The following is a 288,358-nucleotide window of genomic DNA, read 5'->3' as shown; positions in this document are numbered from 1 at the left end:
GCTTAACTTGGAGTTCCTACGGAACCCGAAGCCAGTAAGCTCCCAAAAGGCCTGGTGCTAGGTAGAGATGAGAATATACATATAAGGCTTACAAGATCCTTTCTCCTGGGTAATGTGGGATGTTACATTAAGAATAATCAAGTTTAAAATAAAGCAGATGAGCATTTGATAAATTATATTTTAAAAGTGTTGTGAGTATGAAAAAACAAGGTAATGTGTTTGGTAAAAATTTAATATAAAAGTGAGATAATTGTATATAATGAAAAAAAAAATAGATATGATAGTTGAGGGAGTGGCGATGACTGCAGTGGTGATGGTGGTGGTGCTAGCAGTGGGGGTGATGCTAGCGACAATGGTAAGGGTATATTGATAGTGCCAGTAATGGTGGTGGTGGAGGTAACAATGGTGGCTATGGCAACGGCTGTTGTGGTGGTATTGTTGGTGATGGTGGCAACAATGGTGGTGGTAATGGTGGTGGTGGTGAAAGGTTAGTGATTGTAGTTGTTGGTGGTCGTGGTCACTTTTGTTCTACAAGGATAAAATTTGTGTAGAAGGTTGAATAATGTCATTTTTAACAAAACTAATGAGGGCATTACAAGAATTGAAAATATTCTTTAGGGGTTCGAGTTAGTTTTTTATGAAAACAACTTTTAAAGGCAATCTATAGGCAGTTTTAATACAATGTTGTTAATAGGCCATTGCTTTTAAAATAAATAAGATATTTTAGTTTTGCCAATATTTTTTATTGCTCAACTCTAAAGCAAAATAACTTTTGGTGAAAAAAAAAAAAAAAAAAACCAATACCAAACAGAATTTGAACTATACCGACTTGACTTGAATGAGTTTCACAGGGAAAAATATGAAAACGTCAATTATTTGGAAGGAATTTAAGTCGCACCCAACAATTATATTCCACAAAAGGATATGAAATGAAGATTGTTTTAATGATTTGAGAAGCTTTCGATGTGGGACTTTGTATTCTACGTTACATGTGAAAACGAAAGGCAGAGTAGAAATTTAAAACAACCAATGCATGGTTGTGTAATGTCCATACAAGGACGGGGCTTGTTAATTTAGGGAAAGTGAGATTGTTTGCTTCGGCTTCTACGAAGTGCTACATCTATGTAAAACGGTTATAATGGTGAATGGTTGGGTTTTGTCTTGATATATTAAGGTATGAGTTGGATAGGTCTGATAGTTTTACAGAGAAGTTTTGATGGGAAGTGGCAGTGGTGCACATGGGGTTTCAGATGTCGTTTTTCTCTTCTCTATTTAAGGGCGGGGGGTGGGGGGGGGGGGGGTGGTATTATATAGAATTGAGTGAGAGAATGACATATTATTCTGGTCAAAGAATTTTGAAGAACAAATTCTGGGGTTATTAGGTAGGTGTGTTGGGACTTGGGAGTAATTGTTTATATATTGTTCGACAACTAAGGGTATATTTGTATGGGAAGGAGTCCCAGCTCTCACGAGCTCGCTAAGTATCCATGCTAGCTATTTGTATATTAAATCACAAAAGAAAACTTAAACACTGGTCTTTGAATTTCGATGCATTTAAGAGTTCACTAAATATTTGTGAGTATTAGTCTCTTTTGGAGTAATATTGTTAGAATTTTTTACTCTTATTTGCCTCTCCAAACAAAAGTTCTGACAATGAAACAAGGATCACTGCTTCCCATTGTTAAACTTAATGGTTTTGGGGCTGACGTTTTAGTTTTAAGAGTGTGGTTTAATCATTGTTTTAAAAATTCTCATCTAGCGTTGCCTAGGTCCCGTCTAGGCGCTAGGCTGCTAGTCACCGCCCCGATTAATACTTAAGCGTTAGAAAATTAAAAAAGGGGGCCTAGACTTGCTGAGGAACCTGCCTAGCCTATTTAGATTCGCCTACTTTGTGACTCACTTAGACAGAAAATAGATAACTTTCATTTTGCGTTTTTTTTTTCAATAAATTGTAAGAGACTTGTTGAATACTTAAATGAACACACATTATGTGCTTGTTCTCCATGTTTTCATTATGTTCCAATACTTCATAATACATATGTCATTCTATTTTGTAGTTTATGATGAAATTATATATATAGTTACGTATAAACACACTTATTTACATGAAATATAATAAATTTATTTAAATTCGCCTAATCCGCCTAGGCGCTAGGCTCCAACCAACCACCCAACTAGCGCCTATAGTCTTTTAGAACCTTGGGTTTAATATAAGGGAAAAAAAAAGAAAAGAATGTAGGTGTCTAATTCTCATTGGTTAGTCCACATTTCACTGCTGAGGTGAGGTTCCGGAACCTGAAAATTTTCTCCTAGAGTGCTTGGCGAAATTTAGGCCTTGGTGCCTATAGATGGGGGCTTTTGTCATTCAGTGTGCGGGTATGCTTACAAATTAGGGTTGACGTTGTAATATGCTCACATCATCAGGGGTATTTTTGTCACATTGAGCTCATAATTTACATGGCACAATTTAATTTGTGTAGTTAATTTACGTCTCCACATTTGAGTTGAGGTTGATTTCTATGCGTGGGAATTAAGCACCTTGACTTGAATCTTATAACGATATTGCTGGTGCGAAATGGATGAATATGGATTCTATACATTGATGGTTGGATTCTTTAGTTTGTTGTGCACTGAATCCATGAGTATATTGTATTATTACAAATTAATTCATAATTAATATCTATAATTTGTAGAATCTATATGGGCCTGAATATGTACATACAAAGCTTAAGGTATGCTAGCCGATACAAGATTAATACACACCACGATCCAAGGCCCAAAATCCTCCTTAGCTGAAAACATTTATCAAGTTGAAAACTTCCATTTTTAAGAGAAATTATTATTGTTAAGGAAAAGGGGAAGGATTCTAGGATTTGAAACTATTACATAAACTTAGAGAAGAGAAATTTTTGAACTTGAGACGCATAGATAGAAACTTAACACTTTACCCACTAAAAAAAATTTAACTTCCAACCCAAGTAAATTAACATATGGCATCCTTTTAGTAGCTATCTAATATCACAACTAGGAGCGGAGCCACTTGAGGACTAGGAGAGGTTTGGGCCTACCCTGAAGTTTTTCATTTTGTAGCTTCTGTTTGTGTGCTTTTGGTTGAATACTCTGCATTATTCGACTTATGTGCTTTTACTCCCAGCTAGCTTTATTGTGTTTCTAATTGACAAAAAAAATATTGTGTTTAACAGTTGAGTTATAGTGTTATGAAACTAAAGCCTTATATCAGTTAGCCTCCCTTAATTAGTTCACTATTTTGGATGATAGAGTGTTGTTTTATAGTGAAACCATGCATATATGGAATAGAGGAAGAATTTATCTTGAAAGACAATTTTCTTTACTGCATTTTGAGCCATGATTATTAATTTTTGTTCAACTTCATTGTAGGAACTTATAAAGAAGTCTGGTGCTTATGATATAATTATCTCAATTTTTTTTCGTGACTTCATTGCTCTCTTTTGATTAAAATTTTTCATTCCTCTATAAAAAATGAATCTTTTTCTTCCATTAGTTATATTACATTTTGTTCAATTTCTTTCATATGGCTACTGTGGAGCCAAAAATAATCACAAGGCGACACATGGATTTTTGGATAAAGGATGACAAAAATACCCTTGAGGCATACTGGGATTGCTACGCGCGAGCAGCGGACAATCATCTCTCAACCAAGTCAAAAGTGCCCAAAGAAGGTAACAAATTCAAAATTATTTCATCCTTCCTCATTCCATATTCTCTACAAAGCAATCATTCCATAACCTTCAAAACATTCCATAAAAATTAGGTTAATTGGTTAATTAATGGATTTATTTCCTAATTAATCCATTAATTACCAATTAAATCACACATTATACCAATTAATCACCCATTACACACCAAAAATACCCCAAAGGGCCGGCCACCTTTTCTCCAAAGGGGACCGGCCATGCTCTATATATTGAACCCCATTTTTCTTTAAAAGCTAGGTCTTCACTCTTGCTAAAATTCTCCAAAACTCTCAAATACTTTTCTCTCTAAATTCTAACTTTGGCATCGGAAGTTCTTTGGCCAATGGCCCTCCCCCCCCCCCCCCCAAATTTATCGTGGGTGCGTAAGGCTCTTGGCCTTGATCTAAGGTGTTATTTGTTTTGTAGGTGCAATTTTGTCCAAGATCAAGGAGGAAGAAATTTGCATCCACAACTACGTTCCTATACCATGCATCACAAGCACACACACACACATACTTTAACTGCTCTTTATATCTTGAAAAAAAATATGCAGACTCTAAGAATATCTCCAAAGCAAAATGCCAAATTATAAGATTCAATTGATGGCTGATATGACAATTTGAAGTCTTATGTCAAATTTTGTACTTCTCCAATTGAATTGTCAAATGTTATTTTATTATTTAAATAGAGCTTTAAATGGTTGTAATTATTCAAAAAATGTTGAAACAAAATTTTTATTGGTTGGAATGTTAGTGGAATAAGAGACCCACTATTAAAATAAATTAAAAATAAATTTGACATTGATATCAAATTTGACCCCAAATCACAAAGCCTTCAAATCCAGTCAACAAATAACACTTTGGTTGGAGAGACTTTTGATGTCAAATATACACAGTGGCATTTCACCTAGGATTTTGACATCTTCTTTAGAGATGCTCTAACTACTTTCTGATGGCTCATCTTTAATGGGGATTAACTATTACTTGTTACAAGCCATTTATAGAAGAACGCCCAACTTCAACATGGTGTTTTTTTCAATGTGGATAAATCTTGCGGAAAAGTGGCGGTTTTTAAAGAGCAAATCTAATGGGAGAGGCATGGCCTAAGAGGCCAAACTAGCCCTTCAAAATAACACATGATATGCGGGCTTGGGGCTAAGAGGCAAGAGGCCAATCCAATGGAAGGGGCATGGTTTTCTAAATTGGTGAAAAAATTGTAGTACTCATGACTTTTTGAAAGGAAAAGAAGTTTGTGGATAATAAAATAAAATAAAATAAAATAAAACTAAGGATATAAAGTTTATCGTTAATTTCGTCAAAAAAAAGTTATTTTGTACGTATGTTTTTATGACACCAGTTTCTGCTACTAAAAGAAGCACACAAAAAAGAAAAGAGATCCGGAGAGATCTCTTACACCAAGATTATTGGATTAAGTAAGCTGGTTATTTGAAATTTCATCAAACGGCAAATAATGATTATAGTTTTTAAGGAGTAAAAAACAGGTGGACCGTTGGATGAATTTTCAGAAACTCGGATCACTTGATCTGGTGATCTTAGTAGAAGAGATCCGGAGAAGATCTCTTCTTTATAAAAAAAAAAAACCTTTGTAAGCAACAATCCCTTTACACGAGATGCCCTCATGTGCGGACATGCGTCGGCTTGTTTTTCTTCTTTCTCGCTGCTTGGGCTTAGGGAAAGACTATTGTGGCCCACCTTCTTGCCTTCGGCTCCTTCTGTACTAGGTTGGAATGTCTCCACTTGAAGGTCAGAATTTCCATTTTGAGATAGAATCCAATTTGACCTGGGCTAAATTACTACCATTAGACCTGCTCTAATATCCTATCCATGAGCATTGAGCACAAAGATTCTTAGGATTGGGAATTTCTGTGCAGCCCAAATCCATTGGTGGTTGAGCTCGTCAAAATCTTACACAGGTGCATTAATGGCAATGATCAATTTTAGAACCAGATATAAGGTTCCAAGCTTACTTAGGTGAGATCGGGGTGCTGCTAACAAAAGAATCCGGGTTCCACCAATTCGATAGTCACGACAGCCCGTATGGTTCGTTAGGCCATCTCCAATCGGGCTAGGCATAAGGTCATAGGCCAAAGGATAGAATTGTTTTTACACAAAACTCATCTCCAATGGAGGTCTGGGCCAAAATACTTTGGGAACCCACCAGGCCAAAATCTAGCCATATGTCCAGCGAGCTGACCATTCTTAGCCAGCCAGCCTGCTCGCTTACCCAGCCACCTCCCTCTCCGACATATTCCCAGCTCTGACGTATATACCTAACAATGCTTCATCTAGAACAAAGAACGTCTGCCATTCGGAATAGCGATCGCTCGGGATCTAGAATGATGCCGCATCGACTAACATGATCTGGAACAATGAAAGTTGAAATCGCCATTTATTGTGATTTGCAGAACCAAACAGGATAGAATGAAAAAACTTCTTATCACTTTCACTCTGTGCAAATTAGATTTTTTTTGTTGATGGGGTGGGTCATGGCCTCATTAGATGGTGGGATGTGGATATTGTGTGCTGAGGCAACCTCTGGTGGACGAGAGTTTGTTGTTGAAATTTGTTGGGCATTTTGGTCAAGGAGCTATAGAGAAAGATGGGGAAGAGAGGGAGAAAGAGAGAAAAAGAAGTACAATTTTATTTTAGTTCTACTTGGCTTAGGGGGATTTGATGTTAAATTTGAACTAATTTTGTCTTCTACTTGAGTCTAAAGTCTTCTCTAACAGCAAGAATAAGATTTGGCTTTTTATATTAGCACCCCACAAAATGTTGAATACACCCCACATTAAAATTTAATATTAAATGACTTATTTATCCCACTATGCAATGACAATTTTGACCTTATTAGGTTTAAAAAAGAAAAATTCTAAATACACCCCAAATTACTTTTAGCGTATTATTTTTCTTTTCAACTATCAAAACCCTCACACCCTCCATTGTTGAACAAAACCCTAACCAATGAAACTACAAACATGTTGATTGAGAAATATTGTTTTTGCGCACTATCATCTCTAACTCTTTGTACAGAAACATCTTCTCTTATATCTGCTATTTGGTCAGGAACATATCCTGCAAGTTTCAAGTAGCCGAAGTGCAAAACGAGAGATACCTGTTGCTTTTCAGAAGAATACTCTTCCCTTGTTTCATATCAGAGCTTGTGAAGGCAAATCAGCAACTTCTAGCCGAACTCGTCGTCACGAAACTTATGCACACAAATGCATCGCTCGGTCTTGTTAATGTTGTGGAGGTGAGTCTCAGTTGGTTTTTGGAGGTGGCGCTCCGTGTGCTACATGACCAGCTTGATGAGACGCATTCACCGAAAGCATTGAACAATATTGTTTACAGTTTGAGAGGCAAGTTGGAAAATGTGGGGTGTATGTATAAAATATAAGGTGTATATTAAGAATGTGGGGTGTGGAGGTATTATAGGAAAGTATGTGGGGTGAATTAAGATAATTTTTAAGTGAAAAAGCAAATGTGGGGTGTATTAAGTATGTAGGGTTTATTCAACAATTTGTGGGGTGTTAATATAATAAGCCTAAGATTTTTATAAAATAAAATTATCTCTGGTTTATAAAAAGGGAGTTTTAACGAAGCACTCTGGTATTGTTCACTTTTAACAAAAAACCACATTTTTACCTTTCCCTGATACTATTCACTACACTTTCATTTGTCATTTTTCATTAAAACTAAAAAAAATTTAGACTTTTCGTTAGTTTTTCTTAAAAAAAAAAAATCAAGAATAAAAGTTTAGTTAAAATAATTAGTTAAAATAAGGGTAATAATTAACATATAAAATAATTAGTTAAAATAAAGATACTTTAGTAATCACATTAGTTTTCATTCCAATTCATATGAATTAGTAAACAATTTATATAGATAAATGTCATTCATTCTCTGATTCCAGACAGCCTTAGTAAACATCTTCAACAGGAATTTAACTATTTTTTCCCCTTTTTTTTAATTTTTATTTTGTAAGAGTAAAATATATGTTTAGTCCAACTGTTAATAAATTGTGCAGATGTCAGATTTTGAGGGGAAGTATCATGGATGACGTGGTAATACAATACCATGCATAATTTCTCCACATCTTCAAGTGGCACTCAAAATATGTCCGGAAATCTTATTTTAATATAATAGTTTAATTCAATTAACCAATAAAATTAAAGAACAAACTTAAAATAATAAATTATTGAGGGGGTTATTCGATTGGAGATGATATATAAATATGGTATGACCCTGTTCATTAAAAAAATAATTTTTTGCAGGGCTATAATTTGGACGAAAGCTAAACATAGCATCTTCGGTTGGAAATGGCCTCTGGCTAAAGGGCTATAGGCCAAAATATGGCCATTTTTGACACAAAACCGATCTTCAATAGAGGGTTAGGCCAATACATTTGGGACCCATAGGGCCAAAATCCAGCCATATGGCCAGCGAGCAAGGCATCCTTAGCCAGTCAGCCAGCCTAAAAAGCTTGTATCAATTGTTAGTAACCCACATGCTAGTTGACGTCAGCTAGTCGTTGGATTTGAATATATATATATATATTTTTTTTTGTTAGAAGACGAAATTTGAAAAAAAATTTTAAAAATTCTAATTTTTTTTCCTATAAATATCTAAGTCATTTCTCACATCATTTTCACCTTTCCATACTATCTTACCTCATTTTATTTCAATTCTTCACATTCTTTAAACTTCTATCCGATTTTTTTTTTTTTTTTTTGAAGCAAAACAAACATAACATTCCGAAAAATGATTAAGAATACATAAAGATAAGAAATATGGAGAATTACTCATTTATAAATATGGTAGTTTAATTCAATTAACCAATAAAGTTAAAGAACAAACTTAAAAATAATAAATTATTGAGGGAGCTAAAAAATAGACCCCTTCGGTTGGAGATGATATATAAATATGGTTTGACACTATTCATTAAAAAAATAATTTCTTGCAGGGCTGCAATCTGGACAGGGGCTAAGCATAGCCCCATCTCCAACTGAAGGGGTTACGTTTAGTTCCCCATCCATATTATAGCCCTGCAAGAAATTATTTTTGAATGAACAATGCTAGTCCATGTTTATATACCATCCATAACCGAATGGGGCTATTTTTTAGCTCCCTCAATAATTTATTATTTTAAGTTTGGTCTTTAATTTTATTGGTTAATTGAATTAAACTATCATATTAAAATAAGGTTTCCAAACATATTTTGAGTGCCACTTGTCACAAAATGAATAAGCCTCCGGATTTCTTTTCCTTTGGTTGAAGATGTGGCCATTTTAAAAAATATTGAAAAATTTAAATTTAGATTATTGGAAGAGGTAAGGGATGGGTGTATATGAAAAGAATGTGAGAAATGACTTAGGTATTTATAGGAAAAAAATAGATTTTTTTTTTTAATTTAAATGTTGGCGTGGAAAAAAAAAATGGGCCTCTCAAATGGGCTACCCGGGTGGCTAAGAATGCCTAGCTCAATGGCCAAAGGGCTGAAGCTTGGCCTGGTGGATCCTCTCTTTTTTTTTGGCCCAGGCTTCTGTTGAAGTTCGGTTTTGGAGCATCTTAGGTTGAATTTTGGCCTATAGCCCTATAGCCATCTCCATTGGAGATGGCCTTAGTGGCGCACCCGCTGGCCCACTTGGTATTCTAAACCAAACCCGGGTTGTCAAGAAGCTAATTAGGGTTTCTAAAATAGACCTGGGTTGGACCTTGCAACATAGTTTTGGTATGACTTAAGGTACATGAGCCACAAAATTTATTAGGGAAAATTAGAATGCCCTACATCTTTTATATAGTTGATAGATTAAACATTCATCCCTTTTAAAGATTTGATTAAGGTGCTTTGAACAATTGCCACCTCAATAATTTTCTATTTATTTAATTTCCATGTCATTAATTTAAATGCATTTATATAGAGGCATAAGGTAGGTTAGCAACTAATTGCCTATAATATAGGAATTTAATTTCGCCAATCCCCTTCTGTGCATTAAATGACATTTTTTAATAAAAAATTAATTAACTAATTCTTCATTACCTTTTTATCAGTATTTAAAAAAAAAAATTTCTCCTTCTATCAAAAATGTCTTAATAAAAGTCTTCAATACATATTTTTTTCATGTATAGATATGTAAAAAATATACTTAAAACTTATGGTACATTTGAGAACAAAAGTATCGACTTTCGGTACATTTAGATTTTAAATGTACCGAGAAACCAAATGTACCAAAAATTTAAATGTACCATAAAACCAAGTGTACCCATTGTTATGTAACCCTTTTGGTACATTTAGATTTCAAATGTACAAAGAAACCAAATGTACCAAAATTTCAAATGTACCATAAAACCAAATGTGCCCATAGTTAGGTAACCCTTTTGGTACGTTTAGATTCCGAATGTACCAAAAGACCAAATGAACAAAAAATCACAAATGTACCACAAAACCAAATGTCTCTATCAGATAACCTTTTTGGTACATTTACATTCCAAATTTACCAAGAAATACAAAAAATCAAATCCATTATAAAACTAAATGTGTCCATATTATAGGAAACTAGACGTAGCTATATAATCAAACAAATCTTTATTATGTGTTGGGTCTTCTAAATAATAAAATTTGACATTTTTTTTAATAAATATTCTACTATATTCACACAAAAAAAAAGTAAAATTATAACAAACAATAAAAAAAAGCATAGAGATGGATAACAAATGCATAAATATAGGGATAAGAGGGAAAAAAAAAAACGAAATGTCTAGGAAAAGTCGTGAAAAACTAAATTCTAAACAAATTGAACTTATGTGAAAAACTGAAATTAATAACCAAAATTTTAGGAAAATGTTTGATCAAATTTTCAAAATGAGTGTATGTTTAGTCCAAAAAATTTAAAAACGAGGCGCCTATATCAAAACGCCCCAATTTATTAGTTTAGATTCAAAAGCTTAAAATATTTGACAACTGAATAAAGTAAAACCAAGTTAAAATCCATGAACCATGAGAAAACTCATTTTCTTCTTTTGCTTTATTAAGTTGTCAAATATTTTAAGCCTTTAGATCTAAACTAATATAATTTTGTGACTAATATGCATTTAATTCTCACAGATCCTCAACATGAGGACCTTAGCAGAGCAGGACTATATGACTTAAGGCATAATTGGTCCATTTCGATCTCATTGGGCAACACAGTACAGTTATATCCAAAGTTGGTGGCGGCTAAGAAGCTAGAAACGATGTTTCAGACGTTTCAGGCGTGGGGTTTGAACATAGGTCCTTTCACTTTTGATACCCGATCAATTATTTTGCAGCCATGTGAGAGACCGATAATATATTTGTTGAATTGGGTTGAGCAGAACGTGACAACTTATAAGAGACTCACGAGCGGAGTGGAGATAAATTATCACAAATGTGACGGCAAGCCTGCCTTGGAAGCTGAATTTTTGAAGGTCCCAGCTCCAAAGTTGAACCCTACATTGTGGGACAATGTGAGGAATTTAAAATTTTTAGCATGAATTATCTTGGATGCTATTGATGTTAGGTATACTCAACAACTAAGAATATGGCCTAATATAACCTTTGTTTCATTGGTAACATTTTCATAGCTTTCTGACTTGATCTTGACATGCAATACTAGAAGCATTGGCAATAGGTAAAGCAAAAATTCTAGTATGTTGTATTTCGGCTGTTAGATATTGGTGGTTTTGAATGCTTGATTAAAGATTTAATGGTAAAAGAAATTTGATACATATACAGGACCAAAGGTTACTTAAAAAACTATAAATTGTAGCACCTAAATCTTCTGTGCAATTACTGCTATATATATATATATATATGTTTACGAAATTATTTTTGGTAGCGCCTAACATGTTTGGCAAATGTTTTAATGAGCGAGCACCACGTAGACGATGTGTTGAGGTCATCAACGGCACAGAAGGAGTTGATAATGTCATACAAATCCAGATAAGTGGCTGCAATCGCTTTGAGAGTCTTGACTCCTCCATGGAAGGTAAAAGATGGACATTTGACTTAAGAATTAAAGTAGAATGTAGCCTGTTAGCGTGAGTCAATATTAGGAAAAATAGGGAACGTAAATAATAGGAGTCCTTTATTAAGTAGGTTTGTGTATATGTTTTTTGTTTCCTTGTAAAGCTATGATAGCACATGTATATATTTCAAAACAAGTAATAGAAGAAAGATTCCCGTAAAAGTTCTATTTGGTATCAAGAGCCAAAACCCTAGTTTTTTTCTTTTCCGCTGTGCTTGGTTGACCTTATTTCTGCAAATCTTCTGCAGAAAACAGGTTGCCGTGTGGGTGTGGTGCTGCGGTGTGTATTGTTGCCGTGTGGGTGTGTGCTGCTGCTGTGTGTGCAGACTGTGTGTGTGCAGTCTGCTGCTGTATACTGCTGTGCAGCACAATACCTTGCTGCTGCCGTGCGAGTTGTGGACAGATTGCTGGGGTTTCTGCAAATTGCTGGGTTTTCTGCAACTTGGGGCTGCTGCCGTGCAGGTTGTGTATGAATCAAAATTGGTTATCCGTTTGTACTACTTCAGTTTTTTGTCTGTGTGGTGTGGCTGCGTGTCCGTAGTATCGTGTTGGACTTCTCTGCACAGTTTTTTGTCTGTGTGGTGTGGTTGCGTGTACGTAGTATCGTGTTGTTTTTTGGGTTGATTTGGTGAGCAACACCGAATGGATTCAGGAGGCAGTGGCATGATGCGGTTAGAAGGCAGTAACTCAACCAATAATCAAGTCGTGAATCCTATCGTTATTCAGAGTGATGCGTCTGCTGTACCCAATACCGTGAAGTTAAATGGATCAAACTATCCTCTTTGGTCCAAGGTTTTGGAGATGCACATCGCTGGACGCGGTAGGAAGGGCTTTGTGACTGGGAGTACCAAGGAGCCGGCTGAGGCTAGTGCTGAGTATGAGACGTGGGAGACAGGGAATGCAATAGTAAAAGGGTGGTTGATCAACTCCATGGAACCTACTATTATGGGTTTTTCCATTCACCTACGTACTGCTAAAGAAGTGTGGGAAGAGGTAGCTCGGACCTACTATGATGGGTCAGATATTTCTCAGATTTATGAATTAAAGGTGAAATCATTCAGACTCCGTCAAGAGGGTCGGCCAGTTGGTGTGTATTATGCTGATCTCAAGTCCGTTTGGCAGGAGTTAGATCAGCGGAGACCAATCCAGATGGTATGTGTTGTGGATCTCAAGACGCTTCGAGAAGAAATTCAGATTGATCGTGTGTACGCTTTTTTGGCGGGATTGGATGATGTGTTTGATAAAGTGCGTAGTGATATTTTACGTACTCAACCTTTACCTTCTGTTGATGAGGTGTTTTCTGTTGTTCGACGTGAAGCTCAACGACATGCTACCATGATGGGTGGAAGTAACAATCAAGGAGGGTTGCCGTCCATGGCAATGATATCTCGGCCGGCTGGTACAAATCGTTCTAGTAATTATTCTAATCAATCTTTAAATTCTCGTCCCTTCAACCGCGAAAATAAAGATGATTTGAAGTGTAATTTCTGTGGACAAACCCGTCATACTGAGGATACATGCTTTACTAAGCATGGAGTGCCTGATTGGTTCCCAGAGTTAAAGAAAAAATTGCGTGCCAAGGAGCGTGGAGCAGCCGGGTTCAGTGGAGGCCGTGCCTCCCTTGCTGCGGCTACACCCACTGTTCAGGAAGCCGTGCCTAGCCCCAGTGTCTCTGGTCAGAATTTGTTGACTCGTACTCAGGGTGCCTCGTCGTCCGACACAGGTACCATGGGACATGTTCTCTTAGCCTCCGAGAAACAGCACCATACAGGTTGGATTCTGGACTCTGGGGCAACGGATCATATGACATATGATAAAAATATGTTTCAATACATGACTACATCTCACAGGAAAAATATATCTACTGCCAATGGTACTTTGGCACCCGTGTGTGGTGCCGGCACTGTGCATCTCACCCCATCACTTCCCTTACATCATTGCTTGCTTGTTCCGTCTTTATCCCATCACCTATTATCCATACCACAGGTTACTGAACAATTGGATTGTGTTGTTCTAATGTATTCGTCTTTTTGTCTACTCCAGGATATTCAGACCAAGGAGATAATTGGGCGTGGCACTAAGAGAGAGGGGTTGTACTACGTGGACGACGTCGTTTCTGGAAGAGCAAATGCAGTTCGCGCGTCCCGGTCTAGTAATTTACAAGCAGTGTGGTTGTTGCATCGTCGGTTAGGCCATGCATCTTTTGGGTATTTAAGGCATATGTTACCTAGTTTATTTAGTGGAATAAATGAATCAGACTTACATTGTGAAGTATGTATTCTTGCTAAAAGCCATCGTGCTTCTTTTCCGCCTAGTATGAATAAAAGAACTTTACCGTTTGAACTTGTGCACTCTGATGTTTGGGGGCCATCTCCGGTTGTTACTTCTTCTGGGATTAAGTGGTTTGTTACGTTTGTTGATGATTGCACTCGTATGACGTGGCTATATGTGTTACAAAATAAGAGTGATGTTGGTATGGTATTTCGGAATTTTTCTCAAATGCTTCGGACCCAATACTTCTCTGTGATTAAAGTTCTTCGTTCTGATAATGGTGGTGAATATATTAATCGTGAGTTGTCAGAGTTTCTTGGTGATCAAGGCATTCTCCATGAAACAACTTGCCCCTATACTCCACAGCAAAATGGGGTGGCTGAAAGGAAAAATCGCCATATCTTAGAAACGGCACGTGCACTACTTCTGGGTGCTTATGTTCCTAAGGTTTTTTGGCCTGAAGCTGTTACTTATGCCGTCTACATGATTAATCGTATGCCCTCTCGGGTGGTTCAGTTTCAAACTCCGTTTCAAGTCCTCACTCAACATGTTCCTGTGGTGTCTTCTCATACTCTCCAACCCCGGGTCTTTGGGTGTGTGGCGTACGTGCATATTCAGAAAATTCATCGCACTAAGTTGGATCCATGTGCACTTCGCTGTGTGTTTGTTGGTTTCTCCTCTCACCAAAAAGGATATAAATGTTATCACCCTGCGACTCGTCATATGTATGTTACCATGGATGTGACCTTCTCTGAATCCGAGTATTTTTATGCGCCCGTATCTTCATCTTCAGATCCCCAAGGGGAGAGCTCTAGTGATGATCTGAAATGGTTGGACTTGGAAGGAATCCCTGTGGTTGATGCCGTGCATAATGGGGCAGTGATTATACATGCCGAGAATGATAAATCTGCAATTGTTGCCGATAGCAGCATGCAGTCAGGACCGGTTCCAGATGAGAGTGATCCCGAGAGTGATAAATCTCTAACAGTCACCGAGAGCAGCATGCAGTCAGGACAGGTTGTTGACGAACCTACTAATGTACCCCCTTCTCTCTCTAGCTCTACAGTGCTGCCTAATGAATCTTCTCGGGATATACCTGAGGTAAGTATTGTGGATGATTATGTAACTAATACAAGTAATGATGTAAATACATATAAGCTGCCACCGAGACAAAATCGGGGTGTGCCTCCTAACAGGTTTTCTCCGGAAGGCAAAGTGAAGTATCCAATAGCCAACTATGTCTCATGCAATGGTCTTTCACCAGAGCGCAAGACTTTGGTGGACAATATAGAGGCTACTCGAGTACCAACCCGTGTGGAGGAGGCTCTAAAGGATCAAAAATGGGCAAACGCAATGGATGAAGAAATGTTGGCGCTACAGAAGAATAATACCTGGGAGGTGACGTCTTTACTAGAGGGAAAAAAAACAGTTGGCTGTCGTTGGGTGTTCACTGTCAAATACAAAGCCAATGGATCAATCGACAGGTACAAAGCAAGGTTGGTAGCTAAAGGATACACCCAAACATATGGTGTAGATTATCAAGAAACGTTCTCTCTGGTTGCCAAGATGAATACGGTACGAGTTCTGATATCTTTAGCTGCTAATATGAACTGGCCATTAAAACAGTTTGATGTGAAAAATGCCTTTCTTCATGGGAACTTGGACGAAGAAGTATATATGGATTTTCCTCCTGGGTACAGTGCTGGTAGAAGTACCGGAGTATGTCGGTTGCGTAAGTCTCTTTATGGGCTTAAGCAATCGCCTCGTGCGTGGTTTGATAGGTTTACTCAAGTCATGAAAAAGATTGGGTATTACCAAAGTCATTCTGATCATACATTGTTTGTTAAACGGAGACAGGAAAAAGTGACGGCCCTAATCATCTATGTAGATGACATGATTATTACTGGGGATGATTGTGATGAGATTTCAAGGCTGCAGAGAAATCTTGCGGCTGAGTTTGAAATGAAGAACCTAGGGGATTTGAAGTATTTTCTTGGAGTTGAAGTTGCTCGATCGTCGAAAGGTATTTTCTTGTCACAACGTAAGTATGTTTTGGATTTGTTAAAAGAAACTGGTATGCTGGGATGTAAGCCAGTTGATACTCCTATTGTTGAAAAACATCATCTATGTTTGGATCCGAATCAAAAATCAGTTGATAAGGGGAGATATCAGAGACTTGTAGGGAGACTAATTTATTTGGCTCATACACGTCCAGATATTGCCTATGCAGTAAGTGTAGTAAGTCAATTTATGCATTCACCGAGTGAAGATCATATGGCTGCTGTTATGCGTATCTTAGCTTATTTAAAGTCTGCACCTGGAAAAGGAGTTCTCTATCGGAAGCATGGACATTTAAGGATTGAGGGGTTCACGGATGCTGATTGGGCAGGAAGTGTAGGTGACAGACGGTCTACTTCGGGATACTTTACTTTTGTAGGAGGAAATTTGGTTACATGGAGAAGTAAAAAACAGAAGGTAGTATCAAGATCCTCGGCTGAAGCCGACTATCGAGGAATGGCTCACGGCATTTGTGAGATTCTCTGGCTTCGAAAGCTTCTTGAGGGGCTTGGGTTCAAGCCAAAGGAAACCATGAGACTATACTGTGATAATAAGTCAGCAAGAGATATAGCTGATAATCCGGTACAGCATGATAGGACAAAACATGTGGAAGTTGATCGACATTTTATTAAAGAGAAGCTTGAAAGGAAGATTGTGTCAATACCTTTTGTGAAGTCAGAGGAGCAACTTGCAGACGTTCTAACTCATGCAGTATGTAGTTGAAGGTTTGATGACTCACTTGTCAAGTTGGGCATGTGTGATATCTATGCACCAACTTGAGGGGGAGTGTTAGCGTGAGTCAATATTAGGAAAAATAGGGAATGTAAATAATAGGAGTCCTTTATTAAGTAGGTTTGTGTATATGTTTTTTGTTTCCTTGTAAAGCTATGATAGCACATGTATATATTTCAAAACAAGTAATAGAAGAAAGATTCCCGTAAAAGTTCTATTTAGCCAACTTTTTTTCCCCAAGTAGCAGGGTTTGATTGATACTGTACAAATATGAGAGGGATCCAGCAGAAAGGGAAAATATGCTACAAATTTCTCAGTTCAGTTCACATACTCTCCAGCAAGAGCAAAACCAGGAGTTGTACAATGGATAGGCTAGCAAAAGTTATTATTATTTTCAATTTGTATTATAATACGGAGAACTGATGACAAAGATCAAAGGGGACATTCTGGATTAGATCCAATATGTCCCCAATCAAGAGACTTCCAACAAAACATAAAAGCCAACATGGCAAATGAACGCATCCAAGTCTTGAAATCATCCATATTGAAATTTGGAAGAATAAGGTGGCACTCCAAAGTCAAAGGAACACCATTCATGATGCAAAGGTCAAACACTTCTCAATTCGTCACTTGAGAATTTATCCGCACAAAAATTGCAATATAACAAAGAAGAGGTGGCTCCTTCACAACGAGACGTGCCAACATTGACGAGAAATTGAGAAGGAACCAACTAGTGTCCATATCACCATGAATTTTATGCAAAATAATCAGTACTGAAGCTACAAAAAAATGTAATAAAAATAAAAATTGATGGAATCACAAATAACCTCACCAATGAGACAATTATGGACCACAAAACTAAAACGAAACATAAATTTGCAACAATTCATGAGAAAAGGAAGGAGGAAGACTAGGAGAAGGGAGATAGGGCCACCAGCCCCAAGCCGGAATAAGGGACCAGCTACCATGAATTTTTTAAATCTAAAATTTTGGTAGAGAACTAAAATTAGAATTTCATTTTCAATATATATATATATATAATTCTCTCTGGAAGACAAATCTAATGGTCATGTTTTGGAATTTTTTTCTGGTTGTTTCCTTTTTTTTCTTCAGTTTTCGTTGAGCGAAAATTAGTTGATTACATGTATTGTCTATTTTGAGGGATTTTATAATTGTGCTCTTGGTTAAATTAGTGTTGCCCAAGTGATATGTGATTGTATAATGATTCAAAAACTGCTATAAATGTTTTCTTTATGCTGTTAAATGCAGTGGGTTGTATAAAAATGCTATAAAAGCTATCATAGCATTTGAAAATTGCTATGGAAAGTTGATTACAGCATTTTGGAATTGCTATGGTAAAGTTTTCATAGCAATTTTTAAATGCTATAAACGATGATTATAGATTTTTTTTTTTTAAAGCAATAGAAAAATGCTATAAAAAGTATGAAACTTTCTATAGTAGCATTTCTGGGCTGCTATAGAAACCGATTTGTGGTGTAGTGTAGAGATACTCCGAATCACAAAGAATTGGACTTTTTTACAAGCTAGGCTATACTCGAAAGGGATCTCTGGATCCCTTCCACCAAATCCACCCAATCTATCAATCAATCCAGACTCTTGAAATTTGATTCAACGGCTACAAACAGGGGACCCCTTTAAAAGTTATATTAACTTTAGCCGTTGGATTAAATTTCAAGAGTCCGGATTAGATGATTGGGTGGATTTGGTGGAAGAGATCTAGAGATGATCTCTTTCCCTTGAGATAAGTTATGCCATCTGCAATTGAAAGGAAGCAAAGCCTCGTAAGAAATTATTTTTAAATGAACATTGTTAGGCCATATGTTCATATACCATCTCTAACTGAATTGGCTAAACATAGCCCCTCAAGAATTCACTAGTTTTAAGTTTATACTTTAATTTATTGGTTAATTTAAGTAACTACTGTGGTATATTTTCAAACATAGTTGTTGAATTTGAATCAAATTATTGCAATAGAGAACCTGGACCCCGAAAAAGGAACTAAAAGGTGGCTACACTTGACCAACCTGATGGCCCTTTGGCCAAATAATAGTTTGATGGACTCTATATAATTATAACCTAGCAAGCTATGGAAGATGATTTTCTGGACAAATTAAATCATTTTTTGACTTTTAAACCTTTGGCCGTTAGAGTGAGATACATAGGGCTAAAATCCAAAGCGAGATGACCTTAGAGCAGTTCCATTAGGGACTCTTTAGGTCAAGACCCAGCCAATCCACTCCAGCCCAGCAGATAGGCTGGCAGCTAGCCCAAGTTGGTCTCCAGGTCAGCCCAGAATTGACAGAGTCATGGACTAGCCTATCTGACATCATGCTGAAGCCAGCGTGACGTAAGCCACCTTCTTTTTTTTTTTTTTTTTTTTTTTTTGAGCCAGAGAGGGAGTTGTTGTGGAGGCTGAGGAGCGGAGCTAGTTGAGGTGAGAGAGGGTGTCAGGAAGGAAGGAGCCACAAAGGGAGAAGGATGGGAGGACAAAGTGGACGATGAAGAGGTGTGGAGATAAGTGGTGGCGGGGATGAAAGTAGCGGCGGCGTTAAGGTGAGTTAGGGCTTGAAGGCGCCGACGAGCAACCCATTAGAATTTTCGACTGCCTCCCGCGATTCAACCACCTCAAGTGCACCAATCCCTACCCCTGAACAAATACATACCACTGTAACACCTCCCAGACTGCCAATACCCATCACCAACCCACCCCAAAAATTCTACCCAATAGACGCAGTTCCAAATCCGAATGGGGAAAGAGAGAGAGAGAGAGGGAGAGGGAGAGAGAGGAAGAGAGAGATGCAGAGGTAGGTTGATGTGTCAGGAGTGGCAAGAGTTGGCGTTTGGGGATGATCGGAGAAACAAATTGAGGAGGATGTAGAGGGAGAGTATACAGGGTTTTAATGGAACCGTGGAGGTTCCACACTTACCTTTTTTTTTTAATAAAATTATTTTTTTATTATTTTATAATAAAAAATAATAATATTTTAATAAAATTGACTAGGCTATTTTTTGTTAGGGATGGAGATGCATTTGGTCTATTACTATTCATTGGGGTCTAACACTATTTACTGAGTGGATTAAATAAGCTGGATGCTGACGTATTTTTTTAGGGGTGGACTTGCTCTTATATAGAGCGCTAAAATCCAAGTCCCCTTCGAGATTTAATTTTCCTATATCAATTAATAGTTTACCAAACTAACAAAAGAGTCAACCATTAACCATAAACAAAAGGAAGACAAAAAGAAGAGATTTTTCGGCGTAACCGGTATACGGAGTGGTACACCACGTGTCACTATACAAATTGTGTGACATGTGTGCTAAAAAGTTAATAACTTAAAAAGTAAAGTTTTTCACCACTTCTATTAAAACACGTGATATACTACTTGTATTCCCGTCACAATTAAAAATTTCTCAGACAAAAAAGAGTTAAGAGTGACTACATTAAAAGCATGTACCGGCCAATACGTCAATTAAGAAAGGAGACGTTTTGTGCTCGCCTGCATCTGCGTGTTCCCTCCCTTCCCAAACCTTCAGATAAATTTCAAATCTTCAACAAATCCCTTGGGATAGATTGAGTTCCTTACAATTTCCATTTTCCTGGAAAATTATTTTCTAATTAATATGTCTTGTGCAAGATCAAAAACCCTTCACGACCACCCTTTAAATTTCGGGAAATTCCTAACCAGAGCCATTGATGTCTTCCCTTTCGCCATGAAAACAACCCTAGCTCTTTGCTCCGTGGCTTCCATCTCTCTCATCTTCTACTTCGCCTTCTCAAACCGCTCCCATAATTTCCCTCCACACCCCAATGTAGTCACTGACTTCAATCAAAACGGCATCTCCGTCGACGGTCACGAAAAGACAAATATTTCACACATTCTGTTTGGCATCGGAGGCTCCGTGGAGTCGTGGGACAAACGCCGAAGCTACGCGGAGTTGTGGTGGAAACCTAACGTCACCCGCGGGTTCGTTTGGCTGGACGAGAAACCATCCCCAAGCATGCCGTGGCTGGAGACCCTTCCACAGTACAGAGTCTCCGAGGACACGTCACGGTTTAAGTACTCGTGTCCGTATGGTTCACGGTCGGCGGTTCGGATGGCGAGAATCGTGAAAGAGAGCTTCCAGCTAGGTTTAGAAAATGTGAGGTGGTTTGTTATGGGGGACGATGATACGGTGTATTTCCCCGATAACTTACTTTCAGTGTTAGCGAAATACGATCACAATCAGATGTACTATATTGGCGGGAACTCGGAGAGTGTGGAGCAAGATGTGATCCACTCATACACTATGGCTTACGGCGGTGGCGGGTTTGCCATTAGTTACCCGTTGGCTGCTGAGCTTGTTAAAATTTTGGACGGCTGCATTGATCGGTATGATAAACTCTACGGCTCGGATCAAAAGATCCAGGGTTGCTTGAGCGAGATTGGAGTGCCACTAACAAAAGAGCTCGGCTTTCACCAACTTGATATACGGGGCAACCCGTATGGTTTGCTAGCGGCGCACCCTGTGACCCCGTTGGTGTCACTCCACCATTTGGACTATGTGGAGTCGATATTTCCCAACCTGAACCCGATTGACTCGGTCAAGAAGTTGGTTAGCGGGTACAAAGTGGATCCGGGCCGGACCGTACAACATAGTTTTTGTTACGACTTGAGGCGTAATTGGTCTGTTTCGGTGTCTTGGGGCTACACGGTGCAGTTGTATCCCTTTTTTGTGACGGCTAAGAAGCTGGAAACCGCGTTGCAGACGTTTTGGACGTGGAAGAACTGGGACGCGCGCCTATTCACGTTTAATACCCAACCCGTCAGTTCGGACCCGTGTGAGAGATCGGTTGTGTATATGTTAGATCGGGTTGAAAGTGTTGGTGGGCGTGAGACCCTGACTACTTACAAGAGGTACAATATTGACAAAGGGGAAAACGATTGCATCCGAAGTGACTACACTCATGCTTTGAAAGTTGAGGCTTTCAGTGTCTCAGCTCCCAAATTCAACCCAGACTTGTGGAATAAGGTGAGGAAAAATTTCTCCTTCATTAGGAAAATTCTCTTAGAAAAGGTACTGAAATATAGGTGGCACATTTTATAGTCGTTTTTTAATACGTGGCAAATGATGCGGGATGTGAAGAGTTAGTCAAGGAAAGGGATCATCAGGATTCCTTCTACCATATTCACCTAATCATTCAATTCGGGCTCTTGAAATTTGATTCAACAGTTAAAAACAGGGAGCTTCTTTAAAAGTTATAATAACTTTACCTGTTGCATCAAATTTCAAAGGTTCGGATTGGGTGGATTTGGTTGAAGAGATCCGGAGAGGATCCCTTTCCGTTAGTCAATCAACTATATTCCTTTAATAAACTGATTACTCACATTCTGCAATTATCTCTAATCAAAGAAACCCCCCATACTTTGATTTTTATAGTTGATTTCTTCTTTCCAAAGCGGGTCATAAACTTATAAGAACATGGACTGTTTGTTGGTTAATTTTGTCACAATTTTACTGGTGACAAAATCGTGACAAAATTGACGTGCATTAAACTTTAGAGGCATTGGCCCATAATCTAATGCATTGACCGTATAGGGAAAATGTCATGCACCTCAATCTTCTGCAGGATTTTCTGTCTAAATTCTGAGCGCCATTTGTGCCATAATATGTGCTCAAATTGCTTGTGTGGATACAATTAAGTTGATTAGTGCTAGCTTAACATATTTTGGGTAATGATTGAATGGGCAGGCGCCACGTAGACAATGTTGCGAGATCATCAATGGCACAAAAGGAGCTGACAGAGTTGTACAAGTCCAAATTAGAAGCTGCAATGGCTTTGAGAGTGTGACTCCTCCGTAACAGGTGGAAAAAATGGCTTATCATTCTCTCATTGGACTTGGTGCGCCAATTTGAGACCAGATTCTAACCAGAGATATAGACAAGCAAGCATGCATCAGACTATGCTAACAAGTTTGGGAAAGGAAAAAATAAAATTGGGCATGAATTCTAGTTCATTTTAGATTCGTTTTCTTCACATATTGGTGTCTATGTAGTACTATTATTACACCAATTTTTAAGATACCAAATGATGTAGTAGTGTATTATTTGTTTCATATTTAGATTTATTATGTAATTTTTTATTTACATAAAATAAGTAATTTTAACATCAATAACTAAAAGTTGGCGGCGTGGATGATGCCTATCAAATTTTCTTTGATCACTTGAAGATGATGAATGCATATAGACTGAAAATAATGAAATAAAAGAGACAGAAAGTAAAGAAAAAAAATTGGAAAATTGGGTTGCCTCCCAATAAGCGCTTTATTTAACGTCTGTAGCTAGACTGAACAGAAGCCCGGTGATTAAGTTGCTGGATCCTTCAGAGTCATTGACTCGCATGCAATATCATAGGGTGATTCCAAGTATGGTTTTAGCCTGTGACCATTAGCTTTGAATGTGCTACCACTTTGCTCATGAGTAATGTCAACTGCCCCATTACGATATATTTTTGCAACTCGGTATGGCCCGTACCAGCGAGATTTAAGCTTCCCTGGAAATAACCTCAATTTGGAACCATCTTCTACAGATCTCTTGTCGTGTGAAATCTTGTCCTTGTATTTAACTATTGCTATCTACGTATTTTGTATCTATGGAATTCTAATTTAAAAAATTTCTGTTAATTTAGATATTTAATGGACTAGTTACAAAGTTTGAATCTTTGTCGCTAGCCATTTAAAATTCATAAACCTTTTGAGGTTGTACTTAGTACTTTGGATAGAACTCCATTCCACGAACGCGAATGCAAAAACCGAGCGCCAATCGGAGTTACAATGATGAAGTTAGAGGAGTCTTAAGTTTAGGGGCACTTTGGTAATTTTGTCCCAACCCCTTTTTAAAAAACCTGCAACTGCAGGTGCAACCAAGTAGGGATCCAAACCCAAATTGGGTCATCTTGACCCGTTTTAAGGACGATTGGGTCGTTCAACCTGGTTTCTTGACTAGGTTGTATCTCTTCCGTTCGATGTCCATTTGAGGTGATCTTGGTGTCTATGGAAAGCTCTCAACGAGACCAACGTCCCTGTGGTATTATATTTTCAATTTCTTACCTAATTTTACAAATAAAAGCCACAAAATCCGTAGTTTTCCCAACGGTTTTCTCTCTTTTCCGTGGATTTCAGCAACCATTTCCGTCGAGTGAGGTAGGAAACTTCATCTACTCTTCATGATCTTGAAGTTGGTATGATTAAATCGTGCATAGGTAGTTGTTTGAGAGATGGGTGTTTCGAACCCTAGAAATCTGGTTCTCACTAGCGGTTTCGACCGGTTCCGGCTGGAATTGGTCATTGTCCTAGTTATGAAAAGTGTTTCTCTTATTCAGCTCTACATGCCTATAAAATTTGGTACAATTTAGAGTTAGTTGAAAATTTCAGTTTTCGTTCACTGAACCACCGTATATGGCGGGGCCTTTTGGCAGCATGTGACCAAGAACCACTTGATTCTTCAAGGCTAAATTTGATATTCTGAATCCAATTTTGACAGTTGTTTGATGTGATTTCATTGTTTGAGCCTATGCCCCTTGCCCTTTGTTGTCAATGGTGGACCAACTGTTGCATCGTCACCAAATTTTAGTATGGATTTGTACGTATTATTTGAGGACCTTAGAAACTTACGGATTGAAAATACGATGTACGGATCTTCTAGATTGAAGAATCTTAGATTATTGACATTTGTAGATGACGTTACTCTAACCGTTATATAGCTACAAAATTATAATATGTCGACTCCAACAACAGACACAGAAGTACATCCAACAACGTTAAGTCTAGAATGTTTGCAATTGCCTCATTCAACAGTACCACACGGTTAATCAGCCCTTGAGCACAATCAACAGGCAACTGATCAATCTAATTCTATTTCTGATGAGATTATACTTAAGTCAAGTCAAATTAAGTCCACTAAATATCAACTTCCCCCTTGAAAATATCGAGGGATTCCTAAACAGTTATATGATCCTGATCCTAGAGCCAAGGTTAAATACCCAATTGCTAACCATGTGTCCTTCCATAGGCTATCTTCATCATGTGAGGCATTTGTGAATCAATTATCCACTGTATCTATTCCTGGTAGTGTTGAGGATGCTATGAATGATCCCAGGTGGACTCATTCAATGAATGAAGAGATGGAGGCACTCCAGGAAAAAAAAATTCCACTTGGGAGTTAATTAACCTACCTAAGGGGAAGATAGCAGTTGGTTACCCGTGGATATACACAATAAAATTCTGTGCAGATGGTACTATTGAGTGATATAAAGCAAGATTAGTGGCAAAAGGCTACATGCAGACATATGGCATTGACTACGGAGAGACTTTTGCCCCTGTAGCTAAAATGAGCACTATTCGTGTACTCTTATCCTTAGTAGCAAACCTTGACTGGCCTTTGCAATAGTTTGATGTCAAAAATGCTTTCATGCATGAAGATTTAAAAGAAGAAGTTTATACGGAGCTTCCCCCAGGATGCAAGTTGGATCCCAGTCAGACTAACAACGTTTGTAAACTAAAAAAGTCGTTGTATGGTTTAAAGCAATCATTGAAAGCCTGGTTTGGGAGATTTACCAAATTGATGAAATTAAGTAAAGCACCTCTAATCATACCCTTTTCTTAAAGCATAAAAAAGGTAAAATCACTGCTCTTATTGTATATGTGAATGACATGGTGGTTATAGGAAAGGATCCAGAAGAGAAGGCAACACTGCAAAAGTATCTAGCAAGTGAATTTGAGATAAAATATCTAGGTGCCTTAAAATATTTCTTAGGCATTGAGGTGGCCCTCTCACAACAAGGAATATTTCTATCACAACAAAAATATGTTCTTAATATTTTGACAGAAACCGGGCTATTATCATGGAAACTAGTAGATACCCTAATTGAGCTGAATCACAAACTTGGTGAATATCCTCATCAGATACCTACCTACAAAGAGAAATATCAGCGACTTGTTGGTAAGCTAATATATCTTGCACATACTAGACCAGATATAGCATATGTAGTTAGCATGGTGAGCCAGTTTATGCATTCATCAAGTAAAACACAAATGGATGCTGTAAACCGTACCTTGAGGTATTTAAAGTTAACTCCTTGGAAAAGATTAATGTTTTCAAAACATAATCATCTAGACGTTAAAGGCTACACTGATGCTGACTGGTCTGGTGAAGTAACTAACAGACGATTAACATCAGGATACTTCGTTATTGTTGGAGGAACTCTAGTCCTTTGGCGTAGTAAGAAACAAAAGGTCATTGCTAGATCAAGTGCTGAAGTAGAATACCAGAGTATGAGACATGGAGTATATGAACTGCTTTGGGTGAAGAACTTACTGAGAGATTTGGGATTTAGGCCCAAGCATGCTAAGTGTCTACATTGTGACAACAAGGCTGTGATTAACATTGTTTACAACCCGGTTCAACATGATCGAACCAAACATATGGAGGTGGATAGAAATTTTATTAAAGAAAAACTTGAGGCAAGACTCATTGAAGTTCCATTCATAAAATCTGAAGATCAATTAGCAAACATGCTCACCAAAGTAGTCACAAGTACAGTATTTCATAGCTCACTAAGCAAGTTAGGCATTCATGACATCTATGCACCAACTTAAGGGAGAGTGTCAACAAGAGCTGTTACCCTTGATTTAAAGGCGTTGGCATGATTAGTTGCTTAACCTAGCGTTTGGGGTAGTTCCTTAAAACAAGGAAAACAAGGATAATGGTTGGTGTTATTTGTTTTAAGGAATGTTTGGTGTTCCTTGTTTTAAGGATTAGAGTAAGTAGACTTTCTCCTCTCTTCTCTTATACATATTTTGTCTCTTGTATATTGACATTCAATGAAATACATTACAATTTAAACCCATTATTTCTAAGATTTTATTGGACAATTGGTGAAATCTTCAGTGTGGCATTATAGATTGGGGCATCCAACAAATGAAGTAATGTCTGTTATGCTAGCTAAGTCTCAAATATCTCATGCTATTGATGATGTGCATAGGATGTGTACTGCTTGTATTCATGGAAAAATAGCTAAGAAACCTTTCTCTGGTGAATCTGTGAGATGTATTCTTTCTTTTGATAGAATTCATATTGATGTTTGGGGGCCAGCATCTGTTAGATCAATTGAAGGATATAGGTTTTATGTTACTTTTGTGGATGATTGTACTCGACATGTGTGGATTTTTCCACTATTTAATAAATCTGAAGTTTTCCCAACTTTTGTTCAGTTTTATAATTTTGTTGAGGTACAATTTGGAATTAGGATAAATGTATGCAATATATGGATGTGGTGAGTTTACCAGTAAAGCTTTTAAGGTTTTGATTGCTTCAAAATGAATGACTAATAGGATTTCTTGTCCTTACACACCTCAACAAAATAGTTTAGTTGAGAGGAAGCATAGATATATAATTGAAACTGTTATAACCTTAATGAATGCTGTTGAATTACCTCAAGAGTTTTGGTATAATGCAGCTATTTGATTAATAGAATGCCAAGTAGAACTTTGTAGATGACTTTTCCTTATTGTGCCTTGTTTGATAAACCACCATAGTTACAAGATTTAAAGATTTTTGGATCAACTGCATATCCATACTTAAGGCATTATAATGATTCCAAACTTCAACCTAGAACATCTATGAGTTTATTTCTAGGTTATGCTTCTAGTTATAAGGGTGTTATCTATTACAATTTGGAATCAAAGAGGTTGATTCTTTCAAGACATGTTCTACATGACGAATGAAGCTTTCCATCTAAGATTGAGAGGTCTAAAATCATAGAAGTTGTGAGAAACGTGCCTATTATTCATAAACCTCCAATTGTAGTGAATATTGCTCCTTCTAGTACACACCAACGCTTGCCAAATGAAACACAATCAATAGGTCATACTTCTATTTTATTACAAGGATCTCAGAGTACTTCAAGTTCTCATTCTAACTTAAGACAGGCTTCACAAGATCAAGTTTACAGTTCTTCTAAGAATATTAGTGTTGCTAAAAACACATCAATCATGATATAATCTTCACAAGGATCTGAAACTTCAAATTCTAAGGTTCATTCTCAAAGTAAAGATCAATTTCAACCTTTGTTGCATGTCCTTGATCTTGCACAGCTACAGGTAATCCTTCTATTTACTCATAATGCATCTCCAACTTCTAATTACATGCAAGAACCAGAATCAAATAATTCATACTCTATGCAAACAAGATTAAAGACAGGAGCTATTGAAAGAAAGAATTATGCTGCATATCTTGCTTCATTTCTAAAGCTTCAATCATTGAACATTGATGATACTTGTGACAATGCTTTTACTGGATATTCATTTATTGTTGATACTCATGATGGTGATGAAGCAAAAACATTTAAAACTGTTGCATCTAATCCTAAATGGCAACAAGCAATGCAAGAAGAGTTTGATGCATTAAAAACTCAAGGGATTTAGAATCTTATTCCCACACCATCCAATAAATCAATAATTGGTAGTAAATGGGTCTATAAAATAAAGAGAAATCTTGATGGAAGTATTGCAAGATACAAGGCAAGGTTGGTAGCTCAGGGATTCTTGATTACTTAGAAACATTTAGTCCAGTGGTTCGATATACCACAGTAAGATTGATTTTGGCTTTGACAACTTGTCATAAGTGGGATCTAAGGCAACTTGACATAAAGAATGCCTTTTTACATGGAGAACTTCAAGAATAGATTTATATGAAATAGCCACAAGGGTTTCTTGATTCAAAGTATCCCGATCATGTGTGCAAGTTGGCTAAGTTCTTGTATGGGCTTAAACAAGCTCCAAGGGCCTGGAATGCAAAGTTCACTAGAGTCTTGCCATCTTTTGGATTTATTATGTCTCAATCTGATATAAGCTTGTTCATCAACCATGATGGTGAGGATATTATCATCTTACTACTTTATGTAGATGATATAATTCTAATTGGTTCAAATAAAGCAAAAGGTGCAATCAATCATTAATCAGCTTGCAGAACTGTTTGATTTGAAAAACATGGGGAGATTGACATATTTTCTGGGGCTGCACATTCAATACAAATCTGATAACAGTTTGTTTATCAATCAATCAAAGTATGCAAGGGAATTGATCAATAAGGCAGGCATGAGTTCATGTAAATCTACCCCAACACCATCAAAGCCTCATACATAGTTACTTGTCTCAAAAGGAACACCCATGGAGGATCCAACATTATACAGAAGTATAGTAGGTGCATTGCAATACTTGACATTCACCAGGCCAGATATAGCACACGCTGTGAATGATGTTTGTCAGTACATGACTCAGCCAACTAAGGCACATTTCTTCTTGGTAAAAAGAATTTCAAGGTATTTGCAAGGCACACTCGATTATGGACTCACTTATATACCATCACAAGACATCAATATCTTAGCATTCTCAGATGCTGACTGGGCTGCAGATATCAACGCAAGGAGATCTATTACAGGATATGTAGTGTATGTTGGCAATAATCCTATCTCATGGCAATCAAAGAAGCAAGCTTCAGTTTCAAGAAGTTTAATTAAAGCTAAGTACAAGGCTTTAGCTCATTGCACTATTGATGTTTATTGAATCATAATACTTCTAAAAGATTTGCTTCAAGTATTGTATTATCCTCCAGCTTTACATTGTGATAATTTGTCTACTTTGACACTCTCCTCTAATCTAGTGTTTCATTCTCGCATAAAACATCTAGACACTGACTATCACTGTGAAATTTCGTTCTTGAATTTCACTGTTATAATCTATGCATTGTTATTATTGAAATTTTATGTTATTTTCGAGAATTTATATTAATTTATTTGAATTTAGATTTTAATTAAACCAGTTGCGAAGTTTAAAGTTTGGAAATTAATTATTTAAAATCCGTAGATCTTTCAAGGTCACAATTTATATTTCTGAATAGAGCTCGATCCCATGAAAGCATAAGCAAAAGCTGTTTGCAAGTTCGGATTATAACGGTATAATTATGAACGTTTGAAGTTGTGATACTATAGATTTTAGGAATTAATTAATTCCCACTTTGTGGGTAAGAGGCCAATCAGATATTTGGGCTAAGGGCCAATTAGTTAAATGAGAGAATGGACCAATAGAGGGAAAAAGAAAGGATGGGAAATGAGAGAAAGAAGGGCACCCAACCAGGACCCCCATTTTCGACCCAATTCCTGACCCGACTTCGGTCCGGGTCCCTTTTCATTTTCTGACGTGATTTTGGCCCTTTTTTTTACGAATTGCGACCATTTACCACCACCATTCATCACCTCGGACCTTCCTTTCCATTTTACACTAAAGATTGCCTGGGTTTTGGCCCCGTATCACGAAGAACGAAACCGTGGGTTCTGGGGACACCATGGTGGCAAATCCACCATTCCTGCTACGATTTCTTTCGATTGCCATCACCAATGTACTTCCCTGTAGCTCAGGAACAATGCCCATTCATTGGTTGGAGCGTCAGAGTCGATTTGAGGACAAGTCAAGAAACCTCCAATTCTAGGGTTCTGGCAGTTTGTGGCCAGTTTGGAGTGTTTTCAGGCCAAATTGGCCTTGGCCATAGGTATAAAGTTTACTCTACTCATTGAGATCTTCATTCCTGTAAATTTTGGTAAATTTTGGAAATAGTTGGATTTTTCTGGCGAGTTGGGGCGGCCAATCGTCACCCGCGGCGGCACGGGCGGTGGCGCTTGGCCAGGGGGTCGTCGATGTCACTCTTAGGCTAAAGTAGATGCCTTGAACTCAGTTTTGGTAATTGTATGACTTAGGTTGATGGTTGGAACCTAAATTCTCTATGATACGTTAATTGGTTAAAGTGTGAATCGACAATCCGACCGTTGGATCGTCACCAAACTTTAACATATGTGATATGGTTATTACCTTGATTTCTTATTATATTGGTATCATATGTGAATATGACTTGGTTTTATAATGTGATTTCTATTGAAATGTGATTATATATATATGTATATATGTATATATTTAGCCATAGACCTATGTTCATTAAACATGATTCGGCTTGTGTACTGATGATGATCATGATATGTGATTTTACGCGCATATTTGAAGGGTGGTTGATTTGCATAGATGGTATGATGTGATGAAATGTGAGTGACTTTAATATAAGTTAATACGAAATGGTTTTATAATTATGTTTCCTATAAATTGTTAATTTTTATATTTAGCCATTGATGTAGTTATATGAAGTGGGATTTGACGTGCATATTGGAAATATGGTTTGTTTTGTTTGATTGGCTTGATTTAATGAAAGGTGAGGGCTAGTAGTGGACCGTTAACCATTGTCATGAGGTTTGTTGCTTCGAAACATGTGTCAACGCTTGTGTCATTATTTCATTCTTGTTTCGTTGAGTCTTTATGACTTGAGTAACTTGATTCACATGTTGTTTCATTGATTGGTTGTTATGCATTGTGCTCCATGATTCTGTTGAGTGATGGTCTGGAATCATGTCCTGGTTTGGATTCCATTGAGTGATGGTCCGGAATCATTCATACTCCACTCCACGATTCCGTTGAGTGATGGTCCGGAATCATTCATACTCCACTCCACGATTCCGTTGAGTGATGGTCCGGAATCGTATTCTGGTTTAGATTCTGTTGAGTGAAGGTCCGGAATCGTATCTTGGTTTGGATTCCGTTAAGTGATGATCCGGAATCGTATTCTGTTTGGATTTCGTTGAGTGATGGTCCGAAATCGTATCTTGGTTTAGATTCCGTTGAGTGATGGTCCGAAATCCCTCTTACTCCGCGATTCCATTGAATGATGGTCTGGGATCGCAACCCCCTTGGATTTCATTGAGTTTGGATTGAAATGGCTTCAAAGATGTAGATTTTGGGCGAACTGTGTCGCTCTGACCCTACTTTTCATTGTGTGTATGAAAATATGGTTATGAGATGTTGTGATTGTTTCGGACGAACCATAGGATGTTTGGGTGACTCCCTCGGAGTTTTCAAAAGTTTGGTATTGATTTCTTATGAATGATTTATATTCAAGGTTTATAAATTGTGATTGATGGCTGGTTTTATTATTGTATCACATGCTTATATTATTGTCACTCACCCGAGGCTCGCAGCTTATCTGAGTGCCTGATTTGCTAGTGCACCAATCCCATAATGTAGGCATTGACTTTACATATGACAGTTCTGGGTAGATTACGAGAAACCGCTTGATATTTTGGTTCTTTTGATTGGTCCGGAACTCGATGTTGTTGGATTTCGTTGAGCGGTCCGGAATCCTTGCTCTTGTTCATTTCCTTAAGGGGATCTTAGAGTCTAAATTCGAGTGGATGAGAATTACCCACAATAGATATTATGAATATAAATTAGAATTACCATGTTTATTACTCATAATCCAAGTGGGGAATTATATAGAGTTCCTTAGTTAAATTCGTGAAATGTTTTGTTTCGTATTGCCTGATTAACGTAATTAAATGCTAAGATTGTACATCTTGATTCACGAATTGATTAATTGACGGGATTGTGGAATGACGTTGGATATGAGTGTTGTTATTATGATTATTTTAGTTGATTAATATTTCTAGAGAATAATATTGTGCTTTGTAATTCTTTAATATGTTACACGCTATGAATTGTGATTTATGTGGGAACGTGATGATTTATGTGATGGATGAGGTGGAAATGTTATTCGTCTTGTGGGATTATTATGTTGGATATCATTGTTATGGTTATGACTAGACTTGTTGATAAATATGGCGAGAGAATATGATTGTGCTTCGTCGATTGTTCTTTGAAGGATTGCATGAAATACATTGTGATATTTTGTTGGGACATAACGACTTATGTGATGAATGTTCGAGTATAGTGAATTGTGAACTACGAATGACTTGATCCCTATTGAGGGTACGTAGGCAATTTAACGAGGAGGTTAGATGCAACCATAAAGTATACAAAAAAATTGCTATGCGATTCGATTCTCGATTTTGATTTGCCATATTCCTGAGGCGGGGTATGTGGGAGATACGAGTAATTGGGTGACGTCACGTGTCGATCCTGGACGTATGTCAGGATCGGGCCGTGACAATCACTTTGTTAGGGAAAGGGTCCAAAAAAGAGATATAACATTGCATTATGTACCAATAGAGTCATGGGTTGCTGATATACTCACCAAGAAATTGCATAGTCCTCTGTTCATCAAGCACTGTCACAATCTCAGGCTAGGAAATCCCAGCTGAGATTGAGGGGGAGTAATAACAGGTGTCAACAGTTTATAGGTTTATATAAAGAGATAAGGTTGTTACAATAGAGTTGGTTGTACTGGATATGCCACATAGGCAAGTTAGTTAGAATTATTGTATATGTATCGTTGGCTTAGCACTGTGTGCTTTAATGAAAATTGGTTCGGTTTTGTTGCTCTCCCTCTCTCTAACTTCTCTCTAGTTTTCTTTCTCCTTAATTTTCTCTTTGCAATCTTCATTGATTCTTCCTTTGTGTTCATCAATCTTTCTTACTTCATTAAGCTTTCCTCAACATAGTTAATAATTATAGCCTAGCATTTATTGAAGATGAATTTCTGTACAAACCAAATCATTTTTTGACTTTTGAACCTTTGACTTTCTTGCCAATAATCTGGTGGGTTCTATATAATTATAGCCTAGCAATCTATTAAAGATGAATTTTCTAAACAAATCAAATCATTTTCTGTCTTTTGAACATTTGGCTCTCTCACCAAGAGTTAGATGGGCTAAAATCCAAAGCGAGATGGCCTTAGATATTATCTATTCTAAAGTTGGAGGGGAATTGGAACTGTTCATGGGTATAGTCAATTGGTTGCCCCCCGATTTCACGCTATTTACAACAAAACCATCAGCTGTGGGCTAGGTTGGGAAGGTAATTCTTAAAAGTTATGGGGTAATTGTGTCCGTAAGTTTGAGCCGAATTTCGCTTTATTTACAAAATTACCACCGCCTTTTCTTTCCCTCTTTCTTTCTCCCGACTCTCTCTCTCTCTCGATAACCATTCATCAAATCCCCCATCCTTCCCTTTTCTCACTCTGTAAGCTCATTTCCTGCAACCCTAGCACCGTTTCTCTCTCATTTTTCTCAAATTCGAGAGACTTCTCTCTCCATTTCTCTCAACGTAGCCCTAGCGCTGCTCACCCCATTCCTCTTCATCATCTCAGTTAAATCCGTCGAACAATCACCGATGCACCTCCACACGAACCCCATATCGAATTTTCCTCCTGCCCACGATGTGTGAGAACGGCCTGTCTTCAAATCGTGGTGAAACAAATTTTATCGAACTCAGGTAGATTTTATAATAGTTGTATTTGAGTTTTTATTTTCGATTTTTGTTACTTTGGACCAAACCCTAACCGTTCGGGGAGAGAGACGGAAAATGGACGGGAGGGTTGACGTGTTGGAGGGAGAGGATCACGGGGAATTTTGGCTCGGGGGCTGGTAGGTGTGGCTGTAGGTGATGCATCCGTCAGAGGGTCGTTGGGGGAGGAGAGGAGGGGGATAGAGGGACTGACAGGTTGGAGAGAGATGGGAGCTAGGGTTTCGACTGGGTGGGAGAGACATTTAGGGATTTTGTTGAATTTTTTAGACAAGGATGGAGAGAGAGAGAGAGAGAAGCATGGTTTCAACTGAGTGGGAGAGATATTTAGAGATTTTTTTTCCCACTTTTTGAGAGACGGATGGACAGGGAGAGAGAGAGAGAGAGCATGCCGTGCATTTTTTGGGGTTAACGGGTTACCCCACGGGGTTGGTGAGGAGAGGATGTCTGAGGGAGGTATGGGAGAGAGTGGGTTTTCATTTTTGTCCTCTGATTCAACAGGTAAAACACTGTTTAGAAATCATTGTTTATTGTTTGGTTTCCCATTTGCTTTGTTAAAACCGTGATTGACATTTTTTTTGTTTCAATAAAATTGTAATGGATGTTTATAGGCTGTTTAGTTGGGCGTTTGGAAGATTGGTCTGTTTAGTGCACTGTTTCGTACACTGTTAGAGTCAGGTTTGTGCCCTTATTACTTAGGGGGTTGCATTGTGCTCATTTATGTGTTTCTTCACGCTTAGCTGCTGTTTTCTTCTCAACAAATCGAATTGAGGTTCCTTTTCTGCTTTACATCCTTTGAATATCCCTCTGTTGCTAGATTGTTTCTCCATGCTTTGTTGCTTCTGTATTTGTGTGATAAGGAAGTTAGAAGGTTGTTTTACTTATTGTTTTGCTCCTCTGTTGATGGATTTTTTTTTTTTTTTTTTTTGCAATTCTTGGTTGCTTATGTATTTCTGTGATAAAGTTTTAAACTTTATTCTTGACATTTATGTAGATCAAACACAAGTCTTGACAATTGGTTGTAGGAAGCCCTCTATGCTCAAGGTAAACAATTTCATTTCCCTTTTTTTTTTAATTTTTGAATTACAAGAAAAGTTTGAATTTGAGGTTCGGATTCGAAGATTACTGCTTCTTATAGTTTTAATTTTATTTTCCAGTCCAAGAAAATGTAGAATTTGGAGATTTTCTGATTTGATTGCATCCCTCTTTTTCTTCAGTTAAAACCCTAGAGACGATTGCAAGCAAGGTGGACAGTGATGTGAGCGACAAAGGTGGGTAATTTCTGCAATTCTTGTTGTAATAAAATTAGGAATTGTTGCTACTGAACTGAGTTGTGCGGATAAAGGAGAAATGGAGAATCCGGAGTTATGCCCAGAATGGATAGCTTTGCTGACTACGGAGAAAGCTTGCTTATCTACTATCTCTCTTGAAGGTCTGAGTCTGTGTTGAAGCTTATGATTTTCTGGTCATGATACATATTTTTATGCATTATTTAGTCAGGATGTCAAGCTTTTGGCCTGTACTTTCAGAAACCACTGGTGCAGTCAAGGAAGTCGGGGGGCAACTTTAAGGAAAAATTACGAGAGCTTGGAGGTCTTGATACTGTATTTGAGGTGACCATGGATTGCCATTCCAATATGGAGGTGTGAACCTGTATGTTTGTTTGATCTCACTGTGTGTTTCATTAAATGTTAAAAGAATACCAAGGGACCGTAATGCTTTAAATAGTTATGAAATATTTACTTCACTATGCTACTTCAACAATAATTTATTGGTTCACTCTGTAAATAATAAATTTCTGTGAAAAAATAATGCATGTGATGGTAAAGAACCAAAATGATGGTGTGCAGCCTTAGTTGTATCTAGATTCACAAGGTTCTTCTGTTCTGTAACCTATATATTTCTTCAGTTTATGAGCAACACTGACTACACTTTGTTTGTTTTATAGTAACAAATGGGCAGTTATCTATTTGCCTTTGGATAGCGTCATCTTCCTTATTGTTCGTTGTAGTTCCTGATTTTCTTCTTGGAGTAACATGAGTGGTTTTGCATGCTAACAATATCACTTTTCAATCATTGATTTGTTTTCTTATTATGTGCACATCATACACATTGAGTGATGATAACCAAAATTTCTTAGACATAATATAACCTTTTCATTTATATACTTACCTTTTTCATTTGAATCCTGGGGTCCATATGGTACTCAATTGTTATTGGGGAAATTGGCTTACTAAGCACCATAAATTAATATGCAGGGTTGGCTAAAAGATAGCTCACATTCTATTTGGGAAAATGAAATTGGCATGGTGCGGAGCCTGGTTCTGCTTTTGAAATGTTTGAAGATCATGGAAAATGCCATATTCCTAAGTAAAGAGAATCAGGTATTTAAATGTGGTTTAGCCCCTCTCTCTCTCTCCCTCCCGCCTCAGTCCGCTGGTCTGCTTTCTCTCTCTCTCACGCTTTTCTTCTCCTTTTTTGACTTTACAATGAAGTGATTGAGCTTAAGGGCAACATCCGAGTTTTCTGCAGATGTAGACCTTTAAATCAAACTGAAATTTCAAGCGGATCTGGTTTCGTTGTTGAATTCGAATCCTCCCTAGATAACGAGCTGCAGGTCATTTGTTATGATTCCTCGAAAAAGTAGTTCAAGTTTGACCATGTCTTTAGACCTGAGGACAACGAAGGTAGTTGAGAACGGATACCGATTTTGTAATTGCACTGTCTAATACTCCACAGTTGATTTTGTTACGGTGGATAACAATGCTCAGTTTTTTTGTTGTTGATATTTTCAGCCTATGGTCTGATTGACGTTGGTGTGAGTGTGCTCGATAGCAACCAATTTTGGGTGAGAACCATCAAACTCTAATCCTAATTTTTTCCTCTTGAATTTAAGAGTGAAATTGGTGCATCTATACCCTTTATGTTGTGAACCATGCAAATTAAGTGTTTTTGGAGGTATTGTTTGTATTTTCTCGGAAGTTCAGAAAGGGTGTTCCGTCGGTCTCAATAAGAGTGGATTGAGGGCAGTTTGCAGAGTGACAGAGGTGGGTGTAGGGTTTCTCTCCCCTTCCTCTTCTTCTTCTCCGTCAAAACCCTAATATTCCCAATCCAATTTATCCTATTTCTCAACACACCCACCTCCCCTCTCAAGTCTCTAGCTTTAGCCGGCCGGAACCCAACCAAACTAACGCAAACTTTAAATCGGCAGCCCACGTGAACCCTTTTTTTCTTAATTCTATTTGTTGCTGCTGGTTCCGATATTTCATTGTCCTAGCTGTGTATAATATCAGTATTGCCACTTTTGTTTTTCTTATCAATAATTACGTCTTCATTGTTTTTTTCAATTTGTTTCTTTTACTTAGCATGGTTTCGACTTCTTGAGATTGTGAGTTTAATTAAGATTTTATCTATGATATCAGAGTTTAAATTTGATAGTTTTTTGAACCGTAAGTAATAAATTCTGTTAACAAGGATTTTGGTCTCTAAATTTTTCGTAGTGTAATTTTTATGGTATAATTTCTGCCATTGTCTTTGTTTTTGTACTTCTTCCATTTGTATGTAAATTCAGTGAATTGGTGAAATTTTCGGGTCTGTGAATTCAAATGAATGGTTAAAATTTACAGTGACGGAAAAAATTTATGAGTTTTAACAAAATTTTAAATTGTTCTTATACATTTTATTGAGGGATATGAGGATCTGATCGATTTCTCTCTGCAGTGGGATTGAAAATCGGGACTTTGTGGTACTCTCTCTCTCTCCCTCCCTCCCTCCCCTATGTGTATGAATTAAGTTCTGCAGTGCGTGTGCAGGTGGGTGCGTTCACTAACTAAGCTTTCAAGGGGAGCCCATCAATGGTTTGCCTGCTGGGGGAATACGGTGACTGCCAGTGTATGATTTGGTTATCTTTTATTTTTTATTTAAATTTATCCATATATAATGTGTGTAAATTTATACTAAACAATTGTGATAAGCCAGCATGCCATACGACTTTGAAAGCATTGATTTTTTGTTTAGTTTGGATTTTTGCATTGTGAATGTTGAATTTTGTGTTTAATTTTATTTTTGATGTTCAGCTGTGTGGCAATGGATACATTCTTCAACAGGAGCGTGTTATTCCGGTTTGTTACTTTGCTAAGGAAGCGAGTTGCTCTATGTTAAGGGAGGATGGTGAGTTGAAATTCTCGGCCATATTTAAGGTTATCAGATGCTATTCATTGTGATTTCCAAGATTTCCCAAAATAACAACATTCAAAACAATGGGCTGGTTTCGCTTTTCACAAATTTACTTTGGTTGTCATCTTTAAATGTTGTACAATGCTGAGTTCCAGACATTATCTCTGGCATGTTAGTGCGTTTTAGATAGGATGCAGTTATGGCTGAATAGCTATGTATTTTTTTATATTTCCTTTCTCTATTATTAGGTGCACAGTACAGGGTAGACAGGCTTAGTGGTTTTCCTAAATGACGAGAAATTTTGGAATTGAAAACATGATGGGATTTTAGGAACTACCCGTGGGCTGTAGTTTTCCCCATTTGTAATTAGCAATTTCTTTGATCTTGTTAGTTTGATAGTGTTTCGGTGCTCAAAAAATTTAAGGATTTAAAATATCATGGGTTAGGGGTTTTAAGAAATACCCAAGTTCTATAGTTTAGCGCTTTTGTTCTTATTAGGATTCTTCAACTTTGATTTGGATCAATTTGTTGTAGATAAGGTTAGAATTCAAAAGGTTTATAAATCTTTGATTAATTGATCAAGTTTATGGTATAGATGATGTAAGAATTTGTCGCCAAGGGTTGAGAGAAGGGTGGTTTCACAGGAATTGAAGCTCTGGCTCTCGGTTGTGAGTTCCATAAATATTTGATTGTGCAAATATACAATGATTTGTATTGTATGTCGATGATCAAAATGTGATCATAATCAATATTTATATATAAATAAAAAACTGACAGTTTTAGTTCCAGAGATGGAATAGGTATGAGTGGTTATTGAAATCTCTTCTGTTGTGTTTTTTCTGCAGGAGAAGCAAGAAACTACAATTGAAAAAGCCATGCGTAATAAGCGGAAATGTATCACCACTGTGAAAGGGCTGCCCCTTTTTGGTGAGCTATCTGTTGTATTATATCCTTTGTCTTTCTATTTGGAGATTCTTATTTTAATCCTACCATAATAGGTAACTGCAATTTACTTTTGGATTTGATTCTTGACTGATGGGATGTTGTGGGGGCGTGTTTTGGGGAGATAGGGGAGGGGGTTGGTTGCACAGAGAGGGTGAGGGCGGGTGCATGATTAGGGGGACAGAAAGAGAGTTGATTGGGTGCACGGTTTGAGGATAGGGTTGAGGGAACGAGTGTGTTGGCGGCAAAGAAAGGTTGGGGTTGAGGGATTGTATCTCTCCCTCTCTGTCACATATCTTCTTCTTGCATTTACCCTTTCCTTCCATTTGGGATTCTGTTGGGGGTTTTGTTTGTAGCCTGTGATTCTATGTGTGTTTGTTTAATGGGTTTTTTGTTTAAATTTTTTGGTTGTGATTTTGGGGATTTTTGTTTGTGGGTTCAGATTCAGCTTTAGGAGGTCGTGGTTTTTCAGATTTGGGACTTTTCTTTGCATTCTACGAAGCCCTCTGTATTTAAGGTGTGCAGTTTCAAAATTCCGGAGTTTTGATATAGAGTTTTGTTTGGTTTTTTTATTATATTTGACTTGAATTTGGTTTTTTGTTGTTTGATTTTATTGAAATCACAGTTTGGGTTTAGACTTTTGTTTGGGTTTGATTATAATTTTCTGTGCTGATTAAATTTGATAACTCCAAAATTGATTATTGGTTTGGTTTGATAGGTGAGGCAGATAGAAGGAGAGAGGGAAATTGTGGTTTCAACACTGTCACTTCTGTTCTTGGAAGGTACTTCTTTATAGAAGTTTCTATGTTGAATTCACTTTATTTCACTTTGAATCGTTTTCAAGGGACTGGTTTTGGGAACTTTGTGGTGCACGAGGAAGTTCTTCGGGTTATTCAAACGTTTGGTGGTTAACTTTCCTTTTGGAGATTCTAGAAAATAAGTTGTAGCCATGAATTCAGTTTCATTTAAAATGGTGTACGACATCCATAATTCTGTGTTAACTTTTTTGTTTATGGCTGGTAGGACGATATGATACGACACAACACGGTGATACAGAAAATTTGTAAAAATTAAGATATGAGATGTTACGGAGACGGCAAATAAAATGTATATAGCAACAAAAATATACATTTTAAAACATAATTCATCATTCAAATTCAAGTACATTTGAGTTGTTAGACAAGAAAAGTTTGAAATCTAATCCTCTTTATACAGTAGAAGTGTGAGAATTGTATTCATGGTTTTAATTAGAGGGAAGCTCTTTGTATTCAACAATTTTCAATTATAGATGTATCCTATTAATTTTCTCCTGCTCATTACCTTTTTTGAAAGTGTAAATGTATCCTAAAAGCCGGATACGTGTATCCAAAATGTAGGATACGCGTATTCATCATGTTAAATTTGTGTCCGTCAACCAGGATACGTGTCGGACGAGTATCCGAGAGTAGCGTATCCGATCAAGTATCATATACGTGATACAGGACCAAACAGAAGTATCCGTGCATCATAGGTTTATGGGTTAGGCACTTATATGGTAATGCCTCTGTTCTCTACCTCCTCCTCTTGACTCTTTTTCTTTTTCTTCTTCTCTTTGTGCAACTTCCAAATATGGTGGAATCGGTGGAGCTTCCCACTCGCCTAGACATCTTTCCTTTCTGAAACAAGGCCCTTCTACCCTGCGCCATCTTCAAATTCACTGCACTTCACCCGATAGGTACCTTTGAGCCTTAAAATTTGTCTTTTGATTAATTGTTTTTTCTGTTTGAATCCTGAGAAAACTTTGTATGTACTTAGCTGTTTTAGCTCAGCACTAACTTTATAGCTCTGCAATTACTCTGCTTGCTCGGAAATTATGTTCCTTTTTATGCTCTTTGTTGCCCAAACTGTGTCGTTTATTTTTTGCTGCAAAAATTTTGCATATTTTGTTCTTCAATTTTGCCAAAGTTAATTTCAAATGCCAACTTTCCTTTTTCCTTTTCCTAGGTAATTGATCGTTATGTGGTTTGTAAGTTGGATTTTTCTAACTGGTGGATTATTGAATTGATAAAATTGGGGAATTTGATTAAGGTAGTGTCAAATTGGTGGTGCATGAGTTATGGCAGCGGGAAGAGAAGGGATTTATTGGTATTCTTCCCGTTCAAGATGCTGCCGAGGCAGCAACAGTGGACTCTGTTGTCTCAAGGTGAGATGCCTATGATTAAGTGAAAGTGAATACTAACAGGTTTTTTGTTGTTATTGTTGGGAATTTGCCTAATTTTAGGAATGGGAAGTGATTCTGGTCAACGAAGCTCTAGAGTTCAAGTTTGTACTCATCTCTCATTTTTTTTTTTAATAGTTAGGTTGAAAATCATATCGATAGATTCTTTATTTAGTTGGTCCAATCTATAACAGATGAGATTGTTTTGTTTGATGTTTCAATCAAAATTTGATATTTTTTTTGTCTGTGCAATTATAATGGAATTGCAAGTCAAGTATATCTTACATTCTTGATTGCATACTCATCTTCCCACAATTATTATATTGTCTCTTGACTGGATTGATTTTTATAATTTCCTGGATATATGGTTACAATGCTTTTTATAATTTCCTAGATCTATCATTTTTGTTCGTTCATGATTATGTTGAATGTTTTTCAGGTTAAATGTGTTTTATTCATGTGGTTAAGGCTGGTGTATTCAAGTCTCGCAGCATCGCGTGGGCATATTACTAGTAGAACGCTAAAATCCAAGTCCTCTTCGAGATTTAATTTTCCTAGGTTAATTAATAGCTTACCAAACTAACAAAAAAGAAGGGGAAGACCAAAAGAGTCAAGAGTGGCCATTATTGACTTTCTAAGCAATCATTGACCATTAACAATAAAGAAAGGGAAGACCAAAAGAGTCAAGAGTGACTAAATTAAAAGCACGTACCGGCCAATACGTCAACTAAGAAAGGGGACGTTTTGCACCCCCGCTGCATCTGCGTGTTCCCTCCCTTCCCAAACCTTCACATAAATTTCAAATCTTCAACAAATCCCTTGCGATGGATTGAGTTCCTTATAATTTCCATTTTCCTGGAAAATTATTTTCTCATTAATAATGTCTTGTGCAAGATCAAAAACCCTTCACGACCACGCCTTAAATTTTTGGAAATTCCTAATCAGAGCCATTGATGTCTTATCCCTTGCCATGAAAACAACCTTAACTCTTTGCTCCGTGGCTTCGATCTCTCTCATCCTCTACTTCGCCGTCTCAAACCGCTCCCATAATTTCCCTCCACACCCCAACGTAGTCACCAACCTCAATCAAAACGGCATCTCCGCCGACGGTCACGAAAAGACAAATATTTCACACGTTCTGTTTGGCATCGGAGGCTCCGTGGAGACGTGGGACAAACGCCGACACTACACCGAGTTGTGGTGGAAGCCTAACGTCACTCGCGGGTTCGTTTGGCTGGACCAGATACCATCCCCATTCATGACGTGGGTGGAGACCCTTCCACAGTACAAAGTCTCCGGGAACACGTCACGGTTCAAGTACTCGTGCCCGTATGGTTCACGGTCGGCGGTTCGGTTGGCGAGAATCGTGAAAGAGAGCTTCGAGCTAGGTTTAGAAAATGTGAGGTGGTTTGTTATGGGGGACGATGATACGGTCTATTTCCCCGATAACTTACTTTCAGTGTTAGCGAAATACGATCACAATCAGATGTACTATATTGGCGGGAACTCTGAGAGTGTGGAGCAAGATGAGATCCACTCATACACTATGGCTTACGGCGGTGGCGGGATTGCCATTAGTTACCCGTTGGCTGCGGAGCTTGTTAAAATTTTGGACGGCTGCATTGATCGGTATGATAAACTCTACGGCTCGGATCAAAAGATCCAGGGTTGCTTGAGCGAGATTGGAGTGCCGCTAACAAAAGAGCTCGGCTTTCACCAACTTGATATACGGGGCAACCCGTATGGTTTGCTAGCGGCACACCCTGTGACCCCGTTGGTGTCACTCCACCATTTGGACTATGTGGAGTCGATATTTCCAAACCTGAACCCGATTGACTCGGTCAAGAATTTGGTTAGCGGGTACAAAGTGGATCCGGGACGGACCGTACAACATAGTTTTTGTTACGACTTGAGGCGTAATTGGTCTGTTTCGGTGTCTTGGGGCTACACGGTGCAGTTGTATCCGTTTTTGGTGACGGCTAAGAAGCTGGAAACGGCGTTGCAGACGTTTTGGACGTGGAAGAATTGGGACACGCGCCTGTTCACGTTTAATACCCAACCCGTCAGTTCGGACCCGTGTGAGAGATCGGTTGTGTATATGTTAGATCGGGTTGAAAATGGTGGTGGGGGTGAGACCCTGACTACTTACAAGAGGTACGGGGAAAATGATTGCATTCGAAGTGACTACACTCATGCTTTGAAAGTTGAGGTTTTCAATGTCTCGGCTCCCAAATTCAACCCAGACTTGTGGAATAAGGTGAGGAAAAATTTCTCCTTCATTGGGAAAATTCTCTTGGAAAAGGCACTGAAATATAGGTGGCACATTTTATAGTTACGTGGCAAATGATGCGGGATGTGAGGAGTTAGTCAATCAACTATATTATTTTAATAAATTGACTACTCACATTCTGCAATTATCTTCTTTCCAAAGTGGGTGATAAAGTTATAAGAACATGGATTATTTGTTGGTTAATTTTGTCACAATTTTATTGGTGACAAAAACGTGACAAAATTGACATGCATTAACCGTATAGGGAAAATATCATGCACCTCAATCTTCTGCAGGATTTTCTGTCTAAATTCTGAGCACCATTTGTGCCATAATATGTGCTGAAATTGTTTGTGTGGATACAATTAAGTTGATTAGTGCTAGCTTAACATATTTTGGGGAATGATTGAATGGGCAGGCACCACGTAGACAATGTTGCGAGATCATCAATGGCACAGAAGCAGCTGACAGAGTTGTACAAGTCCAAATTAGAAGCTGCAATGGCTTTGAGAGTGTGACTCCTCCGTAACAGGTGGAAAAATGGCTTATCATTCTCTCATTGGACTTGCTGTACACCAAGCATGCATCAAACTATGTTAACAAGTTTGGGAAAGGAAAAAAATAAAATTGGGCATGAATTCTAGTTCATTTAATATTTGCTTTCTTCACATATTGGTGTCTACGTAGTACTATTATTACATCAAACTTTTAAGATACCAAATTATGTAGTAGTGTATTATTTGTTTCATGTTTAGATTTATTATGTAATTTGCATTATATAACATAAGAAATTTAAGATAAACTATGGACAAGACACATCAGTACCTACAAATATAGGGACTGTATCCCTGCTAAACTTCATTTCTTTTGCAACTAGTATTACGGTTAGATGTAGTCCTCTTTACTTGTAAGTAGTCTTCAATTCAATTTTCGTAGATGACAAGTTCAATGCCGTAATATATTGACAGGCTTATAGTTTTGCGTGATTCCCCTAGCCTATAATGTAAAATATTGTTTGTAAAAGAAAATGAAAAACTATTTTTATTTTTTGACCTAAGAAATTCTAGGCTTCACCAATTAGTCCCTCATTGTGCCAAACCACCATACTTACATACCTAAACGCTTTTGAAAACCTACCTACAGCTACAAGTACATGACTAAATCATAACAAAAGCTACAAATAGAGGTGGAATCATACGGTAGGCTTGGGAGGCAATCTTCATACTTTGAAAGGGTTTTGTAATAAATCGTCTCTGAAATTGACCCACACTGTTAAGATGGTCTCTAAAATTGAAAATCGACGAATATAGTCCTGAAAAATAGGTGTCGCAAATTAATGTGGTTCTTCCGTCACAATTCTATTAAAAAACTGTGTTATGAGCTGATGTGGCACATAAGTGGGCCCCATAAGTCTTTTTTTTTTTAATCACAAATGATCCTTGAAATTGACTGTAACATCCCACATCGCCTAGGGGAGTGGATCTTGTAAGCCTTATATGTATATTCTCATCTCTACCTAGCATGAAGCCTTTTGTGTAACATCCCACATCGCCCAGGGGAGTGGATCCTGTGATCCTTATATGTATATTCTCATCCCTACTTAGCACGAGGCCTTTTGGGAGCTCACTAACTTCGGGTTCCGTAGGAACTCTGAAGTTAAGCGAGAAAAAGGGCTATAGCATTCCCAAGATGGGTGACTCATTAGGAAGTTCAGCTCGTGTGAGTTCCCAGAAACAAAACCGCGAGGGCGTGGTCGGGGCCTAAAACGGACAATATCGTGCTACGGTGGTGGAGCGGGCCTGGGATATGGTGGACCTCGGGCCGGGATGTGACAATTTGGTATCAGAGCCAATCCCTGGCCGGATATGTGTCGACGAGGATGTCAGGCCCCTAAGGGGGGTGGATTGTAACATCCCACATCGCCCAGGGAAGTGGATCTTGTGATCCTTATATGTATATTCCCATCCCTACCTAGTACGAGGCCTTTTGGGAGCTCACTGGCTTCGGATTCCGTAGGAACTCAGAAGTTAAGCGAGAAATAAGCTAGAGCATTCCCAAGATGGGTGACCCATTAGGAAGTTTAGCTCGTGTGAGTTCCCAGAAACAAAACCGTGAGGGCGTGGTCAGGGCCCAAAGCGGACAATATCGTGCTATGGTGGTGGAGCGGGCCTAGGATATGGTGGACCCTAAGTCGGGATGTGACATTTTGGGAGCTCACTGGCTTTGGAGTTCATCAGAGCTCCGAAGTTAAGTGAGTTTGGGCTAGAGAATCCCAGGATGGGTGACCCACTGGGAAGTTCTCGTGTGAGTTCCCAGAAACAAAACTATGAAGGCGTGGTCGGGGCTCAAAGCAGACAATATTGTGCTATGGTAGAGTTGAGCCCAGAATGTGGTGGAGGCCCAGGCCGGGATGTGACAATTTGTTATTAGAGCCAATCCCTAGTCGAAAGTGTGCCGACGAGGATGTCGGGCCCCTAAAGGGGGGTGGATCATGTAAGCCTTATATGTATATATTCCTATCTCTACCTAGCACGAGGCCTTTTGAGAGCTTACTGGCTTTAGAGTCCATCGAAACTCTGAAGTTAAGCGAGTTTGGGTTAGAGCAATCTCAAGATGGGTGACCCACTGGGAAGTTCTCGTGTGAATTCCCAGAAACAAAACCATGAGGGCGTGGTCGTGGCCCAAAACGAACAATATTGTGCTACAGTGAAGTCGAGTCCAGGATGTGGTCGGGGCCCGGGCCGGGATGTGACGTTGACCCACACCAGCAAGATGGTCCCTGAAATTTAAATTGATAACAGTAGTCCTAAAAATAGGTGTCTCAAATCAATATAGTCATTCCGTTACAATTCTGTCAAAAGTTTTGTTATGTACAAATGTCACACATAAATGGGTCCTACACGTTTAATTAAATTAAAAATAAATTAGAAATAGGTCAAAAAAGTTGTCAACTCAAAAACCCTGTCTCACAATAACCTCCGATTCCAACCGACACTCTTCTACCTCCATCTATGGTAGCCTTAGCTATCTCTTCTCTGGAAATAAAAAAAAAAAAAATCCTCAAGACCACTCATCTTTACACACTTCGACACCTTTCACAGAATTTGACCAAGACCAAGGCCACCTTTGGTGACGTCTTGGATTGGCAACGACTTTTGTGACATCACCATTAACATTTAGGCGATTGACATCCTTACAACTCAATCTTGGAAAGCTTGTTGGGAGCTCCTCCGGTGATCTCAATGATGCGGAGAACGGCGAGCTCTGCCTTGAGATAATCCCATTGTGCAAAAAGGTATTTTGGACAACTTTTTAATTAATTATTAAATTATTAACCTACATCAGCATATAACCAAAATTTGACAAAATTGTGGTAGAAGAACCATATTGATTTGTGACACCTATTTTCAAGAACTACATTGGTCGATTTTCAATTTCATGGATCATCTTGATGATGTGGGTCAATTCAAGGACTATTTGTGATAAAAACCCATAACTCTTATGGGGCCTATTATGTGCCATGTCAGTATATAAAAGAATTTTAGACAGAATTGTGACGGAATAGCCATACTGATTTGAAACATCTCGTTTTAGGGACTACATTGATCGATTTTTAATATCATGGACCATCTTAATAGTGTTGATCAATTTCAGTAACTATTTGTGATAAATCCACCTTGAAATATCTTTATTTATACACTACTTAAGAAGGGCCAGAATAGTTTCACTCCATGAACGCCGAGCCCATACATTTCACTTCAAGAAGTGTGCAGCAATGTTATCCCCAATTAAAGTTAGGATGATGAAAATGAGATGTCTTGAGCTTGATTGTGACAAGTCCAATCCAACAAAATGTGACCAAAAGATTGGCGATCCCGTATAAACCATGATAAGCTTCTACAGATTAACTTGCCTTTCGCATTAGAAGTTTCTCGATTTGTATACATAGTTTCCACAATGGCCTGTGTTGGTGTTTGTGGCTACAGATTTTTTTCATTTTTGTGGCTGGTGATTGGTGTACAAAGTAAAGAAAGTTATGGGCTCTAAAGTTATCTTGCACATATGCAATCACAATTCAAACATTCAAAAATAAAAATAAAAAAATTATGCAAGGCCATGTTTAATGGAAAATGGCATCTAAATGTAGATTTAGTAAAAACACACACAAGATGTAAAATTTGGGCAGATAAACTTAATAAATGTAGTGATAAGTCATGTGAATTGTGACACATACCCTATTAAAAAAAAGAAAAAAAAATACTCATTTGGGCAAAAAAGTTAATAGGTCTTACCTTCTGATGTCTTTTTCTTTTTCTTTTTTTTTTTTTTCCGAAAAAAATTTGAATTTAATTTTCTGATTGAAAATGGTCTAAGAATTCTTGCCTACTATCAATTATCATAAAATTTGAGTAAAATAGCAGTTGAGGCATTCTAACTAATTAAAGTAGTTAAGAGTATTTAGCCATGCACCTGAAGTTATGTGTAGCTTTGAAAAAATGTGAGCAAGAGAAACATCAATCATGCTTATGCAAGTAGTAACTAAATTTTGTCGAGATCAAAGAAGCTTAAACCCTAGCCTCAAACCAACCGAGTTCCCCAGAATCCTCCATTTTGTCTTCATTTAAATAAGCCCAGAAGCCTCCATTTTGTTTCTATTTTTTGTAGCCAACCCATGTAGCCCATAACCACCCACAATTCCAAAACCACCGTCCACCTCAACAGCATACCACGAGCCACGTAATACCGCCAATCCCAATTTGTGTGGCCGTTGGGGATTCGTAAACCAGTTCCCATCCTCTCTCTCTCTCTCTCTCTCTCTCTCTCTCTCTGCGCAATCCAAAACCTCTCCATCACTCCTATAAATTCTTCTCCCCTGCCTTCCCTCTTTCCCAAGATACAAATTTCCCAAACAGTTTCAGTTTAAAGACTTCGTCTTCTTCCTTCAAATTCTCCATTTGATCAGCTCTTTTCTTTGAGTTTTTTCACCTCTGCAAATCAATGGCTGCTTCAATCTCAGCAGCAACCATCATCGCCGTCAACAGAGCACCGGTAACTATGAATTTCCAACCCGTTTTCTAACAAACCCAACTTTTCTTTCTTATTGTTTTCATTTGGTAGAAAAAATCTTTCTTTTAATTTTCTGGTCTCATCTCTGTACAACAAAGTCAATTCCTTTATGAATATCACTGAAAACAGTATTTCAGATTACGAAAATACTTTGCTCCTTGCAACCAATTCTCTTACATATAAATATAAATTTGACATGCGTGCATAAACTTTTATATTTTTCCAAATTTTAGAGCAATGTTATTGTATACATATCAAATTGTGATTTGCAGTTAAAGAAAAAGATGAATGTAAGTAGCTGTGCAATGTCTTTGATAGTTATGGTGTTTGAATTAATGGTTTTAGACTGTAATAGTAACCTTTCCTTTTCTGGGTTTGCTTGACTTTTTCTAAAAACATGGAACTCTGTAATTTCACTTAAATTCTGTTTGGATGCTGAGAAAAAAAGTGTCCTTGGTGGTGCAGTTGAACTTCAATGGCTCTGCTTTCTTAGGCAGTAACAGCTTGAAGAAGGTGAGCTCCAAGATCATCAGCCAGCCAAAGATACATTCACCTGGGAATTTCATGGTTGCTGCAGAATACGATGAGTCGAAGCAGACCTCCAAAGACAGGTGGGGAGGGCTTGCCTTTGACACTTCAGATGACCAGCAGGACATCACCAGAGGAAAGGGCATGGCGGACACGCTTTTCCAAGCTCCTATGGGCAGTGGAACACACTACGCCGTCATGAGCTCCTACGATTACATCAGTACTGGTCTTCGCCAGTAAGTAGATTCCATGTTTTACGTAACAAGGCCACGCTTTATTGAAATGCAAAGTTATAACGTTATGACTAAATATTATTATAACGTTGCATTTAAACAATTTTATTCAGAATGCAAACCCAAAAATCAGATCGTAAGCGTAACTCAAATTTCAATTTTGTTTCAGATTGGACAACATGATGGACGGCTTCTACATTGCTCCAGCTTTCATGGACAAACTTGTTGTTCACATTACTAAGAACTTTCTGAACCTGCCCAACATTAAGGTTTGTCAAACTTTTGATTAATTTTAGTTCCAATTTTGGTGGGTAGTTTATAGATATTAGCTAATTGATTGGGATATATGAAAAATATTGGTACAGGTTCCTCTTATTTTGGGTGTCTGGGGAGGCAAAGGTCAAGGAAAGTCATTCCAATGTGAGCTTGTCTTTGCCAAGATGGGAATCAAGTGAGTTCATATTTTATTTCTTCTTGCTTTTAAAATTGGGGTTTTAGAAGGCTAATAAAAAAGAAAGTGGTTTCTGCATACCTGTTTTCTCCTTCTGCATACCTGTGTTTAGTTTATGGTTTTTCGATTGAATAACTTAAAGGAGAATCGAAAGATAAAAATAAACAATCTGCGCAAAAGGAGAAAATAGTGTGTAACATAATTTCTCTTGAATTTAAATGCTCACTACTAAAACATCTTGTAATTAAAATGAATGATCAGCCCTATTATGATGAGTGCTGGAGAATTGGAAAGTGGAAATGCCGGGGAGCCAGCAAAACTGATCAGGCAAAGGTACCGCGAGGCAGCAGACATCATCAGCAAGGGCAAAATGTGCTGCCTCTTCATCAATGATTTAGATGCTGGAGCTGGAAGACTGGGTGGAACTACTCAATACACTGTCAACAATCAAATGGTGAATGCTACCCTTATGAACATTGCTGACAACCCAACCAATGTCCAACTCCCTGGTATGTATAACAAGCAGGAGAATCCTCGCGTTCCCATCATAGTCACCGGTAATGACTTCTCCACATTGTACGCGCCTCTCATCCGCGATGGGCGAATGGAGAAGTTCTACTGGGCCCCTACTCGTGAAGACTGCATTGGTGTGTGCATGGGAATTTTTCGCGCTGACAATGTTCCTAGAGGTGACATTGTCAAGCTCGTTGACACCTTCCCTGGTCAGTCCATTGGTAAGTTTTGTGCCTTAACATGAATTTGGGACATCATGATACATTACATAGCTAATGAAAGAAAAATAAGGGATTATAAAAGTCAAATTGTGCTTGTGTGCAGATTTCTTTGGTGCCATCAGGGCCAGAGTTTATGATGATGAAGTGAGGAAATGGATTGCAAGTGTTGGGGTAGAAGGCATCGGGAAGAGGCTAGTGAACTCGAAAGAGGCTCCCCCGACTTTTGATCAACCGAAGATGACTCTTGAGAAGCTGCTTGAGTATGGAAACCTGCTGGTGCAAGAGCAGGACAATGTGAAGAGAGTCCAATTGTCCGACAAGTACTTGAAAGAGGCAGCTCTTGGGGATGCCAATGACGATGCCATAAAGAGTGGAAGTTTCTACGGTTAGATCCTTGCTCCTAAAGGCCTTGATGATAGAGTTGCATCTGGCTTTAGGATTGTAAAAGGAAACAACAATTTGAGAAGGCAAATTTATTAAAGGTTTTGATAATTGTTTGGATGCAGGCAAAGCAGCACAACAGGTTGACCTGCCTGTCCCTGAAGGCTGCACTGATCCATCTGCTGCGAACTACGATCCCACGGCGAGGAGCGACGACGGAAGTTGCCTGTACCAATTTTAGAAGTGTACTTATAGGGATTTGAGAATATATATGCATTAGAATGTGGTGGCCTTCATTGTGTCGTTGAAATGTACATGTGCTGCGATTCTCTTGAGTAAAGACAGGTAAATATATACCAGCCCAATTCATTGTACTAGTTTTTCTAAGTATCAATCTAATGAAAATGAATCAAATTCTACGACAATATATACCGTGTGCCAAAACAGCAAATATGAAAAACGATAGACAGGAATTTGTAGATTGTAATTTAAGCCCATTGTTCACATGGTCAAAGCAGCCAAGGTTCAACTAGATGACTCCTCCTGGAATTTGGATCTAATCTTTTATTTGAGTGGTTGCCTGTTAGTCTGATCATTCTATTTATTATTATTTGGACCTTATCTTTTATTTGAGTGGTTGCCTGTTAGTCTGATCATTCTATTTATTATTATTTGGACCTAATCTTTTATTTATTATTATTTTACGTGTTTGATCATTCTATGATTTCACCAAAACATAATGTTGGTGTCCAAACATGGACAGTTTGGACTAGATTCAACACGTATTTCTCCAAATGTTGCTTCTGGTCTCGACGTTAGGGGATGACTCATGAGAAATACGGAATAGGCATGCTATCGTTGGAGGCTGCCAACAGACAGTACTTGTACTCGAGTGTGTGTGAAAGTTGCGTGTAAATATGACCTTTGAACTAAATGATTGTACACCAAGTGAGGCGTTGGTTCGTTTTTCTTTCTATGCCCCAAGCAAACGAGAACTTAAAATTCAGTGTAATTTCGTGTATGCTTGCCTAAAAAGTCAACAAAAGCAAAATAGAATCTAAAGCGAGAAACAAAATGTAATCATCTCATGATGGAGCCAAAATTACAAACGTTCACAAAAGTAACATATTGGCCGATGGGTTGTGCAACATAACTTGAAATGTAAATAGACTGGTAATGTATACAAAAGTAGAAAACCGTAGCAAAATTTAGGCCATGAAGGAGAAGATAATGCTAGAGGAGTCCATCGAGATCACTGGTGTCAAATTGGACTTAGCACAAAACATATGCCTCTAAGAGGAAACTAGGGTAGTTGGAATTGCATGTCAACCGAATCATACCATGGGGTGGTAGAGCTGGAAGAGTTTTAGATTGTAGGTAGTGATTTCTTGGAAGGAAGGCTTTGAGATTATAGTTGAAAAGCTAAGAGAGTTTTCTTGAAGAGCAATTAGGTTGATTGAAGAATCATCCAAGGTTTCGGTTAATCGTTGAGCTTGAATTTGACAAGGGTGTCGAGCTTGAAGGCCTCTAGCTCTATTTATAGGCAATGAAGAAAGAGTAACCTTGATCATAATGTTTAGCTGGAGCAGAGTTAGATTGATCATTTGATGCTGATAGTGACTGTAATTCCTGGTTGGTGTCCCCCCATCCATTGTGTCTTGTGGTGGTTTGCACAATCACAGTGGTGACATCAGCGTGTCATATGACTCATGCATAGGCATTTGAGGAGGTGAAATATTCTCGGGTCTAGTCGTCTGCGTGGCAGAAGCGCTTCAGAGGGATTTCTGTCTGAGGCCTTGGACATATTAGAGTGAAATGAGATAGTCGTCCAAGCCCTGATTTAGATTTAAAAGTTGGTGGGTCAGGATTGTACGTTTGAATTTTTGACTAAATAAAAACAAATAGGCCCGGTGACAAGCCTTATATATTTTTATTTATGAACCAAACACATGACACATATATAACCGGATAAATCCAAACACAACATATTACCACTCTTTGTCCTAACCTACTAAACTTCAACCCATAATTTCATCACATGTCCGGTCAAAAATGGAATCTAAAATAAGGCATGAGTTGCGTGTGGTATAAACTTGTATTCAACCTTAGCATTACAGCCAATAAAGAAAAACAAAACAAAAGTGAAAGCATATATATATATATTTTTTGTCTCACCGGAGATATATTATTTTGTCTCTACAACACTCATCTCGTGATCTCGTTGTAGACAGATTTATCCAAATGATGCGATCATTTTGCTAGATAAGCACATGATTAATTCTAATTCTGTCCCATTTACCCTATAACAGTTAATTCTAATTCTGTCCCGTATAAACTTGGGTCTCAATACAAGCATATGAGCTGTGACCCTGAGCCCACAAAACATAAGCTACAAAAAATGCAGCTTCAGCATTCGTCTTCGTATGTGTGGCTGCATCATATTCGATAATTTGATCAGAGACCAAGTTGATGTTATTTTAATCTCATTTGAAATTCTTCCAATACATGTGCCTTTTGATAAAGGTAGCATAGCATAATTGTGGCTTTTAATTTTTTGACAACATATATATTATATTACTACCTAATATCTGAACAAAATGATTCGAATTTTGGTGCAAATGAACAAACATGTTTGCAAACCGGCCTAACTCGCATTTTTTTAAAGACCATTAGACTTTGCACATTATGAATAAAAGAACCAAAATTTACCTAAAAAAGTTAAAGTTAACTCTTATTTTTGAAATGGATATGAGTTAAAATTCTATACAAGTTCGTCATTATGCCGTGCACATGACATGAAGTGCAGCTAAATCTATTTTAATTCTTCATCATGCGTTCTTCATCATGTCGCAGCGCATGATTTGTTTATTGCCTTCATATGGAGTTTCTTGATTTGGTTCGGTGCCTAAAGAATGAAATATAATCAACTGGCTTTGTGATTAAATTATTAAGCACATTATCGTTTGTGTAATCCTAAGTTTTGTTCCCAATTCAAGTTATATCGAAAAGTCTTCAGTGATACAGATCAATGTATGCTACGAAAATTCAACGGTTTGGATCGATTCTTGTCCAATCGAACGATTGGAAAAAATTTAAAATTTGGGAAAAGGAGAAACCGGCCAACTTCAATTGCAAGTAAAATTGGGCCACTCTCTCTCTCTCTCTCTCTCTCTCCCCCCCCCCCTCCTCTCTGGTTCGATTTGTTGATGTGAGTCTCAACTCAATTTCAATCGCTGTCATGATTATGATGACGGATGGAGGTGAGGAGGAGGCTATGATGTGGTTTGTGAGAGACAGGAATGGGAGGAGGAGGAAGTGGGCCAGAGAGCTCGAGAGAAGAGTGGTGGTGCCACCGTTTGCGCTGTCAAAGTGGTGGTAGGACAGAGCTATTGTAACGAAGAAATAGATTAAGATTAAAATTCCTTCCAACTTGCTACTTAACAATTTTTCTTAAAATTCTTTGACCTCCTAATTTCTATTAATTAATAAAACACTCATTGTGAACTAAAATTCTATAAAATTACTAATTTAACTTTCCGATTAAAACAGAACATAAATAAGAAATATAAGGTAGAAATGTAATTTCACACAACCAAATTTTGCTGTTTTTTTTTAAAGTCTCACCTATATGTAATTCTAACATATCTCTAATTCAAAAAAAAAAACTTCCCACTCTCACATTCTCTATCACTCTCTTATTCTCTCCTTCTATTTGAAAACAAAAATAAAAATTTTCTCACACACTTTGTGTGTGTGCTCATATGCTAGTGTCAAATTAATACAACAGTGCAATGTTTGGATCTCTGAATTTCTAGGACATGCCGGTTTCTTAAAATTCTTTACCCTTAAACATATGATATGCTAGGAGATCAAATTTTTTAAACCAAGTTTACAAACCAAATGATGTGGTTGTTGATGATTGAATTATTAACTAAGTGTTAATTAACATGTTTATTTCTTATTGGTGACACATCATTTAATTTAAAATTTTGATTTCCATAACATTACCCTAATTAAAGTGTCGATGAAAAAGTAATGTCACCTTTGTGTATAAATTCCTACCTCAACGTTGACTGTCTACCAAATTTCATGTAAAAAAACCAAAACCAATCACCCAAGTTTCTGCCTTTTTGTTTTTGTAATAAGAGAACAAGGACCATAACCAAATACAAACGTTACAAACATGTCCAATTCGATCGCTTTACCACATAAAAAGAAGGCTGAGCCTCTTTATTCTCCATTTTTTGAGAGCCTGTCTTCATTAGGCTGTTTACTGATACTAGACAGATTAAATTTAGAGATTAAATGTGTAAATTAAATGATGTGTCACTAATAGAAATGAACACGTTTATCAACGTTTAAGTAATAAATCAATTATTAATTTTCATGTTCTTTAATTTCCAACATTTAATTTACAAATTTAATCTTTTTAATATTATTCTGTCAAGTAATCACCGAGTCCAATGTTCCTTTACTTCTCTTAGAAACCCCCACTCTTTCCTTGTAGTTCAAGTCCAATCTCACCACAAACCGTCAAACCCTCATTTTTTTCGCCTAAAACGTTCTATCAATCCCACGCTTATAGTCTAATCCAATCCAATCCCACCAAGCCGCCAAAACCCTCGTTGACAAAATGGAAAAACTTCTGAAACTGGTCTCTGCTGTTCTTCTTCTCCTCTCAACCCTAGCTTCATCCCAGCCCCAGGTCACTGAGATCTTCTATTCCGGCTTCAAAGACGCGGGTTCCAATCTAACCCTATCCGGCGTTGCGGATATCGAAAAAACCGGCATGTTAAAATTAACCAACCACACCAGCAGGCTAATGGGTCATGCTTTCTACACGTCACCAATTCAGTTCAAGAACTCAACCGTCGGCAAAGCCTTCTCCTTTTCGACCTCATTCGTCTTCACCATCGTCCCCGAGTATCCGAAGCTGGGTGGCCATGGCATGGCCTTCACAATCGCCCCCTCCAAGGATCTCAACTCTCTTCCCAGCCAATACCTCGGTCTTCTCAATGGTACTGACGTCGGTAAATTCTCGACTCACATCTTCGCAGTCGAGTTCGACACGGTTCAAGATTTCGAGTTTGGTGATATCAACGATAACCATGTCGGAATCGACATCAACAGCTTGAAATCAAATGCCTCAGCTGCTGCGGCTTACTACAAAGACTCTGTTTCGAAACAGAGTCTTAACCTCAAATCTGGGAAACCAATTCAAGCATGGATCGACTACGATTCGAGTCGAAATCTCATGAACGTTACAATTTCACCCTCTTCTTCAAAACCCAAAATTCCACTTCTTTCTTTTCAAGTTGATCTCTCTCCGATTCTTCAGGAATTTATGTACGTTGGGTTTTCGGCTTCGACCGGTCTGCTTGCTAGCTCCCATTACATATCAGGTTGGAGCTTCAAGATCGATGGAGAAACCCGAGTTCTTAACATGGATTCTCTTCCTTCTCTTCCGAAACCCAAGAAAAATCACACATCTTTAATGATCGGAGTCTTAGTTTCCACCATTGCTGTTGCTCTGTCTGCAATTTCTGTTTCAGTTTACATTTACACGAAAAAATTCAAGAATTCCGATCCGGTAGAGTCATGGGAGCTGCAGCTGGGCCCACACAGATACTCCTACCAAGAATTGAAGCAAGCCACGAAAGGGTTCCGTGACAAAGAGCTGCTCGGGCAAGGCGGGTTTGGGCAAGTGTTCAAAGGTACGCTCCCAAACACGAAAACACAAGTCGCAGTTAAGCGAATCTCGAACGATTCGAAGCAGGGCCTGCGGGAATTCGTGTCAGAAATCGCCAGCATTGGGCGGCTCCGCCACAGAAACCTGGTTCAGTTGCTGGGTTGGTGCCGGCGGAGAGGTGACCTTCTTCTTGTTTACGATTTCATGGAAAATGGTAGCCTCGACAATGCTCTTTTCGATGAACCCAAAACTGTGCTGAGCTGGGAAGAGAGGTTTAAGATCATCAAAGGGGTTGCTTCTGCGCTGCATTACTTACACGAAGGATACGAGCAAGTTGTGATTCACAGAGATGTGAAAGCGAGCAACGTGCTGCTGGATAGAGAGCTAAATGGAAGGTTAGGAGATTTTGGGCTCGCGAGGCTACACGAGCACGACTTGGTTTCAAGCACTACGACTACAGTTGTGGGGACTTTGGGTTATTTAGCGCCGGAGATGCCCCGGACAGGGAAGGCAAGCACCTGCTCGGATGTGTACGCATTTGGCGCGCTTTTGTTGGAGGTGGCTTGCGGAAGGAGGCCGATTGAGCCGAAAGCCACGGCGGAGGAGCTGGTTTTGGTGGATTGGGTTTGGGAGATGTACGGAGAGGGAAAGCTTCTTGAGGTGGTGGATGAAAGGCTGCATGGGGAATTTTGTGAGGAGGAGGTGGTGATGGTGTTGAAATTAGGGCTGATGTGTTCGAATCATGGACCGTCGGATCGGCCTAATATGAGGATGGTGGTTAGGTATTTGGATGGGGAAGTTGAGATTCCGAAGGAATTGAGGGGCCCACGTAGGAGGAACGGTGGTGATCACGATCACGAGGCTGCGTTTGGTGACATACTCAAGTCTTTTACTTCATCGTCTTCGTTTAAATAGATGAGCTTGTGTTCTAATAGAGATATGGATGCTAGTTTTACTTCGGTTTCTACTTCACCACTCTATCTTCTACAAGGGCAAACCAGATAGCCTTTAGAATCTTATTTCTTATAGGGATGATTTTCGAAAACATTAAGCAAGATTGCTACCAAATGTCTGGTTCAGATCTTTAGGTGTGAATTATGCAACTTTAAAATGTTATACGTTAAGAGCTGTCATGAGTAGATCACTTGTCCCAAAAAAACTGACTTACATGGTGCCTAAGAGCTCTTAAATCATCTCAATGTTTGCTACTTTTCTAATGTTTAATATTGGATCTAAATAACCACTTAGTACTACGGTTTAATGGCATTAGGTTTAATTTTTGTCAAAGGTGAATTTGAACCACATTATTACTAACTCATTGTGAGGTTAAGCCCACCCCATCCTCGTTACCCTTAGTATAGATAATATTGTTTATTAAAAAAAAAAAGATCCTAATATTATGCAATGCAATTTCCACTTATATTACTACGATTTAGTGACATTCTTATTCACTTATAAGTGAAAGGTATTCGGGTTTTGAGTTATGAAAATAATGAATTCGATATCAAATTTATTCTCTCATACATTAGTGTAAATATATATCATTATGTTGGGAAAAAAAAAAAAAGCATTATACAATGTAATGTGATAATTAACCAAAAGAATACAATTAAGAAATAAAAAAAAGAAAAGTTCCAATCTCGAGCTTAATTTATATTCAACTTGTCTGTACGCCGTACGGTGCGAGTGGGAATGGAGTGGGAAGGTGTAAGAGAATGTTGCAAGTAGGCTTGGCAATTTCTGACACGATCCGATAACCCGACACGACACGACACGAAATTAACAGGTATTTGGGTCGACACGATAACGAATCGGGTCGTTATCGGGTAACCCGATAAGCACCTGTTAAGATAACGGGTTGGTTCGGGTATATACGTGGGTAACACGATACACGATAAGCAGAATATTATTTTTATAATTTTATAATCCTAAAAAAATACTATAATAATTATATACATTAATTTTACAATTTTATACCCCTAAAAATTATAATAAATATATATATATATATATATTAAATTAACTATAAAATTTATAATAATTATAATAATTATATATACTATAATAATTATACCCCCAAAATATTAAGTCTATCTATAATAATTATATATATATATATTAAATTTTATAAAAACTATAATAATTATTAATTAATAATTTAATATGCATGATGCATTGCATGATTTTGCATCCATTGAAATTTGATGTGATTTCTTTCCATTCAAATTTCAATAATCAATTTCTTGCCGTTGCCAACTTGCCGCCCTTTTTGAAAAAAAAAATGAAGGGAAAATGAAAATGTTAAGAAAAGTTGAAAATGAAACAAAAAAAATGAGGGAATTAGGGAAAGATGTTGGAGGGAAAAGAGAAAATGATAAGAAAAAGTTGAAAAGGAAACAAAAAAGAGAGGGAAAAATGAAAATTAATAGAAGTGGTGAGAAATTTTTTTTTTTTTTTTTAAGTTATTAACTTTTTATCACACACATGACTGTCATGACATATCTCACTATTTTTATAATGACACACGTGACACATGATGTATGTACTATTCCGTGTACCAGTCAATTATAATTTATACGTACAAAATAAATAGATTTAAATCTACTTAATAAAAATATATATATATACACACACACACACGGAACTTGATTGATGGCATACGAATTCTCCAAAACTAATTTCAACGATCCAAACCGTCAAAATTGTTTGTATATGCTTGGAGATCACATCAGCAAAAAATCACAAAAAAAAAACATTCAGAGATCAAGTAACGGGACAAAGCTTTCAACGGTTATAAACGAAAAATCACGATTTAACGGTTATTTTAACTCCGATTTTGATGATTTTTTATAACTACACTCCTTGACCCTATATGAATACAATGAATGAATTCGATCTTCAATTTAAAATATTTACACAAGTGGATACCACAAAATCTTATGTTATACTTAATAAAAGTATAAATAAACTCTAAGTGTTAGTCAATCTATCGTTTTACGAATTCTCCAAAACTAATTTCAACGATCCAAACTGTCAAAATTGTTTGTATATGCTTGGAGATCACATCAACAAAAAATCACAAAAAAAAACATTCAGAGATCAAGTAACGGGACAAAACTTTTCAACGGTTATAAACGAAAAATCACGATTTAACGGTTATTTTAACTCCGATTTTGATGATTTTTTATAACTACACTCCTTGACCCTATATGAATACAAAGAATGAATTCTATCTTCAATTTAAAATATTTACACAAGTGGATACCACAAAATCTTATGTTATACTTAATAAAAGTATAAATAAACTCTAAGTGTTAGTCAATCTATCGTTTTACGAATTCTCCAAAACTAATTTCAACGATCCAAACCGTCAAAATTGTTTGTATATGCTTGGAGATCACATCAGCAAAAAATCACAAAAAAAAAAACATTCAGAGATCAAGTAACGGGACAAAGCTTTTCAACGGTTATAAACGAAAAATCATGATTTAACGGTTATTGTAACTCCGATTTTGATGATTTTTTATAACTACACTCCTTGACCCTATATGAATACAATGAATGAATTCGATCTTCAATTTAAAATATTTACACAAGTGGATACCACAAAATCTTATGTTATACTTAATAAAAATATAAATAAACTCTAAGTGTTGGTCAATCTATCGTTTTACGAATTCTCCAAAACTAATTTCAATGATCCAAACCGTCAAAATTGTTTGTATATGCTTGGAGATCACATCAGCAAAAAATCACAAAAAAAAAACATTCAGAGATCAAGTAACGGGACAAAACTTTTCAACGGTTATAAACGAAAAATCACGATTTAACGGTTATTTTAACTCTGATTTTGATGATTTTTTATAACTACACTCCTTGACCCTATATGAATACAATGAATGAATTCGATCTTCAATTTAAAATATTTACACAAGTGGATACCACAAAATCTTATGTTATACTTAATGAAAGTATAAATAAACTCTAAGTGTTAGTCAATCTATCGTTTTACGAATTCTCCAAAACTAATTTCAACGATCCAAACCGTCAAAATTGTTTGTATATGCTTGGAGATCACATCAGCAAAAAATGACAAAAAAAAAAAAAACATTCAGAGATCAAGTAACGGGACAAAGCTTTTCAACGGTTATAAACGAAAAATCACGATTTAACGGTTATTTTAACTCCGATTTTGATGATTTTTTATAATTACACTCCTTGACCCTATATGAATACAATGAATGAATTCGATCTTCAATTTAAAATATTTACACAAGTGGATACCACAAAATCTTATGTTATACTTAATAAAAGTATAAATAAACTCTAAGTGTTAGTCAATCTATCGTTTTACGAATTCTCCAAAACTAATTTCAACGATCCAAACCGTCAAAATTGTTTGTATATGCTTGGAGATCACATCAGCAAAAAATCACAAAAAAAAAAAACATTCAGAGATCAAGTAACAGGACAAAGCTTTTCGACGGTTATAAATGAAAAATCAAGATTTAACGGTTATTTTAACTCTGATTTTGATGAATTTTTACAGCTACACTCCTTGACCCTATATGAATACAAAGAATGAATTTGATCTTCAATTTAAAATATTTACACTAGTGGATGTGGATATCACAAAATCTTATGTTATAATTTATATACTTAACAAAAGTATGAATCAACTATAATATTAATAATTATATACATTAATTTAATAATTTTATATCCCTAAAAAGTAAAAACTATAATAATTATATAGATGTAGGTGTAAATTGAATACAATTTCATGATGATCGATGTAAATTGAAGATTTTGTAAATGGAGGTGTAAACTTTTGAGAAAGACTTACAATCTTAAAAACAAAAACTCTTTATCCTTGCACATTTAATATTTGTAATATATTAGTAGTGTATGTATTATTTTTTTTATTAGGCTTTTATTTTCGAGTGTAGATATAGTACTTGAACGAGAAATGTTTTAATGTTTTGAAGTAATATTTATGTGGCAATGTGTGGTATGTGCAAATTTAAAAAAAAAATATTTTTTTCTTAACGGGTCATAATGGGTCATAACGGGTCGGGTCACTTTACCCGTTGGGTAAAGTGACACGATCTGTTAAGGACCCGTTAAGATAACGGGTGTGACACGACACGACCCGTTAAGATAACATGTGTTACACGAAAACGACACGAACACGATAGACACGACCCGTTTGCCAGGCCTAGTTGCAAGTGAGTCTGCGGACGCGTGAGAAAGATGGTGGAACTGGAGTTGTTGAGGTCGGTGTGGGCAAATATTCCTCTTTATCCAAAATGGCCAACTGCCAATCCTTTGTGCTGTGTGTTACTTATGGACGAAACAAGAATGTTGTTATATTATATATAGGCACAATGCATGAATCTTAATTATTTGCCCTAGTTGCAGTTTTTTTATTACTGTTTAGAATAGGCTTTTTTTTATATTTATTTTATTTTATTGGCACTCCACTTAATGTTGAATACATCCCACAATATCAAATGATTTATATATCTAATCTACAATGACAATTTTAACCTTATAAGGTTTTAGAAAAATATCTAAATATACCCGAAATCACTTTTAACGTGCATATCCCAAAATTATTTATCGTTTTCAAGATTTCAACTCTAAAAATCACTGTCAACCTTCATTGTAGAACACAACCAATCATTCCTCAGGGCTGGGCATGGTGGGATGCCATTAAATTACAGAATGCTAGTGGCAGAACACATCCACGTTTAGTTATCGTTATTTTCTCACCAATCAGAAACTTACTCAAGGTTAAGCTTAGCTTTCTCCACTAGCAACTTTGACAAACTTTCAGAAGAAAAAGAGCAAAGTATGATTACTATGTGTCTGCATGGAAGAATAGTTGTGTCATGTGGTTCAGACAAACAAATTACACATTCTTTGTGCACGTCACCTTCTACTGAATTACCAAGCCATAGATCTCCTGTAGTTCATACCTCATCTCATTCAACCAAAGAATCTGCTTGACAATGACATGCCCCGATCCCGATATCTCCAAATATCATGATAGACACGTGCTGGACGACACCCGAGAGTGAAGAAGCCATTTTAAACATGCATACAAATAAAATTTGCAATTAGAAAGAATTATGCCAATGCGAAAACGTGTTCAAAGCATACAACTAATCAAGAATAATGTGAAAGAATTAATATCAAATGGTACAAACAAAGGAATGGGTTCTACTCTGAAAAGACTCGAAGATACATATACGGAAGTGCCCTGACGCCGGGATAGTATGCCTCGATTTTAACTCCTAAAAGGGGCGCAAAACAAAGGGTGAGTGGACCAAAGTTTATAATAATAATAATACTAATAATAAGAAAACCATTTTCTTTCTGAACATACTAACCCCTTATTTTGAAAACACATATATAGTACCACATAGTAGATTTTCTGAAAACTCTAGCATGCCATGAAAAAACGTTCGTAAAACACGTACATATAAACCAGTGCTTAAAAATGGTAGTATAGCTAGCCCGAAGGCAAATCTGTAAATCACATCAATTATGTACTCAACTAGGGGTATCATAGTCGCCCAAAGGCAAATCCGTAAAACATCTGTAAATCACATCAATTATGTACTTAACTAGGGATGTCATAGTCGCCCGAAGGCATAACCTGTCCATCATCTGAAGGTGAAGTTGTACGATACTGGGTTACGCCAGTGAAGAAACATGGTAAGCCCCATCACCCGAAGGTGAAGCTGTATGACTTTGGGTTACGCTAGAGAAGAAAATATAGCATAATACACTAATACTAGCCATGGCTACTGAAGCTGTTTGACACTGGTTTTGCTAGTAAAGCTGGGGGTATGTCATAAATATCCTCAACTGTGTCCTATGGCCATAGACGTCTACATACCCGTGTTGTGTGTATGTGTTGTATGATAACCCACTAGATAAGCACTAAAAACATATCTAAAAAATCATACCAAATCACCAGACCTCAAAAGCTCAAAGCCTCAATTCATAAACCATAAATAAATCATAGACAATTCCATAAACGTGTTTTCCATAAAGATGCCATTTTATAAACCTTAAATAGATAAATAAAAAATATTTCATAAAGGAGAATAAATCATGAATTCTCCAAAATCATAAATAATGCATAAGATGTAAAATCATGAAATCATGCTTTTCATGAATGCAACCCTAATATTTTATAAAAACATGCAAGTTAAGAAGGGGTCCACTCACAAGTATTTCGCTACAGGAGATCCACTCGAACTAGGGAGGACTGGGTCATTTCCAACCAATGCACCTAAACACAAATGGAGACCATTTAATAAAACTCTACTAAAATGATAGAATTTTGGAAAATGAACAGCGGATTTGGATTCGACACGTCGAAAAACCTAAGGAGGGACCTCGGGTTCCCATACGTGCTGAGATGGTTCGTCAAAAAAATCGTTGGCACCGCCATGAACGGTGGCGGAGCATAGTACCCATGCACCGGCCATAAAAGTTGTGGAGCCAAAAATAATCACAAGGCAACACATAGATTTCTGGACAAGAGAGGACAAAAATGCCCTTGAGGTACAACGGGTTTTCTACATGTGAGCAGCGGGCAATTATTCTTCAACCAAGTCAAGAATGCCCAAGAAAGGTAACAATTCAAAATCCCTTTCATCAAATCCCTCTTACAAGGTAGCTCCCAAAACCTATCTCATTCCATATATTTTTTACCTCTTTTTCCCTTTTTTAGTTAAGCTATCATTCCATAACTTACAAAATATTCCACATAAATCACATAACCTCCCAAAAAACATCCCTTTCATTATGTTAATTAGCCAATTAATATATTTATTCCTAATCAATATATTAATTGCTAATTAAATCACCAAATAACACCCAAAAAACACATAAAGGGCCGGCCATTCCTTCTCCAAGGGGGACCAGCCATGCCCTATAAATATGACCCAATTTTCTCTAAAAACCTAGTTTCATACTCTTACTAAAATTCTCCAAAACTCTCAAACACTTTTCTCTCTAAATTCTAACTTTGGCATCGGAGGTTCTTCGGCCAAAGCCACCCCCCCCCCCCCAAATTCATCGTGGGCGCGTCAAGCTCTTGGCCTTGACCTAAGGTGTTATTTGTTTTGTAGGTGCAATTTTGTCCAAGATCAAGGAGGAAGAAATTTGCATCCATAAATTGGTGTTTTCATTGAGAGCTGAAGTACACACACTCGTAAAAGACTCTCGCACAAAAGGTTTTTCTCTATTTTTTTTGTCCATTTGTATATTTTTCGTACATTCTTATTATTAGAATTTTTTATTTGCAAAGATTCTTTGATAAAACATAAAAAAGAAATACAATGGCTAGAGATTTAGAAAATTCCGCAAGTGAAAATTCCAATATTCAAGAAATAGGACCGCGGCGATCCACGAGGACAAATGTGATCATAGGTGGAGCGGCACCACCATTACAAGGCATCACCATGGCAACCACCACGGTGGCCACCACGGCCACCACCCGCGGTGAGGTCCATGGCACCACTACCATGACCCAAGCCATGCCATCCAAGCTTGCAAAGGCCACAACTCAAGCCATGTCACTCCAAACCCAATGCGTTGCTAAGCCGAGCCTAAACCTTGCACTTGTATGCATCACGGACTGAGCAGTCTGCTCCTGTGGCCAAGCCTGCTCCCGCGACCCAACCTACTCTTGCAACCCAACCTGCTCCTATGGTTCCCACCGAGCAGCCCACTTTTGTGGCCCAGCCTGCTCCTGTAGCCCAGCTTGCTCCCATGGCCCAGCCTGCCCCCGTGGCCTCCTAAGCAGCCCAAGTCGGCCCAATACTATCTCAACCATCTGGATCTACCATCAAGCTGGGGGCATTTTTACCACATTTCTTCACGGATTTGATATTTCCCAACTCAAATCTCGCGCCTGAAGCCTACCACACTTACACTGCTCAAGGAGGCATATTCCTTCCAAGCTCTTCCAATCTAAATGGCGAGCAACACTTGTCTCGACAAGTCATAGAGTTGACGAGCGTACTTGCACAATAGACAACCTTGGTGAATCAACTCTTGCAACGCATCGAGATCTAACATGCCCCGGACAAGGTGTCCCGAAGTACGATAAGGGCAGATAAACCTCTCCACCAGTGTCCAGGCAAGCAGCCCATCAACCAGCCATGATCCGAGCGTTCTGGCAGTTTACACTCTCGCTTGGGTCATTAGGATAACGTATATTCTTGTCTTAGTGCGCGGATGAACGTATATTCCCGATCAAGCCCATGGACGAGCATACATTCACAGTTGAGGTCACACTCTAATTATCAACATGGACAACCTTCCAGGCGAAGTGTTAATTCACAACTAGGCTAGCAAGGAGTATTCTCCACCTCATATTGGAGTAGACAGCATGGCAGATGGAGAGAAACAGTCACTCAATCCAACTCAAGTTCAACTGGCAGCTTGCGAACAGCCCGTTCGCCGACCAAGAACATGCCACATGCACTGCAGCTGCGACATAGATGAGTCGAGCATAGGGAAGAGCGGCCCAAACCCATAGGTCACGACTGAGGGCAGCCGAAAGTTCCACTGCCCCAACAGAGGCAAATTCAAGAAGAAGTTAATAGGCTTTTAAATGAACGATTGCGTAATTTCCAACGTAATGAGGCTGCTGACGATGCACTTTGACGAGACATGACCAACATAAACATGTCACCATTCACAAATGAGATCGAGTGGACAGATCCACCTTGCGGGTTCACTATGCCTCATTTCATTTCGTACAAGGGAGACAAAGATCCAAATCGACATCTCAAGCACTACAGCAGTACCATGATCCTCTACAGGAACAACGATACGCTTATGTGCAAAAATTTTGCCACAACTCTACAAGGCAAGGCGCAAGACTGGTTTCACACTCTACCGCCGCAGTCGATTAGGAGTTTCAACAAACTTTTCTTTATTTTCACTAAGGAGTATTTGTCTAACCGCTCAATCAAAAGGACATCCGACCATCTCTTCAGCATCATAAAAGACCATTGGGAGACAATTTGTGATTATGTCAAGAGGTTCAAAGCGGAGAAGGCCAAGATTGTTGGCTACAACGAAGACATAACAACAGCAGCATTCAGAAATGGGCTTCCCACTGAACATCCTTTATTCGAAAAACTGATCATGGGAGAAGAACTGACCCTAGCAGCTTCGTATGCTTTGGCATAAAAACATGCATTATGGGACGAGGCTAAGCAGTCTAACAAAACAAGTCGGAAAAGAAACACATGGAACATTCCCGGACCAGAGAAGACTTAGCGCCTAAAACATTCACAAAGTTCACAGTTCCAATCGGCCAAATTCTCCGCAAGCTCAAGAACGAACCTTGGTTCGAACTGTCGTCGCCCATGAAAGGCGATCTTACCAGGTTGGATCATACAAAGTATTGCGCATTCCATCAAGGATCAGACCATACTACCAACGGCTGCCTGAAATGGAAGCAGTACCTTGAGAAGCTGACAAATAAGAGTCGATGCGACGAGTATCTTGATAGGTCAACAAAACGGCTTGCATAAGCAGGGGAAGTCTCCATCACCCCCTGAAACTCGTTTGGTTTTTTTTTCAAATAAGTTCGAAGTCTCAAGCAGCTCGACGAACAAGGCTTCATAAGCTGAAGATTATCCAGTTTGTTATGCAGTTTCTACCTTCCGGCACAATTGATTTATTTATTTATTCGCAATGAAGATTCAAGAAGTTATTCATAAGCCTGGCTCAACTGCTGTTCATAACAACTACTAAAAACCCTTTCTGGGTCTGCTCTCTTATGCGAGAGGATAAACTAATTGCTCTCCAGTGCGAGAGGGTAAACCAATTCCTCGACACCCGTATAGGTCTGTTTTTTTATGCGAGAGGATAAATTAATTGCTCTCTAGTGTGAGAGGGTAAACCAATTCCCTGACACCTATATGGGTCTGCTCTCTAATTGCTCTCTAGTGCGAGAGGGTAAACCAATTCCCTGACACCCATATGGGTCTGCTCTCCAGTGCGAGAGGGTAAACCAATTCCCTGACACACATATGGGTCTGCTCTCCAGTGCTAAAGGATAAACTAATTGCTCTCCAGTGCGAGAGGGTAAACTAATTCCCCGACACCCATATGGGGCTGCTCTCCAATGCGAGAGGATAAACCAATTGCTCTCCAGTGCGAGAGGGTAAACTAATTGCTCTCCAGTGCAAGAGGTAAACTAATTCCCCAATACCCATCTGAGTAAGCTCTCCAGTGCGAGAAAGCCACATGGCTCAAAGGATCGAATGCTTGAAGATCGAGTAGAAAGCAAAATGGTCAGGGGGCAGCAACCACTTTTTGCACTTAACAATTCGCTCATCCAACACTTCATCTTCAGCAGATCCGATTTTGGCAATTCCATCCTTGACTGCTCCATCTATGGCAGCTGAGAAATCAAAAGTAGTTTCCTCATTTCCGACAGGCAACCCAAATTGTAACCCATGCCACGCCATTTCCTCAGTCCATGCCGAGCCAATCCTTGACTTCAATCAAGCCGAGCAGCACAAGCAATGGCCCCTACCACACCACCTCCTTGGCCCATGCCGAGCCGACTCCTGGCCCCTGCCAGTCAACGTGCCACACCACCGTGACAGTTGCCCCACGACAGCACTATCCAAGAAGAAAACAAGAAAAATTAAATTTTTCTTACATCAGTGAGGCACGGAGAAGACAAAGAAAGCAACAAAAAACGGTCATTTGCACGGGAAAGATGTAGAAGATTGCTAGAGGAAGGGGAACAAATATCATCTAAGCTCTCTCTTTCTCTTGTAGGGTAGAATAAATTGCTCTTCAAAGTTGATTTAATAACCCACTTAAGGTGGACTTAAATAGGCTTTGAGAGATATTTATTTCCCTTTCCTAGAAGGATCTAATTTCCTATTAAAGAGGGAATCTACATCAAAATAGGAAACAATTCAAAGTTTCCTAAGGCAAAAGAATCTCTACACCTGTTGCCCTTTTCTGCGAACAACCCAACAGGTGTGGGGGCATTTGTGGAGCTAAAAATAATCACAAGGTAACACGTAGATTTCTAGACAAGAGAGGACAAAATGCCTTTGAGGTAAAACGAGTTTCCTACTCGCAAGCAGTGGGCAATCATTCTTCAACCTGTTAAGAATGCCCAGGAAAGGTAACAATTCAAAATCCCCTTCATCAAATCCCTCTTACAAGGTAGCTCGCAAAACCTATCTCATTCCATATATTTTTTTTACCTCTTTTTCCCTTTTTTAGCTAAGATTCTCTAGGTAGTTCATCCCTGTGTAGCAATCGTCCGTTGTGTGGCCGGGACCTTAATGAAATCTGTAGTACTTGGTGTGGTCCAGCTTAGAGGTATCTCTCTTTGATTGCTTCGACAGCTTAAACCATGGTTCGTTCTTGATGTCGCGGAGGATTTGGTGGATCAGGATCAAGAACTTAGAGTAGTTCTTGGGCGTTGGACCTTCTTTTGTCAGTCCTTGTGCTTGGCCTTCTGCCTACTTTAGTTATTATACTGCTTATTATCCTCCTTATTTTGAGTTACTGTGGATTCCTTTCAAGGTTGCTCGGGTGCTTTATCTGCTTGCCAAGCCTCATCCCAAAGTGCATGCTTTTCTGCCTGAGCAAAAGAGTCTGCCAGAGTTAGATCTTCTTTCATGATTAGCTCTGAGGTGGTCTCCTGGAAATCATTTTTGGAATACTGCACTAGTTATTAAGTTGTCGCATCCGACTATCTTTGTGTTCTCTACTTTGAACCTCTTCATATAGTCACGTAACAACTCATTCGGGTTTTTCTTGACGTTGAAAAAATGGTCGGACTTCTTCTTGATCGAGTGGTATGATGAATACTCCTTGGTGAAAATCAAAGAAAGCTCATCGAAACTCTGGATGGATTGTGGCGGCAAGGTGTGGAACAAATTTGCGCCTCGCCTTGCAAAGTGGTGGAGAATATCTTACACATAAGAGCGTTGTTGTTTCGATAGAGGATCATTGTGCTCCGGTACTGCTTTAGGTGTCTCTATGGGTCTCCATCCCCTTTGAAGGATATGAAATGTGGCATGCTGAATTTGCATGAAGGCTCTGCCTACTCGATCTTTTCCACAAAAGGTGACTTACTTATATTGGTCATATCCCGTCGTAGTGCCTCATCAGTGACCTCGTTGAGTTAGAAATCGCGCAATCGCTCGATCAATAGCCTTTCTACTTCTTCCTAAATTTGCCTTTGTTGGGGTAGCGGAGCTCTTGGCTGCCTTCGGTCATGACCTGCTGGTCTAGGCTGTTCTTCCATGTGTTCGGCTTGTCTATGCCGTGGCTGCGGTGTATGTTGTGTGTTCCTAACAGATGAGCTAATTTCTCGCAGGCTGCTTGTTGAACTTAAGCCGAATTGAGTGACTGCTTCTCTCTGTCAATCGTTCTACCTACTCGTACATGAGGTGAATGATGCTCATTGCGGGCCTAGCCATGAATAAACACTTCGCCTGGAAGGTTACTCATATTGATTATCGGAGTGTGGCCCTAACTATGAGTGTATGCTCATCTGTGGGTTTAACGGAGAGTGCACGCTCCTCTGCGCGCTAAGACAAAAGTATATGCTATCTTGGGGGCCCAATCGAGAATTTACACTGCCCGAACATTCGGTTTGTGGCTGGTCAAGAGGCTGCTTACTAAGACGTTGCTGGAGAGGTTCGTCGTCCATTTTAGGACATCTCGTCTGGGGCACGCTACATCTCAATACATTACAAGAGCTGATTCACTAAGGTCGTCTGCTGTGTGAGGGCGATTGTCAACTTTATCACTTGTCGAGACAAATATTGTTTGCTATTTGGGGTGGAAGAGCTTGGATAATGTACGTCTCCTTGAGTAGTGGAAGTATAACATACTCCGGACGTGAAATTTGAATTGGGATATGTCAAATCTGCAGAGAAATTGGGTGAAAATACCCTGGATTCAATCGTTGATCTAGAAATCTGAAATCAGGATGGTTGAACCAGTTTTGGACCGGTTGGGATTAGTGGGCTACGGGAGTAGGCTGGACTGTGGAAACGGGTCGGGTTGTGGAAGCGAGCTGGACCGCTAAAATAGGTTGGGTCGCGAGAGTGGGCCAGACCGCTGACGTAAGCTGGGCCGCTAAAGTGCACGTGCGCTAAGCCTCATCTCTCCTCAGCACGGCTTGGGCCGATTACTATACGGCACGGGCCTAGGCTTAGCGCCGCTTTGTGGCGTGGGCCTAGGTGTGCCAGGCTGTTACTGCTGGCGTTTGGGCTTGGACTTGCTCCTAGGCCTGGGCTGCTAAAGTGGTAGCAATCTGGGCAGCCTATTGCTCCTCCTGACATCGCGTTGAGCCTTGTGGATCGTCGTGGTAGGCCTACTCCTTGTCCTTCATCATTTGATCTGGATCTTTGAATGTAAGAAGTTTCGTTCGTCATGTTTTCCGAATTTTTCGTCATTGTATTTTTCCCTTACCTATATTCAGAGAATTAAAAAAAAAATCCAGGAATAAGAAAGTATGAAAAATTTATGAATGAACGAGAAATGAGAAACTTTGAATGTGAGAATCTTCTTCGAGCGTGTAAATCAAACTTTCAATCAAAGCACCAATTTGTAGATGCAAATTTCCGCTTTCTTTTTCTTTGACGAAAATGCACCTGCAAAATAATAACACCTAAGATTAAGGTCAAGGCCTCACAAGCGCCCACGATGAATGGGGGTGCTTTGGCTGAAGAATCTCCAATGCCAACATTAGAATTCTGAAAAGAATGTGTTTAGCAGTTTGTGGGTAGCAAATGACTTAGTTTTTTAGTGGGAGAATATGGCTATTTATAGGGGAGTGGCCGGCCCTATTTGGAGAATAGTGGCCGACCATATATGGTGAATTTTTATGAATAATTGCAAGATATTATGTGAAATAATATCTTGCAATTAACTTGGCAATTAATCATAAATTAAATAGGAAAATTGGGAGTTACCTTTTGAATAAGGGTTTGATGAAGAGTGATGAGAGGGATTTGAATAAATACCATTTTGATCACCTTTGACTCTTCCTTGATTGAGCAGATATTGTCCATTGCACGCGCAGGGGAATCCCGGTGTGCCTCGAATATAATTTTTTCCTTTTTACCCAAAAATAACGTGTCACCTCTATAATTTTCTTGATTATTTTTTGCTCCACAAACAGGGTTCAATATATGCTCGCCGTGTTGGGAGCAAGAGCTGTTAGGAACTGAGAGAAGAGAAGATCGAAGTACGAACTCATTCACGATGAGTTCTTATGCAGGTACGAACTGATATCAATTAGTGTTTGCTTTTAATTAGATATTCTGACTAGTAAAACGCGGTTTAATAGCTTTATTGGTTTGGGTAATTGCTCATCGGTGTCTATATTACGCTTTTATGGTTTTCTTATGGACCAATGATTAGCTTTTTTGAGTGTTAACTTTAAGGTTTGCTTGAATTTTCTCTATTTATAGGAGTCTTCGTGTTTGTTGTTTTATAATAAACATGACAAGATATAATCTCTACGAGTTTTATATTCTTTTTAACAAGTTTGTAATATTCTTTGCTTTCGATTAATAAAGTATTATTCATAGCGTGCGTACTCTATTTTCAACTACATGTAATCCAATCCGTTATAAATTCAACAATCTAATTGGACTAAGAGATTAAATGAAGAACAAAAAAGAAAAAACAAAAGCGTCTCCAGTGATTCGCGGAAAATTCAAACATGCTTCACACAATCGTTGAAAATAAAATAGGAAAGAAATTCGCAATAAACGTGATGCCAAAGAAATGGACCCCATGTAGTTCCATGACAACCGTGGTATTTGATCACCATTGAATTAATTTACATCCATCTTGAATCAGAGATGTGTAAAAGTAATTTGGAGTTCATTTGATTAAAAACATTAATCGCGGACATGAGATTTCAAGTTTGATTTCACCCTCCTCATCAATTGTATAAGGGAAAAAAGTGGAACTTGTTAAGATACACTGTATTTTACTTGTGAAATTCACACTGGGACTTTACATTTTTTAGCATGCCATGTGATATTTCTTCTAAGTCTAACACGTGATTAGTTTTTATTTAGAGAAAGGGAAAGTACATATGATTGTTGAACTCCGAGCAAAATTGCCAAATCACTCTGAATAAAATACTAATCTCCAACCTATGGCACTCTAAACATAACGAGAAGTTATTGTCCATGCATTCCTAGACTTCCAAGTCTAGTGGTAGAAGATTCCATCCTTCTGTGTTCCCTATTAAAAACTCTTTGTATGAAAATCGCGGATATGTATGATTGCACAAACCAATCACTATAGGAGATGAACCTGTGACAAGCAATCAACTTTAACTTATTGTATTTTTCTACGTGAAAACGACGTATTTGGTTTTGCGTGACAATCGACGGTCCACTAACATTTCTTCTCGAATGTCGGCTATAGACTAAAGTCGAGGACTGCATACATGTAACCTACAAAATATCACTGACAGCATTTGAAGAAGGATATATATGTGAAAAAAACGTTTGGCAAACACGCAAGAAAAACAGCCATGCTTTTCAAGCTTGTAATTCTTACAGTAGTAACCCTAGCAGCAGCTGAAGATCTTAACTTCATCTTCAATGGCTTCCAGTTTGCCAATCTTCACCTCGACGGCATAGCGGGAGTCACACCGAATGGTCTCTTGAGGCTTACAAACGACACTAAGCAGAACCAAGGCCATGCATTTTATCCGAACTCCATAACCTTCAAGGACTCATCCAACGGCACGGTTTTCTCCTTCTCTACAACTTTTGTGTTCGCCATCAGGTCAGAATATGCCGATTTGAGCGGCCATGGAATCGTTTTTGTGGTTGCTCCAACGCAAGGCCTTCCCGGCGCTTTTCCAAGCCAGTTCCTTGGTCTTTTTAACGAGTCCAACAATGGAAATGCCACCAACCATGTTTTCGCCGTGGAGCTTGACACCATCCAGAGCAAGGAGTTCAATGACATCAATGAAAACCATGTTGGGATCGATATCAACGGCTTGCACTCCGAGAAAGCTGCTCCGGCTGCATACTATGATCAAAATAATGGCGGATTACGGAATTTAACTCTCATCAGTGGCCAACCGATGAGAGTTTGGGTAGAATATGACGGTGCCAAGAAGCAAATAGATGTCAGTTTGGCTCCAATCAATGTTGATAAACCCTACACTCCGCTATTGTCTTTGAATTTTGATCTTTCACCGATACTCAACGAAACAATGTATGTCGGCTTGTCTTCATCAACCGGCTCAGTCCTCACATCTCATTATGTACTGGGTTGGAGCTTCAAGATCAAGGGCCAGGCTCAAGAACTTGTTCTGTCACAACTTCCTAAGTTGCCGCGGATAGGAGGTAAAAAAAGGTCGAAACTTTTGACAATTGGCGTACCAATTTTATCTGTGAGTTTGATTTTGCTAGCAGTTTACGGTTTAATTTACATCATAAGAAGGAGGAGGAAGTTTGCAGAATTGCTTGAAGATTGGGAGCTTGAGTATGGCCCTCAAAGGTTTAAGTACAAAGAGTTGTACATTGCAACAAAAGGGTTTAAAGAAAATGAGATTTTGGGAAGTGGGGGTTTTGGTAAAGTGTATAGAGGCATGTTACCCACCACAAAAAATGAGATTGCTGTGAAGAGAGTCTCACATGAATCAAGGCAGGGGATGAAGGAGTTTGTGGCGGAAATCGTGAGCATTGGCCGGCTTCGCCATCGAAATTTAGTCCCACTCTTGGGATACTGCAGAAGAAAAGGGGAGCTGCTTTTGGTGTATGACTACATGCCTAATGGAAGCTTGGACAAGTACCTCTATGACCAACCGGCGGTCACTCTCAATTGGAGCCAGAGGTTTAGGGTTATCCGAGGCGTTGCTTCAGGGTTGTTTTATCTTCATGAAGGATGGGAACAAGTCGTGATTCACAGAGATGTTAAGGCAAGCAATGTGTTGCTAGACGGTGAATTGAATGCAAGGACTAGGGGATTTTGGGCTTTCAAGACTATATGACCGCGGAACAGATCCTCAAACTACTCATATAGTTGGAACACTCGGGTATTTAGCTCCGGAACATACAAGAACAGGCCGGGCCACAGAAAGAACCGACGTGTTTGCTTTTGGGGCATTTTTGCTCGAAGTTGCTTGTGGAAGAAGGCCAATAGAGGCGCAAGGTCCCGAGCAGCATTTGATCTTGGTGGATTGGGTTTTTACTTGTTGGAGCAGAAGTAATATTCTCGAGGCAAGGGATCAAAACTTTGGGACGGATTTCGTAACCGAGGAGGTGGAGTTGGTGTTGAAGCTAGGGTTGTTGTGCTCTCACTCGGAGCCTTCGGCTAGGCCGAGCATGAGACAAGTGGTGCAGTATTTGGAGGGGGACATTGCTTTGCCGGAGCTCTCAGTTCTTGGGCTTTCTTCCAGTGGGTTGACTTTTGCTCACCATGAAGGTTTTGATGATTTTGCTATGTCATATAAATCTTCTGTGGCCATGGGGTTTTCACATTCATCATATGCTGCAGAGTCCACACTCCTCTCAGGTGGTCGCTGAATGAAGAGTAACGCTGCATGTTTTGGATACACCGTAAAATTAGTCGTGAATGGATTGCGATTCCAAGCAATAAGGATATTATCTAGTAAACTGGAATTCAATTCATAGCCATAGACACAATCTCTATATTACTGCAACAATCTGCATGTAAGGTGTTATGCAAAACATCATTATTCCTTGAAAAAATTCGTGCCAAGATAGTGAATACTCTAGTCAGCAAAATCATTATGAGAAGAAAAGGACAAGGTGTATTAGTTTTGGTTATCAAAGTAATTAATGTTCATATGCTAATTGGGTACTGATTTGAAACTTATTGTCTCTAACATTTTTTAGCAAAAGGAATGAAAATATGCACAAATAGAACACATTAGAAATTTTAAACAAAAAATTAGTAGATGTTAAAACGAAAATAAGCGATAATAAACCACAATTTAGTGAACCTTTATTATATGTATAGTTTCTCTCAAATTCAATTTTTGGATAAAAACTGGTAAGGATTTTGTTGTTACATATTCTTCAATAATGCATGTGAATTTGTTTTTTTTTATTTTTTTGGGTATTAGAGTCATCAAGTTTGACCTAATAGATATTACCTATAAGAACTCTCAGTTGAACCACCGAGTCACTGATAATGTTTATGTAAAGGTTGGAAAAGGATTCTCTCCGGATCCATTTCCTGAGGATCCCCACATCCTAACAGTTCATCGTACATCATAGAGTTAGTTTTTTCAGATACTATTTATGTTTAATTTTAAATAAAAAAATCAAATGATTTATGATCGCACGATAAACGATGAACGACTAAGATGTGGGGATCTGAATGAGATCCAATTCCATAAAGGTTAACTAGAGTTGTGCAACGCCTTCTCCACTCAAGTTTTTTTTTAAGGGGATCAGTTGGTGGTTTTGCCACGATAGTTCATCTTTTCGGTGGCCAAAAGACTCATTGAGACATTTCAGCCCTCCTGACCACCATTGTATGATTCACCAGCACTAAGAATCGAGCCTAACTGGACCACCATGTGGTGGTTCTTCTCCACTCAAGTTTGATATGAAGAAAATTGTAAATATTAAAGCCTACAACAAGAATTTGTTAGTGCAGTTGATTAGAGTAGTATATTTTCCTGTTGCATTCAAGTTTGAATCACCTCACCGTAGTTTTAAAAATAAATAAAAAGTGCTTCCAAGTTCTCAACTTTCAGATACTTCACCACCGCCCAATGTCACAGAAAAAGTGCTTCACCATTTCCTAGGGTTAGGGTTTGGGTCGAAACCTCCACTAAACAAGGTTCCTCCATTAAAACCCTCACTGTGCTCGGGAATTCTCCCGCTGCATCACAGAGCTCTCCTGTCTCTCGTCACACTCAACAAGGTTCTGCTTCTCTCAAGCTTCTGGAACCCCTCCTGATCTCCACCACCGCCAGGGAACTCTCCTCTTCCTTGCTCGGATCTTCCAGCCCAGAAGCCTAGAATTCAAGATAAAAAAAAAAAAAATGGAGAAACGCTGCTCCTGATCACCCAAAGCCTGATATCATCTTGCAAATCCGGCAATGCAGCCCACTCCCATCCCGCGACAGCATCAACCATCAAGAGCAGCAGCGTTCGAAGCCGCGGATTCGTCTGTGAAGAGCTTTGCCCAGCTTATGCGCAATATAATGGGAGGAAAATCATCACAGATGTCAACCCTAATCTTAATTCTGCAAATTAGGAAAGAAAAATCAGGAGCAAAATGGCATGATTTTTCGACAAAATTAGGAATGAAGACGTGATTTCCGTCTGAAATCATGAATAATGGGCCGTGGAAATCAGAAAAATAAAATAAAATAAAATCATAAAAGCAAGAGAAAATTAGATTCTCCCGCTTAATTTTCACATTTTTATGATTAAACATCCGCCTCTTTTAAATATTTAATGAAGGTGCTTTGATTTTATCCACGTCAACATTTTCAGATTTTTACATGTCATTTTTGTACTTTCTTTTAATCAAAATGGTATATATTAATTTCCAATTTAATCCTGTTTGTCTTGAGATTTATTCTTGGCGTGGATTTTGCAGATTTTTCTGTGTTTGAATTTGCTGGGTCTCTTTCACTTTTATTTGCACATTTTGTATTTTGTTCCCGTTTTTTTTTTTTTTTTTTTTGAGGTTTTTTCTTTTTATTTATTTATTTTATTATTATTATTATTATTATTATTATTATTATTATTATTTAGTTTTGGAGTTCTTTCTATTGTTTGCATCAGCATATATTGCCTTCAAATGTACCTAAGCATTTGAGATGAAATACACCCAAGAATCCAGTTAAGAAAAAATGTACCAAAAAAATTTTTCTGGAAGCTATAGTTTGGTACGTTTGTTGGAAGTATTGGTACATTTACTCCATAGTTGGGTACGTTTATTGAAAGTTATGGGTACATTTGTTGAAAGTTACCGGTACATTTGTTTATGGTTAGGTACATTTGTTGGAAGTTATTAAATATGCCCTAACTAAATATGTTTATTGGTAGTTTTCCAAAATGAATACGTTAATATTGATACATATTTTTTTTGTAGCTATGGGTTAAGTATATTATGAAAAATGAGTATAATTTTTGCCATATATCAAGTAAGAAACAATCAACAATTCGAATCCAAAAGCCATGAAGCTAATATTTCCAGATTTCTAGAATAATGAAGATTTTAAATGGAGTTGAAATACTAAATCTGTTGGTAAAAAAATAATTAAATTCAAAAGACTGATTTGTTTGTTTGAAATAGCAGTGTTCGTAAATTTTTTAAAAGATAAAATCCTTTTGTGTAACCACATGGCTCCTCATTTTGAGGGGTTGGTTCAATCTAAAACCTAATACAAAGAGATGTTTAATCAAACAAGTTGGAGAGTGAGGACACCGAAATCAAAAGCTCCTCCGATTGGGTCTTTCAAATTGAGCCCGATTCTTTATCTATAAATACTAGGCACTTATTGGGAGAGCAAAAAGGAAGCAAGTCGAAGCCCAGACATCCAGAAATCTCTCAAATCACCCAAACAATCGTGTTCTTCATCAAGCTCGGGAGAATCAACAAAGACAACAAACATGTGCCGATTCATACACCACCAAAGTCGAAGACCACCCACCACGTGAAACAACTTGTGGTCTCATTTAATTCAAGATCAATTCTCAACGGCCCTTGAAGAAATGACAAGTTTGATTCAAGATCAAGTGTTAGCCACCCTTGGATCAAATTCGACTCAAAGGAAATGTAGCAAAGCCAAACTTTTGGAGGAAACAAAAAGCTCTCTGGCCCAAGCAAACACTCATGTTCTTCATCAAACTCATGGAGAATCAACAAGCACAACAAATACGTGCCGATTCATTCCAAAAAAGTCAAAGATCACCAGCCACATGACATTACTCGTGGTCGCGATTGCTTAAGAACAAGCCTCGACGGCCCTTGAAGAAATCACAAATCCGATTCAAGATCAAGGTTACACCACCCTTGAATCAAATTTGACTTCAGAAAGCTCTCTGGCCAAAACAAACACTCATGTTCTTCATCAAGCTCATGGAAGGTCAACAAGCACAACAAACAAGTGTCGACTCATCCACTGCCAAAGCCGAAGATCACCCACCATGTGAAACTACTCGTGGTCCATGTCATTCAGGACCATGCCTTAACGGCCCTTGAAGAAACCTCCAACCTAATTCAAGACCAAGCCTCAACAACCCTTGAAGAAACCACCAGCCCAATTCAAGATCAAGTCTCGACGACCCTTAAATTGACATCTACATTGAGGGACTTCAAAGCATAGTGGTCAAATACATTCACTATGCGCTTCAAGACCAAGCCTTAACGGCCTTTGAAGAAACTTCCAACCTAATTCAAGATCAAGCTTCGACGACCCTTGAATCAACATCTACATTGAGGGACTTCAAAGCATAGTGGTCAAATACATTCACTATGTGCAGGACTTCAAAACACATCTTCTACACGTGACAAGCACACGCAACTACGCGTCTTGAAGTTGGGGCATTTGTAGAGATCAAAATTTCGGTGCAACAAATGTTTGCCAACGTATTAAAGTTTCAACAAGCCATGGCATACGTGGCATACCCTATGTGTCTCACAAATCGTACATATGGATATAACTCATCACAGTTGGACGACTCATCAAGAAGTACACATGTCAACACGGAAATGAATTATTTGATTTTAATTTAATTAAATCAAATATTAATTGATGGAGTCAAATCACAAACTAGCCCACAAATTAATCGAGTCATGGTTTTTTTGTCAATTAATCAAGCCCACTATCAAGGCCAAATCCATCCGTAGTCAAATCTTGGAGAGTCTATAAATATGAGGCTCTAAGACAAAGAAAAAGGTCCAGAAATCATTTCATGCCCATACGCTGAAGTTTTGAAATTATGAAGCTCTCAAGCACTCAAACCCCCAAAACACTCAAACACTCAAGAAGACTTGAAAAACCCTTCGTGTTCTTCGTCAAATCCCATGAAGAACCACCAAGCATCCCTACACATGCCGGTTCCTCCATTGCCAAGAGCCAAAACCTTGCGGCATTCGTTCATCCAAGATCAAGTCATCGTGACCCTTGGTTCACACATTTCAGAGATCAAATTAGATGATCAAGTTGTAAAAAGATTGTAACCCTACAAATTCATTAATACAAACATTTACTTTGTACATGTGTTCTTGTCTCATTTGTCACAGGATTTTCGTGTTTGCAAACATGTTGCTGATAAATGAGAAGCAAAGTAAGCAAATTATGGAGATACCTCTAGAATAGTACAAAATGCCATTGGTATGGATTGACTTGGAAATGACTGGTGAGGGTAACATTGCTTAGTATATATGAAATGTATGACTAAATAACATTGATAATTTCTTCGCTACTCTTAGGAACTAATTCTGTGTGGAATTTTGTTGTATGGGCTATGGAGTAAATACATGTTGCATGACGCCACGTATTCGAGTTCATTAGAGGGTCGTGGCGATGCCCATGGAAAGACAAGCTCAGGTCCTTTCCATGTTCTTTTGTAATCTTCGTTTCACAGTTGGAACGGGGGAGGTTTTACTTTTGTGATGATATTTGGGTTGGGAATCCTATTTCAATGTCATTTTCTCCCATTTTTATAGGATCTCTTTGCCATTCTTCATGAAATTACACAAGTTGTTCATTGTTCAGCTTCCCTTCTCGATGTTTCCTTTCGCTCTTCTCTCGCTTCTTTCTTGCAACAATTTGTTTTATGTCTTAATATCAATTGAGAGTGTTGAAGGGATGTGCAGATAGATAGGGAGAAGTAGAATTCATTTTGATTAAATAAAGTGATAAATTAACCTTGTTGTTTTATACATCTTGGTTGTTTTGATGAAGTTGGGAATAAGTTGAATAGATTGACTGTAACTACCAGTATATGGAGGAAGGAGGATAGAGTGCATAATAATTCGATTTGGTCACCCTATGTACATTTCGTGTTTCTAATAGCAATTTCGAACCTTTTATTTTCTGCTTCTAGATTTTTATGCTTTCTGGGTTTTTATGGCAGTTTTGAGGAAAAGCATAACAAAGAAAAGTACTACTACGATGATGTGAGTGCCCTCTATCCTTAATATGGTCAAATGGTATGCAAATGAGATTGGGTTAAGCTTTTGGGGTTAACTCTCTCACTCTCTTTGCTTTTGGGTTCCATTTATGGTTTTCTTTCTTCGTTTCTCTATTTCAGTTATGCTTTGGTTTTAACTCATTTTTTTATTTTGTTCATTCATCTTTAACTATTATCGACATGTCATGAGGTCTAGAGCAAACTGAGAAATTGAAAAATTTTGAATACTCAAAACTTGCCCTTCTGTTCTGGTTTTGAAAAAATCGGCCTAATTTTGATTTTTTTTCTTTCATCTCTCTAGTAATTACTCTAAACCCCCAAAAGATTTGAAATTTCTGGTATTTTTTCTCATTGCTTCTGACAATATGTTGTTAGAATTTGTATAAATTCCTGCCATTGTGTTGTGAATTTAGTTGAAAATTGGGGTTTCAGGCAAATGACGAGATGGGTATGTGGGTAAGATCGACAATAAAAATCCATGCTTTCAGCTATTTGTTTGATTTTGCTTGGGTTTCTTGAGGGTTCAGCAACATCAAGTTCTTTTTGGCCTAATCAACCACCAAGAACAGGTATGCTCTTTTCAAAATTTTCAATTTGATACACTCAGAATTGTATCCATATAATTTAATTCTTAATTTTTTTAAATCCTAATTATTTCGTGTATATTAGATTCTCCAAGATTTCTTCTTATTAGCGTTTGATTTTTTTTCAGGTCTGTTAACTATTAGCATGCTTCCTTTGTTTCAGAAGGGAGTCGACTCAATTGGTAAGCCACTTGTTTCGATCTTTTGTCTCTATGATTTGTCCTTAAGAATTTACGTTATTCTCTCAAATGGTAAGACTAGAACTAGTACTCTTTGCATGCCAAAGTACCAACCCGGCATTTTTAAGTTTTCAGTATTATTTACAAAAGGAGTATATTGTTGGGGGAAGTGTTATTGGCACTCCAAAAATCTCATTCTACACTCCTCACAAGTGTATTTTTTTTTCCTAATATAAGAAGTTTGGAATGTAGAATGAGATTATTAGAGTGTTAATAACAATTCCCAATTGTTGGGAAGTCGTATTTATGGGGAATGTGAGTTGGGGTAGTTCTTAGAGAGCATATGTGTAGGACGAGGAAGAAATTATGAGTAGACTGACCAATTCTGTAAGGATGGTTTAAGGGCTTAAATTGAGATATGGGGAGCGGATATGGGAAATGAGTAGTAAGTAGGTAGGTAGGGGATTAATTTGAGAAATGAGTAGGTAGGTAGGGGATTAATTTGATTGCATCAGAATATGTGATTTGGGATTGGTGATGTGTGGTTTTTTTTGCTATTGTGTTAAAAAGTCGGAGAAAATTCATGGCCGAGATTGGCGGTGAGCAAGGCGGTGGAGGTTGGCAACAAGAACAACCTCAGCTGCACCATCAGGAACTACGCCGACTCCGTAGTCCAGCTCGCCGGCCAAGCCGCTAAACGGTTCTAGGACCGAATGATAATTTCACAATTTCCATCATTTTTCACATTTTCCACCATTTTTTTCTCATTCACATTTGTTTACAGGGAGGTTGGAGCTTTAGGAGTGTGAAGAAGAGTATACAGAGATTGGAGGAAGCAGCTGTGTCCTGCAGGGGACTTGAAAGACTTGAGATACTGAGAAGGTGGGTTATGCTGCTTAAAGAGGTGGAAAGGCTGAAGCTTTCTCAGGGTTCCGGCGACAATTCCTACGATTCCGGCAATGGTCAACCTCGAGGTTGGTCTCAAGCAACTCCTCATAATCTCAGGTACATCCTACACTTAATGTATGTGAAAATGTGCCTCAAATTTGTGATTTTTAGTTCAAACCCTAACTACTACGTTTTCTGGCGAATTTATAGAGAGCCAGGGAGCTCAATTCCGGCCAGATTCTATCAAATTAGGCAGTAGTTGGCCACTCGCTCCTAACCCCCTAGCGTGTGTTATGCAGAGGCAAGGTATTGTAATCTCTCTCTCCTCTCTTCCTCTTTTTCTCAATCTAGCCCTCTTTCCAGGATTAATTCAATGCTGTAAAAATCTCCTGATTTTGGTTTTATGTTCAATTTTTTGGTTTGTAGGCCCTCTGTCACTCTCTCAACAAAATGAGAGATTTTTCAGGGTGACCGGCAGACGAGATGGTACACTACGTGTCATTATACAAATGGTGGGATGTGTGTTAAAAGTTAATAACTTAAAAAATAAAAATTTCCACCACCTTACATAAAAACACATGATGTACCACTTGTGTTCCTGTCACAATAACAAATTTCTCCAACAAAAGCGCATTTTCCATGGAGAAAGTTTTTATTGTGATCGGAACACGAGTGATACATCACGTGTTTTTATATATGTGGTGAAAATTTTATTTTTCAAGTTATTAACTTTTTAACACACATGTCCCACCATTTATATAGTGACACATGATATACCACCCCATGTTCCTGTCATACTAAAATATCTCTCTTTTCCATGCTCGACAGTTAGATCTTACAATTTCTTACACGACCCGTTAACACGGCATGAAAATAACGGGTTTTGGGTTAACACGATAACTAATCGGGTCATTATCGGGTCACACGATAATAACACGTTAATAACAGGTCCTTAACAGGTTTACACGAAAGTGACACGCGGGTAAGTTGTTTCGACACAATAAGAAAAATACTATTTTGATGATTTTAATTTTTAAACTACTAAAAAAAAACTTACTATAAAATGCAATAGATATAATGAATATGTATACATTTTTTATTAATTATTATTCAATTATTATTCTATATAAAATTTAAAATTTAAGTTTTATTTATTTATTTATTTTTATAATGTATTATAGGCAAAGATTGAGATTAAAAATCATAAAACACATTAAAAATAAAAATATCAAGTAATTTAAAAATACCAAACACATAAAAAAATTATAATAATTAATTTCCCGCCTAATATTTCAAGAGTTTCATCCATTTCTTGCCTAATGTTTGGGAAATTTTGCAGCTTATATCCATCCATTTCCCGCCTAATATTTAACCCAAAGAAAAAAAATAACCAGCTTTTTTTTTTGTGTTATCTCTTATAACATTTTAACTTGAATAAAATATGTAATAAAAAATATAAATGTAATTTTATTATTAAATATCATCACATACTAATTGAAACATAGTCTAATTAACACTTAAAATATATAAATAATTAATATATTTATTCCAAGTCATCAAAACGATAAGATTCACTAACACTTAAAGTTTATTTATACTTACATTAAGTATAACATAAGATTCACTAGTGTAAATATTTTAAATTGAAGATCAAATTCATTCATTGTATTCATATTGTGACATCCCACATCGCCCAGGGGTGATCCTTAAATGTATATTCTCATCCCTACCTAGCACGAGGCCTTTTGGGAGCTCACTGGCTTCGGGTTCCTTAGGAACTCTGAAGTTAAGCGAGAAGGAGGCTAGAGCAATCCCAGGATGGGTGACCCACTGGGAAGTTGCTCGTGAGTTCCCAAAAACAAAACCGTGCGGGAATGGTAAGCCCAAAGCGGACAATATCGTGCTACGGTAGTGGAAGCGGGCCCGGGAAGTGGTCCTACCCGGGCCGGGATGTGACATTGGTATCAGAGCCTAACCCTGGCCGCGTGTGTGCCGACGAGGACGTCGGGCCCCTAAGGGGGGTGGATTGTGACATCCCACATCGCCCAGGGAAGTGATCCTTAAATGTATATTCCCATCCCTACCTAGAACGAGGCTTTTTGGGAGCTCACCGGGGCGGGACCACTTCCGGGGCCCGATCCACCACCGTAGCACGATATTGTCCGCTTTGGGCTTATCATTCCCTCACGGTTTTGTTTTTGGGAACTCACGAGCAACTTTCCAGAAGGTCACCCATCCTGGGAGTGCTCTCGTGCGCTACTCGCTTAACTTCGGAGTTCCCATGGAACCCGAAGCCAGTGAGCTCCCAAAAGGCCTCGTGCTAGGTAGGGATGAGAATATACATTTAAGGATCACCCCTGGGCGATGTGGGATGTCACAATCCACCCCCCTTAGGGGCCCGACGTCCTCGTCGGCACATTTCCGGCCAGGGATAGGCTCTGATACCAATTTGTCACATCCCGGCCCGGGTAGGACCACTTCCCGGGCCCGCTTCCACTACCGTAGCACGATATTGTCCGCTTTGGGCTTACCATTCCCTCACGGTTTTGTTTTTGGGAACTCACGAGGAACTTCCCAGAGGGTCACCCATCCTGGGAGTGCTCTAGCCCTCTACTCACTTAACTTCGGAGTTCCTACGGAACCCGAAGCCAGTGAGCTCCCAAAAGGCCTCGTGCTAGGTAGGGATGGGAATATACATTTAAGGATCACTTCCTTGGGCGATGTGGGATGTCACACATATAGGGTCAAGGAGTGTAGTTTTAAAAAAATCATCAAAATCGGAGTTAAAATAACGGTTAAATCGTGATTTTTCATTTATAACCGTTGAAAAGTTTTGTTCCATTACTTGATCTCTGAATTTTTGTTTTTTGCAATTTTTGGCGTAAGCGATCTCAAAGTATATACAAACATGTTTGACGGTTGGATCATTGAAACTAGTTTCGTAGAATGCGTACTTTCATTAATTATAACATAAGATTTTTGTGGTATCCACTAGTGTAAATATTTTAAATTGAAGATCGAGTTCATTCATTGTATTCATATAAGGTCAAGGAGTGTAGCTGAAAAAAATCATCAAAAACGGAGTTATCAAAAACGGAGTTAAAACAACCGTTAAATCGTGATTTTTTGTTTATAACTGTTGAAAAGTTTTGCCCCGTTACTTGATCTCTAAATTTTTGTTTTTTACGATTTTTGGCATATGTGATCTCGAAGCATATACAAACAAATTTGATGGTTGGATCGTTGAAATTAGTTTTATAGAATTCGTATCCCATCAAGTTCAATGGTATAACATATATATATATATATATATTTACGCCAAACTTGTTTTGATGGGATACGTATTCTACGAAACTAATTTTAATGATCCAATCGTCAAACTTGTTTATATATGCTTCAAGATCTCATACGCCCAAAATCGCAAAAAATAAACATTCAGAGATCAAGTAACGGGACAAAATTTTTCTACGGTTATAAACGAAAAATTACGATTTAACGATTATTTTAACTCCGATTTGATGATTTTTTTACAGCTACACTCCTTTACCCTATATCAATACAATGAATGAATTCGATCTTCAATTTAAAATATTTACACTAGTGGATACCATAAAATCTAATGTTATACTTGATGAAAGTATAAATAAACTCTTAAGTGTTAGTGAATCTATCGTTTTGATGAGATACGCATCCTACGAAACTAATTTCAACGATCCAACCGTCAAACTTGTTTATATATGCTTTGAGATCGCATACGCCAAAAACTGCAAAAAACAAACATTCAAAGATCAAGTAATGAGACAAACTTTTCGACGGTTATAAATGAAAAATTACAATTTAACGGTTATTTTAACTCCGATTTTAATGATTTTTTACAGCTACACTCCTTGACCTTATATGAATACAATAAATGAATTCGATCTTCAATTTAAAATATTTACACTACTAGATACCACAAAATCTTATGTTATACTTAATGAAAGTATTAATAGACTCTAAAGTGTTAGTTAATGTATTGTTTTGATTGGATACGCATCCTAAGAAACTAATTTCAATGATCCAACCATCAAACTTGTTTATATATACTTCGAGATCGCATACACCAAAAACTGCAAAAAACAAACATTTAGAGATCAAGTAATGAGGCAAAACTTTTCGACGGTTATAAACGAAAAATCACAATTTAACGGTTATTTTAACTCTGATTTTGATGATTTTTTTACAGATACACTCCTTGACCTTATATGAATACAATGAATGAATTCGATCTTCAATTTAAAATATTTATACTACTGGATACCACAAAATCTTATGTTTTACTTAATGAAAGTATAAATAAACTCTAAGTGTTAGTTAATATACCGTTTTGATGGGATACGCATCCTATGAAACTAATTTCAATGATCCAACCGTCAAACTTATTTATATATTATTCGAGATCGCATACGCCAAAAATTGCAAAAAAAAACATTCAGAGATCAAGTAACGAGACAAAACTTTTCGACAGTTATAAAAGAAGAATCACTATTTAACAGTTATTTTAACTCTGATTTTGATGATTTTTTACAGCTACAGTCCTTGACCCTATATGAATACAATGAATGAATTCGATCTTCAATTTAAAATATTTACACTAGTGGATACCACAAAATCTTATGTTATACTTGATGAAAGTATAAACAAACTCTGAAGTGTTAGTGAATCCATCATTTTGATGGGATATGCATCCTACGAAACTAGTTTCAACGATCCAACTGTCAAACTTGTTTATATATGCTTCCAAATCGTATACGCCAAAAATTGCAAAAAACAAACATTCAGAGATCAAGTAATGAGACAAAACTTTTCGACGGTTATAAACGAAAAATCACAATTTAACGGTTATTTTAACTCCGATTTTGATGATTTTTTACAGCTACACTCCTTGACCCTATATGAATACAATGAATGAATTCGATCTTCAATTTAAAATATTTACACTAGTGAATACCACAAAATCTTATGTTATACTTGAAAGTATAAATAAAATCTAGTGTTAATGAATCTATTGTTTTGATGGGATACGCATCCTACGAAACTAATTTCAACGATCCAACCGTCAAACTTGTTTATATATGCTTCGAGATCGCATACGCCAAAAATTGCAAAAAACAAACATTCAGAGATCAAGTAATGAGACAAACTTTTCGACAGTTATAAACGAAAAATCACAATTTAACGGTTATTTTAACTTCAATTTTGATGATTTTTACAGCTAGACTCCTTGACCTTATATGAATACAATGAATGAATTCGATCTTCAATTTAAAATATTTACACTACTAGATACCACAAAATCTTATGTTATACTTAATGAAAGTATAAATAAACTCTAAGTGTTAGTTAATGTATCGTTTTGATGAGATATCCATCATATGAAACTAATTTCAATGATCCAACTGTCAAACTTGTTTATATATGCTTCGAGATTGCATACGCCAAAAATTGCAAAAAACAAACATTCAGAGATCAAATAATGAAACAAAACTTTTCGACGGTTATAAACGAAAAATCATGATTTAACAGTTATTTTAACTCTGATTTTGATGATTTTTTACAACTACACTCATTGATAGTTGATCCTATATGAATACAATGAACTAATTTGATCGTCAATTTAAAATATTTACAGAAGTGGATACCACAAAATCTTATGTCATGATGATCTATGAAAATTGAGGATTTTGTAAAAAGAATAACATGTAAGCTTTGAGTTCCAAATGTCTTGTCCACCACTATATTATATTAAAGCGACATCACCTAACGACACAATAAGTCCATTTTGTAGTAGTAGTCACATCCTCTACGCTTTGAGAATGAGTATATGATCGTTTGAATTTTTTAAACCATACAAACTCTCATGAATAGTATTTTTAAGGGAGTTCAAAATAAACAAAATTCATAATCATTAATATATAAGTCTAAAAGATGTGAAAGCATAATAAACGTTCATAATTGCATCATCAACGCTTAGACGACGGTTACATGGTCGTTTAGATTTTTAAAACCCTCCAAATCTCATGAACAATGTTATTTATTTGAGTGAAAATTTAATAAAATTAATAATAATTATTGTAGAAGTGTGAAAAATGTAATCACTTGCAATAAAAAGCTTTACAACTTTCATGAAGGGGTCAACTCCGAAATTTAGTATGTATATACTAATTTAGTATTATGTTTTACATTTTTTTGGGTCAAATTATGTTTTCCATTTTCATTTTTATTGATTTAAAAAATATTTTTCTTAACAAATAACGGATCGGGTCATATTACCTGATAATATTAACAGGGTCGGGTCATATTACCCGTTTACTTTAACGGGTATTACACGACACGACCCCTTAAGCTATTGAATATGACACGAAAACGACACGAACATGAGAAACACAACACGAATGCGACAGTTCCACAGGCAAGTAGTTACTCTTCTGCTTCTGGTTTGGTTTCTCTTGTTTTTATGGTTCTCTGTTTGGAAAACCGAAGCATATGAGTTCGATTCCGAAATCCATATGTTATATTATATGCTTGCATATTTTAGACATCTGTAGATTATTGTTTTGAACAAGTTTTTGGAAACAATATTATTTGAATTTTTTATATTCTGAATTTCTGACAAGCAAGTGAAGTCAAGTCTTAGTGATTTGATGCATGTTGGGTTTATGCATGTTTTTCCAGTGATTTTGATGCCGCCAAATTTATATTAATGTATCATTTTTGACATTTTATTCTGTTTCTTTTGGTAATTGCACTTAATTAATAGAATTTTAGATGTTTTCATTCTCAGTTCATTTAGTTAGTCAAGATATTAATCTTCTGCACATTACGACTTACATTTTGTTGTTCATTTGTTTTTTTTTCCCCCTATTTGTAACACACCTTGATCAGTGGCTGCCAAGCTTACTTGAAAGGATTTGGCATTTTAATTAGCTTGGATCTAATTTGAAAATTACGTTTTATACACCAGTATTTCAAATATATTGCAATATATGAGAATTGTTATTAGCATTCCAAAAATCTCATTCTACACTCCAAACTTTTTATATTAGGAAAGAAAAATACACTTGTGAAGAGTGTAGAATGAAAATTTTGAAGTGCCAATAACATTTCCCTTTATTTAATTTCTGTTCTTTTTTTTTTTTTTTTTAAGGCAAGTGAACACCGATGTACAGAGAATCTCAAGCACCATAATATACCGAGCATTTTCCTAGGCAACTTAAAACTATGCAGGTAAATGCAAATTTCAATGCCTTTTTACAGTATATTCTCAGCTTTTTAATGCATTTTCAATCTGGTCTTTAATTTGTTTCAATTAGGCTCATGAAGTTTGATTACACTCTTCATTTTCAATTGTACCAATTAGGCCCATAAAGTGTTTCAAAGAGCTGCAAGAGCTTGATTCACCAAATTTATACTTTTCATGTAAAACTTCTTTCAAAAAGCTAAAACATCTTTCATTGTAAATAAATTTAACCATTGGTAACAATCTTTTATCCCTTCTTTTGGTTTTTACTGCATTGTTTAGGTGGTGAATTGCGCAGAAAATAGGAGAGAGTGGGGTACAATTTATTTAATTTGAGCAAAATAATAGGCATTTAAGCTTAGTTGGTTAGTGAGGATTAGAGTCGTATTAGTCATCCTCTATCTGTATCTGAAATCTGAATTCATTGAATGATGAATGAGGTTGTAGTGAGAGAAATTGAGAAAGTCAAGAAAAGATAAGAAGATGAAGCTACAAATATACGACAAACAATAATGATAGATAACTTCATCTATGTTGGTTTATTACACTTGGTCAAGCAGGCCCTTTGTTTTAATTGGGATTTAGTTTGGTACTTTCATATTAACTTCAATTGTTTATAAGGAAAACTAATGAAAATGGCTTGAAAATTTTGAGTTTTAACGATAAAGACAAAATAAAGGGTAAAGTGAATAATATCAGGATTGAATTTTTGGTGTAAAAATGTAGTTTTTGTTAAAGTTCCCTTGTTTATAATAATTAACCATCTAAGAGTGCTTACTTTTGATTATTTTCCAATATATTTTAGCCAGTTGACAATCCTAAAAGATTTATGTAGGCACAAGTCAAATTGTGTATTATACATGTACCTAAGATATAATGCTAGATATATTTTTATAGTTGTCTCATATTATATAAAAAAAATTAAAGTACTCTCTTTCTCTGCATGAAAACTATCCATCGCATCATGCATTTTTTAGTTAAGCTACTATGTTTTTGTAATTTTTTTGACTGAGGAGGAAGAGAGGCTAAAGTACCTTCAATTGTTCAAGAGGAAGCTCATGCCGCAGTTTGCTTCGCAAACCTTTACGGTTAGCTTCCATACAGTATGTTTTATGTTTGGGGATATCTCTGCATCTTAATTTCTGCTCTCTGGTTGCTGAAAGTTTGTAATTTTACTTGCTACTTGATTATAAAAATGTAAAACAAATTTTGACTGTGATTTACAAATTTGTATTCGATTTTAGACGTTTTTAGTGCAAGGCATATGTTGCACATGTATGTAAATGGTACAAATTGTTTTGGTTTTGGACAGTAGGCTTTTTGAGTTTTACAATCCTTGTAAGGGGATTGTGACTCAAGTGCACAAATTTAGTGTTTGGGGGATACAGTTTGGTTCACTTTAATACATAATATAACAAAGGCCTAGAAATTTTCCTTCCAAGAAATATGCAAATGTTTTTTGCGCATCTTGGCCTGCAGTTTGTTGTTTTTTTACCCATCTTGGCCTGCAGTTTGTATGAAGGGACATTAGTGTGTGTTATCTACGTTGGTAAAATGTGTGTTATCCGCATTGGTGCATTTGAGGGTGTGGTTCTGTTCCTACCGCCTTTTTAGTGCATCCTTCTGTGCAAATTATTTATGCCTGCTTACATTCAATTTCCGCAGCGAAGCGCAGACACATCTTCTAGTTGGAGCTACAACTTGAATCTTACCAAAGGGGCTTTGAAGGAGTCGGAAAAATGCTTCCGGATGATTTTGCACCTTGGTGAGTAGCATTAGGAGCACTTCTGTTCTGTTTAACAGAAATAGAATTTATGGGGTTTGAGATACTTGTACAAATCTGATGAACAAAATTGTGATGTAACTATTAAAAGTTCATTAAATTATTAATGTGAGTAGTTAACTTGTAAATTTGTTACATGTGATCATTTATATTTTTCAGTATAAAAAAAAAAAAAAAAAGAAAACCAATTTAACAATGCAAATACAATATACAAAGACAACTACTAAATTTAGCTTAATTTAGATAAATTATGTACATCATGTCCCCTAGGCCATTATTGTACTTAAATCATTGTTAAAACCCACTAATGTTGATTATGCTTAAATTATTTTATCATGTAAACTCTGCACTATTAATGAGAACTCATCTACCCTCGTGGACGTAACCCAACTTAGGGTGAATTATGTACATCATGTGTTTGCTCCCTTATTTCTACCTCTTTACATATTCACTTATACTCAATGACCGAAGGAACCATGCGAAGGTCACAAACTTAACACTTTACGTTGTTACAAAGTCTCACTGATTTTGTGCATCAACGGACATCGTATTTTGAAGATTCTTTTGTGATTTTAGTTGCCTCTTACCTCTTTTCCTTTTTTTTTTTTTTTTAAGACTTCTATTTTTTGTATACAAAAAATAAAGGACCATCAACCGTGTTATGGTAGAGAATTTAGCCTTGGTCCATATTTAAATCACGTGTTGCTATCAACTGTGTCAGTTCAAAATCTACGGCGGGTGGAGAGAGGGCATGGCCACCTTTGGCCTTAACCTCGCTCCATTAGGCCCCCCAGTCTAAAATCTCAATTGAAAAGCAGACAAGATGTATTGACTAGTATGACAATGGCGCCAAAAAACCAGACAGTTGAAGTTGTTACTAATTAATTTACCCTTTCTTCGCCTAGGAAGCCAGCATTGATTTTCCTTTTTTGGGTTTCTATAATTGATGCCCTAAAGACTTATCGTGAAGGATATGTGAAAAGTTTACAGAGGCGTGAGCGTTAGTGAAATTTGAGAAAATCCCAGTAAGTGAAAAAGGATATGGCGAGTGATTAGTGCCTATGAATTGCTCAGAAGCGTATATTCTTCGAATTCTATTTTTCTTTTTTTACTGATAGACCTGATGCCTTTGTGGTGAGGAATTCAAAGAATATGCGCTTATGAGCAATTCATAGGCACTAATCTCTAACCATATCCTTTTCCACTTACTGGGATATTTTTAAGAGTCATTTTGGTTTCAGTTCCTAATCAACCTAATTGTTAGATTGAAACCTTGTTTATTTAAATATTTTGATCGAGGTCCTTAGCATCATTTAAGAGATTTAACTCATGCAATTATGCATTTAATGTCCCTCAAATTATAAAATCTAAACAAATTTAAATAATATTTTTAAAATATAATAAATAGTTAAAAATCAATTTTAGAGTAATACTGTTCTTCACAAAAAGTATAGCAAAAAAATAAATAATAATGTACCCACATTTTTTTTTTTTTGGGAAACCTCGATGGTATGAGGGAAATTTTATTGATAACAAAAAAAGAAGTTACACCTAGTCAGGGGTGGACATAAACCTTACCCCTCATAAAACAGAGATAACAAAAAGCAATGCATGAAAAAGAAGGGGGTCATAAACCGTACCCGTCTAGAAATGAAAACAAGAGAGATACAAAGAAAAAAGTAGGGGACATGAAACCTAACCCTTCTGAAACCAAACCTAAAGGTCTAAACCTGCAAAACAAGTTGAGCAACACCACAAAGTTAAGGAAAAAAGAAGAAGAAGAAAGTAAGACAAACCTGGATGCCAAGATGCACATTAATTTGAGAAGCGGTAACTAAGCAAGCCAACATAGTCGAAAAACAAAGCAGCACGAGCCGCTGGCGGAAGAGAGTCATGCCAAGTTAAAGTTGGAGAAGACAAGCCCATGTTAGCAAAATTGTCCACAACAAAATTTCTCTCCCGATATATGTGAGATGAGTAGAAAGTCATTTTCTGAATGCAGTCCAAACAAATAGACCATTGCGTACGAAGAGGCAATGGAGGATCAAAATCAGACGATTGAAGAGCAGAAATAACTTTCCAACCAAAGACAATGCCAACCTGTTTGATATGCAAACTTTACACCAATAATAATTACAGATAATTATGCAAAAAAAGAGTTGCAATAACCAATCCATTGGCAAAAACCACCAAGAAAATGACCATGGCAATTCCTGAAAACTCCTCCACAAGCAGCAGGATTGGGATTTCCTTTAGATAAACCATCTGTATTAAGTTTATCCAAGGAAACCAAGGAGTAGACCAAAGGACAGGAAGAATAGTAGGCGCCTTGCGAGAAATAGGTCGGATCCCTATTGAAGAGATGATTTGAATGTCAAAACCCTGAGAGTAAACAGGAATAAACTTTCCACCATGAACAATTGCAAAATTGATAGACATGCAGAGACGATGAAAACTGAGTGGTCGGCCATCAAAACTAAACTTATTTCAAGCCTTCCAAATAACCGCAATAGTAGAAAGACCCACAAAAATCCAAAGATTGTGCAACTGTTGGGAAAAGGGCTTATGCACATAAATATAATTAGCATGGGTACATTTAGCAAAATTAAAAATGGGTACAAATACAAATAAAAGTTTAAGAAATATGGGCATAAAAAGGAATTAATTATGGGTACAAATTAAGAAAGAAAATGGGTACAAATTAAAAAAAGGGTTGCAAATTAAAAATGGGTACAAACTAAAAATAAAAATATATGATAAAAAAATTTAGCCATAAATATGAATATACCAAATGTAACGTTTCTAACACTAAATGAATATATTTACTTATTTAGAAATAAAAAATATTTTATTATTAGAATAATTAATGACGTTTATTAAAATCTAAGGACCTTGATCAAAAATTGAAAAGGAATAAGATTTTTATCAATGGAGGAGGAAAAATAAGGATGGGAACCTAATTTTTGGTTATTTTGGTTCCAGTCCCTAATTAATCTAATTGTTAGATTGAAACCTTGTTTGTTTAAATATTTTGATCGAGATCCTTAACATCATTTAAGAGATTTAACTCATGCAATTATGCATTTAATGTCTCACAAATTATGAAATCAAAACAAATTCAAATGATATTTTAAAAATATAATAAATAGTTAAAAATCAATTTTAGAGTAATATTGTTCTTCCCAAAAAAGTATAGCAAAAAAATTAATGTACCCACATAATAATTAACATATTTTAAAAAAAAAAACTATTGATATATTCTAAAACATAAAATATATACATATAATTAGCATGGGTACATTTAGCAAAATTAAAAATGTTTACAAATAAAAATAAAAGTTTTAAAAATATGGGCACAAAAAAGAATTAATATATGGGTACAAATGTCAAAAAATAAAATGGGTACAAAATAAAAATTAAAAAAAAAGGTCACAAATTAAAAATGGGTACAAACTAAAAATAAAAATATATGGTAAAAAAAAAGTTAGCCATAAATATGAATATACCAAATATAACTTTCTAACACTAAATAAATATATTTACTTATTTATAAATAAAAATATTTTATTATTAGAATAATTAATGACGTTTATTAAAATCTAAGGACCTTAATAAAAAATTGAAAGTAAAATCCAAATCTTCAACTACAGTAGGCTAGTTGAGATTAATTAACTACAGTAGGCACACGGGATGTCGATTAGTATGACAATAACGGCTAAATGACCTTAAAAAACCACACAATGACGATTGAAGTTGTTACCAATTTATTTACTCTTTCTTCGTCTAGAAAGCCGGCTGCATTGATTTTTCTTTTTTGGGTTTCTATAATTGATGCCCTAAAGAATTGATCGTGAAGGATATGTGAAAAGTTTACAGAGGCGTGAGCGTTAGTGAAAATTGAGAAAAATAACCATGTTCATGTTGTTCAAGTTTGTAATACTCATTCTGACAAGCGTAGCAGCAGCTGAAGATTTCAATTTCACCTACCATGGCTTCCGATCTGCAGATCTTAGCCTAGAAGGCGTAGCAGAAGTGACATCCGATGGTATTCTGAGGGTTACAAATGATACTGTTCAGAGCATTGGTCATGCCTTCTATCCCAACCCAGTAACTTTCAAGAACTCATCTGATGGACCAGTTTTATCTTTCTCTTCCACATTCATCTTTGCTATGAGATATAAAGTTCGCCAAGGCCATGGAATCGTCTTTGTCATTGCTCCAACAACAGGGCTGCGTGGAGCTTCTCCAGCTGGCTTCTTTGGCCTTTTCAACAGGACGAATGATGGCAGTCCAACGAATCATGTTTTTGCTGTAGAGCTCGACTCTTTCGAGGACCCAGAATTCAATGATATCAATGACAACCACGTCGGGATTGATATTAATGGTGTAGTCTCTGTGGTATCTGCCCCAGCCGGATATTATGCTGGAGAAAGATTGATCACGAGTGGCCAGCCTGTGCAAGTTTGGGTAGACTATGATGGCACCAAGAAGCAAATCAATGTCTCTTTGGCACTGGTTAGTAATGGTAAGCCCTATAATCCACTTTTGTCTTTGATCCGTGACCTTTCCCCAATCCTTCACAGAACCATGTACGTGGGTTTCTCCGCATCCACTGGTAATCTAACAGCAATAATTATGTTTTGGGCTGGAGCTTTACGATGAACGGTCATGCTGAAGAACTTGGTCTCTCACAACTTCCTAAGATGCCTCGTTTAGGACCTAAAAAAATACCTAAACTTTTGACCATTGGTCTGCCTGTGATATTAGTGAGTTCCGCTTTGCTAGCATTTGTTTTTTGGGTATACTATGCCATAAGAAGAAAGAAGAAGTTTGCAGATCTGCTTGAAGACTGGGAGCTTGAGTATGGGCCTCAGAGGTTTAAATATAGAGAGTTATATATTGCCACAAAAGGGTTTCGGGAGAAGGAGCTTTTGGGCAAGGGTGGATTTGGTAAGGTTTACAGAGGTATATCGCCGACCTCGGGAACTGTGATTGCTGTGAAGAGGGTCTCGCACGAATCAAGGCAGGGGATGAAGGAGTTTGTGGCAGAAATTGTCAGCAATGGACATCTTCGTCACCGGAATTTAGTCCCCTTGTTGGGCTATTGCAGAAGAAAAGGGGAGCTACTGTTGGTCTATGAGTACATGCCTAATGGAAGTCTGGACAAGTACCTCTTTGACCGACCGGCAGTCACTCTCGATTGGAGCCAGAGATTTAGAGTCATAAGAGGTGTAGCATTAGGGCTGCTTTATCTGCACGAAGAATGGGATCAGGTTGTGGTTCACAGAGATGTCAAGGCCGGTAATATTTTACTAGATGGGGAATGGAATGGAAGGTTAGGAGATTTTGGGCTTGCAAGATTATATGACCATGGCGCAGACCCTCAAACTACTCATATAGCTGGAACATTTGGGTATCTAGCTCCAGAGTATACAAGATCATGTCGGGCGACAACGAGTAGTGATGTGTTTGCTTTCGGTGTATGTTTGCTGGAAGTTGCCTGTGGAAGAAGGCCAATAGAAAATCACGGCTCCGAGAATGTGATTTTGGTTGATTGGGTGTTTTCTTGTTGGAAAGGACGTAATATTCTTGAGGCGAAAGATCCAAAATTAGGTAATGATTTTGTAGCAGAGGAGGTGGAGTTGGTGTTGAAGCTTGGGCTGTTTTGCTGCCAATCAGAGCCTTCGATGAGGCCAAGGATGCGCCAAGTTGTGCAGCATTTGGAGGATAATGTTCCTTTGCCTGCAGAGTTTTCACTTCTTGGTCTCTCCTCACGTGGCTTAGGCATTTCTCAGAATGAAGGTTTTGATGAATATACAATGGCCCCAGGGTCTTCAGTGTCATCGTATGTTCCAGATTCATCATTCCTCTCCTGCGGTCGCTGAATCTAAAAGCAATTAGGAACATCTTTGTAACTGGTATCCATAGCGTAAGCATCTTTGATGGGTACTCCTAGTACTTACGATTCTTGTAAACTTCAATAATTTCAAGGCCAATAATACGCTAAGCAAGTTTGTTCTTTTGGTCTTTTCTATTCTGTCTGCATTGCACTCATACCAAATGTTTCCTCGGTGTAGAAGGATCCAATTATAGTCGTACTCTCATCTGTCATTGTTCTTGTTCACTCGTGTTCATTAATGTTGTCTTTAAATTTTAATGGAGAAGACCATGTGTGTGTAGTGATTTTCGTTCACTCTATTTCATCTCGATCTGATGTTTATAACCTTTCTAAGACTCTTAACATTAACATTTTCAGTTCTTTCAATATATGGTTTTTTATCCTTTGACATGGTTGAGATGTTTCATGTGAGCAGTGTCGTATATAGCAACGATCCGTTGGTGGTTGTTGTTATAGTACTGTGTTAAATACAATGTCACTGGAAATGTTGTTTAGTGTCTTTGTGTGCAGTGCAGAATTGCAGATGAATGTGCTGTGTCTCCAGGACAACCTGAAAGCCGCAGTTATCAGACAACGAGAACCATTGCCGGAAAGCTTGCGTTGAGAGAATGCTGCAGGTGAGTCTGTCAACCATCTTTTAATAAAATGTTAACCAATAGTTGACATGATTCGATTTGATTCATGTAGATTTTATTCGAAGGATTGTTAATGTTGTTGTTGCACTTCTAGAACTTTATTCAAACACGTGTTTTCTTATATAAAAAGAAACTTGCAGACTCATGAATTGAGAAAAGAGTGTAAAAGAAGAGAGGACTGAAATAGCAAATTTAATATTCTTCACAATATAAAAAGTCTATTGACTTAAGACATACAAAAATAAATTGTAAAATCTTGAAAACTCGCAAAGTTCCGTGATATAAACAAAACCTCACACACGCGCGAAGAGGCTAGTATCTCAGTAAGTACCTTAATCAAAGTGGTAAAATACCGTTTAGGTCATTGTTTTGCATAAAGTTTTATTTTGCTCGCTATGTTACATTTTTCGCCAATTTGGTCGCTGTGCTTAAAAATGCTTCTAATCGTCCTGGAATTCGAGAGGAACCGAGTGATGTTTAAACACGTTTTCATCTCAACATGCACGGAGCTTACTTGTACATTTTAGGAAAGACATTGGAAATGGACCGAGATTAGGAACGATATTAAACACCATGAACAGAAACGTATTTATCCATAATTCAATGTCATTAGTCATGTAACCACCGCAAATGTTTTAAAAGTTGAATGTTTCAAATTGATTACAATTTTATAAGAAAACACGAGGTGTGTATTAGTTGATAAATAATACATGAGAGAAAATACAACTGTCAAAGCACCTTGATTAAGTCAATGTGATCTTCAAGGTGTGCAATCACAACTCAAACGATTGCCAGGAAAATTTCGACAACTCGATCGATTAAAAAGTCTTATTTCATCAGCCCCACTCTCCATGTCTTTCTCCCATTCTCCAAATCCATTGCAAGCACAATGGTAGTAGTACTAATGTGTTTCAAGCTTGTAATATTATTTGTACTAGTTAGCCTAGCAGTTGCTGAAGATCTCAGTTTCACCTACCATGGTTTCCGGTCTGCGAATCTTCGCCTAGACGGCATAGCAGAAGTGACATCCAATGGCCTTTTGAAGCTTACAAATGAGACCGCCTTCAAGATGGGTCATGCCTTCTATCCCAACCCAGTAACTTTCAAGAACTCATCTGGTGGCACAGTTTTCTCCTTCTCTGTCACCTTCGTCTTTGCTATGAGATATCCTGATCTCCGTGACCATGGAATAGCCTTTATCATTGCTCCGACCAGAGGGCTGCCCGGAGCTTCTTCAAGCCAGTACCTAGGCCTTTTCAACAGGACAAACGATGGCAGTCCTACCAATCATGTTTTTGCTGTAGAGCTTGACACTTTCAAGAACACAGAGTTCAAAGACATCAATGACAACCATGTCGGGATTGATATTAATGGTATGGTTTCTGAGGTATCTGCTCCAGCAGGATATTATGTTGGTGAAAGAGTGATTACGAATGGCCAACCCGTGCAAGTATGGGTGGACTATGATGGTAGCAAGAAGCAAATAAATGTCTCTATGTCTCCAGTTAGTAATGGTAAGCCCTACATTCCACTTTTGTCTTTGACGCGTGACCTTTCCCCAATCCTTAACGAAATCATGTACATAGGCTTCTCCGCGTCCACTAGCAAGTTTACTGCATGTGCGTATGTTTTGGGGTGGAGCTTCAAGTTGAATGGCCAGGCTGAAGAAATTGTTCTCTCAAAGCTTCCCAAGCTGCCTCCGCTAGGACCAAAAAAAAGATCTAAACATTTGACCATTGCTCTGCCTGTAATAACTGGGAGTTCGGCTTTGTTAGCACTTCTTTATGGTGTACACTTTGCCATAAGAAGAAAGAAGTTTGCGGAACTGCTTGAAGACTGGGAGCTTGAGTACGGACCTCAGAGGTTTAAATACAAAGAGTTATATATTGCCACAAAAGGGTTTCGGGAGAAGGAGCTTTTGGGGAAGGGTGGATTTGGTAAGGTCTATAAAGGCATATTACCCAACTCAAAAGCTGAGATTGCTGTGAAGAGGGAGTCACACGAGTCAAGGCAGGGGATGAAGGAGTTCGTGGCAGAAATTGTTAGCAATGGAAGACTTCGTCACCGAAACCTAGTTCCTTTGTTGGGCTACTGCAGAAGAGAAGGAGAGCTACTGTTGGTGTATGAGTACATGCCTAATGGAAGCCTCGACAAGTACCTCTATGGCCAACCAACGGTCACTCTCAATTGGAGCCCAGAGATTTAGGGTCATCAAAGGCGTAGCATCAGGGTTGCTTTATCTCCATGAAGAATGGGATCAGGTTGTGATTCACAGAGATGTGAAGGCGAGTAATGTATTACTTGATGGAGAATGGAACGGAAAGCTAGGAGATTTTGGGCTTGCAAGACTACATGACCATGGCGCAGACCCTCAAACTACTCATATAGCTGGAACATTTGGGTATCTAGCTCCTGAGCACACAAGATCAGGCCGGGCCACAACGAGCACTGATGTGTTTTCTTTTGGGGTATTTTTGCTTGAAGTTGCCTGTGGAAGGAAGCCAATCGAGACGCATGATTCAGAGGTTGTCATTTTAGCTGACTGGGTGCTTTGTTGTTGGAAAAGAAGTAACATTCTTGAGGCAAAAGATCCAAACTTGGGAACCGAATTTGTAGCAGAGGAGGTGGAGTTGGTATTGAAGCTCGGGCTGTTATGCTCTCAGTCAGAGCCTGCAGCTAGGCCAAGCATGCGCCAAGTTGTGCAGTATTTGGAGGGAGACCATATTCTTTTGCCGGAGCTGTCACCCCTTGGTGTTTCTGCCAGCGGCTTATCGTTTGCTCACAAAGAAAGTTTCGATGAATTTGCAATGGGCACGGGGTTGTCGCATTCATATGCTTCAGAGTCATCACGCCTCTCAGGTGGCCGCTGACACCAAGCACATAGCATTCTCGAGTACTAAATGCTTTTTATCTTGTCAACGTAACTTATATTTATGATATATTTACTCATTGGTATGTTCATCGGGTTCTCTCTGTCTTCGTCAAACATGTGATTATCTCTAACGTGTTCCGATGTGTTTGAAATTACAATCTGTGTGTATGTGAACGATAGTTGGTCCGTCGCTCGATATCACCACGTTAGACTGGAGAAGAAGGTGAGGTGAAGGACTTCAACTAAACCGGAATCTCTAGCGACTTCTGTGTGCATACTGCATATTGTTCCAACTCTGCGTCTCCTCTTTTATCTGCGAAAGGTGACTATCATCGTCCTTTTTTCTTTAGCTAGATGGTATTGCAGGAGTGACATCGAATGATCTTTTGAGGCTTACAAATTTCACTCAAATGGCATGCATGCCTTCTATCCCAACTCGGTAAACACGAATAAGAACGATGCTCACTCCTTGCAAATTCATTCGTTGTACCTATCAGAAACAAATTCATTAAACGTGTATTGGTTATACACTAAGTTTCTATAAAAATACAATTCGGAAACCTCAAAAATCTAAATCAAAGTATGTAAACGTAAAAATCGAAGTACGTTTGTAGCGAAAGTAATAATGGAGCACATGTGCACAACTATAGTTTATTGTAGAGAGAGGCCATGGAGGCTCCACAAGATGTTCTGTTATAAGAATGTAGACGACTCGAGACTACCTGTAGTTAGCCTTGTTAACTAGGAAATGATTTTCTTATTGGAGACAACATTTGCACATTTTAGATTAAAAGTGACCTATAGCCCTTTATTAGACATGACATTTTTTTTTTTCATGAAAAGATATGTTTACAATAAACTGTTAGAAATAAATTAGTTTCGAACTCGTCATTTACAATATTCCAACCTATGAAAATAAATAATACTTAGAAAGAAAATGAAGGAAAAGGAGAGGAACTACTTTGGAGGCAGTTGCGGGTCGGGTTCATTAGACAGGCGCGGACTCTGGATGGTGTGTTGAATTGGCGGTAGCATCAGACTCGCTTACTCCTTTCCGATTGAACCAATCAAAGAAATGCCGGTGAGAGTGGCGGAAGCCTCCGCGCCTTCTCAACTCTCAGGTACTTCTCCGCCCATCTCTCTTTCTCGATACCGAACGCCGCCGCAAACAGCGGTTTCCCCATTTAGTAGAGTTAGGGATTTTGCCGAAATCTGCACTGTTCGATTCATGTTGTAGGATATAATCCTCAAGGACACTACCTTTTTCTGTAATTTTTCTTCCAATCGTTCACATATATGTATATATGTGTTTATGTATATGTTAGTATTTGTATCTATGTGCAGGTTCAAATGGTGGACAGACAGCTCCTCCAGCCTGCACACTTTTAAGCGTTGGACAGGTTTTATCTCTGCTCCTGTGCCTTTGTAGTTCTTAAATTTCGTTCCTTTTTTTCTTGAAATTGGTTAGATTATAGAGAATTTCTAATTAATATTGACTTTTTGAGCATAAGCACCGATTTCGGAAGTATAAATGTGTGTGCATTGTAGAATTAAGTTCATAATTCTATGGCAGGCCTTCTCCGGTACGCAGAATGTTTCTAGTATGCAGAAAGATGAAGCGTGGAGAGTGAATGTTCGGATACAGGGGTGTGACCTTGAACATGGTTATCTATGTGGAACCATGGAAGCTCTTAATGTTCCTATGGCAGACACACCGGTAAGGAGTTTCTTCTTTTGTGTCTGTTGTTCATCTGTCACCATGAATTTTTGTTTGTTTGAGGATTGGTATTGAGAATAAATATTTCCCTGAAATGAATTAAGAACAACAAAAGAGTGAACGAACGACTGAGGTTTTTATCGGGACTGCTCTTTACTTAAGGAGTTTCATACCCCTTTTTGGTACCTTCGGTTTTTGTACTGCTGTTGTTGTCTGTGTTCCACATCTAGATGGCGAACCTCATATGGTTCAATCTTAAATCAAGCATTCTTTGGGATTCATTGGGTGCAGCAGCTACGAACTTGATTTGCCTAATTTTCAATCTTCAATTCGTAAGATATCAGTATGATATTCACTGCTTATTGTGTGTCCGTGTGTCTCATACGATCTATAAAGTTGGCTGATTCTAGTCTGCCACTTTCATGCAAGACGTGTACGTTAGATGTGACACCTTATCTACTTTTTTGTGGATATGGAAATCTAGTTATTGTATTAAAACAACCACACCCACCCCCCCGCACCACCCCAACTCCCATATTCTGATATTTTTGTAACCTTCATTTAGTTTGTTTTTCTACATGTATGTTAGGTAGTTACCTTTTGGGAAGGAGAGATTGTTGACACCAAGAATTATACTTTCTTCACTGGAAAATGGGAGGCAACGTATGTTTCTTTTATTCTTTTAACCTCTATGTTGACCCTAATTATCGTATCATGGTTGTGGGTTGTGGAATAACGATCTAGTGCTAATTTGTTTAACTCTTTACAGGCCAGACGATGATATAAGGCACTGGACCAAGTTTCCTTCTTTTTCTGCTCTGCTGGTATGGAGTCTTAATCTTCTCAATCATATGGCAAACTTCTATTATCTTCTAATTAATTCTATTGTTTACAGAGCCAAGTGGAAGTTGATGGTGGCAAATCATTAGATCTGAGTAATTATCCGTACATATTCATGGTAACTGATCTAATTGTTCTCTTATTCATTGTATAATAACTACTTATTCGTCAGATGCAACGTTGTTGAGTTCTTTGACATTGTGTTGGTGCAGAGATGGAAAGAGCAATATTTTGTGAATGTTGGCACAGACTGTGGGCTAACAATAGCTGGCTTTTACTATGTCTGTTTCTCGTGTAGCGATGGCTCCATTAATGGCTTCTATTATGATCCTAACAGCAGGTATACTGGCCAGAGTATTTCCTTCCTTTATAATGGGATGTGTAAATGCTTACAAAGTAGATTGCCACTTCCCTTATTATGCACTGTGATTTAATTTTCTGAACACATTGCAACCAAGTGACTGATAAACGTTACTTGAACTAACTTGCAGCCCTTTTCAGAAGCTTGAGCTGAAATCTACCAACGAGGGACGATCAGGTTTCAGCTTTTCATCATATGAACTGCGATAGATGAGAATATGTCTACCGTAGATGCGTACTAGGTATTGCACAACTTTGGGTCAAGTTTCAAGAGCATTTAGCTCCTTTAGTACTGCAAGAATTGATAAAACTTGTGCAGATGTACATTTGTTTGTGTTCGTTAAAGTCTATCGCAGAGCTGTGTGGTGTTCTTGAATATGGTAATTACCGTGTACTAGTTACTTTGAGGTGATGTGAAATCTTGCATATGTAGCGAAACGTTCAGCTCGAAATCAGAATTTATGATTCTTCTTTTGTAGTTTTTCATTGGATGTTTGATTACATAGCTTGGTGTTATTATTTCAAGGAAAAACTTAGCAATTTCCCGAACTTTGTACCTTGTTCGACTTTGTCCTACGAATTTTCGTTTTGGTTGAGTCCCTCTAAACTTTCAGTTAATTTCATCACTTGCAAACCAACTTTTAGGAGCATATATGTCAGCAAAATGCAACATTCACAAGAAAAATTAGTAAATCTTATGTATTTCTTAATTGAGCTATGAAAAAGAATTCAAGGGAAATTGAAACTTTTAACACGTGTATTAAATCAAGGGAAAATTAACCAAAACATCCAAAAAGCTTGCATTTTAATTATAAGGACAAAATTTTTTGATAATACCCAAACTGGGCATAAGAAAGGTGACAAAGGAGGGCTTCAGAAGAAAAAACCATGCAGGAGGATTCACATGGGTTCACATGGCTTTTATCAAAGCAAAAGAAAGACAAAACAAGATCCCGTCAGAACAAAAAACAGTGCCAAAAAAAAAAAAAAAAGGGAAGATAAGACACACCATTCAATTAGAATTTTGTATATTAGTATCCTCATTCAGTGTATATAAGGAGAAATTCCTTTCATTGTAACAACCACCTCTCAACTCTCACCATATACACACATTATCTTCAAGCATTTGTAGCCTTCATAGCATCCTTGTAAACACTTCCTTGTAGACACTTTCTTGTAAACAATTATCTTTGTAAACATTCTATATGTCAATAAAAGTTCAAGTGTACATATTCAAGCAATCTTCAAGTCTTAAGTAAGTTTTCCTTTTTTTTTTTTTTTTTATTGTGTTTGTTTATTTAGACTTCTAGTCCAAAACAGGGAAACAGTATTGTAATTGTATTATTAACCTGCTAAACTGACGATCATACTTTGTTCGAGCACTCTGTTATAATTGAATGCTTGCCATAAAAATAACAGGACATTAACCAGAGTACCTCTGATTTCTTCGTACTTTTGAGTTCAGCCTTTAAGGCCTTATACTTGTACTGTGAGTGGCAGTCATGTTGAAACATGTCGAGTTCCATGTGCAAGGTTTTATGTCTAATTGTTATAATGGTCATCCGACTATTTAACCGGGTCATGCTTTCCGAATCTAGTATTAGAGCCAAGTTTAACATTTTAATAATATAATTATGATAGTAAAGTACATTGAGGACGGAAGTCTCGTTGATACAACTGATATCATACTTGTTTCTTTTGTATGAACAACAGATATTATTGTCCTTGTAGACATTGTCAACCACAACAACCAGGTATTTATTATTCCAGACACCTCACTATAACTAGCATAAAGAGAAGATTAGCATACATATCCAAAAGAATTAGCAGGACTTTAAAGAAGCAAAAGTTTTATCTTGGTTATCTTGAACATCCTTCATTTATTCGTAAATATAATAACACAGAAGTGCAGCATAAAGTTTTAGAAGCACAAAGAGTAACAGATCAAACTTTAGAGACCTTGAGAGAAGAAAGAGAGTTTCTAAAAAACCAATTAGCAGTAACTTTAGAAAAAGGTAGACTATAGTTTATGATAGATTACCTTAATTTAGAATTAGTGAACTTTAAAAAAGAAAAATAACCTTAGACCAAAATAGTTTAGTTTGTTATTTTCCATCGATAAAGCATAATCATATTTTGTATAGTGAAGAAAATCCACAAGCCAATAGTATTGTAGATCTTATTATTAGTCAAGCAGAAAATATAAAATTAGAAAATAATAAGCATAATCATTTGTTAAACCAGTTGTTAGAATATTTTCAGAAAAATTCCATAAAAATAATTTGACAAAATTTAGACTATATTACATTTCAGTTAGAAGATAATAATAAAAATATTCAAAAGTTTCCTAGCAAAAGAGAGATAAAAGAGCTTGTTGACCTCATAGATAGTAAGCCTAAGCAAGTAGAACTTAGATCATTAAAAGTAGTTGAGCAGTTAAAATTAGAAGTCCAAAAAACTCAATTAGTGCAAAAAGAGTGAAGTAAACAAGTAGATAAGTTGCATAATAAAATAAATAAATTATTAGTTTAATGACTGATTCTAGAACTAGCAGAAAATATATCTAAGCTTTGAAAGAAATTAGTAAGCTATACAAAGAAGGTTTAACAAATTTTTCAACACAAGTAGCCAGTAGTAATATTCCCATTAGGCAAAATAATTAATTATTCAATTAGTTTTAAGTTTGGCTGAAAAATTAGATCAAGGTGAAGAACAAGTAGCAGAAATAAATCAAGTTTTACATAACGCATCTTCAACACTTCCACCATCTTTGCTAGATAAATTAGAAAATTTAACTTTAAGTGCAAATAATAATACAAGACCTAAGCTAAATCATTTTGATAATAAAAAATGAAACCTTTTAGGAGAAAAGGAAAAGAAGTAGTTAGAGCTGAAGATATTTATCCAAATGAAGAAGAAGCACAAGAATTTATTAGAAGAGGTTTTGAGAGAACACAGAAAAACAAATATAATTTGTATCAATTAGGTTTATTTGAAAACAGAAGTAGAATTGTAAGTAGCATCAGTCAACATGAAGTTAGCTGTATCGATAAAGAAGTTACACTTAATTTAATTAGTAAAAAAGCAGTTACCCATTTGAGAAAATCACAATTTAGTTAAATTCATATAGGAACAATATTAATTGGAATAGCAGGATTGACCAGAGCACAAATAGGCACAAAGACTTTAGTATACATATATGATGATAGATGGGATAATCACCAGCAAGCAGCAATAGCAACAGCTGAAGTAGACTTAAGTTCAAACTTAGCAGTTATAGATTGTATTCTAAATTATGTTATGACAATATGAATTTAGTAAATATATTAAAGTGAGCATAAGAACAAAAAATTACAATATGAAAGGAAAGTAGAAAAATTTATGTATTAGTTTAATGTATATTAGTAAAGTGTCTGATAGATATAATCATAAGTTTAATTTAGAATTTCAAAATTTAGTTCAAACATTTGGTAGTAAACATGTAAATATGATAGAAGCAAAACCAGTAGATAATAGCTTTTTAGAATGAACTCAGTGGGCATTACCTAATTTAGAAGTAGCAAAAAATAGACAACTAGACAAAGTACAAATATATGAAACTAGTACAGGTCAAGCAACAATTAGGTTTAGTAATTACAAGCAACTAGAAAAAATAGAAGAGAATGAAAGCGAGATCGAAAATGAGAGTATTCATATGACTTTTGATAATTTAGATATTAATTTAGTTGAGCAAAATTTCGATCATATTATACATAAACTTATATAAGATATTGATAATTTAAATGAAGAAGAGTAATTAGAAAAATATAATACATATGATTTAGGACTACATAGAATTTCAGATGAAAAGATGAAAGTTTTAATTTTAGAAATAGGAGTAGAAAATATTTTAGGATCAAAAGAATATAATAATTTATTAGAATTAAGAGCAAAATGCAAAGTAGAATGTAATTCAGCAGAAGAAAGTAGTACATCAGGAGTAGAAAATCCAAATCTAGGACACGCAAGTAGAACTGATCAACAATTTTTGAAACCAACAAATGAACACTATAATGAAGGAGCACAAATAGACCACATAGAAGAAAGCATAATAAAACCTAGAAAAAATATGATTCCATATTTGAGAGGTTTAGAACAAATTAATATAGCAGGTAATATATTAAACATAGATAGTGAGATCCACAAGATTGGGAAAGAACGATTGAGAGATAGAAAAAATGTTGCGTACATGCAGCATTAATGTTAGATTTTAGTAATTCACAAAATATGTTAGATTATTTTAAGTATACCTTAGATGGTTTAGTTTTTGACTATTTCCAGATGTGGAAAGTCCAAAATCTAGAACAACATCAGACAGCCAAAACACATTTTAACATTGATGGTTTTGTTACTTTGATTAAACAAGAATTTTTAGATCATAATAGGTTAGATGATAGAAGTGAACAAGAACAAAAAAGAACAATTAGAAATTTAGAACAATTACAAATTTGTGATTTACAATATATAGCTGAATATACCACAGATTTCTTTAAATATTTAGGAAGAACAGGTAGAATTAGTGATATTAATTTATTAGATACTTATATGACAAAAATAAAAGAACCAATAGGTGAAAAGATTTGGAATGAATGAAAAAAGCATCCAGAGAAAAATGATATTGCAATAGGACTTAGAATTCAACATATATATGATATACTTAGACAAGAGTGTAGTCAAATAAAAGTTAAGAGACAAATTAGGAAACAATTTTACTTGAGTTGTAAAAATATAGATTTACCACAACAGTATGGTTGTCATAAGAAGAATAGGCATAAGAAAACATACAAAAAGAAATATAAATTATACAAACCATACAAACAGCATAAGAATTTCGGCATAAGACCTTCAAGAACATATAGGAAGAAAAAATATATTCCAAAACGATTTAGGAAAAAGAGTAGTAGACCTTGGATTAGAAAATATAAAGTACCAAAGGATAAGAGTAGCTGTAATATTCATGTGGAGAAGCTAAACACATTAGACCTAAATGTCCAAAATTAGGTAAACAGCCGAGAGAAAAACTACATTTAATGGAGTTGTTTAAGTTAGAAGAGGATGAGGACATACAGTCAATATACAGTTTAGATGACATAAGTGATAATGATATATTCTGATTTTGAAGATTCAAGTCGCACCAGTAGTGATTTAGAAGAGTATATGTGTGTATTTATAAAAGAACACATGAAGAAGAATATAAATACATTAATTTAGGTTGGCCAGAAAAATGTCATGACACACCCCGACCGAGGTCAGGGCGTGCTGGCCGTCACGCAAAGGTGACGTAACCATGTGCACAGTGCAGAAGCTAATAAAATAATAAAGTAAAAGTATGAATAAATAAAAACTAGCATACATAAGTTAGAAGTAATAAGTGCTAGCGTAAGTGAGACACTAGTTCAGAGCAGAAAGCCTAAAGTAGTCCAAATTAAAATAGCGTTACAACAGTGCACCCGAAGGTGGACATACGCTGGTGATCGTCTGTCAGAAATGCTGGGAAAGCCCTCTGGGAAACCACCAAACCAACTGAATAGCTATAACCTGGAGGGGCGCAAAACAAAAGCGTGAGTGGGCAAAAACAAAGCTTTTCGAAAACCATTTCAAAAACAAGATTCTAACCCCTCGCCGTAAAACCTGTATACTTCCCAGAAAATAAACATATGTACGTATATATAGATATGCCAAATCATGCTCAATAATATGCCATACCAAATCTCACGATGAAATGCAAGTGCTCAGGTATAAATCACATCAATAATATATAATCTGGCAGCCGGAGTCACCTAACGTGACCTGTACGACTGCATCTAGAGCTCAAATCTCAATATCAATAACTAAACCTGCCCACGAGTCGGAACCACCTAAAGTGGTCTGTACGACAGGCCTGGGTGTAATACATATAAACGCTCTAGTGCTACGATCACGTGAAGGCTGTGCGAATAATCGCGGGTCACCTACGAGTCGGAACCACCTAAAGTGGTTTGTACGACAGGACTGTGCACCTAACTTGGATCCAAGCTGAGCGTGTGGTGCGGGAGGTGAACAACACGTGAAGGACTGTGCCCTACTCTGGGCGGGAGCACTGACACCGGGGGTGCAGGTTATGAGCTCTCTAAGCATCTCTAATCACTATTGAATGCAAATATGAAATAACGCTTACCTAGCACTTACCTGTGCATCCACAGCACCAATTATGCATACGTATATATATACGATTAATAAAGCAACTAATGATGCATAAGGAATGATAATATAACACATGGCATATAACTAATAAACATTTAAATCAATTTCTGGGAAAATAATAGTATATAGGTATATACGGAAAACCAAAAGCCCACTCACTGGTATGTAGAAGGGTCGTAGCCCCTCTGCCTCGAGTGACCACGCTTGTCCTTGGGATACGTCTCACCTATATGCGAAAATACTATAAAAACGTTAATTTTAAAGCACATAACCTTCCTTTCGTAATAACTTCTCATACATTGCTCAAATTGGACAATTGAATATACCAACATGCTCTACACAACCTCAGGATCACACCCAAATTTTTAGAAAAATTTCCCACTGCCGCACGCGCCCCCACGCGCCGGCCACGCGCAGGCACGTGCCTGGCACGCTGACGGCGTCAACTGACGCCGTAGGGAATATTCCGTTAGTTCTAACGGATTCCGTCAACGGCGTCAGGAATATTCCGTCAGACTTGACGGAATATTCCGTCTTCTTCCCCGGCGAGACTCCGGTGACGTCGCCGGCGCCGGAAAATCGCAAAAACTTCAAACTTCGATATCTCACTCGTTTTTCGTCCAAATTTCATAAAATTACTACCAAATTGAAGCTTAGACCTAGGAGAACACAAATATACCACTTTTAAAGCTTAAAAACCACGAGATCTCACCTGTCCACACAAACCAAATCCGGCCAACTTCGAATACGGTGATCTCGACGTCCAATTCCTTCAAATGAACTACTTCGAGACTCCTTGGAACCTCACCAAGCTACCTACAAGCTTCATTTTCCCTAAAACGTGAGGAATTACGTTTGCATGAATAGTACCCAAATCGGATATTGTCGAAACGACGTGAAAACGATAGAGTTCTCACCTGAAAATGGTACGACTGGACTCCCACGAGCCTCACGAGCTCGAATGTGTACTCAGTTCCTTCGATCTGTGGAGATTTAGTGAGTTGTGTGTGTGTCCGTACGTTTTCAAAGGAAGAGAAAGGGAAATGGAGCTCGGGACACAGACAGAGAAAGGGACAGAGGGTTAGGGAGAGTGAGGGTGTGAGTGTGTGGCCCTACACATGCCAACACAACACAAAATACCAATAGACGTAAAAGAAACAAACTAGGGACAAAACTGTCTTTTCACACGTGCGTTTTTGATACGTTCGGGACGGGCTGTCACAACTACCCACCTTAATAGAATTTCGTCCCGAAATTCAAAACAACCCAACACAACCCCCTAGTGACCAAAGAACAACCTGGGATACAAATCCCTCATCCTATCCTCCGTCTCCCACGTAGCTTCCTCGACCGAATTATTCCTCCACAAAACTTTCACTAAGTTCACCGTCTTGTTCCTCAGAACCTTTTCCTTCCAGTCTAGTATCGTCACTGGTTCCTCGTCATAAGTCAAATCTGGATTAATCTCCAAGGGTTGTGGAGGTATCACATGAGACGGATCAGCAACATAATGTCGAAGCATGGACACGTGAAACATGTTATGCACTCTAGCCAACTCCGGAGGCAACTCCAACCTGTAAGCTACCTCACCAACTCGCTCTGTGACCATGTATGGTCCGATGTACCTGGGACTCAACTTGCCTTTCTTCCTAAACCGCACAACACCTCTCCACGGCGAAAGCTTCAGAAATACCCAATCTCCGACCTCATACGCTCAGTCCGTAGCATGCCGATCTGCTAAGCTCTTCTGCCTGTCCTGGGCTGCTTTCAGGTTAGACTTAATTACCTGAACATTTTGAGTAGTCTCCTCAACAATCTCCGAACCCACTAAGACTCTTTCTCCAACCTCTGACCAACACAACGGTGTGAGACAAGCTCTACCATATAATGCCTCAAATGGTGCCATGCCAATACTCGAATGAAAGCTGTTATTATAAGCAAATTCCATCAAATCCAACCGCTGGTGCCAAGCATCACCAAACTGCAACACCGAAGTTCGCAACATATCTTCCAAAGTCTGAATAGTTCTCTCTGACTGTCCGTCTGTCTGAGGATGATACGACGTGCTATAAAGTAGTCTCGTACCCAAAGCTTCTTGAAAAGCCACCCAAAACTTAGATGTAAATCGTGGATCACGATCCGAGACAATACTCACAGGGACACCATGATACTTCACAATCTTCGAGATGAACAACTCCGCTAAACGACTCAAAGAATACTTCTCCCTCACTGGAATGAAATGTGCCGACTTAGTGAGCCGATCAACGATCACCCAAATGCCATCAAAACCATTATGTGTACGCGGGAGCTTGTACACAAAATCCATGGTAATATTTTCCCATTTCCACTCTGGAACGGGAAGCGGCTGCAACAACCCAAACGGCTTCTTCCTTTCTGCTTTAACTTGCTGACAAACAGTGCACCTACTCACATACTCAGCTATCTCCCTCTTCATACCCGGCCAATAATAAAATGGTCGAATGGTATGATACATTTTAGTAGCTCCTGGATGCATGGCATAAGCCGAGATATGTGCTTCATCGAGAATTTCTTTCTTTAAATCCAAATTATTCGGCACAACCATTCTTCCCTCTTGCATCAACATGCCATCCGACTCACGTACTCTGAGGTTTCTCCTCCTTCCTTGATCTCGAGCTTGATTAGTTCTTAAGTCTGCTCATCAGCTACTTGAGCTGCAAGCACCCGATCGACTAAGATTGGCCTAACTTGAAAATTAGCAAGTAAAGCCACATCTTGATCTTCTGCTTCTAGCCTCACTCCCGTAGAACGCAAGTCCGCCAAAAGAGGAATACGACTTGCATACAACGCATTAATGCAGCCCTGAGACTTCCGGCTGAGTGCATCAGCAACTACATTTGCACGACCAGGGTGATAATCAATCGTACAGTCATAATCGCTAAGCAACTCCATCCACCTCCGTTGACGAAGATTAAGTTCTTCTGAGTAAAAAGATACTGAAGACTCTTGTGATTTGTAAAGATCCTACATTTCTCTCCATAAAGATAGTGTCTCCACAACTTCAACGCAAAGATAATAGCAACCAACTCCAAATCATGTGTAGGGTAATTCAACTCATAAGGTTTCAACTGACGTGAAGCATAAGCGATCACCCTACCATGCTGCATTAACACGTATCCCAGACCATTCAAGGAAGCATCGCTATAAACCTCGAAATCACCACTATCGTCCGGGAGTGCCAAAACCGGTGCATGAGTGAGACAATGCTTCAACTGCTGAAAACTCTGCTCACACTTATCATCCCACTCAAATTTAACATCCTTCCTCGTCAACCTCGTTAGTGGTAAAGCAATCACGGAGAAATCCTTAACAAATCTCCGATAATACCCCGCCAAACCAAGGAAACTTCTCACCTCAGTGACGGTTCGCGGTTGCTCCCAATTCTCCACAGCTGCGACCTTCTGAGGGTCCACCAAAATACCCTGAGCAGAAATGACGTGCCCCAAAAACGCAACTTGGTCTAACCAGAACTGGCACTTACTAAACTTAGCATACAATTGGTGTTCCCTCAACCTCTTCAACACCAAAGTAAGATGTCGAACGTGCTCCGCTTTAGACTTAGAGTATACCAGAATGTCGTCGATGAAAACAATAACAAACCTATCCAAATATGGCTGGAATACTCGGTTCATCAAATCCATGAAAGCAGCTGGTGCATTCGTCAAACCAAATGGCATAACCAGAAACTCGTAATGACCATAACGAGTCCTGAACGCCGTCTTAGGAACATCCTCCCTACTAATCTTCAGCTGATAATATCCAGACCTCAAGTCAATCTTGGAGAATACACAAGCACCTCGAAACTGATCAAACAAATCATCGATACGTGGCAACGGATAACGGTTTTTAATCGTTACCCGATTCAATTGCCTGTAATCAATACACAGCCTCAAAGTTCCGTCTTTCTTCCTCACAAACAATACTGGAGCTCCCCACGGTGAAGTACTAGGCTGAATGAAACCCTTATCCACTAATTCCTGCAACTGAACTTTCAATTCCCTTAACTAAGCGGGTGCCATAGGATAAGGGGTTAAAGAAATAGGATTAGTACCTGGAAGCAACTCAATGGTAAATTCCATGTCTCGATCTGGTGGTAAACCAGGTAAATCCTCGGGGAAAACATCAGGAAAGTGTCTGACTACCCTTACATCCTCAACTCTACTAGGAACGGCCTCATCCAACACCACATGAGCTAAGTACCCCTGGCAACCTTTAGACAATAACCTTTTCGCTCGCAAAGCCGAAATAACGCCATGTCTCACCCCACTCTGCTCACCCACAAAAGTAACCACAGGTAGTCCAGGACGATGAAACGTAACTATTTTCCCGTAGCAATCAATATTGGCACAATAGAAATGCAACCAATCCGTGCCCAGAATCACATCAAAGTCGACAATATATAACGGGATAAGATCAGCTGGCATAACAACACCCTCAACTATCACTGGACACCCTGGGTACACCCGATCTACAATACATCTCTCTCCTCTAGGCATAGCGAACTCTAAATCGTACCCTAGAGATGTGGGGCGAGGTTGCGTCACTTGAGCAAATGTATGAGAAATCACAGAATGTGTAGCACCACAATCAACTAATACTCTAGCAAAATAACCAAGTATATTCAACGTACCCATGATCAAATCCGGATTGTTCTGAGCGTCCTGCAGCGAAATATTATGAATACGCCCCTGGGTCTGCTATCGTCCGCCGCGACCTCTGCTCGTCTGACCACCGCAACTCTGAGTACCACGCCCCTGACTGGGCTGACCAAACTGCCTCGAAGACCCCGCACTACTCGAAGCAATCTCTCCCTGCTGAAACTGTCATCCCTGAAACCACTGAGAACCGCCTGCTGGAGCTGGAGGATACGGCATATAACCGCTAGAGTACGAAGGATAACCACCCTGAGAATATGGGTCCTGGGGATACTGATACTGTACCGGGGCATAAGGAACATCATCACTCTGATAGTGATAGGCACCACCTCGACCTGCCTGCCCATAACTACTCGGACCCTGAATCTGCTGGATAGGTGCAGGTGGCGGCAAGAAAGTCTGCTGCGGCTTCTGCTGCTGACTCTGGGGATAATTCGCAGCTCGATGTCCTATCTGCCCACAAGTAAAACAACCACTGCTGCCACGCCTACACTCGCCAAAGTGCCGATTATTATACCTACGGCAAAGTGGGGCCCTACCTCGGCCACCATCACCCTGTCTCTGGCCTCGAGCACCACCAGCAAACCTACCTCCACATCCCTGACCAGTGGCGCTGAAACCACCGCTAGAAGAGCTAGAACTAGTACCACCCCTCTTGAAATTCTGAGTCTGACGAGGCCCGAGTGACGCTTGACCTTTACCCTTAACATCTTTCTTCTGATTACCGTTCTTCTCTTCCTCATCACTCTCGCTCGACATGTTTTCCGAGTCCTCAACTCTCAGTAGAACCTGATAAAAGTCCTGGTAAGTATCACAATGAGTAGTAGTCGCCATTGACCGCCATTTCTTCTTAGTACCTAAGCGAAAACGACGAAGCATTTCCGCCGGATTACCAGCAATCTTCGGATGGTAGCGAGACAAGTCAGTGAACTTCCGATAGTACTCATTCGTTGTCATCTTCCTCTGTTTCAACTCAGTAAATTCCTGCTTCTTACGATCGATGTACTCAGGGGGCACAAACCTTCTCTTGAATAAATTAATGAAAACATTCCAATCCGTCTTCTCAGCTGGAGTCAAACGACGAAGTTCCTGCTACCACCAGGCTGCAGACTCCGAACCCAGAAACCACGAGGTCGTCTCTACCCACTTCTCGACAGGAAGATTCCCCTGACTATTTAGAACACGAAAAGTCTTCTCAATGTGCTCTAACCATCGCTCCGCACCCTCATGACCTTCATTACCTTCAAACTTATCTAACTTCAAATTATACATAGTCTCCAGAGGAGTCCTCTGGGGAGGGCGAATCGCCGACTGAATGGCTGTAGCAATAGCTTCCCCCAGCTGAGCAATATCGGGGAAACTAGGCTTATCAGAGCGACGTGGTTCCCGATGAGGCGGCATAGTTCTGACAGAAGGCACCAAAACCATTAGAATACTCACAAAAGTAAAGGACTGCCAAACCTAGGCTCTGATACCAAACTGACACACGCCGACCAAGGTCAGGGCGTGCTGGCCGTCACGCGAAGGTGATGTAACCATGTGCACAGTGCGGAAGCTAATAAAATAATAAAGTAAAAGTACGAATAAATAAAAACTAGCATACATAAGTTATAAGTAATAAGTGCTAGCGTAAGTGAGACACTAGTTCAGAGCAGAAAGCCTAAAGCAGTCCAAATTAAAATAGCGTTACAACAGTGCACCCTAAGGTGGACATACGCTGGTGATCGTCTGTCAGAAATGCCGGGAAAGCCCTCTGGGAAACCACCAAACCAACTGAATAGCTAGAACCTGGAGGGGCGCAAAACAAAAGTGTGAGTGGGCAAAAACAAAGCTTTTCGAAAACCATTTCAAAAACAAGATTCTAACCCCTCGCCGTAAAACCTGTATACTTCCCAGAAAATAAGCATATGTACGTATATATAGATATGCCAAATCATGCTCAATAATATGCCATACCAAATCTCACGATGAAATGTAAGTGCTCAGGTATGAATCACATCAATAATATATAATCTGGCAGCCGGAGTCACCTAACGTGACCTGTACGACTGCATCTAGAGCTCAAATCTCAATATCAATAACTAAACCTGCCCACGAGTCGAAACCACCTAAAGTGGTCTGTACGACAGGCCTGGGTGTAATACATATAAACGCTCTAGTGCTACGATCACGTGAAGGCTGTGCGAATAATCGCGGGTCACCTACGAGTCGGAACCACCTAAAGTGGTCTGTACGACAGGACTGTGCACCTAACTTGGATCCAAGCTGAGCGTGTGGTGCGGGAGGTGAACAACACGTGAAGGACTGTGCCCTACTCTGGGCGGGAGCACTAACACCGGGGGTGCAGGTTATGAGCTCTCTAAGCATCTCTAATCACTATTGAATGCAAATATGAAATAACGCTTACCTGGCACTTACCTGTGCATCCACAGCACCAATTATGCATACGTATATATATACGATTAATAAAGCAACTAATGATGCATAAGGAACGATAATATAACACATGGCATATAACTAATAAACATTTAAATCAATTTCTGCGAAAATAATAGTATATAGGTATATACGGAAAACCAAAAGCCCACTCACTGGTATGTGGAAGGGTCGTAGCCCCCCTGCCTCGAGTGACCACGCTTGTCCTCGGGATACGTCTCACCTATATGCGAAAATACTATAAAAACGTTAATTTTAAAGCACATAACCTTCCTTTCGTAATAACTTCTCATACATTGCTCAAATTGGACAATTGAATATACCAACATGCTCTACACAACCTCAGGATCACACCCAAATTTTTAGAAAAATTTCCCACCGCCGCACGCGCCCCCACGCGCCGGCCAAGGCAAGGCCACACGCGGCCACGCGCAGGCACGTGCCTGGCACGCTGACGGCGTCAACTGACGCCGTAGGGAATATTCCGTTAGTTCTAACGGATTCCGTCAACGGCGTCAGGAATATTCCGTCAGACTTGACGGAATATTCCGTCTTCTTCCCCGGCGAGACTCCGGTGATGTCGCCGGTGTCGGAAAATCGCAAAAACTTCAAACTTCGATATCTCACTCGTTTTTCGTCCAAATTTCATAAAATTACTACCAAATTGAAGCTTAGACCTAGGAGAACACAAATATACCACTTTTAAAGCTTAAAAACCACGAGATCTCACCTGTCCACACAAACCAAATCCGGCCAACTTCGAATACGGTGATCCCGACGTCCAATTCCTTCAAACGAACTACTCCGAGACTCCTTGGGACCTCACCAAGCTACCTACAAGCTTCATTTTCCCTAAAACGTGAGGAATTACGTTTGCATGAATAGTACCCAAATCGGACATCGTCAAAACGACGTGAAAACGATAGAGTTCTCACTTGAAAATGGTACGACTGGACTCCCACGAGCCTCACGAGCTCGAATGTGTACTCAGTTCCTTCGATCTATGGAGATTTAGTGAGTTGTGTGTGTGTCCGTTCGTTTTCAAAGGAAGAGGAAGGGAAATGGAGCTCGGGACACAGACAGAGAAAGGGACAGAGGGTTAGGGAGAGTGAGGGTGTGAGTATGTGGCCCTACACATGCCAACACAACACAAAACAACCAATAGACGTAAAAGAAATGAACTAGGGACAAAACTGTCTTTTCACACGTGCGTTTTTTATACTTTCGGGACGGGCTGTCACATGTCATAAGTGTAGTAAATTGGTTGCAAATAAATACTATAATACATATTCAATATTGTGCGAAAAGTGTTATAGAAATAAGTTATTAGAAATTAATTTAGCAGAATCACAAGAAAATACTGAAATATTAGGAAACATTGTTTATAGTATAGAAAAGCCAAAAAATAGTTCCTTAATTACCATAAATTGTGAAATAGAATTAGCAAAAGAATATAAGATACAAACAACAGTTATGATAGATACAGAGAGTACAAAGAGTGTCATAAAAGAAGAATTAGTACCAGAAAAATATAGACAAAAATTAACAAAACCAGTGAGAATAACAATTTGATGAGAGACTAGTTTATTTAACACATTGTATTAATAATGAGTCTATTAAAGTAGAAAAACAACAGTTTAATTTATCATTAACATTTGTTTCACTAGTAAGATCATACCCATTTATTTTAGGTTTGAATTTTTTTGAAAAGTTTACAAGATTTTTTATTTATGAATCCTAGCATAACATTTTTCAAAAGAGGTATTACAATAATTGACCAAAGTAATATTGTAAAAGTATATAAAAGCATAAGTATAAAAGAATCTAGTAGGCTAGATGGTTATTATTTAGAAAACTCAAAAGAAGATGATGAGCATAATGATATAGAAGAGTTTGATGAAGAAATATTTGAACATGAATATCCGATTTTGGAAGAAAAAACCTGTATAGAAATATTACAGTTAAATAGACCAAATAGTTTAGAAGAATTATTACAATTAACATGAACAAACTAGAATTATAGGAGAGGACCCTAAGTTGCATTGGAATAAAAATAAAATATTAGCAAAATTAGATATAATTAATCCAGATTTAACCATTAAGATAGCTGATATGCCTTGTAGTTTATTAGATAAACAAGAGTTTGAGTAGCAAATAAAAGAGTTTTTAAATTTAAAAGTAATTAGACATTCCAAGTCTAGACATAGATCAACAACATTTATTGTGAGAAAATATTTAGAATTAAAGAAAAGTAAGGTTAGAATAGTTTATAATTACAAGAGATTAAATGATAATACATATGAAGATAGCTATAAATTACCAAACAAGGATGAGTTCATAAATAAAATTCAAGAGAGTAAATATTTTAGTAAATTTGATTGTAAATCAGGGTTTTGGCAAATACGATTAGTAGAAGAATCAATTGAGTAGATAGCTTTTACTTGTCCAGAATGACATTTTGAGTGGCTTGTTATACTATTTGGACTTAAAAATGCTCCATCAATCTTTCAAAGAAAGATGGACCAAATTTTCAAGAAATATGATAAATTTTGTAGTGTTTATGTAGATGATATTTTAGTACATAGTAAAAATAGAAATGAACATAGGAAACACTTAGAAATAGTTTTACAAGAATTTATTAATAATGGAATTGTGATTAGCAAAAATAAAATAGCATTACAAAAGCAAGATATAGAATTTTTAGGAATGTATATCAAGTCAGATACAATACAATTACAAGATCATATAGCTAAAAAGGTCTTAAATTTTCCAGATAAGTTAGAAGACAAAAAACAGTTACAAGCATTTTTAAGATTGTTAAATTATGTAAGAAATTTTTTCCCTAATTTAGGAAGAAAAATAGCAATATTATACAGTAAAACTAACAAAACTGGACAAAAGTATTTTAATAGTGAATATATTAAATTAGTTAAAAATATAAAGGATGAAATTATTCAACTTAAGCCATTAACATTACCATTAGATGATAGTTACAAAATTGTCGAAACAGTTGTTGCATCATTAGGATGGATAGGTATACTATACCAAAAAAAACATAAGTATTCACAAAAGTCTGATGAACAAGTTTGTAGATATTCATCAGGAAAATTTAGTGATGTACAATCCAGATTACCATCAACAGACTTGGAAATTTTAAGAATAATTAACTCACTCGAAGCATTCTCTTTATTTTTACATAATGAAGTATGTACGATTAGAACAAATTGTCAAAATATAGTTTCTCATTATAACAAAATACTTGTTAATAAACAGGCAGCCTGAAGATGGGTTAATTTTGTTGATTCAATTACAGGAAATGGTTTTAAACCAATTTTTTAATATATAAAAGGTAATGACAATACATTAGCTGATATCTTATCAAGATCAATGCTTTGAACAGGAATGAAATATCGTGAACCATCATCTTCAAATGACACAAGACCATAAGGCAGAAGAACACCTTTCAATAGCATAATGATGCACCATGGACCTTCACCATTCAATTGATTCCAAAATAGCATAAGCAGACCAACATCATCACTAGTACCCACTTTCAATTTTAATGGCAATATTGTTGAAGGAATCAGAAATCCAATTCTGAGGTATATGACAAGGATACCAAAACTCTCTAATAAGTAACGGGCTCTCTTAGATAATTTTTGGAACATCCAAATTAAACAGTCAAGCATGAGGTTATGTCATGAGAAACTAATTAGAGCCTTAGAACAGGAGTTTGATAGTTTTAATTTCAATTTCCATCAAAGTCGGCATTATATTCATTCTCTTGAGCACAACCTTCAAGTCATTTCTAGAGATCATGAGTCATTACTTAGTAAGTTTACCTTCAAGTCATTACTTAGTAAGTTTACCAAAATGAACCAAGAACTCCAATCTCCTAGAATGCAGCAAAAGGCAAGTGACACCTTGAAAAGAGAATTGAAAATAGGTTTGGAAACAATTGATTAGTATAAGAATAAAGAAAAAGAGGTTATTGAACCTATAAGACAAGAGGCTAATAAGCCCATGGATGAAATTAAGATTGAACTCTTACAAGAAGACATTGAAATGGAGTATCATCAAAATAATGAGCAGCATCAGCATCTGAGTGACAAAGAAAAATAAGAAAAATATGAAAGTTTTCTTAGGAATTTACATTTAGACTTAATATTAGATGATATTTTATTAGAAGAAATTTCAAAAGCAAAATTAAGAATAATGCCACCAGACATGCAAAATGAAATCCTGAGCAGAATATCACAGTCCATGAAAGAATTACAATTACAATTACAATGTGCTTTGTATTAGTCAATCCTTGATCCAAAACCAAAGATGAATATTATTACAAAGATGTATCCACCATGTCTTTGTGATAATATAGTGAATTGTATTTGTAGACCAGATGTTAGTATAGCTGTGGCCAGGATTAACATGAGAGATTTTAGATCATGGCATTTTAGTTATGAGCATCAGAAAAAGCATAATGTGGTAGAAGTTATCCCTGCTTCACTATTAGAGTTTGACTATCTTGATAAAATATTCATTAATCATGTTTCCCAACTAGAATCATTTCCTGAAAAACTTATGAAAGTAGCAGAAGATTATCTGGAAAAGTGGAAAGAAATTTGCATAAGTTTTATTCGTAGTCCTCCAGATTGGTATGTACATATGTATAAGAAGAAAGCTAAGCATATAAATATGATTAATGAAGAGTCCTTTAGACCATACCCTATCACTCTACACAGATGGACTTCTTCATACAACAATATTCTAAAATTTCAAGGGATCCAAATGTTTGCCTTAGATGAATTTGAAGATTTTAGGTATGATATGAAATTAGTACCAGAAGAAGAAGAAATGCATATTTACAGCAAGTCAAAAGCCCACCATCAGCCATACTGGAAGCCTCAAAATTTCAATGGAGAAACAGAATGTATTACAAGGTGAAAGAAGATAGAGAAAGAGACACAGAGTTAGTAGAAGACGATGAACAGTACTGAAACAATTTGACAAAAGAGGAGCTGCATAACATCGACAACATGATGGAAGCATGAAAAGTTGGCAGCAAATTAGCATAAGTTGAATAGCATCATGTAAAATAATGTATTTCTAGATAGAAATGTCAACATCATTGTGAATCGCTTTTAATGGCATAAGAGTAAATAAAGAAAAGAGCTTGACCCATTATAGACTTTTCATACACAAAATGTCCTTTTGATTAAGAATGAATAGTGTCAAGCCCTTTCGTTAAAACTCCCTTAAATCAAAGGCATCTACGATACGACGAAATACCCTTAATTTCACTTAATAAGTGACACAGCTAATAGGAAAGGGAGAGAATTGGACAATTGAAACTTAAAACTAATGCATTAAATCAAAGACTTATACGGTACAAAATGAACGAAAATACCCTTAATTTCACAAAATAAGTGACAAAACTAACTGGTTGGGGAGAGCATTGGACAATGCTTGGCTCCTTACATGTGAAGTTCATTTGATTAAAATACTATTTAGTCGTCCATGTGAATCAAACGCATTGAAAGTTCACCATTAAGATGTTATATGTCGTCGTAAATGTTGATCAGTTTTTCTACATAGTTTTTGGATGATGAGAAAGAGTATTAATGGGTTATAATCATGAAGTCTGTATGGTTAAATGATTGTCATGAACGATTGAGGGGGCTTAAAACAGAATTGACTCAATTGAGAGTTTACATGCCCAAGTGGAATGAAAAAAAAGTTCGGCTTAGGCTGCTTAGCTAATGCTTCTTAGGGTTGTGAATCAGTTTGAAACAGCTCAAACTTGCACCTGTTCGGCTCGATAACAAACAAGTTAAGCTTTAATATTGATATATTCTTCAAGTCTCCTAAGTAGCTCATACTTTTTCACGAGACAACTCAAGCTACATACTATTCAAGAAGTTTGTTTGTAATGAAAAATCATGTTTGAGATTTTTATTTCGAATAATTATGTGTACTATTTTTCTTAAGATTATATAAACTATTTTCAGTTTGGACAAGGATTGATATTATGTTCCCACCCACCCCCCCCCCCCCCTCCTCTCTCCTCCTCTTGTCTTGTTTAGTTTCTAAAAGTTGAACCACTTTTTTATGACAAGTTCATTGTAAGACTAGCCTACTCCCCTATCCTTTTAGTGTAAATACTGTCGTTTGTTCAAAAAAAATAAAAATAAAAATAAAAAAACTACCAAGCATAAAAAAGTTTGGGGCGTCCATAATATGTTGTTTATGTTTTATGTATCTTTTATTACAAAAATGTGTCGTCAAGTTGTGAACTTCTGCTACTAAAGCATACCAACTTAATATAATAGATAGCTTGATATAGTTTGAGCTTGGTATCGAGTTTGAAGTTTTTAAGCTCACTCGAGCTTGCATAAGAAGCAAACCAACACCTGGTTTGAGCTTGAAAAAAATTAAACAAACCAAGCCTTGAGCAAAATGTTATTCAATTTGGTTCAGCTCGTTTACAAACCTAAATGCTGCTAGTAGAGAATATGTCTTGTGGACCTAGTGGTCCCAATCCAACTGTCCAGGCTTCAAGGATGAACATCTAAGCCATTCAATTAGCAGCTTTTATTGGTGGAGACTGTAGAGATTCAATTCAATTAGAGATCATTGATCTTGCACTAGCAATTTGTCCCAATAGAGAAGTGACCGATGAGATGAGGGATTGGCCATCACCATTAACCACCAAGGCCCTCATGATCAAGCGTTGAAGACGATCACGAAGTGGGACCCACTCATCAACACTGAGATTGGGGCCCACATTTGAGTCTCTAAATATTATTCTCAAGTTCAGTGCCAACCAAACCAACCCACCGCATCAGTCACAAACCTTATTAGTTTCTGCCCTCGTTTCCTGCATTGAAGGGAGGACGATGTGAGAGAGAGGAGGGGGGGGGGGGGGGGGGGGAGGGTGTGGTGGAGCATTTACTCCACTACGTAGCCTACAGAGACATCCTCGTGCGTGGACTCACGCAATTGGTACGTAACCGGCCGCGATCAGAATAAAACCCTAGCTAATTTAATACAAAAACACCAATACATACCAAAAATAATATAAAACAATTTCTTAACCCACCACTACCACTACTATTCGGATTGCATTTACCCCATTTCATGAGGGGCGTGTCCCTCTTTTTATTTCTCTATCTGTCTGTAAGACTGTAACTACCCACCAACTCTTATATAACTTCCCCTCAACTTCCCTCCTTTCACCATCTTCCAAGTTTTTCTTAATTTCGTTTTCTCAAACCGCTCATCTCTCAGTCGATCGAGTACCCTATTATTGAAACAACTGTGTACATTTTTTAGACTGACTAGTGACCATAGCTTCTTTTTTATTATTCAAAACATGGTTTGCATGGAAAGTTTGCTTTGCGATGAGGTATGCCCTTCAAGCCCTGCAGTGACTACTGAACCTATCCCTGGCATTAACTTTGGTTCAAAAAGTTACTGTAGATCAATATCAATGTATACAACTAAGGAAGAGTATGAGCAGGCTCTGACCACATGCATGGAAAAGGAGAAGAGCTATATGCCTGAACCTAATTACCTCGATAACCTGTGTTCGAATAATTTGGTTATTGCTAGGTTAAAAAGCATTCAATGGTTCATCAAGGTCAATACACACACGCGCATATATATATATATATATATATACACACACGTATGTATATGTTTAAATTAAGTATATATCTGAAAATTATCATGGTAGTAGTGCCAAATATTTATTTAATTCTTTGGTTTGTGTTTTCAGTCTTCAAGTCGGTTGAACCTCTCCCCTGGAACTGTTTTTTATGCTGCAAATTACCTTGATCGGTTCATATCCACGAACCATTGCAATGTAAGGACTGCATGATATATAATGCTTTTAAGTTTAATTAATCCGAGTTGAAAGGAAATCTGTTTAATTAGTTATGTATTGGGCAAAATTGAAAGGAAATCTGACTTAATATCTATATACATGTATGTATTTTCAGGGATGGAAATATTGGATGGTGGAATTGGTGTCTATTGCCTGCTTATCTATTGCCTCCAAGTTCAGTGATACCTACAATCCTTCCCTGCTTGAAATTCAGGTGACAGCCTATTCGTTAATTATTTGCAATATTAATGAAGAATGACACCATTATTTGTTCCTGCAAAGGTTTAATTACTGTGTTGATTCATTGATCGCAGATGGAAGATCTGGAACATTTATTTGAGCCAAGCACAATCCAACGAGTGGAAATGATGGTGCTAAATGCATTAGGATGGCGCCTTGCTTCTACAACGGCTTACTCTTACCTAGAACTGTTCTCATGGTTTCTGGACTCATTGAAGCCCCAACTTCATGAAGAGATCATTGCCCTACTCAACAATTTGCTTCTTCGAGCTATTTCGGGTATGTTTTTTCGAACTTAATTATTCGATGTATGTATCCGGTATATCCATTATTAACTCTAAATTTCCTTTTTCCCAAGTGTTAGAAAGGCTTTTATTTCACACTTCTTCTAGATGATTTGCTCCTAAAGTATTGTAATAGTAATTAGTGTTGGTTAATTACTTAAATTACTTTGGATGCAACCCTATATATTATAAATGATTTATATAATTCAATCAATGAGATTCATAAAATTTACACCAAGTGATACTTATGAATTCTAAATTATCCTTTATTTTATACATTAATTTCTCAAATTTATAGAAACTCTTAAAACACTTGTACTACAAGTGGGTGGATTGCCCCTGTGAATAGAGTTTTTCTTTCAACTCATTACGTCCAGTGTTGAAGCTCTTCCCCTCTCTTTAATGTAACTTAGAGTAGTAGTATCGATTATAATTATAAAACTACTCAGTATTATTATTTTCTGATAGTACACATAATTAAGAAACAAAAATTATTATGAACTTTCCAGATTCCAAGTTTCTGGATTATAGGCCAAGTGTGGTTGCAATATCTGCTCTAAGGTGCAGTCTGGATAAGATACAACTTTCAGCAGCCATATCGGACAATGCCTACCTCACGTGTCTTACAAGTCTATTGGATAATTATCAAAAGGTCACTTAATTAATTTCAGTATCAAATTCCCTTTTTAATTTGCCCTTTTCTTTTGCTGATTAACATCTAACATTTTATTCATGGTACTGTTTTATTGACTGGTAATTTGTTCACTACTTGTATATTATAGGGCGAGTTGGTGAAGTGCCATAAGATGATGGAGGAGCAATATTCATCAGTTGATTGTCTGCACAGATTAAGAGATCACGGGGATTTCCATTACTGCCCTTCAAGTCCAACAACACAGTTCTGAAGGAAAGTATTAATTTTTATGATTTCCATGTTGATTTCTCTCTCTTTAAGATGAGAGATCAAAGTATGATCACTAATACAAGAGAAAGAGAGAAGATGACGAAACTAATTAAAAACATATATTCTTTTGGGGAATTTAACATATCAAACATTGGATTCTTGGATCCTCATCAATTTATGTTAAGAGTGTTTTTGGTAAACACCACACTCTTTTGAGTTTATTCAGACCCTTAAATTATTATTTTTCTGGTTGAACAATACTCTGAATTATTGTACAACTTATTTTTATTCATGGTTAAATATAAAAAATAAGAAGTAAAACATGTTCAAAAATAACAATGAACTCAATACAAATGTAAATATTAATTGCAAGATACGTAGATACAATCTGAAAATAAATATAAAAATTCAGAATATACTAAAATTTTGTTATCAAAATAAGTTCGGCAAATTTCGGGTAAAGTTAGATGGGAAATTCAAAAGCTTTTTATACATACCAATTTCCATCCACATTTTTTGAAATATTCGGATTTGGATCTAATCCAGCTTGGCACTCATGCCCTAAGTTTTAATATCCGACTACCCTTGACTAGTTATTTTTACTTGTCATCCCATTAATGTGGTCTAGTTATCTTAAAGCATCTTCTATGGGCTTCCAAAATGAGAATCTAACTAAAATTTAGGAAGAATTTGCAAAATACCATCTCTGATCACACTCGATCGTGCTCCTAGATTAGCAAAATGACTAAGAGCTCCTAAACATAAGGAATAAGGAGTGAAAAAGGAGTTCCTAAGGGCTCCTAGCATTAAACAAATATATTTTTTAAACAAACGATATTATCTGTTGTAGACATGTAAATTTTGTTGTATACAAATGATGCATCATAAAGCTCCATGTGGCATATAACTCATCACAAATTGATAAGTCATCAATGACATGTGGCACAAATCAAGCAAAGGAAGTTCAAAAGCATTCCTAAAATACGGCGAAGGGGAAGAAATCTCCTTAAAATCAGCAAGGGGCACAAATTGCTCCCAAAACCGGAATGAAAGCGAAAGCATCTTCACAAAACAAGCAAGAATTGAAGATTGCTCACAAAATAGGCAAGAAAGCCCTATAGATTTCGGCCAAGCAAGGGAAAGTGGCTGAAACTAAGACACAAAACATGCCTAAATTCTCCCATGGACAAATCAAGACACAAATCAAAGCCAAATCCATCCAAAGGCAAGTTTTGAGAAGTCTATAAATACAAGGACCTCAGACAAGCATAAAGGTTGACAATTTCCACATTGAAGGGTCGAAATTCTCACAAAAGGAGAACCTCTGCCAAATCTTTGAAGACTAATACGCTGCCAAAGCTCTCTTCAAAGAATGTACAACCAAAGTCGAAGCTTTCTTTCGACCAAAGCCGAAGCATTCCCTTGAAGAATCAGCAAGCATTTATGCTGATTCCTTCAAAACCTTGTTGCAAGCTTAAAACTTGTAACGACGTTCGATTCAAGATCAAGTTGTCAAGACCCTTGAATCAACAAAATCCCACATCAACATCACCTTTGTCGTAGGTCATACATAAACCTATAGGTAAAGACTATCCATGCATTGTTTCAAGCTCAAACCTTGAAGCAATCGTTCGATCGTTTGTCCGAGATCAAGTCATTGTGACCCTTAGATCAACAACCTATGCATCTACATCAAATTTGATGACTAAATCAGAGGAAAATTGTAAATAGAGATTGTAACTCTACAAATTCATCAATACAAATCTACTTTGTACATGTGTTCTCGTTTCATTCGTTATAAAATTTTTGTGTTTAAAAATTTGGCGCGCCCAATGGGACTTCTCTACCTCTCATCTATGTCTTCAAATCCACAAGAAACACACATGGCGTCAAGAAAGGATCAAGTTGTTCCAGGCAAAGAACAAGAACATCCTTGCCGCAAGTGGTCGCACTTTGGGCATCACAACCCAAAGCAAGGCAAGAGCTTTCTCTACTGTGCCTTCCAACCCTATATCAACTATGTCGAAAGAGCAAAAGCACCTGAGGCATGAGCCCTGTGATCACCCTGGCCTCGCTAAGGGTGCCAAGGGAAGAAAGCCCAATGAGGTACTCTGAGTCGTTGACTTCTAATGCCGACTCAAAAAGCACTCATATCCTGTAGTCATGACTACTGGTGCGACTTCAATCGAAAAACAGCTAGCATAAATGAGCGAAGTAATCGCAAGGCTGACAATGACCGTATAAAGACAGCTAGCACAAATGAGGAAAATGACTTATAGATTGCTACACTCGTCAACCGTCTAAAGGCTCAGCACAACGAGAAAGCTGACCTAAAAGTTGATCCACCAAAGGAGGAAACTTATGAAAAGGAAGAGCCTCTGATGGACAAAGCTGAGGAGAAGCTAGTGGTAAACCGAGCTACAACACTCATGGGATTTCTCTTTATCCAACAGCTGCAAAAGATGATCATAAGCACGATTAAGGCGCAATATGAAGGAAGCTCGTATGATTCCGTGCTGTACTTAAATCTATACTTTAAAAGGATTGACGCCTTGAGGATGCCAAAGGGTTATCAACTACCCAAATTCATGCAATTCGATGGAAATGGCAATCCTAAACAACATATTGGTCATTTTATTGAAACCTGCAACAATGCTGGGAAGAAGGGAGACTACCTTGTCAAGCAGTTCGTGCACTCCCTAAAAGGTAATGCATTTAACTGGTACACCGACCTCAAGCCTGAGTCTATCAACAGCTGGGACCAACTTGAAAATGAATTCCTTAACCGCTTCTACAACACTTGCTGCACTGTAAGCATGTTGGAGCTGACGAGTACGAAATAATGGAAAGATGAACCTGTCGTGGACAACATCAATAGTGGTGTTCATTAAGTCTGGATTGCAAAGATCGGTTTTCTGAAACCTTCGCCATTGAGATATGTGTCCAAGGCATGCACTGGAGGTTACATTACATCCTCCAAGGCATAAAACTAAGAGCATTTGAAGAATTGGCAACTCAATCCCATGATATGGAGCTGAGTATTGCCAATCATAGGAAGAAGGTGTTGATCATCGACTTCAAAAAGGATAAGATGTTCGCTCCAAAGGTAGACAAGACTTGGAAAAAGCCCGTCAAGGAATCTTTTGCCGTCCATACTACCCCCATCAAGACCCCATCCGTGCCCGTCAAGATCTCTTCCAAAAACAAAATGAAGAAGATGATGAGAGGTGAGCCTTCTTGCACCCAAGACAAGTGCAAAAACACCTTTAGGGAACTAAAGCAAAAGATGTACCCTTTTCCTGACTCTAACATGGCTGCAATGCTAGACGACTTATTGAAAAGATGTACCCTTTACATCCTCCAAGGCATAAAACTAAGAACATTTGAAGAATTGGCAACTCAATCCCATGATATGAAGCTGAGTATTGCCAATCATAGGAAAAAGGTGTCGATCATCGACTTCAAAAAGGATAAGATGTTCGCTCCAAAGGTAGACAAGACTTGGAAAAAGCCCGTCAAGGAATCTTTTGCCGTCCATACTACCCCCATCAAGACCTCATCTGTGCCCGTCAAGATCTCTTCCAAAAACAAAATGAAGGAGATGATGAGAGGTGAGCCTTCTTGCACCCAAGACAGGTGCAAAAACACCTTTAGGAAACTAGAGCAAAAGATGTACCTTTTTCCTGACTCTAACATGGCTGCAATGCTAGATGACTTGTTGGAAAAGATGGTGATTGAGAGTTACCTAAATGTAAACACCCCGAAGAGATGAATCGTGTTAACGATCCTAGGTACTGCAAATATCATCATATCATAAGTCATCCTATTGGTAAGTGCTTCATCCTCAAGGAGCTCATCATGAAGCTAGCACAACAAGGGTAAATCGAGCTTGGCCTTGAAGACACGGCCGCAACACATACTACTATGATTGCGTTTGGATCCTTCGATCATATGCCTCTCTAAGTGATGCCTAACCATTCTCGTCCATGCTTAAGCTACACAGCACCTTCTGCATAACAATCATTAAGGGCAAGCGACCAAAATATGTCTACCGACGATAAAGAAAGGTGGGCACTAGTGACCTACAAAAAGACAAGGAAGCCAAGACCACAAGCCACATAGCCAAAGGTGGAACAAGGGAGAAAGTACCTGCCGCTGCAACAATAAGAAGCCTACAAGAAGCGTAAGAACTACTAAGCCAACATACGTAGAGGAACCTATTGAGCAAGAGTCGCGCATTCATTTCTCCTTGCACGAGTACTTCCCAAATGACTTCTTCCACTAGTGCACTACCGTTACCTGTCACATGGTTGAAGTGGAGATAGAAGAGTCCTCAAAAGGCAAAGTTATTGCCATCGAGGAAGAGAAGACCCTCACGCCCAAAGAAAGCCTGCCAGCACACTTTAGCATCGAGGAAGCACTACGATTGCCTAAGGAGATGCGAAAAGCACTAATAGCGGTCTTGGCAAGTCCCGACAACCATGAGGTGCAAGTAAGTAAGGACGAAGAGCAATGGGCATAATCCAAGGTTTTAACCAATGAGGACAAAGAGCAATGGGCATAATCCGAGTGGAGAAAACCATTGGCGAACTCAAATCAAGAACTTTATTCCACGTGATTGATGCAAGAGCTTCCTACAGCTTACTCTTAGGAAGACTTTGGATCCACAAGAATGGAGTAGTGTTGTCCAACCTTCATCAATGCTTAAAGTTCTACCGAGAAAGAGTAAAAGTGATACAAGGCGACACCAAGCCATTCACCGAAGCCAAATCACATTTCGCGAATGCCAAGTTCTACATGGATGAAGACATAGTGCTCGAAGCTCTTCCAAATGAAATCAAATCCATAAGCAAAACCACACCTAAGAAACAATAGTGGCAAGCCGTGCCCAAGAAACAAGAAAATGAAGTCATTCCATCTTCAAGCAAAAACGACGATGAGCCTGCTAAGCCCACAACAATCAAAGAGAGTGTGACGCCCTCAAAAAGAACAATCACACCCATCTTCCGATATATCCCAATGTCAAGAAGAAACAATGGGCAATCCCCATTCGAAACTGGAACAAGCAAAGCCGACACACAGCTGCTCAAGGACAATGTAAAGCTACTCAAGACAAATGCAATTTTACCTCTGACACAGCTAGGCAACGCTAAAGTTTCAAAACCACCACAAGGTTTTGTAAAACCCCTGCCAAAAGAGGTAGAACCAAGCTTTCTTCCAACCAAGAAGACTGAATAAGGTTTCGACCCAAACACCCATAAACTCATGTCAAAGGCTAGGTACAATTTCGCCTTTTCTTCAAATCTTGGAAAGAAGAATGTAAACACCGTCAATGACAAAGAACGTGACCTCACCGAGACTCAAAAGCAGTTGAAGGAGCATGGTTATGGAGTTGACAACAACAAAGCTGGACTTGGCTTTACACTAAATACACCCGTGAAGATTTCAAGCAAAACGAAAAACGTTAGCGCTCAACACATCACGGTAAGCGTTGAACAAAATCAAGAGGAGCCTAAACCCGCCCCTTGAACATCAATCTTTGATAGGCTGAATTGATCAAAAGCCAGAATTTCGGTACTTGATCGCATTGGTGGTCAAGACCAAACTTCAGTCTTCAAGTGGCTTAACACGCCAACACCCTAAAGCTCTGTTTTTGAAAGGTTGTCAAAACTTAGGAAACAAAGCAACACGGCTAGCTCTCATCCACGATGATCGACTTTGGAAAGACTTAAAGAAACCAAATAACCTTCTAGAATGAGAAAGACAACGCCAAAAGAAGAAAAGTTCGACGGTCTAGCAGCAAAGGACGGCGTTCGAGCTCGAGACTTTCAAGGATGAAAAGTTGACACAAAAGAACAACTAAAGGTAAAAAAGCGCACCATCATCCACACTGGCCAATCTTCATGCCAACAAGCCTAAGATAACGGCATTGAAAATGAGGTCCAAGACATCTTCTACATCACAATCCAAGAAAACAAAGAAGATGAAATCCCCAAGCAAGATGTCACTGCTGCGCCACCACAGCTAGAGGATGAGGGGCAAGCCACGGTTGATGATCTCAATGAGCTCAACTTAGGCACAAGCGAGGAACTGAAGCCTATCTTCGTAAGTGCACTACTAAGTGCGGATCAAATCGAGGAGTACTACCAATTGCTAATGGAGTACAAAGACGTCTTTGCTTAGACTTACAAAGAAATGCCTGGTCTTAACCCTACCATCGTCGTACATCATCTTGTGGTCAAGCCTAGAACAGGACCAATAAAGCAAACTCAAAACGTTATCGATCCAAGCTTATCCCACAAATTGAAGCCAAGATTGATAACCTAATTGAAGCAGGCTTCATTCGAGAGGTGTAATACCCTAAATGGATCTCCAACATCTTCATTGTTCTTAAGAAATATGGACAAATACATGTTTGTGTAGATTTCCGCAACCTAAACGATACTTGCCTAAAGGATGACTTTCCCTTGAAATCATGGTGGACGCAACCATTAGCCATGAGGCACTGTCATTCTTGGACAGCTCATCTAGATATAAGCAAATCCGCATGGCTCTCAAAGACGAGGAACTAACAGCCTTTCGCACTCCAAAAGGTATCTACTACTACAAGGTATTGCCCTTTGGCTTGAAGAATGTTGGAGCTACATATCAACGCGCAAAGCAGAAGATCTTCAACAACATGCTACACGAAAAGGTAGAATGTTAAGTGGATGACATAGTTATTAAAACCAAAAAGAGATCTGATCACTTGAAGGATTTACGAATGATGTTCAACAAACTACGACACTACAACCTCAAAATGAACCTGTTGCAGTGTGCATTTGGTGTCATTTCTGGGAAATTCTTCGGCTTCATTGTCAAGTACTGTGGCATTGAAGTAGAACAATCTAAGATCAAGGCCATCCAAAGCATGCCCAATCCAATGAACTTACACGAGCTGAAAACTCTATAAGGGCGGCTAGCCTTCAACAGATGCTTCATTTCCAACCTTGCTAGACGCTGTCAACCCTTCAGTCGACTCAAGAAGAATGACGTTCCGTTCATACGGGATAATGCATGTTGCAATGCCTTGGAGAGCATAAAAAGGTACTTGGCAAGCCCACCAGTCTTAGGAGCTCTCATGCCTGGAAAATCGTTCATTATATACATTACTACATAAGAGGGTTCCATTTGAGCACTTTTGGCACAAGAAAATGAAGACCAAAAGGAAAGAGCACTTTACTATCTAAGTAGAACTCTCACTGGTGCCGAGCTTAACTACTCACCGATCGAGAAGATGTGTCTTGCCCTAGTCTTTGTTGTCCAAAAGCTAAGACACTACATGCATGCTTACATTATCCACTTGGTTGCTAAAGCTTACCTAGTCAAGTATGTTATGTCCAAACCATTCTGATAGGGTGACTGGCTAAATGGCCGTTACTTCTCAATCAATACAAGATCATCTACGTCCCACCTAAAGACTTCAAGGGACAAACACTAGCAGACTTCCTTGCCGATCGTCCAATCCCAGCCGATTAGAAACTCTTAAAAAACTTGCTTGACAAGGACAATGTTCTTCGACGGATCCGCACGAACGGACAGAGTGGGGGTAGGAGTAGTATTCATGTCGCCACAAAGACAAGTACTACCCTATTCCTTCTAACTAAGCAAGCTATGCTTCAACAACCTCATTGAGTACCAGGTGTTGATCATTTTAGTGTCTAGTTGAGTGTTTCTAAGTCTAGTTTTGTGTTTTTGAGTCACATTTGTGTAGATTAGCGTCCCTAGTTAATCCCCGGCCTAGAACGATCCCTACTTTCATATACTACAGCTATCTTAATAGGATTTAATTTGTGTGTTAGTTAATCTCACATCAAGTTTATGAATTATCGACTGTATTAAGTTTATGTGGTTTATTAATTATTGTTTGTATTAAGTTTATGTAGTTTATTAATTGTCTATGACTTATTAATTATCGTGTGTATTAAATTTATGGCTTATTAATTATTGTTTCTATTAATCTAGATACCTTCAATAATTATTGTACTTATTATTGCACACTTTGATGTACAATAGATGCCTTCAATAATTCAAACGGCCTTCAATAATTTTGACAACGTATTAGACAAAAGACTTGTCGCAAGAAGACACTTCAATTTATTACTCGAAAATACCAACATAGTACACTTACAATTATTACAAAAAATAACAATATAGCACACTTAAATTTAACACAAGAACATATTAATACACCAACATCATCAACGTTCTTCTTCTAGTGTGTCATGACATTGAGGAGCTTGAGTTCTATTTTAAACGTCTCATTTACTCACTCAGTGTGACCCTATCCTGTCGGGTCTCATATGTGGTTACAGCGAGACATTCAACATCTCTTGCCATAGCTCTCGCATATGCTGGTTAGTCATCATCCACATCTTCATCAGAATCTTCATCGAGCTTGTAGGATCTCGAACGCTCTCTCCACATCCTTCCTATAAGACTCTTGTTTCTACGAAAATAATTTCTTCTTTGCACTACCGGGATGAGAATAACTTTTCACAAAGTAGACCAACTAGGATAAATACCATCAGTTAAGTAGTAACCTAGCTCATGCACATTACCATTTACCTTGTACCTCTATTCTGGTGCCCATCCATTAACAACATCATCAAACAGAGAAGAAGACCAAAGAACGTTGATATCGTTGTTTGATCCACAAGTGTCGAAGAATGCATGTCAAATCCATGTGTCGTAAAACACCACAGCCTCGAGCACGATGGTTGGCATGTTGTGACGACCCTTGAATTGGCCAGCCCAAGTAGTAGGACAATTCTTCCACTCCCAATGCATACAATCGAGACTTCCTATCATGCCAGGAAAGACTCTTTTATCTGCCTTGCATAGAAGCCTCTTTAAATCTTCATGATTAGCTTGCAGAGGTATGTGGCTCCATATATGGCTTCAATTGCATTACAAAAGTGCTTGAGGTTCTCAATAGTAGTACTCTCCACAAGTTAATAATATTCGTCAGTTGAGTCTGCAAAGCAACCATTAGCTAGCATCCGAAATGCAAATGTGAGCTTCTGATGAGGTGAAAAACTTTGTCAGCTTACGACATCTATCTTCCCTACAAAGTAGTGGTCATGATTGACAATTGCGTTCAAGATGCTTTCAAAAAGCTTTCTCCTCATCCGAAACCGCCTTCGAAAATCATAAGGAGGATATCTCAGACGTTCGATGAAATAATCTTTCATCATTCAATCATGACACTTTTATCTATCATGCTACACAAATGAATGCCTCGTGACAGAACCACAATAGCTAGATTCATCATGGTGCTCATATTGCATAAGCAAGTTTGCAAATTCGGCTTCTTCGTTGTTCATTTATGCATCCGCATTTGCAAGGCTTGCTTGGTATTGTGCCATTTGCATTGCCAAGCTACGCTTTCTTCTATGACCCATTGATGAGATATTGATGATTTTGAGGAAACAAAAACACTTTGAAAGTTGGAAGATTGGTGAATATGTTGTGTGATGGTTAGATATTCAACCTATGCTTATATAGAGGATGATTGAAGGTTTGGGTTTCATGTGTGTAGGTTTGTGTTTCATGCGTTTTGCATGTGTCATGTGTTTCACATGTTTGGTGTGTTATACATCTCTATCATGTGTTTTGTATGTATTGGTATGTGTTTCGTGTGTATCATGTGTTTCACATGTTTGGTGTGTTATACATCTCTATCATGTGTTTTGTGTTTCATGTATTTTGTGTTTATACAACTCTATCATGATTTTCATATTCTTCCATAGTGTTTCATGAGTTTCATTGATTTAGTGATTTTTCAATATATATCGGAATTTAAATATTTTTAGGTTAAAATGTTCATAAAATTAATTTAGGATAGTCTATATAATTTTTTTTTTAAAGTTAATTTTAAAAAACCCTAAATTCATTCTTTAATAATGTGGGGCTAAAATTTTATGCTATAAGGGTTGGAGTATAAAAGCTGTTTTTGGGCTAAAAATTTTAGGTTTTAGGCTAAAGGTTGGAAATGGTTTAAGGGCTCCTAGCATTAAACAAATATACTTTTTTGAACAAATGATATTATCTACATTGAGAAGGGTGAGAGTAGAGAATCAAACTTAAAACCTCTAACTTATAGCTAAAGAATAATATCACTAAACTATAGTATCATTAAACAAATAATTTTAGAAAGCACTTCTATCAAAATAGTAGGAAAAGGTCAAAGTTGTAGGAAGCGCAACACCAACCGAAACTAGGCCTGGCAATTTCTGACACGACCCGATAAACCGACACGACACGAAATTAACAGGTGTTTGGGTCGACACGATAACGAATCGGGTCGTTATCGGGTAACCCGATAAGCACCTGTTAAGATAACGGGTTGGTTCGGGTATACACGTGGGTAACACGATACATGATAAGCAGAATATTATTTTTATAATTTTATAATCCTAAAAAAATACTATAATAATTATATACATTAATTTTACAATTTTATACCCCTAAAAATTATAATAAATATATATATATATATATATATATTAAATTAACTATAAAATTTATAATAATTATAATAATTATATATACTATAATAATTATACCCCCAAAATATTAAGTCTATCTATAATAATTATATATATATATATATATATTAAATTTTATAAAAACTATAATAATTATTAATTAATAATTTAATATGCATGATGCATTGCATGATTTTGCATCCATTGAAATTTGATGTGATTTCTTTCCATTCAAATTTCAATAATCAATTTCTTGCCGTTGCCAACTTGCCGCCCTTTTTGAAAAAAAAAATGGAGGGAAAATGAAAATGTTAAGAAAAGTTGAAAATGAAACAAAAAAGTGAGGGAATTAGAGAAAGATGTTGGAGGGAAAAGTGAAAATGATAAGAAAAAATTGAAAAGGAAACAAAAAAGAGAGGGAAAAATGAAAATTAATAGAAGTGGTGAGAAATTTTTTTATTTTTTTTTAAGTTATTAACTTTTTATCACACACATGACTGTCATAACATATCTCACTATTTTTATAATGACACACGTGACACGTGATGTATGTACTATTCCGTGTACCAGTCAATTATAATTTATACGTACAAAATAAATAGATTTAAATCTACTTAATAAATATATATATATACACACACACACACACGGAACTTGATTGATGGCATACGAATTCTCCAAAACTAATTTCAACGATCCAAACCGTCAAAATTGTTTGTATATGCTTGGAGATCACATCAGCAAAAAATCACAAAAAAAAAAACATTCAGAGATCAAGTAACGGGACAAAGCTTTTCAACGGTTATAAACGAAAAATCACGATTTAACGGTTATTTTAACTCCGATTTTGATGATTTTTTATCACTACACTCCTTGACCCTATATGAATACAATGAATGAATTTGATCTTCAATTTAAAATATTTACACAAGTGGATACCACAAAATCTTATGTTATACTTAATTAAAGTATAAATAAACTCTAAGTGTTAGTCAATCTATCGTTTTACGAATTCTCCAAAACTAATTTCAACGATCCAAACCGTCAAAATTGTTTGTATATGCTTGGAGATCACATCAGCAAAAAATCACAAAAAAAAAACATTCAGAGATCAAGTAACGGGACAAAGCTTTTCAACGGTTATAAACGAAAAATCACGATTTAACGGTTATTTTAACTCCGATTTTGATGATTTTTTATAACTACATTCCTTGACCCTATATGAATACAATGAATGAATTTGATCTTCAATTTAAAATATTTACACAAGTGGATACCACAAAATCTTATGTTATACTTAATAAAAGTATAAATAAACTCTAAGCGTTAGTCAATCTATCATTTTACGAATTCTCCAAAACTAATTTCAACGATCCAAACCGTTAAAATTGTTTGTATATGCTTGGAGATCACATCAGCAAAAAATCACAAAAAAAAAAACATTCAGAGATCAAGTAACGGGACAAAGCTTTTCAACGGTTATAAACGAAAAATCACGATTTAACGGTTATTTTAACTCCGATTTTGATGATTTTTTATAACTACACTCCTTGACCCTATATGAATACAATGAATGAATTCGATCTTCAATTTAAAATATTTACACAAGTGGATACCACAAAATCTTATGTTATACTTAATGAAAGTATAAATAAACTCTAAGCGTTAGTCAATCTATCGTTTTACGAATTCTCCAAAACTAATTTCAACGATCCAAACCGTCAAAATTGTTTGTATATGCTTGGAGATCACATCAGCAAAAAATCACAAAAAAAAAACATTCAGAGATCAAGTAACGGGACAAAGCTTTTCAACGATTATAAACGAAAAATCACGATTTAACGGTTATTTTAACTCCGATTTTGATGATTTTTTATAACTACACTCCTTGACCCTATATGAATACAATGAATGAATTCGATCTTCAATTTAAAATATTTACACAAGTGGATACCACAAAATCTTATGTTATACTTAATGAAAGTATAAATAAACTCTAAGTGTTAGTCAATCTATCGTTTTACGAATTCTCCAAAACTAATTTCAACGATCCAAACCGTCAAAATTGTTTGTATATGCTTGGAGATCACATCAGCAAAAAATCACAAAAAAAAAACATTCAGAGATCAAGTAACGGGACAAAGCTTTTCAACGGTTATAAACGAAAAATCACGATTTAACGGTTATTTTAACTCCGATTTTGATGATTTTTTATAACTACACTCCTTGACCCTATATGAATACAATAAATGAATTCGATCTTCAATTTAAAATATTTACACAAGTGGATACCACAAAATCTTATGTTATACTTAATGAAAGTATAAATAAACTCTAAGTGTTAGTCAATCTATCGTTTTACGAATTCTCCAAAACTAATTTCAACGATCCAAACCATCAAAATTGTTTGTATATGCTTGGAGATCACATCAGCAAAAAATCACAAAAAAAAAACATTCAGAGATCAAGTAACGGGACAAAGCTTTTCAACGGTTATAAACGAAAAATCACGATTTAACAGTTATTTTAACTCCGATTTTGATGATTTTTTATAACTACACTCCTTGACCCTATATGAATACAAAGAATGAATTCGATCTTCAATTTAAAATATTTACACAAGTGGATACCACAAAATCTTATGTTATACTTAATGAAAGTATAAATAAACTCTAAGTGTTAGTCAATCTATCGTTTTACGAATTCTCCAAAACTAATTTCAACGATCCAAATCGTCAAAATTGTTTGTATATGCTTGGAGATCACATCAGCAAAAAATCACAAAAAAAAAACATTCAGAGATCAAGGAACGGGACAAAACTTTTCGACGGTTATAAACGAAAAATCAAGATTTAACGGTTTAACTCTGATTTTGATGAATTTTTACAGCTACACTCCTTGACCCTATATGAATACAAAGAATGAATTTGATCTTCAATTTAAAATATTTACACTAGTGGATGTGGATATCACAAAATCTTATGTTATAATTTATACATTAATTTATATACTTAATAAAAGTATGAATCAACTATAATATTAATAATTTTATATACATTAATTTAATAATTTTATATCCCTAAAAAGTAAAAACTATAATAATTATATAGATGTAGGTGTAAATTGAATACAATTTCATGATGATCGATGTAAATTGAAGATTTTGTAAATAGAGGTGTAAACTTTTGAGAAAGACTTACAATCTTAAAAACAAAAACTCTTTATCCTTGCACATTTAATATTTGTAATATATTAGTAGTGTATGTATTATTTTTTTTATTAGGCTTTTATTTTCGAGTGTAGATATAGTACTTGAACGAGAAATGTTTTAATGTTTTGAAGTAATATTTATGTGGCAATGTGTGGTATGTGCAAATTTAAAAAAATATATTTTTTTCTTAACGGGTCATAATGGGTCATAACGGGTCGGGTCACTTTACCCGTTGGGTAAAGTGACACGACCTGTTAAGGACCCGTTAAGATAACGGGTGTGACACGACACGACCCGTTAAGATAACAAGTGTTACACGAAAACGACACGAACACGATAGACACGACCCGTTTGCCAGGCCTAACCGAAACCATCAAGCGACCAAAACTAAAAAGAAATTAAAAAACAAACCAGGGGAGGTATTGAACCCGACGTGAATCGAACACGCAACCTTCTGATCTGGAGTCAGACGCGCTACCATTGCGCCACGGATCCGGTTGAAAGGAGACTACATATTATCTAATTTAAGCTTTTCAAACAATCTGTTCTGTTTCAGACTGCGATGTCGTTTTGTGCTGCTGCATAGCATAGGACCAGGACCAAAACGGTTCGAACTTGAAGGTGTCATCCCGCCAAAGCCCAAAGCATTTGAACAGCTTGAAGCCTAGAAGCCTCAGACTCAAAGTCGTATTCTCCAAGAAATTTCATTCCATTCAACAAATATTGATCTTTCAGGTGAATGAGCAGTGCATTGTGATAATATTCTCATAATTTTATCAACTTTTCAGACTCTGTTATACAATTTTGAACGTATAAAATACAAAGATTAATGGTGACTTATGCACTCTAAATCTTCAACAGCTCATAAAATTCGCATGGATATGTTAATGGTATTTTTTTCGTCTTGGTGCACTAGCATTTGCGTCTGTTTTCTTAAGAAACTAATTTTTCCTTTGAAGTTTATTAATCCTTTTAATTTAGTAATTGTAGCATCTGGCGCCCGTGGCCTAATGGATAAGGCATCTGACTTCTAATCAGGCGATTGTGGGTTCGAGTCCCACCGGGCGTGCTTTCTTCCTTCTATTTATTTTATTTTACAGCAAACCATTCACATCAGATTAAGGCTTTAAACATCCCCTTTTAATCTAAAGATTTCGAATAAAGCCCATCAATTCAGTTAATTCTTTTTTTTTCATTTTTTTTTTTTTGGTAATGCCCAACCTTTTTATTTAAACACCCAACCTTTGTTTTGTCAAACCTTAAACCATGTCGTTTAATACCAACTAGTCTTTTCACTTACTAATAATTTATTTTCAGACTATACTTAGTTGAAGAAAATCTCAAATTCAACTCGCATAATAATAGAGACAATACATAGTTATAATAAGTTCGATACTTAATTGTGACTTCCCTGATTTAAAAACGTAGCTTTCTTGTGGAACTTTCGGCAATGGTAGATCCAATAATACGTGCCCTTACTCCAGAGCCAAGCAGCTCTACTACTCGGATTCTCAGAGCATCTGATCCAATGGTATAAGTAATTTTATCTTTTTTATTTGCTTACTTACACCATTGGAGATTCTACGATAAACCAAAACCAAAATTCAAGCCATCTATCTTCTTTTTGTTTTTATTTTTCATATATTGATGCGATGCGACTCTTTTTGCGGCCCTGGGTCTAGGTCTAACGCATTGGCCGACCTTACTGTAATTCACAGCCTTTTACAGTTCCAGGCTGCCACAGCAAAGCCACAATGATTTAAAGGTAAATATACTCGATGACTTCTAGGTACTACATAAACTTACTCAATTGCCCTAACAACAAGCTTAGAAGCGTAGGCAATGCCTAAACCAATGTCCTAGTGCCAAATGATTATCGGGTTTGAACCTCTTTTGTTTTTGCTTTACTGCATTTGATTTGACTGCATTCTTGAGAGGAAAGCAACTTCATAGCATGGATACATCGGCACTGTAGTGTTCTGTGTTAATACAACGTAATGTGTAATCTATGCTAATACAACGTAATATGTAATCTATGCTAACATAAGATGATATATCTTTTCATGGAGTAATGAAAAGCTAGCAATAGATTTGGGCTGAAACTTCCGCTCAAAGTTGAAATTATATTTGAATTTTGGATATAGTACTTCATCCTAAATAATTGAGCTAAGTCCATAATGCCCTACAAAGCTTAGAAACTATAATGTTCCTGTGTCAGCCTTAGCACACACAGAAGCTACAAGAATACTTTACTAGTCTCTCTTTGTTTTGTGTAATCAATTGCCATCTAGTCTTGCAAATAATGATTTTTAAAGAGAAATTCTTTTGTAAAGTAAATTTCAAATATATACTTTGGCCAAGAAACATGAATAGGTGCCTACCGTTGGATTAACTTTAATGAAATTATGTGGTTGGGATCAAATCGCAAGCCATATAATTTCATTAAAACCAGATCTAATGGTCAAGAGAATGTTCTCATTTTTTTTGAAAAATAAGGATCCCTATTGTTAAAAGATCTATATATTCATGTATTAATGATAATAAAATTATTTATCACGTCTCTCATGCACATTTGAGAATGTTCAATGTCATGCAAGTGGGTTTCATCTTTATATAAAAATAAAAAAAATAAAAAATAAAAAACATGATTATATGATTGAAGGGGTAGTTAGTAACTTTTCCACATATAGTATGGTGCTTTATTTCTTAATTTTCCTTCTATGGCCTTTGGTGCACTTTCAATCACTACCATAATGATCAATTATTCAAAAATCTGAAATTGCTAAAGGAACTTAATTTCGAGTTTCGTTATCTTGATTGTTTGGTGACCAAGGATTTATGATCATTTATTATTAAACTTAGTATCAAAGATTGAGATTAAAATTACATCTATTTATTCGTCCATCTTAAAATCAAATCCAAAAATAATGTATTTTTTTAGCACCTAGCAGTGACGAGAAGAACATCATTGACTTAATGAATTATTGCAAGACTATAATGAGTTGGGTAAGGTACTCATGGTCAGAATTAACAAGCACGTCGGCTGTCAAAACTTATATGCTTGGCATCTGTACAAGCGTATTGCTAAGCACCATTGAGGTTGCAAACCATTAGTTTGGCACCATGTGGCATGCATCATGGTGTAGGACCTTATAGTAATAGAAGCCTTCATGGAAGAAGGGTCACCTAGGAGCTTTCTTCTAGAAGAAAATTTCTCTTGAAACCAATATGTTGTTTTCGTATCACTATTAATGACATAGATGATTGTCAGGTAATTGAATAGCATATTATACGTTCATTAGATCGTTGTCACATAGTGTCGCCGATTGCAAAAGAAAATCTCTCATCTTTTAGATCCTTTAATTATATGAAGCTTCTAAAATAAGCACTATATATAAATGTTCTAGTTAAGCTAGTCGATGCTTAACAAACTTTCACTTTGGTTGCAGAATTATGCAGATTTTTGGAAGACTCCTCCTTTTAGGGTAAGGGAATCTTGAAGTGGGTTTTGCTCTACTTGAACCAAAAAGAAAAGAAAAAAAAGGATGTATAGCCTATAGCAACAATCTATTTTGGTAACGAAAAAGGGGTTAATAGTCTAAAAGGCAAATCCAAGCCAACAAGGTCTCCCATTTTACGAGGGTTGGAGAGGGAACCTCTGTTGTACGCAATTTTATTCTTACTTTGCAAAGAGGTTGTTTCCATGATTCGAAGCTGTGACATTTTAGTTCATATTCTATAAATCTAAAGTGAGAAGAAGGGCATGATTTTAACAATTTTATACTTGGCCCCTTTCTTCATAACTATCGTCCTTAATTTTAAACAATCCCCCTACTACTTTTTTAATACAAGTAATTTCGAAGGGCCTCAAGTGCAATGGTATGTATATGTCCTTAACTTATTGAGCATCGTACCGCTTTTGTTTCTGTGCAAAGGGTATCCTCTCTTCTCTCTCTCTCTCTCTCTCTCTCTCTCTCTCAAACACACACACACACACACAGAGGTGTGCACTGGAGCATAAAGAAATCTTAACAAGTACACGGAGAGAAGCCATATGTGAAGATCAGTAGAGAGCAGCAGAGTATTTATTTTGAGGGGCCAAGCTTAGCACTAAGATAGTAAAAACAACCTAATTAATTGACAGAGTAACCAATAGAGTCTTTGTATAGTCTGGATCGATACAAATATATATATGAACAATGATAATAATGATCAAGGAGGAAACTAGAAAGTTAATTCAACAGGGACTCAACTAAGCATCGACAGATGCAGGTCCTTGTGAACCAAATCGTGCGACCTTGTGGAAATTTTATAGTAGCATATAAACTATAGCTTAAGGTATATTAATGTTCGATATAAAAAAATAAAAAATAAAAAAAAAAACTTAGGATGTTAATGATGAAAATGATAGAATACGATTAAAATATTTTGTATACGTGGTATAAAACAGAAGGCCCCATGATTCCGCATGATTGAGTGGATGAATTTGTTTTGTTCTTTCTTCTAATTTACTAAAAATTTCCCCGAATCCAAGTCTTTGAACTTTTGATGGTAAAGTTCATTAGGTTGGCCCAGAACAAAATAAAATAGACTATACTTTAGAAGCTTAAGAATATGATTATCATCTAGTTGTTCAGTTTTATTGCTGCCACATGTCCTAGTATGCTTAGAGAGGTATATTTTAACCTAGATTTGGTTTACCTTTTTGGGCAGTGACTTGCCCATGTCAAATGATAAGTGGAGCATCTTTGCTGCTCAAAAGACCACAATGGCCTTCCCAACTTTATTTTGCTTCAACTTTAGAGAGATCATGTTTTTAAATTATATTTTGTAAATCACGTGATATGATAGTTAGTGGCCGAATACGTTCTTTAATTATTTAAATGAAAAGTTCAACTATCAACTACCACATCACATGGTTTACAAAATATAGTTTAAGTAAATGATTTATCTAGCATCACCCTAAAATTTAATTCCAATTTTATATAAATTGCACCTAAAGAAGGGAAAGAAGGGGCAGACCAAATGGCAAACGGTGTTAAGGTTAGATTCTTAATAGTAAAGAACCCTATTTCCAAATGTTTGTTTTCTTTCACTCTCGTCCAATATATCCTTCATATCTAATTTCAGGAACAAGAACAAAACAGAAGATGGGATAGAGGAGTCAAAAGTGAAGGTAGGAATGGTGGGATTAGGGTTGAGATTTAGGTATTACGTAGGACGACTTGAGGTGAACCAAGAAAATAAATATCTAAACTGTTAACATGAAGCATGGAGGTCCAAAATAACGTTGAGAGTATGAATTTCACATTAGGAATAGAATGGACCTTATAAAAAGTTGGGTTACTCTTAATTTTGTCAATTAATTTTATAGTTGAATCTCAATTTTTCTTCAGATAACACCACCGACTCACAAAACCCTCGTACCATGACAACCCAAAACTCCTTTGAATTTGACTTAAACAATCATTCGACTCATTCCTTTGTATCATTTTCATGGTTGAGAGGGCTCCCGACCATCCAGTTGTATGCATCTAATTAAGCTCTTTAAGAGGAAAATGAAACATTCTTCCATAGAGATCGACTTTTATTGGTATTTACCATGATGGGGATGAAAGGGATGCTGCTTGACAAATCTAACCATCGAGTGCGTTTACTTTTACCTCAAATGAGGTGTCAAATCCTAATTTTTTTTTTTTTCCATCTGCAGGTATTTATCTACCATATGTTTTCTACTTATTTCTTTGTGATTCTTTTTCTTCTACTTTCTAAGGAAAAGTCCATATTTAACCGTTAATAATCAAGCAACCCCTCATCCCACGCACCATAACCTAAATCCAAAACCTACCCTTATTTTACTTGGCAATATCTGGATTCTTCCTTTTGTTTGGTTGGCAAAGAATAGAAACTTTCTAAATACATCTGATGGAGCTGGGTTTTTGTTGTCCTTTTATTTTTACTTATAATTTTGAGAAAGATGAGTTTTGCACAAGTGCGGATCATGAAAAATTCTGTACAGAAATCACTCTCTTCCGAAACTTGATCGAAATAAAGAGGGCTATTTATGTTCTTCCCAACCATAACAACCGGCTCAGTTGGCAATATGTAGGCCTAGCTATAATGGCGAGTATGGGGTACAACATCTATGGGATTGGATTCAGTAAGTGAACAGTTCAACTACTACTATTGGCTTGACCAGGAAAAAAAATAAATTCCAGTCTCATTGTGTTCACTGTCAAACTGAGTTTCTCAAGAAAAATAATTTGGAAATTAAAATCACAATTTGTACTATCAATCAGGGTTTCTTCTCCTGACCTCTAGTAATCGAAATTTGCACTATGTTGGTAACCCATAAAGTTTAATAAAGTTTAAGCTTGTTGAATTTGTTATGCCAAACTTAAAGCTCATATTGTGATTCTTCAACAAAATGTTGAAAATAAGATATGTACAAAAGGGGGCAACATAACAGCAAACAATAAAAATTTTCCCTTGTAATAAAAGAAATACAAATTTTAAACATCAACTAGAGATTACATGAGAATATATTAGTTGCTCTAACAAATAAAGTTTAACTTATAATAAAATAATCCTCAAAATAAAAGCGTGTAATACAATGTCAGCATCAATTCGAAGCAAAATACGAACAAAAAAGAAATTTGGAAATATCCTCAAAACTTTCCAAGGTTTAAAGTCATCATTTACAAGTTGATTTTTTACCCGCCCATTGGGGGTGGGAATGTCCAACTAACTTGAGGGCACCCGACGGCTTAGGGCCCTACTAACTTTGGGGCTCAGGACCTTATGCTTAATTTGACCTTAATATGAGGTGAATATGCTCTTCAATTAATGACGTAGAAAAACTAAGGAAAAAAACGTTTGTAAGAAAATTAGAGAAATTTTTGTGTGTACTAATAACACCATCATGTGGTATAATTATTTTATATGTTATATTATGTGTAGGAGACATAATTGATATGTCTCACTTACACATTATATAATAAAAAATAAATATGTGTTTTAATTTCAATAGTAGAAAAATTGAATGGATAAACATTATATCATATGTCACCACTTTTACCCTAAAAAAATGTAGGTACGTACACCCATAACAATTCCCTTAAGCACTGGTCCTAAGCTTCTACTTCACTTTCCAATGAAATCTCAAAAGACCAACATCCTCTTAAGATGTCGTTTTTTTGTTTCCAAAAACACACGAGAACCCGAATAAAATAAAATGAAAGTAAACTGTCATACACCCCAACATAATTTTAGATTTCCTGGTCCCCCCCTCCCCACATCAAGAAAGAACCGCATTATAAATAAATAAAGATGAAATTACTATTAAATTTAAAGGAACTTTCGTAGTGCTTTGTAAACAATAAACAAACATATACCTCACAACTTTAAACATATTTATAGCCGTAGATTGAGAGAAATTATTATGTGTATCCGAATAAAAAGTGAAACTTCGCATATTACAATTACTTATTTATTGTAGTTATTTATTTATTGCAGTGCCAACTTGAATTTAATCTAACTTTTCACTTTACACGTTGAAATTTAATTTTTACTCCATTTTGGCGGTATTTTGTCTATCATTCAGAAGCTGCCACATGGTCCTTTTCCATGTACACAACATCAACGTGTCGGCTTCGAAGGTCTAAGCGCATTTTTGTTCACTACTATAAATTATAACGTATGTTCATCGTATACTTTTTTATTTGACACGTGCTTAATGATAGGTTATTTTTTTTCAAAATTAGAAAATGAACTGTAATATTACAGTTAACTATAATTACTTGAAAAAACACATATCAGATGATGAGGTATTTGGTAAGCATACATCAGAATTATGGTGGTGAGCAAAAATCCTCTCCTTTCTCCAACGGAGGATTGGAGATGATAGTCTCCATAAGCTCTCTCTGTTGACTCTTCCAAGCTAAACATGATGCAGCAGCGACGGAGGAAGAAAACGAATGCATTCGATACGTTCTAGAAATTCCAGGAAATAAACCGCTTGATGCCATTGTCCTCACCACTCATCCTGCGTCCCCGCCAATTCACATACCATCTTAACGTTGATTTCAATGTTGCTTCCACCCAAAACTCCAGAAATTTAAACTACAAATTAAAAGCTAGCATATGAGACATGTATCCAAACCTTGCTGTTTGCACTTCCTAAGAAACTTAAGAGCTTTGAGATATGATTTACTATTTTGGGATCTTATTTCATAGATTGAGTCCTTGATACCTTATGTATGAATCTTTATCTCGATTAAAAAATAAAATAAAATATAAAAAACAAAAAACCCTAGCATATGAACAAACCCAGAAGCCACGGTTAGAAGATGGGGATCTTGGTTTTTAATTTTTTTAATTTTTAATTAATAAATAATTGAGAGAGTTTGACCGAAAGACCCATCTCGTTTCTACCGCATGGAAGCCACGTCAGCAATTTCAAAGAAATAGAGTGAATACAAGTGGAGCAAAATCGAGTTGCAAAATAAAAAGTAGCTATAGTTTTATTGTTGTAAAAATATGGAATTAAATTCGAATTTCATAAATATTGCTAAAATATGCCTATTATAATATATGTAGAGGATGACATATAGCAAGTGGTGTACAAATAATCTTTGGAGGGGACTGCAGCACCCATGCAGTTCGATCATTTCAAACTAAGATTTACATTCTCAGCCGTTGGACAGGTCCTAAAGGAGTGCCAAATAAACGGCTGGGATTTAATTAATGGGGCATGAATCATGAAGAAGCATCATCAATTTTTGTCCCCAAAGAAAAATGATTAACAGAAACTGTATATTAAAGGTAATTGTCGCCTAAAAAGACTGAGTATTTATGCATGGTAAGAAGGGTTTTCAAATTACAATACAATTACTACATATACAAGGGAAGGAACCTCATCGTTCCATTTCCAAGTCAAGAAAGTCCCCCTCCTTTTTCCCAAAAAAAAAAAAAAAAAATCAACAAAACAAGAAGTAACTAGGAAAAACGAAACTCACAGATTTCAATGGAATAGAGAGGGGAGGGGGGGTGATTAAGGAGCCAAATCAGTAGCTCGAGGAAGAGAAGGAGGAAGGAAGAAGGAACATCAAATCAAGAATATTGGAAGGACTAGAAGTTGTACACGTAAAATTAGAAACACTTTACAACCCAATAACCTCATTCCAACCAAATTTGTAAAACGCGTTTATTTTCTTCTCTAACACATTTCTGCTTAACTTTTACATTGAAATTAAATATATTAAAGATGAATTATGAGATAGAAATAAACAGAGATGGTCATAAGAAAAAAAAAATTAGATATGCAAAAAATCATTTCTCAATTCGTAAGCATACCCACATGCCCCTTGTCTCTCTACTTCGTGCAAAAGATTTACATGGGATGGGTTAACATCCATATGGCATCCCAGTTCAATAATGCAATATCATGTCTAAGTTTCTTTTCACATCACAATTTATTATTAAACTAAGTCATCACGGTAGCAGTAAATATATTCTATGTAAGTAATAACCCTACTTAACACCCTCTATTCTGTACAACAACGTGTGGGACCAGAGTGAGGCCGAGTAGAACTCAAATGCAATGAGTCTTGCTTGCTTGTAAGAGCTATCATACATATGACGTGTTTAGACTGCCCTACTAAATATTTCCCCTCCACCTCCTTTTATGCGTATAAAATTGATGGTAATGGTTAATTGAGCTAATGAAAATTTATTGCTCGTTGTATAAGTCTCTCTCAATCCACAAATACACATTAATTACATTACCTTTTTGGGTTTTTTTGAGGCTAATTTTTTATTTTTCACACATCGTTTCATCCCATTAAAAGTTTAAAACGATGAAAACGGCATATTACCATTCATCCTTTTCCCCTCCTTAGGAAACACCCATCATTGCTCCCAACAACAACAATCGTTTTCAACCTTCGAAACCTGAGCTTCTTCGTCTTCTGAGATTCTCCCTCCTTCCCACAATCCCATTCCATACCTCAACGCCTTCCTCTCATCATTTAAATTCAAATACCACCCTCTATTTTTACTCCGCACCAAAAGAATTGAAGAAAACAAACTAAAAAATGGATGATCCTTCCTCCACGAACTCTGTCAATGGCTTCTACTCCTTTCTGGCTCGTGGGATGGACGATCTCGAAAGGGTATATCTTTCGAACAACTTCATGTCAATCCAATTCCTCCAAAGGTCTCTTACCCTTCTTCGATCTTTCCACTCCCAGCTGACCCTTCTCGTCCAAAAGCTCCATCTGCCTGTTGGGGACAAGTGGCTTGACGAGTACATGGACGAAAGCTCCAAGCTTTGGGAAGCCTGCCATGTCCTCAAGTCCGCCGTCTCCGCCATGGAGAATTATTATACTTCCGGCCTCACCATCACCTCCACCCTCCTCGACTCTCACCACCATCTCAATCCTCAGCTCTCCCGCCAGGTGGGTCTTCAATTCTGATCACAATCTTTAAACTTCTTTCAAAATTTAGCTCAATTTTTGGGTGACTTATCAGTTCTGTCATTTCGAACAGGTGGTGCGCGCGATTTCTCGGTGCCGACGGGAGGCGTTTGGACTGGAGGAAGAGAACAGAGCGCTGATGGAGACGAGAATCCAACCACTCTCACTGAAATTCGACGAAAGGATCGCCGTCGAATCGAAGCTGAATGGGTTCAGCGGGTTCAGGGGAGTCCTGTACGCAATGAGAAACGTGAGCTCTCTGCTTCTCATGATCTTGCTGTACGGACTGGTCTTCTGCTCGTTAGAGGACTCAACCTTTTGCAGGGAAGGAGACTACGACTACGAAGGCTGCTTGATCTTCGGATCACCGTTCATGATATCAACGGCCAGACTGCAGCAGCTGGTGGCGGCGGAGATGGGGCAGATGAGCGAGAGGCCTGGGATTCTGATGTGGGAGTTCAGGCGGTCAAAGGCGGCGATCGAGGAGCTGAGAGGTAAACTGGAAGAGAGGAGGAGCCCGCAGCAGGGAGTGATGGATTGGGAGAGTGAGAGTGGGATTGGAGAGAGAGTGGAGAATTTGAGAGAGTGTTTTGGGGTGTTGAATTCTGGTACTGAGAATATTGTGAGCCAACTTGATGATTTGTTTGATGAAATTGTTGAGGGGAGGAAGAAGCTCTTGGACTTTTGCAGTCATAGGTAAAAAAAAAAAAAAAAAAAAAAAAAACCAAGAGTGTTGGGTTAAAAAAACTTATTGGAAAAGAAAATTTTACCTTCCGAAGAAAATGTCTTTTCTTACTTGTCACTTTCTCTCTCGTGTCTTCTATTTTGGTCCTGTAGTTACTAGTTGAACTTGGCGTAGAAAAGTTTGCTAGTAACATAGGGTTTTTTCTTTTATGCGCTAAAGTTTGAATATCTTCTTTTTGTAATTTGGACTGAAATTATGATCGAACATCCTCAATCGAAATAAAAGGAAAAGTTACTAGTTGCAGATATGTGCCTTTTCTCTAGATTAAAGTATTTTAGAGCAACTTTGAACGTCGACTTGTAAAACACAGTTCATTATTAGTTATTACAGTTGAATCCAAAAATAGATTTTATTGTATTTAGGTTTTTTTGCAAGTGATGAATTGTCCAGTAGGAATTTCAGTTCTAAATTATTACGTTTCAGATTCAAATCTTTCTCTTTCTCATAGTAAACGTCAAAATTAGAATTTTGCTAGTATTAAAAAAACCGTCGGTATAAAAAAAATATGCAATTATGGGTTGAGAAGACCTAGTGTTAAATCCAATTGAGGACTATTTTTCTTCAAAGATTAATTACAAGAACACAAAAAGAAGAAAAAGTGAGAGTAAAAAAGGATTGGGTGAACGAAAAGATGAAAAAGAATGGATTGGAAGCTTACTGTCATTATCTTTTAGACTTGAGGGCACAATCAAAATCCTATTTATTCAAACTTTTTAGTTGATATAAAAAAAGAAAAGGAAATATTAATTATCAGAGTATATGATTCTTTCGAAAAGGTTTCTCTCTTGTGGTTGTTGGTGTCTTTCATGAAAATATCTTCTTTTTTTTCAGGTACCAACAAATATTGAGTGTCGTTTCACAATTGATCGTTGGAGTTGATCTAGCAACTTAAAATTAAAGATCAATAAAAGTCGGACCCAATCGAATAGTTGAAAAAACTACCAGCTCTTAGTATCTGTAGGTAATCAAGAAAAATCGCTTTCATGAAGTACGAGAGTAGGTGGTTAGTTGTTTTAGTAAATGAGTAATGATTCTTGTTGTGAAGGAATGATGAAAAAGGGAGGCTTAAGACTGTAGTCTGATTCTTTGGTTGCTTTAAGGTCAAAAAAGCTCCTTCTTTTGATCATAATTAAGAAGCTTTTATCCGATTCGGTTCACTTTGAAGGCAACGGTGCTCATGATGAAACCTTCTCATAACATTCTGATAACTTATATGAGCTTTAAGTTTCCTTTGTAACCACCGAACTTCTTTGTAGTGCTCCGATTTATGCTTCATTTCAAAAGAAATCTCATAACGACTTTATTTCATTATACTTCATACATATCGTAATTTCGTTCATTTAAATCCGTCTTCTTCTAGTGTAGGATAACCCCAAGGGGTGCCCCTTTTTTTTTTTTTTTTTTTTTTTCTAGTAATTGGGGACCTCCCTTCACTACCCTCGTGGAGATGGTCTACAAGGTTCATAACTTTTACTCTTTACAAGAAAAATTTGCCAATCACCGATTAGTCGACATGCACATAATTATATAAACTGAATCACGTATTCTCATACAGTTCTTTGAGTCTTAGATTTAGGGGTTGATTTTGTCAAAGCTCAAGATTTAGGTATTGGGTATCATAACTCTTTCACGGGAAAGACTTCCTAACGACCACTTAGTCGCGTAGTAAGCGAAGATAAAGATATAGTTGTATACAATAAGTTATATAGGCTTTTCTGAGGCAGATAATTTCCTTTCTTCCACCTTGTCTGGGAGTTTGGAGAATCGTTGCAAAATAAAGGGAAGAAAGTTTTTACGTGACGACGATATATTAAACTACTCTAATTTACAAAAAGAGATTAAAACTTTGACTGCAAAGAGACAAGCACCTTATCCTCGTCAATTGGCCTAAACACACATGCAATTATTATGATCTTTTGGACCTTTGCAAGAAGGATAAAAAGTGTCCTTGAAAGAAAAGTACCGCTTGAGATTCCAGCTTCTTTCACACAAGGCATAATGATACAACTGCAGAATGTTGAATACGACCAGATAAATGTAGGATATGTAAAAGAGTAAAATGCTGCACATAAACTTTCGTTACAATAACTAGAAGCCCCCAGTTCCGTAATAGGCTGCTCGGGAACGAAACTCCTCTTCCATACCGGTGTATGGTTTTAAATTCCGATTCCCGAATAACCAAACGGACATGTAGAGGTTCGGCATCTCCAACTAGATGAACGAACAATAGCTAACAAAAGAGACCAAACTCAATACTTTTAGTTACACCTTCACAAAGATGTAGAAAATTAAACTTTGCTATAATCTATACAAAAACCACAAAGAAATTGTCAGGCAGGGATGCGGGACAAGGACTACTTGTGAAAATCGGCGACATATTTTCTGGTATTCCTCTGTAATTTACACGAAACTAATCAGAGAACACAACAGGCGGTCAAAAAGTAAGAATCGTGTATGGTTACCACGATTGCAAGGAGTAAGCCACAGAAGCAAAGATAATAAGCTGCACATGCAAGAACGATGTCACATGTTTGAACATCAATCATGTCCTGGCATTTCAAACTGGTACGCAAATTTTTCAACCCGATTTCTGAGCTCAACAATATCTTTGTTGTTCTGGAGACCTTGCATAAAATCTTTCTGAAATTTTCCATGTTCCCTCTGAACAGAAGCAGTGATCTGAGCAGCCCTTAGAAGAAAGTCTGCAATTGTCTCAAAATCGGCCTCCACACAACCTCTAGTCGTCATAGCAGGAGTACCTGAAAAAACAAACAGGCAAAAGGAAACTTAATATCATACATAATACAGCAAAACGTATTTTGGAAAACAGATAAGCTGAGATACGAAATTGCTCCACCATTGAATAATGAAAAGAAAAAATGTGCTGTGAGGCAAGCTGGCTGAGTAATTTATTACATCACACGACAGAAGGAAAAACAAAGACGAAAGGCAATCTGGACGAAATGACTTTTAAAAAATTGGGAGTTTGTTTGATCCTGATGTCCACATTTCAAAAGAACTCAAGCAGCCAAATGGCAGAAAATAAAAGATCAAATTCAAATGACAAAGGCTACTTACCAATTCTCACTCCCCGAAGAGAAAGAGCACCATTATCACCAAATATAGCAGTTTTATTGAGAGTGATGTCGGCCAACTCGCAGACCTTTTCAAAGTTCTTACCTATAACATTTAAATTGTACACAGGAAAGAGGGTTGGATAGTGAAGTACAAAATTAGACCTTAAGAATTTATAATTACACAAGACTGCAAGTTTAACCAAAGTGAAAGAAATAAAGAAAGGGTAGGAAAAAGATAAGAACCCCAACTATCATCCACATTTGGGATTAAACTAGCTAATAATTAAAGCTGCACAGAAAGTGAGAGGATATAAAGTCCCCACAACAATTTCAGAAATTATGCAAAGTATATTAAGGATCCCAGAACATAACCGCTTAAAGTGGTGATCCATCAAATGTAGCTTCCCTAAGTAGCCTTGACCACCCTAAACTGCCAGGTTGGTGTTTCTAACCGAGAATCTCTGTAGACATTTTCCTTTCTCTCTATTTTGAAATTATCAATGACCAGAAGTTCACTATTGAACTTTGCAAAAACATATTTTTGTTGTTCTTACAGAAAATCACCTTCTGTGTTTGGCATATAAAAGCAATCATGTGATAAAATGTGAAAAGATGTAGGGCAAACAGATCGCAAATGCTGCAAAAAAAACTAGAGCAGCAGAGCGGCTTTGGAACCCCCATAGCAACCTCTTTAAAAAATTAGTTGGGTTGTTAATGTAAGCCCAACGCACTAACGTGTGCCAGGAATAAAACCTCTCCCGTGGAATACCACGCTGCCCCTTCCTTAAGAGGGAAGCGCCCGGCCTTGGGCATGTTTTTGCTTGCAATGTAATGCCAACATGAACAGGTATGTAAACTTGGATTTTTACCTAACTATAAAAAACCAATTCGACTAAAATGATAACAGAACTGGAAAGTTAAACAGTAGATGTTCTCTACATGGAAAAATATAATTTCATAATCCACCATGTGTAAATTGGGCTGGTTAACATTATAATACCTGTTATACCAAGACCAGTCAAATCCCAAAGCAGCAAGTGATTATCAGTACCCCCAGTCACCAATCTGCATTTTCTTCTTAACAAAGCATTAGCCAAGGCCTGTGCATTTCTCTTCACCTGGGTCATGTATGCTTTATACTCTGGAGTAGCTACTTGTTTTAAGGCAATGGCAAGAGCAGCAATATAATTGTTGTGAGGACCTCCTTGTAGGGAGGGGAAAACGGCGAAGTTTATCTTTTCCTCAAAATCATAATTGTTACTACCCTCATCAGTATGATGTACACCTTGCTTCCTTAATTTTGTGCCTTTTCTGTAAAAAATAATACCTCCTCTAGGACCCCGGAGACTTTTGTGCGTTGTTGACGTAACAATATCACAATAATCAAACGGGCTTGCACATTCCTGTAATGAATAGTAGCTGGTAACTAACAAAATATATAGCAGATATACCTTTTTTCAACTTTTTTCAACTAAGAAAATATATAGCAGATATACCTTTTTTCAATTAATATAAGTAAGGCCTAATAAATATCTCGGTCCTGCAGTTACCTAATGATGCTAGAAAGTCAACATAAAGTCCACTAGACCGCCGTATAGCCAGCAAAAGAACTATTTGCACGCTATTACACAATTGTTTATGAATAAACAGCTCAACCAAAATACTTATAAGATAAAATACCATATAGGTATCGGTTTCGAACCAAGAGATTGTGATATATATCTCGATGAATCAATTCAGTATCTATTTCATTTTGTCAATAAGAATGTAAAATAGTGCAGCCACAGTGACCCATGTTGTTATTTTGCAGCTCAACTTATGAGCATTAAAAAGATGGTCCACTATATTGCCAAGTAAGAGAGGGGACTCTAAAAGTACCCTGCTCTCCTACAACAGCTACTCAGCCAGTCTATAGCTTTGTGAAGAAATTGACATCAAACAGTAATCACAGCATCACACATGTACAGAAACAGGTAACAAATTCAGCAACTTGCTAATTGTGGTCCACACTCAACACCAAATCACAGCTCTGGGAACTTTCCAAAGATTGGCATTCTCCTTCTGCCCACATGATATGATCTCTTAGTATATCAGTCAAAATATGTGCTTTCTCCTTCTTCCCACAAGTTCAAGACATATATGCTATGAAGCAATAATAATAGCACCGCGCATGTATAGAAATAGCTAACAGACTTGAGAAACTTAACAAAATAAATAAATGGGAGAGAGTTAAGATATCAAATTTCAAACCTTAGCTGCCACAAGACCGCTAATATGAGCCATGTCACACATCAACACAGCTCCGCATTTATCTGCAATATGCCTAAACCTGGCATAATCCCACTCCCTGGGGTATGAGCTACCACCGCAAATAAGTATCTTGGGACGATAATCAACCGCCCTCTCCTCAAGCTTATCAAAATCAATGTACCCTGTTTGCGGATTTACCTTGTAAGGGAAACTATCAAAGAATATCGAGGCAGCCGTTACCTTCTTCCCACCTGAAGTATAATACCCATGACTCATATGCCCTCCCGAAGGCGAATCCAAGCCCATAATCCTATCATTTGGGAGCAAAAGACCGGTGTAGACTGCGATATTCGCAGAGGTACAAGAATAAGGCTGGACATTGACACCCCATTTCTCTGGATCAAGACCAAAAGCTGCCAATGCGCGTTCTTGACATAGCAATTCAATCTGATCAATATGCTGATTGCCCGTGTAGTATCTCGCTCCGGGCATACCCTCAGAGTACTTGTTCGTCAAATGGCTGCCAAGAGCTTCCATCACAGCTCTGCACACAAAATTCTCAGAAGCAACCAATTCAATACCTTTGAACTGCCGATGTTTTTCCTTCTCCATAATTTCATGGACCTCCGGGTCCGCAACCGAAAGGGGCTGGTTCCCCCAAGACCGAACAGCGGCCCGCCTCGCCTCCAGCCCAGCCGATTCAACCGCCAAGCACTTTGACGGGTTCGGGTTCACTCCGAACCCATCCCGCTGCCTTTTCAAGCAGATAGAGTGCCCCAAGAGGTTGAACTTCTCGTCCTCTTCGCGATCATCCCCATTCTCAACCGTAATCCTATCTCCTTTCTGGTCGAGCAATTGCAGCGGAACGGATTGGATTGAATTCGACGAGCTCGTACTCTGATGCGAACTAAACCCTAGAGAGAGGCCCGGCTGAGCCTCCGTGAGCCCCATAACCACCGAAAAACCCCAAAAATTCTCAAAATTTCCGGTCAAAATTGGTCAGAAAGTATCGAGATGCTATCGATGCTACCGAATTTAGGTGTAGAAACAGCAACAGTAGCAGCGACAACAGCGTCTGAAGAAGCCACAGCGACAGATACGAACCGTCGATGATTGGCCGGACGTCGCTGATGAAGAAGCAGAGGGTTCCATGCACAAACCCTAAAGCTTGTGAGAAATTGGCCAGCAAGTTCCAGAGAGAGGAGAGAGAGAGAGGAGGAGAGAGAGGGGGGGAGCTTTTTGTGTGTATATGGAAAAATGAAGCGGCGAAAAAGAAGCAGCAAATCGTCGATAACTTCAATTAATTGGTTCGGGAGGATGAACCTGGATGTAAAAATGGAAGGCTGGTTAGTTTTAAGGGACTTATAGTTTGACCTATTTTCACTATCGTCCCTCGTCATTTTTATTTTGACGATTTTAGCCGTGCAGTTTTGTTTTCTGGCAACGAAGTCCTACGCATTACGTTGCAAAGGAATGAGTATCATTGTTGATCATGTTATTTGAAGGTACCATCTATCTGAGATAACCAAGAAGATCAATCGATTATCCCACATCCAATATTTGTAGTCATTTTTTTTTTCTTTTAAGAGGAATTAGACAATATAATTTTTTATCTTTTTCTAATATAAGGGATATAGTAGTAGGTCTTAAATTCGACTCTCGTGAATAATAAGTCCGATATGAATTATTATGATATAGATATATATATTTACACTTTTTTCCTTTTTAATGATATATATTTAAACTAAAGACTAAAGGATATAGGCTATGAGGGGTGAAATATTTGGGCTAAGTTACACAATGAGTATGTCATTTTAATTTGGCATCACACTGGTAATCCACAGTAGTCGAATCTAGGACTTTCAACTTATAAATGTTAAAGTAAAAAGAAATACAACTAGATTGTAGTATTAAGTAGCACTTAAATTAGCTAACTTGAAATTTTGTCTTCCTAAAAGGTTTCAAAATTTCGACTCTCTGCTTTATTGATTATTGCCTCATTTTTTCGCACATGCTACTTCTTGGGCTTGAAATAGTCTCTATATTGAATAAATTTTTTGAAACTTGACCTTGTATGAAGAAAATAAATTAAAAATTTGAGAAAAAAAAGTAAGAAACTCAACCTTGCATGTCAAGTTGCCAACATCACCACAATCACTGCTATCACCAACTTACCATCCCTATCACCTCCACTCTCACCCTCACTATATCTACGTCACCACCAATTGCACCACTACGATCGTCACCATCACCATATTCTCCTGATCAGCACTACAACCATCGCCGTCAGCACCACCTCAATGACCACCACATTTTTATAGGCATTGCTGCCACTCTCGCCATTTTGGAGTTGTCACCAACTCCACCAGTACTAATGTTACCGTCACAACCATCTTCACTATCATCACCATCATCACCGCCATCACTATCACCACCATCACCCCTACAATCATTGCGTTTTCGTGGTCTTCACCGCCATTCCTACCACCGTTGCAAGACCTACCACCATCAATACTAGAACATTAGCTAACTACTCTCATTTATATAACATTGACTCTAAATATACATTAAATTCCACATTTAAATTTCATTGTATCATTGCTTAGACCCAAAATTACATTATTGACCCATGCAATCAAGGTCGTTAAGTAAGCATAGCTCCCAACCGTCGGATGAAAGAGTGAAGATAATTTTGTTATTAAAGGATAATATTATGGCTTTTATCATAATAATTATCTTTTAATACGAATTGTCTTGACATATTCTTAAATAGGATAGATAAGATGCAAATTATATTTCCAAGCAAGCAGTACAATTCAAATGGATTTCGGATTCTTGTTATTAGATGGGAGCAGCATGGTACGTTAAGATGAGATCCACGTAAACTGCGATTTAGGCATTCAAATAATAAAACCAATCTTTGGATTAGATTGGTGCTATGCAAAAGATAAGAAGGAGGACAACAAGCTAATAAAGTTTTACAGAAACCAATGGATAAGTCCTCCAATAAAGCACGTGGCATTAAGGGATGCATATGCATGGTGCAATACCATTAAATATCAGAATTGTTTCCTAGGGCCATTATCACGAATGCACGTGGTCTATATTAGGGATTTGGGATTTTGATGTCGCATATTATGCGAAGAAGGAGGTAGAATCGCAATTGAACTCTACAAAGTTACCAGGCTGTGCCAAGCAAGAATTGAAACCTATAAATACAGAGGCAAGTGGCAACGGGAAAGGGTCCCTTCAAATCAACACACAAACTGCCTTGCGTAAACCCTCGCTCACGTGAAACCTCTCAAACACCTTGAGATTTTTATATTCTTTTTCGCCAACACATCTTCAGTTTGAATAAAAAGCACTGTGAAGGTAACCGGTGAACATCTTCAGTTTGGATAAGCAGCACTTGTTGTCATAGAATCAACCGAACGCGGAGCACCTTCAATTTGGATAACCAGCACTGCGTCAAGGCTGACTGGTTATCTATCCAAGTCTCGGTCAAGAAGGATTTTCAAATCCTTATTGGTAGAGGTCATCTCATTAGCCTTCTCGGCGAAGTGAGGTATTACAGGTTACTACATTAGGCACATTGAAAGCCGAATTTGATATTGAACTTCGCAGAACTAGCAGTTTTGTCTTCAAGCTCTAGAACCCAAAGGCCGAGACATGTTCCTTCCTCGGCTGTAGTCGCGAGATCAAGAAGTCAGCAATGCACCCAACGCGACATCAACACATTTTACTCCCCAGCTAAGCTCGGCTAATGAGTTGGCATGCCCCACACACAACTAAAAGACGTAGTTAGCTTATTAATTAATCGGCTTGCATGCCACATAGGCTTGATAGTTTTTAGGGTCAACAATCATTGAGTTAGGCAAAAGACAAATTTCACTACTTTTAGAAATAAAATTCATTCTTTTAAATTCCATCATTTTAAAATTCTCTAATAATCATAAATTTTTAACACTTCCTGGAAATATCGTGTGTGTGTGTGTGTGTGTGTGTTAAATAACTTCTAGTTCATGAAATGTGACCCATAAAAGCAGTTCCACCCCTAAAGACTTTGCGCCAACACTCAACGCATTTATCCATTCAAGTGAACAGTAATAGACCCCAGTGAACAGTAATAGGCCAAAGCATTTCCACCCCTAAAAAAATGCGATAGCACAAACGATCTCCACCCTTACAAAATGCACTGGCTGTAACATCCCACATCGCCCAAGGGAGTGATTCTTATATGTATATTCTCATCTCTACCTAGCATGAGGCCTTTTGGGAGCTCACTAGCTTCGGGTTCTGTAGGAACTCCGAAGTTAAGCGATAAGGGGGCTAGAGCAATCCCATGATGGGTGACCCACTGGGAAGTTGCTCGTGAGTTCCCAAAAACAAAACCGTGAGGGAATGGTAAGCCCAAAACGGACAATATCGTGCTACGGTGGTGGAGCGGGCCCGGAAGTGGTCCCGCCCGGGCGGGGATGTGATAATTTGGTATCAGAGCTAATCCCTGGGCGGAAGTGTGCCGATGAGGATGTCGGGCCCCTAAAGGGGGTGGATTGTAACATCCCACATTGCCCAGGAGAGTGATCCTTAAATGTATATTCCCATCCCTACTTAGCACGAGACCTTTTGGGAGCTCACTAGCTTCGGGTTCTGTAGGAACTTCGAAGTTAAGCGAGAAAGGGGCTAGAGCAATCCTATGATGGGTGACCCACTAGGAAGTTGCTCGTGAGTTCCCAAAAACAAAACCGTGAGGGAATGGTAAGCCCAAAGCGGACAATATCGTGCTACGGTGGTGGAGCGGGCCCGGGAAGTGATCCGTCCCAGGCCGGGATGTGACACTAGCACTCAGCCCAATAACTTTATTTTCGAATAAATTTTTTAACCAATTTCAGATAAAATTTCAAATAAACTTAAAAAAAAAACAAACTAAAATAAAATTACATACTCATCAAATAAACTTAAAAAAACACATTAAAATAAAATTACATAAACTCATCAAATACACTTTATCTCTTCAACCACAAGCTTATTTTAATTATCTTCAGCTTCTTGCAATCCCCACTGGTGCTTAATCAAGTCATTTTGGCGGGTTACGTGCCAATAGGGCTTTTGCACATCAGTGTAACGCTAAACGATCAATTCATTGTAACGTCCATCTTGTTCCAACGGCACGTGTTGCACGGGATCTTCGGTTCAGCCATGAGCACAGTAGATACGTGTTCTTGAGTTGTTCATCGGATCCGCTCATATTCATCAATGACATCATAATCATACTCATCTTCCACAATCATGTTGTGAAGAATAATACACGTCATCATGATAGATCGAAGGGCCTCGACATCAAACATTATAGTAGCAGACCTGACAATCACCCAACAAGCTTGCATGATACCAAAACAACGTTCCACATCCTTCCTACATAAATCGATGTCAATTCATACCCCACAAAACACAAAAGAATTATATGGACGTGGAAAGTTATTTGCCAATCGTTCTGTGTGGATAAGGATGGCAAAGAACCCATAGCTTGAGAGCATGACATATATCACAACCAAAACAACACTCTAGATTAAATAAAAAAAGAAAAAAAAAACATGGCAACTTCATCTACCATACTTTCGTCTTCTCTCCTCCCCACTAGGGTTCTAACAGCAAATCCTCAAACCCAGCAACTCCACCCAGCTCCCAGGAGGCGTCCCGGCTCCTTCAGAGTTCAAGCTGCCAAACTTCCTGCTGGAGTACGTTCTTTGGCCGGAAATGCTTCTTTAAAAAGCACTTCTGTAATTACAAGCATGTTCATATTTTTAATAAAAATGAACTGTTTTTTTTTCTTTCTCTAATTATTGTCAGAAGCGCTTTTGGTGATCTGAGAGTTTAAAAGCGCTTTCCAAACAGGCCATCCATTTGTTCATTTGTTTTCTCTCATGATGTTGTAATTTATACGAATTTTTAGAACTTTTTGCAAAAGTATAGTTGTGAAAAGGTGGATTAATCATTAATATGGATCAAAATTTGCAGGTGGTGGTGCCAAAAGTGGAGCCAAAACTTAAGGTCCCCTTTTGCTGGATTCACCAGGACTGCAGAAATATGGAATTCTAGAGCTTGTATGATTGGACTTATTGGAACCTTCATTGTGGAACTGGTAAAATTCTTCTTCTTTTGGGTTTTCATGGTCTAGTATTGACTACTTCGACCTTACAGTCAGTCGAAAAAGTGCAGTTAACGTCACTGTAGAACGATCCGCTTTTGGCTGATATGTTTAATTTTGGTTTCATAATTTCCAGATATTGAACAAGGGAATACTGCAGCTGATCGGAGTGGAGATCGGAAAGGGCCTTGATATTCCTCTGTGATCGTTAAATTTGGTTGTGATGAGGTCTTTATTTGTAACAAGCACTGGTACTGAACCGCATTTTGCAATTCATCTAAGTGAGTAATTCTGTTTTGTACCTCAATTAACTTGTGTGAAGATCTGACTCTCGTAATATAGGACACTTCTGATACTCTTCACTTTTTACGTCCAACCTGACGACGTTTTCTTCATGATCTCCGCAAATCTCCATCAACTCAAAAAGATATCGTAATGTCGAAGCAACAAAACCACCTCGGATTGATGCTATAATCAACAAACGTTTATTCGACAATAAGCATAAGGTATCCAACTCCGATGACAAATCTATTTCCAAGGGCTTGTTCATCTCTCACCTATGGCCACCTAAGATACCTCTTACATTATCCGAAAATAGGTACATAACGGTGTACATTCATGCCATGATGTCGCATGGCGTAACGATATGCTTGGTCCAATACTTCTCTCAGTTGCTGCATCCTTAACAACTGCAAAGGGCATAAGACGGTATGCGAGCAAGGCTTCTCATTCTTTGTGATGTATATCACCAGAAAACCTCCAACTGCGACTGCAAGTATTTGAAATGGCGTCGTTACAGTACCCTGCTGATTCGAGCATCTATAATTGGAACAGCTGAACTAGTACTAGATATGTCGAGTGCTTCGGCCAATGACATCCGGCGGTTCCTCCATGCAGCCTCCGCCCAACCCTTCGCTTTTTCACCTTGATCCTTTCGGTTCTTTTGGACACAAAGCACTTCGGCATACCCGCCTACACAATCAATTAACTGGTTAGAATCTTTAGATTAAAAAGTCAGCAGGTCATGCAGCTGCAGCCATATAGGCCATTACAGGTTTCCAAATATCCAGACAGAGACCTATTCTACTTGAATATATACTCATTTTACAGTATAAGCCACACCGGCCAGGTGCAGGAAACAATGCTTAGATTTGAGCAACTGGAAACTGGTTAACATGTATGGAATAAGGCCCAGTCGTTTTAACAAATCAAGGATGATTTTCTAAAAATGGTCATTGCTAGGGTATAATATCGAGTATGCTCATGTTGAGGAAACATTTGGATGTTTAGCCATTACCTCTTGCAAGGGCCACTATATCACTTCTATCTACATTTGCTTCTGTACCTACACAAGCCAATAAAGGGCAATAAGCAATTACTACCCGCTCTCATATGAAGAAATTTATGGCACAGTTAACACATACCTTCTGCGTCCAATGGTGGGCCTTTCAGCAACTCTATTGCCCTTCTATAAAGTCCCTGTCATTTTTATTTTTCGGGGTGGAAGGGGGAAGGATAAGGCCATAAAATATAGTAGCAAGAAAATGAAAGCTTCCTAAGTTGAGAAATATAGCAGACAAAGAAATATGTAAGTTCTAACCTCTTGAATCAAAAGAGCACTAGAATGCTCTAGCATTGCTTTACGTCGAAACATGAGAGCTATGCAGGTTAAAACAACACCAACCCTGGGGTGATGAGAACCTACACAAAAATCAAGGAACCAAAAGGAGGCCAACATATCAATAGATAAAAATTATGAGAATTCTACAGCACTCTGAAACAAAAGTTATGCCAAAGAAACATACCAAAACGTTCCTCTGTTATTGTTAAAGCCTTGGTCAATATCTCCTCGGCATCAGCAAAGTTTCTAAAAGAACAAGATTTATTCTCTCAATCATTCTAAACAGGAAAAAAAAAAAAGAGAGAGAAGGAAAGACTCAAGTCTCAACAGTAGTCAGGAACTTACCCCAAATGAGCCTCAAGTTGTCCCAAAGCACATGTGGCCGCTAAGGAAACTTCCTCTGCTGACATATTACAGGCTGCTAATGCATTTGAGTTACCAAGCTCTTCGCTCTTTGACCCCCCTTGAATAACATTCTGGTAGACATCCTTTGCTAATGAAAAGTTCTGTGTTGCATGCAAGAATTCTCCATAGGATAAAGCAGTACTACCTAAACTAGATATCAGTTAATCATCTCATATGTCTTAGACGCAATGACAATCATGACTTAAAAGATGAACCTCACCAGTGATTGCCCGGTTGTCCTTAAGTCCTTGAAAGAACAATTCAGCTGCACAGAACCTAAATTCAGAAATTTCTTTTTCTTTCCTGACTCTCAGCAGTGTACTAGTTGAAGCAAATGTATATAAATAGCCAAAGGCTAGCCTTCAACTGTACCTGATGCAGCATTACCATGGACAAGTTCAACAAGCCCTTTTACTGCTCTAGCGCGAGCATTTATAAAATCTCCACCATTAGATTCAGGCTCATTCTTCACCAACAGTTCTAAGCATTTATCTGCGAGCACTGATGAAGTATCATCCTATATAGGGAGAATCATTTACATATTCAAGCTATAAAAGAACACAAGAAAACATTTCGTTTTTGTGTCTACTTACCTGCTCTAACTCTAAGTGAAGTCCGACAAGAGCCTCCAAGGCCGCAACTTTAGCGAAACCCAGTATGGTTTATTAGTCAATAGATCAGTCTATTAAGGCAAAACTTTACAAAATAAATACAGAAAAAATGTAAAACAATAAAATAACCTTACCCCTTACACCAAATGAAGAGCTGGTTAAATCTTGAACCTTTTGCAGTTTCTCCATTGCTTCATCAAAATTTCCTCTGAAAAATTTGAATTTCATTAATATGAGTTTCATATTCCCTCAAACAGATAACTTAAACAGGTTATCTAATCACCCAAAACAAGCAAACTTGGCTAGAGCGGATGTGCCCCCTCTACACCCGAGTTCTAATCCCCCTCTCAGCTATTTAAATTAGTTTAAAGTATAATATCGCTAGTGCACAAATCAAAGAAAAAAACCAAGAAGATTAAAAAGAAACCTTTCAGATGATAAAGTGGACATGGCCAATAACACCATTCCCCTTGAATTATCACCAGCAGAGTCTTGCCCTTCACTCGTCTGAGTCGAAAGGCACTGTTCCAGTACAAGCAGACCTTGCGCATACGATTCATCTACACTTCCCACAACCCAAATTTCAAATTAATATGATTTTAATTTCAGATTTATAAACAAATTAATAAAAAAGGAAATTAAAAAAATGAGAGGACCGGATTGTAAAAGGACCTGATTTCTGAGACCTGGCGTGAGAGAGGGCGTAGTTGATCATCTGAAGAGCAACAGGGTTGGCGTTTGAGCCGTTGATCCCGCCGTGGACTAGCCTGAACAGCGGTGATCGTATGGAGGGCCCAAGCTTGGCGGTTCGAGCGACAGTGGCCGCAGATCGTGATAGCTTAATTGCGGTGGGAATCATCGTGGTTCCTGCGATTTCTCTTCCCGAATTGGATTATCCAAAAACCCTAACTTGGAACGCAAAGGGGTTTTAGAGTACTCGGACTAAGAGAAAATGAAATATTCGAAAAATCCCCTATTTTTATATTTTTATTTTCATTTAGAATTTAAAGTTTTTTGTATAATCAATCGATATCATCATCTTGTATATCTTCTTCTATATATAAAGCCAAATGAAATGTGAATACTAATTTTTGTGTCACCAAATTTCAAGAAAAATATTTGGACAAAAATGTTTCCAAGACAAAAGATTTCAAAGGCATTCTAAAATAATACATCAAATAAGGCAGCGGTATTTTTGTTATTTAAACAGTACCTTTTTTAATAATTAATTTTTTTTTGCTTTTTAAAAAAAAAAAAATTAGTATCACAAAATAAGCTAGCAATAATATGATCTAATTTCTCTATTTTTAAACACGTTCAAAACATCTTAAGAGGCTTGTAATGCCGTCATAAAAAATGTTTTTCTCACGCGGATAATAATGTGATTAAATTAGTTGTCAAATAAAAAATGTTTTTCTCACGCGGATAATAATGTGATTAAATTAGTTGTCAAATGATTATTTTTTATTTTAACAAACGATATTAAGGAGGAGGATGGTGGGCTTAGTCTCACAATGGGCTAATAATAATGTGATTCAATCAGTTTCTTATTAAATATTATTTTCTCTATTCTTAATGTAAATTCTATGGAGACCGATTTTATATGTGAATTTAGCTGCTTTTATGAAGGGTTTCTTCTAGCATGATCTAAGATTATTCATTTACTTCAAATATTTGATTTTCCTTTTGTCAATTTACTCATATAAATACATTTAAAACATGTAAGTCATGCATAGCATGCCGTAATTCAAAAAATGTCTTATACACGCGAGTGAGCGCGTGCATGAAGGCTAGTTCATACTAAAACAAAAGGATGGGCAAAACTCTATCATGCTTTAAATTAATCATCGGTTAAGACTTTCACTTTTCTTATCTCCAACAGGATCCTGGTCTTTTTGGTGAGGATCCTGAGGATCCGTGAATCGTGTTCGTTCATCGTACATCGTGCAGTCAGTTTTTGTTAGGTATTATTTGTGTTTAATTTTAAATAAAAATATTTAAAATAGTTTCTGATTGCACGATGTATGATGAACGGACACGATTCACGAATCTCCGGATTCTCACAAAGAGGATCCAGATTCTTCTTATCTATTGCAATTTTAGTTTTCACATTATCTATTGCAATTTTAACTTACTTGATATTTTTAAATGAATGGTTTTGATACTAAGAAAAATTTATTACTTCAACTGTTTTGTTGAACCAAATGTGGAAACTATTAATACCTCAAAAGATAAAAATGTTTTGTTGGCTTCTCTTTTGTAGGAGACTCCAAACACGAGTGAGATTGCATAATTTCTTTCCTAATACTAATTGTGTTTGTCCTCTTTGTTATATTGATGAAGAAGATCAACAACATCTTTTTGTTAGATGTATCTATGCTCAAGAGGTTTGGCGAATATTCTCTGGCCCTAATGATTGGTTATCTCAATTGAATGCTAATGATAAGGTGGAATTGTCTAATCTTAGTTAGGCTCTCCTTATTTGTTGGCAAATATGGAATGATAGAAACAATTTGATTATTCGTAATTGTAAGGTCCACCCTGCTAGAGTTCCAATGGCGGCTACTAATAAAAGCTCAAGATCAATTCGTAATTTTGATGTTGTTCATAGATGTTCTTAGATTATTAAGTGGAAAGCCCCTCGTGCGCCATGACTCAAAATTAATTTTGATGGTTTAGTGGTGGGATCTCAAGCGGCTGCATGTTTTATCATTAGAGATCATAATGGGTCTCCTATTGTTGCTGGGACTCGCAATCTTGGAGAGAATACTATATCTATTGCTAAAGCCCTTGCCTTACATGATGCTTTTGCAAAAGTCAAAGGTTTTAAGGATATTTGTGTTGAAGGTGATACCAAGTTTGTTATCGATTCTATTTTAAACAAGTGCAGAACACCTTGGCGATTGAAGACTATTATCGAGGACATCAGATTGTTTGCACGATCATTTTCTTCTATATCTTGGAGTCATGCCTTTCGGGAGGTGAATTTTCTTGCCGATGCCATTACTAGCGTTGTGCACTCTATTCATGATACCTTTTATCTGGGATAGGACCTTACCCACTACTGTTAGAAATGCTTTTCTCTTCGATTGTATTGGTAGCGGTTGTAATCGTGGTTTCTCTCTTTGAATGATTTATTTTTCCATAAAAAAAAAAAAACTAAATAATTAATAATTTATCGCGTAATTTATAAGAGAAGAGTTTTGGGGAAACAGATATGTTGCTCTTTTCCTTTGTGATTGAAAGGTACATGTTCAAGTTGTGAAAACAGTCTCTTTGTAAAGTAAGAGTAAACTTGTGTACAATAAAAGTTCCAACACTCTCAAAGGGGAGTCTTGTTGGCTTATAACTTATTAATTTATCAAGGTATTCTTTATTTTCAGCAAATGACCCTTTACTGCAATGGTAGAGAGGAGTGTTGCCCTTGCACCATGGCGTGGGTTCAAACCTAGTCGGCTCCCTAATCTAACATCTAATCTAACCTAACAAATCTATCGTTTGAAAAATTTAGAAAGGCTTTATAGCTGAATTATAAGCACTATGTATCATAAAATTACTAATTTATATATGCATGGGGCCTATATGAATATTTTATAATGTATTATCTTATAAATTTAACGAATCATTAATTTAGCATATTATTCCCAAATCGAAACTGACAAGAAATATTTTTTAACTAAATTTTTTAATAGGAAAACTAATGAAAAAGATTTCAAAACTTTAAGTTTTAATAAAAAAAACCACCTAATAACTTTATTTAATGATAAGGACAAAAGATTAAAAAGAAGAAAAAAATAAACTAATCCAACCAAAGTGTGTGCAACGCACGCCAAGTAATTCATCAGAGTTATAACCGAAGAGAACCATGTGTAGTCTGTAATGCAAAAGCTCGTCACCTTCTTCAACCTTTTCTCTCTCTCTTTACACGTCCATATTCAGCCCTTTCCAAGGGACTTGCTTCATTAAATTCAGATAAAGTTAGAAAATGGTGGGTTACAGTACCAAATGAGGTGACTTGCTTCATTAATTTTGATCGACATAGATGCTTGTGCCATCTTCTTCTCGAGTAGTCTAACGCCAATGTCAGCATCTAAAACTCTAACAAATTCTGCTAAAGTTGTTCTTGTGACTCTTTCAAACTCGCATCTCGGTGGATTTAGATGGGGTGGGCTAGGTTCAATTTGGTCTGGGTTGTGGGCGACCAAAACTGATGTGGGTATTTTTGTATGCGTAAATGGAGAGAGAAGGTTGAAGAAGGTGAACAGGAAAAAGGAGGGGAAGAGATGACTCAGTTTGTGTGGAAAAAAAAAAATTAAAGGAAAGTCAAATAAATTGATTGAGAGAAATGTCAAATAACAAACACGAATGTGATAGTACTAGTTACGAAATAGTGATAACATTAGTGTTCGGTTTAAAAAATAGTCAGTGTTTAGTTTACGAACTAGTGATAGTACTAGTGTTCCATTTAAGAAATAGTCAGTGTTTTGTTTACGAAATAGTGATAGTACTAATGTTCGTTTGATAAATAGTCAATGTTGAATTTACGAAATAGTGATGGTACTAGTGTTCCGTTTAAGAAATAGTTAGTGTTTAGTTTACAAAACAGTGATAGTACTAGTGTTCCATTTAAGAAATAGTTAGTGTTTAGTTTACGAAAAAGTGATAGTAATAGTGTTCGTTTGATAAATAGTCAGTATTTACTTTATGAAATAGTGATAGTACTAGTGTTCGGTTTAAGAAATAGTCAGTGTTTAGTTTACGAAACAGTGATAGTACTAGTGTTCCGTTTAAGAAATAGCCAGTGTTTAGTTTACGAAATAGTGATAGTACTAGTATTCGTTTGATAAATAGTCAGTGTTTAGTTTACGAAATAGTGATAGTACTCGTGTTCAGTTTATGAAATAGTGATAGTACTAATATTCAGTTTAAGATATAGTCAGTGTTTAATTTAAGAAATAATGTTCATTTTAAGAAGTAATCAATATTTAGTTAAGAAATAGTAATAGTGCTAATGTTCGTAAAACTGAAAAATTACGAATTTTCTTTATTTTTGGCCTTGTAGTATTATTACTTAATTTGTTCTAAAAAAATTACAATTTTTTATTTATTTTTGATCTTGTAATATTATTGCTTAATCTGTTTTAAGAAAATTACGAAACAATAGTCAAATAAACAAACAATAAATAAAAAATAAAAAACTATATTGTTTATTGAGTAAGAGTAGAAGAAGAGTAGGGAGTGGTGAAATGCGAGAGGAAAAGAAGAGAAAAAGTTGACGTGAAATGGTGATTTGACAGAGAAAATTAATAGAATATGTGAAAGATAGAGAGAGAGAGAGAGAGGTTAAGAGCGATGAGGGTAGTGAGTTTGTGTGGGTGATGTGATGCACGAGACTCGGTGCGTCAGTTTTTACTTTTTAGTTTTTTTTCTTTTAATTCTTATGTTAAATTGTTGTCCGTTATATTAAAATTTAAGTCTTTTTAATTAAAGTTTAAGCTTTTTTATTAAATAAAGTTATTGGATGATTTTTTGTTAATAAAAAGTTTAAAGAAGCCTTTTTCATTAAAGTTCTTTTTTTTAATTTATAGGTTATTAAATATCAAGATTCGACGGCACAAATTTTGGTACTTAGATCCCTCACTTACATTACAATATGTAAATTACTGATGTTCTATGATAGCTTATAGTTAATCATAAATTTTCTCTAACCAAACATTAATGTTTTACATGTTCTGAAAACTGTAACTTGGTCTTTATCAATTAAATGACAAACTTAACAAATCCATAAGTTCGCCTAAGTATTAAATATGAGTTCGGAGTAAGATACATACAGATCTTGATCCAATAAAATTCAACTAATAGAAAAAATTTTCGTGAAACCCGGCACACAAATTCTTTAAACTATTAGCTTCAGTTGTTCAACCACTCAGTACTACTTTTGATGGGATTCCTCTTCGCTTATAAGTGAGATGTCTTAAGTTCGAAGGCTATGTTTTTTCTTAGTCCATAATCTTCTAGTTTGTTTACACAAACCATATCTTGTCACTCACCAATTACCAAGCTCAGTTTAAAACCTGCTTCTGATACACAAAAGAAGGACTTGATGATTTAACATAAAGAAAGATGCATGGTTATGTTTTAGAAATCGCTTTATCTTAAACAATGATGAAAGCCACCAGCAGCACTATTACTTTTCATTTAAGTACTGTTGATACTTGTAATTTATATATAGTATTCTCTTTTTATAAACCCTATCCTAGTACTCTGCTTCCATAGGTATTTGATTCGCAAGAATAGATTGCCGATCACGTAATCCGAATAAAAGTTATTCAAATTAGTAGTTGTCACGCTTTGATCAATAGGTCTAGAATCAACACGTATCATCAGAAGTAGCGGTACGTAGTCAAATGAAACTCATACACAATTTAAATTACTAAAACATGAAGGGTACAAACCCCATTCCGAGCACATTGCCTCAATACCACTACACGACTCGAAGATCCCTCGCATCAACTGTTATCGGTAACTCTACAAAAACAACCTTAGACCATGGAACGGTTGGGTTGATAACGAATTACTAGAAAATAATTTTTTCTTAATTTTCGAGTGACAAGGAGCACGTGTGCTGGTTGGGTTTCGCTTTAGTTAATCTACTTTGATATTGTAAAGGAAGTTAGGTTTCAACCCAAAACCAATCAACAATTTAGAAAGTAACCTATCTTATTAAAAGCTAATAACCAATGTGAAGGGAGTAATCCAACTTTTTACAAATCTATGCTAGGGCTTATAAGTAAATTAAGCTCATATTGTTAATTAATTTTATGATGAAACTTCAACTTTTTTCACAAGGTTACTTTAACTTCCCAATGTGAGACAACACTCCACAGCCACTTCCTCACACTATTTTCCTTTTCTGATTATTGTTAATGCATTCTTTATTTGAATATTGATTATTCTTCCTTTTGATTTTTTATACTCAGTGATAAGGGAAGAAAAAGAAAGCCCCAACGGGAAGCAATGAATATGTGTCATTTTTTATCATCGTGAAAGTAAAAGTGAAAGGAGATCAAGAGAAAAAAAATAAAAAAATGAAGCTTGCTGTTGTTTCCACTTATTTATATGCTCGTAGTGCTGAAGAAGTATTTTCATTTCAATTACTTCAACTATTCTCAGTCCCTAATTTCTCACTGTAAAAATCAATGCCAACTTCCTCTTTGTTCTTCCCCCTACTCTATCTACTAATCTCGACCTCAATTACAAGTAAGTCTTCATCTCTTCTAGGTATTTCTTCTACTTTGGGATGATAATCCGTCGTGTTCGGATGTATCCATTTGTCGTAATTGTATCTCACTCGTTTGTTGGTCAACAACACACAAAATTATATCAAATATTAGTATGATAATACAATACCTCGTACTATTCATAAGAAAAATGAGAAAAGTTATCATTTTATTAATGTAGTAATAGTTCAACAGTGTTGTTTGTGTTTAAATCGCGTGCCCTCGATTCTTGGGGATCGAGTTGTGTAACGTGTGTAGTGTCTTAAAATGCCACCTCTGCTTGTACTCTATTTATTACTGCCCTATGTCATATTTTTTCGGTATCAATGTTTTTACTTTTATTGTTGCAGATGGGGCTCAACTGATTATAGTGAACAACTGCAATGAAAGTATATGGCCCGGTATACTTGGCAGTGCAGGCCTAACCACTCCTGAAAGTGGCGGTTTCCATCTTGGCAGCGGCGAGGAATCAGTTCTTGATGTGCCTGAGAAGTGGTCAGGAAGGATATGGGGCAGGCAGGGTTGCTCCTTTGACAGTAATGGAATAGGCAACTGTGAGACCGGAGATTGTTTTGGCCAATTGCGTTGCCAAGGAAAAGGAGGCGTGCCTCCAGCGACCGTGGTTGAAATGACGCTTGGATCATCAACTTCACCCCTGCATTTCTATGACGTGAGCTTGGTTGACGGCTTTAACTTGCCTGTGTCAATGAAGCCGGTTGGTGGTGGAATAGGGTGCGGTGTTGCCTCGTGCGAGGCTGATTTGAACGTTTGCTGCCCGTCTGCGTTGGAAGTGAGGAGAGGAGGCAGGGTGGTGGGTTGTAAGAGTGCCTGCTTGGCTATGCAGTCTGCGAAGTATTGCTGCACAGGAAGCTACGCAAACCCGAACACTTGCAAACCAACCCTTTTCGCGCATCTGTTTAAGGCCATATGCCCCAAGGCTTATAGTTATGCCTTTGATGACTCCTCCAGCCTTAACAAATGCAGGGCTTCGCGATATGTCATCACTTTCTGCCCTCCCCAATGAGGAATGGCTGAAAAGGATGAAGCAAATGGCTTTTGTAGTACTAATCTATACTTGGAAGAAACTACTGTTTTTTTTTTTTTTTTCTTGATTAGAAGAATGGATTAATTTACTCTTAAAGAAACGAGTAATGCTAAAACCAGATTACATCGCTCTTGATGTGTATGCTTTACGTAAATTATCATCGCCGAACATGTAACCAAAAGATGTGATCCTTCGGCAAATACTTGAAAGAAATTAAATTGCTTTAGACCGCAGCTTTCTGTTTGGTTTTGCAGTTGTCAGTATTATAATCGCCAAATAATTCATTTGTCACTAACCAAAACATATGAATACGGTCCTCTTTACCATATACTCGAAAGCCATTAAATCGACTTCAGACGGCAGTTTCCTGTTGGTTTTTAGAATGTTTGTTCTGTAGTTGTCAGTATCTTAAGGAAAATCTCTGTATCTAGACGCATAAATAGGATTATCTCAAAGACCTTTACTAAGTGTTCGAAGTGGGGTTTCATAACGTCCAATATGATACAACAGAAGGAAAGCTCCAATTCTTCTGCAACTAAAGAATCTTAAAATCAGGCAGGATGGAGATCCACCTCATCAAACACCACTTAGAGCACTGATCTGGTCAATAAAACCCCGAGTACTTAGAGTTATCGATACAATATTAAGCTGAACGCTCCGAGAAGGGAACATGGGTTCATGCATGGATGTAGCACCCGTTCAAGAGGAGGTTGTTAAAATTAAAGTGGTTTTTCTAGAATGACTTCCCACATACCCAACAACTCGTATTAATTCTTTAATTGTGGCTGTCTTGGGAACCCACATGTTTTCATGATGTAGTGGCACTCCTTTATGTTTTCGTTTTCTTTTCAGACAATAGTTTTCAATTGCATTGATAACTAGCTGCTTATCCTTTTGAGTTAGTTTTTCATCTTTCCTTTTGGTTATATTGTTCATGCTTTTGGTGAGAGTGTTGTAACTTGTAAGCTTATTTCCTTGTTAGTGAAAGTTGATTCATCTTCATGGTACCAGAGCTACAAAGGAGGTAGCTTCTGTTGTCAAGTTTCCCTTGGTAAAGAAAGATTGTGATACTCAAAGATGGACTCAAACTAACGTAGAATTATTAGAGAGACGGGCCATACGGCCCACTTCCAACAACACCGATATTGTCCTCAACTTGGTAATTACCACTTGCACAGTTCGTTAGGTGTGGGGCTTTATCACAAAAGGCCTCGGTGTTAGTTAAAGTGGGGTTAGGATATTTAAACTATTACTTTTCTTTTTGTATGACCGATGTGGGATTCAACACGTCCCCTTACGTGGGACCCAATTAGTGGGTCACACGTGGGAGATCCACACATCGACAACCACATGGAGCCAAGGGGACTCAGCCTACACGCGGGACCAAGGTACCCACCAACATCGCCCGGGGTCAAGGGGACCCACCCATCATATGGCAGTATAGTACGGGCCCGCTCCCTGGCTCTGATACCATGTAGAATTATTAGAGAGACGGGCCATACGGCCCACTTCCAACAAAACCGATATTGTCCCCAACTTGGTAATTACCACCTGCACAATCCATCAAGTGTGAGATTTTATCACAAAAAGCCTTGGTGTTAGTTAGAGTAGGGTTAGGATATGTAAACTATTACTTTTCTTTTTGTATGACTGATGTGGGATTCAACAACTAAAGCTCTGGATTAGGTATTGATTTGTTGAATTAGTCAAATTTCAAGGTATGGAAATCTTGTATGGAATCCTATCTCTTGGGTGAAGATTTATGGGAGGTTGTTGGTGGAGATGAAACTGCCACTCCAACAAATACACAAGAAATTCCAGACGCTTTGAACAAGTGAAAGGTGAGGAATGCTAAGGCTAAATTTGCCTTGAAGAAATCTATTTCTCGCTAGCTGTTTGAACACATCACAGATTGCAAATCCACCAATGCGATGTGGACAACTCTTGATGGCTTATTCAGCGAAAAGAATGACGGAAGACTGCAATTACTAGAGAATGATCTAGCAAATTTAACCCAAGGTGATCTTTTTATTTCTTAGTTCTTCTTGAAGGCAAAAAATTTACGCTCTGAAATTTCGTTTCTTGATACGGAATGACCAATGTCGGATGCACGAGCACGAAGACATATTATCCATGGGCTCAAACATGAATATGTTCCTTTTGTTACATCAATACAAGGATGGGCAAATCAGCCGTCTTTGGTAGAGTTGGAAAATCTTCTAGCTCTCAAGAGTCTTTGGCTAGACAAATGGCTAGGTGCTTTGTGTCATCTTCGAATGGTGATGGAAGTGCCCTTTTTACTAGAAAAAAAAAAGTTTGAAAAGAAAAAAAACCTAACAACCCCGTGATTCCAACCGAAAAACAAGAAGAGGGAAAGATTTACCAATGAAGATGTGGATAGGCAATGCCATCGCTGTGGAAAAATGGGGCACATACGGAAAAATTACAAAGTGAAGATGCAAGAGGGGAACATGGCTAAATTGAAATAACCAAAGAGTGAGGAAAATTGGGGGAAGTGCTTTGTGGCTAAAACTACCATTATAGATGCTTTGACCTCAATCAATTTCAAAGAAGATTGGATTGTTGAATCTGGTTGCAGCCATCGTCTCACATGCAATGATTCATTTTCTATTCCTTCCGAAGATATGAAGGAAATGATGCCATTGTCACAGCAGATGATTCTGTTCATCCGGTTAAAAAGGAGGGAAGTTTTACAATTGACAATGACGATGATCGCATTACAATGAATAATGTTTTTCAAGTACCGGGTATAAAGAAAAATCTGTTTTCGGTGGCAAATACGGTTGATACAGGTACATATGTTATCTTTGGACCTGAAAATGTGAAGTTTATATGAAATTTGAAATGCATAGATGCTGATGTTGTTCAGCTACATCTAGTTTTTTTTTTTTTTTTTTTTTTTTGAACAAGTGATATTATCTACACTAAAGGGAGAGGTGGGCTTAGCCTCACAATGGGCTAACAATAATGTGATTCAAACTCGCATTTGGCAAGAATTGAACCTAAGACCTCTCACTTACAAATGAAGAGGAATACCACTAGACCTAGTACTAAGTGGCTAGTTCTTATGTTGATAACATGAGTAAAAATGATAGTCCTACACCTTGGCATGCTAGATTGGGACATTTGAGAATGGATAAGTTAAAGGCTATGGTGCTGAAAAATTTGGTTGATGGGTTGCCAAAGGTTTACTCATTTCGTGTGATAAAGTTTGTGAAGGTTGTCAATTTGGGAAGGCACATCGTCTTCCATTTCACAAATCTGATTCAAGAAGCAAGGTTTCTTTGGAATTGGTTTATAGTAATCTTATAGGACCAACCAATACACCTTCTTACACAGGTTGAAGGTATATGCTACTGTTTGTATATGACTTTACAAGATTTACTTAGGTATATTTTGTGAAGGAAAAATCAGAGGTATTCTCCAAGTTTCAGGAATTCAAAGTAAATGCTGAAGGGGTTCTTAAAAGGAAAATCAAGTGTTTCCGTACTGATAACGGTGGAGAATTTACTTCATTCGAATTAGTTATATTTTGCATGGAGCATAGTATTCGTAAGCAGCTCACTTGTGCTCACACACCGCAACAAAATGGTGTGGCGGAAAGGAAGATTAGGCATTTGATGGAGACTTGCAAGAGCTGGTTATTTGTGAAAAATTTACCAAACGCCTTATGGGCAAAAGGTATGGCTTGTGCATCATACGTGATTAACCGAGTTTGTCTTAGTCTAATTGATTTGATGTCTTCATATGATTAATTGGCTGGTGAAAAACCAAATGTCAAGCACTTCAAAGTTTTTGGTTCCATTTGCTGTGTTCATATACTAGATGCTCAAATGACCAAGCTAAAGGCAAAAGCCAAAAAATGCATTTACATTGGTTACAATGAAAGGAAAAAGGGTTGGAAGTGCATGGAACCTGATACTTACAAAATTACAATTTCAAGGGATGTTGTTTTTTATGAGATTTCGTCCTATTTTGACAAGAAAGATGCTTTCGTTGAAACCGGGTTGGTGAAGTCTTTGCCTATTCCATTAGTGAATGAAATCAACCCCTCATCATATGATCAAGCATGTGAAGAAGCTGTGACTCAAGATGATTCTTTTATGGGGAAGCATGCAAATGGGGGAGCTGAGATTTGTCATGTTGAAACTGAAGGCCACGAGGAACTTGTAGCTGAATCGTCTCTTAAAAGATCCCAAAGAACAATTGTGAAGCCATCTCGTTTTAAAGATTTTGTTAGTCTTTACTCTTGTCTTTTTGCTGGACCAATTTTGATCATAATGAGCCATCTTGCTTTAATGAAGCTCATGAAAAAAAAAGGAATGGGATGAAGCTATGGATTTGGAGATGAATGCTCTTAAAAAATAAGACTTGGGATCTTGTTCTAAAACCCCAAGGTGTAGATCCAGTGACATGCAAATGGGTTTATAAAATAAAGCGAAAAACATATGGAAGTATTGACAGGTTTAAAGCAAGACTTGTTGCCCGCGGTTTCTCTCAAAATTATAGGGAGGATTATGAAGAAACTTTTAGCCCCGTTGCAAAGTTAATTTCAGTTCGAATTATGATATCATTGGCAGCTTGTAAAGGATGGAAATTATGGTAGCTCGACGTCAAAAATGCATTCTTGTATGGCGAGATTGACAAAGAGATATATATGATACAACTAGGTTGGGTATGTATCATAAGAGCATCCAAATTTTGTTTGCAAACTTAAGAAAACGCTATATGGCTTGAAACAAGCTTCGAGAGCTTGGTATGGTAAGATTGCTAAATTCTTACTATTATGTGGTTATGTTGCTTCAGATTCTGATGCAAGCCTATTTGTCAAGCGGAATGAAAGCTCACACATTGTAGTTTTCTTGTATGTGGGTGACATGATTGTGAGTGGCAATGATGAGAAGGAAATTGCAAAACTTCGATCCAAACTCTCAATTCGGTTCGCAATGAAAGATTTGGGTGAACTAAGTCACTTTCTTGGTTTGGAAGTGGAAAATTTCATGGATTTTTTATATCTCAAAAGAGCTATGCTAGAAATCTTGTTGAAAAGTCTGGATTATTTATAAGCAAAAAGTGTTCCACTCCACTGGATGCAAATTTGAAGTGAAGGCAAAATCAACGCAAGCTTCTTCCAGATTCTCGACCGTATCGTGCATTGGTTGGTAGCCTTATTTACTTGACCATCACAAGGCCAAATATATCATTTGCGGTTGGGCTTATTAGCCGATTTATGCAGAATCCTCAAAAACCTCATCTTGATGCAGCAAAGCGAATATTGAAATATGTTTATGCAACTCTTGACATGGGACTTATGTTCAAGAAAGATGTTGATCTTAACCTGTATGGTTTTATAGATGTTAATTTTGCTGGTGATTTTGATGATCGAAGATCGATGTTTGGTTATGTTTTCTTTTGTGGATCAGCATGTATTTCTTGGTGCAGTAAAAAACAAGACTACTGAGGCTGAATATAAAGGCTCTTCTTTTGCTGCTCAAGAATGTGTTTGGTTGTGTTGGTTGATTGGGAATGTTGATTCACCAATCTACAGTCTTACGGTTATACATGGTGACAACCAAAGTGCTATAAAGCTTGCAACAAATCCGGTGTTTCATGCGAGGACCAAGCACAATGAGACTGAGCATCACTATATTCGTGAATGTGTGCTTAAAGGAAGAGTCAAAGTTTCTGAAGTTCGAAGCAATGCAAACATTGCTGACATCTTTACAAAATCATTCTCCGAATTATCGTTTGAAGGCTTCTATGCGCATCTTGGTTTAATATCTAGAAAATCACTTTAAGGGGGAGTGTTAAAATTAAAATGGTTTTTCTAGAACGACTTCCTATATACCTAACAACTTATATTAATTCCTTAATTGTGGGTGCCTTGGGAACCCACATGTTTTCATGATGCAATGGCACTCCTTTATGTTTTAGTTTTCTTTCCAGACAATAGTTTTAATTGTATTGATAACTAGCTGCTGCTTATCTTTTTGAGTTAGTTTTTCATCTTTCCCTTTAGTTGTATTGTTCATGCTCTTGGTGAGAGTGTTGTAACTTGTAAGCTTATTTCTTTGTTAGTGAAAGTTGATCCATCTTCATTGAGTTCCATTCTTTTTCTTTATTGTTGGTTGTAAGTCTTGGGCTAGTGTGGAGTTTGGACTAATTGAGAATCAACACTCTGGAGTTTGGAATATTGTCTTTCTTTACATTTGTAGTCTTACCGACTTATGACACCTCTCTGTTAACACCAAATGTTCAAGAAATAGCGTATAGTGACCCTTTGCATGTCCCTCAAAGATACCTTATTAAGAATCAAGAGGACATGCCAAAAAGAGAGGGTCATATGTGTCAGTTTTCTTCGAAGATTCTTACCATTGATTTCTCTTTGCTCTCAAGAAGGCACAAGGAAGAGCTCGCCAAACTGGACCTGGAATGCAAAGAATTGGATTTTGATTGATCAACAATGATTTCTACTACGTATTTACCAAATTTTGTTATATGCCAAAATGTTTCATTTTATTCTAATATGAGTCCACGTAGATTCTCTATTATTCCGAACAAGTATGACGCCGACATTTGGTGAACAAATTTGGTAACTCTAGCATTACTTGATATTATAATTTGAATCTTGACAACAATAACAAACAAAACATAACTTTTCATAGTTAATCCATTGCAGATGGTAAATAATTAAGTGGCTTCAGAAGTGTTGCAAAGTATGAAGGATGCTACTGAAATGTTTTTTCACCTTCCATTAGAAGTGAAGGGTAGAAAAGGTTGCTTATGACATCCGATTATATACAAGGCTACGCGCATGTGTATGTGGTTTTGGAAGAGCAGGTCCTGGACTGGTTTGACTTATCGTGTCTTATTGTTTATCCATCTCAATATAGAAAGCTCATATATTAGCCAAAAATGCTGAAGGAATTCTCTTATTGATGAGTTGATTTTATATGATATATTTAACCCTATTCTTAGTGTATTTTGGTATTTATTTTGGCAAAATTTTGATACTTTGATTTATATTTTCAATGTAAGACTTGTGCTGCTTAAGTAAAAAGTGATCAAACAGACAAATTTTGGAGTGATTCCAATTGAAGGATGTTCGTGAGTTTCTTAGCTTGTTCATATCAAAGTTTTAGATTTTTCGACCACGTGGTTATTTTATGGTGATGAAATAAAGGACCAGCACGTGATGTTATCTAAATGATGTTTTGGGCTTATTTGGGCTTTTTGGAGTCCAAGATGGTATCTTTTGGGCCTTTCTGAAAAAATGGAGAGATAAAATATATAATTGTGATTATGAGTATCTCTCATTTAATAATAAGCTTAACTAAGGGATATCCTATAGAGTGCAACTCGGGCGGGTTGGACGGGTTGGAATGTCAACCCAATCTCAACCCAATCTTAACCCAACTTTTACAATTCAGGCTTGAGTTCGGGTTGGATTTCATTCGGGTTCATTTGGGCTCGGGTTTAATTGGCTTAAGGTTTCTTGGGTTGGGTTCGTGTTGCCTAATTTTTTCAAGTTTAATCTTGTAATAACTTAGTTTCCAAGAATTCCTAAAACAATTAAGCCAAGTAGCATCAAAGCTAGCTAACATTAATTTCATAAATCAATTTACTATAAAGCTTTAGGATTTAGAGACTTCGAATATGTGCTGACTAATCAAAGTTTCTTTCTCTTATTCCTTAAAAGCTTAAGTAATTATGTAATTTATTAAAAAATAATAGAAAGGGTGTTGGTTTTTGGACTTGGCTCACTTAGGTGTAGTATGAACATTAATTGATATGGGTTACAATCTGGTTAGATTGAGTTTGGTTAGTCAGGTTGGGTTGGGTTGAGGATGGACTGGTAAATGATCAACCCAACTCAACCCAATCAATGAACGGGTTGAAATTGGGTTGGGTTCGGGTGGGTTGGACAAAGATGGGTTGGACAAAGATGGGGTTCGGATTGGCCCAACCCAAGTTGCACCCCTAATATCCTAGCAACACTATAATGATCTTTCTATTATGTGCTAAAACCTATTCATAGCAAGAACATATTGTATGGAGGGAGTAGACGACATTCTTATGCATACACTATGTTCGGGCGAAGATTTTTCCGGAGAGGGCTCTTCGGCTTTCAACACAGCTCCCCAAAAGATTGGCACTTTGGATATGTAGTCGGGCTCTTACTTGCTGATATGCTGCAAGAAGAGGATAAAGTTAGTTTTGAAAGATACCTTTGTAGGGCCTTAAGTGTAGGCCTTAAGGCACGCAATCAAAATTAACCAAGTGCTAGGCGTGCCACTGCTATCTCAGTATAGCAGATGTAAAACAAGTGTGTTTAGTCGATTACTTGCGCCCCAAGTTACTCGGATTTCTTGTTATCAAAGGATTGTTGTAGATGGGTTAAGTCCATATTAAGTTCTTTTTCTTACCTTGTGACCAAGGACTTTCAGTTCATAGTCTTGTATGTTCGAGTGAGGGGAGTCCAGATCCCCTTAAGTCATCTACTTGGTTCTTGATTGGTTTTAAATGAAGGCATATTCATTAAGGTGACCAGATTCAGGCATAAATAAGACTCTTAAAGTAGGAAAACAGATGGATATGACTTGAATACATGCTGGAGAATATATCAAGCAGTAGATCTATTAACTTATAAAACAAACAAAGAGCTTTGACCAAGATTTCACCTTGTCGGGCAAGGTTGAACTTCTTGCAATCACTTATCTTTTGAGTTTACAAGGTCTATATGCTAAGAAGGGATGGATGGTAAACAAGTTTACAAGAGGGAATTGATACTACGCCACTAGGGGTGATAGCAGAGCTTCTAAACTAGACAAAAGATGGCTTTTGTGGGGAATGATCCTGGAAAGGATTGAGATCTGGGCTAATTACAGCTTTAAGATGCAAATCTGACTTGAGAGCAGAGTTTGTATATTTGTTTGTTTGATTGGTTGAGTGTCCTTATCTATGGGGCCTCTTTTTCCTTTTATAAGCAGATTAGCCCGACTACAGTAGCTTTACTCTTGCCCGAAAGCTATTGAAGGGTAGTAAGCCATCATCTTTTTACTTGAGTTGCCATCGAAAAGTGGTTTTTGGATGATTGTGAGTTAGTCCCCTTCACTTGACACTTAAATCATAGGCATATGGCCTATGTATTAATGGGAAGACGCCAATTTGTCTCTAGGCTTGATGTTGGGCTTCGAGCAAGTCTTCCTTCACTTGGTGTTTTTGGGCTTCCACACACTTATAGCCCAAAGTTCAAATATTAACCCAAACAGTGCCCCTTTAATAATTGTTAAGGCTGCAATCCCAGGCGCTAATAATGATTAAATAATCGTCGCATGCCTCTACTCGGAACTTGTGCCATTTTAAAGCAACCATTGGTTTATTTGAAACCCTTTGTACTTCTCCACGAATGCCACCGTTACTTAACCATTCCTCTATATAATCCTCACTTAATCTCTTTGGCAAAACATTCTAGCCATTTCAAGTCTTTGAACTTTCAAAACTCCTCATAATTCCCATAGTTCAACTCTTCCTTATTGGCTCCGAATTTCTTCCTATATTTTCCTAAAAATTCATAATGGTACCCATAGTTGCTCGAGCTTAATCTCTCTGTGAGACTGGTGAGGGGATTTCTACCATGCACTTTCTTCTTAACGGCCTTCATCGCCCTCGAACAGACCTGCACATTGAACTCTTTTTCAAGGAGAGAGGAGTGTACTCCTTGGGACCTGCATGGACTTTTCAGCTATTAGCTTCCTCATTATCTTCAGAAAGATTCACTGCTTCCAACTTCAGTTTCAGGATTTCTATGGCATTGTAAGGTAGCCGAGCAACTTTAATCGCATTAGTTGATCTTACATGTGGATACATAGCTGACATTCCTCGCACTAATATCCACAAGCCCAGACTTCCCTATAGCTTATGATTCCTTGATCACTTCATCATCATAGGTGTATGCTTCGAGATCAACTACCACGATAATGTCAAATACTTTGGTAAGACTTGTGGAAGAAGGCTCATCACTGATTCAACCGTTGCGCTTATACATGAATGACAGTGCTCGCCAGTAGCCATTTAGCATGATCTTTTGCCAATCAACTTCATCAGAAAATTGAAGAGATCAAAAAAGTAAATGTTGAAGTCTGAAGATGCTGAAGTATAGCTTAGCTAATAGTAATATTCTAGGATAGTTGCCCTAGTCAAGGATGTAGAACTATTGAACTAATTCTGATGTAACTTCAACATTCAATGAAATGAAAATGATTTCTTTAATCCACTTTGGTTTGCATTTCTCTCTTGAAACTTAACTGTGATGGGTAAATAAGCTGAATTTAAACTTTTCGCAATGTTGACACCTCTTCAATGTAGCAATCCCTAACATCCCATAAGGTTGGGTAATACTTCTTAAAAAACTTAGCATTAATTAGATGCCTTTGCAAACTTCCTTCTAAATCTGCCAAATAATATCCCCATTTGTCTAGTACTTGGTTGATAATGAAAGGACCCTTTCTCTTCCCCTATTGAATTCTAACTAGAGCTTCGATTCGGGCTACATCTGGATCTTCAACTCTTTGACACATAGCCTGAATATATTCTTCACTATGCAACCCAAATTGATTTTGAATTCTAACATAACTCACATTTATCTCCACGGGAAGCATAGCATATTCCTCGAATATCAATGCATAAGGAGTAGTTCTAGTTCCTGCCCTCTTGGAAGTTCTGTAAGCCCATAAAATGTCTCCTAACTTCTCATGCCACTTTTCTGGACTATTTACCACCATCATTTTGATAATGTTCACCAAGACTTTGTTGCTGGCTTCTGTTTGACCATTTAACTGAGGGTTGGATCATCTTAATCTTGAACTTACTTGCAAATTCTTCTACTTCTCTTGAAATAAAAGACGGCCCGCGGTATGTAACAATTGTCTCAAGCACCCTATATCTGTGTAAGATCTTGGTTTCAATGAATTTCTTGATCGCATTTGCGGTTATGGTCTTTACCGCTGAAGTTTCTACCCATTTGGTGAAGTAGTCTATTGCCACAATTATGAACATATGCCCTTTGCTAGAAGCTGGATGAATTTGCCCGATGAAGTCCATTGCCCATCCTCTGAAAGGCTAAGGCTTGGCCACGGGGTTTAAGAGTATTGAGGGCACATGTTGGAGAGGTCCATGTCTTTGACATTCTTTACATCCTCGGGCATAAGCTTTGCAATCTTTCTCCATCTCGGGCCAGAAATAACCATATCTTCTAATTAGCCACCTCATCTTAGTTCCTACCTGATGTGCTCCATAGATCCCTTCATGTACTTCGGCCATTACCCTTATTGATTCTTCCTGGCATAAGCATTTCAACATTAGTCCATCTGAAGTTTTTCTTAGTAGATTTTCCCCCCACAAAACGTACTTGGTTTCTTGTTGTCTATTCTTCTTACTTGTGGGGAATGATGGATCTTTTAAATACTGAAGAATAGGTGTCCTTCAATCTTTAACCTTCATTTCTTCAGTCATCACATCTAGGCTCAATCCCCTTTCAAAGATAGAAGAGAGATTTCTTTTAAGAACCTCTATATCCCCTTCATACTTTCTTTCTTGGATCTGCGCTCCAGAAGCCAATTGTGCCATCTCATTGGCAATTGCATTTGATCCTCTAGGGATATGGTTGACTGATATCTCAGTGCCCCAATAACTTAATAGTGGTGTAGATGCCAAATAGTAACCTGCCATGGTGATGTGTCTACACTTGTATTCCCTATTTAGTTGATTGATCATCAACTTTGAATCACCAAATACTTCAACTTCAGTTGCCCCCAATTCTATCAAGATCTCCAAGCCAATTATTAATGCCTTGTACTCTGCCCGATTGTTGGTAGTCTCTTGATTGTTTAGGAGGAATGAATAATAATGATGAGCACCATTGGGATCAATGATAACAATCCCAGCTCCCGCGGCAGTTTGAGTGCAAGAACCATCAAAATAAAGTTTCCAAGGAATGATCCAGAGACTAGTTATTCTATTTATCTCTTGCTGGATCCATTCTTCTTTGCCCGAGAAGGCTTTGCTCGAGGGGATCCACACACTGGCTACCTCCAGAGTTCCCAGGATATTAATAATCTCATCTTGGGATTCTTGGTGCTCAGCCAAGAAGTCTGCAATTGCTTGCCCTTTGATCGCTCTCTGAGGCACATATTGAAAGCTGAACTCTGAAAGCCCTAGAAGCCACTTTCCAATCCTCCTAGTTAGCATTGGCTTTGACAACATATGTCTGTCTTGGCAATAATGTGGATGTGGCAAGGTAACATGTAATTCCTTAGTTTGCATGTTGTGAAGTATAGAGCTAGACATAACCTCTTCATTGGTGTATATCTTGTCTCTACTTCAGTAAGGATTTTACAGAGGTAGTAGATTGCTTGTTCTTTCCTGCTTTCATTGTTTCGAGCCAACAAGTTTTCTATTGATTTCTCAGAGGCAGAAATATAAGGCTTTAAAGGCTTCCTTCCCTGAGGTGGTATGAGCACAAGTGGAGAGGCCAAGTAAGCCTTTATGTTGTTGAAAGCTTCTTGATGTGGTGGGCCTCACTCAAATTCTTCCTTGTTTTTCAATTTTAGTAGAGGAATTAGCAGCTGAATCTTGCCCGCTAAGTTGGCGATGAATCTCTTTAAAAAGTTGATCTTTCCTAGTAGCCTCTGTAATTGTACTTTATTGATGGGATGAGGTGATTCTATGATTGCCCCGAGCTTTGTTCTTGTCAACCTCTACACATCTTTGATGAACAAGGAATCCCAAGAAATTGCATGACCTTACTCCAAAAGCACATTTCTTTGGATTCATTTTTAGCTTATGGACCTTTATTCTTGTTAAGGCTTGTCTAAGGTCTACCAAATGCTGCTCTTCATTTTTAGATTTCACCACGATGTCATCAATGTATACTTTCATGCTATGGCCAATCAAGTCATGAAAAATGGTATTCATCGCTCTTTGATAGGTCGTTCTAGCATTTTTTAGCCCGAATGGCATTACCAAGTATTCATACGCTCCAACTTGACCTAGGCATCTAAAAGCTGTTTTGTGTATATCTTCTTTAGCCATTTTTATCTGATTATAACTGAAATTCCCATTCATGAAAGATAAGACTTTGTGTTTGGCAACTGCATCTATGGATAAGTCAGCCATAAGCATTGGATATTTATCTTTTAGCATGGCTCCATTAATGTTCCTATAGTCAACACAACATCAAACCGCCTTAGTTATAACTTTTAATACAGGTACAATGTTGGCCAACCACTTGACATACTTGGCAAGCCTAATAAATCCAGCCTTTACCAGCCTTTCAATCTCTTCCTTGACCTTTTCCTCGATCTCCTTTGACATTCTCTATGGTGATTGCTTGACAGGTTTATACCCTTTCTTAATAGGCATTATGTGTTCTACTAAGGTTGACCTCTAAACCTGGCATTTCAGTGTAATGCCAAGCAAAACAGTCTTTGAACTTATGCAGAAGGCTAACTACCTTTGCCCAATCCTCCGTTTCTAATGAGCCATTGATCTGGATAGGCCTTGGATCTTCCTTAGTTCCCAAATCAATGGTTTCCAAGGGGTCTTGTACTTCTGGTAGTGGCTTGTCAGGTTCTGCGTACAAGAATTCAACTAACTATAGACTCTCGAGCAAGTCTGCTGGCCCGTCTAGGTCGTATATACATTCAGCCATTTGTATGGCCGCTTCCAACTCTTTTCCTAAAAAGTCTTATCCGCTTTGGCTGCTTAAGGTTTCCTTCTGGTGCTTTTCGGCCAAGCTCTCCCTTTCTTGCTTCATTTCTCTTCCATGCACCAACAGTCTTTTGATTAAAGACCTGACTACAACTACTTGTTCCTTTATTCTTTACTCTAACATTACTAGTGTTGGGGAGTTGGGACAATATGGAGTCGGTCTCATTCTTCCCTTGTAAGGAACAACCTTTATTATAAAAGCTTTTCGGCCATCGCCTTAGTCGGGTGACTGTTCTTATCAGCTCCAAACACTGGAGAATCCCAATGCTAGGATTATAAAACTTGGCTTCTGCCACATTACCAGTAGGAATGAATGGTCGTGACTCGACCTTCACTATCTCCCAAAATCCAGGTCCCGTAACTCATTCCTCGTGGTAAACTACCATTTGTTGATGTAGGGTAGATGGTACTGAGAGACTCTGATGAATCTAATCTCAGCCTAGTAAAGCTCCATATGTGGAAGTACTATCCACAACGAAGAAAGCTAACATGATCTGCTTGGAACCCAAGTTAACCTCCAATGGCAATATCCTATGAGTTTTGATGATGGCTCCAAAGAAACTGGAAACTGTTAAGTCCGTAGGGATGAGGTCCTCCTCACTTCTACATGCTCTCTTCATCTGCTTGAAAGGCAACACATTGATCGCAGTTCTTCCATCAATCAAAACTCTTTTGAAGGGTACTTCATCCAGATAAGCAGTTACATAAATGGGTTTAAGATGGTTGACTAGGGTCAAATTTGAACGATTGAAGATCATCTTGTCTGTGTATACTATCTTGGGTTCTCTCTTTGTGGCCTCGGGCAAATCTACTCTGCCTAACTCCTTTTTTCCGCATCTTCAACACTAACATGTGCCATCATAGGTTTTGCTGCTTAGTAGCCACCCTCCCTTATGGCAGGTTGATCATGTTTAGCACAAAACATGGCAGATAAAACATATGTCATGTTTACGTGGAAGTTGCTAAGCCCAGATAAGTCCTCATTTTTGCCCCTGATGTGGTTTATGAACTCATTGATAGGATTAAATGCACACCACAAAGTAGCACACAAATGTCCTATTAATTTTCCTTATTAACAATAATATTTGTCAATTGTAGCATATGAAAATAAGGGTCTTTCCCGCAGAACATTGTTTTATCTAACTACTTAAAATGTCACAAAAACTGGGCTGCTGTCCCTACTGACCAGCCACAGAAAAATAATTATTAGACTGACTTACACTTGTATAAAGTCTACGAAATTTTATATGCAGATACTAGACACACAGAGATACACTCACACAAATTTTTGGGATTTTTGGAGTTGATTTTCTATTTAAATTAAATCGAACAAAAACAGAACAGTGACAGATTTTTGAGTAGTTCACAAATTAAGAAAAACGAGTTAGGGGAATTGCTATCCACCACCAAATAATCATGCAAACATGTTATGTTTCATTCAAACTCCTTTCATTTTCGGATGAAGATGCTCAAGTTGGCTCAATATTAGAACCCAACCTATTACTCTTTCTTATGTAGTATGTTAAGAGAATGGCGTTTTCAACTTAACTTAGTCCCTAACATGCAATCTAGAATGGTGTGTTCATAGATTTAACAAGTAGAAATCATTAAGAACGAAAAGAGTTTGAGTCATCACAAGGCATCGTAAGTACTAGCGTTGTCTTACTTATCTTAGAAATTGATTCACATGTTAATCGCAATTAACAAGTACTACTCTAGAACATATGTAGGTCCTCATTCGACAAGGGCAGGCACACACATATTCATAGCATTAGAATCCTAGATATGCTTACTAAGTATGCATCCGTAGAAAACACAAAAAGAATTCATCAATAAGACAAGTAGTGAACCAATTTTCATCAATTCGTAAAAGTAATTCAAACGAAATGTCATAACAAACTTGCAATCATATTCGGGGCTTCAAAACAGCCCCTAACTACTAAAAATTAGTTACACATAATTCTCAAATTAAACCAAAAGAAAGACATGAGTTTGAGAAGATAAAACCGAGAGAAGAGAATGCCAAGATTTCCTCCTTCCTTTCCTTCCTTCCCCAACGCAGCAGCCTTGCCTTTTTCCCTTACTTTGCTTCTTTTTTTTCTATCTTTTTTTTCACACTTTTTCTCCTTTTTTGTTGCTGCAACCTGTAGGTCTTTTCTTCTTTTCTGCTGCCACAGTTTTTTCTCCATAACTCACCCCACTAACAGCCATTTAGTGATGACAATAAGTGGGAGGAAATGCTAAAACAATTGTAACTCTTTGGGCAGCCTTTATGCCCATTACGCTCACTTAATTTTTCATTTCCTCTGATATTTGAATAGGTTTTAGCTGGCTTGTTCTTGGCTGCATCAGTTTTGGCTGTTAGTTTAATGGGATTTATTGCTTTCAATGCTTTCTTGTCAGTTACAAACTGCTTAGCCTCTTGGGAACCTTTCAGTGTTAGAACGGCCATAACTTTTTCTAGAAAAATGATATTAACAATCTGCAAAATGCTCCAGATAGTAGACATCCGTAGCTTTCGAAGCATATAAGGCTCATTCTCTAACTCATTCTGAGCTGTCCGCAATTTGCTTCCAAAGTTAGCTGACCTGCACAGGCAGTTTTGACGAATTTATTACTTAAAATTCCACTTGTGTTATTTTTCTTTTCTTTACTTAACAAATCCTAAAAAACACAAAAACAAAGTAAATAACTCAAAAATATAAGGAACTAACTAAGAAAAGACAAGTGAATTTGATATAAAATATATATAAATATAAGCTTATCAAATACCCCCACACTTAGCTTTTGCTAGTCCTCGAGCAAAACAAAGAAAACATGAAAAAGTAGCAACATGAAAAACATTAGCTTCCCGCTATGTGACCCTCATAGAATTTCATTCAAGAAAACAAATCATCAAGAACCTTAGCTAGTACCAAACAAGCTAATCCAAGCTCATCTTCCTTATGCAAATGTTAACAACTACCTTTTAATCATCCTTGAAGTGTAGTGTGTGTAATAGCCATGCTAATGCAATTTCAAGTTTTGTTTTAAAACACCACATGCAAACTAGTGACCTTCTCACGGGACATACACTCAATCACACATGTTTAGTTTAACGTGTTTCGCTCAAAGAATCAAATGTGAAAGATCTACCATAAGCTTGCATAAAGATCTCATCTCCACAATCATAATTGCAAAACTAAAATCAAGAGGACTTTTATTGGTTGTAATGAGGCTTAGGGAGAGGGTTATAGAAATGAAAGAATAGGTAAACACAAGTTCCAAGCTACATTGCAAGCAATTCTTTTGTTGAGATTTATAAGAACTCAAGCTCTCCAACCACTCTCCTAATACCTCCAATCACACCCCTAAACTTTTTATTTGCTTTGTATACAATTTTTCTTTTTCTTTTCTTCTTCTTCTTCTTCTTCTTTTTTTTTTTTTTTTTTGAACCAATTTTCGCACATAACTAAATACAAACATCAAATACCCCCACACTTATTCTTTTGCCAAACTCCTTCAAAGTACTTCACAAACATTTCTCATAAGACAATCAATCTCACATTGCTCACTAGCTAGCTTGGAAAGGGTAAGGAAAAATGTTTAAGGTATAAGGGCAGACATATCTGGTGATAAGAAATAAAAGGCTTAACATATAGGCTCAAATTGGCAATCTAATGATATCATTTTTCTTTAGGAAACATGCTTATTTGGGCCATGGTGATAAACCTAATGCCTCTATCCTTTTCAAGTTCATGCAATCAATGACAAACATTTCGAAAGATCGTTACGCAAGTTCTAAAGATGTAAGTCACATAAGTTCATCACACATGAAAGAATAGGAGTGTATGAAAAATGCACACTTTCAATAGGCTCAAAAACTCACATAGGTTGTATATGGTCGCTATGTTCACATATGAAGCTTTAAATCATGCTTTAATTTCACATCAACAAGGCTATGTGCTTTTGGTTTTTCAAAGATGATTAAACATGTACAAGGCTAACAAGAGAATAAGGAATTTCACACAATACATGCTTACTAAGTTCTTGATCACCATGGTCCAAATTCAATCCAATTATATCATTGGGTCGGGAAACTAATAAAAATCTAATTCAAAACAATAAAGAAAATAAGACTATTTTTGAATTTTTCATTTTTAGAATTTTCTCTGTTTTTTTTATTTTTTTATTTTTTTAGAGTCAACAAAACTAATTAAGAAAACAAAAAAAAAAAAAACAACAAGAAGGAAACAAATGAAACCAATTCTTAGTCAAAGGGACAAAAATTTTCAATTTGGTCATTTTTTCAATCCTTACCCCCAAACTTAAACTAGACATTGTCCCCAATGTCATAAAACACAATAATGCATAAAATAAAAATAAAATAAAATAGTAAGAAACAAAATAAAGGATTTGGACTGAAAACTTCCCCAATTTGCAATAAAATCAAGTGATGACCCCCAAACTTCAATTTTGCAATCAACTCTAAGGGTGGACATAACCAAAGATTCCTACAAAGTAAAGAAATAATTCAGCTTAGCACACAAGAAAACTCAAAAAACAAAACAAACGAAAAATTGAAAATGACATAAAAAGACAATGAATAGAAATATTGGGTTGCCTCCCAATAAGCGGTTGCTTTTACTTCCGCAGCCGGACAGTACCAAGAGTAATCATTCAAGGGAAGCTGGTTCTTGGAGGGGTACAACCTCCACATCATGCTCCGCAAAAGACTCGTAATATGGTTTGAGTCTATGTCCATTCACTTTGAACACGTTTCTGGTCTTTGCACTTTGGATTTCCACTGCACCATGAGGAAAAATATTAGTTATAACAAACGGACCAACCCATCGAGAACGAAGCTTACCTGGAAATAACCGAAGATGAGAATTAAATAGGAGAACTTTTTGTCCAATGGCAAAGCTCTTCCTTGATATCATCTTGTCATGAAATGCCTTTGATTTCTCCTTGTATATTCGACTAGACTCGTATGCATCATTCCGGATTTCATCTAACTCATTCAATTGAAGCTTCCTCTGCTGTCCAGCAACACTCATGTCCATGTTGTAGGCTTTGATCGCCCAATAAGCTTTGTGTTCTAATTCTACTGGAAGACGACATGGTTTCCCATAAACTAATCGAAATGGGGACATTGCAATAGGAGTCTTATAAGCAGTCCTATAAGCCCACAATGCATCGTTCAAGCGCATGCTTCAATCCTTCCTACTAGGACTCACAGTTTTCTCCAAAATTTGTTTCACCTCACGATTTGATACTTCTGCTTGATCACTAGTTTGCGGATGATAAGGTGTAGACACCTTATGTGTGACATTGTACTTCCTAAGCAACGCTTCAAATGTTCTATTGCAAAAGTGACTCCCTCCATCGCTAATGATTGCTCTAGGTGTCCCAAATCTTGCAAAGATGTTAGTCTTAATAAAATCTGAAACAATTTTTGAATCATTAGTTTTGGTGTCTTTCGCTTCCACCCATTTAGAAACATAATCCACAGCCAATAAAATGTAAAGAAAACCATTTGAAGATGGAAAAGGTCCCATGAAATCAATGCCCCACACATCAAAGATCTCAACAATCAAAATAGAGGTTTGTGGCATTTGATTTCTTGGGCCCAAGTTACCTGTTCGTTGACAACGATCACATGTTGCACAAAACTCGTACGCATCCTTAAACAAACTAGGCCAATAAAAACCACTCTCTAACACCTTAAGGGCTGTCCTCTTTGCTCCAAAATGGCCGCCACATGCATAAGAATGACAAAAAGTTAGAATAGATTTAAACTCAGATTCAGGGACACACCTTCTAATCAATTGATCAAGGCAATATTTCCACAAATAAGGATCATCCCACTCGTAGTATTTGGCGGTTTTGACAAGCTTATCTTTCTTAGCACGTGTAAAATCATCTGGAATCTTTTTGGTGACCTTGTAATTGATAATATCTGCATACCAAGGGTCAGTAACCTTTAATGAAAACAATTGCTCATCCGGAAAACTCTCACGTACAGGGATGAAATCTTCCTCTGTGTTGGAGTGCACAAGTCTACTAAGATGATCTGCTACAACATTCTCACTCCCTTTCTTATCCTTGATCTCCAAGTCAAACTCTTGAAGCAGAAGTATCCATCGAATGAGTCGCGGTTTTGCATCTTTTTTTGTGAGTAAATACTTCAAAGCTGCATGGTCAGAAAACACAATAACTTTAGTTCCAATCAGATAAGATCTAAATTTTTCTAAAGCAAATACAACAGCTAGAAGCTCCTTCTCTGTTGTTGAATAATTCAACTGTGCATCATTGAGTGCTCATGATGCATAATAGATGGCATGTGGCACTTTGTTGACACACTGTCCTAGAACTGCACCGACAGCATAATCTGAAGCATCGCACATTAACTCAAAAGGTAAACTCCAATCTGGTGGCATGATCACAGGAGCCGTGGATAACAACTCCTTAAGTTTGTTGAATGCTACCACACACTCTTCATTCATATCAAATGTTGCATCCTTTTGAAGCAAACGACACAAGGGTCTAGAAATCATTGAGAAATCCTTCATAAACCTACGATAGAAACCTGTATGTCCAAGAAAAGAACGAACCTCCCTGACAGTAGTAGGGAGAGGTAAAGAACTAACAAGTTCTACTTTAGATTTATCAACTTCAATTCCATTTTCAGATATGATATGCCCTAAAACTAATCCATGCGAAACCATGAAATGATATTTTTCCCAATTTAAGACCAGATTAGTTTCTTGACAACGTTTTAAAACTAAGGACAAATTATGTAGACATGTATCAAAAAAATCACCATAAACTGAAAAATCATCCATGAACACTTCAATTATTTTCCCAATCATATCAGAAAAGATACTTACCATACACCTTTGAAATGTGGCGGGGGCGTTGCAAAGTCCAAACGACATCCTCCGGTATGCAAATATGTCAAATGGACATGTGAAAGTCGTTTTTTCTTGATCCTCCGGAGCAACTGCAATTTGATTATATCCAGAATAGCCATCAAGAAAGCAATAATGAGAATGATCAGCTAACCTTTCTAACATTTGATCAATGAATGGAACTAGAAAGTGATCCTTGCGTGTGGTGTTGTTTATCTTCCGATAGTCTGTACAGACTCTCCAACTATTTTGCACACGTGTAGGCACTAGCTCACTAGCTTCATTCTTAACAACTGTGACTCCAGATCGTTTCGGAACTACTTGAACAGGGCTCACCCACTTGCTGTCCGAGATAGGATATATGATGCCAACATCAAGAAGCTTGATAACCTCTTTCTTGACGACCTCCATCATGAGTGGGTTCAAACGGCATTGAGCTTCCCTTGTAGGTTTTGCACCTTCCTCCAGCAGAATCCTATGCATACATGTGGCTGGATTTATACCTTTAATATCTGCAATGCTCCAAGCTATGGCAGTTTTGTGATCCTTCAGTACCCGAATCAGTTTCTCCCCCTCTTCTGCTGTGAGTTGTGATGATATGATGACCGGTAATGTTTCATCCTCTCCCAAAAATGCATACTTCAAATGTTCAGGAATCGGTTTAAGCTCCAACTTGGGTGCCTGAATCACAGAAGGAAGAATTTTTTCGTTAGAAGTAGGAAGAGAAATAAAATAGGAAGAAAACTTACCACGAATTGGGGAAAGAGACTCAAGGGCTGCCACTGTCTGGATTAATTCTTCTTCAATGTGCTCAGAATAATTAAGTTTTCCATGTGTAATGCTATGCACTAACGCCTTCTCTAAATTGTCTTGTCCCACACCTTCATTAAAACAATCCTGCACAAAATAGTCAAACGCATTAATAGACAAACAAGATTCAAAATCACTAGGGTACCTCATAACATTGAAGATTTTGAACTTGACGCTTTCTCCATCAATTTCCACTAGTTTGCGGATGATAAGGTGTAGACACCTTATGTGTGACATTGTACTTCCTAAGCAACGCTTCAAATGTTCTATTGCAAAAGTGACTCCCTCCATCGCTAATGATTGCTCTTGGTACTGTCCGGCTGCGGACGTAAAAGCAAGCGCTTATTGGGAGGCAACCCAATATTTCTATTCATTGTCTTTTTATGTCATTTTCAATTTTTCGTTTGTTTTGTTTTCTGAGTTTTCTTGTGTGCTAAGCTGAATTATTTTTTTTTCTTTGTAGGAATCTTTGGTTATGTCCACCCTTGGAGTTGATTGCAGAATTGAAGTTTGGGGGTCATCACTTGATTTTATTGCAAATTGGGGAAGTTTTCAGTCCAAATCCTTTATTTTGTTTCTTACTATTTTATTTTATTTTTATTTTATGCATTATTGTGTTTTATGACATTGGGGACAATGTCCAGTTTAAGTTTGGGGGTAAGGATTGAAAAAATGACCAAATTGAAAATTTTTGTCCCTTTGACTAAGAATTGGTTTCATTTGTTTCTTTCTTGTTGTTTTTTTTTTTTTGTTTTCTTAATTAGTTTTGTTGACTCTAAAAAAATAAAAAAATAAAAAAATAAAAAGAGAGAAAATTCTAAAAATGAAAATTTCAAAAATAGTCTTATTTTCTTTATTGTTTTGAATTAGATTTTTATTAGTTTCCCGACCCAATGATATAATCGGATTGAATTTGGACCATGGTGATCAAGAACTTAGTAAGCATGTAATGTGTGAAATTCCTTATTCTCTTGTTAGCCTTGTACATGTTTAATCATCTTTGAAAAACCAAAAGCACATAGCCTTGTTGATGTGAAATTAAAGCATGATTTAAAGCTTCATATGTGAACATAGTGACCATATACAACCTATGTGAATTTTTGAGCCTATTGAAAGTGTGTGCATTTTTCATACACTCCTATTCTTTCATGTGTGATGAACTTATGTGACTTACATCTCTAGAACTTGCGTAACGATCTTTCGAAATGTTTGTCATTGATTGCATGAACTTGAAAAGGATAGAGGCATTAGGTTTATCACCATGGCCCAAATAAGCATGTTTCCTACAGAAAAATGATATCATTAGATTGCCAATTTGAGCCTATATGTTAAGCCTTTTATTTCTTATCACCAGATATGTCTGCCCTTATACCTTAAACATTTTTCCTTACCCTTTCCAAGCTAGCTAGTGAGCAATGTGAGATTGTCTTATGAGAAATGTTTGTGAAGTACTTTGAAGGAGTTTGGCAAAAGAATAAGTGTGGGGGTATTTGATGTTTGTATTTAGTTATGTGCGAAAATTAGGTTCAAAAAAAAAAAAAAAAAAAGAAGAAGAAGAAGAAGAAGAAGAAGAAGAAAAAAGAAAAAGAAAAATTGTATACAAAGCAAATAAAAAGTTTAGGGGTGTGATTGGAGGTATTAGTAGAGTGGTTGGAGAGCTTGAGTTCTTATAAATCTCAACAAAAGAATTGCTTGCAATGTAGCTTGGAACTTGTGTTTACCTATCCTTTCATTTCTATAACCCTCTCCCTAAGCCTCATTACAACCAATAAAAGTCCTCTTGATTTTAGTTTTGCAATTATGATTGTGGAGATGAGATCTTTATGCAAGCTTATGGTAGATCTTTCACATTTGATTCTTTGAGCGAAACACCTTAAACTAAACATATGTGTGATTGAGTGTATGTACCGTGAGAAGGTCACTAGTTTGCATGTGGTGTTTTAAAACAAAACTTGAAATTGCATTAGCATGGCTATTACACACACTACACTTCAAGGATGATTAAAAGATAGTTGTTAACATTTGCATAAGGAAGATGAGCTTGGATTAGCTTGTTTGGTACTAGCTAAGGTTCTTGATGATTTGTTTTCTTGAATGAAATTCTATGAGGGTCACATAGCGGGAAGCTAATGTTTTTCATGTTGCTACTTTTTCATGTTTTCTTTGTTTTGCTCGAGGACTAGCAAAAGCTAAGTGTGGGGGTATTTGATAAACTTATATTTATATATATTTTATATCAAATTCACTTGTCTTTTCTTAGTTAGTTCCTTATATTTTTGAGTTATTTACTTTGTTTTTGTGTTTTTTTAGGATTTGTCAAGTAAAGAAAAGAAAAATAACACAAGTGGAATTTTGAAGTAATAAATTCGTCAAAACTGCCTGTGCAGGTCAGCTGACTTTGGAAGCAAATTACGGACAGCTCAGAATGAATTAGAGAATGAGCCTTATATGCTTGGAAATATCATTTTTCTAGAAAAAGTTATGGCTGTTCTAACACTGAAAGGTTCCCAAGAGGCTAAACAGTTTGTAACTGACAAGAAAGCATTGAAAGCAATAAATCCCATAAAACTAACAGCCAAAACTGATTCAGCCAAGAACAAGCCAGCTAACACCTATTCAAATATCAGAGGAAATGAAAAATTAAGTGAGAGTAATGGGCATAAAGGCTGCCCAAAGAGTTACAATTGTTTTAGCATTTCCTCCCACTTATTGTCATCACTAAATGGCTGTTAGTGGGGTGAGTTATGGAGAAAAAATTGTGGCAGCAGAAAAGAAGAAAAGACCTACAGGTTGCAGCAACAAAAAAGGAGAAAAAGTGTGAAAAAAAAGATAGAAAAAAAAGAAGCAAAGCAAGGGAAAAAGGCAAGGCTGCTGCGTTGGGGAACAAAGGAAAGGAAGGAGGAAATCTTGGCATTCTCTTCTCTCGGTTTTATCTTCTCAAACTCATGTCTTTCTTTTGGTTTAATTTGAGAATTATGTGTAACTAATTTTTAGTAGTTAGGGGCTGTTTTGAAGCCCCGAATATGATTGCAAGTTTGTTATGACATTTCGTTTGAATTACTTTTACGAATGGATGAAAATTGGTTCACTACTTGTCTCATTGATGAATTTTTTTTTTTGTGTTTTCTACGGATGCATACTTAGTAAGCATATCTAGGATTCTAATGCTATGAATATGTGTGTGCCTGCCCTTGTCGAATGAGGACCTACATATGTTCTAGAGTAGTACTTGTTAATTGCGATTAACATGTGAATCAATTTCTAGGATAAGTAAGACAACGCTAGTACTTACGATGCCTTGTGATGACTCAAACTCTTTTCGTTCTTAATGATTTCTACTTGTTAAATCTATGAACACACCATTCTAGATTGCATGTTAGGGACTAAATTAAGTTGAAAACGCCATTCTCTTAACATACTACATAAGAAAGAGTAATAGGTTGGGTTCTAACATTGAGCCAACTTGAGCATCTTCATCCGAAAATGAAAGGAGTTTGAATGAAACATAACATGTTTGCATGATTATTTGGTGGTGGATAGCAATTCCCCTAACTCGTTTTTCTTAATTTGTGAACTACTCAAAAATCTGTCACTGTTCTGTTTTTGTTCGATTTAATTTAAATAGAAAATCAACTCCAAAAATCCCAAATATTTGTGTGAGTGTATCTCTGTGTGTCTAGTATCTGCATATAAAATTTCGTAGACTTTAGATAAGTGTAAGTCAGTCTAATAATTATTTTTCGGTGGCTGGTCAGTAGGGACAGCAGTCCAGTTTTTGTGACATTTTAAGTAGTTGGATAAAACAATCTTTTGCTGGAAAGATCCTTATTTTCATATGCTACAATTGACAAATATTATTGTTAATAAGGAAAATTAATAAGGGTAGTTTAGGCATTCAAAAAATACACAATTTAAAAAGTCAAATTTAATTAAAGAATTGCTTAGTTGGAGCCTAGTCAATGGGCTTTAGTCAAGAAAACAAAAGGAGATGAGTTTTAGTTAAGGAAAATATAGTTTCATGGAGTAATGTCAAATTTTCCAATAAAATTTACAAACTAAATGATGTGTCATCAATAAAAAAATAATTACGTTAGTCAACACTTAAGTAATAATTCAATCATCAACTTCTATATCATTTAATTTACTAGTTTAAATTTAATTCATCTCGTGTTACCCTATTATTTTAATGAAACTATTATGTTTGAGAGAAAAAGGAGCATATATGCAATGCAACCACAAAACAGTCATGTGAAGACAATGTGTCATAAGGTCCCATCGACTTTCCGTCTCGATCCACCGAAAGCTTGGAACAGACCTGCAGCCACTAACCCTTCCACTGGCCACGCATTGGACACCATCCACCTCCTCCCCTACCTTTCCACGAGCCACCAAAATTATGTGATAATATTAGATGTATAATAGGGACAACATTGATGTGCAATAATAAAAAAAAATGTTATTAGTATTTTAAAATTTTCATTATACACTTCTCACAAGTGTATTTTAATTTTTAATTATAAAAAATTTGAAATGTTAGATAAGATTTCTAGAATACTAATAATAATTTCCTAATAAAACTTAGCTAACTATTTTAAATAATTTTATTTCAGAAATTATTTGTAATGAAAACCCACGTTTTAATTTGTTTAGAATAGACAAAAGGCTAAAAGATGAAAAGCATCTTTCAATCAAGAATATCTTCGTATTTTAGCCAAAACAGGTTAGTTTGTGATTGCGGTGCTTTAAAAAAAAAAACAGTTTATTAAAAAATCTGAAACATTAAATGTGTTTGATAAAACAAAAAAAAAGTGTTTTAAAAAAAACTATTGTCAATGAAAGTAAAAAAAAACATAGAAAAACAACAGCAGAGTCTACCATGCTGCATAATAATCAATGCTCTTTAATGAAATTTTCAAATGACAAGTATACCCCCACATGTTTTACAAAATATATTTACCTTACATTATTGTCTTTGACAATTATTATATCACATTAAATATCATACTCTTTTTAGTCATTTATCATATTCAAAGCATTTTATATAAAAGTTTACCAAACATTCAGACATTGCTTTTTTTAAAATCACTTTTACAAAAAAAAAGTTTACCAAACATCTCAACAATTTTGTTTTATAGCTGTTTATTCTCATAAGAAAAAAAACACAACAGTACCAAACTAATCCTACAACAAATTGAGTGGTGTCTAAGCATTTCTACCTAACGCAGAACAGTGACACAAGACATATGTTCCATAAATTGCCATCTTCACAAAACAATATCATAACCCCTCATTTCATTATCCTCCTCCAACATTGAAGCCAACCTCTGTGAAACAAGAGTTTGGTTTTCTGATATGGAATCTGTACCAAATGTTCAAGAACTGGTAAGGAATGATCCTCTGCAGGTCCCTGAAAGTTTCCTTATCGGGAATGAGGAAGAAGAAGACAAGCTACAGAGCACTGCCGACAAATATAATCCTTCTTCTGAGATCCCAATCATTGATCTTTCTCTCCTCTCGAGAGGAAGTGAGGAGGAGCTTCACAAACTGGACAAGGCTTGTGAAGAATGGGGGTTCTTTCAGGTGATCATCGTATACTTGGATTTTCATTTTCTTTTGGGTCAGAGTCGTGTTTATGTTGTCAGACCTAAATATGAAGCATGCAAGTTCCTGAAAAAATGAGTCTATCAATAATCACATTTGGCAACATAATGTTCAACTGTCTGATAAGAGAACATTTCTCGGGAAGTAATGGACACTTAAGTTCATGCTATAATATAATGGAACGTTTTGTGCGCAGGTGATAAATCATGGAGTGGCAACAGAAGTGTTGCAGGAAATGAAGGATGCTACGGCCAAGTTCTTTGAACTTCCGTTGGAAGAGAAGAACAAAATTCGTATGCCACCAGATAACTTTCAAGGCTACGGGCGAGCCTATGCGGTTACACAAGGGCAGACACTGGACTGGTCCGATGCACTGTTTCTCAGTATTTATCCAACACAGTACAGAAGGCCTAACTTATGGCCAACCGCACCAGAGGGATTCAAGTATGTTTCTAAACTTAATTTAGGGAAAAATGGAGACTACCCAATGTTTCAAGAAATTTGAAAACACTAGTGGATGTTGATGTACTTTAATAGGAATGTGATATAATGAGTGCTTTAAAAGAAAATAAAGAGATCTAAGAGCAAGAGATGCCCTAAAATAACGAACACTCTGTTATAAAGAACCAAGTTAAAAAAAATTATCTAAAAAAGATGCTATAAATAGGGGTGGAAATTTTTACCAAATTACCATACCAACCACCCTACCAACCATACTATACCAAATTATTACCAAAAATTTGTACCAATTGGTAATGGTACGGTATTTGTACTGTACCATACTGTTTCAGTAAGGTACTGGTATCCAAAAATAGTACCGGTGGTATACCATACCTACCAATATTATTAATATTATATTATGTATTTATTCATATAATTATTTGAGGGCAAAATTAATAAAATTAATAATAATTATTGTAAAAGTGTAAAAAATGTAAAAAAAATATACAATCACTCATAGTGACAAGCTTTACAACTTTCATAAAGAGGTCAGCTTCAAAATCCAACACTATAATCTATAAACCTTAAATTTCTATTTAATAGTCGATTGTCATTTACACTTTATTCTTCTTACTGAATTTCATTTTTAAAATTTTCTTTTTTGAAAACATGATCATCTGGCGGATGTAAGAAGATGAACAGTTCTGATCTTTGATATCCACGTTTTGATATTTATGGTTAACTGAAATATGAGTCGATGCCATATAGTTTGTAGAAACTTTATAAACATCAAGCAATATTTTCACTAACCGTAAAACTCTGAACATAATATTAACGATCCAAACCGTTCATTTTCCTATATCCTCTAATGGATCATGTTTTCAAAAAAGAAAATCCGAAAAAAAACAAAATTTGATGAGAAAAATGAAGCGTAAATGTACACAACAATCAACGGTTAAATTTTGATCTATGATTTATATGATTATAATGATGAATTTCAAAGTTAAGCTCTTCACGAAAGTAGGTAAAGCTTGTCATTACGAGCGTTTATATATTTTTTAGACTTCTACATTAATTAAAAAATATTAGATTTTGGGCAAACTAAGTGGCATAAAACAAAGTGACAATTACCATTGACATACCATACCAACCAAACTATTTGGTATACCGATGTTCAATATACCAAAAATTTGGTATGGTAATGGTAATAGATTTTGTCATACCAAATATTTGGTATGGTAATTGATACAGAGGTTTTGGTACTAGTAATGTACCAAACCACCCCTAGCTATAAAAGATTCTCTATATAGCAAAATGAAACATCACGCTTTAAATTTAGGGAGCAACCGTTCACTTGCTAAATATTAAAAAATAAAAAATAAAACTCAAGATGGACCCTTGGGCAAAGAGAAAAGGAAGAGACAAGGGTGTTTTAGAAAAGGAGTGGGTTGAGTTTGAATTGTTAATAATAAAATATTCAAAGTTTGTTGAAATAGAGAGTGTTGCTAAAAGATGAAAAGTTAAACTGAGTAGCTAAAATAGTTTTTTGACCTTATTCACTTGCTAGATTAACAAGAATTTAGATCTTTTCTTGGAGATGCTTTAATGAATCAAAATGAGACATTCCTGTCATATGTTCAATCATAATGAAATTGAGTTTCATTATGTTAAAATTTTATAACTTTGGAGTATGGCTACAATGTTATATGTCACTCAGTGGTATGGTTTATGCAAGATCTAACAGTTGCAAGATCCATTAGATCTCTATATGCAATATCTAAATTAACCATTGAAAAAAGAATTACTAACTTTAATAAGGAACTAAAATAAAAATCACTATGTTTTTCTTAAATTTAAAGTAGTTTAAAATGTACACCTACTTTTGACTCTAAACCATTGCGTTTAACCCAATGATTTTGGGTCAGTAATTATGTAAAAGGTAAAAGTAGGCTGTAGATCTTATAATCAAAGTTAAACAATCTGAGTATCTTGTAAAAGATTATTATTTTGGGTTATGTGTAAGCAATACATATGAGTTGTTACACAAAAGAAGTGTTAATTAACATAGAAACAAAGAGGGGTGACTAATTAATCACCGTTAATGGGAGTAGAAAATTTAAGTACGTACTTGTAAGTGTCATAGCTATAGCCACCCATCAATCACCCAAACGTTGTGAATCTCACACCCAACATGCACGCGATCTTGTACACATCAACAATTACAAGTCACCACGTACAAGTGAAAGTGCAGCTGTATAGCTAAACTCTATTTTAACATATAACTTTCATTGAATTGGTAAATGTCATGTGGTTGATGAAGGGAAACTATTGAGGCATATTCAAGCGGAGTCAAAAGAATTAGAGATGAGCTCCTAAGGTGTCTATCTTCAACTCTGGGGATGGAAAAGGATGCTCTTCTTAATCTTCATCAAGAAGTGATCCAAGTTTTGCGCGCAAACTACTACCCTCCATGCAAAATGCCTGATAAAGTACTAGGTCTTTCTCCGCACTCGGACACAAGCACCATAACCATTCTCATGCAAGAAGACAATGTAACCGGATTACAAATTCGAAAAGAAGGTGAATGGGTGCCCGTGAAGCCAATTCCAAACGCTTTCGTTGTTAATGTTGGAGATGTTATGGAGGTAAACTAAGCAATGCCAACAACTACTCACCTAAAATTTCTCATTGAACTATAACATAAGGAGTACAAAATTTTCTTTAAGCTTCAATTTTCTTTTGGCTGTGACAGATATGGAGTAATGGGAAGTACAGGAGCATTGAACATAGAGCTGTGACAACCGAAAGCAAGTCGAGGATATCTTATGCATCATTCATTTTGCCACACGCAGAGGTGGAAGTTGAACCTTTTGGTCATATAGTGGAGTTATCTGGGTCCCAGAAGTACAAGAAGGTCAAGTACGGAGATTATCTGGGTAGTTCCTTGAAGAAGGGGAAACTTAAGGGGAAATCACACATTGAAACGGCGAAGATTGGAAGTTGAACAGAAGAAAAAAAAAATTAATCAAATAAATGCAGTTGATAATATGAAAGGCATTTTCTAAAACCATATATTTCCAAAATGGGTTTGGCTATCTTTTCAATTCATTGAAATTGAATAAGTACTGAACAATTGATTGGCTTCCCATTATTATTTTAGTGAGATATTGTTATTTTCGTATTATACGTGATGTTGATTTTGATTTCTCTGTTGCTGTAAGAAATTCTATATATATCCTCTTTTATTTGGATATGAAATATATTAATTAAAGTGATGTGGGCAAATATCTGTATATATAAGGACGAAACCAGGATTAGAAATGGGGTGGGCTAAATCTTAAGCTAATTTTGTTTAATGAATAATCTAATATATTAGCAATTGTGTCATATTAATATTACCAGGATTAGAAATGGGGTGGGCTAAATCTTAAGCTAATTTTGTTTAATGAATAATCTAATATATTAACAATTGTGTCATATTAATATTATTCCTCAAAATTCTTATTCTCTAAGAAAAAAGTTTTCTATATATGCAAATAAAAAAAAAAAAGAAGTCTATATATACTATTGATTAATAAAATCTTTTGTGCCACTTAGGCCCTCTTCGACCCCAGACCACAGCAGTTCCAGAAAGTGTAACTCATGGTGAACGTGCGGTTGTTGTAGGCCAGCCGCCACCACCATGCATTGACTTACCTTCCTTACGTGCTAATAGTGCTTCCTTTTCTTGCTCAAATATCAACTCCATATACTCCCACATATCTTGGTACTCAAAAGGGATTTCCTGGAGGTCTTCCTTAGCATATATGGCTCGCTCCACCATCAAGCAGCACTCCTTGATACTCATTTTCCGTAAGCGTTCAGCCGTTCTTCACTTCTGGTTCTCATTACTTTCAATATTCTTAAACTTCTTCTAAGGAGACTAAATAATCTCCATGGCCTCAGAATCAGCACCCCTTTTCATTTGACTGCCCTCAGCCTCCCCCTTAAGGTAAAGTTCCGCATGCTCCCCCGTTCCTCCTCGCCCACTTGAATTTCTTCAATGATCACTGATGGAATTCGCCCATAACTACGTTGAATAGTCGATATGTGCTCCTGCATTGAGGAGTCCAACCAAAAACTCTCGGAAGCATGTTAAACCGGTTCCGAGGATCCTTCTATCACCGTCCCCTGAGACCTAAGTGACTCTCGCTCCACCATTGCCCTTGTCAACCGATGCCATTGCTTACGTTCCTTACTAGGAGCCGATGGAAAACCATGCTCAATCCTACTCATGGAACTGCTACCACTATCCCCACTAATACCTTGCTAAATTGCGCCGACATCTCCCTGCATGTCTCCCATCCGGCATTGTCGAACAACACCTGCAAATCTTCTTTCCCTCATCCCTATGGTAAGCTGTTTGGGAGGTTCCATAACTTCCCTTATCGGAGCTGCCTCATCCATTCTCAAATGCCAGCAAAGTCGCCCCTTAGAGCAGCAAAAGAACATTCAATGTTTGCATGACCTATTTTCCCACATCGATAGCAAAAATCCTGCAGTCTTTCATATCGAAATTCCAAACACGTGTCTTTATTCTGCTCCCTTGATAACCAACACCCTAAAACACAAACTCACTAACCTGAGGTTGAAATGCACAGCCGTGCTTGGACTCTCACAACAGAGAGAAAATCGCTCACTCCGGAGGTCTCTCATAGTGAAGAGAAAAAAAGTTTGTGGTGTATCATCCATCTCTCTAAAAACGAGCTAGAGATATATAGAAATCTTCTCACCTGGGCTCCTCAGAAAATGACAAAGACTGTGCTAGTTAACAAATATTAAATTCGTTTAAACCCCAAAATCCCATATGAAAATCAAGTCTAAAACCATTCACACAAAGAGAAGTCTTGGACATAGCAAACGACGGGCCCTAACAAATAGACTGGGCATCAGGCCAACTTTAGCCAGCCGGATAGCTATTCAGCTATGTTTTGACTTGTGGCCTCCATTAATTTTTAGCCTAATTTTTTGTTGGAGATGAATTTTGTCCAATTCAGACCATACTTTGGCTTTTTAACTCTTTAGTCATCTCTATTTAAAATGGTCTTAGTCCTACGATTTAATAATATTTTTTTCTCACTTATAAGTGAGAGAACTTAAGTTTGAATCTAAGAAATAGCGAGTTGGCAACCAATTTATTCCTCAACCCTTAGTGTAAACTTGTTGTTATGCCCTTTCTATTTCAAGTGAGTAAAAATAAAGCTTTTGTTTGTCCCTTTATTCAATTATTTTTTTATATATAAACTAGAAATGGCATTTTAGGGCAAAAGCCAACAAAGGACATCATCAAAGTAAATATACACATGAGGTTACTTACATAGTAAGCATAAAGCAAAATATATGGACCCCAAAGCATATTTATAGAGAGGCTAACATTTGTGGCAGATGACTTCGCTCGCCAAGGCCTTCTTATTACTAATTGTCATATTTGGGATCATTGTATTCCTTCATTTGCTCTTCATGCTCTTCAGTTTGATTCTATAAGGAACGGTTGTACTCGAGGGTTTGCTCTTCAGTTTGTTAACTATTATTTTGACCTTATCATATAAACTTTACACATATTAAAATAAATTTAATGGAATACAAATTGAGTCATTATTAGCACTATTTTTATATTTTTCTCAACAACTTTTTAGTATTTTAAATGAAAAAACTATTTGACCGCTTTTGTAAATAATAAGAAGTACATAATCATTTACACACAACAAATTAATTAATTATAATATAAAAGAAAGTGTAGCGCGAAAAGAAGATAAATGACTAAGCAATGTCAATGAGCGTTGTGGATGCAAATTTCTTCCTCCTTGTTCTTGGACAAAATTGCACCTACAAAACAAACAACACCTTAGGTTAAGGCCAAGAGCCTCACGCGCCCATGATGAATTTTTTTTTTTTGGGGGGGGGGGGGGGGGGAGGGGGGGGCTTTGGCTGAAGAACCTCTGATGCCAAAGTTAGAATTTTGAGAGAAAAAGTGTTTGGAGAATTTTGAGTATTTAGCAAGAGTGTAGACCTAGGTTTTTAGAGAAAATGGGGTAGTATATATAGGGCATGAGGGGAGAAGGTGGTTGGCCCTTTGTGGTGTTTTTGAGTGTATTTTGTAGTTAATTAGCCATTAATAGATTAATTAGGTAATAAATCTATTAATTAGCTAATTAACATAAGTTAAAAGGAATGTTTTGGGGGTTACCTTGTGGAGAAGATGGATGAAATAGGTTTTGAATAAATACCTATTTTGGGCACTTTTGACTTGATTGTGGGATGATTGTCCACTGCTCGTGCATGAGAATTCTGGTGCTCCTCAAGGATCATTTTGTCCTTTTTGCCCAAAAATCCACGTGTTGTCTCTTGGTTATTTTTAGCTCCACAAATGCCCCCACACCTGCTGAGCTGTTCGCAAGAAATGGCAGTAGGTGTAGAGATCTCCAACTTTAATGTAGATTCTCTCTTGGACTTGGAACTAGATTCATCTAGGAAAGGAAAATAAATCACCTTCAAGCCTACCTTAAGTAGGGGATTAAATCAACTTCGGAGGGTAATTATTTATCCTACAAGAAAGAGAGAAAGCTAGAAGATATTTGTTCCCCTCCCCTAGCACTCTTCTTTGCTTACCCGTGCAAAGAATCATCTTCCATTGATTTCTTTGTCTTCTTCGCACCGCACCGATGTAAGAAAAACATAATTCTCCTTGTCTTCTTCTTGGGAGGTGATGCCATGAAGTAGCCGTTAGGGTGGTGCGGCACATTAGCTGGTAGGGGCCAGGAGTTGCCTTGGCATGGGCCAAGGAGGTGGTGTGGCAGGGGTCATTGCTTGTGATGCTCAGATTGATTCAAGCCAAAGATTGGCTCGGCATGGGTCAAGGAAGTGGCGTGGCATGGGCAACGGTTTGGGCTGCTTGCCAAAAATGAGGAAACTGCTTGAGTTTGATTTCTCAGCTGCCAAGATCGGAGCTACTGAAGATGAAGTGTCAGATGAGCGAACTGTTAAGTGCAAAATTGGCTATTGCCCCCTGACCATTTGTTGCCTAGTTGATCTTCAAGCATTTGATCTTTTTAGCTATGTGGCCTTCTCGCACTGTAGAGCTTATCCAGATGGGTGTTGAGGAATTAGTTTACCCTCTCGCACTGGAGAGCCATTAGTTTGCCCTCTCGCACTAGAGAGCAATTGGTTTATCCTCTCGCACAGGAGAGCAGACCCATATGAGTGTCAGGGAATTGGTTTACCCTCTCGCACTGAAGAGCAATTAGTTTATCCTTTTGCACTAGAAAGCAAACTCTTATGGGTGTCGGGGAATTAGTTTACCCTCTCACACTGGAGAACAGACCCATATGGGTGTCGGAGAATTGGTTTACCCTCTCGCACTAAAGAGCAATTAGTTTATCCTCTCACACTGGAGATTAGATCCATAAAGGGTTTTGAGCAGTTGTTGTAGACAGCAGTTAAGCCAAGCATATGAGTAACTTCTTGAATCTTCATTGAGAATAAAGAAATAAATCAACTGTGTAGAAACTGCATAACAAACTGGATAATCTTCGGCTTACGAGGCCTTGTTCGTCTAGCTGCTTGAGACTTCGAACTTATTTAGAAAAGCCCAAACAAGGTTCATGGGGTGATAGAGATTTCCCCTGCTTTTGTAGGCCATTTCATTAACCTGTCAAGATACTCATCGCATCGGCCCTCATTTGTCAGCTTCTCAAGGTATTGCTTCCACATCAGGCAGTCATTGGTAGTGTGGCCTGGTCTTTGATGGAATGCGCAATACTTTGTATGATCTAGCTTGGTAAGATCGCCTTTCATGGGTGGCAGCAGTTTGAACCAAGGTTCGTTCTTGAGTTTGCAGAGAATTTGGTCGATTGGAACTGTGAACTTGGTGAATGTTTGAGGCGTCGAATCTTCTTTGGTTGGGGAATGTTCCATGTGCTTCTTTTCCTACTTGTTTTTGTTAGACTGCTTAGCCTCGTCCCATAGTGCATGCTTTTTCTGCCACAGCATACGAAGTTGCTAAGGTCAGTTTTTCTCCCATGATCAGTTTTCCGAATAAAGGATGTTCGGTAGGAAGCCCATTTCTGAATGTTGCCGTTGCTATGTCCTCGTTGTAGCCAACAATCTTGGCCTTCTCTGCTTTGAACCTCTTGACACAGTCACGAATTATCTCCCAATGGTCTTTTTCGATGTTGAAGAGATGGTCGGATGTCTTTTGATTGAGCGATTAGATAAATACTCCTTAGTGAAAACAAAGGAAAGTTCGTTAAAACTTCAAATCTACTGTGGCGGTAAAGTGTGAAACCAATCTTACATCTCACCTTGTAGAGTTGTGGCAAAAATTTTGCACATAACGTGTTGTTGTTCCTGTAAAGGATCATAGTACTTCGATAATGCTTAAGATGTCAATCCGGATCTTCGTCTCCCTTGTACGGAGTGAAGTGAGGCATAGTGAACCCGCGAGGTGGATCTGTCCGCTCGATCTCATTCGTGAATGGTGAAATGCTTATGCTGGTCATGTCTCGTCGAAACACATCATCATCAGCCTCGTTACGTTGGAAATTGCGCAATCGTTCAGTTAGGAGCCTCTCAACTTCTTCTTGAATTTGCCTCTACTGGGGCAGTGGAATTTTCGACTACCCCTTATTGTGACCTTTGGGTTTAGGCCGCTCTTCCTTATGCTCAACTCATCTATGTTACAGCTACAGTGTATGTGGCATGTTCCTAACAGGCGAACGGGCTGCTCGCAGGCTTCCAGTTGAACTTGAGTCGGATTGAGTGACTGTTTCTTTCCGTCTGATGTGCTCCCTACTCCGATGTGAGGTGGAGAATACTCCTTGCGAGCCTAGTTATGAATGAACATTTCGCCTGGAATGTTATCCATGTTGATAATCGAAGTGTGACCTCAACCATGAACGTATGCTTATTAGTGGGCTTGATAGGGAATGCACGCTCCTCCACACGCTAAGATGAGAGTATATGCTATCCCAAGGACCCAGGTGGGAGCGTAAACTGCCAAAACACTCGAATTATGGTTGGTTGATGGGCTGCTTGTAGGACACTGGTAAAGAGGTTCGTCTACCCTTGTCCTACTTTGGGACACCTCATTTGGGGCACGTTGGATCTCGATGTGTTGCAATAGTTCATTCACCAAGGTTATCTGTTGTGCAAGGGTGCTCGTCAACTTTATGACTTGTCAAGACAAATGTTGCTCGCCATTTGGATTAGAAGAGCTTGGAAGGAATGTACCTCCTTGAGCAGTGGAAGTGTAGTAGGCTCCGGGCGCGAGATTTGAATTGGGAAATGTCAAATCCACGGAGAAACGTGGTGAAAATGCCCCCAGTTCAATCGTAGGCCTAGAAATTTAAAACCAGGACGGTTGAACTAATCTTGGACCGATTTGGGCTACTTGGAATGCCACCAAAGCAGGCTGGGCCGCGAGAATAGGCTGTTCGGCGGGAGCAGGCTGAGCCACGAGAGTGGGTTGCTCTGCGAGAGCAGGCTGAACCATAAGAGCAGGCTGGGCCATGAGAGCAGGCTGGGCCAAGAGAATGGGCTGCTCAACGGGAGCAGGCTGGGCCACGGGAATAGACTGCTCAGCGTGTGGAGCACACGGGTGCAAGGCTTCGGCTGGACTTGGCAACGCATTGGGCTTACATTGGGCATGGAGTGACTTGGCATGGGCCGTGACCTTGGTGTTGTGGGCCTTGGATGGCACGGCTCGGGCCGTGGTGGTGACAGCATGGACCTCGCTGGGAGTGGCTACCATGGTAGCCACCGCAATGGTTCCCGTGGTGGAAACTTGTGGTGGTGGTGCTGCTCCACTTATTGTCACATTTAGCCTCGTGGATCGTCCCAGTCCCATCTCTTGAATATTGGAATTTTCACTTTTTGAATTTTCTAAATTTCTAGCCATTGTACTTCTCTTTTACGTTTTATCCAAGAATTTTTGCAAATAAAAAATTATAATAATAAAAACATATGAAAAATCTACAAATGGACAAGAAAAATAGAAAAAACTTGGATGCAAGAGTCTTCTACGAGTATGGGACTTAGCAAGAGTATAGACCTAGGTTTTTCGAGAAAATGGGGTAGTATATATAGGGCATGGGGGGAGAAGGTGGCCGGCCCTTTGTGGTGTTTTTTAGTGTATTTTGTAGTTAATTGGTAGTTTAATTAGCCATTAATAGATTAATTAGGTAATAAATCTATTAATTAGCTAATCAACATAATTTAAAAATGAATGTTTTGGGGGTTACCTTGTGAAGAAGATGAATGGAATAGGTTTTGAATAAATACACTTTTGACTTGATTGTGAGATGATTGTTCATTGCTCGCGCGTGCGAATTCCCGTGCTTCTCAAGGGTAATTTTATCCTTACAATCTAAAAATCCACGTGTTGTCTCTTGATTATTTTTTGCTCCACAAACGTGACCGTCATTCATCAACGATGTTAAAAATTAACCACACGTTGAAGTGAAGTTAGCAAACTCTATCACTTCCAATTTATTAATAAATGTTGTGTTTTCATAAATAAAAAAAAAAGATAAATGTTGTGTTGATTACAATGAAGGGATACTTTTGACGCATATTCAAGTGAAGTTAAAAGAGTTGGGGAGGAGCTCCTAGAGTCCTTTTCTATAAATATGGGGATGGGGAAGGACACTCTTCTTGGTCTACACAAAGAGTTGCACCAAACCCTGCGTTTGAACTACATTCCTCCTTGCTGCATGCCTGATAAAGTCCTATGTCTAAGACCACACTCGGACCCAGGCACCATAAGCATGCTCAACGTAAACGGATTACAGATTCGAAAAATGGCAAATGGGTGCCCATGACGCCGATTCTGAACGCTTTCGTTGTGAATGTGGGAGATGTTACTGAGGTAAATATGGTAATTGAAATGCACCAAATTAATAAGGAGTACAATGACTTCGTTTAAGCTTCATTTTTTTTCTTGTTGTCATGACAGATATGGGGTAATGGGAAGTACAAGAGCATTGAACATAGAGTCATCGCAAACGAAAGGAAGGCGAGAATATCTTATGCATCGTTTATTTGTCCACATTTTGATGTGGAAATTGAACCGTTGGATCAAATAGAAGACACGTCAAGAATGTACAAGAAAGTCAAATATGGTGATTATCTGATGACTTCCTCAGAGTGGGGATTATAAGGGGAGGGGACACACTGAAATAGCAAAGACTGAAAGTTACGAAAAATGTTGACATTGTCAAAACCCAGAGGACAGAAACCTAAAATAAATCGAGTCTTCAAGTGCAAGTGATGACTTTGAGTAGGCTTGTTAAAAAACTGAATCATAAGCATTGTTTGTGTTGGTTTGAACATGTACTTTTTCCTTCTTCACCGAAAAAAAAAATATGTACTTTCCTTTGGTTTTGGTTACGAAGATGTACTTTCCTCTTCCATTAGCCATGTAAAATAATCAAGCCAAGTGAAATAATCTCTTGCCAACAAAGCCATGTAAAATAATCAGGGCCGTCTTCGGAAATGGAGGGCCGAACACAACGAAATTTTTATTTTTTGGGACTCTTGTTGGCGCGTCCAACTTTCTATATTTAGGAGAAAAAAAATAACGCTCACGAAGATTGCACATTAAAATTTTTAAGGTGTCAATAACAGCCCCTATTTTGTTTAAGGAATAGCGTAGGACGTAATTTTATAATTATGCAAGCAAAACTTCCAGTGAATCCAAACGATATACAAGTGTAAGGGTGAGGGAGAGTGAACGAAATTACAGCAAAAAAGTTTGATACACTAAAACAAGTTCCCTGAGCGAGCTAAATACAGCCAACATAAACGGCCATGGCTATGTTATTAATTCGTCTGTGAGCTGCCATTGGTATCATCTCTGGCACCGGAATTACCGTGAGTGTTTGCTGCGTCGGATGGAGGACCTAATCCTAGCAGCAAAGGAGGAGCTTCTTTCTTTTCAGTAGCGAGTTTTGTATCAGCAGGATTTGGAGAAAAAGCTCTAAGACGAGGTTCAAAAAGCTTGCTAGCTACATCAGGTGGCGGTGCATCTTCTCCAGGGAGAACAAGAAGCCTCTTTTCACGAGAGAAGATGGCTCGTTGTAGCAGGCATTCCACAGGGAGTCCACTAGCTGCCTCTCCTCTCTAGCTGCACCGAGATCCTCAGGAGACATTGAACTGATGCTTTCAATTCGTCCTTGAAGAAGTTGCTTCAACTTCTCATCTTCATCAGCTAACCTACTATTGGCCCCGTCAGTTTTGTCTTGGGCAAGCGTAAGAAGGCCCCGAAGTGCAGCTTCTCGTACTTCTAGATCTTTGCTAGAGGCAAGGTGCAACATTATGCGGGGAAATCCTAGCTCAGTTACTACGTTGCAATCAGAACTATTCTCGTGCAGTAGGAACTGAATCAAGTTCAGGGCTTTCCTGAAAAAAATTGTTGATTTTCAAGAAATTCAATATTGGAGGTACCAAAAGATGAATAAATTAAGTCATAAACAAGGGAAGATTTCCAAAATATATAATTTAATACGGTTTCTCAACATGTTTTAATTCCTTCAAAAAATAAGCAAATAGCTCCAAGTGAAGATATAACGAAAATCCTTGTAACACACCATTACCTCTGGAATCTCACGTTTTCAGAAGCCAAAGCATCTCTTAAGGCTGCATAACCATTTGCCAGACGAAATGCAGTGATACCGGGTTTGTTGTGCCGGATCAAAGCTGAAATGTAAATATTTGCAAGCAAAACCTACATTAACATCCTTGAGAAGAAAGCGCACAACTTAAACAAAACAGTTTGCATGACTAAACAGCAAACACAATTCATCATAACACCAGAATAAGCACGTACAGGAAATTGCGCCGAGAGCTTTGGTTCGAACTGTGACATCAGGGTCAGATGCGAGATTAGTAAACAGATATTCCAAGCCATTCGCTTCCATAACCAGTTGCTGGCTCTTGGGGTTGTTCTGAACAATAGTTGTCACAACTTCTGCAGCCTTGGCGCGGATATTAGCATGGGGATTCTTTAGGTGACCAAGAAGCGGGACCAAACCGCCAATGGAATGAAGATCTAAAACATATACATCAACATCCAATGAGACGCCAGATTACAAATTGCAATTACCATTATGCTAGTAAAGAACCCAAATATTCAATACACAAAACTCCCCTCACTGTAAATTAGACTAGATTAGAATATCGCTCGAATTAAAACAAAACGATCAAGAAAAAGGCTAAGAAATGTACCATTGGCCATATCGATGGACTCAACATGCTCTTGCAACTCATCCAACAAATCTGCCACAAGCCCAAAAGAATTACCATAAAAAAAAACAGTTAACAAATTCGTCGAAAACTCCTCGAAAACAAAGAAAAACGAAAACTTTACTAATTAAATTGAAAAAAGGGAAGGAAAAAACCTTCAATATCAGCAGGAGTAACTCCTTGAGCTTCCAAAACCTGCTCAGGAGTTTGCATTACAAGGGTTATGTCCTTCATCCGCTTCACAACGTCGATGGTCTGCGACTGCACCGCTTCCATAAACCACTTGCGATCCTCCTCGCTATTAAAACACAACCCAATCAATTTAATCTCAATTAACTTAACTTATTTGCGTAATTAGTATTATCTTGGGTGCGAGAGGGCTAATTACCTCAAATTGCGATTGGGGCGAGTGCCATCGGAGTGGGCAAGGCTCCATTTGAGCAGTCCTTCCCAGTTGGGTCCGCCGTCCGCCATTGTTGCTTCGTCTTGGAGGAACAAGAAATTATAAAGGAGAGAGATTAAAGCAGCAGCAGAGTTATATAGGAAGAATCAAGGACGTAGGGTACCGCTCGGACTCCTGACTTCAGAGGTTCCTGAAACGTCCGGTAGGTTCTGGATTGTTTGAGTTGCTCTACGACTGAAAAGAAGACACGAGCTGGAGGGCAACGAGTTGCTGGGCCTTGCCGGCTTGAGAGCTGCTAGTAAGATTAGGTGGGCTGGGATTTTGAGGCCCAATGATTTGTCAAGTAGGAGTTCGCCCTAGTTACGTCTAATCCTTTCAAAATGAAAAATCATTCTCATATGCCTTCAAATATGTCTTGAATATCGAGTATTATCCAGTCTAATCCATCATTTGTATCAAACGAGACCAAATTACCTCAGTCACAAATATATTGCGAACTAACAAAGAAGAGAGAACTTGTTTTTTTAATTTCATGGTCACTTACAAAGAAAGCTCCAATAATCAGATATGAACCAATCACTAGACTGGTTGTGCCATAACTCGGCCAATTCCAGGTATGTTGAAAGTAGAAGCAAATTTAAGGTATGTTGAAAGTAGATACGAATAATTTTCCACATTGGGAGGATTAGAAGGAGACTAGACATGAAGGAAACTTTATCCCTTATAATCCTATTGTTTTTATGAGGATTTGAACAAATAAATTTTCTTAATAAGTAATGCATATTCTACCTTCAAGTTGAATTCAATTTTTGTCATTTAATCCTTCAATATACTTTAAATGTAGTGAGTTATTCATTACGATCTATTCCTATAAGCCAAAAAAAGCTCTAAACTTAACGTTTGAAGATTCCATTGGTTGAGATTTAGAAAATGAACTCGTATATCTATTGCGCTCAACCCATATTAGATAACGACTAACTTAAAAAGTTTAAACTTTATAATAGTAAACCGCTAATACATATCAAACTTACAATACGTACACTACAACTATATGTCTATCGCCTTATTACTTAAGAAATCATGTGACGTTAAGGATATACATATAGTATTGTGAGATGAGATTTGCATTTGCCTCACACTTATTAAATAATTATATATATATATATATATGTATGTATGGGGGAAACGTGGATTATTCTGTCTCCCATGATAATATGTTCGTCTTTTGGTGTGTGGTGGGAGAGCCACTGCTACTCTTTCTCTTCGGTGAGCTGTAAAATGTTAAAAGAAACTCCACACGACATGTCGTCTTTGTGTGGCCCAATCCCCACGACAGTCGACATACCCCATTGCGTATGCAGTTGCGTATATTACTCTCACATACCAATTATTTTCCTTATTGAGCACTTTCCCCTTTTTTTACACTTTGCCTCTAAAGTGTTTGGGGGTTTCAGTGTGGTCCCTAACCATACTTTGGTCTCAAGTTGGTACTTAAGTTTTTCAAGTGTTTGAGTAAAGACATAAAGTGCAGACGCAAGTGTAGCCACATTTACTAGATCGTATGCTCTTTTTCATGAACTCAAGTTTGAATTCTTATTCTTGTATTTCATATTAGTTTAAAGTAAAACATTGTATCCAAAAAATTACATAAAGTGATTTTGCACAAAAGATGACATAATGGCATGTCTACTATCATAATGCCCTCCATCTCTTAACATGTGACTTTTTGTCATTGGATGAGTATTTATGGTAATCGAGTTAACAAAACAATTGGCGATAAGAGATTGTTTAGTGTTTCAATCCGTCATAGAACACCATATTAGACCTAGAATTCTAAGCCCTTCTTATTATATATCAGTATCTCACATAACTAATAGCTCTCTCTATACATTTGATCTTTTTTTACAATTTAAAAATTAATGAGCGTTAAGAGGTGGTCAGAAAAAAGAAAAAAAAACTCTAGATAAAATTTTGTTAATCATTAATTGTGTCGATTTTTTTATACACAATGTTTAAAGTTTAAAATAGTGTTTTCATTTAGACATAATGTTTAAAGTTTAAGCACTAACTTGGAACCGTAAAAAACAAAAGTCGAGGACTAAAATAGAACAACCACTTATATATAGGGGTAAAGTTGTAGTTAAAGCTTTATATCATTCATATTTTAATTTAATTAAAATTAATTTTCGCTTTGGGCCAATGCCAGCGTAAATACCACGCTTTTAAAACGAACAACGCGCTCCGTTTCGCTTCACCCCCTTCGAAACCTTTGTTTTCTCATTTCTCACGCTCCTCTCTCCTTCTCTCTCTCTACCTCTCTCCTCTTTGCTCTTGCTTCACTGGGCCTCCAATCCCACTCGACGATCTGAACCCCCCAGATTTCAATTGTATTCATCTGGGTCGCCGAGCATCGATTCCAATCCAGCAAAGATTCAATCTTTTCCCAATTTCGAAAACGGAGAAGAGAAGGCATCTTTCCCTCTTTCTCTGCAATTTCTAGGGTTTCCGATACCTTCATATGGCTTCCATGGCAGCATCGTCCTACTGGTGCTACACGTGTAACCGATCGATTCAAGTTCGGGTTCGGACCCAAGATTCGATCCTCTGCCCCGATTGCGGAGCTGGGTTTATTGAAGAGATCCCGACCCCGACCCGATCTTCTCCGCTACACCACCCATTTCCCACCGCCGCGATGTTCCTCGACAGCGCCCCGGTTTCTCAGAGCCCGAGCCCGCCTAGACTTCGCCGGAATCAGAGAAGCGGCCGCGATCGGTCCCCGTTTAACCCGGTCATCGTTCTCCGGGGCCCACCTGATACTGAATCTGACCCGGGAAGCTTCGAGCTGTTCTACGATGACGGAGCCGGGTTAGGCCTCCGCCCGCTTCCGTCGTCCATGTCGGATATCTTAATGGGGTCGGGTTTCGACCGGTTGCTCCACCAGTTGACCCAATTGGAAAATGGCGTCGTGCGGCTGGACCACCCTCCGGCATCCAAAGCCGCAATCGAGTCCATGCCCGTCATTAAAATCGCCGACAGCCACGTCTCGACGGAGTCGCACTGTGCCGTTTGCAAAGAGGCATTCGAGCTCGACTCGGAAGCTCGCGAGATGCCGTGTAAGCACATCTACCACTCAGATTGTATCTTCCCGTGGCTTTCAATCCGCAATTCATGCCCGGTTTGCCGGCACCAGCTCCCGACTGATGTGAGAGGCCCTCGCGGCAGTGGCAGAGCATCGCCGGAGAACATTGGCGTGGTTGGAGAAGAAGAGCCAGTGGGGTTGACTATTTGGAGATTGCCCGGTGGTGGATTTGCCGTGGGGAGGTTCACTGGAGGCAGAAGAGCCGCAGAGCGTGAGCTCCCAGTTGTTTACACGAGATGGATGGTGGGTTCAATACGGCGGGTGCTCCTAGGAGGATTTCATGGGCATCTAGAAGAAGGGCCAGAGAGAGTGGGGGATTTGCTCAGGCTTTTCGCAATTTCTTCTCTTTTTTCGGGAGGCTGAGAAGCTCGAGAAGTCGGTCTGGTAATGTGTTCAGTAGATCATCGCAGCGGAGGAGCCAGCGTTGGGCTTTGGAAGACAACTGATTGAGGTTTAGTGTATTGTTTTTATTTTTCGGGTTCTTCTATATTAATGTCGGAAGGCAAAGTTTGTACATTTGTTGTTTGTTTGGTGTAAATAGCAATACATGACGGGGAATTGAAATCGAGACTCCGAAGAAGAGATGGAATTTTTGAATTGGTAGAGACTAGGAATTAGTTTCCCCTCATGTGGGAGGAGGAGGAGGAGGAGGAGTGTGCTGTTGGCATGGACTTGGGAAGTTAGTTAACGGAGGTACTAGGCTTTGTGCTATTATTTGTATTACTGTTAGGATTTTCGGCCGTCACGTGTTGCAGATTTGCAGTGAAGTGACTTAGAAGGTGATGGCTGTTTTTGGTCCATTGTTGTACTTTTAGCATTGTTTTAGTCGAAAGTGATTGCTGCTTCACTTGTTTGATGCTGTTGAGTTGCATTTTTATGTTCATTTCATTTGGTCCAAAATGATGCTCAGAAATCCGCAATTCATCTAAAGCAAACTCTGTTTCAATCCTTGCCAGTTGCCAGCATGATTAGATCGTGAAGGAAACTATTTCCTCTAATCGTATCATTCTGTGGGGATTGAAATGGATAAGTTTTCTTATTGAGTAATTCTTCTACCTTCAAGTTGGACGCAATTTTTTCATTTCTTCTTGAACATAGCGGGTTATCCATTCCAGTCGAAATTCTAGAACACCAACAAGGTAGTATTAGCGACTCTCGATCAATGTTTCAATGAGCACTTGTTCTATCTGAGTAATTCCACTCATGAATATCTTCCTGGCTAAACATCATTGATGTTACCACAGATTTTATTCCCAACCTACAAACATGAATTGAATTACTGCTATAGGCTATAGCGACAAGACATTTATGTGGTCTATAATGTTTGCTTGTAAAACAAGTATTTCTCCATGGCCATTCCATTTTTAGCAAGTTTCTTGTGTTGGATGGGGGTATTGACTTCTGTGTGAAAAGTAGACTAGTGGACGACTCTCGGTCTGCAATACCAAACCTTTACGTGTAATGGCCAAGTAGCTATCTCATGAGTTGGAGAAAATGTTCCCTATCAACGAGATAAACATGTGATTGTATACAATAATACAATTGGTTACACTTAAGAGTCTATTCTGCGTTTCCATTTAATGTCTAATTTACTATATGGACAGTAGATGCTGAGCCATCGCAATCCTAGTCTTGTCCCATCGCCCTCATTGCCAATTATCCTGCTAATCCACAGCAATGCACCCCCTGGATCTTAATGTGCCACTGCCCACAAGGTGCTGCCTCTCAGTCGCTGCCACAGCCTGCTGGCAAGTTTTTACTTCATTGCTTTCACAAGTCACACAACCGTTCGTTTACTTCCAACCATCAGTTAGTGACTAGGCCTCCACAAGATTGAGGAAAAGGAGAGAAGCAAGGGGCCGCTTGGACCTCTATGTTTTATTTTCCTTTTTGTACAAGCGGTGTTTGAAGGTGGCATTCGAACTCAGGATCTCCGATGCAGATAAATGCTCGAAACTTATCTATTGAATCTGTGAAGTTGGCAGCAATGGCGTGGACCCAGCCTTATCTCAAAAACGACAGAAATCTTTGAGTTGTGCTGATGTGGCCCTATCCATTTAAAATTAGCCAATATCCATAGAGCGATAGACCTTGAACACAAACCATAACCTTTCCTCTTCCACCCTAAGAAACTCAAATTACCAAATTATCTTCGAGATGGGATCAATGTCTTCTCCTCTGACAATGATTTCTCCACAACCACTGAAACAGTCGGCAGTGGCGGTCGGCCGGAGCCCCTCCCTCTTCAGAATGCACTTTGAAAAGAAGAAACCGTCAACGGTGGTTGCTGCTATTGGAGATGTATCAGCTAATGGCACCCCTTACCTGATTGCTGGTGCTGCTGCTGTTGCTTTGCTTGGAACTGCGTTTCCAATCCTCTTCTCCCGGAAGGATCTGTAATTACTCATGACTACCCCTCTTGCATTTGATTGGTTTCCTTGTTTGCTAAGCATGATTCCATTTAAACGGAAGCTTGAAATGTGCTTGCTGTGTTGATTCTTTAGGTGTCCAGAATGCGACGGAGCAGGTTTTGTTCGGAAGGGAGGGGCAACTTTGAGAGCAAATGCAGCGAGGAAGGACGAGGCTCAGATCGTCTGTGCTCGTTGCAATGGCCTTGGCAAGCTCAACCAAGTAGACAAAAGATAGAATACTCTATGCCTCTTCCTTCCCTTCACATCCTTGTCTGTTTTGTAACTTTAATCTCACCTGCTGTCAAAGCTTAAAAACAAGATTTCTCTTCAACACTGTCGCATAAAACCTTTGGTTAATCATCACCATGCCATATAGTCCGTTTATAAAATGGATTGTTGATGTGTCATCGATATTCTGTTGATATCATTGTAGCCAATGAAATGTATTGCCATGTTATCAATAATGTATTGATAATATTGATGGTGTATCACTCACATACAAAGGGCATTGCATCCTTCACATTTTTATTAGATAACTGCTAATATATTCTTAATATTGTGTTGACATCATTGCAACTAACAAAAGGTACCAACATGTTATCAATAATGTAATTTATAATATCGATATAATATCTCTAATGTATGTTATCATGCACAACAGCATAGATTACATCTTGCAAATAGCATTTCTAGGCTGCCTGAAAATCCAAGAAACAAGTGAAGTATGTCATGGTTGCGCTACAGGCAAGCATTACATAGACTCGTTTCCCAAGAATCAACCATTGAGAGCAAAACGAACCACTTGAGTTAGGACACTCAGATGTGCGTGGGCCTATGCAAATTCCAACACTTAGTGGCAACTAATATTTCCTCACATTTATTGATGATCATTTAAGAATATGCTAGATTTACTTATTGAGAAACAAGTTTGAAGTATTTCAAGTGTTCAAGAAGTACAAGGCAATGGTGGAACTTCAAAGTGGTTTTAAATTGAAGAGGCCTTGTAAGTGATAAGGGAGGTGAATCACATCAAATGAGTTCACTGAGTTCTGTGAAAGTTTTGTCCTGGAAACACAATTAACTGTTTTCTATACTCCTTAACAAAATGGAGTGGCAAAAGGGAAGAATAGAACAGTTGTGAAAATGGCAAAGTCCCAAGGTATTTGGTTCAGTGTACTACTCACTCATACCAAATAACTTGAGGCGCAGCTTGAGGAGACTAGTGCCAGAGGCATTTTCATTGGTTATAGCACATGTGAGAAGGGCTACAGAATCCTCAATCCTAAAACACTGAAGGTGACAATATCAAGAGATGTAATCTTTGATGAAAATGGCAAATGGGATTAGGAGAAGGGCAAGTTGGAAGAGGTGTGTGTTCTACTCATTTCAAATGAGATCATTAAAGAAGATGACTTAGGGGTGGAAATCTTTGCAAGTGAATTTCCTACTCCTCAGTCTGAGCATTGCTAAGCTCTCAGAATCAACATGTCACTGCAACAAGTTCTCATTGTGGTCCAATTGATTTTGAGAACTTGATTCAACACATTTGAGATGGAAAAGCCTGAGCGAAGTATACGAAAATGCAACATGTGCATTGTTCAGCCTGAGAACTTTGAGGATGCCTCAGTAGATGAGTCATGAGAAAAGCTATGAGCGAGGAGATATCTAGATAAAAAAATAACACATGGGAATTGGTGAACATGTCATATGACAAGCCAGTGATTGGTGTCAAATGGGTGTACAAGGCCAAGTTAAATCTGGATGGGTCAATCCAAAAGAACAAAGGCTAGGCTAGTGGCAAAAGGATATGCACAAAAGTCAGGAGTGGACTACAATGAGACCTTTGCTCCAATGGCTCTCATTGCACTAGCTGCAAAAGAAAGAGAGATTATTTCAGCTAGATGTAAATTCTGCATGTCTAAATCGAGTATCGAAAGAAGAGGTATAAGAAGAGAAGGTTTATACATTGCACAAGGCATTGTATGGGTTGAAACAAGCTCCAAAGAGCATGGTATGGGGGATTGATTCATATTTTGCTCAATGTGGTTTTCAAAAGAGTATCAGTGAGGCAACTCTTTATAGTAAAACCAAAGGTACTGCAGGAATCATCATTGTAGCAATTTATGTAGATGATATTGTCTATACTAGAAGTGATCAAAGTTTGATGGAAGAATTCAAGATTGATATGATAAGCAAATATGAAATGACAGATTTGGGCCTTGTACACCATTTCCTTTGAATAGGGGTTATGCATACTGAATCAAGTATATTTATACACCAGAAAAAATATGCTACTTCTTTGCTCAAGAAGTTTGGTGTGTATTCCACTTGTTCCAAATGATAAATTAAGAAAGGATGATGGGAGTGGTGTTGCTGATCAGCTCAGCATAAAAGGATTGTAGGGAGCTTCTTGTACCTCATAACAACAAGGCCAAATATAATGTATGATGCATGCTTGTTGGCAATGTTTATGCACTGTCCAACTAATAAGCATTTTAGAACTGCCAAAAGAATCTTGACATATGTGCAAGGAAAACTAGATTATGGCTTGGAATATGAAAAAGGGAAAGGAAGTGTGTTGATTGGCTACTGTTGCAGGGATTAGAGTGGTTCTGAGAATGACACTAGAAACACTTCTGGTTATGCATTCACATTTGGCAGTGGAGTGTTCGTAGGCTTTAGTTAAGCAACAACATGTGGCTTTATCTATTGCTGAGGCTGAGTACATCAGTGCTTTAAAGGCTAATGCACAAGCAACATGGCTAAGGTTTGTTCTGGAGGATTTTCGTGAGTTTCAAACTGAAGCAACCCCTTTGAATTGTGATAATACCTGTGTAATAGCCATTGTTGTATAAAAATGTCGTGCGTCTTAACCTCGTACGCTGATAAGATGAATGACTAGGATTGGATGATGTAAATGTTGGGATAATCCCGCTCTATGTAACCGTTAGGGATTGAGCTTGTGATTGGCTCATTCCCTCTCACACACATTTCGTGTGAATTGAATGGAATAGTGAGGTCATAGCCTCTCTGCAAGTTTTTCTAGAAATTCCTCTTCATTCTCTGCAATTTTCTTATCGTTCTCAGTTCTTCTCTCCTTGATTATGTGTACCTTATCCTCAATAGCTTACTGCTTCCATTTCAAAATACTCGAACGCATTGCAGTTATGTTTAAGACTTGACATTCTATTTTCAAGGTTTCAAAAATGGACGCGACATAGTAATTTACATTTATCTTGTGCTGCAGTGTTATTTTTTGCTTCTTCATATACACTGGCGTAGCAGTATGTGGCTTTATGATGTTTGGAGACTCAATCCACTCTCAGTTCACTCTAAACATGCCTAAACAGTTTGTTGCTTCTAAAATTGCAGTGTGGACAACAGTATGGTTCAAGAAACTTGGTTCCTATTCATATATGAATCCAAACTATCGAATTATGCCCTAGTTTCGAATTGCATTTTCATCATGTTTTATTTTCTCGATTATACAGGTTGTGAACCCAATGACAAAGTATGCCTTGATGATGACGCGGTGGCCTTGAGTTTCGAGGAACTCTTTCCCGAAGCGTAGATGGGATCTTACTTAGTTTCGATCTTCGTTCGAACACTTCTAGCTAGTTCTATCAGCTTTGGCTGTGGCCATGAATTTTCATTACTTCGGTAAGTTGTTGAAAACATTTTGTTCTAACCATGTCATATTATGTTGTTGGACTATCAATATCAACTACTAACAAAGTTTATCTAGTTAAGTTTTAATTGACAATCGAGTGACATAGCATATCAGACTAGCATTTACTTTTGGAATAATAAGATAAGGCCAAACTCTAAATATAAATTCATTTTTGTGAATTGGAATGAAGGCTCTGTGATGGCATTGATTGGATCCTTTGCAGCAATGCTAGTGGTGAGTAACTTCTTTCTTATTTTTTCTTATGTATATGTGCATAACCCTACAGTACTATTGGGTGCAGTTGATCAATGAGTTAAATTAATTTAGTTTTTCTTGTGTTCCTTGGCAGGCTGTTGTCTTCCCATGCGTGAGTTATCTCATGATACTCGGGTAGATTAACAAAATTGCAGGTAATTAAGAAGCAAACCATCATTGTACTAAATGAAATTTAATTACCGGAAATCTTGTGTTATAAAATGGTTTTCACAAAGGTTTCTTGTTCTAATTTTCAGGTTGCAACCTGCATTATGATTGTCATTGTCGGGGTGGTGTGCTCCATTATTGGAGCATATTCTGCAATTTCAAGAATAGCTGAACAATTTGTGGAGTGAAATAGAAGGAAGAATTTCGAGTCCCACCTGTATACAAATTTACAAATCATGATTAGTGAGAATTAATTATCTCAAGATGTGCTCATTCGTGTAACTACCGATCAGCTTTACAACTTTCAACTGGGCTCTTAATTCTTTCAGGAGTATTTCTTCCTCAGTTAACACAGCCTAATATACAGAAGGGGCTTCGCCACAGGATAGCTAGCTGAGAGAACGAATGCGTGTCATTCTATTATTGGTTTGTTCGACCATGTAATACAAATTGTTGTACTTCATTAGGACTTAATACAAAATGGAAACAACAAGAGATAAATTTTATTATAACTCGGGTGGTAACTCAAACAAAGCACTACTTGATTTAGGTTAAGATACTGTCACTGTGATATTTTAATTGTAAGTAGAGTAATGTTATTCGTACCATGTTTTTATACCATATTTCTATACCACCTTAAGCGGCATTTGATGTGAAGAAGAAAGACTCCTCGTATATCACAATCATCATTTAATTAATTAGTTTTTCTTAATTATTAGTTTATTAAATAATAAACTAAATTTAAAAATCTGATTAATTCAAATGATATGACTGTCCACATCAAATGTCACCTAACGTGATGAAAATGTGGTACAAAAATATAGTATTAATAGCATTACTCTTGTAAGTAAGTTTTTCTCTGGCCATCTCATGCAGATGGCTTTATTCTACACATGCAACTAACTTGGTCCTTGTACTTGCTCGATAATGGGTTTCATTTGATTCCAGTTTTCTGATTCACAAGCCAAATAGGACCAGGAGCAATCCATTTGGAGAAATGGAGACTAATCATGCAAGAAAAAACATGAGTCCTGGTCCTGCCCCTCGAACAATTCAGCATTACATGTGCAACCGCCCTGAACGTTATGTTTGTAGTATTCACAATTACACATTGGTTTGCACATTGGCTGCCTCACCACCCATGCATATTGGATCTCACAATTTAACATCAACAAACGTAGGCCTAAATATTTCTCTCTTTTCTAAAAGAGAATACCTGTTTAACTCTATATTATATTATGATCATGGTGAAGCTTGCAAGGCCGCAATTGGGGAGAATCTCTCATAAAACATGTTTATACGTTTCGTTCTGTCTCGCTCGTTACAAAATGAGTATACAATATGTGCTGAGCAAGTTTTTCTCCTCTTGCAAGCAATCAAAGAGAAACACTCATAAACAAATTGTCTACGGTTCGTTTTGTTTTGTTCGTTACAAAATGAGTGTACAACATGTGATAAGTAAGTTTTTATTTGGCATGCATCAATAACTTGATCATCATTTCGAATCCACTAAGATCCGTCATATTGTTTTTTGATAAAAAAAAAAAAAAGAAAGATATGTCATATTGTTTGAAGTCCTTATATTTGTAGGGATTTAGAACTCATCTAGATCCAAATTGTGAGAATCTTCATATTTTAATCATTCATTGTGCATCGTACAGTAAAGAATTATTTGACTTTTTTTTATTTAAAATTAAACACAATAGTACCTGACGAAAACTGATCGCACAATATACAATGAATGATTAAGATGTGAGAATTCTTAGAATTCCCACAAAGTACATCACGAGAGAATCCTCTCCCTATTTGTAGGACCAAACCCAAAAACGAAAAGACCCTTAAACCGCAAGAATTGACTTGGGGGCCTCAGGGATTTTGTGTCATGTGATAGCTGTCCATTGCACAGCCTCACACAACGGCCTATACTCCCGTCCCCAGGAGGAGAGCAATCACTCATGGGTCACGTGCAAAACCCTCAAAAAATAAATTCAGAGTCCAACCAACAAAAAGAAAAGGTTGTCCATACTTTTAGCACGAGGATGCCATCATCAAATACCATTCAATTATTCTCACTCTATGCGCGTTAATATTAAACCTAGTAAACCCTTTTAATTAAAAAAATGATAATTAAAAACCTAAGTAAACAAAAGCACATTTTAAAGGGTAGATGAACTATATAGAGTCAAGTCGGCCTCCCATGTGAATTATGGCACCCTTTTTTATTAGTTGAGTATAATAATTTTCAGAATGTCATAAATATCCCAAGTCAATTATGCATTTTTATGTGTAAAATACTGTAATGCGTTATCAAATTAGAATATTGATACCGTAATATTTTAGATGTAAGTAAGTTTTTTTCATAAAAAATGGCATATTTTACCTTGGCATAGAGGGTTACATTGGTGTGGTGATTTTTATTTTTATTTTTAACAAAATATTATTATCTACATTAAAGGGTGAGAGAGTAGACCAAACTTCACAATGAACTAGTAATAATATGATTCAAATCCGTATTTAACCACTTTAAAGAATCTCTCGTTCTGAGAGATGAATCATGCGACTCTAATTGGGTAGAATCATCTAATGAATTTAAATCACTTTAAAAGCTATCTGAAAATTTTACCGTAATCATCTGGTGCATGATTTAGCAGTGGTAACTTTTATAAGGGCAATCGATTTTCAGGTCTCTTCAAACCAACTTTATAGAATGCATGGCTTTAGAATTTTAGTCACTTTAGCTGTAAATAAATATCTTTTTAAAGCGACAGACGCCAATGAACCATGGAATAGAAGGCTTCTTCGAATTTACATAACGATCTAACCATTTAAAAGAGTAGAAAAAAATGTAATTTTTCTTTAATAGTTTGAACTATTCAGTAGTACAAAAAGTGAACGATTGGGATTCAAAAATACAATTTTTACTTACTTGACAATATAATAGATACAAAACCAAGTTCACCCAATAATACCGACTATTGAAGACTTATTCAAGTAACTGATTTGTGTACCAAAGCAAACTAAGCAAAATCTTGTTGGGTTCAAGTGTGAGGCAATTACGTTGTAACCATGCCAAACGACATCATTGGGCTCTGTCCTCTGATATACCTTGTAGATGAGGAACTAGACTTTTCTCCCTTTCTCTTTCCATCTCCTTACATCCTCTTCTCTCATATTTTCTTATTTTGTCTTTCTCTTGCTATAAAAAATTAATATAAGATGTTGACGTGGCTTAACTGTGACCGTTCAAATAGGAGAGGAAGGAAGGGGAGGGAAAAAAAGAGGGGAGAGAATCCTACTCCATAGATGAGTGAGGATCCAGGATCCTCCAATCATATATGTTCATCATATATCGTGCAATTAGTTTTTGTCAGGTACTGTTTATATTCAATTTTAAATAATAAAAATTTACAATGATTTCTGACCGCACGATATACGATGAACTGATGTGATTGAAAGGTCCCCAAAATTCTCACAAAGAGGATCCAGCGAGGATCCTCCTAGCTTGTAGATCTCATTACTTGGAGAAGCCTTGGATGCAATCGAAATGTCAAGATCATAATATATTATTTAAAGTCAATCACTTGTTATCACGAATTAAAAATTTATATGTACATACATGTTAATAAAATTAAAAAACACATTACCGACTAGTTTAGAATGTCGTTACCATGACCGTGACATTTACCGGTAAATTTCTCTTTGTTAGACACTTATAAAACTGAGAAGGTGAAGCTTCTTTGCTGTCCCCAAAACACAGGACACTCCACATTCAACCTCATTTAATAGATACCCTTCACTCCCACTCCTTCCACCCAAAACACCATCTTCTACATTCTGCATCCCTTATACTATTCCAGTTCTACCGCCATCAACTCTATTAATTCCACCATGAAAGTCTGCACATTCTGCAACTCCATCCAAAACCCATCTCTAAAGTTCCAATCTTTTCTCTTAATCTTCTCAGCCACTCTCCTCATTTGCTTCACCGAATCCAAACTCCAAACTCCACCACTCATTCTACCCCTCAGAACCCAACAAATTCCATCTGGGTCCCTCCCAAAGTCCCCAAACAGGCTTCCTTTCCACCACAATGTCACCCTCACAGTCACCGTCGCAGTCGGAACTCCGCCGCAGAACGTTTCGATGGTCATCGACACCGGAAGCGAGCTCTCCTGGCTTCACTGCAACAAAACCCGGGACTATAACAACACATTCGATCCGACCCAGTCCACCTCCTACTCCCCCGTCCCATGCTCCTCAGCCACCTGCACGAACCAGACCCGAGACCTCACCATACCCGCTTCTTGCGACTCCAACAAGCTCTGCCACGCCATGCTCTCCTACGCCGACGCCTCGTCCTCCGAAGGCAATCTCGCCGCTGATACGTTCTACATCGGCAGCTCCGGAATTCCGGGTTTAGTATTCGGGTGCATGGATTCAACATTTAGCTCCAACTCCGACGAAGACGCGAAGACAACCGGGTTAATGGGCATGAACCGCGGGTCGCTCTCTTTCGTTTCCCAAATGGGTTTTTCGAAATTCTCGTACTGCATTTCGGGTTCCAATTTCTCGGGTCTCTTACTTCTCGGGGACTCCAATTTCTCATGGATCGCGCCATTAAATTACACGCCGTTGATCCAAATCTCGACGCCGTTACCGTACTTCGACCGCGTCGCGTACACCGTCCAGCTGGAGGGTATTAAAGTTTCGGACAAGTTGCTGCCGATACCGAAATCGGTTTTCATACCGGACCACACCGGGGCGGGTCAGACAATGATCGACTCGGGCACCCAGTTCACCTTCCTTCTCGGCCCGGCTTACACGGCCTTGAGAACCGAGTTCCTGAACCAAACATCCGGCATTTTGAAAGTCTCGGACGATCCGAACTTTGTCTTCCAAGGAGCCATGGATTTGTGTTACTGGGTCCCACAGGGTCAACCGAAACTGCCCCCGTTGCCTTCGGTCAGTTTAATGTTTCGGGGGGCCGAGATGAAGGTGTCGGATACCCGGCTGCTGTATCGGGTTCCGGATCAGGCTAAGGGAAATGATTCCCTGCATTGCTTCACATTCGGAAACTCTGATCTTTTGGGCGTGGAGGCGTACGTGATTGGTCACCATCATCAGCAAAACGTGTGGATGGAATTCGACCTCAGAAATTCAAGGATTGGACTGGCTGAGGTGCAGTGTGATTTGGCGGGACAGAGATTTGGTCTCACTGTATAGCTCCATCGCTTCGATTGTCTTAGCCTTACGCACTATAAGAGCAACCTGCATGAAACGCTTTAATTGTAACTGTCTCATTTCGCTCCAATAATTTTATACTAGGGGTAAATTTTTTTTCATGTGCCATAACATTTTGGACCCAACACTATGTAGCGGTTAGTACGGTTCATAATTTCTTCTCAGGCGTCGACGGTTTTCAATTGGACCATGTAGATTTATTGTGTAGCTGAGGACCATGGTATTTACAATGGTCCCTCGGTAGTGTTGTCGTCTTACTATCATGGCTCAATCATGATGGTTACTTGTTAGATGCATGGACCATTTTGATTGGAGGATGAGAGTAGAGTATATATAGATAGTATGATAAGCATTGTTTTTGTTGCACAAACTTGTTTTTGCCAATAATGTGCAATGGAAGGTTTAATTTTTGTGAATTTCGGATGTAATGGGAAAATGTAATGTTTTCCTATATTTGTGTAATTATATTTTTATACGGTTAATATTTGCATCTCACATGTGGGTCAATACATATGTCACATTTCTTGAGAATAATTTATTTGGACTTTTCAAATTTTATAATCGAAATTGTTTAACTTTTCAATCATCATTTGAAGGTTATTTTATAAATAAATAAAAAAATCATTCGAATAAGAGATTGTTTAGTTATCTGAATCTTAAAATAAATTGACGATATAAGGAATGAACATATCTCAGGTGTTGCGAATAACATATCTTCGCCTTATAAATTTCATAATCAAAACTATTCAATTTTATAAATCTTCATTTCAGCATCATCCTACAAAAACTTATTCGAATTGAAAGTTGTTTATACCTTAAATGTGTGAACCAAATTGACGGTATAAATAATTGCAGTTCAGAGAAACTGGCTCATAAGTGAAGGAAATTTGACAATGAATGCGAGTTCATTGTTAAACTTCTTTCTCTTGTGGATCGGTTTCTCTCTCTTGCAATTACTTCTTGTTGATTTTTCCAGGTTCAGCTTGACCAGATCAGGTTTCCCATCTGAACCATCATTAAGTTCACTTGACTTCTTAGACATGGTGCGGTGCTTGGGTTTGGTGGGTTGTAGTTGTTTGATTCTGCCAATTTTTATTTATTTATTATTTTAATTAATTTTTGAAATTTAACTATGTTAGATTTTCGACCTTTTCTTTTGTTTTTTTTTTCCCAAACCTTTTCTTTTGTTAAATTAGGTGTTAAATACTTGCATGTGTCCAATATTAGAGGTGACAAATATCGAGTTGGTTACGGAAGATTCAAAGCCAAAATTTCACATTTTTAAATTTTTGCATTGTCACATGTGTTAGAAGGTAAGATTATTTCAGTTACCATGCCACGTGCTTATAATTTTTGCAAAGATTGTCTAGAGGGTGCCTTTTCTGGAAAACGAGAGAGAGGACATACGAGGGCGGAAAAACATTGCGAGAACATAAGAACGTCAAGAAATGCGTGTCCTCTCGAAATGATATAGCTGATCGCATGTGTAGAAAAACATTCACCATGAAGATGGAGCTGATTGGTGAATTCGTTCTTTCTCGAGTTAGATTAGTTTAATTTTGTTGTAGTTGTTTATGTCATTTTAGTGGGTGATGTGATCTCGCATTTTGGTGACAGACTTTGTGTGTTTCTTGGTATTGATCTGTCGTGTCCGCAGTTATTGCAGTTATTATGGCACATATGTACCAATAGTTCCCAATGGTTCTTGTTCGTGTGGTGGCCATGTAAGAGTTTTACTTTCTTTGTATGTTTGAGCAAATTATCTCCGGATCAAATTATTGGCCATTTGAGAATACATCAATTGACACCTCCTTATAATTGTGTTGACTGATTAATGAAATCTCACTATCGTTTCTTGTCAAAAGAAAATCACACTAGCAGACAATATATATATGGTGCATTTGAACAACATGGACCATATTGATGTGGATAGACAAACATGGAGACCATCATTGATTGATTTAAATGTAAGTAACCATTTGTGATAAAAACTAAAAAATAAAATAAAAGATAAAACAAAATAACGTTAGAGCAATCCAAGGGAACCTGAATTCACTCTAACAAAGAAGAACAACTTACATGAAACATGTTAGGCGCCATGTGGCATCCCAACCCAATGATGCATATATAGAAACAATGACAAAGTTTTGAAAAATAAAAAATAAAACTCTAGGATACCAATAAACAAACAATAAAGGGTCACTAAACTGTGAATTATATACAGTAGTGCTCGTTTAGTGTTCTAGTTCTACTCTTCATTAAAAGTTTGTGACTGCTTCTGCTTAATATTAACTTAATCGTTTCTCTGTTTGTTGCATTGCTCAGACAAAGTGACACAAGGCTTTGTCAAACAAAGAGCATTTTGACTGTGAATTATAATACTCACCACAATGTCACAGTCCATTGGTACCCAGTTCTTGTCTTGTGAACTTGGCTTTGGTTTTTTTGTATAATATTTTTTTCAAAACTTCAAATATTAATGCTTAAAAATTTTGGAGAACAATAATGGCCAAGGTATACTTCGCAAATATGTCTGGAGGAAAAGGAAACTAAGTAAAGGTCGTAGATGTTGACTTGTATTAGGATTCCTACAATTGTGGGATTCCTACCATATTTGGTTTCCTAGTTTAGGATGTAATTATTCTTTCCTTTATTATGATAGGATTGTATATGATTGTATATACACCCTTGAATGAGATGAATACAATATCATTGAAAAGCATTCTTTCTTCTTGGCACTAGAGCCGAGTTAGAAAAAAAAAAAAGGAAAACATTGAACCCTAACTGGGTTTGTATTTGTCGTGTCCCTGATCAATTGCAACGAGCAACTTAGAGTTGTTGCTGCCCGTGTCTCTGATCAATTGCAATGAGCAACTGAGAGTTGTTGCTACCCCGTTCTGTCAGTCCGTCCGCACAGTTCTAGATTCCCACCACAACACTGCCTTGTCAGTCTGTTACTGTGTTCCAAATTCCCATCACAGCGCTGCATGTTTTAGGTTATACCAACAACAAGATTGATGGCTGAAGAAAAAGGGGCCGATTCTAGGATTGTTCTAGTGGCTGCTCCAATTATGGTGCAGTCAGAGAATTCAAGCTTTAATATTGGTATGGTATTGGATGGGAAGAACTATGATTTATGGGCTCCTCTCATTCAAATCCATATTGGTGGAAGGAAGAAGATGGGATATCTTCGTGGGGTCCGGGTTTACTAGAACATAAATATGATGATTGGTTCTCTGAAGATCAAAAAATTCAGAGTTGGCTTATGTCGTCAATGAAGCCAGAGATTATGAAACAGTACATTCGGTTGTCTACTTCAAAGGAAATTTGGGAGTCTCTTAAGGCAGCCTACTTTGATGAGAATGACGAGGCTAGAATTTATTCGTTGAATCAGAAGGCATCATGTCTTCGTCAGAATGGCCGACCGTTGGCTACCTATTTCGGGGAGCTAACTGAGATTTTCCAAGAATTGGATCACTTTAATAAAGTATCCATGGAGTGCAAAAACAACATCAAAGTGTTTCACAAATCCACTGAGAGACAACGAGTCTATGTGTTTCTTGGTGGTCTCGATGATATGTTTGATCAGGTTCGTGGAAAAGTGTTGCGGAAAGATTCCCCGCTTGGGCTTCAGGCTTCTTATGCATATGTTCGTCGAGAAGCTGATCGGAAGGAAGCAATGAAGACGAAAGTTGACAAAAGTGAATCAGCTGCCATGGCAGCAAAGGCCCGTGAATCATCCTCTTAGTCGAACCGAGACGGGTCACAAAACCGACCAGGACCAACTCGTCTTTGCCAAACAAGCCGGGATCGTCCCCAAGGTAAGTGCCTACACTGTGGCATGACAGGACATTCCAAGAGTCGTTGTTTTGATCTAATTAGATATCCCGAGAATTGGATAAGACTCATGATCCTCGGTGCAACAAATCTCAAGCTTCCATTGCAGAAACCAAGAGTGATTTCGACCAGATAGCGGACAAGGCATCTGCCATAATTGCTGTGGTAGGTAGTGATGGTAAGGCACTAACCACCTCTACTTCTGTTACAAATAATACACGGATAATTGATTCTAGAGCTATTGAACATATGGCTTGTGATTCTAGACAGGTTCCATCATTAAAAACCTCCACACAAACCGTAGTCAACATCGCTAATGGTAATGTCATCCCTGTTATTGGGGAAGACACTATTTCCCTTTCTAATACCATGAAACTTGACACTGTTCTTGTGGTTCCCTCTCTAAATTATAATTTGTTATATGTTGCCCAAATAACCCTTGCCTTACATTGTTGGTTATTTTTTTGGCCCTATTTTTGTGTTTTTAACGACACCCGGACACGGAAGACGATTGGTTATGGTATTAAACGAGGGAAACTTAATTTATTACTTGGAGTTGACAACCAAAAGTTCTGGCTTGCTGACTCAAGCTCTTTTCGTTGATGATTCTCAAGGCGATAATAATAAAGTGTTAGACATTTGGATGTGGCGCTGACACCTTGGACATGCTTGTTTTGGTTATCTGCATAAGTTATTTCCTAGTTTGTTTGTCAAGAATGATGTTTCTCAGTTTAAATGTGATGTTTGTGAAATGGCTAAGAGCCATCGAACTCCCTTTCCTCCCAGTTTAAATAAACGTTCTGTTCCTTGTGCATTATGATGTATAGGGTCCGTCGAAAATAGCTACTCTTGGTGGTGCTCACTGGTTTGTCACTTTTATTGACGATTGTACAAGAATGACTTGGGTTAGTTTGTTAAAGTAAAAAGCGAAGTTAGTTTGGCTTTTCAAAAGTTCCATAAAATGGTTGTTGTGCAGTACAACATGAATATCCAGGTTCTTAGAAGTGACAATAGGGGCGAATATGTTAATATGGAACTTCGTTCCTTCTTTGAACTGCATGGTATTGTTCATCAAACCACGTGTCCACATACTCCTTAACAGAATGGGGTTGTCGAACGCAAAAATAGACACTTGTTAGAGATGGTTCATGCTTCGCTCATTGACGCACATCTGCCTCTACATTATTGGGGTGAAGCAATTACGTCCGCGGCCTATCTTATTAATCATCTTCCTTCTCGTACTATCAAATTCCATAAGCCATTTCAGGCTCTCATGTCTCAGACGAGCTGTCCACCGACTCCAAATCTTCCCCCCTGGGTCTTAGGGTGTGTTGCTTTTGTTCACCTTCATCTTCCTCAACGAAACAATAAACTTGAGCCTCGAGCCTTCCGTTGTGTGTTTTTGGGTTATGCCACTACTTAGAAAGGATATCGTTGTTATCATCCTCTGAGCAAGAAAATGTTTATCAATCAGGATGTGATTTTCCATAAGAAGGACATGGTTTTTGGATCCTCTGAGTCATCACTTCAGAGGGAGTACCGAGATAATGACGTTCTGACCCTTGATTACTTTCCCATGGTTAGCAATGAGCTGCATGAAGAGCATCAATTGCAGCCTTCATATTTGGAGCCCATGGCACATGAAGAGCAACAGCGCACAATTGTAGGTGATCAGCAGGATACCGAACAACAACCAACAAATTAGGATATTGTCCAACCCACGGGTTCCACGGGTGTTGGGCTTGAAAGGTATATGCAGGACCAGCCCTCAGGTTATACGGGTTTTGGGCTGGAAAGTGAGCTGCAACCCACTGTTTTCGATGGAATTGAGCCGCAACAGCCCACTAGTGTCAATAGAACCGAGCAGCAACTATCACAGAATCTTTCTCTATATGTTATATCAGGTCAATGTATGAACTGGTCTTCTATAATTCTCATAACCAATCATCTTCTACATCAGATGCACCTCTACTTAGCCGCCTTCCAAAGCGTATTAGCCGAGGTATTCCCAAATCCATTTATGAGGCAAATCCTAAGTGTAAACATAAGTATTCCGTGAATGAACCAAATTCGGATTCAAGAGTGAGATATCCATTAAACAATTATGTGTCTACCTGTCACCTGTTAGAATCAAATAAGTCATTTGTATATCAATTATCTACTGTATCTATTCCTAACAATGTACAGGAGGCCTTAGCAGATTCTCGCTGGAAAGATGCAATGAACGAGGAATTGAAATCGTTAAAGAAGAGTGCTACCTGGGAAATTACTGACTTACCAGCTTCTATGGGAGCAAATGGGTCTATACAGTGAAATACAAAGCAGATGGAATGGTGGATCGCTTTAAAGCAAGATTGGTGGCAAAAGGATATACATATAAATATGGCATCGACTACACCGATACGTTCACACCAATGGCAAAGATCAATACAATTCGTGTTCTACTATCCATCGCAGCAAACCTAAATTGGCCTTTGCAACAGTTCAACATAAAAAATGCATTCCTCCATGGAGATCTAACCGAGGAGATTTACATGGACTTTTCCACCAGGGTGAAATGATCCGGACATATGGAAACAAAAGGTATGTAAATCATTGTATGGGTTGAAGCAGTCTCCAAGAGGTTGGTTTGGTGGATTTACCAAGTCCATGAGAGCATTCGGTTATAGGCAAAGTAATTAGGATCACACGTTATTCTTGAAATGCCAGAACGGAAAGGTTACAACTTTCATTGTATATGTGGATGACATCATAGTGACCGGTAACGACCCTGGTGAATAAGCAGCCTTGAAAAAGTATTTTTCTGCCTAAATGAAAGATATGGGTTCTTTAAAATATTTCCTTGGGATTGAAGTGTCAAGATGCAAGTCTGGGATATTTCTATCACAAAGGAAGTATGTTTTTGACCTGTTAGAAGAAACCGGTATGTCGGCATGTAAGCCGATATCTACTCCATTAGCAGAAGGAATGAAGTTGGGTATCAATCAGAACCAAGTACCGGTTGATAAGGGGAGGTACCAAAGGTTAGTAGGAAGATTAATGTACTTGGTCCATACTAGGCCAGATCTTGCTCATGCATTAAGTGTAGTTAGTTAATATATGCATAATCTAGGAGAACAACACATGAGTGCCGTTATGAGAATATTGAGTTACTTGAAAGGAAGCCCTGGTAAAGGAATTTTGTTTCGGCAAAATGGGCATTTCAGAATTGAGTGCTATATAGATGCTGACTAGGCAAGATCGACGGATGATAGGCGCTCGACATCGAAGTATTTCACCTTTGTTGGGGGAAATTTAGTAACGTGGAGAAGCAAGAAGCAAAATGTCGTAGCAAGGTCAAGTGTGGAAGCTGAATTTAGAGGTATGGCACTTGGTATTTATGAAATCTTATGGCTTAAGTTTCTGTTAGAAGACTTGGGGGTCAAACATGGTCAGTCGATGAAGTTATTGTGTGACAATAAAGCTGCTCGTGATATCACTCATAATCCAGTGCAACATGATCGAACCAAGCATGTAAAGGTTGACAGGTTCTTTATTAAAGAGAAGTTGGAAAGCAAAGTAATCGAGGTTCCTCCCAAAGAAATTGAAGACCAAGTAGCAGATATTCTCACTAAGCCGGTTTCTAGGGACAAGTTCTCGAGGTTTCTAGACAAGTTGGGCATGTGTAACATCTATGCACCAACTTGAGGGGGAGTGTTGACTTGCATTAGGATTCCTACAATTGTGGGATTCCTACAATATTTGGTTTTCTAGTTTAGGATGTAATTATTCTTTCCTTTATTATGATAGGATTGTATATGATTGTATATATACCTTTGAATGATATGAATACAATATCATTGAAAAACATTCTTTCTTTGGAAGATAAGTGGTTTTCGCACTTATTTTATTCCTTTGCAATTTGTTTTTCTTTAGCTCTTGGATTAAATAAATCCAAAATAAAATTTAAGAGATAAAAATAAAGGAGTGTAAAAAGAGAAAACATAAGTGCAAAAATTATTTTCCAAAACTGAATTTCGCACACAGATTTAATCCAAGTTTATTTTCAAAACTCATTCTAGAGCCGTCCACTTTATGTATAAAAAAAAATCCAAGACTAAGTTTGTTTGTGCACAATTACAAACAAGTCAAATTTGATCTAGTTTGCCGAAGGTTTGGTTCTCATTGATGAAAAATAAAAAATAAAAAATAAAAAAATAAAAAAAATAAAAAGAAAGCTAGTTTTAAAGGGCCAAGATGAAGAGGAAGATGGTTCTAACTCTCCATTGTCAGATGTGTTCAAACATGGAATCGATAATTTACCAAAGATACATTAAAGAACGATAATAATTTTTCCATTATTTTTCAATTTTATGGATTAGTATCATTATAAGAATCTTTCAAAGTACTAATTTCAGGCGTCAAATTTTTTTATACCCAATTTCATTGTTTGTTTGTCGAGGTTTGAGTTTGGCTCCTCTAGGGCTTGTCAGGTTGTCGCTGTTTGATTTTTCCAGATTTCTTCTTTTTCTTTTTTTTTTTTTATATTTTTTCGGAAACTTAACTTTGTTAGATTAGGTAGGTGTTAATGTACACGCAAAGGAATCCAAACACTAATTTCATACCTATATTTCAGTTTATGCCATATTTTCATTAAACACTATTAACAAAACTAACTTCAGGACGTGGAGAAATGGTGATCACACTGAAGAGAGAGGAGCTCAGAAATTGTGTATGAAACAGACACCGCGTTATTTTCTGCACCCCAATTTTTTCCCAGATGATGAACTTGAGATGGTAGCTTTCGATCCAAATGATGAGGATAGTTTGTATCTTATGAGTTAATTATGACGGAGACATTGTCATGTGGAATATCAGTAGGGGATCGTGGTCAAGGTTGTTGGAGCAATATTAGAAAATATGAAAAACATCTCATTTTCAAGTTTTCAAGTTTTAATAGATCAATTCCATGTGGAAAACATCTCATTAATTTCTTTGGGAAAAAAAAAAAAGAAACATGTCACTAATTTCTTGTAAGCAGAGCTGAAATCCAAAAAATGAGGAGGATAAGGACGTGATATGTGGCTCCACTGTGGTTAATCTCATTGGCCTCGTACATCCATGACTTTTCTTGGTTGCGGATCATTTTTCAAGTTTCTAGTAATGGAGGCCTTCCTCTTAATATTTATTTTTTTCACGAGTGAACGATTGAGATTTATCTAAATGAATCATTCTTTTTTGTTCTTTCATGCAAATGAGAGCAAAATACATGGAATGATATGTCAGCGAGCTCACTTTAATTTTCAAACATGGGCTACGAAATCTAAGAACTAATCTTGCTTCACTACATTGTATCTCACCAACCTAATGTCAGTTGTCTTTCATTGCTGATGTTCTAGTAAACCCGGACCCTACTGGCATTAACCTGAATTCACCCAGAGTTAGGTTGGATTCATTTTTTTTTTCGGCTCAATGAAACCGAAGTCCAGATCCAGTTCTGAATTGTAAATGACTGTTAGGATTGAATTTACTATCGAACCCACCCGAGTTGCAACCCTACTAGCTAGAGAGTAGAAGGTGATTTTGTCACATTATTTTTAGTTTCTCATTGACCCGTCATTATTTATGGTCATCGGATTGAATAAATCAAATAAAAACAATGAAAATGATCAAACATGGATACGAGAGAGCCTAGATATGGTATATAATTATTGTTTCCCCAAAACAAATTTACCCATTTAAAGTTTTGTTGCAAACATTGAGTGCACACAAATCACATTATCCTATCACAAGTTGGTCACGTAACCAATTATTGTGAAAAGAGCGTTCTACTTTCATTTCTATTTTTTTTATTTTTTTTATTTTTTATATACAAGCGATATTTGAAGAGGGATGAATCCATGTCAAGGGAAACTGCTCTTAATCAATTGATATTTAGTTTCCTGTGGATGATTAATTTCAATTGTTGGCTTGGTGGCAAAACCAGATGTGAATTTTCTGAAAGGAGACTTTGAAAGGATTAATATTATAATACAAAACCATTAACATCAAAGCTGTTAGGATTGTAAGGATAAATATATAACAAACGACAGCCAACAAGATGGTGTTAACACCTTCCTTTTTTCTTTACTAGTAAGCATCAACGGTAGGAGGTTGAAGTCTACCAAGCAACCATGCAATTGAAGCCCCATATTTTCTCAGATCAATCTGTTATTTTGTCTTCTACCAAAAACGACAGTCATTGCTATTTGCTTTCATCTTAATTTGACATAAATACCCACGTAAGTGGCATGTATCTGTTAAATTAAGATTGTAAAGTGAAAGGGGCATTACAGGAACACCATGTGACACTGTTAGGGAGATATTAATCAATTATTATAACCATAATTATCAGGCTTTAGCAGCACTCTAAAGTAAAACTTGACCAGCAGCTCTATCCACTCAAGTCTGGTCTGATTTTGAACATGAAATTTGTTGCTGAAGGCAACTGCAACCAAATGTCACTGACTTTTATTAATTAAAAAACCCTATAAAATGCTTGATTATCTTAATCTTTCTTGCATCAGCATTTGAAAACAATTCAGCAGATTGAGTGACCAGTGAGATCAGAGAGATGGGTTTTAGTCTTCCTTCATCAACAGCCTTCTCAATGGCCATCTTCTTTGTAGTTTGTGCATTTTTGTGCATGTTTCCTGAGCCTGCATTTGCAAAACATGCTAGGTTTACTAGGCATTACAAGTTCGATGTATGTAATTACGCGTACTTTATTTATAATATTACATGTATAAATTGAACCGGTGTCAAAGTTTTAATTAGAAAAGAACTAGAGGAACGTTAAATAGATAATAAATGATCACTATACCATGAATTATATACGGCTTATGACATGTTTAGTGCCCCCCAAATTTAATTTTTTGTTGAAAATGCGTTCTATCTTTTGTATATTACTCTTTAAAAAATATTGTCCATGTTTATTGCATTGCACAGATCAAGTTACAAAATGTGACAAGGCTTTGTCAAACCAAGAGCATTGTAACTGTCAACGGGCAGTTTCCGGGGCCTCGGATCATCGCAAGGGAAGGTGACAGGCTTGTGATCAAGGTGGTCAACCATGTTCAGCACAATCTCACCCTCCATTGGTACAATTCTTCTACTTAGCTTTGGTTGTTTGGATAATGTTTTTTAAACTTCAAACTTTAATGCTTATTTGGAGAAATTTGCAGGCATGGAGTCAGGCAAATGAAGAGTGGATGGGCAGATGGACCTGCTTATATCACACAGTGCCCAATTCAGATAGGGCAGAGTTATATCTATAACTTCACCATTACTGGTCAAAGAGGCACATTGTTTTGGCATGCCCACATCTCCTGGCTTAGGGCAACTGTATATGGACCTATTGTCATCCTCCCTAAAAGACACGTGCCTTATCCTTTCCCCCAACCTTTCAAAGAAGTTCCCATCATTTTCGGTAATTCACCATGATTATAATATTTTCTTCAAATTCTCGGGCTATGGAACATACGTTAGTTTTGCATATATTTATGTTAGTAATTATTGATGTTATGGATAATGTGTCGATATCGTTGTTGACAGCAAAACATATTGACATGTTATCGATAAATTTTTAACAATATCGATGTGTGCCCATTCTTCTTTAATGCCATGCACAAAGAATTTCTAAACAGTGAAATTTATATTGAATTGCAGGAGAATGGTGGAAAGCAGACACAGAAACAGTCATCAGTCAAGCCTTACAAACAGGGTTGGGACCAAATGTTTCTGATGCCTATACCATCAATGGTCTTCCAGGTCCTTTATACAACTGCTCAGCAAAAGGTATTGGCTAATAAGTAATCAACATTTCCTAGTTCAAAGTTAGAGCATTTGTTTTATGTATTGTAAATAAACAATGTTTAATATATTTGAACTAGATACATACAAGCTCAAGGTGAAGCCGGGGAAGACATATCTGCTGCGGTTGATTAATGCTGCGCTCAACGACGAGCTCTTCTTCAGCATTGCCAATCACACCCTCACTGTGGTCGAAGCAGATGCAGTTTATGTGAAGCCTTTCAAAACCCAAACAGTTTTAATCACACCAGGACAGACCACAAATGTGCTTCTGAGGACCAAATTTAAGTCCCCAAATGCCAAATTTGTCATGGCAGCTCGGCCTTATGTGTCCGGCCCAGCTGCTTTTGACAACTCCACAACCACAGGATTACTGGAATACGAAGTTGCTTCTTCCTCAACTAACAACAAGAACAAGAAAAAGCAGCTTTTCACACCAGTCCTTCCAAAGCTCAATGACACATTGTTTTCCATGAAATACAACAAGAAAATTCTCAGCCTGGCCAATCCCAAATTCCCGGCGGCAAATGTTCCGAAAACTGTTCAAAAGCACTTCTTCTTCACTGTAGGGCTTGGAGTTCTCCCATGCTCAAAAAATCAGACATGCCAAGGACCAAATAATACTAGGTTAGCAGCAGCCATTAACAACGTGACATTTGTCCAACCCAATACAGCTCTTCTGCAAGCTCATTTCTTCAACCAATCAAAAGGTGTGTACACCACAGATTTCCCTGCAAACCCAGCATTCAAGTTCAACTACACAGGCAGTCCACCCAGCAACATTGCCGTGAGCAGTGGAACTAAGGTGGTGGTGCTGCCTTTCAACACTACTGTGGAGGTTGTTTTGCAGGACACTAGCATTATTGGGGCGGAGAGCCACCCACTTCACCTCCATGGGTTTAATTTCTTTGTTCTGGGTTTGGGTTCTGGGAACTTTGATCCCAAAAATGACCCTAAAAAGTACAACCTTGTAGACCCTGCTGAGAGGAACACTGTTGGTGTGCCTTCTGGTGGCTGGGTTGCCATTCGATTCCTCGCCGATAATCCAGGTAAACAGTAAATCCTCGTTAATATAAATTTGACACAATATCATCATAGCCCACACTTTTCTTAGGATTTTTTTCTTCTTTATTTGTTGACAAGGTTAATCAAGTTGGTCACTTGATTCATAAAGGTTTAACATTTGTTATCAAATATCTTTAGTCTTGGTGAGAAATTTGGAATGGAATTAGGGTTAGCAATCTGATTTGTTTCTTCTCTTGTACATGGTGATATGCAAAATAGGTGTTTGGTTCATGCATTGCCACCTAGAAGTGCACACCAGCTGGGGCTTGAAGATGGCTTGGGTGGTCTTGGATGGAAAGAGACGCAACCAAAAGCTTCCTCCTCCACCGTCCGATCTTCCCAAGTGTTAGTTTCACGCTTTGCTCATAGATTTCTTGTGCTTCCATTTCATTCTTTTTGTCCAGTTGCTCCCCAGAAAAAGGGGATTCGTGGAAAAGGGTTATGGTTTAGTAGTAGTATCCCTTCCTGTGAAAGATTTGGGTTAGGTTTTTGACTTGTAAGGCCATTCAATTATTGTAATATCGAAATGTAATAGAATATCTCCTTTTACTTTTTAAGCAGTATTTGTCTCAATCATGAACTCTGGAACGCTTTCCAGCTCAAGTTTATACTTCATTCATGCGTCTCCTACAAATATTATTTAATTAATGAATTGTTAGTTGTTAGGGAGAAGGAAAATGAATGCGGATCGAATCCACATAAGATGCATAGGCATAATTACTTTTTGCTACTGCGATAAAACGTCATTTGTGTTTTGATTTTGTTTATTGTGTATCAACTTTTTTGTACAAACATTAGTACCATGCAAGATGAAGTTACTATTGAAAAGTTTATTTAGTTTAACAGTCATACTGCCACTTGTTTTTATTATTTTACAAACATAAGCAGGTTTTTCTTATTAGCTCCTCACTTAGTATTTGGTATGGCTTAGTGAAGTTTTGTAAAACCTTAGATTGTTGGTTGGGTAATAGTCTATAATTGTTGCTTAATTACCCAATTTGTGGTTTGGTAATGGTTTCCTTGTTTGTTAGTGTGGCCCCTTTTGTGTTTGTTTGTTTGTTTAACAAAGCATTTATTTACCTAAAAATAGAAAAACAATTGATCAATGATCCAATAATATATTAAACACGGACTTATATGTAAGAAATATAAAATATGAAGGGTAATACCTTAAATCAGAAACGACCGGCACCATCTTTGATTTTGCAAACTCGGTCACCGACTCACCAACCTCCAAATCCTCGCATTCTGCCAGCTGAAAACGACACCCAATCCCCGGGAGACGCCGTCGTTTTGACGCCGGTGCCTCCTCCAGGCCCTCCTCCACCGCCGGAGAATATTCCAGACACAATGACGCGAAGCCTCGGCTTCTCCCTGCCCGTAACCGTCGTCGTTTTGGCAATCGCATACATTTACTTCTCCACGGTCTTCATTTTCATAGACCGTTGGTTCGGTCTCATGTCGTCGCCGGGCTTGATGAACGCCGTCGTTTTCACCGGCGTCGCCGTCATGTGCGTCTTCAATTACTCGGCTTCCGTCTTCAGGGATCCGGGTCGGGTTCCCTCCACGTACATGCCCGACGTTGAAGATTCGGGTAACCCTATGCACGAGATCAAGCGCAAGGTATCGAATTCGTGCTGTTTTCTATCTCAAAGCTGTCTCGTTTAATGTAGAATCGATTTCTCTTGCTCATTTCAATAATTTCTGTAAAATTGGAATTTTATGATTTTTTTTTTTGTTGTCAAACAATATATTTTGTTAGATTAGATGTTAGATTAGCCACCGATTGGTGAAGCCAATTTTCTTGCATATATTTTGAAATTGTAAATTGATTTTGATTAAATATGTTAATAATATGTTTTGGAAAATTAGAGGGCTTTATTTCTTTGGCCGGAAAATCGAAAGCAGGATGCTTTAGTTTGGATTAACTTGTTAGACATTGTAGAAACTAGGGAGGAGATAATGATATAAGAGCTTGTAGGAGGTGCATTGGTGCTTAATTTAGCTGAGCTGATTTCGAGTTGTCGGGGAATTAGAAAAATAACATCTTTGTAGTATGCAATTCGTGTAACGTCATCGAGTCACTTTGATCCTGATTTAGTAAAACTTTGTAACACTTGCTTACATAGTTTTGTTTTTGCAAAAGAATCATAACAATTAGGATGGATTTAAAAGGAAAGATATAATTTTGATATACAGTGAATGAACCGTTGTTCCTGAAACAGTAAAAATGTTTGATCTTTTAAACTTGAAATGAAGCTGCCCAATACGCCAAGGAACTTGTAGATAATGAGCAAGTAGATAACTTGGCGCGTACGCTCCTTGCTTTGAGTCACCCTTTGTGTTTTGCAGTAAATCGATGTCATGGTTTCTATTGTCATTGCAATTATACAGAAGTGTCATTAATTATAATGCCTTTCCATATATTAGTGAAAGCTGTGCTTTTAATAATTGCTAAGCTGAGATGGACATGTGGTTCCAACTTCCAATACTTGTTGTTTCTACTATCTTTGAATGGCATTGTCTTACCTCAGTTTTTATTTTCAAAAAGGAAAGCTCAGAAACAAGATTACGATTGCATGTCGTGATCTCAGGTCTCCTATATCAATCTACAATGTTAAGTAAGCCGGAACCAGAACCAATCCAATAGGGTTTGCTTGCCCCTTTTCATCTACCATTCCTCTTGTATCATAATGTTCAGTAGCCCTCACAACTAAACAATGTTCTCACATGATTGAGTGGGGCCAACTCGTGTTTGTCGGTATGCCCCAATGCTGATACTTGCAGGCTATGATCTTTGTGTACTGCACCGAAATCAATGGCAAATCTACATTTGGAAAACTAACCGCCTCTCTAAATCTAGACCTCCCAGATTTTGTTATTCAAACTTAGCGGCATCACCTAATCAGTCAATTTTTGCAGAAAATGCCAACTTTCCTTTACTTACATGTTTCCCAGTATGCTCGAGCACGGATACTCATGGGGTGTGATCTTCGTATAGATGTGCATGCATCAAATGGAAAATCTATATCTGGAAACCCTAACCGATTTATCCACAAAGGTTCATTTTTTAATTTTAACCTCGCAGTTTGTTGCATAAAATGCCAATTCTCATAGGTAGAAATAGCTTTACCGGACGTCAAGATGTTTGGTGTGATCTCCCTATTGGGTGAACGAAACGTCCAAACTTAATTGTTATTTTATTCTGGATAGTATGCTGTTTTAAAGCTAGAGCATTGTTATGTTGCCACATGTACTTGTGCCTGATTGTATTCTTACGATCAGTAATTCTTAGGCCTTAGCTAAGATGACACAGGATGGGGTGAGTTGAGGAGGAGGTAGGCCCTGGGTTAATATCTTTCTTTTGTGAAAGGCTTTTCACATACAAGCTCTTGATAAGATTATACTTTAGAGAAAAAGACCTAAAACTTGTTATAATTCTGACTCCCTCTGGATCTTGCTCTTTGATGTATCTGGCAATAGGACATTAACTTTGACAAGCCAAAATCGTAACAAAACCTAATATTTTAGAAACACCCTTCTTGCCTTGCAATGAAAGAAGGGCACCACAATTAAGAATCAATTAGAACATGATAAGTGGATAGTTGAGTTTTATTCCCCCTGACATTGAGCTTTTGAAGTGTTTCTAAAACAATATTATTAAATGTTTTAATAAGAATTTACTGTTCTTGCATTTCACTCCTTTAGATTTTTAAGTTACGTTCTGTATCATGTGGAAAGAAACTGGGAATGTTAGTATATTGCCTTCTTTCTATTTTGTTTGATAAAGGTTTCATCTGAATCGGCTATCCGAAGTTATTTTTAATATTGTTATTTAAAAAAGAGAAATAAACGTAGAAGCAATGGCTCTTTACTTGGAGCAGGCTGCCGGATATATTATAGAAAGTGGGAGTCTTTGTGTTTTAGATAATTGTTGGGTGAATGATTTTGCAGGGAGGGGATTTAAGATATTGCCAAAAGTGTTCTCACTATAAGCCAGCTCGTGCACATCATTGTCGTGTATGCAAAAGATGTGTTTTGCGCATGGTATGCTTTATCCATCTTATTCTTTGATGCCTTGTATTTCCTGGATAATGTGTTAACGTGCTGCCTCTTGGTTGTAAAGGATCATCATTGCATATGGATTAATAACTGCGTTGGCCATGCAAACTATAAGGTCTTTTTCATCTTTGTTGTGTATGCTGTAATAGCATGCCTCTATTCCCTGGTAAGTTATTAAGTTACTAAACCCAACTGGACATTGGCATTTTTTTCCTGACTGCTGTAATTGCATGCATCGACCGCTGGGAATTTGTTTTCCTTTCTTCATGTAGAAAATATGCCTGTTTCCTTTTGATCATACATTAGTTTTGTAGCCATAGAAGGTGACTCTCTTTGTAGTGAAAAGATGGTGAATGCTTAAGATATAATTTTCTTTCTTTTCTTTTATTTATTTCATCCTGTTTAACATTGGATCTGCGGTTAAACTTTCAGGTTTTGCTTGTGGGTAGCCTAACTTATGATCCCGAAAAAGAAGACCAGGAACCTGGAGACTCTTTTCAAACTGCATATGTAAGGTTAAGTGTTGGGTTTATGTTTGATACTTGGATACAAGACAGCTTGCTTATCATTTTTCTCTTTTCAAGTTTCAGGTCATTTCTGGGCTGTTGCTAGTTCCCTTATGTGTGGCGCTGAGTGTTCTTTTAGGTTGGCATATCTACCTCACTTTGCAAAACAAGACCACAATTGAGGTTATTAGGAATTAACAAATTGTATATTATTGTTCTTTTTTTGGCGGCAAATCTGATTTAGATATCTGGACTGCTATTTCATAGCACTTCTTTTTCCTTCTTTCTGGCAGTACCATGAAGGAGTGAGAGGTATGTGGCTTGCAGAGAAAGGAGGGCAAATATATTCCCATCCATATGATCGTGGTGCCTATGAAAATTTGACAACGGTATTTTCCCTCCCACTTTTATTTGGTGGTTAAAACTATGTAAACTCTTCATTAATGTTGTTTTTGCGGTTTAAAGTTTTAGTTTCTCTAGTGGCAACTCGGATTGTATTTAGCCTATATTGCTTCTCTGCTCTGTTCAACCTAACAGCTAGAAACTAGAATGATTGTTTTGGTGCAATCTGAATCTACTTTTCAGTCTTATGGTAGATTGTGTTTTTTACTTTATTTTACAAATCCATTACATCAAGTCATATTTGACTGCTGTAGGTATTGGGATCAAATATCTGCAGTTGGGCACTCCCCACATCGGGACATATTGGATCCGGACTTCACTTTCGTACAGCCTATGATTACCCTTCTGGAGCATCAATGTCAGAATGAATTTTTCCCGGGTTCATGATCTTGATTTTCATTCCCACAAGACTTACCAGTGTGGTCGGGTTGGACAGACCTGTCTTGTGATGATGTCTGGCAGTCCTTTTCCAGTGTCCCCCTACGAGTCGCTCCAAAAGAAGCAAAAGGACTTTTCCTTGTCTCCTACTAATGGAATTCATTGTCTAGGAGTTCCTGAAACTGTTTCAACGAAACGATTTTAGGGGAAACAATTGATTATAGGGTCCTTGTCAATAGCCGAAACTAATCGGTCTCTGAGAAACTAGGCGCAGGATGTGAGTTTGTGTTTTCGCTTGTCGTCGGGTAGTTACGTTGAACCATAGTTTTACAGTTTTACAGCATGGTCTTCAGTTGATAGGGTTTTGTACAGAGAGGAGAATCAGCATCCCAGCTTTTACCAGCCAGGGCACCTTTTGTAGAGACAGCGGGGTGTTTGTGAAACTTGGAAGAATTGTAATCCTTTGTAACGTTAAAGAAATAAGAGAAATGGTGGTTCACTTTTTCTTCTTTTACTGAAAATCCTTTGTTCAATTGAAATTGCTAGCATTTTTAATTCCGTACTTGCTTTTTTGGGTTCGTTTGGTGTCTAGATTGGATGGCGATGGATGATCCGCTATAAGTAAGGTATGTTAAAGGAAGAAACGAAGACAATTGTGACCAACTTGGAATGCATACAGTCGATCCCACAAAAATAATTTTATAATTTCCGCCTTTCATAATGATTGAAGTATGGAAGCATGGCAGAGAATGTATACGATCAGACAGATGCGAAGTAAAAGAGAGTCGTTGTGATTTATACGATCAGACAGATGCGAAGTAAAAGAGAGTCGTTGTGAATAAATCAAATAAAAAGGATTGACATTGGCACAATCCTACCTTAAACCAATCACTACAAGCAAAAGGAAGGTATGGGCCTAGGTAGGAATATTCGAATAGATTCAATAGTCAACAGACTTCGTTCAACTCACTGTAAAAGTAAACTCGGGCAATCTGATTGATATGAACCAACTAAGATGAGACTCGGTCTTCATACAAGTCAAACGATATGATAGATTGCTCAGTCAAAACTTATCAATTTTAATCCTCCCAAATGAGAAGATTTAAAGAGATCAGTTTACTTCGCATCTTAATCTTATTCCAATCTTTTAAAATAAGAGACTATTCAACCACACCTTCAATATTACAAGTGATCTATCATATGCTAATCTTCGACACCAAATGAAATTTATACGTAAATATGGTTATCGAAGGGCAAAGTTGTACAACCATATGTACAATTTTTTTTTCATTTTACCCCTCAAGGTAACTCATACCTAGCATCCCACTTTCTTTATTGTTTGTTATAACAGCAGTTCCAACATGGGAAGCCTTTCCCCAGGTAATATACTATGTTATCCACTCAGTGAACAGTAATTGCCCTTAATGAATAGTAATCGTATTTTGCATCTCCATCGTTACACTTCAATAGCTCTGGCAATAGACAATAAAATATTAGTATTTTTTTTATTTATAAAATAATACAAAATAATTTTATTTGTAATTTCGGATAAGATTTTTAATCGTTCTCGTTGCGTCACGCATCATTATCCGAAAAGTTATAAAATAATACAAAATAATTTTATTTGTAATTTCGGATAAGATTTTTAATCGTTCTCGTTGCGCCACGCATCATTATCCGAAAAGTTATAAAATAATACAAAATAATTTTATTTGTAATTTTGGATAAGATTTTTAATCGTTCTAGTTGCGCCACTTGTCATAAAATCCGAAAAGACAATTATTGGTGATGGATTTCCGGTAAGATTTTTAATCGTATTCGTTACGCTACGTGTCATTAACCGAAAATACAATTATTGGTGATGGATTTCTGATAAGATTATTAACCAATCACATCGCGCCACGTGTCATAATCTGTTTACAATCTTTGAGGATAGATTTCTATCAGATTTTTAACGAATGAAGCATGCCACGTGGCATTATCTACAACCTAAAAACAAATAATTATAATGAAAGTAGTTAACAAATAAATAATACAAACAAATAATTATAATGAAAGTAGGTAACAAATAAATAATATAAACAAATAAATAATATATTGTTACCTGATCCGCGTAATTTTCCCCACTTTGAATATTATTACTGGCTTATGCCAAGGCGTCTCTCCACGCACTAAACGTTTGGCTAAGTAATTTCCAACGACTAGACATCGATTCTTTGGTTCTTTTCCCACCCATTTTCTCAAGATAATTGGTATGAATAAGACTCCACATTTCTCGCAACTGCATCTCATTACCCATAAGGGAACTATGAGTAACTTCAACCTAGCTAGTACACAACGCAATATCTTCAAGAAGCGTCTAATTCGTACCTGCATCAGTAGTCATTTTGTTGAAAAAAATTGGATTGAAACATTGAGAGAAAGATAGGAATTTGATTGAAAGTAGTTGAGAAAATATGAAATTGTGGTGTAAGGTATATGATAATGAGAAGGTTATATAAAAGTAAAAACAATTTTTTAAAAAAAAATTCAGATTTTTTTTTCCAATTTTTTACAATTTTTTAAAATTTTTTATTAAACTAATTAATCTCTGCAGTTGGATTTAAAAAAAAAAAATTGAATTTCAACACTCCAAATTATGTCATGTGTCACAACGGTAACTTTTCTTAATTTTAAAACTATTTTTTCTTTTTATTTATTTATAAAACAGAATAATATCAACCGTTGATCTCAGATCCAACAGTTGATTTTAAATAAGATTTTTTTATTTTTATTACCTTTGCAAATCGGACTGTCCAATTTAAAGAGCCGTTGACACCGAACAGACCGTGGGAAGCCATGTGGCTTCCCAACGGTAACCTTGGCAGACTGCGACGTGGGCCCCATACTCTGAAAAGCTGTCGGCTGACGCACCCCCACCCGCGGGTGAGTCGCACGCGCCTGACAAAAAAATATAAAATTGGGCTGACGCTAGGATGATGTTAGCCTTGGCGTCACATTCACTCGGGCTCTCGGGCTAGCAATTCCTCACAAGGCCAGAGCTCGGGCCTCCACTCTCCCTCAAGTTGCCCATGCTGGAGCTTCAAGGCTGGGTTACCTGGCCCTATTTCGTCCCCCGTCCCTCGTCCCCCGAGCACCAGCCTACGCTGGACTTGCTTTGAGGGAAGATTAATTGAATAAGTGAAGGCTGACTTTTATGAGTGCAAATAAAAGCCCCAGTAAAAAAAATATAAATAATTTTGTGTAATTTTTCTTTAATATAATGTTTTTGACGTCGCTGCTTTGGATCTTATTTAACTTAATTTATCTTTGTGATTTTTAGTTTTGCTTTACTTTTAAATTTAACAATTTTAAAAATCGGATAAAAAAAATATGACATAGAAAATAAAAAAATCAAATTTAACAATTTAATTAAAACTAAAACATTTGTAACACTGAGAATGACTGGTAAGCAACCTTTGAAATTTTTTTTATATGGTCGATATTTCATTGGAAATATCAGAAAAAACAGAGAAAAATATGGAGACTTCACCCCTATCGAAGAAACTCTTTTCAGCTAAAATCGACAGATTTCGTTGATATTTCGACGTATATGTTAAATATTGACAAACTGTCATATGACATTCTCTAAAGTTTCATTTTAAATTTTCACATTTTTAAGCAAATTTTCATTATTTCGATCGAAGACAACCAATATCGATATTGATATTTTCACTGATAACGATATTTTAAAGACTGGTGGTAAGTGACATTAAAATGACACTCACTTTTGTGGAGAAAATTTTCAGTGTGCCAGAAACACGATCCAATATATCAGTATCATAATCACTATTCTAAAAATTCCCGCCTAGGCGCTAGGCGGTTGGCCACCACCTCGATTAATGCCTAGACGTTTGAAAATTAAGAAATGACGCCTAGATCTACTGAAGCGCCTGCCTAGACTGCCTAGGCATCCGCCTAACCCGTCCAAACCTGTCTAGGCACCTGCCTAAGTTGCGACTCACTTAAACATAAAATAGATAACTTTCATTTTACATTTTATTTTTTCCAATAAATTGTAAGAGACTTGTTGAAACTTGAATGAACACACATTATATGTTTGTTCCCCATATTTTCATTATGTTCCAATAACTCATTATATATATGCCATTCTATTTTTGCAGTTTATAATGAAATTATAAATATTTTAAGTATAAATAGATACTTATTTATACGGAATATAATAGATTTAGCTAAATCCGCCTAGTCAGCCTAGGCGCCTGCCTAAACCAGCTCACCACTTAACTAGCGCCTAACATATTTTAGAACCTTGGTCATAATACAGTAGTTAGAGATTTTTTTTTTCCAAGTTTTCAACTAATTGTATTGTTACATTTGGTGTGTTGGGCCATGTTTCAAGCACACTGAAAAATCTTTGTTTTTATGTTAGGTGTATGCAGGGTTGTAGCCAGAATTTTCAAATAATGTGGTCATAATATCATCGAAAAAACTTCATTGGGCCATTTTGTCAAGCACCTAATAGGCATATGTCAATTCTTGTCAAAATTATTCGAAAGTTTGTGCCAACATATGTTAACAATTACTATTTTTTGTAGAGACTTGTTGAGGGTCGATGTAAGATACTGTGTAGTAATGTTAAAGATAGCCAAGACTTTTGAACTAAAGTATTTCATCGAACACGTGATGCGCACAATAGAGTCTCATACAAGAAGAAAGAAAAAAAAAGACAAATATAATAGAAGAAAATTTTTGGTTTCAAATGGTGATTCGAATATAAAATATATATATATATATATAAAACTAATGAAAAAAACTTTAAAACTTTGAGTTTTAATCAAAATAACAAAAATATGTTGTAAATAAATAATACCAAAAGTTAAACTTTACTCAAAATGTTTCGTTAAAATTTTCATTAAAAAACTGATGCGTTTGTGTACATTCGACTCTGTGCCAACTTGATGGGTCCCTGATTGAACCAAGGATCTTCGTGCCAAACCACGTGGACTCGCAATGGCTCTATCCGACTCATCATCCACCATGCGGCTCCCATGCAAACCGTAACGCGCGCAAGACTAAATCTCCTTGCCTGCAGTACACGCGCTACCTTCTAACCGTTGAGTGAGACAGAGACAGGGACAGGAATATCCATGTTTCTCTCCCATATGCATTGCAGGTAGCAATCCTCGGAGCCCAATCTGTATCATTTCCTTCGTCTCACTGAGTTGAGCTGAGTTGAGTTAACTCGTCCAGTTCGTTTCTCTGGATCGATATGGAGATGGAAGGATTCAAAGAGAACCCATCTGAGATCCACAGGTTTTGGTTCCTGGGTTTCTTTTTTCTTTTTGTTTTATCTATTTATTTTTTTTGTGCGTACTTTCAACCTTTTTAATCTTTTATTTTAATCATTTTTTCAGATCACTAGCTCTTTGTTTGTTAACTGTTTGACTTAATTAAGTAGCTAAATTTGACGAGCGGATTAATTGTTACTGCTGAGTTCAGCTGCAAGTAGCCAACCTTAGAGCGTGTTGTTAATTAATTGTCATTTTTAGGATAATTTTTTGGGTTTAAGGGAGGCATTTTTTGAGGTAGAGATGAATTCAATGTCCAATTGTTGCTCCCCTGAGCTCAGCAAACCAGCCCTTGGTCAATGATTCAAACTCAAGGTTGAATATTTTTTATTGGAGCAATATTCCACTTTACTTTAGATGAGACTCAATGGGAGGCCTGTTTGGGACTTCTTCTTTAAGAAGCACATATGCTTATAAGCACGTTTGCTAGAAGTGCTTTTAGTAGATCATGTAAAAAAAAACGAGTAGAAATCCAGAATCTTGCTGGTGTTTCTTCAGAAAGTGCTTCTATGATCCTGAAGCTTTTTTAAGTTTTTCAGTCAAATGTAATCAGTAAAGTTTTTGGTTGTCAGAAAGCCTTTTTTTTCCAGAAGCAGTCCTAAAGCGGCCCCATGTTGACCTAATCCCTCCTTTTGGTTTTTTTGTCAAAAATCTAGGAAACTATTAATAGTTACTAGTTTTGATTGTCCAAGTTTTATTGGTAATTGCAGCTTTTCTCATCTTTGTTCTGCTATTAATGTCTTAAACAGCTTCCCTGTCATCAATGTTATAAGTCCGATGAAGAAAAGAAAATTTCACGAGGAACGGTTGGGCTTGCCAACACCAAAGCACAGGTGCTGGGCACGAGTATTTCCATCTGATGAATCCGTCTCCATGTTTGATGGAAACCATGAAATAAAGAATATGCAAAAACAGACGCTGAACAGAAAGATAGACGGGGCAACCCCGAATGACAGGTCTGAACCTGAATCCGGAGGAGGCAGCAATAGTTTCGCCGGAGATTCTGGTTATGCAACGTTGGTTTATGGTGATTCTAAAGTCGGACCCGTGTATGCACAGACATGCCAGTACGATAGGCCTTCCACTTCATCTGGGAACCGCATCAGCCATAGTGCAGATGAACTAAAATATGTGAATGGAGACCATCAACCTATGCATCCACACGGCGAAATACAAGAATTTCAGAATCTTGAAGAACACATCCAGGAATTTGGAAACCGGATGGATTACATTTTTGCAGAATACGGAGATGACTGCATTGAGCAATGTATGGACACAGGTTGCGAAGATCTCATCTACCCCAACGGTTTGAAGCCGAACACATATGTACTTTCATCTGGAAGATGGAGTGTCGACCAAGGTAATTCAGGTGTCCTATTGAAAGTTTATGTTTAAGGAATTTCTATTTGCCTTTACATGTGGAATTTATCTTTGTTTTTACCATTTACTGATCGGCATAGAATTTTCGTCCTCGTGTTTGCAGAGGGTCAATCAGCAGGCAGCAGCAGGAAGCCAACCATTGATCAAGAATTCGAGCAGTATTTTTCCTCGCTAATGCTGTAGAACTAATTGCTCCAATGTGAAGCAATAAATCTATATTTTCTTAAAAAAAAAAAAAAAAAAATTATAATATGTTGACCAGGATTAATGTTGAAAGAGTTTTGGTTCTCGCACACTAGGGAGTCCCAACTCTTTTTTCAAATAAACGATAAGATATTTACAAGGATGATCGGCCTCCAACTTAACCGCATGTGCAATCCAATGAGTGGGATTTTATACAAAAAAACCTCGATGCACATGCTAGTCAAACCATTTAACTTAAATTGTGTTTAATTCAGTTTGATTTCCTAGTCAAATCATTTAACTTGAATTGTGTTTAATTCAGTTTGATTTCCGGTGTAAAACTTTACATTCATCAACCATATGAGCGAAAACTTTCACTCCAAAAAAAAAATACACCACGAATTATGTACACAAAACATCTCCCCGGAGAAAGAAAATCCGTAATATTCTTTTCATGACTCAGGAGATGTTAATGTAGCAAAATAATATGATCATAATTAATCATATTATGAATATTAAGTTAATGCGAAAAGGGGGAAGTATCATTACATTTTACAAGTTCACTCAAGAAAAAGGGAAATCCGGACAGATGGTGACTCAAAATCAACACTTCGGAAGATCGGATGGCGGAGGTGGCAGCTTTTGATTCGCTTGCGGTCCATCCTGGACGATCCACGCCATCCTCAGCCCCCAACTTGTGTGGATATCCAAATGACAGTGCATAAGCCACACCCCTGAAAAACATATCATTAAATGTTACAAATTACTCATCGAGACAATTCGTCTGTTATGTTACTGAACTGTGAGTTGAGCATACCTGGATTGTCTGCTAAAAAACGAACCGCAATCCACCCACCAGCCTGAACACTACCCGTGTTCCTCTCGATGGGATCCACCAGATTAAACTTAGCAGGGTCCTTGTTAGGATCGTAGTTCCCAAACCCTTGTCCAACTACAAAGAAATTAAAACCGTGTAAATGGAGAGGGTGGCTCTCAGCACCAAGAATGCTAGTGTCCTGCAGCACCAGCTCCACACTTGTGTTGAATGGCAGCACCAATGCCTTTGTACCATTTGCCACATTTGTGTCGTTTGGTGGCGTTCCGGTATAGTTAAATGTCACAAGAGGATTGGCTGGAAAATCTGTGGTGTAAACTCCATTGGACTGTCCAGAAAAATGTGCTTGAAGCATTGCTGTTGATGGAAGGGCAAAAGAGAAATTGTTAACAGACGCTGCAAATTTCAGGCCATTGGGACCTTGGCAAGTTGAGTTTTGGGGACAAGGGGCTGTTCCAAGACCTACGGTAAAGAAGAATTTTTTGTCAACGGTTTGGGGAACGTTGGCGGGGAATTTCTTGGAAGCCAAGCTACGGAATTTTTTGGCCAAGTTTTGGACAAATTGGGTAACATTGACAAACTTGGTGGCATTGAAAGGTGGAAGACTTGGTTTGAAGAGAGGAAGGTTTTTTATGGAAGTGTGACGAGTGGTTATCGGGTGCTCGTATTCGAGGATTCCAGCCGTGGTGGTATTGTCTAGGGTTCCACCCCCGGTGAAGTAAGGACTTGCCAGGATGAGGAATGTGGCATTGGGAGAATTGGGCTTGGTTTTGAGGAGGACGTTTGTGGTTTGTCCTGGGGTGATGAGAAGCGTATCGGTTTCAAAGGGTTTGGTGTAGACAGCATCGGCTTCAACCACCGTGAGAGTGTGGTTGGCTATGCTAAAGAATAGCTCATCATTGAGAGCGGCGTTGATCAACCGGAGAAGGTATGTCTTCCCTGGTTTCACCTTTAACTTGAATACATCTGCAAAAATCCACCCGCTCACACAAAAGCATTACAATTTATTTTGTTATGTTGTCAAACAGTTTGACATCTTTGCATTCTCATTTATAGTCTGATAACATAACAATATGTCATAAACACACTACCTTTAGATGAACAGTTGTACAAGGGGCCTGGAAGACCGTTAATGGTGAATGCGTCCGAAACGTTGGGTCCTGCCCCGGTCTGAAGAGCCTGATTAATCACAGCCTCAGGGTCTACATTAAACCACTCTCCTGCAACAAACCCAAATCCATGCAAATCAAAACAATTTCCAAAAACATTAATGTCCAAATTTTCAAAATTGTCACTAATTCTAGCTAGCTTGCTATACGTAATTACCAAGAATAATGGGGACCTCCTTGTAGGGTTTCACAAAAGGGTAAGACTCGTTGCGCTTTGGGAGAATGATGATAGGTCCATATATGGTAGATCTCAGCCATGAGATGTGAGCATGCCATAGCAGAGTCCCTCTCTGCCCTTGGATGGTAAAGTTATATGTGTATGACTGGCCCATCTGTATAGGGCATTGGGTAATGTAAGCTGGACCATCTGCCCATCCACTTCTAAGTTGTTTAACCCCATGCCTGCTCTCACGCACAAAACAAACACATACATGAATAGTAGCTTTGTTTCTTCCTTTCAATCACCACATTTGCTAATTTAGACTTATAGATTCTGGACGTAGATACGAGCTACTTGGTCAGAATAGTATGTTCGTGTTTTTACAGTATAGTTTGTATCTCCCTTATAGATTAGAGTAGTTTAATACACCCCTTTGTTAAAAAGAATAAATATATTTTATATCAGTGAATGAGTCATTTAAACATACATCTGAAGTCCCAAGTTGAATATAGGGGTTTTTAAATATTAGTCCTTGAAAAAAATTAAAATTTAAAAAAATGTTCTGGTGTTAGATTACATTTCAATTTAATCCATTGAAGTATAGTTTTATCATAATTTATATTCAGTTTTTGTTATGTAATGTGTATTTTTATTTAAAGACTCCACATTGAAATTTTGATTTTGTTAATATTCACATATTAGTTCTTTCAATTATAAATGAACCTAAATGAAAAAATACTAAAAGAAATTAGTGGAAATATGTAAAATATAAGTGTACAAAATGACCATACCGAAATATATTAAATTAACTTCTTTGTACCGAAATGCATGTGCCTAAATGTTTGTACCGAAATACTATAATGAACCTAGAATGTAATATACCAAAATGTATTATATTTAATTAATGTACCTAAATGTCAATACCGAAATCTATGTACCAAATGTACGTACCGAAATGTATGTACTGAAATGTATTATATTGAATTAATAAACTTAATGTAAATAGTGAAATGTGTGTGCCAAAATGCATGTATCGAAATATATTATATTGAACTAATATACCTAAATTTTTGTATTGTTGGATAGACCGAAATATATCAAATAAATTAATGTACTCAAATACAAATCATACAAATTGTATCGGGATATATTTTATATATATATATATATAGTTTAACCAAATGTCTACAACAAAATATGTTATAATGAATGGAATTAATACATTAAAATAAGAAAGAAAAAGAGAAATAAAACACCAATATATAATTAATAAATGAGATGATTAAATATTGAGGGACGAAAATTGAAGTAGTTCAAAGAAATAAATGTCAAGGCATCAATATATAATTTTCTATTTATTATATATCACCTTGTTAATAAACAAATAAATAAAATAGATTGCATACCAGTGAATGGTGACATTGTTTGAGACATGATTGATCACTTTGATGAGGACTTTGTCACCCTCCCTTGCCACCAACCTAGGACCTGGGAATTTTTTATTCACACTTACAATGCTCCTTGTGTTGCACAATCTAGTCACATTATGATACTCAATCTGTATATGATAAATAAAAGAAAACAGTTAGAAACTAGTGAAGTTAAATTTAAGAAGTTGTTATCAGCAACACTACGCGATACGCGATAGTAAAAGAAAAAAGATGAAGTAGTTCAAAGAAGAATATTGAGGCTCTCAAGATGTGATGAAAAATTGTACATTGAAAGTGTAGTGTCTTGTTATGCCGGAAGCAAACTCCGGCGTCAACAATGCCACAACACAAAAACTGAACAGAAAAGCTGCCATTGAAGTAGAACAAGGCAAATGCATTATTCTCTCTCTCTCTCTCTCTCTCTCTCTCTCTCTCTCTCTCTCTCTCTCTCTCTCTAGATTGATACAATGAGAGTAAGTGTAAACTAAAGAGGTCAAGGCATCATAATATAGGAGAGCATAGATAGAGATGGCGCGAAAATATAATTGTTCATTAAACTTCAATATTGAGATGGTTTCTACTTGTCTGCTCCGCTTTGGTGTTGGTCGAGCTGAACTTTAGAGTGTGGATTAAGTAAGATTTTACCTGTTCCATCAGTACTAATCTCCGATTAGCATAATTACCTTCTGATCTTATTTTATTGGAGGGATATTAAGCACAAGCAAAAGCTCATGTTGTGGTCTAGAAGTTGCCAAATTTTCATTGATTAAGCAGTTAAACAGTCAATTAATTCATATTGTAATACTTAGCGTACAAATTGTAAAATTAGTGTTTTTAGATGTCACGCCGTTATAGGAAGTGAGTATCCTTCTTTTTCTTTTAGGTCTTCAAATCTGAACTACACAACACAATGCTGTTTTTCTTTCTAAGGTCATTGTTTTCAACTAATACGACTAACACGATGTCAATGTAATTGAAGTTGTTGCAATGAAATTCGATGCTTGTGAAACTTGACATGTTATATTGTTAATTTGTGAATTTATACCGTATAATAAAAAATAATATATAGTTTATTGTTTGGAATATGTGTCCAATAGTTCGCCTTTTATCGGGGCGGTAATAACCAGTCTTTCGTACAAGTATAGTCTGACTGATAGTGTGAATTTTTTTCATTTCTAATCTATGCAGTAAAATAATTAACCCTCTCAAGGATGGGATCATAAAATGGAGAAGGAAATTGATAAAAGTGGTTTAAGTTGAACGGCCTATTGGGGCCAGTGATTGTTAACGCATTTGGACGAAATTCGTAACTTAATGTTTGAGTGATATTATTTCTTATGGACAGGCTTATAGGGGTGGACGACAAATGACACAATCAAACAAACTTTGTAAATTAAGTTTGAGTGCGAAATTCTATTATGGACCGACTTAGGGCTAGTTTGGTATTGTTGTATTTTGAAAAAAACTGCTTCTGCTGTGCTGTAAGGATAAGCAACTGTGAAATAAAGTAGCATAGTGTTTGGTAAATTTTTTTGTAAAAGTACTTTTGGAAAAAAAAGCAGTATGATAATGTTTGGTAAACTTTTATGTAAAACAGCTGTGATTGTGTGAAATAACCAAAAAAGTATAATACTAGATGTGCTATGACAAGCCACAACGTTGTTCGCTGGCAACCTCTTCACCTTCGTCCTCCTCTCCCTCCTCATCTTCTCCTTCCGCATGGTCGTCGAAATTGGGACCCACCTCCTCACCTCCTTCGTCGACCGCGACCCTTCTCTCAAATCCCTCCTCTTCTGCCTCGACCTCGCTGGTGCCAACAATACCAACCACCGCTCTCCTAGATCTCCAGCCGAGTCCCCTTCTCCAATCTCTCTCCGCCGTTGACACTGCCCATTTCTTCACCTCACCCGCGTCAGAACCTTAGACGACGATTTGTTCTCCGGCGATGACAACAACGCTCGCTCCCTCTTCGGCCTCAATCGGATCGCCCCAATCCTCATTTTCTCCTCCTCCTCTCACTCCACCTTCAAATTAGGGTTTAATGGAACTTACGGGACTAGGGTTTCTGAAATTGTGCGCTCCAACCTGAGAAATTCACCATTTCTGATGACAGAGCTAGAGGCAGAGATGGCGACAGAGAATGAAGGGGAGGAGAAAGGCGGCGATGAAGAAATGGACGACTGGGCCGTCGATTTGCAATTCTTGATCAACGGCTTGGAGCTGGGTCGTCGTGACGTGGCAACGTTGTTCTTCCTCCTAAAAGTGTGAGGAATCAGGAGAAACTTTGAAAATAAGCCACTTTTTGAAGCTGCTTTTTGTAGCTTCCACTTTTTAGCTTTTTTTCATCTGAAACCTTGAAAAAAAGCTGGTTAGGGGTGTTTACTAAACACCAAAAACTCTCCCCGGCTTTTTTCTATACCGGTTTTTTTTTTTAAATCACCTCAACCCCAAACCATACCATATATGGTCGAATGACCACTAACACGTTTCTGACGAAATCCGTAAAGGGCCATTGGCAATTTGGCATTACTAGGAGTTATCTCTTAAATTGATTTATTTGATATTCAAATTGAATGAATTATGAATAATTTCAATTATAATATTTGCATAACAAAATAATATCACGTTAGAGAAACGATTCAATCCATACTAACATTCAGACAGGAGAGAATTTTAAGAGGTCCGCATCTCTTACTCATCAACAGGCAAATGGTCAACGTCCTAAGACTTACCCTCAAACGTCAAACCCTAATGATAATTGTAGCTTGATAGGTATGGTGGGTAAGGTCGCAGAAAACTAAGTAAGAATTACTTTTGTACGCATGCTCAAGCTCAAGTCTCCCAACCTGCTTATCATATGTTTCCCTTTATTTGCAATCTTTATTTGGGGCTGTCCACAACTGTTCTGTCTTGGAATCTAAGGAACAAAACATTCAAATTATGTAATGTTCAAATCGTACGACGAGAGTGATGGCCCACCCGATCTAATGCAACCTTTGAAAATCAACAGTATGATCTAATATGTACAAGTATTAGATGTTCTAGTTGTACTTATATGTAGTGCAATGGCAGAGTTGGAATTTTAGGTTAGAAGGGGTCTCTCACAAAGGTAATAAAAAAAAATTAAAAAAAAAAAACACTGTAACACCACCAACAATGCCAGCTCTAAAACAACACTGCAATACACTCTTGAATCCCTCTCTCACACTCGCGAATCTATCTTATTAATCGTCTGGTCATCATCTCAACCACTACTTTACTGCTCATTTTGATGTTTGCTTGCTCAGTGACGCTGGTGTTGATTTTTCAATTTCACTCCATTTCATTATTATGTTCCGATCAGTTGGGAGCCATGTTAATTGGCGAAGAAAACAACCTTACAAAAAATGTAACGAGAACATGAAAATCGCACATGGATGGAAGCATAATTCAAGTTTGCCAACAACCACTAGCACCATGTGAAAAAGATTAAACTCTAAATGAAACAGTTTTCTTGCCAACTTCCTCTTTCTCCCCTTAGGTTGGGGGCCCTAATCCCTTGAAAAATCTTTAGAAATCAAAACAATAACTCTAATTTTTTATCTGTAAAAAAAAAATTGTCAAGGTGGGCCCAGAACCATTCTAGTCCCTTCATGGCTCCACCCTTGTCTAACACCCAGCATAAATATCTTTGATTTCTAATTTTCTAACATTTAGGACCCATTAATTCATATTTGGCCCCTAACACCAAACATGAATTTCTTTGCTTGTCACATTGATACTAAGTCCATATCAAGCTGTTCACAATTAAATCTAAAGAAAATTAATAAAATGACTTGAAAACTTGAAGTTTTAATAATAAGGACAAAATAAAAGATAAAGTGAATAATACTAAGATTGAGTTTTTAGTGTAAAAATATGGTTTTTCGTTAAAATAAACAACACCAGAAATTTTTCGTTAAAGTTCTCTTAAATCCAAGGTAGATTTTGCTTCATTTTCATTGGCAAAGAAAATACTTTTCATAATATATTTTGGAAAAGATTACATTGTATGCATCTTTTCCTCAATTACTTTCCTTTATAGTAACGTAAAAAGAAGTATCCATAATTGGAATATTGGTGATTAGGCAAATCAGGCAATTCTGTCAACTTCCTCTATGTTTTCTTTAAAATAAAAGTCTCTATTACCAGAAGTATATCCCGAAAGACAGAGCTATATTATACAACAAACTAAAGCTACACATGGCTCTCACTGTATGTATCTTTGTGTTTACAACATTCATCGTATACGTAAGAACACAAGTTACATTTCGATTCTAGAACAAATTCTCCTACCAAAACATGTAACTTGTTTATTTTCACGTGATTGGGTATTTGAAAAGACTCTAAAATTTTATTTTATTCTTTTTCCTGTTTTGGGCATTCCACCTTTCTCCCTCCACTCACTCCGATATCATCACGATACAGGCAAAAATTCAAGAAAAAAGGAGGGAAATTATTCCAAAAATGATCAAAACTATATACAGTGGAAAACCAACAAATAAAATCATCTTGTATAACAAATAGAGCTTGTTACGCACACGCTTGACTTCTCGGAGGCAGAGAAAACAGAGTATCAAGGTCAGGCGGCTGGAAATACCCATTCTTCGGCTGCTCCGCTTCGTCTCCCCAACCGCCTTCTTCCTCGGAGGCGGTGGACACATGTTCGCCTCCGGTATCCGGCACTCTCGCCGCTTCGGTGTCGCGCAACCCTCCTCCATTCCCAATCCAGCTTCCCCTCACACCTTCGATCACTTTACTTATGTATAGCAGCACATGGAGCTCGCGCGCGGCCTGTAAAATTTCAAATTGAAAATAATTATTCGAAAATGGCAATGACAGCTAAGCATGAGCGGGAGGGACGACGTGTCAGATTGTTACTGGGAGTTTCTAACTACGTGCGTTTCCACGTGGCCCGAATCCAGCGGATTTTGTATATTTTTCTATTTTTAATGTCGGTGCTAACTTTGAGTCGGTTGGTTTGCGCGGGAAAATTAATCCGTTTGAATGTGTTTTAGTTGGGCTGAAATTTAACTTGAATGTTTGTGGTCCAAGTGGAATTTTAAGGGTAGGCCGTGGCCTATACGGCTAATGGGCCATGTCCAGCTTAAAACGTGTAGTTTCTTTGCTTTTTCAGTCTCTGGGCCCACTATGCATAAAACAGATTTAAGAGAGGATGGGCTTGGAGACCTAGAGTTGAATCATCAATTACCTTTATCTTGAAAATGTAAGGCCCAATAGAAAGATACAAAATGCTATGTTTCCAAAACGCAGTGGGTTATCCTCGCCTAGTGTCATTAGGCGGCTGGTCACCACTCAACTAATCATTTAGTGTTTGAAAAATTAAGAAATGACGTCTAGACATGTGAGAAATGACTCCTCACTCCTCTGAAGCAACGAGAGCGCACGACACCTGCCTAGCCTACCTGCCGTCCCTACTAACACCTAGTGGCTTTTAGAACCTTGGTGGGTTTCAATACATTTGATGTTTGCTAATCTCCTATGGTGAAATTTTAAGTCTAAGACATGGACAATTTTAACATCGTGATATGAACATATGTGACAAAATGACTTTTATCATGTATTTTGCTAACTTACCTACATACAATATTGAAAGAATTGAGGTTCCACATGACACACCCACACCCAATTGGCAATCGATATTCCCCGAACTATCAGGATAGGACTGTTGCCGAGCTTCACCTTAGGGTGCGAAACATTCTTCAATCTCATAAAAGGGAAAGTAAACAGTCGTAATCAATTCACAAGAATAATTAATTTAGTGTGAAAAAACCTGCCCTATTGTTTTACCAATTTATGCAAATTAATTAGAACACACTAGAGATAAATAATAAAGTAATTCAATGCAATATTACAGGGTAGTGGTCCTCCTAACCAAGGACTCCAATTAACGATGGACAAATATGACTATACTCTATGTTCATGACATACTTATGAAAGTATGAATTCCATATTGGAGAACTAAGAGATCTTGTACTTCCTTAAAAGGAGTTGGGCTACTCTCATTTGCCAATTGGTTTTACGTAGAACAATTCCTTCAAGATATCAGAACAGGTTGTTCCACACGAGTGAAGCCCAGCAGTCACATAACCTCTAAGTCACCTAACTTGTGTAGTTGTGTTGTCCGCGTATTAGATTTGAAAATTCATCTCAATTCGGGAACTTGTTGAGATTATGATTCTCACATTGGGTAGAGAACTTTGCATGTATGTTTACGAGGAGATGTACTCATCACCATATTGTTAACTACATTGCAAAATATAAAGTTGGTACAAGAGAAAAGAAAGATGATAGAGAGAAAACTAGAAAGATTGTATTGATTGAATGGATGAAATGTATACAAAATGAACTTAATGAAATACTAGCTATACATTCCCTTATATAGCCATATATTCCAATTACAATAATACCCCTCTAACTATATTTCTGTTATATCAGTTATTACCCCCCCCCCCCTCAAACTAAACTTGGAGTATCTAAGTGAAGTTTGAGCTAGCCAGGTATTTGAGACTGATCTGGAGTTGTTGACACTAAGGCACTGTGACTGGACCCTTTTTGGAACCTTGGATTTGCTGCAAACTGGTGACGTGCATCTTTTCAAACAAACTGAACCCTGTATCATCCTTGTGGAACTTGTGGAAGAAGACGACCAAACTGAACCCTGTATCATCCTTTCAAACAAACATATTGCAGATACAATCTCTCCATCCAAAAAACCAACATTCCTCTGCCCCTCACAGGATCTTCACAAAGAATTTCCATACCTTCTTCATCTGAACCTTTTGAAATTTTCCATACAAAGCCTCTTATAAAATTGTAACACACCCTCAGGCCAGTTATAACAGCTTCATGCGGGATTACCTTTCGTGGGATTTACCGTCAACAACTTCATTTAACATTGGCTTCGGCCTTTAAACAGAAAAATAACAAACTATAGTGTGGCATCGGCCTTAACTATAGCACCACGGGATCGCCCTTTGTGGATTTTACCAAAATACAACTACTCTTAACAGTGGCATTGGCCTTCACAATTTCAACAACAGAAAATCAACATCTATGTAGGATTACCCTTCGTGAGATTTACCTACTTACATCACGGAATTACCCTTCGTGGGATTTACCGTTTACAACTTCATCAAACTTCATCGTATAACCGGACTTACTGTAGATTCATGCTAACAATTGAGTTGGTTAGACTCGACATTATAGGCTGAGATAAACTCCTGAACAATTTAAACCCAATGAAGAGACAACAGAAATTCAAGGACTTACAGTATATAATCTTGAAACTAAGTCCATTTTGGAACAAATTATGATGGCAACAACTGCACTCTCAGGGACCATGAGTAACTTGACCAGCAGCACACCAAGGGCGGGCAGATGGCAGAACAATTGATACAAAAGTTATGGCACGAAGAAGACAGCCAATTCCCATGGTGAACATGTACCGTGCACCTAGTCCAAGGCCAGGAGATTTCACAGAATCAAACAGTACGGAAGAAGCCAACAACATAAACAACATGAGGAGATGATCAAGTCCAATAATACGGGCTCTCAATAGTTCAACAAAGGTATGAAGAAGTTTCAATCACCCAACAGAAACAAAATACTAAGCTGACAATACTGAAAATTTGGATGAAAACAAATGATTGTCACATCCCAAAAGTAATCACATTGAGGAAGCGAAAGAGAGTAGATACCACCCATCACCTAAGTTCTGTTATATGCTCTTCAAAATACAATCTTATTACCATTGCCGAATCACTGCAGTATAATCAATGTCTTCGCTACTTCAAATGACATAGAGAGAGGATTGTCAACAATCTAATATCATGTTTGTTGGAGATGGTATGACACACAACCATTAACCACAGGGTCTAAAAGCATTAAAGATAAACTTTCTACCATTGCAACAACTACTTTAACCATTTCACCAAACCTATAATCAGACATGAAAAGGATAAAACCCAATCTTCATAAGTGAAAGAATGACTGAGAAAGAATAGTAGAACCCCAAACACTTGCATCCAAGATATGCAGTTGCATTGTTCTGACATTCAATTTCACTGAATCATAAGATCAAACACGTGATATGCAAGAACCCATTAGCCAACAACGTTCAGAGACGAAAAGATAGCTGCCAAGAAGCACACGGCCAAGGAGATCGCCGCCAATATAGATGCTGCTGCGACGACGAACTGTGACGGCAGGAAAGCCGGGATAACTAACCGGACCGGCCAAGATAAGGGAGGACACGCGAAGATGGAGTGCCCACACAGTAAGATTACGGTGTCGGACGTGAAGTCGATCAAGATTCACCACACAGTTACATAAAACTGAGCGGACCCGATTCAAGAACCATTGAAGACCTTTGATGAAAATCTGAAAAATCCCCAATTCAAGAACCGAGAAGTTCCCACTTCTAATTTGGCCCAAATGATCAAGATTCCAGCTTACGGACGAAGAAAAATTTGCCACAATTCCAAAGACCAAGATATCATATCACCGATGATATCTGATCACAACCCAGAACGAAAATTTACCCAGAAATTACAGAACAAACTGAACGATTGCGGAAGCACCAAAGAAATTAACGAAATCTCTAACAGAAAAATTAGAAAAGAAGTAAAACTAGATATAGACGAAACTAATGAGAAGTGGAACCACCAAAATCCATGGCTTGAGCCTGGTGGCTCTGATACCATGTTAACTACATTGCAAAATATAAAGTTGGTACAAGAGAAAAGAAAGATGATAGAGAGAAAACTAGAAAGATTGTATTGATTGAATGGATGAAATGTATACAAAATGAACTTAATGAAATACTAGCTATACAATCCCTTATATAGCCATATATTCCAATTACAATAATACCCCTCTAACTATATTTCTGTTATATCAGTTATTACATATTGCCCCCTTTTCTTTTATGTTAGAAATTCAACTTCCTTAATATTAACCATGTTGTCCAGGTATGTTAAAATGTTATGTGAACATCATGTGGCGATCGGATATAAAAACTCACATAATATTTTATATGTCATAGACAATATATACTGTCTAATGAATAAAATACACATTTTAGAACATGAGTTGATTAGTAACACTACGTAACTCTAGCAGTTTAAACAGTCATACAAAAAATTACTCCAAATTCGCCATCTTGTCAACAACATAGTTCTTCTCAGAATGGTGGAATGGAAAATGCTACCTTGAGCGTGTGGGCGATTTCTTAATGTAAGTCCATCTAATGTGTCAAGCTAAGTACTTCTAGCCGTTAAGGTCTCAAAATGTATCAACCACTCCGCTCTGGCGTGGGCATTTGTCCTTAGCATGGTCTCGCTGTGGGGTACACAGTGGTGGCAGTTTCCCACCTGTAGCCACCGCATCTAGAAGACTAGGTTTTGAGTCTTTTGACTGCTAGCACTAGAGGAAGATGCCCCTGCAAAGGACAATATATTAGGACATTTGCCCTTCTTTTCTAGGACCCCCTTCCTTCTCTTCTTTGTTTTAACCCCAAAAGATTACTTACAGCTAGCGTCACTTCTCGGATCAATCCCCTCCTGCTCCTCCGACACCACAGACGTCGACAGCTCGACCCACCCGTTCCCTTTCACTCGTGAAGCTCGACACCAGTGGGACACTACCAATCACACGTGTCCCCACATGGCGCCGCATCGAAAGGGGTTGACTTTGGCGAACACGTCCAAGTTTTTTTCCAACCAAAGATAAGTTGGTTTGTTTTGGTTCTTAACCTGCGCGGCTGCGCCCACTCCACCTCCCTCATCCGCTAACCGACGCCTCTCTCTCTCTCTCTCTCTCTCCCATTGTCTGACGGTCAACCCTAGTTTTGTGTTTTTAAGCGGGTGGGGTAGCAGGAGAGGGAGATAGTACGCACCCTCTGTTTATGTTTCTCGGATTAACAAAAGTCAAAGCCACAAACCGCCAAAACCTGCCCTCACTCTGAAGCAACCACTCGGCTCCCATTGTGTTTCAAGATAAACTTTCTGAATATATATATATATATATATATATATATATATAAGCTATGGTGATGGTGGTTGAATAATACTACCCTAGAATTTTTTTTTATTTTTCAATTTTTCTGTTGCCCATTTTCTAAATCATTTTGCGTGCTAAAAACTAATCTATTGAGCGGTACTGAAACATAGTTTGTGTGATAAACAACTAATGACATATTGGATCACTCCAGTGTGGCACGAAGCCGCTGACGCCGAGTCGATTCCTATGCCACTAGCTATGCCCTGCTTGGTCTCCCGACACGGTGAAGATTCCATAGTGCGATTACTTACTATTATATACTACATTGTAAAACAAAGACTTATCGTCGATTAATCCTGTAACATGTAAACTTATATATACTGCTTAATTGTATTTTAGTGTCATGAATTAATTTTTTCAAGTACTCGTGGTGGAGTGCCGATATACGTGGTTGTACATATATACATAGCTTTGTTTCTTTCAAACTATATCATTGATCACGTGTATTTTGTTTGAATTGTTGTCAAGATTAACAAAATACTATTCTCTTCGAATAGTCTCCTAATTGATGAATTTGGGTGGACAATTAGTTGCAATAATTAATTTTGTTTTCTTTCTTGTGAGAAAGATCGAGGCATGCATGCATGTGTGTGTACCATTATGTTGTTAGACATTGGCACTGACTGTTTGCACCGCCAGCCATCAAAAGCAAAAACAAATCTCTCTAAAATCTAAAATAATGAAAGCGTAGAGATTTGGAAACTGCAAAATAGTTGATCTCTTGGATTTAATGTGGGTCGGTATTCTGGAAATATTCAATTAACACGCATGCTTAGTCTTGTATGAGTATATATAAACCTTAATTACAGGAGGCTCTAATTATGTTTTATCTTCTTTTTGCATGCTACTCATCTCACTTGATCGAGACTTGGGAGAGTTGGAAAAGAAAAGTTGGGGGAAGAATTAAAGTAGGGTTTCATACTTTTATCAGTCTAATTAGAGATTAGATCCTCTCTTGCAATCAACGACACTCATTTAATAAATATTTGTGATGTGTTAAAAAAGTTAACCATTCTTTTAATAAACTTGCACTTAGATTGCTACAATCTTAGTCTTGTCCGGTACAAACTTCGATGTGTCAATAAGCGACTTGCTGGAATGTACCCACCTAGTTTTCCAATGATGGAAAGTTCTCTTGCCGCCTGCGTAGCCATGGTATAAAACCCAAAGTTCTACTGCGGTCACAAGGCATACGCCTCCACATGTTGACATTCAATCCAACCTAGTAGTAAGCAATCCGTCAAAAACGACCAAAATATTTCTTGGTGAACGACGGCAGCCTGATTATCAGTTGAACTATGTAATCAAAGGATCCACAAAGGCTACTTTTTGGGAGGTGAAATAGTGTGATGAATTGATGACATGAGATTATAGGCAGTTTTAATTTTGTTAATTAAAAGGTCATCACAGTTCATATCTACTCCTTTTATAAAGTAACTATCCAGCTAGCCAATTATATGCTTCCTTAAAGAATTTAGAAAGAAGTGATAATGAAGTTCAAGTCTTTAATCTGTTTTTTTAAAGAAAGAGGAGAATGTAATCTCTTTGAAATAATGAAAAGGTATTTTTTTTATTGATTCTTTAGTGGTTGACTCTTGCTTTGGGTTGAAAATTGGGTCATGGTTCAGGTAGCATTGGTCCACCTTTGATGCCTCTATAATTCAAAATTTTCTCTCATCAAAACACACATTATAACAAGACAAAGGACACGCTAAATGAAGACAGAAAATGCTGCAAAGCAACAAAAGAAAGTAAATGATTTTTCACCCGACTATCATGCGATTTCTCAGATATGGATCTAGCTAAATTAGTTAGAGCGGATGTATTTCTTTATGTGCAGGTAGAGTTTGAATCTCATCTCTGCAGTTTAGATTATCTTTGTGCACACCTTTATTTAATTATGTTCATTAATTTTCTTTTCATTTATCCAATTCAATGGTAAAAATATTAAACAGATGCGTACAACCAAAAAAGCAGTCTCAATTTACCTCACAAACTTTTTCCTGGTAAATTAAGATCATGAAGCCAGTGTGTTGCACACCGGAATTGTTTTTTAATTTCATGCAGTCGTGAAAATTATTGTTCTTAAATTTGATCTGTGTAGGCAAGGCATTGAAATTACCCTAGCATATATATATATGCACAAGGAAAATGACCCCATATTTTTTAAAGTGCCCGTAGCTAGGGTTGTGCAGTTTACCAAATATGTTTACTGTTGAATAGAATTCTTCGTTAAGTCAAAGTACAATGCATACAAAACCAAAACCCGCTTACTTTAAAAGTCAAGAGGCAAACACGTAGACGTGACAACTTCCCCTCTTCATCTGCTCCACCTTTTCCCTTCTTTTATTTCCTCACCAGATAATACACTCTCTATAATTCGCATCTTATCAACTCGTTTCCTCTCAGCTTCTCCTTCTTCTTCTGTTACAAATGGAGGAATCAATAGGCTGCTACGTGGTCGGACTGGTCGGAGGAAGAGCTGGTGAGGGAGCTTCTGGACAATGATTCACCACTCTTTGTGCTACCGGAGGAGGCTGTGCAGTCCCGAGCGGCTAGTGTTTTCGGCAAAGAGGCTATCAACCGATTCATCCCTAACGTCTATTCGGGTCCAACGATCCAAGATATCGAGGCTGCTTTGTCTGTCACAACTGGAACAGTCCAACCCCAAGAACTTCCAAACGCCAGGTTTGTATATTATGTTTCAATAATTTTAAGTTCACCATTTTTATAGAATTGTTAATTAATTGGGTTTTTTTTATTTTTTATTTAATTTTTATGTAGTTTGTTATAAATGCATTTTCTTATTTTGCAGGCTGTCATTGCTAGAAAGGGGTCTGAGTAAGGTTGAGCATAAGTACACTCTGAAGATCAAAAGCTGTGGAAATGGAATAATGGCTGATGATGGTTATAAATGGAGGAAGTATGGCCAGAAATCCATTAAGAATAGCCCTAATCCTAGGTAACTATTTACTATATATATATCTCCTTCTTCTTCCCCTTTATCTGGAGTTAAGTGTTTTTAAAAGCTTTAGGGTATTGATATTATTGCAGCCCTATAAGTGTGTGTAGCTCAAGCAGTTACGAGCACTCAGTTCTACACCTAAGGCCATCGATTCTCCACCTTTTTATATCGCTTGTATATGAAAGAAATCTCATTGTTCATAAGCTCTTGCAAAGAATAATACAAGGCAAAATATAAGAAAAGTATGAATAACGCTACCTTTCATAAAAGATAACACGTCCAAATCTATATATTATTAATTAACTTGAAATGATAATTGTTGAACATAGTCAAATCATTTGTGTATTAGGCACCTAAACAATTCAACTTTGCATTGAAAAATCTATAAGCATCCTAAACCACTTCATTATCTTATGCGTCTAAGAGTCGAAATTAATCGGCGTGACTCGGACGACTTTAATACTAATTAAGTAGATTAGTTCACGAAATGCTCTCTAGTTAGTACTGCAGCATGAAGCCAACCTACCCTATTCAACACCTTAAGCAAGTAGATTATCCTTAAATATGCCTACCAACGCCAGTACCTTATAGCCTAAATGAGGTCTAACCCTAGTACTAGGCCATTAGACAAAGGTTGACATATTGCTACAATCACACAAGTTCATTAACTTTCAACTGCAAGTGGCCGGAGGATTATTCTGGTGGATAAGACCTTCCTCTTCAACTCACTGAATTCTACGTTCAAACCATTCATCCTCCCTTTATTGTAGTCTGAAGTAATAATATCGCTTGTTTGAAAAAAAAAAAAAAATACTTTCAAACGATTTATTTTCTTTTATCATTTAATTTACATCTGTCACCCAGCTCTATTTCTGGATTGTGATACAGGAGCTACTACCGGTGCACAAATCCAAGATGCAGTGCCAAAAAGCAAGTAGAGAGGTCCAGTGAGGACCCAGACACACTCATCATCACCTATGAAGGGCTCCATTTACACTTTGCATACCCATTTTTCAACCTCAACAACCAGGCCCAAAACTCCACTCCACCAATGAAGAAGACCAAGAAGAAAACCTCGGATCCCCAACCCGAAGATCAAGAACGAGAAGCGCAAGAGAGCCCGCGAAGCGTTACTCCCGATCAGTTCCGGATCTGCCGCCCGGCCCGTTTCTGGACCAGCATTCAAGAGTTTGTGGAAGAAGAGAGAAGCTCACAAGGGTTGCTTCAAGATATGGTGCCACTCATGATTAGGAACCCTAAACCAACAAGTGCTTCTTCAAACTCTTCATGTTCCTCTTATCGTTCATCTCCAACGTCTCCTTCTTCTCTATCATGGGCCACTTCCTATTTTGACGTTGGCATAAATCATAGTTTTGGATGAATCTATAGATATCTCTGTGGGTTAAACCCTAATGATTAATCTAGTTTGTTATTATATATATATGTGAACTATAAAATGTTGAACAATAACGATACGTATGTTAAAAATGCGATGTAGATTTTATTTGTCAATATAAGGAGGCAATAAAATATTTGAAGCCACACGGTAGTAGATAAGTTATTTTGCTCTTATGTCAACAATTTGAATGAAAGTTTACTTAGTAATGTTCTCACAAATTGTTTTATGGTGAACAATCAATCTCAAATATTATTCTTAAACTGAGGATATACAAAGCTAAGATTATGACACTTGTCTTAAGATAATTGTATGAGAATTCTTAGTTTATTAGAGAAATGGTGGTGCTATTGACAAACCCATTTTTATCTTCTTTACATCCTTATCAATTTTCGGGCGTCGAATTGAATGTATTGAAGATAATCAAATGATAGAAATTAACAAGGGGTGTGCTAATAGCATCACCCTTAGAGAAATTGTTAGTCATTGTTGTCGTTGTGGGTTTTTTTTTTTTGAACTGAAAAGTAAGCGTAAATTGTAGCTATGGTCCCTTAACTTTTAACTCAATTGGAGCGATGATCCCTCAACTCATCAAAACGTGCAGCTATGGTCCCTCAACTAAAAATCCATTACCATTGGTGCCTCAACTTTAATTCAACTGGAAAAATGGTTCCTTAACTTTAACCCAATTGTAGCAATGGTTCTTCCAACATAACTCGTTTTGACAAAAATTTTGACGTAGTTGACGAAAAGGACGATAATTACAGACTTTGATGAATTGAAAGACCCTAATTGTATAAATGGTCATTCCAACATAACTTATATTGACAAAATTTTGACGAAATTGATGAAAATTACTATAGCTACACATTTTGATAAGTTGAGGGACCAATGGTAATGGATTTTTAGTTGAGGGACCATTGCTACAATTTACTCGAAAAGTAAACTTCATTAAATCAAAAGAAGGTTCATGCCAATAATAGGATTAAAAGCACACCACAAAGTAGCACACAAATGTCCTATTGAATTTTCTTATTAACACTAAGATTTGTCAATTGTAGCATATGAAAATAAGGATCTTTCCCGTAGAAGATTGTTTTATCTAACTATTTAAAATGTCACAAAAACTGGATTATTGTCCCTACTAACCAGCCACCGAAAAATAATTATTAGACCGACTTATACTGATCTAATGTTTACAAAATTTTATATACAGACACTAGATACACAGAGCTACACTCACACAAATTTTTGAGATTTTTGGAGTTGATTTTCTGTTTAAATTAAATAAAAAAAAAACATAACAGAAACAGATTTTAAGTAGTTCACAAATTAAGAAAACGAGTTAGGGGAATTGCTATCCACCACCAAATAATCATACAAACATGTTATGTTTCATTCAAATTCCTTTCATTTTCGGATGAAGATGCTCAAGTTGGCTCAATGTTAGAACTCAACCTATTACTCTTTCTTATGTGGTATGTTAAGAGAATGACGTTTTCAACTTAACTTAGTCCCTATCATACAATCTAGAATGGCGTGTTTATAGATTTAACAAGTAGAAATCATTAAGAATGAAAAAAGTTTGAGTCATCACAAGGCATCGTAAGTACTAGCATTGTCTTACTTATCCTAGAAATTGATTCACATGTTAATCGCAATTAACAAGTACTACTCTAGAACATATGTAGGTCCTCATTCGACAAGGGCAGACACACACATATTCATAGCATTAGAATCCTAGATATGGTTACTAAGTATGCATCCGTAGAAAACACATAAAGAATTCATCAATGAGACAAGTAGTGAACCAATTTTCATCTATTCATAAAAGTAATTCAAACGAAATGTCATAACAAACTTGCAAAACAACCCCTAACTACTAAAAATTTAGTTACACATTATTCTCAAATAAAACCAAAAGAAACACATGGGTTTGAGAAGATAAAACCGAAATAAGAGAATGCCAAGATTTCCTCATTCCTTTCCTTCCTTCCCCAACGTAGAAGCTTTGCCTTTTTTTCCTTCATTTTCTTCCCTTTTTTCTATCTTTTTTTTTTCTCTCTCTCTGCCGTTGCAACCTGTAGCCTTTTTCTTCTTGCTTGCTGCCACATTTTCTTCTCCATAACTCACCCCACTAACAACCATTTAGTGATGACAATAAGTGAGAGAAAATGGTAAAACAATTGTTACTCTTTGGGCAACCTTTATGCCAATTACTTCCACTTAATCCTCATCTTTAATTCCATTTCATTTGATATTTGAATAGGTGTCAGCTAGCTTATTCTTGACTGCATCAGTTTTGGCTGCTAGTTTTATTGGATTTATTGCTTTCAATGTTTTATTGTCAGTTACAAATTGTTCAGCCTTTTGGGAACCTTTCAGTATTAAAATGGCCATAACTTCTTCTAGAAAAATAATATTAGCAATTCGCGAAATGCTCCATAAAATAGACATCCGTAGATTTCCAAGCATATAAGGCTCATTTTCTAATTCAGTCTGAGCTGTCCACAACTTGCTTCCAAAGTCAGCTGACTTGCATAGGCAGTTTTGACGAAGTTGTTACTTAAAACCCCACTTGTGCTATTTTCTTTTCTTTGCTTGACAAATCCTACAAAATAAAAAAAACAAAGTAAATAGCTCAAAAATATAAGGAACTAACTAAGAAAAGACAAGTGAATTTGATGTAAAATATATATAAATATGAGCTTATCAACCAACAGAAATAACCCAAATACAATGGGGGAACTAGATACATAAAAGGCCAACCCAATTAATAAGTGAAAAGGAAAACCTAAATCCTTAATGTCCAATTGCAGAAAGCAGCGTCCGCCATGGTCACCACCACAAAGTCATGCTAGTGGCTGATGAAGCTTTAACACTAAAGAAAACGACCGAATGGTGAAACTGACCAAGACATCGCTGCACAAAAGTACCAAACCCATAACCAAAAGCACGCCACATCCAGATTTCTTCACCAAAGATGTTGGACCAAAAGATAGTCATCGGATCCAAAACTCATTCACTAGTCCTTGCAAATATATACAAACAAAGTAACACATGGATAGAAGGTGAAGCTAAGGGTGTGAAATCCCGTCCTCGGAATTTCACTATTCATTACGTATCTCGTTATTTAAGTTTGTGTTTCACGTTTACGTTATCTTTATTAGTTAATTTTAATTCTGTTAATTTTAGGAATTAAATCATCGGGTTTGAATTTTCGTAATTAATTTTTAAAATTCGTTAACCTTCCAAGGTCACAATTAATGTTTTCAAATAAATCTCGAAACCATGAGCGCATAAGCGAAAACTGTTTGCGTGTCCTGATTAAAATGGTATAGTTACGGACATTTAAAGTCGTTTTACTAAACTATGGATTATAAATTAAATAAACTTCCACCTTGTGGGAAAGAGGCCTAATCAGATTATTGTTTAAGTGACCAATCATATATGTTAGATAAGGGACCAATCAGATAAATAAGAGGAAGTGTGAGGCCAATCAGGAAGGGAGAAAAGGAGAGGAACGTTCTTTCACATTCTTCCTTTCTCTTGAGGGAAAAAAAAGAAGAAAGAAACGGGGAGGAGGTGGCTCTTCCATAGCTTTTGGAAGAAGATCTTCTTTCTTCAGAGTAAAATCGGAGAGAGGTGACGAAATCTTTTGATAGGATTGAGTAGGATCAGAGTAACTATAAAAGGGGTTAAAGGGGCTGCAGAGAAGGGGCAAAACATCAGAAATAGAAAAGGGGGCAGAGAAATTGAGAGTTAGAGAACGTGATTGTGAAGGAAGGATTCAGAGATTTGAATGGTAAATTCCTTGTTCCTTGACTATCTTGGTTTTCATATTTAATTTCCTTAAGTTGAATTGAAACTGCTATTATATATTTGGAGTTCTTAGTTTTATAAGGTTTTCTATCATTCAATGAACCAATCTGAACATGAATTAGAGTTGGATAATTCGGATTGGGTGTGTAGATCAAATTTCTTGATCAAGGGTTTGGTTCAAAAGGTCAATTTCTTGTTAATTTTGAGTCATGTTAGTTTTGGATGTTGTATACTTGACTTCTGGACTACCTGGAAGTATTTTTGTTATATGAATTGGAAGTGGACCATTTCTTTGCAAAGAAAACTCAAGTTTCGAGTAGTCTTCTTTGGCTCTTAATTTCTAGGTCTTTGTGTGCTCCTTTGGAGAAATTTTTTAGTGTGTTGAAAGTACATATGTTCATGATCATAACCCAATTGTTTTCACTTAGTTCCATTGAGTTTTGGTTGATCAAAACCTTATTTAAACTTGGGTCGCGAGCTGCCAAACAGCAGCAGAAAACTGGGTTTCCAATTTCATGACTTCATTTTTCTTTTTGGCATAGCTTCCAATTTAGAGATCCCTACAAACTTTATATGCTTTTAAAGTACAGAACACAAGCTTCAAAACCCATATAATATTACACGATTTGGTTTAGTTTTGAATGTTCCAAAGGGAGCCTAAACTTGGTCCAATAGTGCTGTATTTCTGCAGATTTGGTGAAGAAGCAGAGTACTATTTTGCCACACCTATTTTCTTTTCCAAATTCCTTTCTAATATTCTTTACTACTAGGTGAGTGGTAAGATTACAGAATCAGTGTACTTTCTTTAGATAATATTGATTTTGTGATTAAACACTTAGTTTGGTTATTAATATGTGTTACTTGTATTTATACTTTTGATTGTACTTTTATGTTCCGATTAGGTTCTTCAAAGGAACAAAATTAATCGAATTCAAGGTAGGGGGTTCTGGGAAACCTTATATGTATTAATCTAATTACTGCTTACTTTTGGTCAACATGCTATGAATTGATCTTAAATATTAAAAATCAGTATTACTAGAAACTATGTAGGGCTTAGTGGGCCTATATTGGCTAGTGAGTTATCCCAGATAATATATACATCAGTTTATGTGTATGGGACACCATATTGTGATATATATATATATATGTGTGTGTGTGTGTGTGTGTGTGTGTGTGTGTGTGTGCGCTTATTTATCTTCTTAATAATGTGAATGATAAGTATGATAAATGTTATGACAATGTGATCCTAGAATCTTATTAGTTGTATTCTGTAGAACTTATATGCTTGTGTGATATATTAGTTGGTGGCCATGAGAAGTTAATGATGTAGGTGACTACGTTGAAACTCATAGGGGTTGAGTTGTGGATGGGTTGTGTGTTGAATTTATTGCACCATGTAGCAGTGGTGTACATGGATGGTCCTGCTTGGTATATCCGCATTGGGTGATCACTACTTGCACGATGAGATTATGCTATGGTTATACTTGGTATATCCGCGTTGGGGGACCATACATATTCTAGGAGTGATCATGCATGGTATATCTGCGTTAGGTGATCATTACCTAGAGCTATAAGATACAGTCCTGCTTGGTATATCCGCATTGAGGGGACTGTCAGGGGTGATCATGCTTTGGTATATCCGCGTTGGGTGATCACTGCCTACATTATTAGACTATGCATATAGTTCTGCTTGGTATATCTGCGTTGGGGGACCATACGTATTTCAGGGGTGATCATGCTTCATATATCCGCGTTGGGTGATCACTACCTGCACGATGAGGATTAGTTGTACTTGGTACATTTCGATAGACGATTATATTTCGGGTTGGATTCCATTGAGTGGTTCGGAATCCCTACTCTTGCTCGTTTCCATAAAGTTAGTTCGACCCTAGATTCAAGTGAGTAGGAATTGCTCACAGTAGATGTTATGTCTATAAATTAGAATTACCATTTTATTACTTGGAATCTAGGTAGGGAATTATGTAGAATTCCTTTATTAAATTCCATGCATTGATATGTGATCTTGTTGACTGATTAACGTAATTAAATGTGAATATCGTGCCTCCTTGATTCGTGGAATTGGTTACTTGAAGTGATTGTGTAATGATGTTGGATATGATTGTTATTAATACGATTAGATTAGTTGATCAATGTGACTAGAGGATACTATTGTGCTTTGTTGATTCTTTGATCTATTATGTGCTATGAATTACGATTTTATGTTGAAACATAGTGATTTATATAATGGATGAAATGGAAACCTTGATTGTCATGTGGTTCGTTATATACCTTGAATCGAATAATTAATGCTTGTTAAGTCCAATTGATTGATTGAGGAATGTTATGCCCTTCGGCATGAACGGACTATGATGTATGTCGAATTGCAGCGAATGGTGAAATACAAATGCCTTGATCTCTTCTTAGGGTACATAGGTAGTCTAACGAGAAGGTTAGATGTAGCCATAAAGTATACGAAAAATTACTATGAGGCGAGGTATGTGAGATATACAAGTATTTGGTGACATCAAGTGTCGATCATGGACGTATGTCGGGATCGGGGTGTGACAAAGGGGTTATGTAAAATACCCTTACTTTGGCCATGGCCACATAACAATTGGTCTTGAAGGAAATCCGACATACCGGTTAGGGTAGGGAAAGTGAGGAACAAAATTAAATTTGGCAACGATATCCGGCTAGGAGTTCGCATATTAGAGCAAAGGATAGGGTGGGCATGAAATACGAGGAAGAGAGGTAGAGGGAAAAGGTGAAGGGAGGTGGAGTTTTGTGTTTGGAAAGTAACGGCCAGAAGAGAGGGAGGGGAGGAAAGGAGGAACATGAAGTCCAAAGGTGAGACAAACTCACGAGAAAATTGGAGACAAAGCTCAAGGAAGCTGAGAAAAATCTCAGGGGAAAATTGAAAAAGCGAGAAAGGAAAGAAAGAGGGAAAGAGGAAGGAGAATTGACAAGGTGCCACCCACACCCAAGCCAAAGGCTAAGGCCGGAGGCAAGGATGATTGCAGGTTAGGAAACTAGAGAGAATTTCACGCGTTTTCTATTGAGAGAAGGAAGTGAAAAAGTATAGCTAGCTGACTACTAGTGGCAAACACACAGTAGCCAATTGGTAGTCATTGTTAGAAGAGTGGTTATGCCTTCATGTACCTAAGAGATTATAAGGAACTTAGACTCATATTTAATCTTATAATCTTTTAGACTCGTATTTTAATCATTTGTGCTATTTTTGATACACGATTGTATTCTCTCATTTCCTTTTGCTTCCTTTCCTTCTTTCGCTTCTTCATCTTAACATGGTATTAAGAGCATTGATGTCTAACTCTGACACGGTCTTCACTATTTTTGCATCTTTTTTTCTTTAACTCAGTCAACCTTTCGATTCTATATCTTAAGTTCTTCAAATTTAGTGAAGATTTAAAAGTTAGAATCCTACACTAAATGTTCGACAGTAATTCGTATCAAAATTTCTTTGTAAATTCTCATATTTTATTTGAAATTCTTCATGTTTTAAACCAACAACAATGAGATTAATCTAGCCCTTGCTAATTATTTCAATTGGTCCTTACGACAGTTAGATGTCAAAAATCCTTCATGGCTTGCTGCAAAAATGGTATAGAGCATCATGGTAATGTCTACAGATTACATAAGTATTGCATGGTTTCAAAGCTTCAGCCGTAGATCCTTCACTGTTTGTGAAACACTATAAACACGTCAATATATTGTAAAACTTGTGTATGTAGATTATATTATTCTCTATGCTTGTTTGTATCTCAATCTAAGCACACTGAGTATTTGCTTGCTAAAGTTTATCAATTCAGACGTGATATGAGTTGTGCACTACCCCACTATTTTTGAAACTAATACATGAGTTACTAGTCAATTCTCCATGAGAGGTGGAAGTTTGTTATTTTTGTATTTAGTTGAATATTAAAGTAGGACAAATAAGACTGCAAACTAATAGGATATTATTAAACAAACGAGAATACCGAAACGGTTACAAAACCGTAAGAAACTACATTGTGACTAATTTAACTTCATACTAAACTATAAACTATATTTATAAAGAGAAAAACCTAAAAACCCTAATTCGGATGGGCTAAGCCGATATACCAGACTAACAAGCAAACTCAAATAATCAAATAACCATCAATACTAATATTTTCCAACTATCAAGAAAGATCTCTGCTAACAAAAGAAACGCGTTCTGAAGACTCTTTTTCCCTTGCCGTTGTGATGACTTTCTTCAAGTAATCTCTATACACTTGACCAAATCATGATTTAGGGTTTTGTAATATTTCAGTATGGTCTAACAAAACCACAAACAATAAAATTAAAAATAAAAAATAAAAAATAAAAAATTAGGCACTCGATTCAACTACCAAATTGATACCTTTCGCCAGTACATATTGGCGCAAATCGGCTTATGCCGACAGATCCATACCCAAAAAGCAGGCTTGACGAAAACTCTCTACAAAGACTACAAAACACAAGAACACACAATGTTAGCTGAATGCATTCATGTGTGAGTTACGAGAAATGTAACAAGTTAAAGTGCATCTATTATTTCTCTTTTTTCTTTAGGAAATACCTAGCTCTGTGGCTTTAAACATTGTTCTTTTCAAGCAACATATAATAATGCGATATGTGTACAAGATTTTTATTATTTGTATTTAAAATCTCTTTTATATGCGTACGTCAAACTGTAGTTTGCAAAAAACAAAAAGAAAAAAAAAATTCTTTTCAACAGGAAATGAAATGTTCCAATTTAATCATACATATTGCTATCAATTTTTAGGCTCTAAAACCTTGAAGAAATATTGCACATGGTGGAAATGAGTTGAGCTTTTACATGACGATATGAGTGCGACAGCTAACTAATCTAATACTTAATGTAACAAAATTTATCGTTTGACCAAAAAAAAAAAAAAAAAAAAAAAAAGTAATGTTCCAATTTAACCAACACATTGCTACTAATTTTCAGGCTCTAAGACCTTGAAGAAACACTACAGAATGACCAAATTAACCTTACTCCACCCACATCCATCGTTCCTTAGAAAAGGTGAAATACGTAATTCGCCGGTTTCTGATTTTGGACAGGAATCCATTCCCTTTCTCCGCCCCTGCTCTTTCCCACCACCGAATTCCGGTAACTTCTCTCTCTCTCTCTCTCTCTCTCTCCATTTCCAAACCCTAGAAACTTTCCCAACTCAAATTTTCTCGGCAACCAAGCAGACCCGTATAGCTCTTTCTAGGGTTTCGAAAGTACCATTCTCCACCTCAAACGATTCCCACGGCTCGATACAATGATTTTCTCAAGTATCGGACGCTCGATCACCCACTCGGCTCGTTCCAAATTCAAAAGAGTACGAATTGTAACACGAAAAATTCTAATTTTTGAAATTTTTATCTCAATTTCTCTCTTTTTTTTTAGTTGGTTGATAAATTTGATATTTTTCTGCGCAGAATGTGATTTCGGGTACTTACAACAGGAGGAACACGCTGCTGCACGATTCCTTTCCGCAGTTGTCGACGCTGCTCGGTAATGCGTGCGTTGATTGCGGCGTAGGGATTCTGAGGAGATATATAGCTGACAATGGAGCTGGGAAGCAGCTCATTTCAAAAGCATACATGTCGAATGTGAAGTCTGTTTTCGGAATCCCTAGAATTCGTCGCTTGTTCTCCAGCCAAGGTCCCGAGAAGAAAAGTAAGGCTTTCTACCCAAAAGTTATGAAATTTTGTTTGGTTTGATAATATTTGATGCTTAGCTTTAATGTGTTTATGCTTGATTTTTTGCAACGGTTTGTTCTTATTATAGATTACGAAAATTATTATCCGAAAAATAAGAAGGAAATTCCGAAAGGGGGCGAACAGAAAACGGAGTCCAAAGGTGTGCCACTTTTTGATTGTTTTAGTTTTTTAGAAATTGATGTGTTTTGGGTAAGTGCAACATTGTTTAAGTAAGCTTACTAGTATCAGTTTTCTTCAGAGGGCTCAAGTGCAGGTGGTCAGGGGAATGCCCAGGGACAGTTTTCGAAGCAGATTCAAGATTTAATTGCTCCTTTAATGTTCATTTGCTTTATTGTCACATCATTATTCCTTAATCCTCATCAAGCGAAGGAGGTAATCACTATGCTTAGAGAAACTAGTTTATTTAGATTGCTTTTGAGTAGGATTGAGATTACTGTCCTGTTTTCGACCAAAAAAGTACTTTCATGTTGCATAGGTTTTACTTTCGGTGTTTCTAGCAAAAAGGTCTTTATAATAGAGGCTTTATAGTTCGGTAGAGTGAGCCTTGAATGATGGAATAAACAGATGTTAATAAACAGATGTTCCTCCCTGAGGCCTCTATGTCTTCTCCTCTATACCTATATGTGTCTAAGCTCTAGTTAATTGTTATACATCAATGTTGTTCGGCTTATTTTTTCCCATTTTGCTTTCATTAGTAGTTTCTGCTCAAGCTGACTTGTTTCCCAGATAAGTTTCCAAGAATTTAAAAACAAGCTACTTGAACCTGGGTTGGTCGATCACATTGAAGTGGCAAACAAATCAGTTGCAAAAGTGTATGTGAGGAGCTCCCCACGCGAAAAAGTTCATAGTGATGATTCTGTTAGTAGTCCTGTTAAAGGTTCTCCTTCTGAAGGAAATGTAACCCAGTATAAATATTATTTTAACATTGGGAGTGTTGAATCTTTCGAAGAAAAGTTGGAGGAAGCTCAAGAAGCTTTAGGGATTGACCGTCATGATTTTGTTCCTGTAATTTATGCATCCCAAGTAATGTGGTTGCAAGAGTTGTTAAGGTATGGGCCAACAGTATTGCTTCTGGGAGCCCTTTGGTTCATGAGCCGAAAAATGCCTAACATTGGTGGTCCAGGTGGAACAGGTGGCCGAGGCATATTCAATATAGGTAAAGCACAGATCACGAAGTTGGACAAGAATGCCAAAAACAAGGTTAAATATGCATTTCATTTCCTAGTGTTGCCTTTATCATGTTTCTTATCTTAGCAATAAAGTGAAACATAGATGCAGTTATTTACATAAAAATTCATTAGTGTCCATTTTTTGAATCAGGTTTACTTTAAAGATGTAGCTGGCTGTGACGAGGCTAAGCAAGAAATAATGGAGTTTGTGCACTTTCTAAAAAATCCTAAGAAATATGAGGAATTGGGAGCAAAAATTCCGAAGGGTGCTCTTCTTGTTGGCCCTCCTGGAACTGGAAAGACGCTTCTTGCAAAGGCAACTGCTGGTGAATCTGGGGTGCCTTTTCTATCTATATCTGGTTCAGATTTTATGGAAATGTTTGTTGGTGTTGGTCCGTCAAGGGTTCGAAGCTTATTTCAAGAAGCAAGACAGTGCGCACCCAGTATAATATTTATTGATGAGATTGATGCAATTGGCCGGGCAAGAGGGCGTGGAGGCTTTTCAGGTGGCCATGACGAGCGTGAAAGTACTCTCAATCAATTGCTTGTAGAAATGGATGGATTTGGAACCACTGCTGGAGTTGTTGTACTTGCTGGCACTAATAGGCCTGATATTCTGGATAAAGCTCTCTTGAGGCCAGGCCGGTTTGACCGTCAAATTACTATTGATAAACCAGACATCAAGGGTCGTAACCAGATTTTTCAAATATATCTGAGCAAGCTCAAGCTGGATCTGGAACCATCATTTTACTCCGAGAGGCTTGCTGCTCTCACTCCTGGATTTGCTGGAGCAGACATAGCAAACGTCTGCAATGAAGCTGCCTTGATTGCTGCAAGAAATGAGAGTCCAAAGATCACCATGAAACATTTTGAAGCGGCTATAGACAGGGTGATAGGCGGCCTAGAAAAGAAGAACAAGGTATCTGTTGCCACTGCATGGTAATCTGTGCAGTTGACGACTCCTTAATGATTCAACAATTAATAGCTGAGAATTAGAAGATTTTTGATGAACCTGCAAAAGTGAGATAATTTAATTTGGCATCATTAATCTAAATTTGTAGCTGTGCAACCTAAAATAGTGGTGTAAACGACTGTTTGATCATGAGAGACTTGCTAAATGTTTTTTTTACCAAGATATTTCACTGTTTAGTGGTCTTTATGCAGGTTATAAGCAAGCTGGAAAGACGGACTGTTGCTTACCATGAATCTGGTCATGCTGTTGCGGGTTGGTTCCTGGAACACGCAGAACCTTTGCTTAAAGTAACTATTGTTCCGCGTGGCACTGCAGCACTGGGGTTTGCTCAGTATGTGCCCAATGAAAATCTTCTTATGACCAAAGAGCAGCTTTTTGATATGACATGCATGACCCTTGGTGGCCGAGCTGCTGAGCAGGTGAAGCTCTCTTTCTTTCCCAAAATTACTAAATAAGCTAGTAGGGATAGAATCACATGACTAAGAAGGAAAATGTTGATTTATTAAAGAGTGGTGCTTGTATGCTTCCACCCCCTCCTAACTCATTGAGACTGAATTTAGTATTTAGCCTCAACTCTTCAACGTTACAAAGGAACTTAGTGTGGTCTATCACTCATTGAAGTATGACGAATTTAACTGAAATATAACATTGTTTAAAATTTTAAGAATGTCATCTTGGCAACAAAGAAAACTTCTAATAAATGGCAAAAGTACATGATGCCTTTTGTCCTTTAAATCTTTAGATAGTAATATTTATGTTGTGTTGCATTGTTCATATAGTTTGTGACTGCAGATAGAGTCTTGTTTTATTTCACAATAACTTAATTGTTTTAAATTGATCAAGCGCAATGCTTCAGACTCAAAAGGTGAAAAGAAAACACGTCAAGGGGTATTTTGTAGCTCCCAAAAACAAAGGGGGTAATGGTGTTCACATTTTTGAATTGTCACCAACTTCCATTAGCTTGTACATGTGTGTGCGTGTGCACCGGATGTGTTGAAGTAATTTGTGCATGCAATTTTTAGTAGTACTTCCATTCGTCAATACCTATGGGTTAATATTTCGCATTTCAGTTTTGGCATAATATTTTTTGGAGACTCATCATTAGATTGAAAAGAAAATTAAAGTTCCTAATTTCTGTGAAGTAGATCTTAGTTTACTAGAGAAACAAAAATTGTGGCTGGTTTGCATGATCATGCTCCTGTATGTAGAAAGCTGAAGTCAGGGTATTGCTATGATGGCACGATGGCACCACAATTTAATTTTATAACAAAAGGAGTCTTTGTAGCTTATGAGACTTTTCAACTGTCATTAACTGCGTTGGTATTCTTGGAGTAGGTTTTGTTGGGGAAGATTTCAACTGGAGCGCAGAACGACTTGGAGAAAGTGACCAAAATGACTTATGCTCAAGTTGCAGTGTATGGCTTCAGCGACAAGGTAGGTCTTCTTTCGTTTCCTCAGAGGGAGGATTCATTTGAGATGACCAAGCCATACAGTAGCAAAACCGGTGCAATAATTGACAGTGAAGTTAGAGAATGGGTGGGTAAAGCATACTTCCGCACTGTCCAGTTGATAGAGGAGCACAAAGAGCATGTAGGACAGATTGCAGAGCTGTTGCTGGAAAAGGAAGTCCTTCACCAAGAGGATTTGATTCGAGTACTGGGAGAACGCCCATTCAAGTCGAATGAGCCCACAAACTATGACAGATTCAAGGAAGGCTTCCAAGAAGAAGATAAGGAGGCTAAAGAGACCAATGCGAAGGATGGTCGGTCGCCACCCATTCAACCGGATGTCGTTGTGCCTGCATAATGCATAGTGATTTCATGGGATTATGTGTTTATATAAAATGAATCCGGTCAAAGCCTACGTCGTTCGCCGGAAGTGATTGTAAAACTGCTCTGTATATCTCATAGGTGCGGTCTGGTTTCGCCTACGATTTCTTTTTAATTTCGTTTAGGAACGTCTGGTTGGATCAGTTTTAGAAAAGAGTTATTCACACCAACAGTCCTTGAATTTTTCTTTCAGAAATTGCCAATGCCATTGTGGATTTTCTACAGGAACAAATTTTACGTACCCATTAACCGTCTGAGGTCTTTATATTTTCACATGACCTCCTGAGGATTTGTAAAGTTTTCAAATAACTCATTCGTAAAATGGAAAAAAAATATAGAATGTTGTGAATTAAAAAAATTCTTAAGATCTCGTTTATTATTGCTAACTTAGTCTTCGAAATTGTCATATGAGTGAAAATTAGGTTCCTAAATTATTGTTTGTTTTTTTTTTTGGTAAAATAAGTTCCTATATTTATTAAAAATTGCTAATTTTATCCAAACTATGACAGTCAAAGTTTTTCTATTTAATTTTTCATAAAATTAAGTTACGTGACTTGCACATGATACATTTTGGAGGGTAATACTGTTATTTACTAGCCTATAAGTCCTTGATGTTGTATATTGGTTGCGAATCTAGTTCCTAATTACCTCCAAAGCTAACTCCGCTCACTCTTTTTCCAAAAAAAAAAAAAAAAAAAAGTTCTTAAACTCATAGAAACCACCAATCTACTTCGAAAGTGTATGACATGTAAGTCACGTGACTTAAATCGACGAAAAATTGAATAGAATTTCTTCGAATTTAATATTAGGAATGTAATTGACATATTTTAATTATTTAAAGGATTACTTTTTTGGAAAAAAAAAAAAAAGTTTAGGGACCTAACCTAATTTTCACTCGGATAATATAATTCAAGAAGTAAGCTAGCATATTACTGTAAAAAAAAAAAAAAAAAAAAAAAAAAAAAAAAAAAAAAAAGAAGGTTTAACCTTCGCTAGATTACTTTTTGTCATTATACAAATTATCACTTTATTTTAGAGTTAAAGCGTTATATGAAAGCATGTCAAACCTTTACGGGACCCTAAGGTTCAAAACCTCAGGGTTTGTGCGAAAACATGTAATCAACTTACAGTTAACCTTGTCATTAGATAATTTTTTGACCAAATTTTAGCAAAAGGGGTTTTCGTGAAAACAATTTCAAAACTCAAGTGGGTGGTAGTGTAAATTTTGAAAGCGCAAGGAATTTTGAACCAAGAATAATCACAGGGGTGCTAATGTAAATAAGTCTTTTAAAAAAATTCTAGAAATGGAGCCTGACATAGAGGGACACGACAAGAATAACTCTTTGGTCTCGTAAGATTTTTATAAAGTCGTCATAACTCACTAGGCAATTAAATGTAATTTTTTGGATATTTTGGGGACAACCGAAAAATAGGACAACCCACATGTAAGTTGTAACTAAAAAAATGTCTCTATAGGCAAAATTTGGTTCTCTCTGGGCAAT

The 288,358-nt window shown here is 37.4% G+C and overlaps 24 protein-coding genes, 1 long non-coding RNA gene, 2 other non-coding genes and 5 pseudogenes across 50 annotated transcripts; 25 read left to right on the top strand and 7 right to left on the bottom strand.

The window, feature by feature from the left end:
- Window positions 1–20,350: 20,350 nt before the first annotated feature.
- On the top strand, window positions 20,351–44,591 carry LOC103941981. The gene is made up of 3 exons (XM_048574009.1): window positions 20,351–21,870; window positions 22,591–22,704; window positions 44,310–44,591. The coding sequence occupies exons 1-2, from the start codon at window positions 20,482–20,484 to the stop codon at window positions 22,699–22,701; spliced, it is 1,500 nt and encodes a 499-aa protein (XP_048429966.1). The 5' UTR covers window positions 20,351–20,481; the 3' UTR covers window positions 22,702–22,704; window positions 44,310–44,591.
- LOC108866609 (uncharacterized mitochondrial protein AtMg00810-like) lies at window positions 29,067–29,462 on the top strand. Its single transcript, XM_018645559.1, has one exon. It carries the CDS (start codon window positions 29,067–29,069, stop codon window positions 29,460–29,462), a length of 396 nt encoding a protein of 131 aa, XP_018501075.1.
- Window positions 35,498–44,425, top strand: LOC103941982. 11 transcript variants are annotated; one of them, XM_048574034.1, is made up of 11 exons: window positions 35,498–35,625; window positions 35,723–35,836; window positions 36,452–36,577; window positions 36,689–36,880; window positions 36,989–37,041; window positions 37,914–38,084; window positions 38,270–38,363; window positions 39,215–39,296; window positions 40,793–41,025; window positions 41,379–43,765; window positions 44,196–44,425. In XM_048574034.1, the coding sequence occupies exons 10-11, from the start codon at window positions 42,389–42,391 to the stop codon at window positions 44,304–44,306; spliced, it is 1,488 nt and encodes a 495-aa protein (XP_048429991.1). In that variant the 5' UTR covers window positions 35,498–35,625; window positions 35,723–35,836; window positions 36,452–36,577; window positions 36,689–36,880; window positions 36,989–37,041; window positions 37,914–38,084; window positions 38,270–38,363; window positions 39,215–39,296; window positions 40,793–41,025; window positions 41,379–42,388; the 3' UTR covers window positions 44,307–44,425. The 11 variants fall into 11 exon arrangements, with proteins under 11 accessions (XP_048429991.1, XP_048429977.1, XP_048430020.1 ...); XM_048574063.1 differs by adding an exon at window positions 38,965–39,037 and having other exon boundaries at window positions 35,501–35,625; window positions 40,793–43,765; XM_048574025.1 differs by having other exon boundaries at window positions 35,503–35,625; window positions 37,914–37,938; window positions 38,006–38,084; window positions 40,793–43,765.
- A 3,874-nt stretch (window positions 44,592–48,465) lies between the features above and the next one.
- Window positions 48,466–51,596, top strand: LOC103941976 (ribulose bisphosphate carboxylase/oxygenase activase 1, chloroplastic). The gene is made up of 7 exons (XM_009352174.3): window positions 48,466–48,826; window positions 49,310–49,608; window positions 49,775–49,874; window positions 49,971–50,056; window positions 50,318–50,790; window positions 50,894–51,175; window positions 51,297–51,596. The coding sequence occupies exons 1-7, from the start codon at window positions 48,776–48,778 to the stop codon at window positions 51,410–51,412; spliced, it is 1,407 nt and encodes a 468-aa protein (XP_009350449.2). The 5' UTR covers window positions 48,466–48,775; the 3' UTR covers window positions 51,413–51,596.
- Window positions 51,597–55,804: 4,208 nt separating this feature from the next.
- Window positions 55,805–58,469, top strand: LOC103939559 (L-type lectin-domain containing receptor kinase S.4-like). Its single transcript, XM_009349662.3, has one exon. The coding sequence runs from the start codon at window positions 55,805–55,807 to the stop codon at window positions 57,773–57,775; it is 1,971 nt and encodes a 656-aa protein (XP_009347937.1). The 3' UTR covers window positions 57,776–58,469.
- Window positions 58,470–73,388: 14,919 nt separating this feature from the next.
- On the top strand, window positions 73,389–75,744 carry LOC103941726 (L-type lectin-domain containing receptor kinase IV.1-like). Its single transcript, XM_009351920.3, is given in 2 exon segments — window positions 73,389–74,885; window positions 74,887–75,744. Coding segments are annotated over 2 exon segments (2,007 nt in total). The 5' UTR covers window positions 73,389–73,445; the 3' UTR covers window positions 75,454–75,744.
- Window positions 75,745–95,521: 19,777 nt separating this feature from the next.
- Window positions 95,522–97,789, top strand: LOC103939557 (annotated as a pseudogene).
- Window positions 97,790–98,973: 1,184 nt separating this feature from the next.
- On the top strand, window positions 98,974–101,586 carry LOC103939558 (annotated as a pseudogene).
- Window positions 101,587–102,135: 549 nt separating this feature from the next.
- On the top strand, window positions 102,136–104,579 carry LOC103941727 (glucose-induced degradation protein 4 homolog). The gene is made up of 8 exons (XM_009351921.3): window positions 102,136–102,297; window positions 102,521–102,576; window positions 102,750–102,893; window positions 103,483–103,556; window positions 103,663–103,717; window positions 103,789–103,851; window positions 103,946–104,073; window positions 104,225–104,579. Exons 1-8 carry the CDS (start codon window positions 102,252–102,254, stop codon window positions 104,301–104,303), a joined length of 645 nt encoding a protein of 214 aa, XP_009350196.1. The 5' UTR covers window positions 102,136–102,251; the 3' UTR covers window positions 104,304–104,579.
- A 19,912-nt stretch (window positions 104,580–124,491) lies between these two features.
- Window positions 124,492–125,932, top strand: LOC103941729 (putative cyclin-D7-1). Its single transcript, XM_009351924.2, has 4 exons — window positions 124,492–125,084; window positions 125,223–125,309; window positions 125,446–125,544; window positions 125,645–125,932. Exons 1-4 carry the CDS (start codon window positions 124,818–124,820, stop codon window positions 125,867–125,869), a joined length of 678 nt encoding a protein of 225 aa, XP_009350199.2. The 5' UTR covers window positions 124,492–124,817; the 3' UTR covers window positions 125,870–125,932.
- A 14,989-nt stretch (window positions 125,933–140,921) lies between these two features.
- On the bottom strand, window positions 140,922–140,993 carry TRNAW-CCA. Its single transcript has one exon. It is a non-coding gene; the product is annotated as a tRNA-Trp (tRNA).
- Window positions 140,994–141,494: 501 nt separating this feature from the next.
- TRNAR-UCU lies at window positions 141,495–141,567 on the top strand. Its single transcript has one exon. It is a non-coding gene; the product is annotated as a tRNA-Arg (tRNA).
- An 8,648-nt stretch (window positions 141,568–150,215) lies between these two features.
- LOC103930940 lies at window positions 150,216–151,961 on the top strand. The gene is made up of 2 exons (XM_009340340.3): window positions 150,216–150,955; window positions 151,047–151,961. Exons 1-2 carry the CDS (start codon window positions 150,593–150,595, stop codon window positions 151,671–151,673), a joined length of 990 nt encoding a protein of 329 aa, XP_009338615.2. The 5' UTR covers window positions 150,216–150,592; the 3' UTR covers window positions 151,674–151,961.
- A 1,756-nt stretch (window positions 151,962–153,717) lies between these two features.
- LOC103930939 (serine hydroxymethyltransferase 7) lies at window positions 153,718–158,315 on the bottom strand. Its single transcript, XM_009340338.3, has 4 exons — window positions 157,046–158,315; window positions 155,796–156,198; window positions 154,797–154,898; window positions 153,718–154,477 (listed from the first exon to the last, which is right to left on the bottom strand). Exons 1-4 carry the CDS (start codon window positions 157,994–157,996, stop codon window positions 154,257–154,259), a joined length of 1,677 nt encoding a protein of 558 aa, XP_009338613.2. The 5' UTR covers window positions 157,997–158,315; the 3' UTR covers window positions 153,718–154,256.
- A 4,116-nt stretch (window positions 158,316–162,431) lies between these two features.
- Window positions 162,432–163,500, top strand: LOC103930938 (light-harvesting complex-like protein OHP1, chloroplastic). The gene is given in 4 exon segments (XM_009340336.3): window positions 162,432–162,783; window positions 163,064–163,096; window positions 163,098–163,187; window positions 163,330–163,500. Coding segments are annotated over 4 exon segments (336 nt in total). The 5' UTR covers window positions 162,432–162,639; the 3' UTR covers window positions 163,399–163,500.
- Window positions 163,501–163,621: 121 nt separating this feature from the next.
- On the bottom strand, window positions 163,622–166,797 carry LOC125472472. The gene is made up of 12 exons (XM_048573977.1): window positions 166,503–166,797; window positions 166,258–166,390; window positions 165,965–166,038; window positions 165,813–165,859; window positions 165,592–165,736; window positions 165,440–165,484; window positions 165,160–165,364; window positions 164,999–165,060; window positions 164,794–164,894; window positions 164,618–164,672; window positions 164,491–164,538; window positions 163,622–164,165 (listed from the first exon to the last, which is right to left on the bottom strand). The coding sequence occupies exons 1-12, from the start codon at window positions 166,687–166,689 to the stop codon at window positions 163,987–163,989; spliced, it is 1,281 nt and encodes a 426-aa protein (XP_048429934.1). The 5' UTR covers window positions 166,690–166,797; the 3' UTR covers window positions 163,622–163,986.
- A 6,111-nt stretch (window positions 166,798–172,908) lies between these two features.
- On the top strand, window positions 172,909–174,388 carry LOC103930937 (thaumatin-like protein). Its single transcript, XM_009340335.3, has 2 exons — window positions 172,909–173,090; window positions 173,461–174,388. Exons 1-2 carry the CDS (start codon window positions 173,030–173,032, stop codon window positions 174,132–174,134), a joined length of 735 nt encoding a protein of 244 aa, XP_009338610.2. The 5' UTR covers window positions 172,909–173,029; the 3' UTR covers window positions 174,135–174,388.
- An 18,753-nt stretch (window positions 174,389–193,141) lies between these two features.
- Window positions 193,142–195,940, bottom strand: LOC125473731 (annotated as a pseudogene).
- A 4,981-nt stretch (window positions 195,941–200,921) lies between these two features.
- On the top strand, window positions 200,922–204,962 carry LOC103930934 (protein SRG1-like). The gene is made up of 4 exons (XM_009340333.3): window positions 200,922–201,229; window positions 201,447–201,694; window positions 204,012–204,336; window positions 204,444–204,962. The coding sequence occupies exons 1-4, from the start codon at window positions 201,002–201,004 to the stop codon at window positions 204,693–204,695; spliced, it is 1,053 nt and encodes a 350-aa protein (XP_009338608.2). The 5' UTR covers window positions 200,922–201,001; the 3' UTR covers window positions 204,696–204,962.
- A 6,833-nt stretch (window positions 204,963–211,795) lies between these two features.
- LOC108865836 lies at window positions 211,796–212,937 on the top strand (annotated as a pseudogene).
- Window positions 212,938–213,363: 426 nt separating this feature from the next.
- On the bottom strand, window positions 213,364–215,519 carry LOC103930915 (hsp70 nucleotide exchange factor fes1). The gene is given in 7 exon segments (XM_048573966.1): window positions 213,364–213,789; window positions 213,792–214,126; window positions 214,321–214,423; window positions 214,554–214,775; window positions 214,952–215,002; window positions 215,125–215,267; window positions 215,358–215,519. Coding segments are annotated over 7 exon segments (1,182 nt in total). The 5' UTR covers window positions 215,444–215,519; the 3' UTR covers window positions 213,364–213,547.
- A 2,173-nt stretch (window positions 215,520–217,692) lies between these two features.
- LOC103930932 lies at window positions 217,693–219,358 on the top strand (annotated as a pseudogene).
- A 1,001-nt stretch (window positions 219,359–220,359) lies between these two features.
- LOC103930931 lies at window positions 220,360–221,417 on the top strand. Its single transcript, XM_048573957.1, has 2 exons — window positions 220,360–220,907; window positions 221,016–221,417. Exons 1-2 carry the CDS (start codon window positions 220,669–220,671, stop codon window positions 221,155–221,157), a joined length of 381 nt encoding a protein of 126 aa, XP_048429914.1. The 5' UTR covers window positions 220,360–220,668; the 3' UTR covers window positions 221,158–221,417.
- Window positions 221,418–224,588: 3,171 nt separating this feature from the next.
- LOC125472465 lies at window positions 224,589–225,472 on the top strand. The gene is made up of 3 exons (XR_007254406.1): window positions 224,589–224,826; window positions 224,942–225,002; window positions 225,105–225,472. It is a non-coding gene; the product is annotated as an uncharacterized LOC125472465 (long non-coding RNA).
- Window positions 225,473–228,871: 3,399 nt separating this feature from the next.
- Window positions 228,872–230,672, top strand: LOC103930920 (aspartic proteinase PCS1-like). The gene has a single exon (XM_009340320.3). The coding sequence runs from the start codon at window positions 228,904–228,906 to the stop codon at window positions 230,236–230,238; it is 1,335 nt and encodes a 444-aa protein (XP_009338595.1). The 5' UTR covers window positions 228,872–228,903; the 3' UTR covers window positions 230,239–230,672.
- Window positions 230,673–240,651: 9,979 nt separating this feature from the next.
- LOC103930919 (laccase-17) lies at window positions 240,652–243,542 on the top strand. The gene is made up of 6 exons (XM_009340319.3): window positions 240,652–240,817; window positions 241,060–241,211; window positions 241,296–241,540; window positions 241,780–241,908; window positions 242,004–242,972; window positions 243,208–243,542. Exons 1-6 carry the CDS (start codon window positions 240,686–240,688, stop codon window positions 243,336–243,338), a joined length of 1,758 nt encoding a protein of 585 aa, XP_009338594.1. The 5' UTR covers window positions 240,652–240,685; the 3' UTR covers window positions 243,339–243,542.
- Window positions 243,543–244,110: 568 nt separating this feature from the next.
- On the top strand, window positions 244,111–248,850 carry LOC103930918 (probable protein S-acyltransferase 16). 13 transcript variants are annotated; one of them, XR_007254403.1, is made up of 8 exons: window positions 244,111–244,611; window positions 245,990–246,049; window positions 246,943–247,035; window positions 247,115–247,216; window positions 247,483–247,560; window positions 247,635–247,695; window positions 247,850–247,945; window positions 248,213–248,258. XR_007254403.1 is itself a non-coding variant. In XM_048573912.1 (8 exons), the coding sequence occupies exons 1-8, from the start codon at window positions 244,144–244,146 to the stop codon at window positions 248,324–248,326; spliced, it is 1,098 nt and encodes a 365-aa protein (XP_048429869.1). In that variant the 5' UTR covers window positions 244,120–244,143; the 3' UTR covers window positions 248,327–248,850. The 13 variants fall into 13 exon arrangements, 11 of the variants coding, with proteins under 11 accessions (XP_048429869.1, XP_048429876.1, XP_048429885.1 ...); XR_007254404.1 differs by having other exon boundaries at window positions 244,113–244,611; window positions 247,641–247,695; XM_048573912.1 differs by having other exon boundaries at window positions 244,120–244,611; window positions 247,824–247,945; window positions 248,213–248,850.
- Window positions 248,851–253,482: 4,632 nt separating this feature from the next.
- On the top strand, window positions 253,483–255,299 carry LOC103937200 (protein FAR-RED-ELONGATED HYPOCOTYL 1-LIKE-like). The gene is made up of 3 exons (XM_009347120.3): window positions 253,483–253,649; window positions 254,434–255,044; window positions 255,168–255,299. Exons 1-3 carry the CDS (start codon window positions 253,606–253,608, stop codon window positions 255,245–255,247), a joined length of 735 nt encoding a protein of 244 aa, XP_009345395.2. The 5' UTR covers window positions 253,483–253,605; the 3' UTR covers window positions 255,248–255,299.
- Window positions 255,300–255,543: 244 nt separating this feature from the next.
- On the bottom strand, window positions 255,544–282,411 carry LOC103930921 (laccase-17-like). 2 transcript variants are annotated; one of them, XM_048573851.1, is made up of 7 exons: window positions 282,289–282,411; window positions 259,129–259,257; window positions 258,818–258,969; window positions 257,409–257,653; window positions 257,174–257,302; window positions 256,065–257,048; window positions 255,544–255,981 (listed from the first exon to the last, which is right to left on the bottom strand). In XM_048573851.1, the coding sequence occupies exons 1-7, from the start codon at window positions 282,316–282,318 to the stop codon at window positions 255,851–255,853; spliced, it is 1,800 nt and encodes a 599-aa protein (XP_048429808.1). In that variant the 5' UTR covers window positions 282,319–282,411; the 3' UTR covers window positions 255,544–255,850. The 2 variants fall into 2 exon arrangements, with proteins under 2 accessions (XP_048429808.1, XP_048429817.1); XM_048573860.1 differs by lacking the exon at window positions 282,289–282,411 and having other exon boundaries at window positions 259,129–259,275.
- On the bottom strand, window positions 263,295–263,580 carry LOC108866402 (cyclin-dependent protein kinase inhibitor SMR4-like). The gene is given in 2 exon segments (XM_048573896.1): window positions 263,295–263,472; window positions 263,475–263,580. Coding segments are annotated over 2 exon segments (186 nt in total). The 3' UTR covers window positions 263,295–263,392.
- On the top strand, window positions 271,177–273,443 carry LOC103930948 (probable WRKY transcription factor 49). Its single transcript, XM_009340351.3, is given in 5 exon segments — window positions 271,177–271,630; window positions 271,758–271,904; window positions 272,796–273,046; window positions 273,049–273,089; window positions 273,091–273,443. Coding segments are annotated over 4 exon segments (558 nt in total). The 5' UTR covers window positions 271,177–271,630; window positions 271,758–271,836; the 3' UTR covers window positions 273,289–273,443.
- Window positions 282,211–287,080, top strand: LOC103930923 (ATP-dependent zinc metalloprotease FTSH 10, mitochondrial). Its single transcript, XM_009340323.3, has 8 exons — window positions 282,211–282,500; window positions 282,601–282,841; window positions 282,953–283,024; window positions 283,124–283,257; window positions 283,612–284,085; window positions 284,206–284,973; window positions 285,219–285,446; window positions 286,363–287,080. Exons 1-8 carry the CDS (start codon window positions 282,441–282,443, stop codon window positions 286,831–286,833), a joined length of 2,448 nt encoding a protein of 815 aa, XP_009338598.2. The 5' UTR covers window positions 282,211–282,440; the 3' UTR covers window positions 286,834–287,080.
- The last annotated feature ends 1,278 nt before the right edge of the window (window positions 287,081–288,358 follow it).

This window comes from the organism of the source record quoted next, unplaced genomic scaffold (assembly GCF_019419815.1).
Source record: "Pyrus x bretschneideri cultivar Hongxiangsu unplaced genomic scaffold, Pyrus_bretschneideri_v1 Contig11, whole genome shotgun sequence".
NCBI lineage: Eukaryota > Viridiplantae > Streptophyta > Magnoliopsida > Rosales > Rosaceae > Pyrus > Pyrus x bretschneideri.
The sequence above is the reverse complement of the archived record's forward strand: the minus strand, read 5'-3'. Positions and strand labels throughout refer to the sequence as shown.

Excerpts from the sequence above, each read along its gene's own strand:
- LOC125472472 (XM_048573977.1), bottom strand. The coding sequence starts at position 166,689 with ATGATTCCCACCGCAATTAAGCTATCACGATCTGCGGCCACTGTCGCT. Across the intron at positions 165,737-165,812 it reads TTCACTTAGAGTTAGAGCAG|GATGATACTTCATCAGTGCT; the intron begins GTAAGTAGACAC and ends CTCCCTATATAG. Across the intron at positions 165,365-165,439 it reads GGACAACCGGGCAATCACTG|GTAGTACTGCTTTATCCTAT; the intron begins GTGAGGTTCATC and ends TATCTAGTTTAG.
- LOC103937200 (XM_009347120.3), top strand. The coding sequence starts at position 253,606 with ATGGAGATGGAAGGATTCAAAGAGAACCCATCTGAGATCCACAG. Across the intron at positions 253,650-254,433 it reads AACCCATCTGAGATCCACAG|CTTCCCTGTCATCAATGTTA; the intron begins GTTTTGGTTCCT and ends TGTCTTAAACAG. Across the intron at positions 255,045-255,167 it reads AAGATGGAGTGTCGACCAAG|AGGGTCAATCAGCAGGCAGC; the intron begins GTAATTCAGGTG and ends TCGTGTTTGCAG.
- LOC108866609 (XM_018645559.1), top strand. The coding sequence starts at position 29,067 with ATGGAGGATCCAACATTATACAGAAGTATAGTAGGTGCATTGCAATAC.
- LOC103930920 (XM_009340320.3), top strand. The coding sequence starts at position 228,904 with ATGAAAGTCTGCACATTCTGCAACTCCATCCAAAACCCATCTCTAAAG.
- LOC103930921 (XM_048573851.1), bottom strand. The coding sequence starts at position 282,318 with ATGGAGAGAGAGAGAGAGAGAGAGAGAGAA. Across the intron at positions 259,258-282,288 it reads AGAGAGAGAGAGAGAGAGAA|AGAGAGAGAGAGAGAATAAT; the intron begins GTTACCGGAATT and ends AGAGAGAGAGAG. Across the intron at positions 258,970-259,128 it reads CAAGACACTACACTTTCAAT|ATTGAGTATCATAATGTGAC; the intron begins GTACAATTTTTC and ends TATCATATACAG.
- LOC103930937 (XM_009340335.3), top strand. The coding sequence starts at position 173,030 with ATGCCAACTTCCTCTTTGTTCTTCCCCCTACTCTATCTACTAATCTCG. Across the intron at positions 173,091-173,460 it reads AATCTCGACCTCAATTACAA|ATGGGGCTCAACTGATTATA; the intron begins GTAAGTCTTCAT and ends TTATTGTTGCAG.
- LOC103930939 (XM_009340338.3), bottom strand. The coding sequence starts at position 157,996 with ATGGGGCTCACGGAGGCTCAGCCGGGCCTCTCTCTAGGGTTTAGTTCG. Across the intron at positions 154,899-155,795 it reads GACTGGTCTTGGTATAACAG|GTAAGAACTTTGAAAAGGTC; the intron begins GTATTATAATGT and ends TAAATGTTATAG. Across the intron at positions 154,478-154,796 it reads TCTTCGGGGAGTGAGAATTG|GTACTCCTGCTATGACGACT; the intron begins GTAAGTAGCCTT and ends TTGTTTTTTCAG.
- LOC103930940 (XM_009340340.3), top strand. The coding sequence starts at position 150,593 with ATGGATGATCCTTCCTCCACGAACTCTGTCAATGGCTTCTACTCCTTT. Across the intron at positions 150,956-151,046 it reads ATCCTCAGCTCTCCCGCCAG|GTGGTGCGCGCGATTTCTCG; the intron begins GTGGGTCTTCAA and ends CATTTCGAACAG.
- LOC103930931 (XM_048573957.1), top strand. The coding sequence starts at position 220,669 with ATGGGATCAATGTCTTCTCCTCTGACAATGATTTCTCCACAACCACTG. Across the intron at positions 220,908-221,015 it reads CTCTTCTCCCGGAAGGATCT|GTGTCCAGAATGCGACGGAG; the intron begins GTAATTACTCAT and ends TTGATTCTTTAG.
- LOC103941729 (XM_009351924.2), top strand. The coding sequence starts at position 124,818 with ATGGTTTGCATGGAAAGTTTGCTTTGCGATGAGGTATGCCCTTCAAGC. Across the intron at positions 125,085-125,222 it reads GCATTCAATGGTTCATCAAG|TCTTCAAGTCGGTTGAACCT; the intron begins GTCAATACACAC and ends TTGTGTTTTCAG. Across the intron at positions 125,545-125,644 it reads CTTCCCTGCTTGAAATTCAG|ATGGAAGATCTGGAACATTT; the intron begins GTGACAGCCTAT and ends CATTGATCGCAG.
- LOC103941982 (XM_048574020.1), top strand. The coding sequence starts at position 42,389 with ATGTCTTGTGCAAGATCAAAAACCCTTCACGACCACGCCTTAAATTTT. Across the intron at positions 43,766-44,195 it reads ACCCAGACTTGTGGAATAAG|GCACCACGTAGACAATGTTG; the intron begins GTGAGGAAAAAT and ends TTGAATGGGCAG.
- LOC103939559 (XM_009349662.3), top strand. The coding sequence starts at position 55,805 with ATGGAAAAACTTCTGAAACTGGTCTCTGCTGTTCTTCTTCTCCTCTCA.
- LOC103930934 (XM_009340333.3), top strand. The coding sequence starts at position 201,002 with ATGGAATCTGTACCAAATGTTCAAGAACTGGTAAGGAATGATCCTCTG. Across the intron at positions 201,230-201,446 it reads AAGAATGGGGGTTCTTTCAG|GTGATAAATCATGGAGTGGC; the intron begins GTGATCATCGTA and ends TTTTGTGCGCAG. Across the intron at positions 201,695-204,011 it reads ACCGCACCAGAGGGATTCAA|GGAAACTATTGAGGCATATT; the intron begins GTATGTTTCTAA and ends TGGTTGATGAAG.
- LOC103930923 (XM_009340323.3), top strand. The coding sequence starts at position 282,441 with ATGATTTTCTCAAGTATCGGACGCTCGATCACCCACTCGGCTCGTTCC. Across the intron at positions 284,086-284,205 it reads ACAAGAATGCCAAAAACAAG|GTTTACTTTAAAGATGTAGC; the intron begins GTTAAATATGCA and ends TTTTTGAATCAG. Across the intron at positions 285,447-286,362 it reads GTGGCCGAGCTGCTGAGCAG|GTTTTGTTGGGGAAGATTTC; the intron begins GTGAAGCTCTCT and ends TTCTTGGAGTAG.
- LOC103930918 (XM_048573905.1), top strand. The coding sequence starts at position 244,144 with ATGAAGGGTAATACCTTAAATCAGAAACGACCGGCACCATCTTTGATT. Across the intron at positions 247,561-247,634 it reads ACTCTTTTCAAACTGCATAT|TTTCAGGTCATTTCTGGGCT; the intron begins GTAAGGTTAAGT and ends TCTCTTTTCAAG. Across the intron at positions 247,740-247,849 it reads AAAACAAGACCACAATTGAG|TACCATGAAGGAGTGAGAGG; the intron begins GTTATTAGGAAT and ends TCTTTCTGGCAG.
- LOC103930919 (XM_009340319.3), top strand. The coding sequence starts at position 240,686 with ATGGGTTTTAGTCTTCCTTCATCAACAGCCTTCTCAATGGCCATCTTC. Across the intron at positions 241,541-241,779 it reads AGAAGTTCCCATCATTTTCG|GAGAATGGTGGAAAGCAGAC; the intron begins GTAATTCACCAT and ends ATTGAATTGCAG. Across the intron at positions 242,973-243,207 it reads ATTCCTCGCCGATAATCCAG|GTGTTTGGTTCATGCATTGC; the intron begins GTAAACAGTAAA and ends TATGCAAAATAG.
- LOC103941976 (XM_009352174.3), top strand. The coding sequence starts at position 48,776 with ATGGCTGCTTCAATCTCAGCAGCAACCATCATCGCCGTCAACAGAGCA. Across the intron at positions 49,875-49,970 it reads TGAACCTGCCCAACATTAAG|GTTCCTCTTATTTTGGGTGT; the intron begins GTTTGTCAAACT and ends ATATTGGTACAG. Across the intron at positions 50,791-50,893 it reads CTTCCCTGGTCAGTCCATTG|ATTTCTTTGGTGCCATCAGG; the intron begins GTAAGTTTTGTG and ends GCTTGTGTGCAG.
- LOC103941981 (XM_048574009.1), top strand. The coding sequence starts at position 20,482 with ATGTCTTGTGCAAGATCAAAAACCCTTCACGACCACCCTTTAAATTTC. Across the intron at positions 21,871-22,590 it reads ACCCAGACTTGTGGAATAAG|GCGCCACGTAGACAATGTTG; the intron begins GTGAGGAAAAAT and ends TTGAATGGGCAG.
- LOC103941727 (XM_009351921.3), top strand. The coding sequence starts at position 102,252 with ATGCCGGTGAGAGTGGCGGAAGCCTCCGCGCCTTCTCAACTCTCAG. Across the intron at positions 102,298-102,520 it reads CGCGCCTTCTCAACTCTCAG|GTTCAAATGGTGGACAGACA; the intron begins GTACTTCTCCGC and ends ATCTATGTGCAG. Across the intron at positions 103,557-103,662 it reads ACTGGAAAATGGGAGGCAAC|GCCAGACGATGATATAAGGC; the intron begins GTATGTTTCTTT and ends AACTCTTTACAG.